Source organism: Pantherophis guttatus, chromosome 2 (genome assembly GCF_059756535.1).
Source record: "Pantherophis guttatus breed Tessera chromosome 2, ASM5975653v1, whole genome shotgun sequence".
NCBI lineage: Eukaryota > Metazoa > Chordata > Lepidosauria > Squamata > Colubridae > Pantherophis > Pantherophis guttatus.
The window spans coordinates 129185290-129395580 of NC_142064.1; the positions used below are offsets into that span (position 1 = coordinate 129185290).

The following is a 210291-nucleotide window of genomic DNA, read 5'->3' on the forward strand; positions in this document are numbered from 1 at the left end:
ATCTAATTAATTAATGTAATTAATTGGCTGTTCTTAAAGGTTCCGATCATTTTAGCACTCCATAAAGCACAAGCTACATGGGACCACAATGCGATCGATTTCTCTCTCTCTCTCTGTGTGTGTGTGTGTGTGTGTGTGTGTGTGTCCCCCTCCCACCCAGCACAGGTCTCTAAAGGAGATCTGCGCCGCTTAGCTATAAAACGTGAAAACCCAACCAAGCGCCACTGGAACTTCATTGCACTTGACCTACGAAGCCACCCCGCTTCATTTGCTTTCAAGCAAGCCGGGGAGGAGGAGAACCTGAACGGGAACGGCCTAATTCCGGAATAGCCGCCGCTCGAGGCCGAGAGGTCCCTGCTGAACCCCAACTTGGATTTTCCCCCCTCCCTCCAGCCTCTCAAATGGCAACCAAAGCAAGAAGAACGCGGGAAAGGAGAAGGTGGGCGGGAGGGGGAAGGAACCGCGAGGCCGCGGCCTCGTCTTTGCGCCAAGAGAAAGCAAGCCGAAGCCGAAGCCGCCGCCGCTGCTCCTCGCTCGTCGCCTACAAGTACCCCGCGCTCGCTCCTCTCGCCATCCCGGCGCGTGGTTGCTATGGCTATGGCCGTCATGCCAGCAACAAGCGGCGCCACGTGACGCGCCCGGCGATGGCTGCTGCTACCGCTGCTTGGCGGGGAGGGAGACCTTGAGCAGAACGGCGGCACCGGCACGCGTTCCCGGACGCGCCATAGGTCGCCTCGTCAGCCCCGTTTGCTCAAGCCTCGGAGCCCTCGTTGCCTCACTCGCCTGCCCCCCCCCTCCAATCCCGTCTTTCACCACCACCACCTCCTTTTTTTTTTTTTTTTTTTTGCCCCAACGTCGTCTTCGCACGCAGCAGCTGCAGCTTCGATGGACGGACCGTTCCTGCCACCCTTGGCTGTTCCGCTATGGTGGGTGCCGTGCTGGGGAGCGCCGGTTGCAAAATAAGGGGTGCCTTATTAACAACAACAAAAAAAAAATAGTCTGGGAGCATGAGGAATAAGTGGGGGGGGGAAATGGGGCGCGAGCAAAAGAGAGTGGTGGGCTTTGCTCCAGCGCGGTTGGTCGGATGGCTCTCCTTTTCATTTTGAGTTTTTTTTTTTTTTTTTTAAAGGGTGATCATCATCATCATCATCATCATCCTAATGTGGCGCATTGATCAGAGGCCATCTGCATATTCAGGCAACCGCCACAGCAGCTGCAGCAGTCAGTCCCTTCTTTGTGTGTTGTCAGCTGGCTTTGCAGCAGGGGTGTTGCCTAAAGGATGGTTTATGTGTTAATGGAGGAGGGGGAGGCATGATAGCTTGTTTTACTGAGGGAGGTCTTTTAGGGGAAATACGTGCACAGACAGCATATATACACACACCGGGGTATTTTAGGTAAGGATTTACCCACAGAGATGTCTATGGATCTACCTGTCAAGCCTCCTAAAACCGTGCAGGCAAGCTGGCAGGTGAGCAAAGGTTGCCCCCCCCCCCCTGCTCTCAGGATGGCAGAAGGATTATTTTTTTGCAGCATTATTGGTCAAGCAAGCATGAATTTAAATGCCCACCTTTTCAATCCTTGTATTAAGGGATGGGAGAAAATGTTCAGCCTCCACTGCTGTGCTTCATATGAGGCTCTTGAAGGTGGTGGAGAAGTCCTAGTAAATGGGGGTTGGGGTTTTGGCAGGTATCTCTGGGATATGTGGGAGATAAGGAAAATATAGATGTGACAGGGATCAGGAGTGTGGCAAAGACATTTGACAGATTTCCCTCCCCAGAGGGCCCTTTTTCCTCAAGCCATTATTTCTCGTCCCAAGCCCCCTCCTTCTCTCTTTGTTCCACATCTCTCCTTGTGACTCCAAGGCTATTGGGCCTAGTCTTTCATTGCTGCTATTGAATAGCTTTGTAAAAACCTGGCAGTTTTGTTTCTTGTTGATGGTCTCTGAGCTTGGCTTTCATTTTGTAGATGTTTCATTGCTATGCCATGTAATCTTTTTAGCACTGAATGCAGTTAAAAAGTTACTGAAATGCCTGTAAAATGACAGCCAAGCTCAGAGACTGCCAATGTTCAACCTTGACATATATACATACATACATGCATGCATACACACACACACATATACCAACACACAACCACATATTCATATTCTCCTCTATTGTAACTAGCAGCTTTTCTCTTCAAATTGAAGGGGAGGGGGAGGAAAAATTTTTTTTGAAAAGAATTAACATCTATCCCAGTCGCAAATAGCCCACCTATCAATGTTTTTTCTACCTCCCTACAACTATTGCATTAATTCCCAACCACACAATAACAAGTTCTGTGCCGTGCAAAAGCTTGCCTTCCTCCTCTTTTCCAGGGATGATATCCAAAAGATATTTTTCATCATGATGATGATGATTATAATACAGGTGAGATTCCTTGAAATGTAAAGAAGGCCTGGTGTTGCCCAAGGTCACATTGTTTTTTTAGTTAAGGGTCCAATAGCGAGCAGAGCTTAATGATGATAAGAATAGAGGTCAGCTCTAGCCAGGGTAAGCAAAGAGATGCATTGCTGAATTTTCCTTTTCTTCCTTGACAAAACAGACTACATTTCCAAGCTGAGGACTTTCTCACTGACTGGGCCGGGTTTGTTAAAGCATGTCTGAAAGGCTGTCTGTAATGTGTTCACAAAGGGTACTGAATTCTGGAGAGTTAGCACCTCGCCCTCCCCTCCCTCCATCTTGATGATTTGAGGAAATAGTGTAGACAGGAATTAGGTTTGCGGTTGGAGTTGAGGTTGCATTTGTTGTGTAGAGATGCATGCCTTTTGTAACTAAGCAGAAGCTATATGTTTTGTCGCTGTCAAATTATCTTGAGGTGGAGTTGAACTGGGAAGGTGGAGGGCTTTAGAAACAGGGTTGTTACAGTGGATTCAGTGCCAAATGCAGGTGACTGTGTAGGCTGCTTTAGTTTTAAAGAATCACTCCCATCCAAATAACTGATTGCTATGTTTTTATTTGTCTGAGTTAGTTCCACAAGTGGACACTGCATTGTTCCAGAGCACAGGCAACTTTATACCTTTCAAATGTTTGACTGCAAATACCACAGACCCAGGATTTGTAGTATAGGACACCTGTACTACAGCACCAAAGAAGAATAGTTTGATCTCTAATGAAAGCTCTGTATTAGAGAAAACTCAGCTGGCAAACCATGTTTTGTCACCCACTCTGTTGTCTGCCCCCGTACCCGCTATCCAGTAGCAATAACAAGGGAAGGGATTTTCCAGGACAAGAAAACAATGCAGTGGCTGTCCTCTCAGTACATGACAAGGTGAGGAATTCTGTCTAGGAGAATTGGGACCTTGTCTAGCTCCAAAATGGAAGACAATCCAGCTGCTTTCGAGTCAAAGATCTGCTATGTAAATGTTTGCATTTCTTGAGCAATTCGTAAAATAGATTAAGCTATGTCTTTTTCTATATACAAAGTTGTTTGCACAGAACTAACTCTGGAAGTACCCGTTCTCTTGCGGCAAATGAAATGGTTTTCCATCAAAAAAGCTTTTGCTAAACTGGAAGAAATATATTTTATATGCTGACATGCAGGGTATGAACAGTGTATGAACAGGCAGCCTGTTAACATGTTTATGGGCCAGATAATTTATTTGCAATTGTAATTTGTTTAAAAATGTGTATATTTTTAAGAGGAAGTAAATCGAACTAAAAGCAAGTTTGATTTTGAGCAAGTATGACCAGATCAGAAAGGACATCCCATTTTATATATACTGGTATATATCTTATAAAAAGTGTTGTTAGTTAGAATCAACCGAAAAGAAACATTTTTTTATTTTTTGAACTGTTGGCTTGTGGCTGGCTGTGTTTTGTTTATCTTATTTTTAGCTACTCTGCCATTTTAGCATCAACTTCTGTGCCACACAAAGAGCTATATATGCTGATATCTCCAAAACTGCCTAAAGCATATTTCATTTGCATATATTTTGATGCCCCATCCAGGCCAGGTTTGAGGAACTTCATTACCACTGCATAAGAGCTGAAAAGCATCTAATATTTTCCTGTGGCTGCATACTGCAATGACAAGACTGGAACAATCAACACCTACCATTCAGATAAATTTTCCCACTTCAGATTTCATTGAGGAACCCAGCAGCCTCTAGAATTATTTAAATGTCACTTATATAAACATTGGATTCTATTCCTTACCCTTTTGGGCTAATCATTAGATAGATAGGGCTGATTTTTAAGTACATTAATTGGTGCAGTCAGAGATATGTACAAATATGATGATTGAGAATTACAGAAACTACATTTTGGATTCTGCTGAGTGTCTTACATTCCAAGGCAAGTTCTTAGAAATCCTCCTGAAGTGTGTGTGTGTGTGTGTGTGTGTGAGAGAGAGAGAGAGAGAGGGAGAGAGAGAGAATGAGAATGAGAATGAGAATGAGAATGAGAATGAATGATGTTTGCCTGATACCCAGCAATATTATGGGTGTACATTTCTATCTTTTTTTTTCCTACTCATTTGATCTGTGTGGCTCCTTTGCAACTATTCTTAAATCTGATTTGTCAGGATATACTGTATGGATTAATAAATACATGCTATCTTTCAAAAGTATAAAAGGTGATTCACCTGTTTGAAATGGAGTCAAGACTGATAGCTGAACTGATAGATGATTAATTGGTATGGTTCTCTTTGTTGAAATTCCTGAAGCTGGGCTCAAATTATGGATGAGGCATTCACAGTGCAAAGTCAAAATAGTCAAAATAGCAGTTACGTTTGCACAGTTGCAGCTTCCACCTGCTTTATAAATGTCATACACAAGACTATGTAAAAAGGGATTGGGGCTTGAATAGTCTGTCACAGTCACCATCTTGACTTTTTTGACATATGCCCGCTATGAATGTAGAATATGTGTATTTTTGTTAAACCATTTTGCAATCAATTCCCATCTGGATGACCACATATACAGTACAGTATCTGCTTATCATTATTCAAATAATGAATTATACATTTGCAATTACTAGGAACATTTTTGCAGCATTTATAAGAATGTAAGCACTGATCTGCCATCCCAAACAAGTTGTATAAGGTGAGAGTACATTCCACCTCAAGGAGAATATTTGGGAAATGCAAAACTTTAGCAGCATTTGGAATAAACCACAACTATGCCAAAATGATAGCTCAGGTGTGGTAACATCACCATGTAAAAGCCACAGTTATGTACTTGTTTCCTGTTATATGTAAGTTCTGGCATTTATTAAATGACATTGTTATCTGCCCCCACAGTTGTCCATATTTGCATATATTGAGAAGGTGCCTCTGCCACCAAAGTATTTTCCAGACTTTGCTTAAGCCATGTTGACATTCATTTTAGGATGAACTTTAGTGAGACTAGATTTATACATTGACTTAAGCTATGGTTTGCTGAACTATAGTCTACTGAATAAATACTATTTGCTTAACTTGCTAAATTATAAATCAGAGTTTACAAAGTATGCTGGCTGTTTAAGCAACACAGTGGGTTTTCTGTTTACCTGGGTTATTGAGTTAACTATTTTCTGGATTTTTTTAAAAAAATTGATTTATATGCCGCCCTTCTCCGGAGACTCAGGGCGGCTTGATTTACATAACACAGGTAGTCCTCGACTTACAACCACAATTGAGCCCAACATTTTTGTTATTAAATGAGACATTTGTTGAGTTTTGCCCCATTTTATGACCTTTCTTGCCACAGTTATTAAGTGAATCACTGCAGTTGATAAATTAGTAACCTAGTTGTTATGTGAATCTGGCTTCCCCGTTGACTTTAGTTGTCAGAAGGTTGCAAAAGGGGATCACATGACCTTGGGATACAGCAAAGGTCATAAATATGAACCAGTTGCCAAGCATCTGAATTTGGATCACATAATCATGGGGATGGCAACAAAGGTCGTAACTGTGAAAAATAATCATAAGTCACATTTTTCAGTGCCGTTGTAACTTTGAATGGTCACCTCAAAGTTACAACGGAAACTGTTGTAAGTTGAGGACTACCTGTATGCTGACGCACAAAAACTTACCAAAGTAAACATTTGCCAGTTTAATATGTTGTACAAAAAAAGAGTGCTAAGTTTTTAATTGACTTGGTTACATAGATTGTCCGTACCCAACTGTTAAGACTGAGACTTTGAATGGCTGTGCACATTACACTAAATTATATTTGGTTTTCATTTAGTGAGATGTGCATAGCCAGTCAGAGACTCAGGCTTTTATTATGAGCCCTTATTTAACTTAGGCTGCCATTCCATTTAGCTGGCAGCAGCTCTATATGGTAGACTATATATCATATACTAATATATCTGATGCCCTCCAGAATTTCCAGAGTTTCTGAATGCCAACACACCTGGAGGGTTAACAGAATAACAGATTTGGAAGGGATCTTGCAGATCTTCTAGTCCAACCCCCTGTTCAGGCACCATTCCAGACAAATGGTTATCCAATCTCTACTTAAAACGTCCGGTGTTGGAGCATCCACAACTTCTGAAGTCAAGTTTCAGATCAAGGAATATAGATACACACTCATGGCGCTCTGTAACTTTCAAGATCATCCCCATGATAGTTCTGTGACAAATACGTTTTCTTAGTCCGAACCAGCAACCAACTGGGCTATTAATGCCCTGTTTCTGTTCATAGAACCTTTCAGCACCTTCCTGCTGCTCTTATGCAGTAAGGCCATCTGCTGGTCAAACATCCATGTGAAATCCATCTGTCACAATATAACGTCCTGAAGCATACAAAGTGAAGGTAATGCTGGAGGTGCTTTGGAATGGTGGAAAGGTGATCTTAGAGAGCCTTCCACTCTGCTCTATCATTAATTTCCCTCATCCTGGATTGGGCTGGAGTGCTGAATACCATCTTTGAAACCTAATTATCTCTGGGTGATAAAACAGTTATTCCCAGCACTTAAATAACACCTATGTGGAGGTGCCACTTCAGGTGAAGGCAACATAAGTGGTACCATTTAAGAGAAGTTCACTCTTAGATAATACACCACCAAAAATACTTTACAAGCTCTTTGTTCTTCATTATATTTATGGTATAAGGTAAACGGAAGAGTTACTTTTTATGGTCTCTCCCCTCCCCCCATTACCTTTTGGCCTAAATTCTTGTCTAGTAATTAAGAGTCCTTTAATTATTTATGATCAGCTTTCCCAAATCGGGTGCTGTCCCAACTATATATTGGCTTGCAACTTTTCACCCTCCTGGCCACTTTGGCATGCTGATGGGGAGCTGACAGGCCTTTATAATAAAACACTTCAGAACAGTGCCAAATTAGAGAAGCTGGATTTAATCATTATACAAATCAGTAAGTTCCTTTAACCTATTTGTCAGGATTTAATATCACATGGGATTTTGACACTCCTGAATGTATACGGAGTACAAGGACCAAAGGCATCCAAAGGGCCTTTATTGCAGAGAGACACAATTTCACCACATAGGTTGCTTTGTTGTTGAGCAATCACTCTTGTTCCATCTTGCCTCCTGCAATCCAAACTTCATTTGACTTGGAGATGCCCAAATCCAGTTTCTAAAATAAATTCTGAGAAGTTGAATAGTAATATTGATAAGGCAGCCATGGAAGGACTTTGAGACTATTGTGGCCAAGAACAAATTCCCTGGAGAGTCATCATAACATGGTGTGGTCTTTTAGACCACCCAGTAAAGGAATGAAGGGAAACCCTGGGAAGGATGTCAGATAAAATTGTTTTTCTGAGTCTACTTTTCCCTGACTGCTTCCCACTATCAAGGTACCCAATGAAGGAGATGCTTTTGCATTAACCCATACAAGCAACTTGTGGAGGATTCTATAGGATCCATAGAAGTCACATCTATGCAGGGCCTTTCCATGATGTGTTTTGCTTTCCGTACTGTTCTGCTCATCAGAGCAGAAAAAGGATTTGTAGAGAGACATTCTGTTTGCATTATAGGTTTCAGTTTGCAAATTAAAATCATAAGAGCAGCTATTGCTCTTGATCAGTTTGGCAGTTTCTTCTCATAAAGACAAATTATGGCTGGCATATTGAGACAACACTGCCTCTGATGCTACCTATAAAGTACATTTACAGTCATTCCAATTGGTAACCACTGATGAAATTAATTCTTCATGGATTTACCCAAAAAGCTAGGTAGGCGACTAAAATTTCCAGAGACTGGAATTTGAGATCATGGTGTGACGCCCAAGACTACTCTTGAATCCCACTAGCCTCCCTGCCTTAGCTTTTAATGGATTCTTTCCATTGGACAGGAAGTGCATTCTGGAAATCAAAGCACCAGCTTACCTTTATTTATAGGAATGCTCTGGGACCATGGGCATTCTTAAAAGTTAAAATGATGGAAATCTGCTGTTGTCCAGTGTTTTTTTGGAAGAGTGCCCATGTGCTAGGGAAGAAAAAGGAGAGAGGGAGGGAAATATACTACATCAGGATCACTAGGGAACATCCCTGGAGGCTGCGGGGATTGCAAGGAGCAAACTGTCAAGTTTGCAGCCTAAAAAAAATGTGTCTTGTGACTGGTTGCACCCACTATTGTAACTATTTCTGGAACAACTCAACCCTTGATGAGAATATGATGCAATGTGAGTGGCCACAAGATGCTCTGTAACATTCAAGGTTTGGATTGGAAACCTTTTCCCTCTAAAGGACTTTGCTTTAACTCTACCCAATTTTGCCCCTTCTGAATAATTAGCTGACTGGCTTTTAATTTCATGTGAAAGGGAGCAAAGTGGTTCCCATCCACAGTTTGCACAATTGCATGTTTGACAAATTTTAGCAATATTCCTCCTTCCCATTTTTTTCCCAGTCCTTAAAAAAGAATGTACAATCCTTTCTCACAGAACTGGCTGATTTTTTCCCCAGACCTACAGTCCCAATTTAGAAATATGGCAACTAAAACTGTATACAGTGTAGTACTATTGTTTTCACCTTTTTATTTTCAGTTGCTTTCCTAATGAAAACAAGGAACTTGCCCTGTTCATAGTGAACACACTCATTTGAACTTTTGTTCCAGTTGTATACCTTGACTCTTAAAAAGATTTTTTGGGCCAGTCAGGACTAGCTTTTACCCCATCAGCATCCAGCTATGTATAATTTAGAAAGTTTATTGTCCCAGGAAGCATTGTTTCACCTTTGCACTGTAAATTTCCTACACTGAATCCCATGTGCCGCTCCCCAATTTAAAGAGATTCTGTGGAGCTCCTTGTTGTTTCTTTGCAATGTACCAATCATACACTATCCAAATAATTTGGCATCATGAACACATTTGGTAGCTTCTACTTAATTTCCAAATTTAAAAAACAACAGATTTTCTGTGGTAAATTCCTTCATTAAAAATGCCTACTTATTGCAAAGAGGAGTCATGGGTACATGGAAGTCAACATATGCTGTGATTAGATCACCCATTTGGTTTTAATTTAGCATAGTGTGGTGATCTATAAATCATGGTTTAATGCAATATGCCTAACTATGGCTTATTCAAGAAATCATCCTGTGATTGGCTAGTATGAATTCCAACACATTCACTTTGAGTCAGCCGTGACCTCCTGGCTTAGTCCTGCTTCATTCAAAAGCCCGGCCTTGGGTTACACAGAATGAAAACAGATGTGGAAGAGATGGCCAAGAGTACTTGGCTCCATTCCGATGTACTCATTGTAATGCTAGTTGTTATTAGCTCCACAGCCTCCTGGAGGATCTTGAAGAGAAATATTGTAGTAGAATAAAACCGAACGGAAAGTGTTTGGGATTTGATTTAAGTCCATATTCCTCCACAGATCCAGCCAGCCCAAGGGGTCAATGAAGCAATCTATGCTATGTAGCTTTTTACCAGGCACAAGCTACCTTGAAAGCGCTTGACCAGGCTTGTACCAGGAACAAGCTCACACTTGAAACCCATTTACTGCGTTACATGGAAACAGGAAAAGGGGGATTTTTCTCCCCTTTAGGGCAATGCCTGGTCTCTTCGCTCACATTCAGGAAAAGTGCCAATCGGAGGCAATATTTGCAACTCAGGATTGAGCTGTGAGGTCCATTGTGTTTTCTAAGCTTGGTGGTTCGCTTGCAGACGTTTCATTTACCCGACGAGGGTACGCGGGAGGGAAAAGCCGAAAAGAGGCATCTTCGGGCGAAGGGTCGCACCCGGGTTCCCACAGCAGAGCTCCTCCGCGCCAACTATAAATATACGCACGCCCTCTCCTCCCTCCTCCCCGCGCCGCCTCCTCGGCACAGCCTCGATTTAACCCGCCTCCTCTCTTCTCCTCTCCCTTTTGCAGTTTCTGATTCGCAGCTCAGCTGAACTCCCACATCCGGCCGATCTTCGATCCCAGCCTCTCTCATGGGCTCCCCAGGTACGGTATTGCGGTGGCGTCGCGCCCTCTCCAAAGGTGACGCGCGGCGGGGTTGGGTGCCTCTTTTGTCGCCCGAGCGGGGAGCGCTTGCCCTCTCGCTGCTGCTCCTGCTCCTCCTCCTTGCGAAGGGTTTACGCTCCAAGAGTAGCGAGCCGCCTTTGCCACATCCCCGGAGCGTTTAAAGCCTCGAGACTGGAAGAAGGAAGCTGGTCCCTTTCTTGCATTGCTGGGGATCGTCGCTCGTCCTTAGAAGGCTCCCGCTTATCCTAGGTAGGAATTTAAGGCGGTGGCGACGAAGCAAGCTTACCGGCTCCCCCCCTCCAGAGGCCTGGTGCATCTGCCTTTGTGGCGTTGCATCTGGTCCTTTTCCCTTCTTTATAAGGGACAGCTGGCGTTTCCACAGACCCTAAACACCCCCCCCCCTCCCCGCATAGCTGGCCTTGACAAGGCGATTGTTTTCCATACCCAGTTGGACAAGGATTGGGATGGGTGGGGTGTTTTAATTCCCAAATGTTGTAACTACCAGAGTATTTTGGGAGCAAAATTAATTTCCGTTTGTGTCTTTAAAAAGGCAGTCCTGGTTGCTTTCTTAATCACCATTTCTAGGAGGAGCTTCTGATAACTCAAAGATGAAAGTTGTTCTAAGTCACTGTTGGAAGGGAAATTGTTCTCAGAAATCCCGAAGTACAGAAAATGCAAGGAAAAGAAGGAGGAGCCTGTGTAACTAGTAATTAACATAGTATTTTGATGCAAATTTAAAATCCCCTTTCTTGCTGTAATGACTTCAGGTAAATTAGTGTCATCATGCAAAAAAAGATGTCTGCTGCAAATTGTAACCTTTGACACTCTCCATGCAATCATTTTAGGGTAGTTCCCCAAGGTTGTAATAAAGCCCTTATGTGTATAGCTGCTGGGCTAGGGTGTAGCTTGGTGTCTTGTTGGGAGCAAAAAAAGAGCCATGTTGAAGCTGATCAGTGATCTGCTTAGGTTAGTGCTGTATTTTATTTCCCCAGCCAGGTATCTCTAGGGAAATATAGGAGCAGGATAGAATGCTTTCCCATCTGCATTTCATAGCAATAGCTTGCAGAAAAACTTAGCAGAACTAATGCCCAGCCGTGAAAACTCAGTGCCATCAATAGGGTGAATTTTCATGAATTTGTTTAGGCAAGAGCTGGCAAGCTCAGAGGGTCAGGGTTGCTTAGCATTTGGATGGGGAAACAACAGGAAATCTCAGAACTGTATGCTGTTTATGTAAAGTGGAGGCAAATTCCAGCATTACCTATGTGCTATAAAAAAGGACATGTTTTCCTATTTGGTACTTCAGCTGTTTAAGTCATTTGTAGATAAGAATCCCTAAAATCGCTTTGGATAGTGAAATGGGCAGCATATAAATTTAATAAATAATAAAATAAAAAAATACCAACACATGTGCTTGAAAAGTAAATGCTTAGTGTAAAGGATCAGCTTTTTAAAAAAAGGACTCCCTTAATAGAAGCTTAGTAACTGTTGTATAAGGCTCACTGAACTCTTTGGAACTTGTCTCCAAAAGGCAAACATTTGGGATTTTACTAAGCCCCCTGATTATGTTGCATCTACTGTATCTCTTTTACTCAGCCCAATTAGGCTTTCATCTATTAATCTCCCCAGGCTCCTCTCTTAGACTATATCTCCCCAGAGGCTTTTAATTCTTTTTTTCTTTCCTTTTACTCATCATGGGCTGCTAGTGGGCTCTGATTACTTGCAGTGTTCTACTAAGATGTCCCAAAGTCTCTTGCAAAATACTGGCTCAGGGGCAGAATTTTGTAATACACAGTCTGGCTGTAGATTTCTTTTGGTCTTAGGTGATCCTCGGAGATACTCCTTATTTCAGATTTTTTTTTTTGTACAGGAATGTTTACCCTTTAATCATTTGAATTTTTTTTTATCTTTGAAAGATAGTTGAAATGAGAGATGGACTGATTTTCTGCCTTGTAAGTTGAGGTTTAAATTGAAAACATTCATAGATTTCTCACTGATTGCTTATAAGTGCAGGAATTTCTGGCAGTCCAGGCAAAATGCAAGAGCTTTATGCTTAGCCCACCATCTTGTAAGAGAATGTAGCTCAGTAGCATCCATGCTTTGCATTCAGAAATAAAATAAAATTCCAGGTTTGGATTTTGGAAATCCGACAAAAAAAAAAAAAAATCTAGAGGTTTTTGTCCAAGATATTGAAAAGCACTTTGTTATTGACCACTGAGCTAAATAAACTAGGATTGACCAGGTATAAATTAGATTTCTGGTCAATTCAGTGGTGGGTTGCTACTAGTTCGCCTGGATTGAGCGAACCGGTAGCGGCAGTGGTGGGAGGCTCCGCCCACCAGCCTGGACGCTTCTGCTCATGCGCAGAAGCGTCGTGTGTGAGCGCCCATGAGTGAATCAGTAACAACGGATTTTAAAACCCGCCCCTGAGTCAAATGTTAATTATCTTCTGTCTTCATATATGCAGAGGAGTGTGTAAGGTGATGAAACAAGAAAGAATCCATATTATGTAAGAGTAGATTGGTCTGTCAATTAAGTCCATTCAGATGTTTACAACTAGCTTCTCAGTCTTGTAGGAAACGCTGTCTAGATGTTGCTGAACTGTGGATTCTAACAAACTGGGTCTATAGAGCCAATAACAAGGGATACTAGGAATGATAAATTTAGCAATATCCAGACTGGCATGTTTGCCAGTCATGCAGTATAAGTCTCTGCTCAAGAATTTTACTGCTTGGGCTAAAGAAGATAAGGTGACATTCACACAATTAGCGATTGTGTTAATAAAGTCTTTTTCTTCCCTCCAATGTGAGAAGCAGGTATGGTAATTCTGATTCTGCTCACATATACACAATCCACTGGTTTATTTTTAAAAAGCCATTCTTGCAGTTGATAATGGGCCATTTGTTAGTCTACTTAGAAATTCAGAGAGAGCTGAAAAAATAGATTATTCTTTTTGGCCCTATTTCACCCAACTTAATAATAAAATGTAATCACAATCAGTTTTGGCCAAATTAGGATCTTCAAATGGGTAGGATTAGAGCTGCACCATTTTAACCAGGAGGAAAAAAAATGAAAGACCTAAACCAACTTAATCCAGAATGTATAGTTTGGGGACCAATACCTTCCTGGTTGGTCAGAGTCATTTTTCCTCAGTCTCTTAGATTTGTGATTTCTTCAAGAGTTTGACAGAGGGGCATATATGAACTCTTGTTTATGTAGGATGGACGTACTGAATGTAAACAGTCTGAATTCGAAATGCTTCAGGATTTGATAATGGGGGTTGCGATGCTCAACAAAAGCAAAAATATTTCCCCCCAAAACAATGAAACCATCCAAGTCCTTGACTCTTCTAGCCAATAGAGATAAAGTAACCCAACATGGGATTCTGTCTGAGTGTATCCATCTGTATTTCTGCCTGGAACCACTTCTGTGACTTTGATTCTCTTTCTCTTTCTCTCTCTCTCTTTTCAGTATCATTTGTTTTATCCAGGATGGCCGCTTGTGGAGGCACCACTAAAAATAGGCTCACGGTAAATAAGCACGTCTGGGACTTCCTGACCAAGGAAAGTCCTGCCAAATTGGTCAAGTTGAAAGAGGAGAATAAAGTTGGTGTTCTGATCGATGGTGAGACATCCGAGATCTATGTGCTGCAGATTACTATGCCTGCCCATGGACCAAGCAATGGCCTTTACCTGGCTCGAAAGGCTCTCAAAGCACTGCTCAAGGAAACAGAGAAGGAATTGAAGAAGGCTCAGCGTCAGAGTGAGCTGATGGGCTGCATGGCCTTGATGGAGAAGAGCCGAGAACACGGAGCTGTAGAGCTCCACCGTCGAGGAGCTGCCTTGATATCCCGAGGGCAGCAGACCTCTGGGCCAAGAGTAGTAAGTGGCAGTGGAGGGATGGCCAGCTGCTCAAGGGGAGGGGAGGAGGAACAGGACAGCCAGTGCCCCATTTGTTTGGGGGAGATCCAGAACATTAAGACTTTGGAGAAATGCAAGCACTCCTTCTGTGAGGACTGCATCACCCGGGCCTTGCAGGTCAAGAAAGCCTGCCCAATGTGTGGCCGTTTCTATGGGCAGCTGGTAGGGAACCAGCCGGAGAATGGACGCATGCTAGTCTCCAAGGACTCAAGTCTTCTGCTTCCTGGTTACGAGAAATATGGCACCATCATAATCCAGTATGTCTTCCCACCTGGCATACAAGGAGTAAGTTGGGTTCCTCTTTTCCTCTTTCTGTTGTTTGGAAATGGTCTTCACAGGGTCATCTTCCCTGTTCTGGAAGCTTCCAGCTGTGCTAAACTACATCTTCCAGAACCCTCAGCTCCCATGTAGGGCTAGCTAGGCCAAAGTCAGAAGCAGGAATCCTTTCTCACTCTTAAGGACTGTGTTCCAGAGGTGAAATCTACTTACCTTCCCTACCGGTTCAGAAGTGCATGTACCATTTTCATGTCCAATTTTGGACCCTCTGCGCAAAGCCTTCTGCGCATGCACAGGGTTAAAAACAGGTTACTTCCTAGTTAAAACCAGGAAGTGACGTCTGGGTGGGTGGGCAGAGCCTCACGCTGCCGCTGCTACCGGTTTGCCCGAACTGTAGCGAACCGGTAGCATTTCACCCCTGCTGTCTTCCCTCTTAGGGAATTTGTTTGAGGGCACATTGAAACTAAAGTGAGCAATAGTTAGAATTACAGCAAAAAAACAGTAGGACTCGCCCACTTTTTCTCTCTCTATGACTCCCTCTTCTCTTCCTTCTAAGCACCTCTAACTTGAGGCCGAGTTATTTTCTTTCCTGAAAGGTTTTCAGATGAGGTCAAAGGCTGCATATGGCATTAGGAGCTGCTGTTCTCTATTCCCCCAGCATTGGACTTACGGGTTGGCACCAAACTGGAGAAAACAAAGGATAGGTAGAGAATTGAGAAAAGAGCAAAATGGCCCTGGTCACAAATGGCTGGAAAGTTCTATCAAAAATTGAGTTGGACATATATAACAACATCCCCTACACCAGAATGACACCAGGTTTTATATGGCAATGCAAGGGTTGTGTGCCACCAGTGGACATGGCCACAATACATTGGGAAGACAGAAATGTTTATTTTTAAGAGAGGATTAAAACTCTCCAAGGCATAGGAGCACCCATTTTAACCACTCAATTCCATTTCATGTAAACAAAAAAAGGCTGAAGTATCCAGTCTCATCTTCTCTGGCCTAATTCTCGGGGCCCCAAAAGAAAGCTGGCAAGCCATCTGTAGTATCAGGTCTGTTTACTTTAAATTCCTGCTCTACATAGAAATTTATTATGACTTTCAAGCTGCAGGAGAGAACATACGGTGTCAGGACAAGTTTCCATCACATTTGGTAACCTCAAATACAGTGGTTTTATTCCTACACCAAAAATAGGAGTAAATGGTGAATATGTGTGTGTGTGTGTGTGTGTGTGCGGTCGGGGGGGGGAGGGGCTTGAAAAGAATTCAGGAATGGCATTGGGTTGAATCTAGAGTGGGATGTTTTGTTAGGCATGTAAATTAACGTTGGCCATCTTCTTTAGTGAACACATCTTCATGACTTCAAAATTGGACCTTATCCAACAAAACGGTATTCAGTGTTGACAAATGTAAGGTTCTGCCCTTAGGTAGGAAAAAATAGATGCCCAGATAAAAGATAAGCAGTTCTTGGCTTGGCAGTGGTGCTCGTGAGAAGACTCTGAGTATCTTGCTGCATCACAAAACCAAGCATGAGCCACCGGTGTGCTGCAGCTACCAAAAGGGTCAGTGCAATCTTGGGCCACAACAACAGGAATAAAATGTTGAGATAACAAGAAGTGTTAGTTCTGCTCTGTATTGCACTGAATCTGGAATACTGTGTCCAGTTTTGGTCACCCTAATACAAGATAATGTAAAGTGCACAGAAAGACACAGATGGTGAGTGGCTTGAAGGCTAAAGAATGGTTAAAGAAACTTGATATGTTTAGCTTACAGAAGAGAAGGATAAAGGGAGACTTGATAACAATCTTCCGAAACATGAAGGGATGTCACAGATCAGAGAGTATGGATTTATTTTCAAGAGCATCTGAAGATAAGATAAGAAACCAGTGGGTGGAAGTTTTATAGCGAGAGATCCAAACTTGAAATAAGGTGGAAGTTCCTGACTGTGACTATTAATTATTATCAAATGTTAAGCCATTGAACAGCCTGGCTCCCAGAGTCATGAGTGCTCCATCTTTGGAGATTTTCAAACAAAGGTTGGAAAACCATTGAACTGGCTTGATCTGAGGATTTTTGCCCCAGGTAGAGAGTTGAACTAGAAGCCTTCAAGGTCCCTTTCAACCATAGGCTTCAATGATTATTTCCCTACCTTCTTGCCATCCTATTGAGAGGAAGCAGATTAAATGGCAACGGCATTTTGTTCTGAGTAGACTTGTAAAGAGGTGGTCAATTGGCCATTCTGGCTGAGGATTTTAAGAATCCTACCGTAATCTCAACACACTGAGAGGCAGAAGATTGGATAAGATCGCATTAAAACACGATAGGGTTCAAAAGTAGGCCTTTAAGCCATCCTTTCATGTCTTCCCGAAAACTCTAAATCTGTAGGCATTAATTGTGGAAAATGATGTAACAGATTAAAGTAAAATAGAGGGGATTCATGACTGGGTGGTGGTGGGGGGGTTTCAGCAACCTACAGTATACGAAAGTGCTTTTTTCTGCTTTTTTTTTCTTTTCTTTTTCAATTTCCTAGTTTAGCCTACAGAGGTGGGATTTTCCATCTCGGAATTAATCAGATCCGAGCTTGTTTAGGGTGTTTTTTTTTTTTTTTTAAAGATTAGCCAAGGAAAGTCACTGTCAGACCACACTGAAGTCACTTAAAATAATCCCTGAAGGATTCTTCATTTACTGGTCCTTTGTGAGGACCAGTAAAATGATAACTGGCAGAAAAACCTTAATTTTATTTTTATTCATTTATTTATATCCTGCCTTTATTATTTTTACAAATAAGGCGGTGAACATATCCAATACACCTTACTCCTATTTTTCCACCAACAGCAGCCCTGTGAAGTGTGAGGGGCTGAGAGAGAGAACGACTGGCCCAAGGTCATCCATCTGGCCTTCATGGCTAAAATGGGACTAGAACTCACCAACTCCCATTAGACTAAACTAGCTGGTCTAGTGTCATAGCTTCCTGGTCTGTGTCATATGCACAATCTGGTTCCTTTAAAAATGGCAATATTTAACATGCCATGGGTTAACCAAACAGATGACAATGATTAATACTGATGTTTAGTTGATATAATCTTAATTTTTTAAAATGTAGAACTTTTTAATCCTGGCTTTGCTGATTTTTTGGACCTCTCTAGAAAAACGGTGCATATGCGAGGGTGAAGGAAGCATGAGTTGTGAGAAAAATTATTTCCTTGTTTGTGAATGGTTTGCCCTTCTTGAAGGAGAGCAGGATCAGCAGACAGTAAATGGAGAAAGCAGTTACTTATCAGGAAATAAAAGGTGCCATTTTGCTAACTGTGATGTTTGCTTGATGCTTTTAGAGTCTTCTGTAAGTAAAAGGAGACAAATTGAAAACCAGAGGCCGGAAATTTATGGTTGGCAGGTGGGGGGAGACTCCTATGTGCAAATAAAAAAAGATGCGTGAAAGCTTTTTATGAAAGCTGGCGGGGCATAGTGATGTCTGTGTCAGATTAGGACTGAAAAAACTCAGGCTGAGCACTCCCTAGGTGATTGTGGGACAGTCATATCCTCTTCACAAAGCAGGTAGTTGTGAGAACAAAATGGCCGGGTGGGAGAAAGTGAAAAGCATAGCAGGCTTGCCACCTTCAGCTCTGGGAAGAAAAGGTGTGACATCCAGGTAAGAAATAAATCTGCCAGGAACTAAAGAGTGGCCTACATTCCATATTGCCAACTGTTCTTCAAAATTCCTGGAATTGCAGAAGGATTTCTTAGGTAGTGAGGCAGCTTGCAATTCAAGCCTTGAAGCTACTTGAGCCTGCAAAATCAGTTGCAAGGATTCCTGAAATCTGCACTTCCTTCTCTACAGTTTAAAAAAGCCATGTGAATGGCCTAGATTCCATTCATCCCCTTGCGGAAGAAATGCCTCCACTTAAACCATAATATTCTTGCTGTCAAACGTCATGGGATTCTGCTGGAGGATAAGGAAATCTTTATAGAGTCAATATTTTCGTTTTAAAAAGGGTTAGTATCTATATTTAGGATATATGCTGCCACAAAAAAAGTAATATTCAAGAATACGCAGGGGCATTAGTTGAAACATGACCAAATTTAGTTATTGCCTTGGATGAAACTGTGAAAATGATAACCCGGGTATAATTCATTCACTGAGCTTTTTTTTTCTTTTCTTGCTGAGTTGATTGGATAAGTTACTCAGAATAAATTCTCTATCTTACTTTTAGGCAAGTGCAGGTCACATGAACATTCTGGAATTAGACTCGATGACACCAGACGAAAGCAGCCAGGGAGAAAACGACAAGTGTCCCACAAGTGGGACCCAGTTTTTGGAAGACTAGATGGGCATGCCCCTGCTTTCTTGATAGCAATTTAGATACAGCTTGCCATCTCCTGGATGTTTTTCAACTTCCCAATCTAGACAGTAGCCCTACAAGTGGCCAATACCCAAGTTGCTATTTTTCAGATTGGCCAAGGTGACCCAGATGTTCCTACTATGAAAAAAATTCTAAATCTTCTTTGATATTCTTGGAATTCAAGTTGAATTCAACTTTGAATTCAGAGTTGTTGTTTGAAGATTATTCAGAGTGCTTAGGCCTATTCTTGAATCAGAATATTTTTCCACTCTTTTGACAAAGTGATCAGGAGGCAGACCAAAGGTGATAATCTATCAGGATGATACCTTTTGAGAAAGAACAGCAGATGGAAATGCCCTGGGGGAAAATTTCAGAGAAACCCTGTTCCTATGGCCTTATTGGTATTTGCATTTTGTAGATTGGTGAAGCTGTAGATTTTTCAGTTTGATAAGAACATAAAATGCAAAGGGGAAGGGAAAATGAGCAGGAGAACCAAGAAGTCCTGCATGGCCATTTCCCCAGGGAATAGAAAGTGAGAAGATAGTTGATATTAGTAACATCAGAGAATAAAATATTCAGTGGCAATTCCAGCCACTCATCTTTGAACAGTTTAAATATGGCACAGTATTGTAGCTGCAGCTTATGGAAGGATGATCATCTATAGTAAAATCTCGGAAATTTTTGATCTAAATAGGGAAGATTTTGAATTACCAATTGGTTAAAAAAGCAACATTAAAACTTGTTTTGATTCTTTCTCCTGCAAGCTAAATTACATGGCTGAAATGAGTAAGGCCTAGGATCACAGATGAAGAAGGACTGGTTCTCAGAACAAGTTCCCCAACTTTCTTTTTTTTCACTAGATTGTGGCTGGTGGACCTTTAAAATTGAATGAAAGCAACTGATTCCACAAATTGCAATCTATCCATGGCTTTTAGCATCTAAATCTACCATTGTTATTAGAATGGAAGATCCATATTTCCATTTCTTTCAGATTAAGATCTGAAGAGTTGTTTCATATATGACGGGGAAACAAAAGAGCTAGATTGATAGTTTAGCTGTCTTTTCCAATCTTTGCATTTTCTAAACCACATATCCTCTTTATCAAGTATTTGGGGACATTGGATTTGTAGACCAAAATTTCTGCCCTGCCAAGTTAGGTAAGACTGATCCATTGAGAAAAACTGTATATTCATTAAAATTAGCCACTTTTGTAAATTACTCATACATAATTGTATTGGATTCCATTTTTTTTCTAAAAAGAGGCAAGACCTTCCTCTATTTCACTCTCTTAACCAAAGCTATTAAAGTGAATAACGGCTTGTGTTGTTTCTGTTCCTGCTACTCCCCTATTTGTAGACTCAGATGCTCCTAACTCAATTACATGACCGCGTTGACTTTGGGAGTACAATTGGAATTGTGGTCCAATATATTTTGAGGGCAGTAGTGTGGAGGAAAATGGCAATACAAACAAGGACTATAGCCAGCTAGGTACAACTATAACAACAAGTTGTTGCAGGCTTCACTCAGGGTAGGACTAGGACAGGGGTATCAAACTTGCGGTCTGCGGGCCAGATGCGTCATGCACTGGCCACCCCCACCCCTGGTTTAGCGAAGGGGGGGAAGTTGAGATACATCACGTGACGACAACGTGAAACCATGAGTTTGATACCCCTGGTCTAGGAGATTTCACCTGCACCATGTCTAACTTCCCAACCTATAGGCCAGCTCCTCCATCTCTTGTTTGTAGTTAAGGTTTTTTTTTTCAGAATTCATCTTTCTCTTGCAGGTGGAACATCCCAATCCTGGCGTCCGCTACCCAGGCACCACCCGTGTGGCTTACTTACCTGACTGCCCCGAAGGCAACAAAGTTCTGGCGCTCTTCCGCAAGGCCTTTGATCAACGGCTCACCTTCACTATTGGGACCTCCATGACCACAGGGCGAGCCAACGTCATCACCTGGAACGACATCCATCACAAAACCAACTGCACTGGGGGACCCCAGCTGTAAGGGTTTGCCAACTGGCTGTTGTTAAGAATTCTAGGAATCGAAATCCACACATCTCAGTGTTGCAAAGGTTGAAAAACACTGGGGTGCCTGTGGTTGTGAAGCGGAGGGAATAAAATAAAGGGGGAGGATTTAGACCAAGGGGCTTCCAAAGGGAGGGATTAGGCTGCTTGGGTCCTGTGAGAACCCAAACAATAGCATTAAAAGGTACCAGGCTACAAAGTCCAGAGTCAATAAACTGCAAGAATGCTATTTGATCTCAGGTTACAAATTGAAAACAACTTAGTGATATCATTGGATATCACCAAGAGCTTCATAGAATAGACGTTGATGCTGACTCTCTAAATAATTGGTTACTTTATTCTCACCAGGAGCTTTTCAGATGTACAGCTCCATTGTCAGGTCTTCTTGAAATGCTACAGTCAGGAATTTTTTTTAACTTGACTTGCATACAGGTAATCCCCGGGTTATGAGCGTTCCCTCAGCAAATGTTTGAAGTTACGGGGTAAGCACCCCTTGCATTTACAAACAAGTCTCGAAATTATAAATATTTCAGCACCATGGCAGTTGTTCACTGTTACGAACAGCCAAAGAGGCTCTGCAACAGTCATCCCGCCCCCGCCAGGTCTTCACAGGCACTTCGCCTGTGGAGACTCACTTTACCTTGCAAAGCTCTCCTCTCTCACGATTTCTTTGCCTGCATTCGCAGAGAACAGAGGCCTAACTCGCCACGAGATCATGCAAGATCAGTAGCACGAGATCTTGTGCTATTGATCTCATGTAATTTCACACTTTAGGCCTCTATTCTCTGCAAATTGAGGCCTGGATGTTTGCAAACACAGGGAAGACTTCAGGCCTTCCCTCCGTTTGCCGTTTCCTTGCCGAAGCCTGCAGGGAGATTGCGTTCCTGTAGGCTTTGGCAGTCCTTTGCAAAAAGCCTTTGTTGGCACCAGCGGAGCTTGGGAGAAGCGGACGCGTCCCTCTGAAGCCCTGTTCCTACCGACAAAGGCTTTTTGCAAAGGGCTGCCGAATCCTACAGGGACGCAATCCTCAAGCACTTTGCCAATGAGAAAGCAGCCCCAGAAGGCCATGCAGAACCTTTCGGATCTCTCTTCTCACCAGAGATCAGCTTGACGAGGCCTCCGCGTTGAGAAAGCAACCCCGGAAGGCCATGTGTGGTCTTACGGGCCTGCTTTCTCACGGCCAGAGGCCTCATCAAGCCCCTTGCTGATGAGAAAGGAGGTATCAGGCAAAGAAACAGGCTAGAGAGGAGACAGATCTTCATAAAGTAAGTCACCCGGCATGGCAGGATGTGGGGGAAGCAATTGTGGGGACCCCAGGGGAGAGAGAATGGGGTATCTATGGGTTGGGGGGAGGCCTTGCAATGTCTGAAGTTGTGGCCTGTTTCCTCACTAGGCTTCCCAATGGCCTTCCCCACCCGAAGATACTTCATGTGCACAATGAGCTGCGCATTTGCCCATGCATTAAATTAGTGAATGCATGGCCGAAAGCAGGAGTGATCTCGTTTAAGGTACGAGATTCACTCCCACAAATTCTTGAGTTACGGATGGAATGGGCAGACTCCATTACATTTGTAACTCGAGGACTACCTGTGTTTATGTACCTTCATTCACTCTCTTGCTTCAAGTTGATCATTGTGGCATATAAATTTGTTGCCTATATATTTATCTTTGCAGCAGCCTTCTGAGATAGATTAGACTAAAAGAAATTATGAACTGACCTTAGTGACTGAAAGGAAATGAGAACCTGTTCTAACCCAGCATTGTTGCATTGTTCTGTTGTTGTTTTTTATTGTTTTGTTTTGCTTTGCATTGGATTCTTTTCAATATATATTGGGTGCTTGGCGCTGAAGAAAGTTTTGATTAGCCAACGTTGCATTACGAACTTTTGCATGAACTGAGCCTGGGTTTGTTTGTTTGCTTGCTTGCTTGCTTGTTTAGACCAGCTACATGATTGATGCACCAACTAAGCTTTTTCTCTTATCAACCTGCAGAAGTATCTGACTGTGGGTATCTTTCTTGGGGAACAATTTTCTACATCAGTTTATTTGGCAAGAAACCTTTATGAAGCAGGATTCAGAGCACGGCTGTTGTTAAGAATTGTAGGAATTGAAATCCACACATCTCAGTGTTGGCAAAAGTTGAGAAACACTGATCTAGAAAATGTTCTAGGATAGCCTTTCCTACTGTAAGATAACATCTCTTACCACAGTAGAGAAGACAGCCAGCATACACAGAAATCATCATTTCAAGGAAAATTTTCATACCGATCTGCTCTTTTGTGCCTCTTGGGTTAATGGGGTCACAGCCTCGAATCCAGAAGCCTTCACACATTTGAGGGAACGGGGGTCAGCAGAAGCTAGTTACTGTATTTTTCCATCTATAAGACACCCCCATGTAGAGGGCGCCTCCCCCACTTTTCTTACCCAAAATTCAGAAATCAATATTTCAAAGAATTGGCAGTTACGCAACCACGATTCTCCTCTTGGGGGGGCCCCGTGTATAAGATGCTCTTCCATTTTTAGGTAAATATTTTAAAGAAAAATATCATCTTATACATGGAAAAATATGGTAAGTATTTTAATAGAAGGAAGTTGTCCACTGAATTTTTCCTGAAGCTTTCAGAGAATCCCAAGTTAATCCACTTTGGGGTAACTTAAACTGCCAGAGTTTAGGTCAAGGAGGGTAAACTCATAAACATTTGTCTTCATTTCCTCCAGGTTTGGCTACCCAGATCCTACATATCTTGCTCGGGTGCAAGAGGAACTACGGGCCAAGGGTATCACCAATGACTGATCTCTATTGCCACGTGCCCAGGAATGGCTTCTTGTTACTGCCGAACTCCACTCTTGTGGAGGGAGCTCCGTCATCCATCGGAGCCAATTATCTCTTATCACATGATCTTAATCTAGAGTACAAAGCTTGAGCTTTGGGGCTGAAATTGACATTTTATGTGTAATTGATTATTTGAGGAACTGGAGAACAAAGACATGAGGCATGAGAGTGAGTGAAGCAAAAGAAAGGCGATGGAATTTAGGACTCATTCAAAATAGTTGTATCAAGAGGGCCGTCATGTTGAATGATTTGCTTTTGGCAAAAAAAAAGAAAAAAGAAAAAAACAAAAATGGCCTGTTCCTACATTGAGTAGCAAACATATAGGTACCTCTACTGAGCCTGTCTTTTCAATGTGCTAGTTTACTTCATGCAGGTTTTTTTTTTTTTAAACTGAGCGATAAATATATACATGCACCACCAAGATTTAAAATCTGAAGTTGCAAAGTACAGAATTCACCACCTCAATACTTTGGCTCTTGAGGATAAAATAGTTTGATCAAATGGTAAGTCCAAGGGTGATTTCATTTTTTTTCTTTTTTTTTCTTTAAAAAAAATACGAAATAGGAGTTTCATATCGATTGGGAGAACCTTCCTTTTTCTCCAGTTTACTTCCCCACATCCTATTTTTTTCAGAGTTTTTCTCTCAACCCAAGTTATTTCTGTCGGAGTTAAGACGTGGATTGTGAGAGCATTTGGAAATCCTCACTTCCAGTACTTCTTTGGTATTAAAATATAGCTATCTCTCACTGAGTGTTCCTATGATATTTGCCCTTAATGGACTAAGTCCAAGTGAATGACAAATTGCCCATGTGCTAAAAAGCAATGCATTTAGAGAAAAGGTGGGTGGGAAATAGAGGAAAGGGCTTCTCCCAATGTATCTCTGCAAAAGGCCAAATCTAGTCCCCAGACTCCAGTTGTGGAACCCTTTTGCTCAACCCTATTGGTCCACTCTCGTCGTATGCTTCAAGTAGGGGGGAGGGAAGGAGGGTTCACATTCTGAGCTTGATTCCCAAATATGGTTGAAACCCAGTGAGCCCTCTTATTTCAGTTTCTCCCTAACCTCAAGCTCCTTTCTCCTTCTTTCCAAAGTGCTAACCACTTTGGGAATGGGGCTGTTAGAAATGGAATATAATTGAGTAAAGAACACATGCAGAATAGCATCCCTGACGGTAGCAGGTGTAATGGGAGGAGGTCAAAAGAGGCAGCTGTAGCAATTGAAGCCCCACTCCCTTCGAGCATGCATGTGACATCACATGTACAAAAGGGGTGGAGCTTCAATTGCACCGTTGCAACGGCCATTCTGCCTTGATTGACCACTTCCCCCCCCAGATGCCACGGATTGTTGCAGCCTAGAGTGTACAGTGTCTAGGGTTAATGTCAAGTGAATGGGGAATGAGACCATAAATGGGGTGTTTTATGTAATTTGGGATGGGATCAGAGTGACTGAAGAGCATGGGTACTGAAGCCAGAGGCAGGGCTTGGACTTTGTACACCGTTCCTTACTTGGTGTTCAGATGTACACCCATCCCCAACTTTTGACTGATGACTTGTGGAGCTCAGGCATTCCTGCCTTGCTCATGCACTCCTGTGCTACTTTTTCTTCAGGATCTGTTATCAAGGCCAACTCAGTTGAACTTTCTTGAAACATTGGGACATATCGGCTAAAATAAAACAAGAAGCTTCTTGATTCTGGACAGACAGGCCACAATTCAAGTGTTCTCCTTGGAGAGGAGGATCAGCCACCTCATGGGACAACCCCTTGTGTATTCATATGCTTCTCAGCTGGCATATCGACTCTCCTGTAATTATTCCAGCCTTTTCACTTGGGACAACTTGTGTTACTGGAATCTTCACCAGGCCTTCTCTTAAATCTCTGGTGGGTCTGTAATGCTCCTGACTCTGGCGCCTACCTATTGTTGAGTGTTTTGGGGAGGGGGAGGGAGGGAAATGTCTCTTGGCTAACTGTAAGCGCGTCTCCTCTGGCAGAGATGACTTCTAATACTCAGTTTGTCTCGTATTGGTGAGAGCTTCCCTCGAACGCACAGTTTGGACAACGGGGCTTTCTTTTGCTGTTTTAAAAAAGAGTAACTGAACATGTGCCACTTGTTCTCATCTTTGTGGAATGCGTGCTTGTGGTTTACATATTTCCACCTATTTATTCAAAGGAGTTTAGAGTTTGAAATGATGGAATGTGAACCGAAGGGCACAATAAACAGGGAGGGAAGGGGTGGGGGTGGGGGTGGGGGGAGAAAAAGGAAATTGTAACCCCAGTTGTTAAAACTACATTAGATAATTGTCAGAATCACCATCAGAAGGGGGTCTTGGGAATGGCATTTTTTCCCTCATGAAACCAGCCAGCAAAGATGTTCCCTCCTTTTCAATGTGGGTATATCAACTGACTTCTAACAAAAGGGTGGAAAAAAGGAAACCAGACAAAATACAGATTTCTCCCAATATGCAAAAAGATCTGGCATAGTAACCTATGGGTAGGTATGTACCAATCCAATTTACCTGTTGTGTTTTATGGCAGGGGTCTCCAACCTTGGCAACTTTAAGCCTGGTGGACTTCAACTCCCAGAATTCCCCAGCTAGCAAAGCTGGGAGTTGAAGTCCGCCAGGCTTAAAGTTGCCAAGGTTGGAGACCCCTGTTTTAGGGGATTGCCAATTTGAAGCAGGAATTCTTGTTTTGGGCCCTGCAATTTTCTGTGTTCCCCAGTTCTCTGAAACTTGAGTTCAGAAGTCTGCTTTTATTAATGTGCAGTTTATTGGTATGATAAGATGTATCTGCTGAAGTGAAGGAAAATCTGAACCATTGAACCAGAGCAGAAATTATTACAGGAAAATATCGCCTCTGTGTTTTGAAAAGTTCTTGTTCAGAATGTCTTGGTTTTAATTTTCTTTCCTTATCCAGCATCTTAAACACTTTTAAATCTTAAAGAAGCAGGCTACATAGTTGTTTGCTATGTAAGCTTATTGAAATCAATGGGTTTTTACTCCTGAGAACAGATGCATAACTGTGGGCCGAGTGTCCTATGAAATTGGTACCAAATTTGAAATATTTTAGACATGGGGCATCTAAAATCAACCAAATCTGGAAGTCTGGTATCATAGAAAAACACAGACAAGTCCATTTTTCTTGTATCTGTCTGGGCATGTAATTTGAACTACCTGCAAGAATTAGATTCTTAAAGCAAAACACTATTTTTATATCCCTTATTATTGAGGTACATTTTGATACGCATTTGGTACCATGACATTGCTGGTTGATTGTTTGATCCACAATTCCATGTTTTGTTAAGAATCTTGTTTGGTTTGCTATTGCTTTACATATTTTACAAAAACACCCAAGGGTGGTTGGTCGAAAGCGGCAAGGTGGTAGATGTGGCATTGTGATCCAAGCTTTACCCCTTTTGTACATATATTAATATTGCACGCACATACAAAGGAGTGGGACTTGGATTGCCTTGCTGTGTCTGCCATCTTGCCTATTTTGACTCCCCAACCCCACTCCATGGATGCTGCTGATAGTCTAGGCCAGGGATCGGCAACCTTAAACACTCAAAGAGCCACAAAGGCCTTAACCGAAAGCCCCCGTTCAATTCAGGAGCCAATCGGAAGTCCGGTTTCCCCATCGTAGTCTCCTAGTGCAGCGTCCTTTTTCCTCTGCTGACCAGAAGTCCGATTCCCCCACCATAGAGTCTCCTCCTAGCACAGCATCCTTTTTCCTCTACCTGTCCTAACCAAAAGCCCTATCAAGTGTGGAGCCGACCAGCAACAGGGAGCTGCAGCAGAGGAATGAAAGAGCCACATGTGACTCCAGAGCCACAGGTTGCTGATCCCTGGTCTAGGCCAGTAGTTCTCAATCTTTTCTTCACCACATGACCACAGACCGTGGCCACGGAACCCCAAGACTGAACTCGGGGGTTTAATCATAACACTCCTTCAGGCCTTTATGATTCACCTGTGATGTCCTCATGGCCACCCAGGGGTCTGCGGACCACAGGTTGAGAACCACCGGTCTAGGCTGCTTGAAAGATGATAGTGTTTATGCTGCCCAATTCCTTGTGACTCTGGGTAGTTTAGAAACTGCTAAAAATATTTGAAAACAACACACCACCATCACCACCCCAATATAGATAGCAGAGATAACAAACGATGGAAAAAAGAAAATGAAGAAAAAGGAGCTTCAATAATACTCACCAAAGGCTCGTGCGACCAGGGCCTTTAGCGCCCTTCCAAACACCAGAAAGATGACCGGGATAGGCATTTGAATCTGGGGGGGCGGGGGGGGGAGCCAGAGGATAAGATGCAATGTAAGAGGTGCCAAGCTGGCACTAGTTGGCACCTGTTCATTTTTGAAAGTCGTGAGCTTTCATTGGACAACCTGGGAGAGCATCACTTTAGCTTGGTTATTCAGACAGCCAATACTCTCCTGTAGGATCTTTGAACTCTGCAATTGCCATACTGATGAATGGATGTGCACTCGGGGACGGTATTTTTGTTCTAAAATTTAGCCGCCACATCCTTACTTCTCTTTCAGTGGTTGCTCCATTCCATTTCCTGTATTGAAATTTATACTTCTCTTTCTTGCTTACCCTCATGCATTGACCAACTCTGCATCTACATATTTGCACAACTTATATTCATTTGAATTTGAATTCGAACCTTTTAAGGTAGGGAATTCAGTAGGAATATGCTTTTGTCTCTTGCACTGAACCTGTCCACGCTTGATCCTGGTTAATTTTGTCTGATTATCTTAAATTTTGTTAGATTAGCAGGTCTGATGACAAGGACAGAGCTGTAGAGGCAGGCCAAGATTGGCATCCAGATTGAAGCATTGTCTGCTTGATCTTGAAAAGCGAAGCAGGGCCGGTAACCAAGTATGGAAATTCATTAGAAATCCCAGACTGTTAGCTGGGCTGAAAACCTATATCAGAAAAAGGCAGTTGCAAATCATTTCTGCTGTGTCAATAAAGCTACACGACTGTGTGTCTGAAACCAACAGAAGTAGAGCTCAACTTGAAGAAGGCCATAACTTTTCACTTGAGCCAGCATAATCCTATATATATTTATTCCATGGTGCTTATTCCAGGAAGTCAGTCACAGGGCTACCAAGTAGGTGGACTAATGTATATAACTTATACAGAGCAGGATAAGAATAGGCGAGCCGTGCAATTTGTTTCATGGATGCTTTATCTTCTTTTATGTCTTAACAAGGGATGGGAAGCAGGTATTGTCCCCTGCATGCTGCTTTTAATAAAAATGTTTAGGTTCTAAAGAAACCTAATTGTAATCAGGGAAACGTGAAATAACACTTTCATAAGGAGTGGTGGATAGTCGTCTAAAACTCATGTCTCTTTATAAACATCAGTTGGGCAAAATGGGGCATTATACCAATTTTGCTCAACTTACCTCAAATGGGCTAACTTACAGAATGCGTCCAAAGTTCATGACATGTGACTCCCTTCAGTGATGCCACACCACACCACTCTCGCAATCAACTGTAGTCATGTGATGGTAAATTTTCAACCCTCCCTGCCAGCTTCCTACATGTCAATGGAGAAGGTATTGGCAGGAGGTATAAATTTATTTGTGATTGCCATGCACCCTTCCAGCTCCCTCAAGCACAGTTGATAATGGAGAAGCTGGCAGAGAAAGTTTCAAGTTGCTTGGGTAAGTTTCCTCACTCACGCAACTTCCCAAGCCTCTCTGCACTTGCACAATGCCAGCTACTTGTGCACCTCCATTCAGTCTTCCCAACCCATTCTGTATTCCCTTGCACCACTGATGCACCCCTGCTCTGCACCCCATGCCCCATTCCCAACCAGTTGGCCATCTCTCGTACACCCCTGTGCATTTCTGCAGAACCCAACCTGTGCTGCACTGCATCCTCCCTGACCCACCTGGCATCTCTTGTGCACTTTTGCATACCCTTACCCACATTACAGTCTTCCAAGGCACCTCTATGCACCCTACCTGACTTGTGCAGTACCTTTTGTACACCGTTACACACCCTTCTTCATCTGCATTGCATCCAGTGCACCTCCTGGATCTGTGCAGCACTTCCTGACCTGCACTACATCTGGCAAGTCCTCCCTCTACTTGCTCATCCTTTCTGACTCTCACCACACCCGTGTGAATCCTCCCTGATGTTCACTGTGCCTATTTTTTAAGTCAATGGAAAAGCCAGCAGAAAGTCTAAACTAGATGTGGCAGGAAGAGGGAGGGAGGAAGATTTTCAATGCTCCCTCTCAGCTTTCCATAAAGAAAAAAATGGGGAAGCCAACAGGAAGTCAGAAGTCCCTTCTATTCCCAGGGATTTTTTGTGGGCCCATGGTCATTCTGTTTCTCAGTTTAGATAAGGTAATACCTCTGAAATAATGACGTAACAAGACACAGGTTGTCTAGTGGTCTTTAAAATGGCAGTAGAAATTCAAGCAAAAATGGTTTTTCCAATCTCTCCTAGTAACATGAATTTCAGCATTTTGCTGTAGGAAGTATTCAATTAAGAGAAGAAAGCATGTACCAAACGCTTTACAAAATTTCTCACTTTTCTCTACAGCTTGTTCAATTGTATAACAATTTATGCTATCCAGAAGTTCTTATTGTATTGCTAAAATCCCATTTACAAAGATCCAAACCCAATAAGGACTAAAGCTGCCAAGGCTATTTACCCCCTCTGGCCAGGATCCAGTGGCCTAGCATCAATTTTCCATCACCATACCTGACAAGTATGATGGGGATCCCTGCTTTGATCAAGGATCACTTTAGGACCGGAGAATTTATAATTGGAATTTTGATAGAGGGAGCTGTAGAAAAGCCTGCACTTGGACAATGATATAAATGTAGTAATCATATACCTGAGGACTTAATTTTGATGATTCCATCAAGCAACTGACTGCCAAACATTATCTCTCAACATAGGGCAAGCACTCTGTGAGAAAATGTTGTTGACTGATTCAACTCGGGATTTGTATGGTGGAATGAAAGACATTTGACAGAATTATGTGTTTATTTAAAAGATTGATATGGCCACCCATCTTAAGCAACTACAATTTAAGTTGAAGATTGAAGAATGGCTATCAGATGAAATACTAGATGAACTCATTGATCAGGGCACTCCAGAGATTTGTGATGTCAATTTTGCTTTTTCCAGGAAATGTAAAACTTATTCAAATATGTTTAGAATTACTGCCCCACAATTTGCTAAATAAATAAGTCCCCCAAATAAAACCTTTACATCAGTGATAGATTATACTATCCTGTGTATTGAAGAAACTATAAACAAAAGAGGGGAAATTAGAAACCCCTCTATGGATGGAAACAGCAGATTAAATGGATCATACAAGCATTGAATTACATTAAAATGTATATTCTGATTCTTAAGTGGATGGATCAGAGAGCTAATTTGCTAATATAGCACCAATTTCTATATAGCTAAATGGATTTTTCTATCAGCCTATGCTTTTCTAGTTATTTGTTGCTTAGCCAAGAAGTCAGTTCATAAACAAGAGCCCTTTTTCCTTAAAAAGAAAATTATATTCTGTTTAACTTTTGTTCTATATACAAAGCTCTCCATTTTGAGGAGCATTTCTTTTGTTTTTTTCCCTCTTGATTCAAACTATGTTTGCTTCTTCAATCTCCTTGGTTGAAATCTCCAAATATAGGTCTATTTCAGTGGTGAAATCCAATTTTTTTTACTACCGGTTCTGTGGGCGTGGCTTGGTGGGCATGGTGTGGCTTGGTGGGCATGGCAGGGGAAGGATACTATTGGAAGAAATATCCTTCTAGGTTCTGCTCCAAGTGGGGAAACAGACACTGGAAACATGGAGACTGCTTGGAAAGATGGTTTAATGGTGGACAGGATCGCATGGCTTGAGTTCCTGAACAGAAAAAGGGGGGAATACAGCGAGTCCACAGGTTTTTATGCTCTTTCTGGCTCTGAACTTCCTGGGGCCCAGAAAGAGTATCCTGATTGGTTGTCAGACTCCCAGGGGATGGGGGTCTTAGCTAGCCTTGCTGGCTGATGGTCACATGTGTTTCCCAGGTCACGTGGTGAGTTTCTGCTGCTATTGTGTAGAGGGCTAATCCTATCTTTGTTGGATCTTTGGCAATTCCTACTATGGCTCTGCCTGAAGGAGGCAGATCTTTGTTATGTAGAATAGATTGGCCCAGGCCTTAATGGCCCATTGACAAAGGGTGGGGGGCAGGAAGGTGGGAACTGCTTTGTCTGTAAAATATGCTTCTCCTTTTCTCATCCAGGGAAATATAATATTCTGCCTTTTTCATATTTCCTAAAATATTTCACTCTTCCAGGAAAGGGGTGGGTGCTAACTTCCTACAATACTGCCAAATCTCCATTCCCACCCCACTCCTGGGGGAAGGATATTGTAAAATCTCCATTTCCATCCCACTCTGGGACCAGCCAGAGGTGGCATTTGCCGGTTCTCCGAACTACTCAAAATTTCCGCTACCGGTTCTCCAGAACCTGTCAGAACCTGCTGGATTTCACCCCTGGTCTACTTATACCATTGGCCTCATCTTACCAATTTGCTGAGATGGAGCACATCTCCCTGAAAGTGAGGCGTTGGAATTTCTTTCTATCTTGGAGTGATCTTATTTTCTACTGCACTTTGTCCGTATCAATCCAACTCTGCATAGGAATTGATGGAGGGTAGAATGGAATGGAGTGGAGAATGGAGTGGAAGAGAGAGGAGGAGAGGAGAGGAGAAGAGAAGAAGAGAGAAGAGAAGAGAAGAGAAGAGAAGAGAAGAGAAGAGAAGAGAAGAGAAGAGAAGAGAAGAGAAGATTCTTTATTGGCCAAGTGTGATTGGACACACAAGGAATTTGTCTCTGGTGCATAAATTCTCAGTATACACACAAACAACAAAGTGATAAGAACTAATCCCTTACATTCCTTCTATCTCATTAGCGATATGGTATGTTGAATTCATAATTGGGAATTAGTGGACCACCAATTTTGCACCCATTTATTCAAGGTCTGGGTTTATATTGTGGAGTACTCTGCCAAGACATCTCTTCTGAAGCATTCACAAAATATCCAGGGTATTTCACAAGCAGGTATACCCTAAATATATCTGGTTTATTGGGGAATGAGTCAGTTTCAATCTTAAGGTGATTTAATGTGATTTCTCAAGATTGGTCAGACGAGACAGCAGGAAGTCAGGAAGGTTTTATGAATTCTACCATTAAAACAATTCTTATAATAAGACGTATGAAAAGACACTGAAAGTTTGGGTTTTCCAAGGAGATAACTAAGCAAGCAGTTCCTACAAACAGGCCTACAGTCTTCCCTTCCTAGTCACCCTTTAAAGGAGATTTTAATGTAGCAAATTATTTGGCCTAATTACTCTGCAGTTCAGAAATTAACTTTCTCTGCCAGCAACAGTGCTCTTCTTTTAAAATGACAATGTGCCTATCCTATAATGTAGCTGGCTGCGGAATCCACAAATCTTAAAGTTGCCAAGGTTGGACACCCTTGCCCTAAAGGGACATTCCTAGCAATTTCCATTCCAATTCCACTTTGGTGGTCTTGAACTTCTCAGGAACTGCATCTCTTCAGCAATTTGGCGCTGCTTAATCCCATCCTTGTCTGCTAGCCATTAAGAGAAATGGCTTTCCTCTCCTTCTCACGGCTTCTTAGTCCATTTTTCCTTTCTCTGTGCGAACCCATTATCTTTCCTTTTCTCAGACTTAGATTATCAGCCACAAGTTCAGTTTATATGTCTGGGGGGAGGGGGAGTCATGTGACAGGATGGCTGACAGTATTTATTGTGTCCATATATGGGAGCACCCAGAAATTAAGTGGACCCCTGACATTATAGGATTTTGGCTGTCTTTTTTAGCAAGTCAAGAATTGTCAGAATATTTCTATGCAAACTTCAGTCACATTAAAATAATTGACAAGGACATGAATGATAAATTGAAGGGAAATTTCCTTTGAGACTGACAGTATGCATTTTTCTCAGTCACCCTTTACCACAGAAGAAATGTGCCATGGCAACCTCTTTTTCCAATGGTGTGCCCCATACCTTTGCTTCATCTTATTCCCTCTAATTAAGGCAGACTTAATATACTTTTAGATGTACCCAGTATGAAGTTGACTTCTGGCAACTGCCTGGGCAACTCCCTGAAGTTTTCTTGTCAAGATTTCAGAAGTGGTTTGCTCTTGTCTTTTTTCTAGGACTGAGAGAGACTGACTGGACCAAGGTCACCCAGCTGGCTTTGTACTTAAGGCAGGACTAGAACTCACAGTCACCCAGTTTCTAACCTCTTTAAAGAAACTACTCCAGTCCCACACCAACACTATCCAAAGGCAGCCACAAGTGTGTAAAAATCTGTTTGATTTTAGCTATTCCTGAAATTCTAAGTCATATCACCTACTCGGAATCACCCAGCCATCCTATAAAAATAATATGAAGTATGTCATCATTGCTGCTGTTTTGTAACAACAATTGTGCTTGTCAGTAGTGGGGAGGGGGGCTCCATCCCTCCTTTTGGCAAACACTGAGGTAACTGCTGCGACTGGGAACAGAAACAATAAGCAGGACAGAGATCTGATATGAGCACAGCCAATTTCATGCAAGTATAGTTTCCTGCAGATTCAAAGTTAATGTTCTTTTTAAACCAGTCTCTTGTGTTTTCTGTAGAAGTATAACAAGTGACTGCTTGCTCACAGACATTTATATATCACAGGCAAATGCTCCTGGAATTTTGACACCCCAGTTTTCTAGAATGCCTCTAGAGATGGGCTGACACTCAGTGAGGTGTCCTTTTTTAGAGTAAATGCATACATTTAAAGCTTTGTGCAACTGTGGATAAATGTAAGAATGCCCTTCTTGAACTCTACATCTGGTAAGCAACTGGACACAACCATATTATTTTCTTGGCAGGAATATCAAAGGAATTTACTTTTCCTTTCTTTTGGAATATTTCTTCAACTTCCAAGTTTAACTCCATAGCCTTGGGATTTCCTAGTAGTCTTCCATTCAAGTATTAATCAGGTCAAATCCTGAGATCAACTTATCTTGATCACATTTTAAAATGAAAATGAAATCTTGAGGAAGTCATCCAGTGTTGCTTGCTGGTAAGTTGGATGGCATATAAATTTAGTAAATAAAAAGATAAATAACGTGAAGCCACATAGATTGTCTTCCTCCCTGAAGTGTTTCTACTCATAATCTACATCCAGAAGAATCTAGCCTTGTTCTATATAGAATAAGATCCTGGTAATTGGAGATCTACGGCTTCTGATTGTGGAGGCTTTAATTTTGTTTCTGTGGATTTTAATTTTAATTACAAAATCCCCCACCTGATATTTTTGGAGCAGTGAACATGTCTGCAATCTGTGCTGTGTGTGCCTATTCACAAAATGGCCATGGTGATCCCAAAACACTGATTTCAAATTTTGGTAGGCCCAAGTCATTTTCCTAAGAAACTAAATCAAAGAAGAAGGATCTAAGGTTTAAAGCAGAACCCCATTTTTGTGACCTCACAAATACTGTGTATTCTCATCTAGAATTATCCTCTCCAAACCATCTCTCTCTTATCTGTTTTTAGATGCCCACATCAGTGGTGGGATTCAAAATTTTTTACTACCGGTTCTGTGGGTGTGGCTTGGTGAGCATGGCTTGGTGGGCATGGCAGGGGAAGGGTATTGTAAAATCTCCATTCCCTCCCCATTCCAGGGGAAGATTACTGCAAAATCCTCATTTCCTCCCAATCAGCTGGGACTCGGGAGGCAGAGAATAAATGGGGGTGGGGCCAGTGGCGGGATTCAGCCAGTTCGCACCACTTCGGGAGAACCGGTTGTTAACTTTCTGAGCAGTTTGGCAAACTGGTTGTTGGAAGAAATCAATAGGGCAGAGAACCGGTTGTTGAATTACTTGAATCCCACCACTGGGTGGGGCCAGTCAGAGGTGGTATTTACTGGTTCTCTGAACTACTCAAAATTTCCTCTACTGGTTCTCCAGAACTGGTCAGAACCTGCTGAATACCACCTCTGGCCCACATGTAACACAGTCTTAATAAACAATTCATATCCCCCTCATATCATTCACATTTCACTGTTTTAGACTCACATTAACCAGAATCTCCATTTTACCTGGTATACAGAAGATCTCACTCTCCCAGCCACTTGATTGCTTTATTTCTTTAAAATATTTCTATGTCTAAATGAGTTCATGCAAAATGCATACATTTCAAACGGTAGCATTATTTGAACACCACAGCTGCTCTCAAGGCATATCAATAACCCAGGCAATCTCCAACAAGCAATAGCTCTAAACAACATTGTATTGCATTAAACTTTTCCATCGATATTTTAGGAGAAATCCAAGGTCCATGAATCTGTGGTCTTCGCATCTAGGGGTAATTAATCTCTCTAAAAAAACCGATGACCTGTGTGAAAACCCTATTTCTTAATTTGTCATGCCTCGGCTTGAACAATTAGGTTTTAGTCTAGCTGGACCTCTACCAAAAATACGCTGGAGAAATGCAGCTACAGGAGCACCTTGCAAGCCACCTGTGTGGCTTTAGCATTAACTTAAATTTAATCTGCCATCTTTTCCACGTTTCCTTAGGCATAGGCCGCCTTGAATGGAATGCCGTTCGTTTTCGAGTGAAGGTGCAGAAGATTGGAACATATGCCCCGCTCAAAGACTTGTGAGCTGCAAAAGTGATGTGACTATTTCTAGTCCTGAATGTAAATATTTTTGTCTTCCCCAAATTTAAAATGGAAAAACAGTGAAAGTTTCAAAGCTGCCATCTGCTGAAGAACCTCAGCCTTCAAGATATTTACAAGGATGGGATTAAAACAAATAAATAAAAAAAGCTGGGTAAGATTCTAGACCAGGGGTGTCAAACTCAAGGCCTGTGGGCCGGATCCAGCCTGCGGGGTGCTTAAATCTGGCCCTTGAGACCAGCTTGGAAATAGCAAAGGACCGGCCCGGGGTGCCTCTGGCATCCAAAATGGGGCACGGAGGGGGGGCGTGGCACCCCTGTGCCCAGTTTTTGGCCTGCACAGCCTCCTGCTGGCCAACCCCCCCCCCCCATGCCCCGTTTTGGCTGACAGGGTGCTCCAGGAGGCATCCGTCCCATCTTCCCCCCCCCGCCCAGCCCACAGAGGAGAGAACTACAAAGCTGATCTGGCCCTCAAAGAAATCCAGTTTGACACTCCTGTGCTAGACTACAAACCAGAAGATCCTGATATCAAATCCTCCCCTAGGCATGAAAGGCATCTGGGAGACTTTGGGCCAGTCACTCTCTCTTAGACCAACCCATCTCACAGGGGGGTTGTTTTGGGGAATATAAGTGGAGGGAGCTTTAAGGTATGTATGCCACCTTAAGTGACCAAAACAAAGGCGGGATAAAAATCAAATACAGGTAGTCCTCGACCTACGACCACAATCAAGCCCAAAATTTCTGTTGCTAAGCGAGACATTTGTTAAGTGAGTGTTGCCCCATTCTATGACCTTTCTTGTCATAGTTGTTAAGTGAATCACTGCAGCTGATAAGTTAGTAACTCAGTTGTTAAGTGAATCTGGCTTCCCCATTGACTTTGCTTGTGAGAAGGCTGCAAAAGGTGATCACATGACCTTGGGACACAGCAACGGTCATAAGTGTGAACCGGTTGCCAAGCATCTGAATTTTGATCACATGACTATGGGGATGCTGCAAAAGTCATAAGTGTGAAAAACGGTCATAAGTCACTTTTTTCAGTGCCATTGTAACTTTGAATAGTCACTAAATGAACTGTTGTAAGTCAAGGACAATCTGTAAATCAATAAAAGGCTGTATATTATTATATTAGAGTTAAGATTGGCATATTAGAGTTAAGAGCAAAGTAACAGTGATAATTGCTGGGGTTTTTTAGTATGGAGAAGGAAATGATGCCTGATATTTCCTCAGATGCTTCCAAAGTCTTCCATATTGGGCTGCTGTTTTCTTTCTCTGGAGTATAAGTGAATAAGGGCTCTTGAGGTATGAGGAATTCTGGCCAAAACCAGCTGCTGTGGCTCTTTGCCAGGCTGTTCCTGAGAATTAAAAAAACAAAAACCCAGAAGGGGTGGGAGTCTAAAAACATATACAACTTCCCTCCATAGTTTTGTAGCAAATCAGAGATCCTGAAATCTGGTTGCTTCACAACACGCCGAGAATCATGTGCAGCAGCAGAGGAAAAGCAGCAGGCTGATTTCCCCCGTTCGATGTAAGTAAAAGAGTGAAAATTTTGTGTCGTGTATAGCAAAAGGTTCTGGCAAGGTTTTGCCGGAAGTAACGCGAATGTAGTAACAAACTATTTTTGTCTGGTATTGATCGACTGCTGTAAACGTGTGCATGTTTGTCTTAAGTTTTCACCGGCAAGATTAGAATCGATTCAAGATATTTGGCTACTCCAGGCAAAGGGCAGAAACTAATTTGTGCCTCAGTCCCCACTTCCCATGAAAATAAGAACCTATTAGACAAGCTGTTAAGCCAAGAGTGGGAAATTAATTTTCCTGAAGGACCACATGAGAAACTGGGATTATTGTAGAGGCCCAAATCAATAAGGCTGTGAAGGTGTGAGGGCTTGAATGCATGCATAAACTGGGAAAAAACAAACCAGTTGCCTTCAAAATAAAAGCAATCCATGTAGGCCAGATAAGGATAGCCTAAGGGCCAGATGTGGCCATATTACTTAGTATTTTGGTGTACACGTGCATAGTATTTTGGTGTAGAACTGTCTTCTCCTCTGTCGCTGAGAACAAGGAGAGGGAAAACATCTCTCAAAGCCATTTCCCCAATCTCTGTTTGTAGGCATGGCGAATGGAAGATAAGGATTTGGCCCAATTTCTTGATTGAAATGGCTTGAGACTAGGGTAGAGTTCACTATCAGTGTAAGGATCATTAGGTTTTCTTTCTTCAATTGGCAGCCTGGCCATAATAGACTCTTCCCTAAGGCCTAGGCCTAGAGATGTCACTTGGTGCTTGTATACACTGCTTGGACACAAGTGGCCAGAACAGATGGGAGTAAGCTAACTATACATCTCAACCGTTGTCCTGATTGGTTTATGAAGAAGTCCAGGAAAGTAGGACTGCACAGACCCACAGAGAGGAATGTGGGTTTAGCCCTGTGTCACAACTTGCTTCCCTGAGGCCCATGCATGACAGTGGGCTTGCGCAGGTAAAGGGGAAGAAAACTGAAACGACTAAAACCATATTTATTTGATTTTTTAATTTAGTTTTATTGCTTTTAAATGTGGTTTTTATATTCTGTAAGCCGCCTTGAGTCACCATGGACGAATAGGCGGCAATATAAATTTATTAATAAATAAATATTAATAAAGGAGAATATTGGTAGCACAGGATTGACATGAGGGGTTCTTGGTGGTCTCTGAGCTTGCCATATTCTTTGTCCTCAATTAACTACTTTAAAAGATGGTAGGTCTAGACTCTAGACCCAGCCAGGACCCACACATTTATTTCCTTAGAAAGGGAAGCACAGAGGGAATCTTCCCATACTACTTAATCCCCCAGGATGCTCTCCCAACACCCCAGCCTTCCATTTGCCTTTTTCTCTAGACAGATGGATATATTTCCAAACAAAGAAGGGGTCTGCTTCACTGCACATCATGTTTATTTTCTAGAAGTGGCTACAGAGGCCCCCAGGGATTCCTAGGTTGTAGGTTTCCATTTCAGATTTTTTTTTTGTATGTAATTAAAATATAAAATCAGCGCGGGGAGCTTGATGGCTACCGAGGAAGTTATTGCAGGCAAACGCATGGGTCCCGTTGGCTGCCCCATGGAAGTTTTGCAGGACGGACTGTACTGGATTAAAGGAACCCGTTATTGCACCTGTTGCCCGGCAGATGGCGCCATTACGTTATACAATTTCCCTACACAGCGCAAACATATAGGGAAAGATCGGGCCCCAGAGAGAAAACAGGGACATTGCCTTCCTACTCACTCTGTCCTCCCTCTCCAAGCACATCTTTTCTCCCCCTCTTAATTAAATGTGGTTGTAATAATGTGGAATGTGTTTGCTGTATACATGTCAGCTTGTTGAAGTCCAAAGAACCAGCAAGCCTGACATGTGGTAAACATTACAGTGAGTCTGTTTGGTTCTCGGAATGAGGATGAGGGTCCAACCGCACTGCCATCCATTTTTTTGTTTTTGTAGCTCTGTGAAACCTGATTCCCCCCAAACCCAGCAGCTGTTGCTGAAGGCAGAGACAACCCCTCCGAAGTCTGCAGCCCTTGACGCCCGAAGCACCCCTTATTCCACCCTCCTCCCCACTCCGATCTCTAGTGTTTTGCCATTGCCTTGCCAATTGCGTGCTTAGCGAGACTATTTTTAACATTTCAGATGCATCTATTTTTATCCACGCTCCCTTTGTGCCAGGGAAGCTCACTGGGCATTGCTGATCCAAAGCTGGACATGGCAATGCTCTGGGATGGTAGACCACACGGACATCCAGTCCACCTGGCTGTGGACACGGGGGTCTTTTAAAGGGGGTGTACAGGGGGGGGAAGCAACACTAATTTCATCCTCATTTTTCTATCTACGTGCTCTTTTTATCCCACTCATTCTCTGCAGCCATCTCAGGCTTGGTTGAATTCCTTTGCTTTGCGGAGAGGATGCAGTTCCTGGGGCTTTCCCCTTATTTGGCAATTTCTCTTCTGGAGCCTTAAGGCGGTTAGATCTCAAGACAGGCGCAGTTCTGCTATGTTTCATTGAATCAGAGTGTGCCAGTCAAGATTCTTTCAGGGATAAATCGAGGGTAATGGGGGTGGGGGGAATAGATCACAATGAACATTGGAGGGGGGGCAGGAAGTGATCTTTAATGCATAAACATTCTTGCATATTATTCAGACAAACGTAAATATAGAGGGCATGCTATTCTACCACTTCAGCCTGCTCTGCTCCTACGTTTCCTAAATCCAAATTGAAGATCCCACTTCTCAAGTGGGAATCTCTTGTTCTTTGTCTTACACCAAGACAAATTCCTTGTGCGTCCAATCACACTTGGCCAATTAAAAAAATCTATTCTATTCTATTCTATTCTATTCTATTCTATTCTATTCTATTCTATTCTATTCTATTCTATTCTATTCTATTCTATTCTATTCTATTCGCTGGATCCAGCTTAACAAAACACATAAAATAATTGTTAACCTGACCCTACCTACAGAACAACTCTCTTCATGGGAACTGAGCCAGGCCAAGTAGAGCAACATGGCAATCTCTGCCGAAGGGAAATGGGTTCTAATCCAGGGTGCCGGAAGACACTTAAAAGGACCGTATTTAAAGTCTCCATGTTCAGAAGCAGTAATAAGCATCTCCCCTGGGGACAAACAGGAAAGTTGCAGCCAAGGTGCCCCGTGCTTCCCAAACGGAAGTTGGAATGCTAACCAGTGTAGAGAGAATGGTATTCTGCAGGAGGGATCGGCCTTGATGGCAAATATTCTTTCCTGAGTCACCTGAAAGTTTATTTTGCTTTGTGTGCAGTTAGGCAGCCAGCCATAGGCAGGTTGTGGAGAAAAGATAATCATATCCATATATCTCCCAAGGTGCTGAGAAAGTCTTCATGCTCAGAGCTCTTTTCAATCAGAATATAGTATTTTTAGGTTGGCTGAAAACTTGACTCTAAGGCAGCTACATAAAGGATAATCATATTTGAGTCCCGTATCACATTTCTTCATTGCCTAAATAGGCATACCATATAGGTGGGGAGCATTTCAAGGCTTTCCTTATTCTTCCAGTGCTTCCTAAGGAAAGCATCTTGTAATAAAAGTTTTCCCTTACAATACACTTGTAATGTTGCTGTTATCCTAGGAATGTATGATTCTTTTCTTCTAGTGGTTATTCCTGTTGCCTAGAATCTAGATCAGAGATGGCTAACCTTTTGCCAACACATGCCAAAAGCGGGGGGAATGCGGGGGGGGTCATACACGTGCATGCCCACACCCATAATTCAATGCACCCTCCCCACTGCGCATGCGCATGCGACCCCCCCGCGTTCCCCCTGCTTTTGACACGCGATGGCACGGTGAGCCAGGTTGGCCAGTGTTTTGCCCTCCCCAGGCTCCAGAGGCTTTCTTGGAACCTGGTAGGACGAAAACGGCCTTCCCCACTCATCCACCCCCGGAGGCCCTTCGGAGGCCAGAAATGGTCTGTTTCCTGACTTCTGGTGGGCCCAGAAGGTTCGAAAATTAACTGGCCGGTGCGCACATGCACACTGGAGCTGAGTTAGGGCAACACTCTCGTGCCCACAGATATGGCTCTGTGTGCCACTGTGGCACACGTGCCATAGGTTCGTCATCACAGATCTAGATAGTTTCCAATGGTGTCTGTTTCCTCAATCCTTCAAAAGCAGTTTGGCGACAATAATGATGATTATCTCCACTGCCACTGACTTTGTATCTCCAAGAACAAGGAACAAAGAATTAGGGCCTTAACCAGAAACAACGTCGTCTTCTTCCTAGCATATTCCCGCAAGTGCAGGGTCCACTTTTTGGATCACCAAACACCACTTTGCATGGTCAGCTGCAGGGCGCTGGCCTGGGGCTTGCATATCTTTGTTGTCATCTCTGTTTTGGATGCCTGTGAGGTCTCCAGCCATTGACTTCTAGTTGGTAGGCAGTCTTGGCGATGGTGGAAGGTGCTGCTCTCAGGACATGTCCATACCAGCGGAGCCGGCCTTCTCTCATCTTCTCTATAATTGGTGCCACACCACAATGTTGTTGAATGGTGTCATTTGTGATGTAGCCAAGAAGGGAGATGCCCGATATTCAACGGAGCATTCACATTTCCGTGGCATGGAGATAGCTTTCGGTCCCTGTTGTTGCTGCCCAGCACTCAGTGCCGTACAGTGCTACAGGGCGGATGGTTGTCTTGTAAATCTTAGATTTAAGACGGGTTGGCATTCGTCTATCACATAACACACCCGTGAGTTCTTGCCAACGCATCCAGGCTGCCTTCACCCTTGCTCGCACCTCGCCATTGATATTGCCATTGCCTTGGAGGTAGGATCCCAAATGCTGAAAAATGTCCACCTTCCGACAGGCTGGTCAGATTCTAAATTCTGTCTCATTTTATGACCTTTCTTGCCATAGTTGTTAAGTGAATCACTGCAGTTGTTAAGTTAGTAAACACAGTTGTTAAGTGAATCTGGCTTCCCCATTGACTTTACTTCTTAGAAGGTTGCAAAAGGTGATCACATGACCCCAGGACACTGCAACCGTCATAAATATGAATCAGTTGAACTGCTTTTGAGGGCAGCCAGTGCAATGAAGGCAGTGAAGCATCTGCCCCCCCACTTCCTTCTCAGATTATGCAATCCACGAGCTGTGCTCTCAAGAGTGTAAAAGAATGGCTGGGGTCTGATATAAACGGGGGCACAAAATGGCTAACCAATGAATTTTTCCTATTTGGGATTTCGCACATCAGGCTGATTGTGTATGCATTATCAGTATTCTGGCCTTGCATCCTCCTGTGGTACAGATGTGTTAATGGACAGTTCATGCCTAAAGTGTAAAGAGACCATAAAAAAAAAAAGAAAAAAAAAAAAAGAGCCTGGTGTGATATTTGTCATATTGGGCCTTCTCGGCAGGGAAAATAAAACATATTTTTAATGATAGCAAAATGGAGGGTCAAAGTAGTAATGCTGGTGGAAAATCCACAATATGTAAATTAGACAAAGCAGATGATTTGTCTAAAGCAGGGGTGTCAACCTGGATTTCTTTGAGGGCCAGATCAGCATTGTAGTTCTCCTCTGTGGGCTGTCGGAGGGGGGCAGGCAGCGGGGGAGGGTGGGAGAGACGGGACAGATGCCTTCTGCAGCACCCTGCCAGCCAAATTGTGTGGCCCCTCTGCCCCATTTTCGGCCCCACTAGGCCTCCACATGGCCCATTTTTGGCCGGCAGAGTGCTACAGGAGGCCAGGGAGGCTGAAAACGGGCCATGCGGGGCCTCCACGTGGCCCATTTTTGACCGGCAGAGTGCTGGAGGCCATGAAGGCCAAAAATGGACCACGAGAGGGCTGCACACATCCCCCACAGCCCATTTTGGTCGGCAGAGGCACTGCGGGCCAGTCCTTTGATATTTCCAAGCCAGCCCTAGGGGCCAGATTTAAGCACCCTGCAGGCCAGATCCAGATCCATCGGATCCCGGTCTGTGGGCCTTGAGTTTGACACCCCTGGTTTAAAGAGACAGTGTAAACTTTGTGACAGGGATTTGAATCCGAGTCTCCCCAGCCAGGTCCAACGTGCAAATCATCACCCAAACGTGAGAAAGAAGAGACTTCTCTCTCCCATGCTTAAGCTTTGCAGTGACAGTTTTAAACTGCACTAGGGATTAGGGTTAAGAATTTCAGGCCCCTCAGCACTGGAGGTGGCAAGGATGGTTAGATCTGTCTGATTCTGCATCAAGCTCTTGGTACCAATGAACTCTTTGCCTCTTAAATGAACTTCATCTCCCATCGACCACAGTCTGCCTCATCCTTTTGAAGCAGCGCTACAGCTAAAGCCTTTGGCGTTTAGTCATGCTGACCACATGACCATGGAGACCTCTTTGGACAGCACTGACTCTTCGGCTTTGAAATGGAGATGAGCACCGACCCCTAGAGTCGGGAATGACTAGCACATATGTGCGAGGGGAATCTTTACCTTTACCTTTAGAGCTACTTCCCTGGGGTTGCTCTGAGTCCCAGCTGCTTGAAAGTGCTCAGTTGCCTACTGAGCTCCATCAAGAGCAGAATCACCAAAGGGAAAGAATGAACAGATCCCGAAGTCCATTGGATTGCCACCATTTACTAGCCCATTTAGTAGGCTACCTAGGGGCAGTCAAATGTGCAGAACCAAAAACAGACAAACCCCCCCCCCCCCCCAAACAACAGGATAGATTATTGTGAGGCTGGAACTGGAAAGCATGTCCTTCACTTTTAAGTCTGAGACATGTAGAGCTAGAGTAACTTCTATTCAGTATTGAGCAGAAATGCAAAATTCTACATTTTTAAGCAGGTTGGAGAGGGATACAACCCGCTACTTTTAAAAAGGGAAAGCACCTTGCCTACCAATCCCGCACTCCACCAATAAAAAAAAAAAATGAATTGAAACATAGCTTGCATTTTCATCAAGGTTTTGTTAAAATAAAAAGTCACTGAATGTTCACTCATCATGAATGAGCCAATCTGGAATGTAAGAGGTCAGCATTTATTCATCGACTTTAATATTATACTCAGGCAGCAGCTTTACAGGATCTTGCACAGAGTGCTCTTCCCAACCATCTGCTCTCCTTTTCCTTCCTTTCAAGGAGGAGAAGGATTGAATTAGATCTGGATTCTTCGGTAAGGAAATCATATGGCCCTTGGTCTCCCCAAGTATGTTAAATAAGAGTCCTTGGCCAAAAAACCCACAAAACCCACCTTGCAAAATAATGGAACTAGCAAAATAATGCTAGTGTTACCATTTATTGTTCAGGAGTAATTAACTTTCCCTAAAGGTAAAGGTAAAGGTTCTCCTCGCACATATGTGCTAGTCGTTCCTGACTCTAGGGGGCGGTGCTCATCTCGGTTTCAAAGCCGAATAGCCAATGCTGTCCGAAGACATCTCCATGGTCATGTGGCCAGCATGAGTAAACACCAAAGGCGCACAGAACGCTGTTACCTTCCCACCAAAGGTGGTCCCTATTTTTCTACTTGCATTTTTTATGTGCTTTTGAACTATGTTGGCAGAAGCTGGGACAAGTATCGGGAGCTCACCCTGTTACACGGCACTAGGGATTCGAACCGCTGAATTGCCGACCTTTCAATTGACAAGCTCAGTGTCTTAGCCACTGAGCCACTGCATCCCTGTAACTTTCCCTAGTCTGGCATTTTTAGAGATGTTGGACTATATTTTCAGTACGCCAGCCAGAGGTGTTTGAGGTGGGAACTGCCAGTTGACTAGAAGTCAACTAGGGCACAACGTTGAGGGAAAGACGAGATAGTGTTCATTGGGATGGAGCAAAGCAGAAAATAGTGAACTGTGCATAAACTGGCATTAGGAGAGTTTCAGTCAGGAGCAAGGAATTGCAGCTTGTATAAACCAGCAAGCATACCAGAGTATAAGTGTAATTGTAAAACAGAACAGATAGATGGCCATCACACACAAATGGATAGAGCTTCTTTGTAGAGATTTTGGGTATTTTTTCCTTGAGAGGCTTACTTTAGGGCATATATAACATTTTTCAACGGGAGAAAATGATGCCATCAGTTACGATACTAGCAGACAAGTCCCAAAGGCTACAAAAGGGGGACTTGGAGATTGCATGCTGGTTATGTACTCCAGCTAGGTTTCATGAACTTAAGAAAATAGAACGACTCTACAAATAGAAACAGGCCTCTTTCACATATGCGTGTGTTCCTGATAATATGTGGGTGTTTGAAGATGAATCCATTATTTACCCTTAGACAAAAATCTGATGCTATGAAAAATAGTCAGAGCCAACAGCTTTATTAAAACAAAATCTCTGCCACCCCCTCTGCACCAGCCTGTTGGAGCTATAGGTAGAGAGGGGTTTGTTATTTCTTAATAATGACAAAATAGGGAAGTATTTTCTCCAGATCTGAGGACATTTGTAAGACCGGGGTGGGGGTGGGGGTGGGGGCAGAATAAATGTTAAGAACACACCACAAGCACAAGGCTTATGTCTGAATGCAGAACAATTAGCATCAGATAACCTTTCTTCATTGCTGAGTTACAATACCCATTGCATGAGCCTGCACAAAGCTTTACTGGCATGAACATTGCTTCTCCCTTTGCTGATCCCTAATCTTTCTCTGTTGCTTCTGTTCTGACTGCTGATGAATACCGATGATACTGTAAATAGCAGCATGCTGTTCCTGAGAGACACCTGCAGGATTCCAGTGTCCATCAAAATAAAAATGTGAGCATTGTGAAATCACAACATAAGCATCACTCCTATCCTTGGGTGACATCACAGCACATATATAAAAGGGGTGGAGCTTGTATCACAATGGAGGTACTAGTAATTTCAGCATTTGCCACAGCTTTTCCTGTCACCTCACGAATCCTCTGGAAACAAGTTGGTTTTAACTCTGCTGGCCTTCTCAGAAGGCCCTTAAGACCCAACGGTTTGCCTGGACGTGGGTGTCAGGAGGTTAGCTGAGCCCATGAAATGTCGATTGGTTTTCTTGGTTGTTATTTTATGCTTTTTAAATTTGTTTATTACTGCTTGGTGTTGATATTTTAAATTCTGTGAGGTGATTGGCCATATAAGAGACTTAAAACAAATAATATGTTCCCTTGTAACTCGCCCTGTGGATGATTTTGGCTATCCACCCTCTTCTATATGTCACCAGCCAGTAAGAAAAATTTCCACCAGCCATGGAGGTGCAGCAGGAACAGAGTAGCCCTACTCGTATTTCCTTATTTTGTCATCACTTGAATATTTGGCGGTTTTTTTAGCAGAGTACAGCATACCTGGACTTATTTAGAATTTCTCTCTCCTTTTTCATTCTTTATCTAGACCACAGATGCTGACTTCTAGGTTCCTCTATGTTGCTTTCAAAGGCAATTGGAATAGGGCTGGTCCAATCTGTTCACTGTTTTAGACGGTCAAGGCCTTTGAGTTAAAGCACCACTGATGGGTCAGGCTAGAGCTATTACGTGATTTTGACAGACCACTGATGCCATGGTTTGTGTCTAACTCTTAAAGGAGAAAACAGCACCAGCAAACAGAGTTAATCTGTCACTGGAGAGAAAAAGCATGCCCACATTACTCAGAAATGCCCAATACACCTCCCTTCGCAGTGATTCACTCCACCTGTTACTTGCCATTTGTGCCTCCAGTAACAAGAATGGTGCAGTGGAACTGATGTTACATACTAGCAATTGTCATGTCCAAATGCACATGTATAGTATAGGTGGTACCTGGCTCAATAGTAGTAATTGTGAGAGGGATCTTGGGAGTCCTAGTGGACAATCATTTAAATATGAGCCAGCAGTGTGCTGCAGCTGCCAAAAAAGCCCACACAATCCTAGGCTACATTAAAGGAGGGATAGACTCAAGATCATATGAAGTATTAATACTACTTTATAATGCCTTGGTAAGGGCACAATTGGAATATTGCATCCAGTTTTGGTCGCCACGATGTAAAAAAGATGTTGAGTATTTAGAAAGACTACAGAGAAAGAGCAACAAAGTTGATTAGGGAACTGGAGGCTAAAATATATAAAGAACGGTTGCTAGTTTAATGAAAAGAAGGACTGGTCACTAGGGGGTGATATGATACCTGTGTTCCAGGGGTGAAATTCAGCAGGTTCTAACAGGTTCTGGAGAACCAGTAGCGAAAATTTTGAGTAGTTTGGAGAACCGGCAAATACCATCTCTGGCTGGCCCGAGAGTGGGGTGGGAATCTAGATTTTGCAATATCCTTCCCCCAGGAGGGGAAGGAATGAAGATTTTGCAGTATCCTTCCCCTAGAGTGGGGTGGGAATGGAGATTTTGCAATATCCTTCTCCTGCCACGCCCACCAAGCTACGCCCACAGAATCGGTAGGGAAAAAAATTTGGATTTCACCCCTGCTGTGTTCCTATAATTTAAGGGGCTGCCACAAAGAAAAGGGGGCCAACCTATTCTCCAAAGCACCTGAAGGCAAGACAAGGAACAATGGATGAAAACTAACCAAGGAGAGAAACAACCTAGAACTAAGGACAAATTTCTTGACAGAACAATTAATCAGTGGAAAGACTTGCCACTAGAAGCTGTGGGTGCTCCAACACTGGAGGTTTTAATAAGAGATTGGACAACCATTTGTCTGAAGTGATATAGGGTTTCCTGCCTGAGCAGGGTTTGGACTAGACTTCAGGTGAATTGATCAAGGGGATATGGCCAGAAAAGACACTGTTGAGCCATGTTTGTCCTCTTGATTAGTTGTAAGTGGACCTCACTTGGCTTGGCAGTGGAGAACTGCTCCTGTTTTAAAAGAGCTATAGTTCAGCCTTAGTGCAATCTGTGTTCGCCTGCAAAAGTGCCCTAATATATCAAGAGGGCTGCAAAATCTACTTGAAGTGCTCCTTGACTAGAGAGAGCTCGGTATGACTTTGTATGAAGCACCATCCAACGCTCTTGTTCCTCCTCCGCTACTCACAGAAACTTGCATTATAAGGAACCAGGTACTTATTCATCTAGCCCCACATTTTCCACTTTTAACTGGCAGAGGTTTTTCAAGCTTTCCAGAAAATCAGCCCCTGACACACACACACACACACACACACACACACACACACACACACACACCCTTCAAAGCTTCCGTTCTTTGCCATAAAGTAACTCACAAGGCCACTTTCCCTGAACGAGGCCTTGATCTGTCTTTGCCATAGTTTCAACTACCCAGCTCTACAGACTCTAAGATTACAGATTCCCCGCCCCCCCGCCCTTCACCCGTCTCCCCGTTCCTTTTAGTTCTCCGCTCGGTCCGCCACCGCGAAAGGCAGTTTTCGTTGCCTCGTCCCACAAGCGCAAACTTTTAAGACCCACTAAGTTTCCTCGGCCCGGTTTGCGGCGTGAATGCGAGACGCCCTGAACTCAGCAAATGCAGCAGCCCGGTCCTGTTTGCAGACGTTTCTTAAGACTCTGGCGGTGGAACTGGCCTGGATAAGTTCCCGGCCGCAGCGATCGTATTTCTCTTTCCAGACTGTCCCTCCTCCATCCCTCCCTCCTTGCAAGAGGGATCGCCGTTATTGCGGCGCCTGGTGCCTTGGATCAAGTTGCCCGCGGATGGGGTAGGGCAACGCGTGATTTGATGATTATACCAAGGGATGGCGATGGCCTCCCCTTTCTCCACAGTTGACAGAATAACGCTGTGGCGGCGGCGGCGGCGAATAAGAAGAAGAGAGAAAATAATAAGTATCTTATTAGGAGTCTCCTCGAAGCCCAATCGCAAGGACAGCTGCAAAGATGCGGCTCGCGCCAAATCCCGGCCTGACCCAAACTCGTGCTGCGATTGGACAAGACGCGGCAATTTTTTTTTTTCCAAGCTCGGGAACATTTTGTAAGAGAAGTGGGGTGAAGCCGAGAGCGGGCGGGCTGGCTGGCTTTAATTTCAGCTAAGAGTCTTTTTCTTCTTCCTTCCTTCTTGGAACGTATTTCGAAACCTAGTCCCAAATCCAACATTTCAAGTGCTGGAATAGAAAGATATATATCTATATATCTGGCTTGGCTCCTGCCCGCCAACCATCTTGAGTACATTTGGAAGCGGGCGAACGAACAAAGCCCATAGATTTTGTCTGTTTGAGCGGCCAGGATTGAATTTAAGCGGAGAGGAGAACATTTTTTTCCCTCTCTCTCTCTCTCTCGTTGGAACGTGTTTTGAACTGCCCTCTTCCCTCCACAACTGAGCTGTGCAGTATGAACATTAAAAAAAAAAATGGGGATGCAGAGTGCACTTTTTGTCACTCCAAATCTCATGGAATTAAACTGGTTCCAACGGGAGAGTGTTTTGCCTCTGTAGGGATATGGACAATGCCAAGGAAAGGAAAATGTTGCACAGCTGAACTCGTTTGTGTAGTGTGTATTGCAGAAGGTTTTAGCACTTCTGTTGAGCTAGCAAGTAAAAATTGTGGCATTACTACATAGTGTTCTCTTCTGTTGCGTTTGGGGCGATTCATGACCGATTTTAGCTTTGTTCGTTCAGCTGAAACTCAGGATAATACAACAGTTTCAGTAAACTGACATTGAACAAATATTTTGAAATTGAGAGACAAGTGCAAAGATGAAGGTGTTTGGATAGCTTAGCTGTCTCAGGAATTCTGGGAGTTGAAATCCACAAGTTGTAAAAGAGCCACATTTGCCCACCCCTGGGATAGGTCATCAGAAGATCTTGGTTTTAGTGCTGCCTGAACCAAAGAAGCTTCCTGGGTGACTTCAGGGCAATCCCTGCCTTATCCCAACCTACTGAATAGATGTTGTGGTGAAAAATGAGCAGGGAGCACTACAAACAACATCCTGAGCTCCTGAACAAATGCAGAATATAAACCTCACAAGTAAATGTAATAATGATAATGACCCTTTTTACAAGTGTGCTAAACTCTTCATTTATGCATTTATATGCTTGCTAAAACTCATACTGATAACTGGCAACATATGAAAGGATTAAAAAATATAAACTATGTTAAACAATAAAATGGCAGTTAAAACCTTTTACAGATTAGCTTGATCCCAAAGACCAAATAAAGGCCTGCAGAACTGGCGATAACTGTATATCTGGGGGAAAGCATTCTAAAACGTGTGGGGGGCACCACAAAGAAGCACCTATTAGGCAGATATTTTCAGAAGCAGGTGGTTCCACATATAACCTGGTCTTATGTCACATAGGGTTTGAACTTGTGAGCATAATAAGAGATAGCTATAATTATCCCTGTGACCTCATTCTGCACCAGCTGAAACTTCTGAGTAGTCTTCAGGATAGTCCTACATAGACCATTTTGCAATAATCCAATCAGAAGATAGCTATGAATCCCCAATCAAATAGGTACAACTAGCACATAAGATAGATCTTTGAGACGTTTCCTTGAACCACAGCTTCAAGCAGGAGCTATGAATTTTGAAGAACTCCCAGAGTGTGCACAGAAACCAAGCAAGGCAGTGCAACCTCACCCAGTTTCAAGGGCAAAATAACTCCCGTTCTGGAAACTTTGTTTTGAAGTCTGTTCTTCCCCATCCAAATCCCCAGAGGTTCCAGACACTAGGATAAAGGTAAAGAATGTGTTTAAGACAGTAATTATAACAACTTTATTCGTTTGTTTATCACATTTTTGAACCATCCATCTTCCTCTGAGAGGAACTCTGGGTAGTGGACAATAAAATGTTAAAATAAAAAAAAAATTATCATAATTAAAATGTTAAAAAATTGGTATTTAAAAGGCAAGTATGATGGATTCCTATTAAAAATTAGGTAAAAATGTGATGAGAAGGCTATTAATAATTTTCAGTTTAGAAGATTTGGGGATTCAGAAATAGATAATCCTGTCATTGCACTTAAGAAAAAAAGTAACATTAGGGTTAATTAATTAATTAAATATATAATGCCTGTTATGCAGTGCAATGTACAGAATTAAAAATACAATTAATATGAAAACTTTAAAATCTAACAACAAAGCATAAGGACTAGTGTTGCACAATCATGGATTCTTATCTGCCAGGGTGGATAACAACTTTTTTTTCCAGGAAACATCTAAATTTAGCTAAGTGTTGGTAACATCTTTTCTTTCCCTTCCTTGTAAGCTCAAAACTATGTCCCCTCCCTAACTTGCAGAAGATTCCAGATTTAGTTTCCAGCATTTGTGCTGAACTCCTGATCCTAAGAGATTCCTAAACCTTCTGATAATTGTGGCTTTAACTTGCTGGCCAAAGCATTCAGTGTAAAAATCTAATTTAGTGTTGCATCCATCTGGGGGTATATACACACAGGCTTTGAGTGTTTTTTTAAATGTATTGAAGATTTGATGTGATCTGTAGCTGTATATTGCTCCAGGATGTATTGGGTTAACAATGGCTGAGTTCTGTGTTTTGTTTTGTTTTTATTTGAAACTACTTCTGAAGCCTCAAGCAGCCAAAAATAAAAAAAATCAAAGTCCCCACAGAGTTGTATATTTTGTGTGGGTTTAGTGGAGCAAAAGGATAATCCTCAAGCCAGAACAGACTCTTCAGTTTAGTTGAGTGTATGGCTGGATGGATTCACAATATTGTAGAGGGTCGGTGGAGCCCTTCCGTTTTTGTGAATGGGTGTTGATTGAAGTCTGGAGCTGTTGGTTTTCTTCAAAGAGGTGAGTTCCATAATATAGGTTGTTGCTTTATCCTGGCAAACTCTTGATGTTGAAGTTCCGGTAGAGATCACATTGATGCTTAACTTTTGCTTGTTGTAAAAGATGCTGAATATATGGTTTCTAAGTTTCTTGGAGAGAAACTGTTTTGGGGAGCAGGAAAGCACCTTTAGAATATTCTACGTATCCCAGCCCAGTCAGCAAATTTCTCTGATGAGTATCCCATATTTGCCTGGCTCTTGCAAAGAGACAGAAATCTTGTCTCACCAATCCCTACCTGAAATCTGATACCGGATAGAGAGGCACTCTGTTCCTTCTGCAAGGCAACCTCCTCACTGTTTTTTAATGTACCTACAGCTGGAACACTGCCATTACTTGAGTTTCTGTCAGTGTCTCAGCTCTGGAAAATTTCAAACGATTCCTTCCTTAGGAAGCAGGATCTTTGTAGATGTTCACACAGGCTGCCGTTGTAAAAGGTGCTCTGGCATACTGAGCAAAACTATTAATGCAGATTAATGCAGGCCCATGCAAAATTTGGAGAGCCAGGGATTTTTGCATTGGCACTTAAGGGCTATTTTGTTTTCTTTCAATGGTTCCATTAAACTTGGAGGTGGTCCTACTTAACAGAGTGAATGAAAGGCAAAAGTGTCTATGCAATTTTGAAGTTGTTTTAAAGTAGGCAAAGCAATATACATCTAAACAGAGGGATCATTTACTGCAGAATATGCAACTATCACTGTACTTCTATCCCAGAGGACGGTAATTGATTTCCAAAAATGAGAGGTTATGGGGTTGGAGGTGGCTTTGTTTACTCCATGATGAAAGAGGAAGTTGTGCCATAAGTTCAGAAGTATTTTCGCCTTCATACTTTCATATCAGGTTAGTCTTGAAACTGGAAGCAGTTTTAGATCCACCACACAGTGCTAGGCTGAAGTTAAGCCAGAAATAGTAACCAAAAAAGAAGTCAGTTCTGGGTTTCAGTCTCATGCTGGGCCCCAAAGTGGCCCCTTGTGCTAAATGCACAGTCTCTCTTCCCTTTCTTTTGGCATGTAAAACTCCATCTTTCTGTCCCATCTTTTTTGATTTTCAGTTCCCAGTGCTTCTTTCAAGTAGAGGCCAAGTCCTCATCCAGACACTGAAAAATCACCCCATCAGGATCTAGACCAGTTCTGCCAATCTACAACTTTATACCACAATGCCCACAACCCTTGCCAGGGAGAGTGGGGCTCAAGGCCCTTGGAGGATGGCCATTTGGAGCAGGCTCTTCAAGTCTGTAGATCTTCCAGCTGTTTCTTTCCGCCACATCCTCCATAAAATACTGAGGCTCTGACTCAAGTGTTCCAGTGTCTCCACTCTAATTAAGCTTGTCTTACCTCACTCCCTTGCCTTGTACTGGATATGTCCAAAATATGGTTCTGGTTCACTGAGTTCAGTGACCCTGCTAGTGTTATTACACTATGTGCTGGATATTTATATATATATATATAATATAATATATATAAATGTATGATTCAGAATTATGCAAACCCTGGCATTTAGGTTGATTCATTACCTCATGTGTGATGACCAAAGGGCCTTTCCTCACTACTGTTCTCCCTTGATGCTTGGGGGTGAAATCCCGCAGGTTCTGACAGGTTCTGGAGAACTGGTAGCGGAAATTTTGAGTAATTCAGAGAACCGGCAAATACCACCTTTGGCTGGCCTCAGAGTGGGGTGGGAATGGAGATTTTGCAATATCCTCCCCCAGGAGTGGGGAGGGAATGGGGATTTTGCAGTATCCTTCCCCCAGGAGTGGGGTAGGAATGGAGATTTTGCAGTATCTTTCCCCTGCCACGCCCACCAAGCCATGCCTACAGAACCAGTAGTAAAAAAATTTGGATTTCACCACTGGCTTTCCCTAAGGTAATGGGAAAATAGAGGTTAAGGAATTTCATACGTTTTAAAGTTGCCCTTGAATGACAGGAAATAGTACTTCACTTACGGCCTAGGTCAAGGCCATCCAGTGGAAGGTGAGGATGGCCAAAATGCCATGTGAGTGAAACTTCACTTCTTGGAACAAGTGACATGCTGCACTTAAAAGAGGTGGAGAGGGGGATTGGATTGCTGTGGTCACCATCTTCCTTTTTTGTTGGAAACAAGATGAAGGCAATGTCATGGGGCATGTCAGAGAAAACTTGTCTTTGTGGCTCAGTTCCCTACACCTATAACCTTATTTTATGTCTTTTCCCTGAGTTTGATTTAGTGGTTGAAAGAAAGCTCCACCAAAATCAGTGGAATTAAGGCTGCTTATACCTTGTGCCTTGCTTTTTGGATAACTAATTAGAAACCAAACAGCTTTTCTCTTGACTAATCGGAACATCATAGAGGTATATCGCCATGCAAAAGTGGGGATCCAGAATTTAGCATAGAGAGCAAATCCAGGCCAGGAGGTTAGCAGTCTCAAATCAATGTGAATCAATCCTGCAGAAGGATTAATCCAGGAGGTTAATGTTTATCAGCATAATTATTTTTAAAATAATTATAATTATTTTTCAGGGTCCAGCAGCAAATATTTGGAGGGCTAGAGATGGGGCTGCAATAGTCATGCTAGAAGACAGAGGAGGAGACTTTGTGCATTTAGCACAAGTGTTAACTTTGGGGGCCAGAAGCTCTCAATGGGGGGAGAAACTGTGCAGAAGCCTTGCTTGACGTGAAGGCTGAGGAAGGAGGCTGTGGTTGCATGATGGAGAGGCCAGAGCTCTGATCTCTCCACCCCTTTTTCCTTTCCTCATGGCTTGAGCTCAAGGCTTTTGGCTCCAAAAATGTTTTTTTTGTGTGTGTGTGTCTCTCTGGAAAGTGGGAATGAAAAACTGCAGGAAATGAACATGAGGGTGGGGGTGACCGTATTCCCGTATTTACAAGACTATATATAGAGGGCAGAAGAGGAATCTAGCTGGAGAGATTATTGTACCGTAATTGCAAGAGGCTCATAGGAGAAACAAGAAGTTTGTTGGGGTTACATATTCTTTTAAATCAATTGCTTCCAATTAAATGCCTTCTAGATATGTTAGATGAACTTCTGTAATTCCTAGAATTTCCTCCTGGAAATATGACCAAATATGAGATTTCTTTTGGTGTTGTGTTGTGGACAGCAAGACTTGATAATTTGTATAAATGAGATTTCCCATTGAGATGGAAACACACATGCATTCAACAAGCATTCAAGTAAATTGAAACAGACCACAAGAGGTAGCCACTACCACGAGGAAAGGGCCACTGCTGATAGTAGTATGTGATGTCTCATGACAACTGAGATAGTGTCTTGATAATTGTTATAACTATTGATTTTTATAGTTGAAATGTGGGCATACTTTCTTAGAAATAAACCTTGATGGTATCAGAAAATTTATTTACAAGAAGGCATGCAAACAATCAGTTGGAAGATTGCAAACCAGGAGATTTCAAAATGAAAGATTCAAAGAAGTGAGTTGATTCAGTTCACCTAATCTTAGCTTTTTTTATTCAGAAGTGTGAAGGATGGTACTGATCTTCGCCATTCCTCCGAGTTTGTTCCACATAGATGGTCTTTCTGTGCCCTGAATTTGGGAGGTCACTCCAAACGTTTCCCATTGGCCTGTTCTAGAAGCATTTGCTGGTTACTAGGCAGCTATCAAGTAGATCCCATCAACTAGTTGTGTTTGTGAAAAATAGAGGTCAGCAGAGTGCTGCCTCTGGCTACCAATTTGCCTGGCAACACATCTTTTGGCTCCTGCCAGTCTTCCTACCTTGCCTAGTATTTTTTTTTGAAACATAAAAAAGTAAAAACTAAGGGGCAGTATTCCTATTATTAAGCAAAACACTAGTATCATTTTTATTCATAAGAAAATCTCAGGGTTCCATGTAAACCCTACTATGTACTCTTAGAAAATAAAAATGCTATATGGCTACAAGTTATCTTGGAAGTGTCTCTATACTTTCAAGTTAGGGTGAGTGTGTAGGAGGGGAAGACAAAATTAAGTTGGAGTGGTAAAGAGCATAGCTGGGGAATGAGTGCACCTCACTTTCTGGCAAACGGACATTATGATTGGCAGTGTCTACCGTGGGCAGCCATTTTGTGAACTGGCAATCCCCACCGCAAAAGCCATTTTGTCAGTTAAAATTCCAAATCAACCCAAGCAGGATGTCTCCCCTTGGCAAAGAGCAGCCAGTTTTGATTAGGAAATGGCTAGGTTTTCTTAGGTTTGGAAAGAATTAAAAGACCATCTGAGTTCTTTACTTGACTTGTGAATGGGAAGTCATGGAAGAGCTCAAGGAGCATTTTTTAAAGTCAACTGAGGCAGACTATTTATTTATTTTATTTATTTATTTGTCAACAAGTACAAGGAAACAAGTAACAGTATAGACATAGACATGGACACATGAAAAAAAATTGGCACAAATAAAAGGATATAAATAAGCAAAACATAGCCATAAACACACAAAATGAGTAGGTATAAATGGGAACAGTAGGACAGGGACAGTAGGCACGCTGGTGTGCTTATGCACGCCCCCTTAGGGTCCCTTAGGGCACTATATGGTGCCCTCTAGTGGCTGACTATCTTGAATGCATTATCCCTTCTGCTCAACGGCAGGACTGTTTAGCTGCACAACTAACTATACTGCTCACAGAATGAATACTGTAGATGTTTATCTCTGTGTCATATTATCATAATAATATGCTTGATTTTCCACTAGTCCTTTTGTTTACTCCTGCATGGTCATAGTCTGTTTAAACTAGTTTCAGATTTAACGCTTCTGAACCCTGCTATTTGTCAGGGCTAGCCAATTTGTCTCTGCTGATGTCCCCTTTAAATCATGCTATCTGCCATTTTCCTTTTATATAGAATTCAACTTCCAGGCATGGCGACATGCTCAACTTTGTCTGCAGTGTCCCCTTTGTCCCTAATCCATGACTATCTCTGAATGCCTGTAAATGGAGATGATGTTTAAGAGATAAAGGGTTTAGGATCTAGACACACGGGTGCGGCTAAAGAGGCAGCAGCTTGTAGCAGGGAAGTTATGGTAGCTGGAGCTGGCTGACTTGGAAATGGTTTTTACTTGACTGTTCCAGCACCCAACACAGACACAGACACGGACATAGACACACACACACATCCACAGAGGCAGGATGCCCAGTCTCCTCCCAGTCCTCCAGATGCCTCCAGCTTTGAAGCGGAGTGTGGTGGGAGAAGGTGAGCAGGATCCGTGGCATCATGAAGGCTCCACAGCAGACAGGGGGACGAACTGACCAGATGCTAGGAGCCATGGGGGATATCCTAACATCGCTGGCCCTACCCAGCCAACCCTGGGTAAGATTTGAGGGAACTAGGCAAGTGGGAGGAGGAACACTTGGAAGAAAAGAGGCAGTCTCTTGCATGTAACATTTAAGCACAGTGGGGATAACTGGGGGCAACTGAAGGTTTATGAGGTCAGTTACGTTGCAGGTTACTGCCTGCTTGGAGAGAATGCATTGCCCAAGGAAGTGGGAGGTTTATTTTCCCTGGGGGTGGGGGGAAAGAATATATCTGAGGTATTGATTGTAGTACTAAGATGGAGGATTGATAATTCCCCAGTAAAGAAGATAAGTATGTTCTGAACTCTTGCTATCTACAGTGGTCCCAGTGAGGTCAAGACGAACTCAGTATCTCTCTCTGTAAGAGTCTAGACTTCTGATGGACTTTGAACTGCCAATCAGTACATTTCCATGTTATTGTCTGTGACCACGACCCCTATGGGTATTTGACAGAGTCCTAGCCATAATAGACAAGAGTTTTAGTTTTGTTAAATTAATGTGGGAGGTCTCTACCGACATCAGAAGAAGTAAATCATGCCAGATTAGGGTCATCCTTATCCTTCAGAGTCAGACATTTCCAGCCCTGAAGGTGAGAAGGTAAGATGAATAAGAATCTCTTCTCTCTAATTGTGCAGTTTTCTTCATTAAAGCTAAACTGGAGTTTTTAAACTTTCGGGGTGGGGTTCCCATCACCCCCAAACTCAGCTTCAAAGTTATTTTTATTGTTCCGAAAACGGATGTGGCGATAGACCCAGGAGGAATTTCTCTTCCAATGTTTTCATTGGGGTGAGTCTGTTGCTTCTCCCCACTCACAAGGCTGATATCCCTAGTCCAGGACAGAAAAAAGAGCTAGTGGGAGGGTTGCTGAGCAATGCTAAAGGGCGGGGCAGGCACAGCTCTAATGGAAAAATAAAGATTGGGTTTTTATCATCTTTGGAATGCTCCTGTCTTAGCAGAACTACAGTAAATGTGCTGCCTTGGACAAGGCTGGTAAGACAGCATTATGTGGTGTCTCGGGGTTTATTTAGTGGAATGGTTCTTTTAAGGTTTTTTTTTTTTTTTTAAATTATGGAGTTGTTTGAAGTGTTGCCGAAGCTATGCAGCCACAGTTGTTCAAAAACTGCATGAGGTTATTGAGGCATTTCTGTTTCTTAGGGGATAGGGTTTTGTTTTTTTTTTACAAACTTTTTTTTCATAATTTGGTAAACAAAAACAAGCATCTTGATTTCTCAATGCTTGTAATTTAAGCAAAATGTCTGCTCAGTTTAAAAAGAGCTGCCCCTTTCTGAAAGGCATTAGTAACATTAACAAAGAGCAGAAAAGACAGGCAGCTCTCTACAGGTTTGGTCGGTTGAAAGCCAAGGATAACCAGGCCAACTGATATTTCAGTTCCATGGTGTTTTAGTGCTGCCCTCTCCCAAACTCAGGGCTAACTAAAGAAGATTTCCCCCTCTCATTCATAACCTTTGCCCAGCCCATAAAATTAGGGAGTGGGAGGAGGAGGGGCAGGAGGTCCATTTATCATCAATGAGTGACCTACACTAGTGTCACTATTTGTAGGTCACTAGTTGTAGTGACCTACAAATCAGATGTTTGTGAAACCTTTCAATTGTATTCTCAGCATGTAAAAAAAAAACACAATTCAAAGATCTTAAGCTAACTTTGCCCTTTAAAAGTTTATAAACATTACAATCTCACAGAAATCCCTACTAATCTGTTTTCCCTGGTGTAGTATCAGGAAAAGTAGATTTGTGATCTCAGGAAAGCTCAAGTTTTGCTGTTGTTTAAACTCTACCCTCCTCCCCTTAGCAAGAAACAAAATAACATGACTTCCTCTCTGAATGGATTTTCATGAAATAAATTTACTCTAATAAACCTGTAGCACTTTGCTGTCCAAAAAAGGAAAAAAGAGCTAGTTTTTCATTACATGGTCACCTGGTGGGATTTTTTTTTTTTTACTTTTATGCAAGTAACTGTGTCTATAGCTGTTTGCAAGCCTTATTATTATTATTATTATTATTATTATTATTATTATTATTATTATTATTTTAATTTGATTTATATGCCACCCTTCTCCAGAGACTCAGGGCGGCTTACAATGCGTTAAGCAATAGCCTTCATACTTTTGTATATTTATACAAAGTCAGCTTATTGCCCCCACAAACTGGGTCCTCAATTTACCCACCTTAGAAAGGATGGAAGGCTGAGTCGACCTTGAGCCTGGTGAGAATTGAACTCGCAGTAATTGCAGGCAGCTGGATGTTAAATGCTGCTTTAGGAGACATTAACCTCTTACACCACTCAGGCTCCTTATGTAGGCAGGTTGGTGTTTGCTTCCTTGTTTGTGTACTGTAGTCTACCACCCAGACTGATCCATTTTGGTTGTATGACCTACTTGTCATATTGAGCAGTGTGTATGGTTCTCTAATGGCTTGACAGTTCATGCACCAACTTGTTTGTGAGGGGTCCTTGATGCTTTCTGAGCTTATTCATTTTATTTATTTATTTATTTATTTATTTATTTATTTATTTATTTAATGGGACTTGTATGCCGCCTTATCTCCACAGGACTCAGGGCGGCTCACAACAATTAAAACAGAACAAATAAATCATTAAAACAGAAGTCCAAGTTAAAATTAAGAAATTCAATAAAACCCAGATTAAAACCCCCATCAGTCCAAGGCGGCCAGGTGAAATAGCCAAGTTTTCAGGCAACGGCGGAAAGAGCGAAGGTCGGGGGCCACCTGGAGCTCCAGAGGGAGTTGATTCCAAAGGGCGGGTGCGCCCACAGAGAAAGCTCTCTCCCTGTGGGTTGCCAGCCGACACTGTCTGGCCGACGGCACCCTGAGTAGGCCCTCCCTGTGGGAGCACACCGGGCGATGCAAAGCTGTTGCTGGCTGCAGATGGTCTGCCAAATATCCTGGACCTAGGCCATGTAGGGCTTTATAGATAATCATCAGCACCTTGAATCTCACCCGAGGGCAACCGGCAGCCAATGCAAGTCGCACAGGAGAGATGTAACATGGGAGTGTCAGGACACTCCCATCACTACCCGCGCGGCCGCATTCTGCACCAGCTGAAGCCTCCGAGTGGTCTTGCAGACATTTCGTTACCCAAACTAGGTAACATCATCAGTGCTGGTGTGGAGTGGGGTGAAAAATAACCAAGCTCAGAGATCACCAAGAATCCTTCATTTCAACCCTGAGCTACAAACATTTTCCTCTATCAAGACTTGTTTATGCATGGCAACCCAAGAGAGACTAGATGCTGAATAGCTAGTTCTATAGCGGGGCATCATTCTTACAGTGCCCAACTTCTGTCCTTAATCATTTTAGATCTGGGCTTGGATCCCATGTTATAAGAAGAAGGATGACTATACGAAGAAGGCTGGAGTTTTGCTAATTTTAGGAGGTGTGGAGGGAACCAAGCAGATGCAGCTTGATGTATTGCTGCTGCAATATCTACTTCTAACAGTGTTGAACAAGAGTAACACAGTGGAAAAACTCATAAAATTGGAACATAATTTGTCAGGTCAGGCTAGCTGACATTTAGTATTACTTTTATATCAGATGATGCAGCCATTATCTCAACTTCATTTGTGGACTTACCAAATTGCAGTATCACGGAGGCTCTGTACTTACTAGCATCTGGTCATCCCAATTTCAAGGAAGAAAGAATGTTGGATCTTGAGAAATAACCTGTGGTTATTTTATGAAGTATTAGCAGTAGATTCCGATAAAGTGTTTATTCTTTCTATGCAACTCCTGAATCCAATGCCATATGACATGGTGGCCACTGGCTTCAACATTTGAAGTTATTGATGATAGTAGTTAAATAGGACTTATTTATATGGAGCAGCATGTCAGCCACTGCTTATTTCTTTTTGTGTCTGTAGAGCAAAACAGAAACATTTATGCTCTACTTTCAGGCTTCCTGGTGATCTCTGGCAGACCAATAAAGAAAACAGGATTTTAAGTTAAGGTAGTAAGATGAGAAGAATACACCCAGGAACCAGAATTTTCTCTTTTCCTATTTGTTCGATTTTCTGCCAGAATTAGCATGCACATTGGCTTGTCTTTGTTTCTGCTCTTTTTAAACCTACTTGTAAAAATTACTGTTTTTCTTTCTATGTCCCCAATATCCTCACACTTCCTGCCTACTCAGTTCTTTGCTCTGTCCCCACTCCACCTCCTCCAGGAAGACCATTATGTAGCAAAAAAAGATCGGATCACGATTTACAAATTAGTTTACCATGTCAAGTCCATTTAATTCTTCATTTTGTTTCCTACAGAATTTCCCAGTGATCAAACAAATACCTGCAGAAAGTGCAAAAGCTTGGGCTTGAAGAGGTCATCTTTCCATAGGGATTTCATTTCAATATTTTTTTCCGAAGAGATACACTTCTTCAGAACAAAGAGATTCCATTTTGTTGTGGAGTTAAGAGCTTCTTTGAAGTATCCAACTCAGTGGGAAAGAATATCCTGTTCCCCTTTATGTGAAAATTCTATCGGGCCCTTACTATATTAGCCATAGAAATTGGGTCACCCAAGTTTGTGGCCAGCCACTGTGTAATTCAGAACAACTCTCAGCACCACTTTTGTAGATTTTGTGACCTACTTGGATGATCAATCTCTGTATATAGGAGACGGTTTAAATGAGGGGAGAGAGGAAGTAGGTGCATTCTCTTTTATTTCCCTCCCTTCCTGCCCTCCCCCATCCCAAAAAGCCCTGTAAAGAAGCAGCCAATAACATTGGAAATACAATAACTTGGTTTCCTTCATTGGGGAGCAAAGGGAGAAAACATTCATGGCTTCGCCTTCTCTTGCATAAGAATAATAGTGGAGATCTGAAGTTTGGAAGCAGATACTGGGAAATAGGGAAGTATCCTTGTTCTTGTCCCTTAGCAATCCTCTTCTGAACCATGAGAGGACAAACACTTCCAACTTTCACATGTGTGAAATAATTGGATTTCCACAGTGGTAAACTAATGATACATAAACTGATGGGGTGGGGTGAGAGGAAAGAGAGGTGATGGTGAGGCGTGAAGTTCTGACTTGGAAACTAACGGGTCCCTTGGGGTCAGAAATGTTGTCTGTCTCTGATCCAGACATTAGAATGGAAATTCTCCTATACTTGGCGACTTGGAAATTCTGTACTTGGAAAACTTGGAAATTCTCCTGAAGACTTGGAAATTCTTGTTTCTTTATTTCTCATTCTTTTAAAAGTAAGTTTCTGTTTTCTAGGTAGGCATTCAAGATGAATTGGCACAGTTTTGAAGTTTGCCACAACAGGTAGAAAAGAAGTGAGGTTTCATTCTGCCTTTTAGCTGTTACGTTGAAGTATATCTTGCCTTCTGTGACTGCATGTGAACACTTCATGTTAGAATATACATATACAGAGATACAGTACATAGATTCTCAGATTCTTTTTTTATTTGAGGGAAACAATTACTTCAATAAGAAAAATGGTATGAAAACTGCAATATGTCTGTGAGATGTAGTTCAGGCCTCCTTGATGCTCACTAAAATGACCCTCAAACTACACTAATTGCATGTGTCAAAAATATATCTATTAACTGTTATGTGCCAGATTGTGATCTATTTCTGATACTGAGGCTCCTCATACCAAACAGGCTGTTTGAATCCTAACCTAAAACCTGAACATATTTTCCTGCTTCATTACAGCTGTCAGACCTGTACTCACAAGAACAGGGAGCTGAGATGCAACCTCAGGCTAGCAACAAAAACAACAGGGGGCAGCCTGATATGGGATCCCAGCAAGAAGCAGTAGCATCCTCAGAGATCCCAGTAGTCCAGATCACGGAAGAAGGTAAGCTGCCTGATTTATTTTATTGTTAGGTTGCCACTCCAGATCTAGTGCAATAAGGAAAGTAGCTTTACCATTATTTTTAATCTTGTTATGCTCCAACATACTTGAATAATTGATTGATTGATTGATTGACTATACTTTCTCTACTGCCATATTTCCCAGGCATGTAAGTTCCCTAAGTATATTATTCATATACTGTGTAACTCAGAAGCCCTATTGTATAAGTAGTATACAATGTTGGAAACTAAAGACTTCTCACTGATCTGGAGTACTTGGACAATGATTGTAATGCCTTAATAAATCTTGTCTTTTCTGACAGGCAGTGTTTCTACGAAATCTTTCTATACCACTAGCTTTTAATCTTTTGTGTGTATTCAATTTTTTACTTATACACCATTCAAATGGGTTACTTATGAGAGGCGTCATCATGCTGATGTTACCCGCATGAAGTCTTCCTTTTATTTGCTTCACTGGTATTGCACAATCTTAATTTGGGTTTGCAGCTCACAAAGAGATAATCTATTTTAAGTGTATTTTTGAATAAGCCATAATTGGTTGGATTAATGCATCATGCTAAGTCAAAACCCAGAGTGCACTGCAATGGCTAAACCAGCATGGAAAATAATGATGAAGTTTGTTGTGTGAATCCTCTTGATTGTGATTTTTTTTTAGTTTACAATAAACCATGGTGGAGCAGACATGGCTCAATGTGATATTTGAATCCAGTCTAACACAAAGCTTAAACCAATCAGTGACTGAATAAAGTATGTGCCCAGCCTTAACCATTCTGTACATCTTTTTCCTGGTTGTGGTCTAGTCCTTTGTATTTAAAAAGATCTACTCGTTGTGCTACAGGAAACAGTATGATAAAACCAAATTAAATAACTAGCATGGTCACTGAGTAATAAATCCTGCGTAATATTTGCTAAATATGTTAACTGCAACTCCCATAATCCTTAACAAATGCTTGGGAGTTAAGGGATTGTGAACTAACAACTGGTGAGATCAGATGGAAGGCAGTGCTCAATTTGGTTTAACTCATCAAGAGGATGCCAGAGTCACACTTGGCATAATTCCTCCCAAATAGGTAAAAATCAAGACTAAGAACAAGGGTGAATCAGGCAAGAGGCTCTTTTATTTGATTAAATATAAATGAATATTTAATTTAAATGAATGGAATACAGTTAACATTACTAAGAGTTGTATATTGAATAATGTTTCCCCTTCATTACTCTAAGATTAAAACTGAATGGCAAAAGGTATGAGGAATTTCCCCAAGCTTTTGGGCCCACATGCAGTCTAATGTCCCCAGGCTGTGTACCTCTGATCTTAAAATATAAGTTTTCTCAAACCTTGATCTGGAGAGACATCTGTCTCTGTTTATCTATTATCCATCCATCTATACATCTATTCCTGAAAGTGTATAGCAGAGGTGGTTTTCAGCAGGTTCTGACCAGTTCTTGAGAAACGGTAGTGGAAATTTTAAGTAGTTCGGAGAACCAGTAAATACCACGTCTGATTGGCCCCGCCCACATCTATTCTCTGCTTCCCGAGTCCCAGCTGATCGGGAGGAAATGGGGATTTTGCAGTAACCTTCCCCTGGAGTGGGGAGGGAATGGAGATTTTACAGTATCTTTCCCCTGGAGTGGGGTGGGAATGGAGATTTTACAGTATCCTTTCCCTGCCATGCCCACCAAGCCATGCCCACAGAACCAGTAGTAAAAAAAATTTGAATCCCACCACTGGTGTATAGGCACAGAGAACAAAGTTGAAAAAGAGACACATCAGGCCCTTGCTTCTATGTTTATATTTGATCAAAAAAGAAGGATCAAGGGAAGACATGGAAAGGAGATGATAAGCAAATGACAGATGCTTCTAGATTAGGCTTTCATTATACAATTGCCCCGCCTTATTTAAGGAATTTATTCTTTTTTTTTTCCTTAGGGTTTTTTTTCCCCTTACACCCAAAAGATCCATTAAGGAAGAAAAGATGGAATAGGTAGATAATGTCATTTGGCTATTAGCACTAGGGGCTACATTATAATGCTATCTGGAAGCAATAACAATATAGACATTATTTTTGTTTTTCTTGTCTATCATGTAATTGTAAAGAAAATAAGCCAAATATTAGGAAATAAGACCTTTCATGAGCAGCTAACAGTCAAGGATGCAGCCTCAGAATATAGGAGCTAGTATTGGGTTCTCTGGGTTTAAAGTGGGGGTGGAAGGACACACGAAAGTAAGAGCATTAGAATGACTGACAGCTGGCAGCAGACATTGTTTTTAATGAATGCAGGGAAAAGAAGGAGGCAAAATAGAGGTCAGAAAAGAGTACGCTGTTCATGGTAATAAGCAAAATAAATGAGGAATTCAAAAGAGAGGTAAGAAGATTGAAGGGACGGGGAGAAAGGATGAGCCTCTGCTGATTAGTTCCCAAAATAATTAATAGATTACAGCAAAGCTTCCATGAGTCGCAGGCAGGGTAGTTAGGCATGTTTCTTTCAAAACCTGATGACATCTCTGCGTTGATGGGTTCTTGACTGGAGGTAAGACTCCTTGCCAGTTCCATCTGCTTGCCAATGTCCCTGCTTTTCTTGGTTGTCCAACAGGCTCTTCAAATGAGTAGTGAGACTTTTCTTGTAGTCTAGTACTGCCAAAGCCAGCTATATTCTTACCGAACTGGATCTGGAATTGGTGCTATTGATCTGACACTCTGTTTAGCCAGGTCTCAAGGGAAATGCTTGCTTCTGCTCCATTGAGGACTTGACTAGAAGCCGAGTAGCTGGCTAGTTACTCCAAGTGGCTAGCCAATTAACTGTAAGCTTGCAGTGATCTAGGTGGAGAGGTTTCTCCAACTGTGAGCTTTCTAATGAACTCATTATCTGCAACCTCTCAGGAGAGCAATTGTGAAGTGGAAGAGCTACCAATTTAAAGTTGCAACAGCCACCTTTATTCCCTTGAGTGATTACTGTATGAGTATAGAAGTAGTAGGTAAAATGTGCATGACAGTTAAATAATAGATAACATAAGAAATATATATTCAGATAATTGATTTGTAGTTCCTCATCTGCCTTCTGTCTTTGCTCTTGCCAGCACAAACAATGTTCTGCAGACTTACTGAGACGAATTTTATTTATTTATTTATTGAATTTATATAGCCACCTATTCGCCCATGGCGACTCAAGGTGGCTTACAGAATATAAAACCACATTTAAAACAATAAAAACTAACAAAAAGAATCAAATAAATTAATATAGTACAATATAACAAAATCACCCCCTACCTCCCACCCTCCACCCCGGGGACAGCAGGTCACACGAGCCATTTAATGGGCTCCATCCCACTCTGGGTTCCCCAAGCCCACTGGCAGAACCAGGTCTTCAGCGCCTTCTGGAAGAGTATTAAAGTGGGGGCCATTCTAATCTCTGGGTGAATGATGTTCCAGAGAGAGGGAGCCACCACGGAGAAGGCCCTTCTTCTGGATCCCGCAACATTCCCTGCCTCCCCACTCTGATGGGTCGGGTAGATGTGACTGTCAAGAGACTACCTCAGATAACCTAGTCCCAAGCCATCAAGGGCTTTAAAGGTGAAAACCAGCACCTTGAATTGCACCCAGAAGCAAATCGGCAACCAATGCAGCTCCTGCAGGAGAGGTAATACATGTGCACACTGGGGTCTGCACAAAACCATGCAGGCCGTTGCATTTTGCACCAACTGGAGCTTCCGGATGCTCTTCAAGGGCAGCCCCATGTAGAGCATGCTGCAATAGTCAAGACGGGAAGTGACTAGGGCATGAGTGACTGTGGGTAGGGACTGTTGGTCCAGGAACGGGTGTAACTGGCACACAACCTGCAGTTGCGCAAAGGCCCTCCTAGTCACGACTGCCATCTGCTCTTCAAGCAGGAGTCATGAGTCCAGGAAAACCCCTAGATTACTCACAGGGTCTGTTTGGGATAGTGCTACCCCATCCAAGACCAAAGGTGGCAATTCTCTCTGAGCCAATGAACCCCAAACCTAGAGCTACTCGGTCTTGCCAGGGTTTAGTTTCAACCCGTTGCTCCCCATCCAGCCCCTAACAGCCTCTAGGCACTGCGAGAGGGAGGACAAGGCATCACTTAACTCCATATAAAAAACTCCTATCAGTGAATATTGAGGGGAAAAATACTGCATACTGCTATTTTTTGTCCCAAATCAATTTATAGTCTACAGTTATCCTGCTATAGCTTCTACTTCTCTTGTGCTTTTTTTTACTCTTTCTTTGCCTTCCTTTGTTTCCTTTGCCTGTCCTACAGTTTCACTATACAAATGTCATCCTCTTCCAACAGCATCCTGGTTATAGGATACCAGGCCTTGCCCTCTCCTCCATCTGCCCTGATATTTGAGTAATATCCACACAACTATTTTATTAAACATTCTTCTGAAATTGTAGTTTGTGAGAGAAAGGCAGCAGAATTAAGTTATCTCCATGTAGCAACTTCCAAATAACTTGGCACTAAAGCTCCCATGGTCAATAGGTATTTTGGTACAGGGTTGTACAGATGATAATTTAATGTATTTGAGAAGTACTGGGATGAACAAGCTTGACCTAGATTCTGTAACAAAACTCTTCTCAGCACCTCATCAGAAGCAATGGCTAATTTAAATGGCACAGTAATCCAATGGTCTTAGAGTGAAAACATAATGCTATTAAGATGATTGCATCTTTAATATTAAAAAAAAGTTGATATGATTTAAGCCAGGCTCGAGAAGAATAGAACTCTTAATGTCCTCTTCAATCTTTCTTATCTTTGAAAAGAATCTGGGAAATAATGACAGTTTGTGCACTTTCACCATTATCATTGCTCCATATGTTATACACTTCATCTTGCACTTTGAAAATAAGTGCCATAATAATATCTCTTATTCTCTGATTCAAATCTGATTTGAGATAAAAAATATATATCATATTCCTCAATTGAACAGGTTGCAAAGTCTAATCTACAATTTTCAGCAGAATGGAATGGTAGAGTGACAGAGGAGATTGTACCACCTCTGAAGAGCACGTAAATGCATGATGTTATTTTTAAAAGCTACCCAATATAACAACCGAATATATCCTACAAGTAGGAAAACATGATACCAAAGAGAAAATGTTTTTTTTTTCTCAACTTCCTTTTTTATTTCTTTGCTTTTACCTCTAGTGCTTCCCAAACTTGGGTAAATTTCCCAAAATTGGATAGACGTTTTTCTTCTGTTAGCGATGTACAAACCCACTACCTATCACAACACTTAAATTGACTTAAAGATTGCCCTGTATATATTCAAAAATCTCCCAAAATATTCCTCCTATTAAGACAAACATCGTCAAAATTACCAATGGCAATTGGCTGAAATGGCTGAAAATCGTTCAGTGGTTTTTTTTAATAACAGGGGTAGACCTCGAATTCTGACCATTTCTTCAGTGTCCATTCGAAGTTACAATGGTGCTGAAGGAAGAGACCAATTATCAAACTGAGGACTGGTCATAAGTGGTTTGGGGTAATGAAAGAAAAAAAAATAGGAAGCACTTCTCTAGAGAATTGATCTTATGACTAGTTTTTAATGCTGATCATTAAACCAACCCGATGAGCTGATCATACCAAAATATTATCATTATTCTGTGGCATACTGGACAGTCTCAAGGAACTTTGTGGTCGTTAATGACAATTTTGAATTTCTTTCTAGTTCTACAAGATAAGCATATTAGTTACTGTACTGTTTAAATTCTGGTTGGTGATGATGGGGGATTGTAGTCACAACATGCCTGGGAAGCATTAGATGGTGGAAGTCTTCCAATAGTAATAAATTGTGTTTGTTTATTTTATTTATTTATTTATTTATTTGTCCAACATGTATAAGATAACAGATATAAGTATAAACATGATTATGAATACAGGATAAGGATACGAATAAATGGGGACAGTAGGACAGGGACGGTAGGCCCGCTGGTGCGCTTATGCACACTCCTTACAGACCTCTTAGGAATGGGGTGAGGTTGACGGTAGACAGTCTAAGGTTAAAGTTATAGGGGTTTGGGGAAGTAACCACAGCGTCAGGTAGTGCATTCTAGGCATTGACCACTCTGTTGCTGAAGTCGTGTTTCCTGCAATCAAGTTTGGAGCGGTTTGTCTTAAGTTTGTATCTATTGTGTGCTCATGTATTATTGCGGTTGTTCCTGATAGAGGGTTGGCTGTTTTTGTGGGACAGTAGGAATGTGAAAGCATGACATTGTGGTAATGAGGAAAGGGAGAAGAACATTGAAGGATGGTAATAAATGTAACCTCTGGGTTACATTGATGTGCAAATGTTACATTGGTGCAAATATGATCAATATTTCCTTTATTCAAAACACGTTTCTGTGTTGTTTTTGCATATTCTACTTACACCTAATTTTTCTTCCAAGTAATTTCGAACAGTCTGTATAGTTCTCATCTACACACCTCCATTTTATCCTGATAACAATTCTGTAAGGAAGAATAAGTATTGCAATTGGCTCAGAAGTATTACATGGCTAATAGAGGATTTGAACCTGGGCCTTCTCAGATAAGTCCAGCATCTTTGATGATTAGACTTCATTTGGCCATTCATCCCCCAAGCAAACTTCATTGTGAGGAAAACATGAAGCACAGCAAGTTCGTTCTTACTACACATAGCAAAAGAGTGGTGTCCTTCCTGTGATTATCATCTGCCTGTCTTTTCAAATATATTGATAATAGCTTTTCTGGGAACTCAAAGTATGCATGGGCATGCCTGTGTCATCATCTCAACAATAAACCCTGAAATAGTTGAACTGAGCGATCGTTATGGGCTTATTATGGAGTTCAACCTAGTCTCCTCAGTCCCAGTCTGACAATTTAACCACTGCATCGTATCAGTTCTTAACGTGTTACAGGTTTTGGGTATAAATTTTTGCTAGGTGAAAATGTATTTCTAGTTCATTTGTTAAGATTTACAGTACACCCTACTTTTTCTCCAAGAACTTAAGGAGCCTAGCACTCCTTTCTCCAATTTAATTCCTAACAGTATGAGAGGCAGTTTGTGCTGAGGGAGACTGACTGGCCCAAACTAAGTACTGTATTGCCTTTTGCGTAGGAATTTTCAGCTGTCTTTTGTTTTGAAGATGTGGGTTGACTCCTGAGGCTTTTACCTTTGAAATAGGAAGTTGGTGGGAAAATGACTATACAAATCCTCTGTCCACTCCCTGTTTCTGGAGTACTGCTGTCCTGTGTGGTGGGGAACGGAGGGGGGGGGGGCGGGACAGGGGCTATAACACTAATGCACTATGTAAGGCTCAGCCTTCACAGCCATCAGCACAAGAGAAGCTGCCAACTCATTCCTCTCTTGATACACTTTGGACACGCTATATAATCATTCTTTTTATTTGTATGTCCACACACACACACACACACACACACACACACTCACACAGACACATGCGTGCCTTCTAAGGTACTCCTCCTTGTTTCCTTGACTTTCCAATCCCAGACGGCTGCATCCACCGAGAGGTTTGTTTTCTTTCTCTTTTCTTCTCCTTCCTCGCGGTAGCCTTCCGCAGTGGTGGGAGCACCAAGAGATCTCACTTGTGCCTGCTGCAAGCTCAGCTGCTGCAGAGGCTGGCTGCAATGGCTCAGCAAGAGTGAGGAAGGAGGGAGGGAGGGGGAGTCTGGCTCCGGGAAGCTCTGGAGATGGATGAAGAGAGAGAGAGAGAGAGACAGAAAGAGGAAGAGAGGAAGGGAGGGAGGAGAGAAGAAAGGGGGCAGCTGCAGAAGCTCCACCTCCCCACGGGCAGCACCAGCCCAGCCCTGTTGTTCTGTCACTGAGCAAACGGCTGCAGTGGCAAGAACTCTTCCCCCTCCCCAAACCCCCTTTCACTGCCTGGGAAGTACTGTCCCCTCGCTCGATGGCTGGCATAGTGAGTGACGGAGCCCAGCACAGCCGGGCGGCACCATGAGAGGTGGGAGCCAGCAAGGCTGTGCTTGCCACCACTTGTTCCGCAAAGTCCTGGCCAAGTGCAGCTGCTGCCCCTCTAGGGCACGAGGTGAGTGGGATTCCCAATGTAGGCACTGTTTTTCTCCTCTCCCCAGGTCCCTCCCCCCCTCCCCCCCTCGGCTTAAGCACCACAGCCTTTATGTTGCCCTTTTTCTTAGACGCTGCTCGTTCACCCATCATCACTGCTTGAATGCCACCTGGCCAGTACCAGCATCATTATCCAAAGTAAGCATCACCAACCAGTAGGATGGCATGGGCGTTGTCGTCCCTGCTGAATAATACCACCTGGCCTGGGATACCTTTCCTGGCCATCACTGCTGCTTCCTTCTTGTCAGAAATTAATATTATTTTGTTTGAGCACACCATTTGCTGTTGAATCACCCCTGTGCCTGACATAGAGAGGTGTTGTTTTTCCATGTCTGTCTCCTTTTGCGTTTCACAGGTGCCATGGTTTCCCTAGATGGGTATGAGTTTGCTTTCCAGGTGTTGGCATATGGGATGGCATCTGCTTTCTTTAACATGGTTCCTCACATTATTCTGGTACTTTCTGCTTACCAAACAATTAGACAGGGTTTGTGTCAAGTTACCTCAGATGCCAGTTTCTTGTGGCCAAGCAAGAGGGGGCACTAACGGGGCAGAGTGACACAGCATGGGGAAGGGTGGTTTAGAAAAGTTTGTGGCAAGTATCAGAGGTGCAACTAGAGTGGTCTAATATCTTGGCTTTCAGACAAGTGAAGAGGTCAATTTTTAGTGGCTGTTTAAAGAGATGATTTTTTTTCTAAAACATATGAGCATGCTCTCTCTCCAGAAGAGTGCACACTTGTTTGTTGTTTGTAATATTTTAGTATGATTTTGCATGCATATTTGTATTTAGAATGGCAGGTTATGAGTTGGACCGCTATATGAATCACTGTAAGATCCCTATCTACGTCTCATTGCACAATTCTGGTTCGGCACTCAGGTTGTACATGTGAGCAGAAGGGACAACTTGTGGGAGGCTATATGTACAAGAAGTCTGGCTGTGGGAGAGAGGAACAGAAAGAAAAAAAGCCTCCCCCCTAGATGTGGGGGAGGCTGTGCATGCATGTTGGAATATGTGGCTGTGTATCACGGCACGCATGATTGCATTTCTCCTGCAGCCTGTGAATATGTGAGGTTGCTTGTGTCAGTGGATTGTGTTCTGCACACAGACTTGAGAATATAAAGCACTCTCTGCATGAGCAGAGTTTTAAAATGCTAAAGAAAAAGAGAGAGAGAGATGAGAAGTACCAGGGAAGGATGTTTGAGAACTGTCTTCCTGTGAGTTTTCTGCTACTTGGTACTGCCTCTCTCCTCCACCCCATTTCCAGCCAGTCTTCGTTGCCCAAATGTCTAAGATTGAGGCTGATTGCAATATAGTAATGTTGAAAATTTAAAGAATCAGAGAACTGGGGTTGAAGGTAGTGTTATGGGACAGGAGACCTAGGCTCCAAGTGTCAATCCCGATTTAGTGAGTAGGGGCAGAAGGCACGGTCCATCTCTTTGCATATATATTTTGCATCCCCTTATGCTTGGAACTTGCTACAAGAGGCTAGTACTCTTGATTCCTCTTACCCAAATCTTATCCAATCCTTCCTTTTCATGTACTGTTTTTGGCTTAAAAGCTAGATGCCTGTACCCAACCATTAGAAAAGAACCCTAGGTTACATGTAACTACCATTCATTTTTCCTTGTTATCTCTACATCTCTCCTAGCTTTTCCATCTGTTGACATTTAGAGTGTAAGTTCCTCAGTGCAGAGATCTGCTTTTTTTAAAAAAACAACATGTAGCTCAAGACAAACCCATGTGTTTGGATATTTCTTATAAAAATAATAACGACGTGTGGGTAGCAACTGGCTGTGTTTTTGGCTTTTTATACTTCTCGTCTTCAGGGAATTTTTGTGTGTTAACTCTTTTCTACCAAGGATCCTGCAGAGCTATATGTTTGAAATGTCATCAGGCCAGGGAGAACTTTGAAGTTCCAGTAGACCCACGTTTTAGTATACTCCAAAACAAACCCAGTACTCCCTTGCAGACACAGGCTAGGGCACGGGTCTCCAACCTTGGCAACTTTAAGCCTGGTGGACTTCAACTCCCAGAATTCCCCAGCCAGCTTTGCTTTGCTGGCTGGGGAATTCTGGGAGTTGAAGTCCACCAGGCTTAAAGTTGCCAAGGTTGGAGACCCCTGGGCTAAGGAATATAATACTAGGGAAGCCCTCTTCTTCAGTATTGCTATTTGTCTAGTTGAGAATTCCATGATAAAATGGTTAAGAAACCCCAGCAGGATCTATTTTTGTAGCAATTTTGAAATCACTGAAATCCATTGGGCTTACATAAGGTAGTAGATCAAAGCATTTACCCACATATGCATGTAAAAAAAAATGCACACATGATTTTCATTTTGATTCTATAGTATATGGACTCTCAATTAGGTCACCTCGCACCTGACTCCTTGTCTTTTCTTTGGCGTTTTACATGTCCACCCAAATAATTCTGCCCAGTAATAGGTTCTTTATTGTTGTTTCCTCTCTGTATAACCTCTTCTTCCCTTCTACTTAGGAAAGCTGAAGCCTGCCAATTCTCAGCCATGTAGCTAAATTAATAATAGGTTAGAAGGGACAAGCTGAGGGTTGGAATCTTGTTGCCAAATGGGTACCTGTGCTGCTCCAAATCCTGTACTCAGATAGTGTTCATTTTACTGGCTGCTCTGTTTTCTGGTTCTACTCATTTGGGTGAGAGACAGATAATTTCAGATTCTGACAACATAACCTATCTCAAGCCACTCTTAAACTTTTAAAAATGACTAGTTTGGGGATCTGTTATACAATAGGTGCTTATATATAGGTTTTCCCAGTAACAGTCATTAGCTTCAAAATGGTGGATGCAAAAGAGCTATTGAAACCCTGTTCTGTTTATATGCAGGTAATGTGTGTGACACATGTTCAAGGTGGGGGCCCATGTTTTTATGATTTAGAAATAAAGTCCCAGTGATATACTACCTATATAAGACTGAGGAGTTTTTGGTATTGTCTGAGCTTGGTTGTTTTCTTGAAGACATTTCATTACCCAAACTAGGTAACATCATCAGTACTACATATGTAAACCTGCATATCATTTAAGGCAGTGATGGTTAATCTTTTTGGCACCGAGTGCCAAAACTGGGGTGTGCATGCGCGCCGGAGCACCGGAAGTCAGAAGATGCGCATGGTCGCCGGACCAGCTGTCCAGTGTGCATGTGCACGACAGAACCCGGAAGGGCAGCTGGCGATGGCACACATGCCCACAAAGAGGGCTCTGCATGCCACCTCTGTCACGCATGCCATAGGTTCACCATCACGGATTTAAGAAAACTAACTGCAAAAACTGTGGGGAAGATGTAGTGTTTTGTTTCTAGTGTTTCTCCAGTTTTTGTTTAATGGAATACCTTTCCAAAGTTCTCCATATATATTGGATGTAGCTCCCATTACCATAAAATTACGATCCCATGTCCATGGATTAGGGATTGTAACAATTGGAACAGATCTGAAATTTGTTTTCAGATCTTTTTTTTTTAATGGTTTTTTTCTACAATAGTTTTTTTATTTTTTTTTTTATTTTCCTGTACTGCGTTTAAATTGTTCATATCCCTGTAATAAAATTGGAATTGTATTTTCTATTCATGAGCAGACATACTGCTAGTTTTCTCCTACTGATCAGTTTTCAGGCCTCACACTTATGAACAAGATTCATCCAAAACATAAAATCATAGTGCAATTTGTCTAATTGTGCTATAGCATGTTTTCTGAACCCAATCACTGTGATTTATATGCTATGGTTTGTAGCTTTTATGTTATGAGTACAGATAGTGGTCATATCTATGATGTTTAAGCAAAACATGACTTGGTTTGACACATGAATATAATCATTAACGTATCCACTAATCTCTGGTCTATTTTGGTTGGACCTCCAAGGCTTGCTGGTTTATTCCTCTGGTTTGATGGGCCTTTAACTAGGCCTCTTGGGGCCTAGAAGCAGCTGTCGGAATGACAGTGGTTCAGTGAAATTGGAACAGAGGTTGTGGGAGCAAGCATGACTTTTGTCCTCATATCTGGGAGCACAGCTGAGACTTGAATGGTGAAGCAGGAACTAGGGGAAGAGAAGCCGGTATTAATTCACTTTCTTTTGTTCTCGGATCAAAGGTGGATTGTTAATGCCGCTTTCCCACAGTCAAATGGAAGTGTTAAAATATACATTTGCTTGCATATCTCCAAGCGCCCTTATTAACTATACAGGCAGCAAATAAGGCTTCAGTGTGGAGGGAAAATCTGCATCGGGCCTTTTCTTTATGCAAGTCTTCCTTCCTGCAAAAAAGAGTGCTTTGAGTCATGTCAAGAGTGCCTCTCCTCCTGACACAAGTAATTGCAGCTGGTTCCGGTGTACTGAGGGATTAGGAAGCAAAGATTTCCAGAGCAAAGCTAGTGACCAAGCAACTTTTTAAGCAACCAAGAAAGATTAGGATGCCCTCTCTTGACTACTTCTCTGCACAGGATGTTTCTTGAGAATCTGATCCTGAAATAAATGCTGGCTGTACCTCAAAACCTGCAGCTGGCTGTTCCAGTTATCAACAGTGACTCCAATCGAGATATGATTGGCACTGCTGTCAGATTGATGGTAACCATTTACTCTGCACTGCCCTATTCAGGCCTACATTTCTTCTCCCTCTTCCTGGTCTTCACAGGCAGGCATGGACACATTTTGCAGGGCAAATGCTACAAATGGGATGAAAACAGTGGTGAAATCTACTGTTAGGCTCAATCCAAGTTAGATGTCACTCAGGCTCTGACTGGAAGTCTTTTATCCTTGTCGGTGAGGAAGGAATAACAAGAAGACAGTCGCTTCAAGTTGGTGCAGAGTGCTTTTTCTTCCTCCATGTGGTAAGAACGGAGTGCTACACTGGGAGAGCAGGAAGTCTTAGGTCAGGCACTGGGTGGCTTTTCAGCAGACTTGAGGTTTGAGAATTTCTTATTTTAGAAATCCCATTCTGGAGAAGGGCGCCTGTATGCACTTAGGCATCCTGTCTCAGTTCCTAACAGAAAAATAGAGAAATAAGCCAGGGAGTCTAGAATAGGTAATTTATCATCAGTCCAAACCAGTAGTGGGTTCCACTTACCTTTGCTACTGGTTCGGAATTGGGAGCGCTCGCGTATGGCGCTTCTGTGCATGTGCAGAACCTTCTGCACATGAGCAGAGCATCCGTGATGATGTCCAGGCGGGTGGGCGGAGCCTCCTGCCGCCACCACTACCGGTTTGCCCGAACCGGGGCGAACCAGTAGAAACCCACCACTGATCCAAACTTTTCCCTTGGTGGAATTTGACATCCAGAAAGGCAGGTCAAACTTGGGACTAGTTCATTCCATAGAATTCAAGTTGTGGTCATAATTAGTGAAGTGTTTGAATCCTCACATTGGTGAGCAGGACTTGTACTCTTGGAGCATGGGGGAAACAAGAGCAATGATTTCAGACTTTAAAAATGCATGGGAGCCATTTGAAATTATCAGTTGTGACAATGCATCAATATTGTGTAAATCCAAAAGTTGTTTTAATGATTGTAAGCAGCCCAGGTTTGCTTTGGACAGTGAGATGGGTGGAATAAAATTGTGTTTATTGGGCCATTGTTGTCAGTGGATAATAAACCATGGAGAGAAAAAATAAATTGTTGAGGGATTCAAATGTTATTTTCTATTATTGCAGTTATAAAAGTGAATAATAATGCTTCTCTTACCTGTAAGTGTGCTGTGAAAAGCTGTGAGCTTTTCAACGTGTTCAGCTATCTTTAATTGCATTGATGGTACACACATGCAAAAGGAAATACTTTTTTACAAATACTTTAAGGGTTCTTGAGTATATGACACTGCTTAATGTCATTAGGTGATTGAAAAAAACCATGAGTACAGTAATTATTTATTTTGATTTATGTATTGAATTTGTTTGCTGCCCATCTCACCATAAGGTTAAATTGTTTGATTGCTGTCCTTCTCCTTTAGTTTGTTAGTTCACAATTGGCCAAGCTAATTGCTTCTCATCTTAATTGTAGACTAAATTTGTCTCCTTTTTTGCTTCAGCGGGCAGCCTTCTTCATATTGATCTGTCACAGCAGGGTTTCCCAAGCTGAGATATACATCCCTTGGGGAGGTGCAGACAGAGTCCAAGGGGAGATTTGAAAAAATCCTTTAGCTGCATTGTTACAATAAATTCACCTTTCCCAAAATTTCTTTGCATTGTTTTGGTGTTTGGATTTTATATTAAAGTTATCCTAAAGGGAGATGTGATGGAAAAATGTTTAGGAACTCCTGTGTTAAAGGATCAAATCACTGAAATCTATATATTATCTCACATGAGAGCAGACTTAGATATTATTAGTAATTGGGATGAATATGGAATTAGCTCTATAGTACTGGTAGTCTTCAACTTGCAATCATTCCTTTAGTGACCAAAGTTACAACGGCACTGAAAAAAGTGAATTATGACCATTTTTCACACTTATGGCTGTTGTAGCATACCCGTAGTCACATGATCAAAATTTGGATGGTTGGCAACTGGCATGTGCTTATAATGGTTGTAGTGTCCTGGGATTATATGATCACCTTTTGCAACTTTCTGACAGGTAGAGTCAATGCAGAAGTCCAGATTCACTTAACAACTGTGTTACTAATTTAACAATACAATAATTCACCTTAACAATTGTGGCAAGAACGGTTGTAAAATGGGGCAAATCTCACTGCTGTGGTTGTTAAGGGCTACCTGTACCTCATCTTTTCATCTTCTTAAATTATCATAGAAATTAATTGTATTTATTCTATAGTTTGAGTACAGTCCTGCATTCTAAGGATTAGTGCTCAAGACCCTATTGTTTTGCAGCAGTCACTGTTCTTCTAAGGGTTTGGCCCATCTTATTGTGGAAATGTATTTGTCTGTTTAATTCATAGCAAGCATGCATCACTATTTGTCTTGGCCTGGTTGGCCCTAAACTGTTGTGTGTTGTGGAAACAACCAGTTGCAAGTAGAACTGTTCCTCAAATCAACCTTAGAAGACAGAAGAAGGTGCTAGATGAGTTTTGAATGTGGTAAATTATTTTGTCAAATGTCTGTGCAAACTTTTAGGTTACACAGAGTTCTTTGTCATGCACCTAAATCAGGCGTGGGGAACGATGGCCCTTTTATGATTTGTGGACTTCAACTCCCAAAATTCTTGAGAAAGCCTGACTGGCTCAGGAATTCTGGGAGTTGAAGTCCACAAGTCATAAAAGGGCCATCATTCCCCACCTAAATGACTATTGAAAAATCATTTCTCTCATTATTTTGGGATTGTTTCTAATAATGGAAACCAGAAATAGAAAATGTTCTAAATAAGTAAATTTTCCTTACTTTCCTTCCAAAGTCATGTCAAGAGATTGTGCAAAGATGAATAAGATTTACCAGTGTAAATAATATTAGTATGAATCTGAGATGTGTTTCTACCCATCTCCTCTTCTGGTGGTATATGACACATAGGAATTGCCTCGTTGGACAGGGCCAGTAGCCAGCTCATCAAACGTTTGCCCACCAGATGTATCAGGCATATGCATAAGTGGTAAAGCTGTGAATTTTCCAGCTACTGTGAGTTGCTTCCCAAAATACATGTAACATTTGGCTCTAGACACCATTGGAAAGGGGGGGAAGGGGGGGAGAACAAAGCAAAATTCCTTACCAAAGCAAATTCTTATAGACATTTTAAGCAGGGAGTGTCTGAAGCTACTCCATTTCAAGATTAATTATCTGAAGAGAAAATGCCCAAGCAAAAGGTAGAGAAAGCAGAAAAATACTCTAAACTACATGATCTGTTCTGCCTACAGTATGTGGGTTTGGGAGAGTCAATTCTGTTCCTTAACTATTGATGCAGAAGGATTATTTTTGAACTTGGTCTATAAAGTCTGAAAGCAAATCTCTTCCCTCCTATTGCTCCTGTAGTAACGAAATATGAATTTAGGTTGTTTTGGTTGATTTTTGCTGTCCTATTAACACCATCCCAAGTCATGAAAAATAAGCAGATAAGCTTCTCCTGGCAGGAAAACAGCATAGGCATAGTCTAAGAGTCAGCTAAAAAAATATGCTAAAATCCTGCTTGCATGTGATATGATATGTCCAGTGTTATTTTCCCATAAGTAATAGCCATGATGAGCACTAATGGAAGCTTGTCGAGGAAGACTTTTTGTAAATCCTTTCTTCCTTGCAAAAAGCCTAATTAAATCCCTCCTGGTCAAAGCTGTAGTTAGCCCTCAGATGGACCTTTTCCACTGATACCAGCGATTGAGCTATAGATCTGTAAGTCCTTAGGTTGAATTTGTCTTCTGCTAATTGATGGCCTTAGAGCAACCCTGTTAGCTGCTTTACTCATCTACTGTTATCATTTTTATACCATTCACTAATACTTATAAATACAGCATTTCTAAACACTAGGCAAACCGTATACTGAAAGGTAAGATTGTTTAAGCACACAGGTTCACGGTCCGATAGACATGATACAAAAGGAAAACTAAGTGGAGAGTGAAGGGGAGAGAGCAGAGTAAATAAAGGACTATTGTAGCTACACCTTCCTTCAACCAATGATTAATGTCCTCCATGCAAGGACATTGTGTCTAGAAGCAAATGTAGCCTCCTGGTAGTGCTTGGTCTCCAGACCAATGGATGGTGCCAGATTCTGCTGCAGGTCTGATAGACATAGCACTACATCATTGGGTAAAATACTATGTAATGCTGCTGGTGGGTACGTATGCCTTCGTCTGCTATGTTTTTGTAGAGGTGACACAAACTTCGCAACAAGTTGCTAAGCGAGCTCCTTCCCTTGGCTGCTTCCCTACAGTTCAGTCTGGTTTCTCCACCTGCTTTCACAGTGATCTCATCCTTCTTCTCCCATTCACTATTGTTTCCTCCATCCATGCTGCCAATTCCACTGATGGCACTTTCAGCACTGTTATTGGGATGCACAATTTCAACAGCAATAGAAGCCTGTACTATTTTCCACAAAGAGAAAATTAAGTATACTGTAATTTTGAATCAATCACGTGCTGCCTTTGGGAGTGTTGAAGTAGCACAGGAGTGGGTTTATTGCGTCTTCTCCATGCATCACAAGGAGTTTCTAATTTGGTTCAGGGACCGGTTATCATTATTGGAGAAGTAATTTCTTTTGAATTATATCCTGTTACTACAAGTATGCCTATATGGAAACCTGTATGCAATTACGCCTGCTCATTTCCAAAAAAACAGGAATGACTCTATACTACTAAGCATTCTTGAGGCTTCCTTCAAGGTATTATGAATTGGCCAATAAGCATGGATATTTAATTTTACTGTAAGTTAAACAATACTATAAAAACAATACATATACACCGTCTGTTGTCTGAAACACTCATGGAGAATGATAAAAGTATGATTTTGGAAGGTGGGGCAAAAGATTTGTCTAAAAAACAGGGAACTTGGAATCTAAAAATGCAACAACGTCTGAAGATACATTTCAGAATAAATCTGGATTTGCGCTTCCTTGAAACTTGTTAGATTTCATTTACATTTTTGGTTGCCTGAATATCTAATAAAATTTTACAAGTATGTTCTGTGCTGAAAGTTTTGTTAAACTGAAGTCTGTCCATCTCTTTATTGGCTAAGCTCATTCATTTTACAAGAGCACTTTTCTGCTTTCTCTTCTGCATGGACATAATAATAGTTTAAAGAGATAGAGAAGTGATACGGGCATCTTGACCAGCCTGACTAAGAAGTTGAGCAAATTATCTTCCTTGAATAATAAAGGTAAGATAAAGTCTTCTGAGTGAGCTCAGCTCCAGTTGACTTCATGAGTATGGCCTTGCAATTTTCCTGGCAATAGTGTAGAAGAGGATGTTTTCATGTCTACTTTTTGGACGTTTTCAATTTTCCAATCTGGTTATTGCCCTTAATTCTTTAATAGCCTTCCATATAATTATTTAACCAGAGCCAACCCTGCATAGTTTCCAAACCCAGACATGATCAACTAAGAAAGTGCTGCCACATATTGAGACAAATAGCAAAAGAGGGGGGAAGAAATTGAATAGGAGCTTGTAGTCCTTTCATAGCACCTAAGATGTGGTTAATGCAGAAACAAAGAAGAAAATTCGTTTATGCCATGGAAAGGATCAGCCCTATAGAAAAGAGGGGTGGTCTTTTCCCTGAATGGCTGCATCTTTCCAGCATGTGTCCCCCTTGTATGCAAGTCTTAGAGATTTATGCACATTCCACTGATACTTGTGGTATTCTCATGGGCATGTTGTTCTATTTCCTACTCAATAGGCTCCTTCTGCAGGAAATGCCTCATGCAAGCAGCTACCCTAGAAGGGGCTGGATGGGATGATTGACACAATTGTTCTCCTTGTGAACATTCTTTCATTTTTCTGCCTGAATCCAGTTATGCACAGAACAAATGAGATTTCTGGCCATGATCTGAAGCTACAATTAGTAGACCTTGCTCAGCTTCTCAAAACCGATTAAATAGTGGGTGGGTGGGGGAAATGTTCTATTCTTGGTGAACAGCTCGGGTATCACCTTTGACCATAATATACTGTATTCTGAAAAACTTCAGAAAGAAAGCAGGCTGCACAGTGAACCACTGTGTGAGTCGCCTCAGCCTATTGACCAGTCTTCAATTTAATGACTTCCAGATGCGTTGAACAATATCACCCGTGATGCCTAGCTATCATGCCTAATTAATGGCTGTCTGGGGACAATGGAGGAGGAGATGCAACATATAAAAGACTCTGTTAAAGCAAGATGAACACATCTTGTGTGAGATTCTACATCATCTGAACACATGAGTGAGATTTGTCAAGGTGATCAGAGAATTACCATTCTATAATGATTGCTTCAAAAAGCTTCAGAGTTTAGCAGATGTACAGAAAAGTGCACGTTTGTCCTTTGGAAGTTAAATCCATGTACTTAGCTTTTTTAAAAATTATGTTTAACTGGAGCAACTTTCCCCAAACTAGTGCCCTTCAGAAGTGTTTGGGTTACTGTGACCAGAATTCCCAGCCAGCATCTGGAAGACAACAGAGTTGAGAAAGATGCTTAGATTACTGGTTCCTTTATTCATTGCTTTGATTAAAACAAAGCTTTCAGCTAGCTTAAATTCATGGCTTGTTGTGTTATTAGTGTTTGATGGCTAATTATATTATGTTTTTAATATGCAGAAATAATTTCGTCTTCATCTATTTTGCCTTTTCAACATACTTTGTGAGGTGAATCACAGTTTTTCCCACATGGGAAGATTTGAGAGAATATATTTGCTAACAACTTGTTAAACAGTGCAAGGATTTGAGCCCAGGCCTTCTATTCTATATCCAGTGCTCTGTGTGCTCTCTCTCAACTTAATTGCAACAATCATCACCTCTGGCAGATGTGGGATCTTTCATTTGACTCTCAATATAGCGTGACTATTTTCTTTTTTATTTACTTTTAATGCCACATTTCTTCCTTTAGATTTGCCTTTTGTTGGTAATTCTTTTTCTTCTTGTTTTTCTTTCTACCTCTTTGATTCTCTGTTAGCCCGTGGCTGTGACATCAGTAATACAATTCGTATAACTGTTTAGATAAAAACCCATGTTCTATGGGATGCCTATATTAGGCTGAACTGTCATCCCCTAGGAAGAGAAAAAAACCAGGTCTACTCATTAATCATCACCGTCAGGTTAAGGAGCCATGGTGATGCAGTGGTTAGAATGCAGTATTGCAGGCTAATTCTGCCAACTGTAAAAGTTTGACTCCTTCCATCTCAAGGTTGACTTAGCCTTCCATCTTTCCGAGGTTGGTAAAAGAGGACCCAGATTATTGGGGGCAATATGTAAACTGCTCAGGGAGGCCGGTAAAGCACTATAGAGCAATATATATATCTCAGTGCTATTGCTATTTAAATGTATGTAGATTTAAAGCAATATTTAATATAAAAAAATATTTAATATAAAAAAAGGGACGTGGTGGCTCAGTGGCTAAGACGTTGAGCTTGTCAATCGAAAAGTCAGCGGTTCGAATCCCTAGTGCCGCATAATGGGGTGAGCTCCCATTTCTTGTCCCAGCTTCTGCCAACCTAGCAGTTTGAAAGCACATAAAAAATGCAAGTAGAAAAATAGGGACCACCTTTGGTGGGAAGATAACAGCGTTCAGTGTGCTTTTGGTGCTTAGTCATGCTGGCCACATGACCACGGAGACGTCTTCGGACAACACTGGCTCTTCGGCTTTGAAACAGACATGAGCACCGCCCCCTAGAGTCGGGAATGACTAGCACATATGTGCGAGGGAAACCTTTACCTTTACCTTTTAGATTTAAAGCAACATTCTGTTTTTTTAAAGAAATACTAAAAGGAAATGTCAGGCATTTTGTGCTTACCTAAATACATGAGAATAGGAATTTCTTAGGCAAATTGACTTTGTAGCATGTCCCATGTTTTTGCCATCACCTATATTTGTTATGCCTTTTTCCTTCTCCACCTCTCATAGTACACAAAGAAGAAAGAACCTCTTTAGTGCTGTCATTATGCAAATAAAGCAGAAACAATGTCAAGGGATAAGGACTCCAAGATTTAACAGGGAGCCTTTTTATGAGACATGTCAGGTGCTCACTGAAGCCACTCTGATGTTGGCTGTAAGTACTGATTCATGTAGGAACCCAGTTAAGTTTCAATCAAAATAAGAGTTGTCTATTTCAACGTAAAATGTTACGAGTCCTTTAGAAAGTTTTTCTTTCTCTCTTTTCTGCCACAAGTTCTTTTTTTTTTTTTTTGAAAAGAATTTTTTATTTTTAAGACATAAAACATAAAATACATCTTTTTAGAGCAAGAGTTTGATCCGGTATAAAGCAAATACAATTACACACATTCCCTCAACCAATTTTGTTCCAAATTTTATCCATTTACCTCTTTAAAAAAAAAGAAAAAAGAAAAAAAAATCTTATTCAAAACATTTAAATTTTAAACATTCTACTATGTCACCCTAAATTCTAAACAATTATTTCCAAATAATTCCAAATTTCTTTTTATTCTTAGCAAATTGCACATCAACTTTATTAGGATCTTCACAGGGTGAACTAATTATGTAGATCTTATGAATCAAAGGACCAACTTAAGTTTGTGTTGCTATTGTTTTTTTAAGTGGGGATTAGGATGTTGGTAGGGGTAATACTGATTAAAAAATTAGAAAAAGACACTTCTTTAATAAAAATTCCCTCTTCTCTGGGAAACTCAGTGCGTGAGTAGGATTAGACATTTCTAACTGTGAAGTCTCATTAGTATCATGAAACTGCAATTTCCAGAATTCTCTTGGGGAAAACTGTGATATTTAAGATTATACAACCAATATATTGCAGACTAGAATGGAATTAAATGAGGCAAGAGTGCTGAGTCTAAATGAATTCTTAAGAAATATATTTTTTCTTTTTTACAGTTGGATCATAAACATTTCTAACCTTTCCTTTTCTATATTATCCTTTTGGGAATGGATCCATAACTCTGAAATAATGTGTGCATTGAAGAATATATAGAAGGTCTCAAGTTCAGGAATTTCAGACAGCACAGCTGAAAAAATTCTTCCTTTCTTTTGAGGTCTTAGGCTGCCAATGCTATTTAGGCAGTATTGAGTCAGAGACCAGATGGATCAATATTCTAACTCTCTACAGGACCTTCCGTTATGGATCTCTCTAAAGCTGGGCCAGCCCTGCCTTTGGGCATACCAGAACAAACTTCCAAAATAGCATATTTTGGGAGTGGGTAATATTAGGTTGCCTTTGCTTTGAGCTCTTAAGGCAGCTTGGTGTTTTCAGATGCAGAGAAGTAAACTGTTTGTTGCCAATGTTCTAGAGGTGTTTTAAAAGGTAAAGGTTCCCCTCGCACATATATGCTAGTCGTTCCCGACTCTAGGGGGCGGTGCTCATCTCCGTTTCAAAGTCGAAGAGCCAGCGCTTTCCAAAGACATCTCCATGGTCATGTGGCCGGCATGACTATCTGCCAAAGGCGCACGGAACGCTGTTACCTTCCCACCAAACGTGCTCCCTATTTTTCTACTTGCATTTTTTACATGCTTTCGAACTGCTAGGTTGGTAGAAGCTGGGACAAATAACGGGAGGTCACCCCGTTACGCGGCACTAGGGATTTGAACTGCTGAACTGCCCACCTTTTGATCGACAAGCTCAGGGTCCTACCCACTAAGCCACCGCTTAATGTTTTAGAGGTTGATATAAGCCCAGAATTGAATAACCCACAAAGACCCAACAGTGCAGGTGACAAAAGATAAGTTAATAGTTACTACATTTTAGAAGTTATGGCTGTATATACAAGGATATAATATTAGAATGGCTAAAATTTGCATATTAGCAAAACTAATATGATAAAATATTTCCTTGTCATAGCTACTGCTTGGAATCAGGAATAGAATCAAATTGATTCTTTGAACAGAGGTGAGAGATTGGCAAAAAACTGTACCAATAGATCAGTAGGGGGTACTACTCCCAATTTCAGATGTTTCTTCACCCGTATGTAGCGTGTTGGAAATAAATGGAAAACCTGAAGTACTACGGTAATACAGGAGGACAAGTATGATATCACAGGCATCATTGAAACTCAGTGGGATCATTGCTTATGTTCTGGTAGATCACAAGTTGAACATGAGCTGAAAGCATGATGTTGCCACTAAAAAGGCAAATCTGTTTTGGGATGTTGTATTAATAGAAATGTAGAATTCAGATTATGAAAAGTAACTATCCCATTCTAATCTGCCCAGGTCAGACCCCAATTGGAGTAGTGTGAGCAGTTCCAGATATAAACAATCAAAAAAAGTAATGGTCAAACTGAAGTGAATTTAAAGGAGGGCCATCAGAATGGTCAGGGAATTGGAAATCAAGTCCTGTGGCGAACAGTTAAAGGAAATAGATATATTTTACCTTGGAAAAGAAGATAGAGGAGATTCAATAGTAGTTTACAGATACCTAAAGTACGTTCATATATAGGATGGAGTGTTCTCTCTGGAAGGCAGAACCAGAGCTATTGTATTGAAACTACAGGGAAGTATGTTCAGGCTAGGAGAAATTTCATGTGGTCAAGCAGTGGAAGAAGCTACCTTATGTAATGGTGGCTTCCTTTTCAATGAAGGTCTTTAAACAGAAGCTGTTGTGGCCCCGCCCTCTGAGCCTGTCCCATCGGAGGAAGAAAGCTCCGAGCATGAGGAAGAGGAGTCAGCCAGGCCTCCCTCTCCAGGCCCCTCCCCTCTGGCATTGTTTCAAGTGCCGGCCGAGGGAGAAGAAACAGCTGCTTCAGATCAGAGTGATAATGACACGTCATTCCTGGACGCACGCCTCCGAAGACGTGATAAACGTTTGCAGCAGCTGGGGAGGCGTGCTAGGGATTAGAACTGAGTCACTGGACCACACCCCAGAGACCACACCCCAGAGACTATATAATAGAGGGTTGTGGTCAAGAATCTTTTGTGACGAACAAAAGTAAACCTTGAATAGTCACTGAAGCCTCATCCGGAACTGCTGGGAGGAATATTATTTCCTGTTTGGACTTTCTTGAACGTTCGTATCTTATCTGTCTGTTTGTGAAAATAAAGTCCCTTGGCAGACGGTGTGTCTATCGCTGCCAAGAGGAAGATAAGAACTGAGTGCGTTCCAAAGTGTTTCCTTAACCCTCGGCTGGCTGTGTGGTGTGTGTGTGGGGACGGGGACAGATCATCTTGTTCGTCACCCCCATACTCCATCGTTAACCCACGATGGACCAACAGCTGCAGCAGCAGATACAGCAGATGCTGGAGGCCAATCAGCTTCTGCAACAGCAAGTAGCACAGCTAACTGCCCAACTTGCTTTGGGAAATGCTCCTGCAGCTCCACCTCCTCCCCCTCCCCGTCCGAGATGCCCAGTGAACGTGCCAGATAGGTTTTCTGGGCAGCAGGAGATGTTTCCGGCCTTCTTGGGACAATGCCAACTGTTTATGGCGATGAGGCCGGAGGATTTTCCGGATGACCGGGCTCGGGTGGCATTTGTTATCAGCTCCCTCTCTGGCACTGCCGCCCGATGGGCCACGCCTCTGTTGTTGCAAGATAGCCCCTTGCTCCTGGACTTTCAGGGCTTTTTACAACACCTGCGCACCATGTTTGAGGACCCCCTCCGGGTGCAGACGGCAGCGAGGCGCATCAAGGACCTCCGCCAAGGCAAGCGCCCCCTGCAGGACTATATTGCAGAGTTCCGACTGCTAGGCCAGGATTCGGCTTGGAATGAGGTGGCGCTGATGGACGCCTTCCAGGACGGCCTTTCCGACGAGTTGCAGGACGAGCTGGTTCGTGTGGAGGCGCCACCGACCCTCGACGCGCTGGTGACCCAATGCCTGCGCATCGACGCCCGCCTGCAACGGCGACGGCCCCGTCGGGCTCTTCCGGAACCATCGACAGAGTCGGCACCCCCGCGTTTCGCACCGACAGCGCTCCGGACCGCACAGCGTTTTGTGGCGACGGCTGAGGAGCCCATGGAGCTTGGAGCAGCCAGACCTCAACTGACGGCCCAGGAGCGGATGCGGAGACGTCAAGGGGGGTTGTGCCTCTATTGCGGCGAGGCGGGACATTTTGCCGCTTCGTGTCCCCGGAAGCGGAGTGGACCGCTCAAGCCTGTTCCGGAGTCTCGGCGTGACCAGCCGGGAAACGGGCCAGGCCTGGCCTAGGGGAAACTCTGGGTCAGGCACGTGACCATGCCCCGCCGGAGTCGGCGGCTGTGGACTGTGAGCCCCCTCGGCACCTGATTTTGAACACCCGGGTGTTGTTGGCTAACCGGTCGGAAGGGCTCCAGGCGCACGCGCTGGTGGACTCGGGGGCCACCACGAACTTTATGGACCAGGCCTTTGTGGCCCATTACAAAGTCCCCTTGGTTCCAGTGGACCCTCCGTTGAGGGTCGAAACTATAGATGGGCGGGAACTCGTGGCGGGGCCCATCAAAACCGCTACCCAGCCCTTGCGCCTCGCCATCGGGAACCACGAGGAGGCGATCCAGTTTTACGTAACGGCGGATCTGCACTTTCCCTTGGTCCTGGGGATGGCCTGGCTTCGGGCGCACGACCCTCAGGTGGCGTGGTCAAGAAACGCCATCTCGTTCCCGAGCCTGCAGTGTGTCGACCACCTTCGCCACACCTGCGCCGGCCAGGACGTCTCTGCCCCAAACGTCTCCTTGCCTCCGGAGCTGACGCCCTTCGCTGACGTGTTCAGCGAGAAGGAGGCGGACCGCTTGCCCCCGCACCGACCCTACGACTGTGCGGTGGACCTAATGCCCAACGCGCCCCTGCCCTCGGGACGCCTGTACTCCATGTCGGAGCCCGAGCTGGCCGCCTTACGGGACTTTCTGGAAAAGAACCTGGCCCGTGGGTTCATCCGGCCTTCGACCTCCCCGCTCTCGGCCCCGGTCCTCTTCGTTAAAAAGAAGACGGGGGACTTGCGCCTGTGTTGCGACTACCGGCGCTTGAATGCCATCACAGTGCGAAATCGCTACCCCCTGCCGCTGATCCCGGAGCTGATGGAGAGGTTGCGGGAGGCCTCGATCTTCACTAAGCTTGATCTCCGAGGGGCCTACAACCTGGTGCGCGTGAGAGAGGGGGACGAGTGGAAGATGGCGTTCGGCACTCGGTATGGACACTTCGAGTATACCGTCATGCCGTTCGGGTTGACCAACGCCCCCGCGGTCTTCCAGCATTTGATGAACGATGTGTTCCGGGACATGCTGGATCGGTTCGTGGTGATCTACTTGGATGACATTTTGATCTATTCCCGGACCCCGGAAAGTCACCTCCAGCATGTCCGCCAGGTCCTGCAGCGCCTGCGGGAGCACCAGCTCTATGCGAAGTTGGAGAAATGCTACTTCTTCCAGACTTCCATAGAGTTCCTCGGGCACATCATCACCCCCGAGGGCATCGCAATGGACCCGCGCAAGGTGGAGGCCTTGCGCAGTTGGGAACCCCCGCGTCGGGTGAAGGACGTCCAGTGTCTGTTGGGATTTGCCAACTACTATCGGACCTTCATCCCGGGCTTCGCCACCCTGACCTTGCCGTTGACCCAGCTCCTTCGGAAGAAGGTCCCGTTCCAGTGGGGGCCCCCGCAGCAGCAGGCCTTCGAGGTCCTCAAGCAGGCCTTCCTCACAGAGCCAGTCCTGAGGCACCCCAATCCACACCGTCCATTCGTGGTGGAGACGGACGCGTCCAACGTGGCAATTGGGGCGGTGCTGCTACAGGCTCCGGTGGATGGCGGCACTCTTTTTCCCTGCGCATACTACTCCCGGAAACTCAACCCTTCCGAGCGCAACTACACCATCTGGGAAAAGGAGTTGCTGGCCATCAAGGCCGCGTTCGAGGCTTGGCGACATCACCTCGAGGGGGCCCGACACCAGGTGGAGGTGCGGACGGACCATCGGAACCTGGAGCACCTCACCACGGCACGGAAGTTGAACCAGCGGCAGATCCGGTGGTCGTTGTTTTTCGCCCGGTTCAACTTCCACGTCACATACATTCCGAGCAACCTCAACCAGAGGGCGGATGCGCTATCCCGTAAGCCGGAATACTTTTGCCCCAAGGATTCCCTTCCCCCCCGGACGGTGCTGCCAGCGGACTCCTTGGCCGCGGTCCAGGAACCGGTGGACCTGCGGGCTCAGGTGCTGGAAGCGCAGCGACGGGACGACTGGTCGCAGCAGCGGAGAGCGGACGTCGGCCCCGCGTCCCCATGGACCGTGGAGGAGGGCTTGCTCAGACACCGGGGTCGGTTGTACGTGCCCACGAGTCCGCTCCGAGCCCTCGTCATGAACCAGTGCCATGACAACCCCGCGGCGGGGCACTTCGGCTTCTTTAAGACTTTGAACTTGGTGACGCGGACTTTTTGGTGGCCTCGGGTACGGCACGACGTGCACGCCTTCGTGACGTCCTGTGTGACGTGCCGACAGGCCAAAGCCGTGTCCGGCCCCCCTCCCGGACTCCTCCAGCCGCTGCCGACACCGGAGAGACCGTGGGGAGCCATCTCCATGGACTTCCTGACAGACCTGCCCCTGTCCGCTACGTACACGACCGTCCTCGTGGTGGTGGATGCGCTCACGAAGATGGCACATTTCATCCCATGCCGCGGCCTGCCCTCGGCCCGCACCACGGCTCGCCTGTTCCTGCAACAGATCTTCCGCCTCCACGGCCTGCCGGACCGGGTGGTTTCGGACCGCGGGGCCCAGTTCACGGCCCGCTTCTGGAAAAGCCTGATGGCCGCGCTGGAGGTGCAGGTGTGCCTGTCGTCGTCGCACCATCCGGAGACTGACGGGGGCACGGAGAAGGTCATCGGCATACTGGAGCAGTACCTCCGCTGTTTTGTCAACCAGCAGCAGGACAACTGGGCCGAGTACCTTCCCCTAGCGGAGTTCGCTTTTAATAACTCCCAACACACCTCCACCCAGATGACCCCGTTCCATGCCAACGTCGGATACCATCCACGGCTTTTCCCGTTGACCATCATGGACTCCCCTGTTCCCGAGACCCGGGACTTCCTCTCGGAGCTGCAGGCGGTGCAGCAACTGGTGCGGCGGCAGCTGATCCGGGCGAAAGAGGATTATAAACGATTCGCCGATCGCGCCCGCCGGGCGACGCCACCGCTGGAAGTAGGAGATCGGGTGTGGTTGTCCACAAAACACCTCCCCACAGACCGGCCGGTGAGGAAACTGGCCCAACGCTTTATCGGTCCCTTCCCTATCGAGGCTGTCATCAATCCGGTGGCCTACCGGTTGACTCTACCCCGCTCCATGCGGCTCCACCCTGTTTTTCATCGGTCCCTCCTGGTCCCTGAGGCCCCCGCGAGCCATCTCCGCCGCCCGCCGACGCCTGCCCCCCCAGCCGCAGCCGACGAGGACGATGCCTCGACGTACGAGGTGGACAGTATCCGGGACTCCCTTTGGCTGAAGGGGCGCTTCCAATACCTCATTGCCTGGAAGGGGTACGGGCCCGAGGATTTCACCTGGGTGGATGCGTCTGCCGTTCAGGCCCCTGACCTGGTGCGGGCTTTCCACGAACAGTTCCCGTCCCGACCCCATCCCGACCGTCAGACCCGGGGGAAGGGCCCTGCGGTGGGGGATAGTGTTGTGGCCCCGCCCTCTGAGCCTGTCCCATCGGAGGAAGAAAGCTCCGAGCATGAGGAAGAGGAGTCAGCCAGGCCTCCCTCTCCAGGCCCCTCCCCTCTGGCATTGTTTCAAGTGCCGGCCGAGGGAGAAGAAACAGCTGCTTCAGATCAGAGTGATAATGACACGTCATTCCTGGACGCACGCCTCCGAAGACGTGATAAACGTTTGCAGCAGCTGGGGAGGCGTGCTAGGGATTAGAACTGAGTCACTGGACCACACCCCAGAGACCACACCCCAGAGACTATATAATAGAGGGTTGTGGTCAAGAATCTTTTGTGACGAACAAAAGTAAACCTTGAATAGTCACTGAAGCCTCATCCGGAACTGCTGGGAGGAATATTATTTCCTGTTTGGACTTTCTTGAACGTTCGTATCTTATCTGTCTGTTTGTGAAAATAAAGTCCCTTGGCAGACGGTGTGTCTATCGCTGCCAAGAGGAAGATAAGAACTGAGTGCGTTCCAAAGTGTTTCCTTAACCCTCGGCTGGCTGTGTGGTGTGTGTGTGGGGACGGGGACAGATCAGAAGCTGGATAGCATATTTATTTTAAGCAATAGATTGGACTAGATGAAATCTGAGGATATTTCCAACTTTATGATTCTGTTCAACTGCCTGCCTACCTCACGTTTTGTATATGAAACAAAGAAGGAAGTAACATGATCTAGAGCCTCGGGTGGCGCAGTAGTTAGAGTGCAGTACTGCAGGCTACTTCTGCTGCCTGCTGGCTGCCTGCAATTTGGTAGTTCAAATCTCACCAGGTTCAAGGTTGACTCAGTCTTCCGAGGTTGGTAAAATGAGGACCCAAATTGTTGGAGGCAATATGCTGACTCTGTAAAACCGCTTAGAGAGGGCTGTAAATCACTGTAAAGCGGTATATAAGTCTAAGTGCTATTGCTATTGTTATGATCTTAATCTTTACCCCCAGGGAGCAACCTTTCTTGTGCTCACCCTATTGCTGAAAATGCAAATGTTGGCATTATCTTGCATGCTGTTTAAGAGAACCTTCTTTGATCTTTTCTTTATTCCTTTTCCTGGAATGAAGTTTAAGCTTTGTTATTGTTGTTGTTGTTGTTGTTGCCCTTGTAGTGTCATGACTCTAAAGTAATATTTTTATTTATTTATTTTTACTTTGTTTTTCACTTTTTTGAATTGCCCATCTCCTTTAGGTAGGAACTCTGGATATCTTGTCATCCATCAAATCTTGTCACCTATTAGTGCTGGCATGGAGGAAAAACATATTGTTAGTGTTACTTATATTCATTCATTCTCCCTCAGATTTGATGTAAGAGCCTATAGATGATAAAAGTCTTGTCATCTCAAAAACCTCTTGCTATGCCAGAGTTGTTTATAGAGCATTCAAATGCTATGGCCCCTCTGTTCATTTTCTGTGTACAAAAAATTGCCCCCATCTTTTAAAGCCTCAGTCAACAGATCTACGAGATTTTCATGGGATCAGTTGATTAGGAACAGGAATTTCTGAAACAGATAACATGCACCAGAAACAGAGGACATATACCTGTGATGGCGAACCTATGGCAAGCGTGCCACAGGTGGCACATGGAGCCATAACTGTGGGCACATGAGCATTGCTCTAGCTCAGCTCCAGCGTGCCAGCTAATTTTCGGGCCTTCTGGGCCTACTGGAAGTCAGGAAACGGGTTGTTTCCGGCCTCCAGAGGGCCTCCAAGGGGGTGGGGAAGGCCGTTTTCGCCCTTCCCAAGCTCCTAGAAAGCCTCTGGAGTCTGGGGAGGGTGAAAAATGGGCCTACCGGGCCCACCGTGCCATCACGTGCCAAAAGCAGGAGGATCGCAGGGGGGCATGTGTGGGGTGCATTGAATTATGGGTGTGGGCACATGCACGCGTGACACCCCCCTGCTTCCTCCGCTTTTGGCATGCAACGGCAAAAAGGTTAGCCATCACTGACATATACCAATGAACTACCTGTGTAATGGAATCATTTTGGCTGGTGCATGGGGATCACAGGCAATGAATGTGAGGTAGAAAAGCCAAAGTTAACTATCCTTTTATCTCAAGCATAGTAGGGAAGTGAATATTGAATAATCTGCTTTGTCTGTATTGATAACATCAAATGTTCTGCCAGAGGCAGGCTACTTTGTTGTATTGAGTGAAAAGATAATGCTCTCAGTGTTAACACTTTTAACATTTGTTTTTGTGCTTTTCTACATAATTTGTTTTGTAATGCAGTAATCTACATCATGTTTGTTCAGAAGTAAACCTCTGGATTTCAATGGGGGGGGGGGCATACTCTTCAGTTCTCAGAAACCTTAGCCAGCACAGCCAATGAGAACTGAGGTCTATCGTATTTAGGTTGTGGGTTGTTAATATGTAGGGTTGTAGCATTAGGGAGTGAGCATGTCACTCTGGATCCATTAAATAAAACTTTTACATAGCAAAGGAAGAACTAGGAAGCCAGCAAGGTTTTCTCACCACTCCCACCCCCAGTCCCTCACGTCCATTTTTGGATTGGGGGCACATGTCTCTTTATGCTCAACTAAAGAAAGAAACAAAGGTAGGAGGATCTCTCAGCTGGAAAATTTCTTTTTAACTTATCTACACTCACCTCTGTCCATGAAGTCATACTGAATGTATCCAAAATTATTTCAGCATTTAGAATTAAATACATTTTCTTTCAAGATCTAAGAGGAAGCATAAAAAAGTATCTTGGGTATGCACCCCCGGAGAACATGTAGGAAGGAGAGAGATAAAAAAATTAAGTTGGAGGGGACTCAAATTAGTGGATAAAATAGATAGAATCTAGCTGTTCTTATTTTAGAAGAGGAAGGGCACAGTCCATCTCCAAGTTTTGTGGGTTTTTTTAATAAACATTTCACAGTTACTGTTTATTTCCATGAGGCTTGCTTAGGAGAATTTCTTAGGTAAAAATTGGAGTCCTAAGTTTAATTACTAGCTTTCATGCTTAAAATGGGGGGAGATATGTCATTTTGAAATATGATTCTGTATGCTACTAATTCTAGAGTTACTTAAAAACAAATGCCACAAAAAAAGAAGTTGATGATTTTGTCTTTGAAGTCTGGAGATTTTAGATAACAATATTTTATTTACAAGACCTTACTCATCATGTTTGCAATTGTCTGCAATTAGTGTTCCCGGAGTTGGCTGGACACCTATGTTCATGCTGCCAAATGCCATTATATCAGATAATCATCTCTATTTCTGCATTGGAATCTTCTACCTTAAAAATATCGAAAGCAATGATGATATCTTCTGCTGTTTTATGAGGGAAGATAATGGTTTTTAGGAATTTGGCACAGAATGCCCTCTCCATTGCCATTTTTTTCTTTATGGACAGAAGGTCCTATATCCACAGACATATCCCTGCAGCAGTTTGAACTATTCCTACGTACTATGGTAAGGCAATTTTAAGAAAGATTTCATCTCTAAATTTTGCAATTTGTGAAAAAGTAATAATATAGTACATGTCTCCATAAAACATAGAAACATTAGAAGCCACAAAAAGAGAAAATCTTTTTGTGAATGGTTTTTGTGGCTTCCATTATACCCCGCAAAGCTCCATAATGACTACTACCTCTTAATAAACGCTGTACCGAGCCGAGGTGGCGCAGTGGTTAGAGTGCAGTACTGCAGGCTACTTCAGCTGACTGCTAGCTGCAGTTCAGCAGATCAAATCTCACCGGCTCAAGGTTGACTCAGTCTTCTATTCTTCCGAGGTGGGTAAAATGAGGACCCAAATTGTTGGGGACAATATGCTAGCTCTGTAAACCGCTTAGAGGGGGCTGTAAAGCACTATGAAGCAGTATATAAGTCTAAGTGCTATTGCTATTGCTACCTCACAGCTGGGTAGGCTAATGTGCAATATCATGGTTTGAATCAGCCACCATAGATAGACTGATGGTGTTCTCATTCAAACAACCATGAGCCCAGCTTTTATTTCTACACTTTTGTAGGCTTTAATGAAAATGGTTCCCAAACTTTCTTTCCATCATTACCCAAAACTGCTTATCAGAAAGTCCTTTTTACTGTTGTTTATAAGAAAGGGTTAGGGGGATCAGGTGTTTTTTTTTTTTTTTTTTTGGTAATATATGTTGAGAATTGCCATTAAAAAATCATGAAAAATACATTGCTGAAGAATAAAAGGAAATGTGTAAAGAAATCCTCTCCCCTTGTGTTTTGAGTCTTTCTTTCCCGCACATGGCTCCACCCACCAGTACACTGAACTCCTGAAGAACAGATGGTGGAAGGCGCAGCCTGTTACACCAGGCCTTGCCAAGGAACGTGCTGTGCACATTCCTCCTCCACTGATATTAATGGTTGCCCCATCACCCATAGAAGTAACAGGAGGAATCTGAAGGAGATCAGTATTTAGCAACATATAGCTTAGGTAAGGGGTGTCAAACTCAAGGTCCGGGGGACAGATCCGGCCCACGGGGTGCTTAGATCTGGCCTGCGGGGCTGCCCTAGAAACAGCAAAGGACCAGCCCGCAGTGCCTCTGCCAGCAAAAACGGAGCTTGGGAGGGCCACATGCAGCCCTCCCAGGCTCCATTTTTGGCTGCGATGGCCTCCCCTCCAAGCTCCATTTCCACTGGCAGAGGGCAGCAGGAGGCCGTCACAACTGAAAATGGAGCTCTGGAGCCTGTTTTCGCTGGCAGAGAGCTTGGGCCACCATAGACGCCCCCAAGACGAGTGACGTCAAGCTGGCCATGCCAACCCTGGCCATGCCCACCCTGGCCCCCGAGGTCAAACACAATCCTGATGCGGCCCTCAATGAAATCGAGTTTGATACCCCTGGTTTAGGTGAATATGGCTCTTACACTCTTTACTCTTGTTTTACTTCTGGAGAGCAGCCAGCGGGAATGGACTGGCATAACGTGTTGTTAAGGCAGACTTGAACAGCTATTTCTGACACACTTTTTTGAAGGTGGCCCCACCAATCACTAGCTGGGACGCAATAGATTCTTGACAGATCCCTGTTTTTCTTTGTTCTTCCGTGCCAGCAAAAAACTAAGAGGTTTGTCTGTTGCCAGGGATGACGCTAGTCTTAAAGAGAGTGAAGCTGAGATAACATGTGGAAGGGTGCCATTAAAAACAGTGTTTTAAAAAAATATTCATATTCCTCATACAATGCAAAGCGGGTTTGTGCCCCTGTTTTCTATTAAAATGCTCAAAAAGCTACACCACACAGAAAATGTTGACCACTTCTTTCATCAATGATAACCCTGTAGTCGCCCTCATACCTCCCTCATCCATCAGAGCGTTGGCCCAATTGTTTAAATTAGAAATGTCCCCACCTCAATAAAACGTGTGTTAGGGATGAAAGGTAATTGGCTTGTGGAGTTAAAATAGTGCATGCATTCGTTGAGGATGTGGCATATTTAGCCTAATTTACAATTATCTAGACTAGAGGTAAATACAATCTACATAAACTGCCCTTAAAAGTGGTTCACACATGCATATATAGATACTACTTGGACCAAATAGCCAATTTGAACTTTTCTTTAAAGTCATTTGATTTGGAGAGTCTATAAATAAAACAAAAACAAAAACTGGAGTCCAGTAAAGCTGTTTCTGATTTATATTACTTTAGAGTGCAAATGAGAAGTCCTTTCCATTCTCCTTTCCATTAGCGGTCCTTACATAAGCTTTTAACCTTGTCCTTGACTTGCTAGTTTTCTGTAGAAGTAATATTTTCTGTGAAAGAACATTTAGTCAACACGAATTTCAGCACTTCAGGTACAGGCTTCAGACCATGGGGTAATAAAGCAGCAGCGGTAAGAATGACATTGCATGCTATATTTTGTGGGTGCAAATTGTTTTTTTTTTTTCCCTAAGCCTTCATCCCAAGTAGACCATGGACATGTACAGAGCTGATTGGTTGCCATAGCAACACCCCTCACACTGTCGTGTTAGTTTCCTAGGTGGGTTTAGATGCCTGTGGCATTGGCTTGACACATCTCTACTTCCTGACGCAGGCAGTGTTATTTCAGGAGCAGGTGCCATGCCACTGTATTGAATTATGGCCCCTGGCTAAATGGGTTATTACTGCAATACAGTGGGGTTTTTTCTTCCTGAAAACAAGACTCCTTTATCTTGCTAGTTGCATTGGGACAATACTGCTGGCTTATAAACATTTATTGGAGTGTCTCCAACATGCATTTTCAGATATAATTCCCCGCATTCAGGCTCACTTCATGAGAGTAAGCAGAAAATGGGCCAAAGTAGCTAAACCAAACATTTCTGTTGAAGCTAAGCATGATTTGTTTTGAAACAGATGTGGGGAAACTGCTTTTTCCACATATTTCTGGACTCCAACTTGCAAGATCCCTAACCAGCATAGTCAATGGTGACTGGAGTGGCAGTTCAACAACATCTGGAAAATAGAAACCCCTTGCAATTTAAAGTACATTTGGATCAGTTTTCATCAAATTCAGACTATACGGTGGTATACTGTAAAAACTGCTCAAGCGGAGCCGTATTTGAATCACTCACATGCCACAAAGTAATTAATTTACACAATCATACTGATTCATAGTTGATTACCAAATCTCAGTCATGGATTTTTATGGAAACGAAGCAGATACAGACTTCACACAACATCCCTGAACTTTTATGAATCAGTTTACATGTATATTCTAGTCTAGTATTTATAATGTGAAATAGGGTCAAGGAGACCTCAATTTATATCCTCATATGGTTATCAAACTTTCTTACAGCCTTCTCTGTCATCTTAGATGACAGCTATGCTTCCTGGGCTATGCTGGCTCAGGAATTCTGGGAGTTGAAGTTCATAAGTCATAAAAGGGCCATTGTTCCCCACCCCGATCTAAAATGAGAGAGAAGGTTATAAGGAAGTTTATTGTTCCCCACCCCTGCCTTAGATGATAATTATGGAGGATGAGCTAGAAGGGACAGGGCTGTGTATATTGCACAGAGTTCCATGAAGGTGGTGAGATAAGTACACAACAAAAATTAATTCACCTGTGAGCCATCAGTTCTTGGTTCACGCATCTATGAATTTTACTTGATTTCCCTCCCCATGATTATATTAATTGATGGTTGTGGTCTGATGCACAGTAAAATAAAACTGTGTACGTGCTCTTTTATTCATAGATTCAACCAGTCATCAGACAATAAATAAATCCTAGACTTCAAGTACATATCAGTTTGTACAAATCTGGCATAAATATGTATGCAATCACTTAACTATGTAGTCAGCTTGCGTGCAACCGGTGTTTATTGTCTAATCCAGAATAAGATGTTATTAAGCTAGTAACCTTAGGGTTTATTTGAAAAATCACACTTATTGTGTAACTGATCTCATAACTGCTTCTGTACACAGCTCAATCAGTCTACTTCCTGACACAGAACTTGGATTGTGTAAATTTAGCCTTTATTCTCACCCAGATGATTGCATTTTCATACATACTCAATAAATATTAATGCATACAAATGAACACCTGCGCCCATCAACCAGGGTTTAATTTAAACCTTATTTCATTATGTCAACTCACTACTAGAATATAGGAGAGGAATATTAATGTCCTGTCTTTGCTTCAGCTTTCGGTTTCTCTAGGCCCATCCGTTGCACTTAAATGAAGACTGTGTCTCCTAGGAAAGTGGTTGTACTCTTGCTCTTACTGAATCTTATGTCTTGATTAGAGGCATAAGCTGTGCTTCAAAACAACAACAACATCCTGTTCATGATATTGGTTGGGAAGGGAGAGAGAGAAACTTTTTCAGTGCAAAAACATTCAGTTCACTTCAATATATGTCCTTAATTTCAGGGGTGGTATTTGCTTTTAGTGAAATTGATGGACCTGTTACTTGCAGTGGCTTTTCTCCAGACTGGATGCCAAATTTGGGGGGAATGAACTTTGTGTGTCATATATGAAATGGATATGCAGGTTTTCCGTCATTTAAGAAAATATCCAAACTATGCTGAAGTTTTTGCTAATTACATAGGGCTATTGTTAATGCAACTTCTGTTCATCTTCAAATTGCATTGAAGTTGTCCCAACAAGGTTTGCAATGAATGCATATAAAGCAGATGTGCTATAAGGCTGTTTGTTTGTTTGTTTGTTTGTTTGTTTGTTGATTGATTTGGATACTGCCCAGTTCCAGATCAACTCTGGGTGCCACACAGTATTAAAAGACAAAATAGCAAATGCACTGAATACAAATAAACTGTAGAACATTAAAGAAGATGGTGAATCTGGCCAAAGATGTTATGTTATTCCTAAAATAAGACCCACCCCGAAAAGAAGCCCTATCATGTTTTTTACACATGCGCTCAAATTAAGCCTTACCTCCAAAATTAGCCCTAATTAAGACCTCACCGACCCTGGGGTGCAGGGGGTGGGGCAAGGTAAAAATTAAGCTATGGTGGGGATGGGATGTGTGGAACTGCCCTACTTACCAGGCCTCGCACACTCCGGCACATGCTTCTCTTTCTTCTGCGGCTGCTTCTTCTGTGGCCCACTTCTTCTGCAGCCCACAGAGCTGTTATCGGCTGCAGAGGGCTTTAAGGAAGGCATCTGAAGGCGAAATAGAAGCCAGGGGGCACCGGGCTCATCAATCTGGAGCCCGTTTCTCAGCTGCAAAGAGCTTTCTGGAAGGCTCTGACAGCAAAATGGAGGCTCGGGGTGACACGTGCGAGCGGAAACAAATGGCCGCAGAAGAAGTGGGCTGGCAGTGGGCTCCTGCTGGGCAGGACTGTTGGTGCCACCGCCACGAGGTGAGTCAATAATTAGACCCATCCAAAAAGAAACCCTAGCCGTTTTTTCGGGGATCAAAAGAAAATAAGCCCTGGTCTTATTTTCGGGGAAACACAGTAGAAAAACACATATCACCCACCCAGTAAGGGCTACCAACCACCCTAGCCCAGAATCTAGGAAGTCTTTTAGGTTTCCAGAATACCATCTGGTTGGGAGCTACCAAATTTCAGGGGGAACCTCATTCCAGAGGGCAGGTACTGCAGTAGAGAAATCACACTTCTGAGGTCTTGATAAATGACACTGCTTAACTTGAAAGAACTTGGAGCATGCCAACCCTGTCAGATCAAATCAGACACCCAGAGAGATAGGGTGTCCCACAAATAAACAGACCCCATGCCATATTGAATCCCATCCAGAAGCAGGCTTGGCAACAAGTGCAACTTACGAAGCAGGGCTGTCACGTGGCATAACACAATATGCTCCTCAGTGCCAAAATTGCTGCTTTTTGAATCAGTTGAAGCTTCTGAGTGGGCTTCAAGAGCAGCCCCATGTAGAGCATATTGCAGTTCATACAAGGAGGCTGTGTTATGCATAAGGACCTGCGCTGATTTTTGAAGCAAAACGTAACATGAAATTTAGTATTCATTTCAAATAAGCTTGGCGAATGCAAAGGGATGCAATTAAGAGTGGCTTCAGCTCTTTGACATTAAGACCATTAACACCTGGTTTTTCAATGATGTGCAGATATCCCATTACATTTTGTGACTGTTTATATTCAAATAATGTTTTCTTGGTGACTTAAGATTTTTTAGTGATTGATTTGTATGATTTTAACCCTGGTTATGAAGAATGCACGTTCGCTGTTTAGACTTGAATACAAGTGGAGCATTCTATAATCCTGAAAAATAAATAAATGTCCCTCAAATTAATTGTTGAACAAGTATCATGGGCAGTAGTGGGTTCCATTTACCTTTGCTACTGGTTTGGAACTGTGAACATGTACGAGCGCTCTTGCTTTGCTCACTGTGCTTCTGCGCATGCACAGAGCATCCGTGATGATGTCCAGGCAGGTGGGCAGAGCCTCCTGCAGCCACCCCTACCAGTTCACCCGAACCGGGCCTCACCGGTAGAAACCCATCACTGATCAAGGGGTCTATTTCAAAATGACTGGGTCCCAATTCCTACCAGCTCTTTTAACTACTCTAAATCTTCAATGTGGTCACCAGTTCAAATCTGATTCATAGACAAAAGAAAAACCCTATCATCCTTACTACAAAGCATAAAAAGATATTTCGAGGCCTTCAAGATGTAATTCATAATTATTTCATTTGTTGGTCTTCAAATTCTGCCAGAACATTGGCCCACTTTCTGCTATCCATTCTCTTGATAATCATGAGAGCGAATGGTGCAGCAGCTTTTTTTTTGAAGCTGGACAGGATTGGGCTTGATCAGTGTGTAGGTTAAGGCTAGCCAAAAACCCCATGCATGCAGCAATGAATCCTATTATTGAAGGAAAATAGGATAATAAACAAACCAACAATATAGAAGATTTCTTTGGGAAGGAAAAATAAAATTTAATAATACAACAAAGGGTATTTCCCATTTTACTACCTCAGGCTACTTCAACTGGACTTTCTACGTGCAACGCGTATACTGCAACCTTGAGTGAGGATCTTGTCCTTGGTGAGAATGTATAGAATACCATAGAGTACGCTTTCATAACTAGTGGAAGGACTTACAGGTTATGGAGTATAACTTACTTGGGCAGTCTTGAATCCATTTACTTGAATGTTTTGCCTTTGTGCTTTACATTTGTGATAATGCACTCATTGTCTCTGTCTTCTTCTTGCAGATCCGTACTCTGTTGCAGGTAGCGATGGCAGCATCTCTGCATCAGTGGCTTCAATCCAGCCACAGGCATCTAGCAGCTCAGCTCCCAGTTCCCCTGCTTCCCGCCACTCAGTTAGCACCCTCAAGAAATGGCTTACCAACCCAGTGCGCAAGCTAAGTGGTGGTGGGCTACCTCGGGGAGAACGCCCACTCAGGAAAACAGAAGGCCGGACAAGGCGCCATGGGCGCCAGGAGGATCGCAAGAGTATTGACCTAGGCCTCCTCAGCCAACCAGAGGAACCGTTCGCTGTTCCACAGGAGTCAATCAGCACAGTAAGAGCAAAGAAATGCATGCCTGTGCAAACAAAAGCTATTTTTGTTCAGTCCCTCACTGCAAGGCAGGATTAGGCAACCGCCAGCCCTGATAGAATAGTCCATTGACTTTAGGCTAGCTTCCTGCAATCCAGATGTCCATGGCTGAGAATTCCCTAAGTTAAGATCCACAGATGTGGAAGGAACCCAAGTTGGGGATGTTGATCTAGATTACGAGACATAGAACAAATAGTTCATTTGAGCAAACAAGACAAGACATATGCTGTTGAAGAACACCAGCATCATTATGCACATGATACTATGAATCAGAAACATCTGATCACCTATCGCCTGTCGGAGTGGAGTAGAAAGAGTCAACCTTCAAAATAGCACTGTCCTTTTTCATTTGTCAGTACGATAGCATGAGTTATTCTGATTTGTCTTGTAACCTTTTTTTTTTTAAAATATGGAGCCAGTTTCCTAGATGCACCTTGATGCCTTTTTTTTTTAAACTTCACACTTGATTTACAGAAAAGCTTTGATTAAGTGTGTTCATTTTGCTGGTAGAACAAACTGGCAGCTGTGTAGAGCATGGGCAGAGATTTGGGGTGCTAAAAGTGTGTAATGATGTGAGCAATAGTGCTGTTACCTAAATGAAATTTAAAAGAGGAGGATTAAAAGAGAAGTTGTTTGATACCCTTCCCTTATAATTTCAGGATGGCAATACTCATCTCCCAGACCTTTCCTTGCTCTCCAACCTTCTAGAAGGAGATGGCTCAAAAACACCCAACCAGGTAGGTTGTGAAGGTGGGGAGAGGCAGGAAGAAAATATGTCTTGTATTAGATGTTGTTCAATGCACATCGTGATGGATGCTTGTTATATTTAAGCAGACTTTAAAGAAGAATCAACCACTTTTGTGAAGCGGTGAACACATTTGGAAATTTAAGATCGAGACACTATAAAATATCTTCTTATTCCTGGAAGCAAATTTGGGAGGGTTTGTTTCACCAACACTCAGGATACTTTGTTTGTTTAAATGTATATGCTGACTTTATATAAATATAAATTTATGTACTTTTTATCTTTTCTCTGGGAAGATAGATACAGTTCCCACAACATTAGGATATAGGCTAGAAAGCTCCAAAATTGCACTCATGTCTACTATGTTGCCTACCTTGGTTCAGAAAAATACTTTGACATTGAAGTTAAATATTTGCAGCTTATGCGGTTAGTGTTGCATGAAATGAGATTAGCTGCAGCCAAAGGCAGGCAAAGAATAGGAATGACTGGACAATCTTGTGATGACTTCTTTAACTGGTCTCAGTTCTGATTTACATCCTATTTTCTCTCCTTTTCTTTTTCTTTCCCTTCTTGAGCCAATTTCCCCTTTTAAAGAATTATGCCATCTTCATAGAAACCAATATGTACTTTACTTACAGTTCAGGCAATACCAATATTCTCAGGGAGCTAGGAGAAAAGAAATTATTCTGTGTAATCTTACCAAGAAAGCAATTAAAAAAGAAAGTAAAATAAAAGTGGCAGAAACAGAGCGAGGTTAAGGAAACCTTCCAAAATCACAAAACCATCTAACTTATTAAGGTGGTAACTGCTACTAATAACCCTTCCTTGTGCATGTAGGGTTACTTATCTGAAAAAATTGGACTAGAAGACCTCCAAGGTCCCTTCCAACTCTGTTATTCTATTCTATTCTATTCTATTCTATTCTATTCTATTCTATTCTATTCTATTCTATTCTATTCTATTCTGAATAGTTAGATGGGATAGCTTTATATGTAAGGTCCTCAATTTAATCCTTTGTCTTTCTTAAATACACGATTGAAGAGAAAAACTGATGGAGCTGTGGAGAACTACACCCATTGTGTTTAAGTAGTATATGACGATTAGAACAGGTGTATCCAATCTTTTGGCTTGCCTGGGTTGCATTGAGTGAAGAGGAATTGTCTTGGGCCACATATAAAATATATAATATAGTTAATATATATACAATACATAACAAACTTCCTTCATTTTAAAATATTTTTATTATGATCTTGTGGGGCCCCATTTCTACCTGTCCAGGGTTCTATGCGGCCCGTAGGCCATGGGTTGGATATAACTGGTTTAGATCATTGGATTGATTCCACATAAGATAGGTTCTTATATTCAGATGAAGCCCACTGTTACTCAGAAGCTTATATACACAAATTTCTGACTACAAACAGGCTATTAATGCTTTGTTGGCCAAAATGTTATTAGCAAATTTCAAGACATATTTATAATAGGCGTTCATTGATTTATAATAATGCCATACAGATTCAAACTTTAAAGGCCATAATAATTAGGTAAGGTGGAAACAGTTTGATGTTTCCATATAAATGTTTCTCTAAACAAAAATGTTATAGAATGAAAAAGGTTGCACTCAAGAACCACAGAATTCAACAATACTTTCATTGTGGAATTTGGCAGGCATCAGAGAAGGGTGCATGTCTAGTTTTTACAAATAACATCAGTTTTGGAACTCGATGTAAATCTTATTGAGAAGCAGTGCTTGATTTGCTCACAGATTATATACCTCTTTAACTTTATTAAAACAGATGATCTGATAACCAAATCCAAGTAAATCAGTTTTCTTTTCTGCATATAATGTATATGAAAAACAAGTCATTTAAATTGGAAGGGCTTCTTTGTTTTGTTTTGTTTTTTAAAAAAGAAATGGGTTCTATAACTTTCTTTTCTTTGGCAAAGGATCAGCTACCTGCAAAGTCTCCAGTAACTTGGAGCATTAGCGTATTTTCTTTCCCTTTGGGATTTTTGTTACCGCAAAACTTGGAGCAGCTCATGGTGGGTCAGCAATTTGCTTTATTTACCTCATAACTTCTAAAATTTCAGAAGTGAAGGGGTTTCAAATTGCTTTTCAGAAGCTGGGAAATCAAAAGGAATGTATGGCCAATGTCAGTAGTGTCCAGCATAAAAAACAAGTATCTGTTCCAAAACAGAAAAGTAAACCCGGATTCGTGATTAATATTCCTTCCTGAGCACCATCAAACTTCTCATATTCTGAATGAGGTTAGAGGAAATGAGACACTACAGTATCTCTTCTTGCTTGAGTAAGACGTTTTGAGTTGCCTTGAGTCCTCAACCTGCCTTTTAACCTATTATTGTCTATTGCAAATTTTAACATGAAATGGAATCTTTTCTCTTCTTTTTTCGACAGGGTTCTGAGCCCTCTCTGCTCCCCATGGATCCCAGAACCCCAGGGTCTCCCTTGGAACCTCTTGTGCAGCCCCCACTCTCTGAGGAGCAGGAAGAGGAGGAGAGGCGTAGTGCCTTAGAAAAGAGTATGTAAGTGATTTTCATTGGTGCAGTAGCTTAAAATCATGATGGGAGAAAGGGACAAACACAGGACTAGGTGGAAGGCAAATGTAGCAGACATTTGAAAAGCACAGAGGCACAGATTTAATGGAGGTGAAATAAGAGTTATTTCATAGCTTTTGTACTCAGGATATATCCCACCAAGTCCTAAGTGTTGATTCCAAATGTGCTAGGATGACACGCTATATAGAATCAGTTGTTAATTATGCATCAACATTCCTGTAATACTTCAGGAAAAACTGACTGCTCAGATATTTGCAGCATACTTGCTCTGTCACATCTTAAACAGCTTGCAAACAAGGTCCTTTTCTCTGTGTCATACAAGAGTCTCCTCAGCATAGAGAAGGCTTTACTGTATGTCTGTAAGCGGCACATGTGTGCAGAATAAGAAGATGGGAGGGATGCCGTACATAAGAAAAGAGGGAACAGGGCTCACACAATGCATTTCCTTCCCCTTAGACACTGCTGCTTCGTCTTGTCTGCAGGTTTGTTCTCAGGGAGTTGATTGAAACGGAGAAGATGTACGTGGAAGACCTGGGCCAGATTGTGGAGGTGCACACATATACTCTACATCTTAGACACTAATTCCCTATCCATCAGCGGGTCATCTCCAGATCTTTTGGGATCTTGAGCAAAATATTTTCCCTCCTCCAAAGAGAGTAGTTTGTTTGAGACTGCCTGTCTTCTTGCTTGAGGAGAGCAGAAGAAAAAGAAAATTAATGCTTGATTCTAATCTTCAGTCTGAAGAGCCATTCAAGTAACTATGGACTGACTCAGGGCAACCCTGTGTGATTGTTGCATTGCCATCCTGGGTACACAATGCCTCCTTTGAGGTTTGAAAACCTCAGTTTCTTATGAAGAGAAGACTTTCCCCTTCAATTTTTTTCTCTCCTCTAGTCTGTGTCTCATTTTTTTGAGATGGGCTAACCATCTTCATACCAGTACGGTAGTATATTAAATTTTGACAAAGTTTTGACAAAAGTAAAATCCCAAAGTTTCAAATGAGAACCGGTTGCCCGATTTTGGGTACAAAATATATATTGGCTACTGGAGGAAACATAAAACAGGGTGGAATGTAATATCCTGTAGAGAGCACATTACTTTACAATGCGCTATTCTGTTGAATGTCTTAATTGTAAATTTTAACATTGAATCAGCTTGTACTTTGTGTTTACTTCATTTTGAGCCCTATTTATTTATTTCCACCTTCTGTTGCTTGTCTTTCAAAACTAGCAACCAGTCTATCCTCTTATGTCTTGACTAGTTGTGTACAAATTGTTTGGCATTCAAACTCAAGCCCTGATTTTTTAATTCAAAACAACCTGTTTCAATCCTAACTATATGGGGGTCAAATGTGAAACAACCCGCTTCATTTAGAATTGGAATTAGAATTCAGAAATAGAAATGTTTGCATATCTCTACATTTGACTGCTGCAATTGTAGGGCGAGCAACATTTTTATAGTCAAGAATTTCATATATTAAAAATCACATTTTTCTGCCAGGCTGGAACTGTTGGCTTCTTTTATATCTCTTTTGAAAATTTGATAAGGTTTTACTTAAAAGCTAAAATATGTGGGCTCGTCCTACTGGAGGCTTGTTTTGGAAGAAATGTATTAGAGAAACAGTGCTAATATTAGCCTTTTAGTACTGAATGTCAATGATTTTCCATCAGTTTTCAGCAGCAGAATTGTGGAATCATCTAGGCCAGGGGTGTCAAATTCAAGGCACGGCTGTCCTGGAAATTGTAAGGGGCCAGCCCACGTAGCTTCGACCCAGCCCATGCTATCCCGGTGGGCATGTGTGTGTGTGAAGGAGGCAGCTGGCCACGCGTGCACAGGCCTGGCCCACGCCATCCCAGGAGGCATGCATGTGCACAGGAGGCAGCCGGGATGGCGGGGCTGGGGCCTGCCTGCGCCTGCCGACTCCTCCTCCCCCTGGCCCATGGAGGACTACTAGAACGCTGATCCAGCCTGCCAAGAAATCGAGTTTGACACCCCTGATCTAGGCTGTCAAAAAAAGGAAGTTGATGGTTGTATGTGAGCTTCTTGCTCACCTCATTATAGCTTTCTGAACAGCTGAGAATATAGCACTCACTGGATCACTTACTGTATCTGCAACTTTATTATTGATGCCTCTATGGTGCAGTATTTTAAATGGCTGGCAGAGCAGAACCTCCCTTCACAAAAATTCTTCCTTAATGAGTCTTGTGCTTAGGCACATTTTTACAATATCAGTTATCTTGAGTTTTTCATCAATGCATCTCAGACAGGCCTGTAATTTCCTGGATGTTGTTTTCTTTTTTCCTCTCCATCAACCCCAGTCCCTTTCTTTTAAAAATATTGCTAATATATTGGCTACCTTCCAAGTTCTCTGTTAAGAAGTCTGATTTAAGAGATGTTACACATTTGGTCTCATGCTTCAGCAGTTCCTCAACTGTTCTTTAAGATCTGTTGGGTGAATGCCACAGGCTGCAAAGCCCTGATCCTTATGGGGTGGGGGTGTGGGGAGCATTTATTTTCAATCAATTCTGATTCAGGACTGGGTATACTTCCAGCAACTTTTAAAGTAAAGACCAATGTACAAAAGTTATTTGATTCATTTGGCAATTTCCCTGACTCCTATAATGACTCCTACTATATTGTTGACATATAATGGTTTCATTGCACTTCTAACTAATTTCCTGCTTCTTATATTTTTAACTTGTATTAAAATAATACAAGTTATTATGTGTTTAATATATTTAACAATTGGTCTTTCATTTTCTGCATTTTAAAAATATTTTGTCAGACACAATTATTTTGCAAAATGTGCGTTCATTTACGTCTTTTCTTGAGTTGGGCAGAACCTCCCTTTGTAATAAAATAATGCTTCCTTTTATACTTTACTGACTTTAATTTTCTGTCTGCTTATTGCTGAACTGTCTTCTTCCATTCCTCCTCCCCTTCAACTTGTTACCCATTTTATTTGAGCTTCTATTACTACATATCTAAAATGAATTTGTATTTTATTTTAAAGTGTCCTCAGTTCATTACTGCCAATGAGTTATTTCTAGCTGAACTCTCCCATTTTTGCAATAATTCAAATTTTTCAGGTTTATAGTCAAAACGCCTAAGTCATAGAGACCTGGTTTAACGGAAAGGAGAGGATAGTACAGAAATAATCCTTGAACTTTGGTGAATACCAGAAAATGGAAGAAAAGGTAGCAGTAATATGTGTCCCTTGCTTGTCAGTCATAATATTTTCCGAAGTCCTTGAAAAAGAGCACCTGTTTGCTGCTTCTTCTGCAGTTCAACTTCTTTTCTCCAACAAATAAAAGCACTAGAGAAGGAATATAAATCTATCTCAACATAATATATTTTGGTTTTAAACTCCAATAAGCTCTTTACTTTGAGATATTGTTAACTGGACTAATGGGAGTTAAAATCCAAGCAAAATATAGAGGCAGGATGCCCATCCTACTATAAAGTATATTACATTCTAAGTAAGAATTTTTGAGTTTGTAATGCAACTTAGTACAAACTGGTATTTGTACCATGTTCAAGGAAAACAACTTTATCTTTGGTTTAGTAGGTCAACATATTGTTAATCATGTCTCCATGTAGACTAAAGGCATCTTATCACCCCAAAAATCTTCTTCTGTGACATATTTCTTTGAAATATATTTAAAAATGAGCAGACTTTTTTTAAAAAAAGGGAATTGCTCTCATTGAGGAATCTGTGATATGTTTCTAAATATTAGGGGTTCCTCAGGGGTTCCTCAGAACCATAGTTGCTATAAATAAGGTATATGCACATGTACTCCTTTTCTCCCAGTTACCAAGTCAGAGCCCATTATCCCTACTTTCTGTCAGGGCAGGAATTCTGTCTTGATTCCTCCTTCATTCACTCCTTCCATGTTTCAAAGAAGAAACAAAGTAGTTCCTCGTCTAGCCTATTCTTCTGATTTTGCAGGGCTATATGGTGACCATGAATACCCGTGGCATCCCTGAGGGTATGAAGGGCAAGGATAAGATAATCTTTGGGAACATCCACCAGATCTATGACTGGCATAAAGAGTGAGTGAACAAACAAACAGTCATTTCTGGATAGAGCATGGTATGTGGTAACAATGGAACTTCCTATTGAACCTGTGGGCTTACGTAGACCTTTCCAATAATCAGGCCAAATGGCTATAATAGGAACTGTAGTCCAGTGGCCATATCTGGGGGAAGTCTAGTGTAACTTTGGATTATTACTTGGCAACTGTTTCAAGGGCTAATATTGACTCAGTGATTACCTATCTAGGTGAATGTGACCAATATGAAATTAGCAAAATAAGGGATGAGAATTTTGATGGGCCACTATTTTATGGTTGAACGGATTACTGATCCTCTTTCCTTTCTTTCCCAAAAGAATCCAGTCCTAAGAAGGACTCATATTTCTTAGCCTCCTTTGAAAAGCACTTTGGTTTGAATCTGTAATATAAAAGCCGGGGGGGGGGGGGGAGAGGAAATGGGGGGATGGGATAAGGGTACCAATCTCATGGATACCATATCTGCTCCCTCTCCTCCCCCAACTGCAGTTATTTACTCAAGCAGCTGGAGAAATGTCTGGAGGACCCTGATCTTCTGGCTGAGCTGTTCATAAAGCACGTGAGTCCCTACATTTGGAGCGTAGAAGAGCTGTCAAAATAGAAGCTGAATGGTTAAATGACATTTCTGAATCGAGGAGCATAGATTTCTAGTTTCTAAACACCAAGACAAAACAATTATCCTTTTTATTTGCATTAAAACATTTTCAGAACAGCCATGGTCAGATGCAGAATGCTGACCTAGATGGAGCTTTAGTTTGATTGAATCATCTAATTCCTCCGGAAAACATGTCCAGTAGCCTCATTAATTCAGGGATTATGCAAGTTTAAGCATAAAAGAGGAAATCCCTTACTCATTTTAAGAAAGCTAGATGCTCTGATGATGATATTGATCCCGTTTTCTTATCAAGCATTTGTTAGCCTGACCTATGGCATATTTAATACAAGAGATTTTTCATTGTCTAGGAGTATTGGTAATTATTGTCCCACAACTGGTGATAAGTAGTGTGATAACAGTGCAAATGGAATGAGGTATAGAGTTGCAAAGTGAAATGTTATTTACATGTGGCACAGACTTCACAGACTTTTAAATCTCATAATCCTCAAGCACCATGACCTTTGGCCATTCAGTTGGTGATTATGGGAGTCATCAATTATATGCAGGTTGGAGAAAGAAACATTCTTCTGATAGAAGGTGGAATTGACTATACCATGTCAAAGGAATAGTCAGTACATCTGCCCTAGTCAATTTCATCCTGCAGAAGAACATTTAATAAAACAATTTCAGTTTACAGTAATGAAGAAGTCTGAATGCTATTTATAAATTCAAAAATCATCTTTGAAAACTAGGAGAATTGCTGCCTGAGAACAGATAGCTTTGTACTTTTTTTTAAAGGCTACATTCTAAATAATATCAAACCCCAAAGAGAGGAGAGTTGCCATGAATCATTCACACCCTGGTTGAATCTTATTTTTCACAAATTTATTTTGTTGTTGCCCCAATGAATTACCATGATTAACCCATAAATCTCCTTTGTAAAAGGAAACTTTGCTAAAATAAGATGTTTTTCCTAGTCTACTATTTAACTGTAGTAATTCAACAAAATAAGCTGCTATAATTCAACAAAATTGGCTGTAATAAGCTGCTATAATTCAACAAAACAAGGTTGATCCCAAATAAATGTGGGGCAGGTGTGTGGGTGTGTGTATAACAATAAAAAAAATACATTTATTTCTTAGTAAGTATGCATATTCAATGGTTACGACTACAAGCTGTGAACTACAAGCTATGAAATGCTGGCTTAAGCATAGATAAGGATGAAACAATAAAAAATGTTTCAAAGGCAAAAGACAGCATGTGCCATAAAATAAGATTTTCAGCAGAACTAGTAACTTGTATAAATTGCTCAGGAGGTTTGGACCTGGCTCTTTAACATACATGTTAAATTGTATCCAAAGTGTTCCACTGAACTGTTTCCCTGTTGTATTCTAGGAGCGCCGTTTGCACATGTATGTTGTTTACTGTCAGAACAAACCCAAATCTGAGCATATTGTTTCTGAGTTTATTGACACTTACTTTGAGGTAAGGGGCTTATGTGCCTTGACTGCTGCTTTGTTCTTTCTTCCTGCCCTCAGCCTCTACCACATAACTTGCTTGTGTCTGACTCATCTCCTGCTGGCATAAGGGACTCTTGATTTTGTGCTGTTGTGTGCCCCTTTCTCAGCCAACGCAGATGAACTCCAGGGTACCTGGCAACCTCTTTTGGTCCTGTCATCTAGCAGCTCCCATCTTGAGGAGAAGCATTTGTATGGAGCCATTGCCACCCAACACATCTGCCTCTTCTTGCACACTACCACACATTCATCTTAATGTGGGTAGGCAATGATTTGCGAAACCCATGGGAATAACTCCTGGCATCTGTTAGCCGTAATAGAGGTGAGAACTCCCAGTTGAGGGAGACTTTAAAAGCCATATACCATCAGAGGTTGCCTGTATTAACTCTTTAAATTGGCATAAGGAGTAGATGAGCAGCTGTTGACTGGCCCCAGGCTTCAGAATTTTCTTTTCTCTCAGAAATACCTGTCCTTGAGCTAAGGGGTGGGAAAGAAAGGTCTTTTGAAAGAATGATGAATTTCCTATCCCTGGGGTCCTTCTGCTCCGAGATAAAGAATAACAGGCTGCAAATGTTCTTCTATGCTAAGCTCCATTCTAAATATGTAAGCGTGTGAAGCTGCTTTTAAATCTTAGATTTTTTTTTGGTCCCATCTTGCTTTCCCAAGTCTCTAATACTCTTCTTTCACTTGCAGGTGTCCTTTTAAAGCATGTCACATTTTGTGTGGTATCTATATAGCATGCACAGTCAATCTCCCACACGTTTTTTTACAGACTTGGCTGTACATCGTTTTCTCTTTTCCAGGAACTGAAGCAGGAATTGGGGCATCGCCTGCAACTCAATGATTTACTTATCAAGCCCGTACAGCGGATCATGAAATACCAACTGCTGCTCAAGGTGCTGAAGCAGAAAGTGGATTGTTGATCTCCAAAGCTAAGGGCAAAAAGTCTTATCTCCAAAGATCTCCAAAGCCAAAGGCAAATCCAGCCAGGAAGGATCTATACACGTATTTCCTGCTGATCTTTAAAGAGCAAGTTTCCCAGCCTGTTATTCTCCAGATGGCTGAAACTCCAATTGCCTTAACTCCCCATTAATAACATGAATGCCCATCTGGAGAGTACCAGGTTGGAGGTGGCCTCTGTAGAATCCAGAGGGCAGAAATTGGTGAAAAGGAGCTCCTAACAACATCTGAGTTTTCTCTAGGGCAGTAGGCCAGTGAAATGTCACAAAAGGAGTGGCCTCTCCATCTGGTGATGTTTTTTCACCCCCTACTGGACGTTATTTCTATTTAATCCCCCAGAGTGAAAATAATGATTCAGACTGAGGGGCAATTCCACCCTGCAGCCTAAAGCCATTTGTTTCTTAATGTCAGTTTCAGAAGTTCTACTCTAGACAAGGGCCACTCGAAGTTTATTTATTTATTTGATTTATTTGATTTAGTTGGCAAGCATATATAAAATAACAGATGTAAGTATAAACATGATTATGAATACATGAAATGGATACAAATAAATGGGGACAGTGAGACAGGGACGGTAGGCACGTTGGTGCGCTTATGTATGCCCCTTACAGACCACTTAGGAATGGGGTGAGGTCAACAGTAGACAGTCTAAGGTTAAAGTTTTGGGGGTTTGGAGAAGAAACCACAGAGTCAGGTAGTGCATTCCACTATGATGATGATGATGATGATGTTGTTGTTGTTATTATTATCATAAATTCCAATTAGCCTTATAAAATATTTTTTTAATCCCACCTTTATTATTCTTTTAATAAGTCACTCGTCAGCCTATTCCTCCTCCTATTTTCCTCACAACCACCTTATAGGTCGGTTGGGCTGAGAGAGCGATTGGCCCAAAGTCACTCAACCAGCTTTCATGCCTTAAGGTTGGACTCCTCCTGTGAGGAAGATGGGTGGTTTAAAAATGTAATAAATAAATAAACTCACAATCTCCTGTTTTGTTGATTGGCTCCTGTGGATACTACTGTGCTGGTGCCTGCCTTTTTCTTTTAGAGATTGATTCCTAATCATTGGTCCTTATGCCTTGCCTTTGCTTCCCCAAATGCTTGCATGCGTGGGTGCCTTCACTTTTCCCTTCCCACATTATTTCCTTTGACACTAATGCAGATCCTTTTTGGGGTGTGTGTCCCCCCCCTTTATGATACTTTGTAGTGCCAATGATACAATTGTATCGGGTGGGTTTTATTTACCTTTACTACCGGTTTGCGCCGGGGCTGCGCACGCACATTGCTCTTCTGCGCAAGCACAGAAGTGATTTGATGACGTTGGGGTCGGTGGGTGGAGCCTCCCACCGGTTTTACTACCGGTTCTATAGAACCGGTATGAACCGGGGGCAACCCACCACTGAATTGTATCAAAGCAATAGAGAACAGGTTGTTCCTGCTTATATTTCTCCTTAGGACCATGGAAAGGGGAGCAAGGAAAAACTGTTTATTTAGCTTCACAAAAATAAAATAGCAATGTTCCTACATTGCAGTGTAAAGATCGTCAAATTAAATGAAAGGCAGGGAAGGGAAAGCCCAGATGCAGGTATACTCAGGAAATGAGTCGGAAAGAAAGGAGAGTCTGGACAGAAAGAGCAAATCATTAACCCTACCTCCACTGAGAGATGTAAAGATGGAATGGAGCACCTGCTTATAGGGATGAGGATGCTTCAATGATTGTTAGATCAGATGCAGGATTATTTTAAAAAGTAACAACCTGCAACTGCTGACCAATAAACAACACTATAGCCCAGCAGTAAAGGAAGGACGACCCATTGGAGGAGAGGCAGTGTGCCCGGCACTGGAGCCAATCAGAACTGAGGCTGCTCTTAGAACAAGATGAAACGCTGGAAACCATCTTCTCTGAAGGACCTAAGGTGGCTTGAGTTTAAAAACAGCAGATTTGAATTGAAGATGGAAAACCTGAGAGTGGGCTGCATTTGGAATGGAATGAGAGTGGAGGGAGGACATTCATCCATTCCTGCATTCAGAAAGCAATGAGTGGCCTGCACTAGTGAGAGGCCAAACAGAAAGTATGCATCTGCCCAGTTCAGACATTAATGGCAACAAATTTGAATTTGTCATCTTGTCTACATTTTGGACATCAACTGTTTCTTGATCTTTTCCACCATTTTTAATCCTCCTCCTCCTCTTCCTCGGTAGTTCTGGTTCTTGCAGTTCTGGCGGCCTCACCCATTGTTGATGCTGTTGTAGTGTGTCTTTGATGTTGCTTCTCCATCTTCTTCTGGGTCTACCTCGTATTCTTTGGCCTTCTCCTCTTTTTTGTATATGCTATATTTCCAATTCCCCGAATACTAAGGCCTTTAAAGGATAGCACTGCTGGTTTTAGTTTCCTTTGGATAAAGAGAGCCCTGGAGTTTTGTTGTTGTTTTGTGTTATTTACAAAAATACAGGCAACCCAACTGAGAAGGCAGATAAGCAGATATCCATCTGAGCCAGATTCCCATAGAATAATTATTACAACATTATTGCCCTCCCTCTTGCTCTGTTGTTCCAACTAAAAACTGCTTTGGGGCCATTTTTCTGTTAGGTACTGCTGTCAACCCTGTACCTACCCCACTGAGTTATCCTAGGAGCATTAACATTCTTTTTTTCTATTTAGGAGAAAAGTCACTCACAGATTTCCCCAAGGGCTCAGTTAAACTGGAAGCCAGCACATAATTTTGTTGAAGCAAGATTGCTTCTGTTGCCTCTGGTACTGTAATAAAAAAAACCTAGAAAGAGTAGGGATACAATTCCTCTAAAGTTATGCAAATTAGAATGTAGATGTGATTGGATATAACAGTACACAAGTATTTGTTTGGGTGTAGCAATTGTCAATTGTGGGCTAGATTCTATGAGGTAATGAGAGCAGTACTATAAAGACAATGATGTAAAGGCAGTATTTCATGCATATAAGTTTTCTTCTAATGGTTTTACTTCCCTGAGCCTTTTTCATCTTTTAGTATCTTCTAACTCTATTGATACCACTCAAGTTTTTGTGCATTTTACGGCAAAACTAACAGGTTTTAGTATTTCTCAGGTCCCTGGGAACATAATTTAGGGAGGAAAGAATTATATTTTCTCTTACATCAGTCCAATAGTGAGTTTAATTATACAAAAGCTTGCAATTAAAAAAAAATCTTCAGAATTTTAATTTCAAATTTTCTCAAAATTAATATGGTTTAATGTGTTTCGTCAAGATATTCACAATGTGATGAGTATAATTATGATTTGAAAAACTGGCACTCAGGTGTAAAAAAAAAAATATGCTCAATAGTATTGCTCCAAATGGCGTTACTTCTGCACAGTTCTTGAACGTACAGAAATGTTCATGTAGCTGATTTAAAAGTTAGGAAATTGATCCAGTAATAGATTCCTGCCTAATGGGAATGTTGGCCTTTATGCAAACAAAATACACAGCGGTGAGGTTTTGTAATGGCTCTGAATGCTGCCAGCTGCCTTTGGATGGGATACAATTTAGTTTTAAGTCATGACTTGCCTCTTCTACAAGGAGGTTGGAGTTTATGTCACTCTTGCCACGTTTGGTGGCCTTCAGATGTGTTGGACCGTAAGCTTTCGCCAGTGGTCATGCTGTGAGAGGATTATGGGTTCAGTAGATCCTGAGTGCAAAACAGAGTTATATTCCCAACCTATTTGAAGGGGACACCAAATAGGTATAAGCTGATGTAGGTAAGTCATAGAACAATGGTAACTTGGTAATGGTAACAATGGTAACTATAGAACAAGGGTCTCCAACTTTGGCAACTTTAAGACTTGTGGACTTCAACTCCCAGAGTTCCTCAGCCAGCTGGCTGAGGAATTCTGGGAGTTGAAGTCCACAAGTCTTAAAGTTGCCAAGGTTGGAGACCCCTGGAATAGAACAGTGGTAACGGTGGATGGCACTGAATTTAGTCTCTCATCATAAACTAGCTCATGTTGCTCTTTTTCTCTCCCTTATAAAAACACTTATTCTTTCCCTTTCTTCTTTCTCTTGCTGTCTCCAGGATTTCCTGAAGTATTATAGCAAAGCTGGGAAGGACACGCAACAGCTGGAGGTAGGAGTTGAAACCAATGGGAGTTATTACAGAGCCACTGTTCCTATGTAATGATCTTGATATTACACTATTGCTTTTGAATGAAGAATTACAGTCACATGGGTCGATTGGAATATCACGTGGGTCGGTTGGAATACCACCCAGCATTTACAAGAATGACAGTTGTGGGAAGATTGGCAGATGGGGAATCCAAATCCTATATCAGTTATTGTACATTTGATACACTGTTATCTTCATATCTCAGGCCAGTAAAGTCTTCTATATGACTAGCGGATCTTATTTTGGGATCCCCCCCCCCCCCCTCAGTTTAACCTTGCCTTTGTAGTTTAAGATGTGGAATAAAAGGCTAACAGCTTCATTACAGCTCACTGATAATCCCTGAAATTGATATATCCAGAGGCATCAGGCTTGGCAAATCCAGTGCATCTTTTCTAGCTTCATTCTCTACATTTGAATTTCAGAAAGCTGTAGATGTTATGTGCTTTGTTCCCAAACGTTGCAATGACATGATGAATGTGGGACGTCTTCAAGGCTTTGAGGTAAATTCTGAGGATCAGTCCAATTCTGGTTGGACATTCTTAGCTCTGATATTTCTGATTAGCTGGCTCAGTATGGTAGACAGCATTGAAACAATTCTCTTTTTCCATCCTCCCTGACCCTCTATCATCACTTCAGTCTTTCAATGGCAGGAAGGTTGTACTCTCCTTCAAGGAAGGATCTTAATTGCTTATTTCTGAAGGATCTCAACTTCAATACAGATTTACTTGGGAATCTGAGCTTAAAATATAGGATATTATGGGGAAGTGGTGGGGAGGGCAAGATTTAGAGTCTTTTGGCCAGAAGGATGATTTAAGATAGACGTTTTGAAATGCCTGATGGTGCAGTTGTTGAAACTACCACTTTAACTATAGTGGCATATGTGAATGCTGTCCCAAGCTACATTTTAGAAAATTGTTGACAAGGAAAGCTACCATTTTGGTGGGAAAGAACCTTTGACATAGAGCAGCATGATAAGGATGTGCTAGACCATACTAACATTAAGCTCTCATAGTAGTGTAATTTGATGCTAGACAGTTGGATAAATCAAAGCTTTTTTTTTCTGTAGGGGAAGCTGACTTCACAAGGGAAGCTGCTGCAGCAGAACACTTTTTGGGTGATAGAGCAGGCAGGCGGGATCCTGGCCCGGGCTCGTGAGCGTCGCATCTTTCTCTTTGAGCAAATTCTCATCCTAAGTGAAACCCTGGAGCGAAGGCGTGGTCCGTATGCTGCCCCAACATATGCCTTTAAGAGCAGCATCAAGGTATTCCAGAGTTAATATACATATGTATATTAAAATACATTCTTTCGTTATCTAATCACCCATTTTTTTTAGTTCTAGCATTTCACTGCTAATCATATTTTTATGCATCTTTAATATTTCAAATTCTAGTTTCGTTTATTGTTTTGTACTTATTCATACTTCTCATATTTCCCTTATTCTACTCTTCATACCTATTTGTATTGAAAAGTTATTCTAGTGTCCATTACACTACTTGGTAAAATAGTTAGCCAGCCTATGTAATTCTAATATTAATACATATTTATTAAGATATATTTATGAAGGATTCCTTTCCTTTCCCCTCCCCGTCTCTTTTCCATCATCTCTTGCCCGCATCTGGGTGATAGTAAAAGATATGTGTATATTAAACAATGAAAATGAAATGTAATAACTAGGAGTAATAACAGGTTTATTGTACTGAAATGTATGATACCCAGATATCACACTATTCATGCATTGATATGTATAAACAATATAAAATTTTTAAAAAATTGAATTAAAAAAAAAAAGATATTCCAGAGTTAACAGTGGGGAATTGAGATACATTTAAGCATCTGGTACTAACTCATAAGCGTCTTTAGAATGGAAATTTTCCATTTCCAAAGTTGGGTGCCCCATCTTTTTGCAGGGGCCTTGTGCATTTGTATAACATAATACCACATAGTAAATTTGATATTCTCTTGGATATATGCAGATATCTGGAATTATAGCTGCAATTTGAGAATACATGGGCAACAAAAAACAGAACCTATAGAGTAAACAGTGTAGCAAATCTAATGGGGAAAAAAGTTGTTTGATTTCCATGCCTTATACCAATCAATGAATGTAACTTCTGTTTGCATCAGGATACACTCTTATAACCAGAAAGCCATACAATTTCTGTATGGGCAAACAAAAAATAAAAAGGTGATGCTGAGACTGGACAGTACCTTAAACCCTTTATATATCATTGTATGGCACGTGTTTTGTTTTATGAATTGGAATAAGCTAAGTCTAAATCTACTCTCAGAAAATCAGGAAAGGCTTGTGTTTGCTTGATTGTTGAGTATCTTACTCTCTCTATTTTATTCATATAATTTTCTTGCTTTTTAACATTGTTGCTGGGGAAAAGATACCATATTCATGTGGTCTGGATTATGCTTGGGCCAATTTCACTTTATTATCTTTATTTAATCAAGTGTATAATCTGTCTCAGTTGCAGTCACAACACTAGGTTGACCCACCATCAATTTGTCTTCCAGGTAAGCTGTTTGGGCCTGGAGCCTTGTGTGGACAATGATCCCTGCAAATTTGCACTGATCTCTCGTGGCGCAGAACGGGGCACCATCCGTTATGTACTGCAGGCAGCAACACCAGAAATTGCCCAGGCCTGGGTGACTGACATCAACCTCATCTTGGAGACACAACGTGACTTCCTTAATGGTAGGAGTAAAAACATAGCTACCTATGGTACCAACTATGGCTATTCAAATCATCCTATCAGAAATTGCCTTTTAAACTTTGCCTAACCTTCCTCCAGGGCTTCAGTATTTCTTACATCGCATTCTCAGCTCATCGTGTGGACTGGATAGGACGATTACTATGAAATTTCCATACTGCATTTTAGAAGTATGACAAACAATAATTCATAGTTAAGAAGAAAATTTTCAAATTGTAATTTGAATTAGAGGTTTGGAAATAATAAGTTTTGGCTTTTACAGAATTTGATGTAGTTTGGATTAAAGGCCCAGAGACTAAAACATATGAAGAATGGTTGCAGGATTTCGGTTTGTCTAGTCTAGAGAAAAGAAGGATTGGGAGGGACATGATAGCAATATTCTAGTATTTGAGAAACTGCCACAAAGAAGAGGAGGTCAACTTATTTTCCAAAGCACCAGAGGACAGGACAAGATACAATGGATGGAAACTAATCAAGGAGAGAAGCAACCTGGAATTAAGGAGAAACTTCCTAGCAGTGAGGACAATTAACCAGTGGAACAGCTTGCCTTCAGAAGTTGTGGTTGCTTCATCACTGGAGGTTTTTAAGAAGAGACTGGACAGTCACTTGTCGGAAATGGTATAACGTCTTCTGCTTGAGCAGGGGGTTGGACTAGAAGACCTCCAAGGTCCCTTCCAATTCTATTCGGATTGATTAGTCTTGTATTTTACCTAGTCTCATATTTTTGATCCAGGTACTTCTTTCATCAGTAAAGGAACTGTTTAATTCTCCCCTTGTTAATTACCATATTTTGCTTTTTCTTCCTCCCTCCCTCCCTCCCTCCCTCCCTCCCTCCCTCCCTCCCTCTCTCTTTCTCTCTCTCTCACACACACACACACACACAATACATATCAGTATCTTATCTCAATTTTGCAGCTTTTCCTTTACTTTGCCACAATTGGGCTTATTTCTCAGGGAGTCCTTCTAATAGGTAAGGAACCAGGGCAACAGTTCCATCTCAGCTTGCTGCCTCCATGCTGATTTTTTACTCCTAGGAAGGTTTGTGTTATTCAAAGATGTGATTCCCACTTGTCAATTCGTCTATAATTTCCATTCTAATAAGATCAGGTCTTAATGAAAGTGAACAAAGAAGCAACAAACATGTCTCAGAAGGGGGTGCTTTGATTTGTGCAGATCAAACACAACACAAAACACATTTGAAGGAAGGGAGCTCCAGAATCCCAAGTGGAGGCTGTTCTACTCATTACACAGAACCTGAAGGCAAAACCTGCAAGTTTGCTTATATTGCTTTTTCAATACTTCCAAATTTTTTCACTTGAAATATTTACTTTAATTTTAAAATTTAGAAGTTACCTGAGTCCACAAGACACTAGGCATCTAATAACTTTTAACAGCAAGAACAATGATAAGCAAAAATCATAGACATACAAACAAACAATTCATAACCTACAAATCCTACAAAGGACTATGCCACTTTCAAGGCCTATGGAAACAGCCTGCTATTCTTCCCAAAAACAATGTATATTTTTATAAATTGTTTATAAATCTTTCTGGTCATGTGATATAAACATTTCAGTTGTTTATAAAAAATTGGCCGCTTGAATAAATGAGAGGCAGAATATAATTAGGGTTTTTAATAATCTTTTAAGGGGAACTGGGAGGGCGACCAAAGGGGATGGGGGGGTAATCCACCTAGGTCAGGGCCCAGCCCAGCACAGGGTAACGGTTTGGAGGGCGCAGGACGAGGGATTGGGAATATCATCAGCACGGTGGATGGGAGGGGCAGATATGGCGGGAGCAGAGGACCTCATCTTGTGCCGGGGGTGCGCACTCGCTACTTGAGAGCGATTGCGCGCCCCGGTCCTCAAAGCTCCCCTCGGATACAAGGTGGCTCAGATACTCAGGACCTGGGCCTCTGGCTGATGCTGTGCAACGCCAGGTCCGTGGTAAATAAGGCCCCCCTCATTTGCGATCTTATCCAAGAGGGGGGAGCGGACCTGGCGGGTATTACGGAGACCTGGTTGGGCCCGGAGGGAGGGGTCCCTCTGGTTGAGATGTGCCTACCAGGCTTCAGAGCATTCCATCAGCCGAGGGCCCAGGGGAGGGGAGGGGGGGTGGCGGTTATTATTAACGAAGGTCTTGGTCCGAGGGAGACCACTGTGCCACAGATTGCCGGATGTGAGTCCCTCTTTGTGAGATTGGGTCATGGGGTTCAGATGGGCTTGCTGCTTACGTACCTGGCTCCCTGCCACGTGGCAACGGCTCTGCCCGAGCTACTCGACGTGATAGCCACGGTGGCAGTTGATACACCCAGGCTTATGGTCATGGGTGATTTCAACCTGCCGTCCGTTGGTGAAACGTCGGAGGTGGCTCGGGAGTTCATGGCTTCCATGACGGCCATGGACCTGACCCAGTTAGTTCATGGCCCTACTCACAGGGGGGGACACACGCTGGACCTGATTTTTGTCTCTGGCCAGTGGTTGAGTGGTCTTATTATAGGGGATATAGACATGAAACCCTTGTCATGGTCAGATCACTCACTCCTTCATCTGGACCTTCGAACTGCTACACCCCGCCGCAGGGAGGCGGACCCAATTAGATGGATCCGCCCCAGGCGCCTGATGGATCCTGATAGGTTCCAGACGGAGCTTGGGCCAATTCCTGAAGATCTGGCACACGACTCGGCCGAGGACCTGGTAGCTGCCTGGGATCGGGCGGCTGGTGGGGCCTTGGATCGAGTCATGCCTTTGCGGCCTCTGACCCGGTGTCGATCCCTCGCGGCTCCTTGGTTCACCGAGGAGCTGAGGGAGATGAAACGCCGGAAAAGACGCCTAGAGAGCGGTTGGAGGGCCAGTCTCGCTGAATCTGACCGAACACTGATAAGGTCGCATATTAAGACCTGCCTAGTGGCGATAAAGACGGCAAAGTTTAATTACTTTTCCGCCTCTATTGCGTCATCAGGGAATCGTCCGGCCGCCCTGTTCAGGGTAACCCGCTCCCTGCTCCATCCGGGAGCGCGGGAGGATCCCTTGGAAGGCAGGGCGGAGGATTTCGGACAATACCTGTATGACAAAATCGCTCAGATCCGGGGGGATTTGGACTCTGACTGGGTAGATCAGGGCAGGTTGACGAGGAATAGTCTTGAGAATGTTACCTGGGAGGAGTTTGATGCTGTGACTCCCGATGATGTGGACAGGATTTTGGGGAGACTTAGTGCGGCCACATGTTTATTGGACCCGTGTCCCTCCTGGTTGGTACTGGCCTCCCGGGAGGTTACACGAGGCTGGCTCCAGGGTGTTATCAACGCTTCGTTGAGTGAGGGTCACTTCCCTACTGCCTTGAAAGAGGCGGTGGTGAGGCCTCTCCTCAAGAAGCCGTCCATGGATCCGGCAATATTGGCCAACTATCGTCCTGTCTCCAACCTTCGCTTCCTGGCGAAGGTTGTTGAGAGTGTGGTCGCGCGACAGTTTCCGCAATTCCTGGAGGAAACATCCTATCTAGATCCGTTCCAGTCGGGTTTCAGGCCTGGGCACAGCACGGAAACGGCATTGGTCGTGTTGGTTGATGATCTCTGGAGGGCTCGGGACAGAGGTTGCTCCTCTGTTCTGGTCCTGTTAGACCTCTCAGCGGCTTTTGATACCATCGACCATGGTATCATGCTGCACCGGTTGGAAGAGTTGGGGATGGGGGGCACCGTATTACGGTGGTTCTCCTCCTTTCTCTCCGACCGGTCGCAGTTCGTGTTGGCAGGGGGGCAGAGGTCGACCTCAAGGTCTCTTATATGTGGAGTGCCTCAGGGGTCGGTCCTCTCGCCCCTCCTGTTCAACATTTATGTGAAGCCGCTGGGCGAGATCATCCGTGGCTTTGGGGTGAGATACCACCAGTACGCTGATGACACCCAGCTGTACATCTCCACCCCAGGCCACCCCAACGATGCCCTTGAAGTGATGTCCCAGTGCCTGGAGGCTGTGCGGATCTGGATGGGGAAGAACAAGCTCAGGCTCAACCCTTCCAAGACTGAGTGGCTGTGGCTCCCGGCATCCCGATATAGTCAGTTGACTCCATCACTGACTATTGGGGGCGAGTCGTTGGCCCCCACTGAGAGGGCTCGCAATCTGGGAGTCCTCCTGGATACGCAGCTGTCCTTGGAGGAACATCTGACGGCTGTAACCAGGGGGACCTTTTGTCAGGTTCGCCTGATTCGCCAGTTGCGGCCCTTTCTTGATCGGGATTCCCTGTGCACAGTCACTCATGCCCTCGTCACCTCTCGCCTTGACTACTGCAACGCTCTCTACATGGGGCTCCCCTTGAAGAGCACCCGGAGGCTCCAGCTGGTCCAGAACGCAGCAGCGCGGGTTGTGATGGGAGCAGCATGGCGCTCCCATGTAACACCGCTCCTGCGCGAGCTGCACTGGCTCCCAGTGGTCTTCCGGGTGCGCTTCAAGGTGTTGGTTATCACCTTTAAAGTGCTCCATGGCATAGGGCCTAGCTATATTCGAGACCGCCTGCTGCCACCGACGACCTCCCATCGACCCGTGCGCTCCCACAGAGAGGGTCTCCTCGGGGTGCCATCAGCCAAACAGTGTAGGCTGGTGACCCCCAGGGGGAGGGCCTTCTCTGTGGGGGCACCTACCCTCTGGAACCAACTGCCTCCAGAGATAAGGAGAATCCAAGATCTCAGTGCCTTCCGCCGTGCCCTTAAAACCTTCCTTTTCCAGCAAGCCGGGCTGGCCTAAATTTTTTTTTTTTAAGTGTTTTGTTTATTGTTTTTAATTAACAGGGCCAAATTTATATATGTATATTTTTAACTGTATTTTAATATTTGTACTTGATGTTTTTACTTGGCTGTTCACCGCCCTGAGTCCTCAGGGAGAAGGGCGGTATACAAATTCAAAATAAAATAAAAAAAATTAAAAAAAATAACAGCACATCCCTAAATATCACACTGCCATGAAAATAGTTGATGAGATCATTTAAGTATAATAAATCCCCTATTATTTTGGATTAGTGACAGCAAGTGTTTAAGCTACATTTTTTATTTCCAAATTAAATTTGCCACTTCTAATCAAATAAACTTGGTCCCAGCGTATGAAGTGACAGCGGTATAATATAGATTCCCAAAGGAGTTTTTTTATTTATTCAACTTGTATACTGCCAAATCAATTTATCTGACTAAAAAGCTTTAAGAAAAAGTGAGGTGGGAATCAAGAAAATCTGAGAAAAAAATGGTTTTAAAGGATAGCACAGAAAATTAGAAACAGCAGAGGAAATGGGTGCATAGAGAAAAGAAGAAAATTGATAGCAATAGCACTTAGACTTTTATACCATTTCACAGTGCTTTACAGCCCTCTCTAAGCACTTTACAGAGTCAGCCTATTGCCCCCAACAATCTGGGCCCTCATTTTACCGACCTCGGAAGAATGGAAGGCTAAATCAACCTTGAGAATCGAACTTTGGCTGTGGACAGAGTTAGCCTTCAATACTACATTCTAACTACTGCACCACCATGGCTTTTTGCTTTAACAAAAATTAATTCCAGATCCTGGGCAATAAACAAAGCTAGCTTAATTTTTTTTAAAATACAAGGACAAATGGATCTTACGTTATAAAACCACTATGAGAGATATGAGACTATTACTGACCAAAAAAAAAGAGTAGTTAAAGAAATGAAATATTTATAAATATTTTCAGGGAACAGAACAGGTTGAGGAAAGAAAAGAGAATACAAGAAAAAAAATTCAAATGCTTTTGAGATATAGAGGCTCACCATTATGAAAAAGAAATATTGCAGGTTAAACTTCAACTGAAAGATAACATTAGGTTGTATCATGTATCCATACATCTTTCTCTTGGTTTTTAATGGAACTTAAGAAACAAAAACTTCATGATATTCATACTAAGTTTGAATTGAGGAGAGCTGGCAGAGATTCAGAACGACTTTTCTGAAGAATAAGCTGCTTTGAATGTCTTTAAACCAACTATATACAAGACGCTTACATTTTTTTCAACAACTACTTTGAATACACAATAGTTGCAGAAGTGTTACATAGAGGACAGGTTATAACTGTGGTTAGAAAAAAGGATCATCTGAAAACTATTATTTTAGGTAACCCATACTGGCCAAAAAAGGGGGAAAAATAGTAAAATTTAAGAAGTATGCCAATATGGGCTTTTAATTATTAAATGTTATGAGATTGACAAATAAGAGAATCCCAATTTGAGGAAATGATAAACCATAGCTGCCTCCTTGTCTGTGTTATGTACCAAATCAGTGGATACTGTGTGTTCCCGAAAATAAAACCCTGTCTTATATTTGTTTGAACTCCGAAATAAGTGCTTGGCCCTATTTTCAGGAGTTCTTATTATTTTGGGGCGCATGGAGCAAGATGGGGCTCCTCTTGCCATCTTACCCGATTTCCAGCTCTGCGTTTAAATATTTTCGGGGAGGGCTTATTTTCAGGGGGAGGCTTATTTTAGCACATGCCCGATTGAGCTTATTATCAGGGGATGTCTTTTTTTCGGGGAAACAGGGTAGAAAAAAAATATCTGTATTGACAGACAAATTAAGAAGCTGAACCCCTTTCGTATCACCAGTAACAAGTCTCTCAGTGAATGGAAATGAAAAGGAGGGTTGCTTGAAAGAACTGTAATACTGTACAGCATCAATTTGTACCATTTATTATAGGAAGGGATATCATGGGTCCCAATACAAATCCTTACCAGGAGACAATAGGGTTAGGTTGACTAACTATGTCCTTGACCATTGTATCCCTGATTCAGAACATGGGCAGAAGCTGAGGAAAAAGTAGGTTGTCTAGAGGAATCAATTATTTTTTAAAAAAACAAAAAACTGAGGAAAAACTGAGTAGCTGTCAACTGGATACTTGGGGAAAAAGAAATACTTGTGGTTTTGGTTGCTGCAGAACATGCAGACCTAATTCAATAGCAGAGATATTAATAAAAGCTTTAGTTGAAGAAAAACATTATGCTCAACAATTTCTGCTGTTAAGAAAATAGAACGCCATGCTGAAAAAGCAAACCAGCCAGCTATAGTTGTAATTGAAAAAAAATCAAAGCCATTTCTACAGAAAGGGGTAAAATGGTGTGAAAAAGGAAGAATTTGGACAATCCATGAGTTGAGAAAAAAAAAAAAAGCATTGCGTTTACTCCAAAGGAAATTGTTTCTCTGGGTGATGTCAACCAATGATATGAAATAAAAACTGAAATTGCTGCTAAGGTAGAAAAGAAAAGAAAGGATGACAGGATTCGAAAGAGACATAGGAGAACGCAATGGTGCTAACTTGGCTTTGAGAATAACTCTAGTTTGTAGATTGTCTGTTGTAGATCATTCAACAAGGTATTGAAAGTGGTAGAACTCAGCAGCTCTATTTGGGCAAACTGCTGACTGAGCTAGAGACACCTTCCATCTTGTTATCAGCGTTCCAGAACAACCCAACTCCAATCAAAAACTCTTGAGACAGGCATTATCTCAAAACTTCCATTTATTAGAGTAGGCACACTGGCACATCTGGGAAAACCCAAATCTGAGAGTTCTGGGTTTTCCCTCAGTAAATCAAAACCACAAATCCAGCCCCTGAACCCATCAGTCCATCACATGGCCCAATCACCATCCGTCCCAACTTGAGCCACCACTGCAACCACTCCTCCTCCAGATGCAGGAGCACCATGACCTTGACCGAAGAGAAGAATGCTATTATGTTTAACTACAATCACTCCACTAAATCCCCCCTCCTACTTTCCCAAGCGCAAGAAGGTGGCAGCGTGGAAGCTTCCTGTGTTAATATGGCTTCCAAAGCTGACACTTGTCAGAGAAGAGGGGAAACTGGAGAAGAAGAAAGGGGATGAGGAAACCAACATGAATCTGGATAGATTTTTTAGAATTCTGTTATTTTGGGTTGGGGGCAATGACATTTTAAACTATACCGTATTTATCCCCAAAATTCACTCATAAACCCAATCTCACCTAATGTGCCAGGAACAAGAAATCTATTTTTAAAGCCTTTTAGAAATCTATCTTTCTTAAAGATTTTATTTCATTTTATTTATCAAATTTCTACATCATCCATCTCACCTAAGTGACACTGAGCAGTTTGCAAAGTGATCCTTCAAAAGTGATGTTACGATCAGGGTCTCCACCCTCTCCGGTAGCCACCTCAGTATATTAGTCATAGGAGGAATCAGTAGATGATGTTAGGCCACAGGTAAGCGTAATCTGTGATGGCTAATTCAGACAGGCAAATCTTTATTTATTTATTTATTTATTTATTTATTTATTTATTTATTTAATTAATTAATTAATTAATTTATATGCCGCCCCTCTCAGGAGACCCAGAGCGGCTCACAATACATTAAAAAAAAAAAAACCATTCTAAAAACATTTAAAAGATTAAAAAACATTAAAAACCTTAGAACCTTAGAATCACGTAGTCCTTTTACTCAGTGAAGTTACCTCATGGTTCAGAAAGGATTTCTTGTTATTCTCGGTGAATACCATACAACTTCTTTTTTGGCATGTACTGTATATTATTTTATGTTACCAGGTTAACCCCATTGTTCAAAGTCTGTTCCTATTGTTTTTTTCCCCCTCCCAGCACTGCAGTCACCCATAGAGTACCAGCGTCGGGAGAGCAAAACCCACAGTCTAGGACGAACGGGGGCTCTGCACCACTCACTGACAGGTGGCTCTACCCGGCCCTCCTCCTCAACCTCCATGGACCAGAACAAGGGATCCAGCCTCCAGGCCCACAATGCCTCTCTGCCTTCCCTTTATCTTCCTGGTCCTGCCCCACCTGAGCCCCTCCCCTCTATCGAGGTAAGGCAAGAAGGTCATCAGTCAGGCTCGCACCTCAGATAGTATAGCAATTTGGTGTGTGTGGATGACACAGATTTTCTACTTCGGAGAAGAAAGCTTAACATCCAATGCAGTCATTTGATTTAATTAAACAGTAGCTCTGAGCCTACTTAGAATTTGAATGCCTAAAATAACCATTATATAAAAACAGCAATTCATAATTAAGATAATTCTATCCTGTCTGTTGCTTGAAATATGTTGTGAACCGGTTGCCATAAAGACAAAAAACAGTTTCTTGCTCCATTCCTAATCAGTGCCGTTTTGTAAAATTTCCATTATTGATGTGGAAAAAAAGAGGTAGGGGAGGAGGTTATTGGCCAACTTTTAATAGAGTAGCTCAACAAATAATGAGGAACGGGGGCCAATTACTTAATATGTTGCTCTTTCCTAAGTAAACTGTCCTAGAAATAATTATACTGAAAGATACTATGTAAATATTGAAAATAAATGCTAATGTATTTGGCTACCATATATCATTTTATTTAGAACAACTCATTAGTACGGTCAAAGGACTCTGAGCCCATGCCAAGTGTATGTACAGCATATATGTTATTCTGTCTATGGATCATAACTGCTCTATCCAAATGCTGAAGGTTGGAGAGTCACAGTCAAATGAAAAGGAAATCGGATTGAGGAAGACCAAGAGTAGGACTTCTTAACTCTGTTCCAGTTCATCTAGGAGGAGATGACTTCTTTCTTTTGTTAAGGAGAGGCTATTCAGATGAATGGAATGGGTTTCCATGATCTCCCAAAATGGGCAGTTAAGAAATAGGAAAAATTGTTGAATGAATGAATGAGTGAGTGAGTGAGAGAGTGAGTTAAATCCATGCCCCAAGCAACCCAATTTTTTTGCTTTACCCATCCTTGAGGCAGCGATACCAGAAGAACTAGAACAGGGCAGGTGGGAAGGGAATATATTGTCTGCTATTGCTACTCAACAATTATTATTTAGTATCACTCACTGAACATACAAGGGAAAAATCTTTGCACACACACACACACGTGTATGTGTGCGCGCGGGCAAAAATATATATAGCAAAGTTTTGATTTACCCACCAGATTGTTAGGCAAGAGGGGCTGAGAAAAGGTAATTTTAAAGGAGATTAATTAATGTAGAAAAACCAGATGCATTTATTATGAGGCCATTAAGACAATGATTATTATGTGTTTACTGATCATTGATCATTTGATCGATTGAACTGGAATTTTTTACTGAAAATAATTGAAAAGATGCAGTTTGGAGAGTATTTTACACAATCTATTAAGGCAATATATCAGCAACAAACAGCACAAGTAATAATCAATGGTAGTTTAACGGAAACTTTTAACATAGAAAAAGGAACAAGACAAGGACGTCCCTTATCTCCACTACTGTTTATTTTGACTTTGGAACTTTTGTTGAATAAAATACGTGGCTCAGATAAAATAAGGGGAATTAAAATTAGGCATGATGATTACAGATTACGAGCATTCGCAGTTGACCTGGTAGTGACTTTGACCCAACCAGTACAATCGGTTATAGGTCTAATGGATATAATTAATCAATATGGACAAGTATCTGGATTTAAAATAAATGCAGGGAAAACAAAGATAATAATTAAAAATATGGTTACAAGTCAAAAAGAAGAAATAAAAAGAATAACAGGATTGGAAACAGTAAAGAAGGTTAAATATTTAGGGGTTTATATTACGACATCAAATGTGAAATTATATAAGTATAATTATGAATTGTTGTGGCAAAAAATACAGAAAGAGATGGAAAACTGGAAAAAATTGCAACTATCGTTGTTGGGAAGGATAGCTGCAGTGAAAATGAATATCTTGCCAAAGTTTTTATTCTTTTTCCAAATGATACCAATATTGAAAAAAGATGGAAATTTGAATGAATGGCAGAAGGGCATTAGTAATTTTGTGTGGGCAGGAAAGAGACTGAGAATAAAACAAAAAATAATGCAAGATATACGTGAAAGAGGAGGTCTCAAAATGCCTAATTTAAGATTGTATTATGAGACAGCTGCCCTTTCAGCAATTAGTGATTGGATTAACTCAACAGAAGAGAGAATATTGAATATTGAGGGATATGATTTGTTATATGGGTGGCATGCATATTTACTATATGATAAAAAGGTGGACAAGAATTTTAAAAGTCATATATTAAGGAATGCATTACTGCGTGTATGGAAAAAGTATCAATATAAATTAAATAATAAATTACCTATATGGGCAATACCTAGACATACGATAGAGAATGTAAGTGTAGAACAGAAACAAGATGTGATTACTTACAAAGAGCTTCTTATTATGGAAAGAGGTGCATTGCAGTTAAAGTCTTTAGAGGTATTAAAAGAAGAAAGTATAATCCAAACTTGGTTTCAGTATGGACAGTTATACACTAGATGGAAAGAGGATCAGAAAATTGGTATCTTGCAAAATGAGGAAAATTTGATAAAACAAATTAGGGATCAAAGTCCAATGCATATTAAAAGGTTGTATAATGCATTGATAGAAATAGATTCAGAAACTGAGCTAGTGAAGGACTGTATGATAAAATGGACACAAAATATCGAGGAACCAATAATGATGGAAACATGGGAAAAATATGGGTCAGAAATGTAAATTTTACTCAAGCCCAAAACTTGAGAGAAAATTTTTACAAAATGTTTTATAGATGGCATTTAGATCCCAAAAAGTTAGCTTGCATGTATCCAAGCTTACAATCTACGTGTTGGAGATGTAAATGTGATGATGCAACGTATTATCATATATGATGGACATGTAAAAAAATTTAGGGATTTTGGATTATGATATGGTGGATTATACAAATATTCTTAAAAAGAAGATAAAATTTGCTCCACAGTTGTTTTTATTGGGTATAATTACAGACTGTACGGAATCCACTCTTCATTTTGAGAGAGATCAAAATATGTGCTAAATTAATGATGGCTTCAGTGAAGGTATGAAGGCTATGACATGCCTTCAGTGTAGAAAACCATCATGTCCTTTTAAGGATGATTTCTTACATTCAGTGCTAAATGGTGCCTTCATCCCCAAAATGCTCAGCTTCTGGTTTGCTTTTCTGGTACTATGTTTCTCTCCAAATTTTCTCTCTTCATCCCACCTTTCACTTACAGCCATCTCACAGCCAAAGCTCTCCAGGGCCTGAATCTTCTCACATACCTTCTGAGCAACCTGATATGCAGCTCTCCAGTGCCCCTCAGCAAGAAACCCAGCAATTGGTGAGTTCTTGGTGAGTTCAGAATAATCACAACAATCAGATTATTCTGGTTCTGTTAACTTTCCCTCTAAAATTAATTATTTCCTTTCCCTTTTTCTGGAGCTTACATTTCTACTTGCATGCATGCATGCATGCACACACACACACAGAGTACAAACTCACTGGTCCTTGGCCTTTGGCATGTAACCAGGGTTTTGTCTTGGGAGAGGGTAATTGTAAAGAACCTTCCCCTTCCCCTTCCCCTTTTGGGATCTTGGTAAGCACAATCACTGCAGACAGCAAGGATAAACAATTGAATCAAAGCTTAAATGCAGTTGTCCCTTCAATATATTTCTCAGTTTCAGCGTGTTGTTGATCAGTACTGTTTTCTCAACTAATATAAGCAGAGGGGTTATATAAATAAGTAATCAGATAACTACCAAAACTGTTTAAGTCTGGGAAGAGTTCCCAATGTGGAAAAGTTAAAGGGAGAAGTAGCAGGCAAACAGGAACAAATAAAATAATTAGGTATAGAAGAGAAAAGCGTTTCCATGTTATGTGCACTCACACATGCACATACACATACACATACATACCCTTTGCTTACTTTGCCGAGTTTACACACACAGATCCCCTTTGTCTTCTATTATACAACCTAAAATATTGATCTTGGGACAGTTGGTTTTTATCAATCTTGTAATGGAACACAGGTAATCCTCGACTAACCAACATTCATTCAGTGACTGTTCGGAGTTAGAACGCTACTGAAAAAAAGTGACTTGTGCTCCTTTTCACACTTACAACCATTGTCGTGTCCCCATGATCACATGATCAAAATTCAGACGCTTGGCAACTGGCTCATATTTTTGACGGTTGCAGTGTCCTGGGGTCATGTGATTAGCTTCTGCTACTTTCTGACAAGCAAAGTCAATGGGGGATCCAGATTCACTTAACAACTATGTGACTAGCTTAATAACTGCAGGGATTCACTCAACCATGCTGGCAAAGAAAGGTAAAAAGGGGCAAAAACTCACTTAACTATTGTCTCCCTTAGAAATGTTGAGCTTATTTGTAGTCATATTCTTCCATTTACAAAACAAAAGATTTCTCTAGCTGTTCTTGAGCAGTTCTTGATCATGGAAGCTCATGTCCTCACTCAGTGCTTTTATCCATCAATTATACTTTGACCTTCTTCTGATCTTTATATAGCCCATGATGTTGCACTTTCACGCATTCAAATAGACTGTACATATTAAATTAGACTGACTAGCCATAAGTTCAGTAAGCTCATTATGAGTAACAGGAAAGGCTCTCTGTTGTCCACAAAAAGTTGCATTCTGATGAAACATGAATGCTCGCTGCTCGTATGCCACCAGAATGCAGATAAACCCAGAATCTTGCACTTCCTGCAGAACTGAAAAAGCATTCACCATTTCTGATTATCTGATTGAGGAAATGACTATTCTTATGGAATCGTTTTTCTATGAATAATGATTAACTTAGAGGGATTAAAAGATTAGATGATATGCAAAAACAATAGACAGTACCTGGGCCATTTCTTTTCTCTGCTATTCCCCCCCCCCCCCCAAACAACAATAATGTTTCAAGACAATATATAGGAATTGCTTCTGTGTAAACCATGGGGAGACTGGTCTGCTAACCCTGTTTTTAAAATATCAAAGCAACCATAATTTTCCTTGTCAAAATGACACTAGAGACTACCTCAGAAGGCAAGACGTTCAGGTATTAAGTGGTATATAAATCTAAGTGCTATTCCTGTTAATCTATCTCATCTGCTAGGAATGTTATTTCTTAGGAATATGTCTACTCATGAGCCCCAACCAGGTAACGTTCAGCTGCACGCTTCTATCAGGACAATTTGGTTCATTTGCCTGATTCCATTTCTCTTTTCTATGAAGTCAGATTATGATAAATAACATTTTTCATTACTGTAACAGGCCAAGGACTTGACTAAAGACTTTGACACTCTGTCCCCCTTTCTTTCATCTTTTTCTTCTCTACTGCCCAGGCATGGGAAGTACAAACAAATGAAATATTTGTACACAGGTGCACTTTGTACAACACACATATGAATTGGCAGGTAAAGAAGCTACTTCTATAAAACATATCCTCAACTTCTGGCCATTAAAACCACACTAGGTTCTCACGCAGTTTCATTCCTCTCATTTACCTGTAATTTTCTTCAGTTGGGGTGTCTGTGTATAAACATGGGAGGGAATTATATGTCATAGTTTTTCTACGAGTTATTGTGTATATAAAAATTTCCTAGTCACAACTGTCTCATTTCATACACAGTCATCCCTTCTGGTCAAAAGAACCAGAATCTGGTAACACCTATTTTGACTAACAAATGTATTTAAAAAAGTGTAAGCTTTTGTGAGCTGTAGCTCATTTCATCAGATCGTAGAATGACCAGACTGATGTAGGATTAAATTGCAGTGAGTTGGGGGGAAGAGATGAGGGAGAAAAGGGAGTAGAAGATGGGTTGGTTATGCAGATGCAGGTAACATAAGAAGCAGCTTGCAAGTAGTTTATCGCTTAGGTTTCTGATACCCATCATTTCTCTCTATTATATATATGTAAAGTGAAATGGATACAGATGTGAGTTTCAGCAGGTTCTGACCAGTTCTGGAGAACTGGTAGCAGAAATTTTGAGTAGTTCGGAGAACCGGTAGTAAAAATTCTGACTGGCCCCGCCCCCATCTGTTCTCTCCCTCCCAAGTTCCAGCTGATCGGGAGGAAATGGGGATTTTGCAGTAACCTTCCCCTGGAGTGGGGTGGGAATGGAGATTTTACAGTATCCTTCCCCTGCCATGCCTACCAAGCCACTCCCACCAAGCCATGCCATGCCCATCAAGCCACACCCACAGAACCGGTAGTAAAAAATTTTGAAATCCACCACTGAATGGATACCCTACATATTATTATTTAAATATATTTTGCACATTTTTTTTGTCAGGGAAGTGATACCCAGTTGTTTCTTGATTTCACTTTTACAATTCCTTTTTGTTGAGGAACTGGAGGTTGCATACATTGCTGCTGTTTAGTTATTATTATTCATACAACAATCCTATGAGTGGTGTTAAAGTAAAGTACTTTTACTAAGGAACTACATGGCTAAGAGTGGAGTGCTCTTCTCTCAGTTTGATATTCTTGACCACTATATCATCTTTCAAGTTTGCAGAGGATTTATTAGGTGTTCAAGAGATTCAAGAGACTTAGGTTGCATTTGCAGTGATGCCTACAATCAGTGTAGTAAATATTGAAGACGCTGCTGCAGATACATTTCTTGCTCTGGGAAAGTGGCTGATAGAAAAGAGTAGGTCATTGCAAGTAGGATCACTATTGTCCATGTTATAATTAGCTGAAGGAAGGTAAATCATGAAAGTGAAATATGCTTAGATAACATGTTTGCCTATAGCTGTAAAAATAATTTAATTCTCATTTTAAAATAATAGTATCAAATCCCATTTTGTGAGAATGGAAACAAATGGCGATATTTCATGTTCTAGAAATATGTTTTGGAGAGACAAAATATTGGATGGTCCTGAACCTGGGCCAGATATAATTTGCCAGATATAATTTATAATATACTGCTTTATAGTGCTTTTCAGCCCTCTCTGGACCGATTACAATAGCAAACTATTAACCCCAACAATCTGGGTCCTTATTTTACCAACAGGTTGGAAGAAGGGTTGGAAGGCTGAGTCAGCCTTGAGCCAGTCAGGATTGAACTGCTGGCAGTGGGCAGTCAGCTTGCAATACTATATTCTAATCACTGCACCACCACGGTTCTTGATATAAAAATATAGTTCACATGCTCTAATGTAATGAAATCGTACATAATGTGTGCAGATTAGAGTGCAGCTTTCTTAAGGATAAAATTGGATTGCTTTGCTTTACAAATTATATTTTTTCTAAACATATTGAACTACTACAAATGAGCCTGGCAGATAGCAGTTATATCAGTCTTGGACATATTTCTGTAGTTGACCATCTCTTTGTCCCCCCCATTAGGTCCTGATTGAAGATGATGCCAGGCCGCTGCTCCCAGATCCTGAGGTCCCAGAAATTAATGTCCCTCAAGGCAGTGCCCAACTTGCCAAACTTGACGAGGATGAGCTGTGACTCTTGGACTGCAGGATGGTGGCCTCTGTCAGGCACTTCAGCTGAGGATATCTAACGCGTCTCCCACATCCCTCCTCCCTCTCTGTGGCTGCTCTGGAGGAAAGAGAAACATGGCAACAGCGGGATGGAAGATTTTGCTGTCCTCTGATCCTGCTCAAAATGCCCAGACTTCACCCCCTTCCTTGTATGGGTGCAGGACCCCATATTGGGACCAGAGCATACTGCTGAAGGCCCTTCCCTAGACCCCAGTATATGCATGCTGTGGGGCTCTAGGGGCTTTACGTGGGGGGCTCTTGGATGAGGGGGTTTAGATTATGTGAAATGAGAATATTTTGTTCGTTGTAATAAAGATTTTAAGTAAAACTAACAAGGAAGTAAATTGCATCACACAAAATCTGCACAGGCATCGCGAAAAGTTGATTTCCATAACATTTCTGAGGAGCTTGTGAGGTTACATGTCAAATTCTCTGTTTTCTCCAATTCTTCATAACTGAACACTCAAGTGTTAGGCAGGAAACTTCAAGGCAGTCTTGAATTCTCATTGTACTAAGAGAATATTTTCTTCCCTTCCCACTTTTAAATTATACTTTAAACTATTCACACATCTATTTAACTCAATACAAAGTCCCTAGTCATTTAGATTACAGAATCCATCATCCTGGTCATTAGAGAAAACTATGACTGCATAGGAAATAGGAAGGTGTAAATATACTGTAGCTATTACATTCTAAAAAATTTGAGATCTTGGTTTGATTCTCAAGTTTATCAGCTATTAATCCATTTTTGCTGTCACTGGCACATCATTGCATCCCAGCTCAAGGGCTATCTACTGTATTAGTGTGCGAGATTTGTCAATTAACATCAGTATGGAGGGATCAAGGAAAACTTCCTATCTATAAATCCTAAATTAATAGGATTTAACTTAATTATTGAGAGCAAAGGGTGGGGAAAGGGGATTTCTCCTGTCAATCCCCTTTTAACAAGAGTCTCAGAGATATAAATGAAAGAAGCTTGGTTCTTTTACACTTCAAAGGCCACACAGCCTATTTTGACAGAGCCAGCTCTGCTTACAAGTTGATCCTGATAATGGTCAGAAGCATTCTTTATTAAACAAAGAAAAAGGTTATTTTCAATTAAGCAGTTTTTGCATTTGTTTCCTCTAAAATTTGCAAGTGAAAGGAATATCGGCCATCCCATTCATCAGGTATTAAGTTCAAAAAGTGCCTCCTGTTAAAAGCACACAAACATTTCTATCTAGCAAGATGAAAACTAGAAATTTTTATTTCTCTAGGTCCTTCCAAAATTACCTAAAAGAGAGTATGAAAAACAACTCGAAGCACTCATAGAAATATATATATATAGGTCCACCAACATTTAAAGACAATACTGACATTAATACAATTTTTTTTTAAAAAAGCAGAAAAGCAAAATACTAGGCAAATACTAGGCATACTATAAGAGAATTGTACCCCCGAATACTTGTTATCTGAGCAATGCCCAGATGATACCTTCCATTGTTGTCCAAGAAAGAAATGATGTGGGTCTACCAGCCTTGCTTCAGGAGAAGGTTTCACCTCTGAGGCAATGCCCTTTTGCTGGCATACAGCTTGGGTGGTACTGAAAACAGGTCATCATTTATGGGCTTCAATCCAATCCCTGGAGGTGGGAACTTGACACTTGCTTAGCCCAACATGCCACATCTGAGTTAGTTATTTCTGCTGTATCCTTATTTGGGAAGGGGGGGATGCTACAGGCAAAAGAATACCAATGTATATTCATAATTTACCCACAAGGTATTTCAAAGACTAGAGCAACTCATAAATGTATGCAGTCGTGCATCCATCTTGGTTAAAACACCAGCTGACTCTTTTCTCAAAGATTCCACTGTGGGGCTAATTGTGTTAAAGACCCCATTGTGATGTAGCAGCGACGGCCCCATGGACACAAAGGTGATGGCTGGTTTCCGTGGCAATTAAGAGGAGGAACAGAGCCCTCTGGAGTGTTCGGTCACAAAGGAACTGACAGCAGTAGTGTGTGTGTGCAAGATTATCTCAAGTAGAACTGGAGGCCGCGTGAAAGGATCTTTCTTTCCATTGGAGAACAAAATTGCATCTTCTCAGCCTCATTCCCTAGTATAGGGGTCTCCAACCTTGGCAAATTTAAGCCTGGCGGACTTCAACTCCCAGAATTCCCCATCCTGGCTTAAAGCTGCCAAGATTGGAGACCCTTGCCCTAGTAGACTCTTCTTCTCACGAAAAGAAGAGGCGAGTGTCTCAAGACATTTGTGAAAGGAAGAATCACCTACCAGTTCATTTTGCTTCCATATGGTTCTGAGCTGGGTGTGCATTTTTTAAGCTGGAATTCAGGTGTGCACCAATAAAGAATATTTAACTTGGGGTTGAAATGAGCAGTCCTTGGTGCTCTCTGAGCTTGGTTGTGCACTGATGATGTTACCTAGTTTGAGTAATGAAACATTGCAAGAAAACAAACTCCGACAGCACCAAGGACCCCTCATTAAAGTGTGTGTAGTCCAAGGTTACATATAGATTAGCATTTTTTTTCTTCCTCTTTTTAAGCACAATTTTGCTGTACAGGTTTCCATGAAGACAAGGTACCAAGCCGCATCAGCTTTCCCACCAAAGATGGACATTTTTGAGTGGTAGTGGATGCATGTATAGAGCCTCGGTGGAGCAGTGGACTAAGTGCTGTTAAGTGCTCGCACTTAGCTGCCAGCTGCCTGCAATTAGTGCAAGTTCAAATCTCACCAGGCTCAAGGTTGACTCAGCCTTCCATCCTTTCGAGGTAGCTAAATTGAGGACCCGGATTGTGAGGGCAATAAGCCAACTTTGTATATAACACCACCACTTGGGGGGGCCGAAAGCCCTAATAAGCAGGTATATTCAAAAAAGTATGCAGGCTATTGCTATAATGCATTGTAAGCTGCCCGGAGTCTACGGAGAAGGGCGGCATATAAATTGGACAAATAAATAAATCCCAACACAAAAGAGGTATAAATTCCACAGTATGAAATATGACAAAAGGGGATACACCATGAAGGTGTTTCATCTTTATTCCTGTATTTTTATTGAAAGATAGATTTACCCTTTCATCACTTAATATCACAGAAGCAGCAAATGAGTTGGTGAAAATGTTCCTGGGCATTTTTGTTACTAATTGCAGACACTGGAATCAAAGGTTTTGAGTGCTTCTACCTGAGGGCAGGGGAGGAGGGGTGGGAGACATTGCAGAGATGAAACTAGCATATCAACGAGAAGGCCATGTCTGAATTTTCAGTCATTATCATGAGGATGTGTATATTCATGTTCACAACCATGAGCTCACTTACAGCTTCACACTAGCTTATGGAGTCCTTTTCATTGCATACTGGTTTGCTTGCTTAAATCAGCAAAATGGGAAAGGCTGGGTTAATATCAATTTATCAGGTGATATTAACCTTATCTGTACATTCTTATTTTTTATGAAATGACCCAAGAAAAAAGCAAAAGAGTCTGTATATCCAGGGAGGGCTGCACCCTCTAATTTGTTAATGCTCTTACAACTTTTAGTGCAAAACATGTTTAAAAGAATTCAAACTATGTTGTTTGATGAACTGCAAAAATAATTCAAAACCTGTGATGCCAACATCAAAGATATAGGACACAACAGTATTTCTCAACATGGGCATCTTTTAAGACCAGTGGACTTACAAGTCCCAGAATTCTCTAAATGTGAGGAATTCTGGGAATTGACGTCTGCACAAATTGTCAAGATTGAGAAGCAGTAGGATAGAGAATTGGGAAAAAACTGGTTTAGATGCTAGGTTTTCTTTCAGTGCTATGGAGATCAGGGGCCAAGGTAGTAGTAATAACAATATATTATTTGTGACTTGCAATTGCTCAAGTACTGTATACTTATGCTTCCCCATACCAGTTTTGACTGTGGATATACTCTTATGGAGTCTTTGGACTTGCCCGTATTCTCATATCTTTCTGTAAATGAATGGAAACTACATCTTAGCAGACTTTATCTAGGTTCAGAAGTGGGATTGTCTTCTGTGAATATTTGGATGGGAGATCACTTGGAACCTCATGACTGTAAATGAAACGGCAAAGTCAAAAAAAACACTCCAGAAAGCAGTTAGGTGACCTGCTTGCAAATTAATGTATTGATGTGTTTGTCAAGTCCCCAGAAATCACACTTGACTCAAAGGGGGCTTTATTTTATCTGAGAATTTATTTAAAAGTGTACTAGACAACCCATGCTGCATTGGCTCATTGTTTCAGAGATACTTCCTTCTCTAACGGAGAAACCAAATGATTATTGGCAGGCAAAAAAAAAAAAAAAAACCAGTGGGAGCAAGAGCAATTTCCGACTTCCTGACAGCTTCCCCACTGACTTTTCTTGTAGAAAGTTGGAAGGAGCATTGGAAATGGTTTTTACACGACCATGGCTGGCTGCAGCTAACTTTGGCAGTGCAGCAAAATTGAAGTAGCTACAACTTCACCACATTTCAATCAGAAGGAGTCACGGATCCCAGATTTGGGCTGCATTCTCTCATTTGAGATACATTGATTGAAAAACAGTTGCCCTGTGATGCACTGTTTCATCCAGTTAAAGGTTACAAACAATCAGATACAAGTGTTTTAATAGTACCGGTATATAGATTCATCTAAGTGGGTCAACTCTGTTTTGTACTTGCTTCCAATTCTCAAGGTAACCCAAGGCATTAATTTCCTATTAGCTTCCATTCAATGCATGCATTTGATTGTTTCTGTGGACACTTCCCTGATCACCATGAGGCTCCTTATCCAACATGTCAGTAATATTTTGAAGATGTTTTAAAATAAAATTTAAAAAGCTAGTTGGAAATGGACATGCCGCAAAGCAAAGCGCTAGTCTTTTTATTTCCCAAGATTGCCTTCAGGCCTAATAACCACATTTAGAAAATAAAAATACTTTGCATTGCAACCCAGTTTTCTGTAAGAAATGTACTCTTGAGCCTAGATAAAAGAACATCATCACTCTTCCCAAAAGCAATCTAGAGCTGTAAGGAACATAGGGTGAGGGAGGGGAGGATTGAAGGAGTGGTGGGGAGCAACTCACCAATTTGCCTTCCAGAAACAGTAGTTTTGTGACCTGGGAGCCATTTAGTCCCATACAGGCCAGGACGTACTATCTGGCTTCTTGACACAAAAAGAATTATCTTCCTGCTCCTGTTTTTATACCAATAGAATTGAGGGGGCTCAGGCATCACTATTGACTTTAATGGACCTAGTAATCATTCATTCTTGCTAGGCAACATTGGCAGGATTTTCTGACTGAGACTTCATAGCATCCCACTGATCTATAGTTGCCAGGCTCTTGGGAAAATATGATAGGGCAAAATTAGTGTTGGGTGTAAAATGAATTCAGTTGCACCTTAAACAAGGGCTCCAAATCAGTAAGACGGTAGCAAAAGTATGTAAAACAACCCATTTCTTTGCCGCTATCTGGTAGCTGTCCAGATTTTTGCAGCCCAGATACTGTAACCCTGCTGTAGCCTTGCTTCCATGACCTCATCTCTGCTCTTTTAGGCCTCTTTGTTTAACATCACTCTCGCTTGATGCCCACTGCGGCTGCTGTCACAACAGCCACATTCCGCAGCCGCTTTCCCTGGTGGGTCTTGACATGCTTTGCTAGGTGGTCACTCCGCATAAATCTCTTGGGGCACAGCTGGCAGCCAAAACGCTTCTCCCCCGTGTGTGTCCGAAGGTGCCTTTGCAGCTCATCAGAGCGAGTGAAGCTCTTCCCACAGTACAGCCAGGTGCAAATGAAGGGGCGCTCGCCTGCATGCCAGCGGAGGTGGGCCTTCAAGTGAGAGGTTTTGCCATAGACCTTGCCGCACCCTGGCAGATGGCAGACATGTTGCTTCTTCCTCCCTGGCTCCTCGTGGGATCTGCTAGCTCCCTGGCAATTGGGGCATTTGCAGCGACGACAGCGGCGAGCTGTACTCAACAGCCCTTTGGGAGGGCTTTGCAGGAAGGGCGCAAGGGGAGGTTGGGGACTGAGAACTAGTGGATGTCCCAGAGGGAAATTGCTTGGCTGCTGCAGGGTCCACCAAGGGGCCTCATCGGTGGAGGAAGGGCCGGGAGGGACAGCTGGACCCAAAGGCCATGGGCCTTGAAGAAAACTGGAGGAGTCCTGGGCTTCTGGGAAAGTATACGAGGGGTGCACTGTGGGTGCCAACATCTTGACAGGTGACCACTCCAAGGAGTAGATGGCCTCAGCTGGCGGTGTCAGCGGCAACTCATGGGCTGAGGCACCACAACTGCTGGCCACCATCTGCTCATGATATGGCATCTTGGGTCGTCCAAATGCCATGGTTGTGTGACAGCGTGATGGCACCTCATTGTTCCAGAGTTGAAACATCCCGATGGATTCATAAGACCCTTGTGAGCTGGCTGAAGAACAGGGAAGTGGAGGTGCTGCTCGGAAAGCCAAGGTGGGGTAGTTGACAGCAATGTCCTCTGGAGATGAGCTGGGAGAGCGGTCCTGAAGCAGAGCAAAAAGAGTGAGCGAGAGTGTAGATGTTAATCATCCCAAATCCTTAACCAACCCCTACTCAAACTCTGTCCAAGCAAATCACCTTCTGTATCACATTGCTAAATCTTGCACTTTGCATACATCCTCTGACTAACTTTACCTGCCATGCTAAGGTTACCAAATGTGTGGCCATTTTATCCTCCTCCCCTGTCATGCATAGATCTTTAATTTGGCTCCATGAGTGATGTTTCATCTAAGTCTTAAATTGCCATTATCTGCAATGGGAATTGGACCAAACGTCTGTCATAGTCTGTAAGCACAGAAGCAGTTTTCTCAAAATGCCTGGACAATGCATGTTGGTCAGCAGATCACTTCATCTCACTCTTTAGAGGAAGAACAAAAGCCACTTGAGTTGGAAGACCAGGTCTGGTTTACACTAAGCCCTAATTTGGTATCTGATACTTTCTACACACAATTTCTGCTTTCTGATCCGATGGACTCAAATCTTCTGGATGTTGCCAAATTCTGTTAGGCTCCTACTGAGATAAGATTCAAACCAACTGATCCCCATCCCTCAATATAATAAACTGTGTGGCTAACTATTGTGGGGGGGGGGGGGGTGAAGATTTTTTTTTTGAACAACACTAAGTTAAGTGTAGATATTTATTTATTTATTTATTTATTTATTTATTTATTTATTTATTTATTTAATTAATTAATTAATTTTTATACCGCCCTTCTCCCGAAGGACTCAGGGCGGTGCACAGCCAAAAATAAAAACGAACACATATAAAAATTTAAAACAGTTTAAAAGGTAATTAAATAATTTGGTGCATTTCAATTAAGACAAAGACAACCCATATAACTTAAAATTGATCTTGGTATTCAGGCCAACCCAGCTTGTCATCCCATCCCATTCATCTTAGAATTTTAGCTCTACATGTTGACCACTTTTTTTGTTGGTTATGGGTTTCTTTAACTATTAATATATGCTACCCAGACATTTTAGAATTTTGACAAATATTGATATTTAAAGATGTTTCAATAAATACTTGCTGTTGTTATCACCTAAGCAACAGCATTATACAAATGTTCTTGGACAGGAATATTATCTATCGATTTTCAAACCTTTGTATCTTTTTTTAAAAAAAGACAAATACAATAAGGAGGGCTGGGTGAAGCAGGGCCAATTTATGAAGCTGCTTTGGTTCCAATCACTGGAAATCCACTTCAGAGCAATACTTTTATGCCTTCAAGTTAAAAGCCTGTCAAAAGATCTACAAGCCATTTTTCATTGCCTGAGGTTTTGCTTGGGGGAAAGATCCGAATGTAAAGCAGCTGATTTGATGTGGTGAGAAGGCTTTAAGATGCTGCTGCTCCTCAGAAGTGTAGCAGGCACATTTTATCGTACTGCGAGGACCTGTCAAGGCTTCAGGCCTAGTATTGTAGGTACAGATAGTTTCTCTTTGGCATGGTTTTTGCTGTTTTTTGTTTCTGTGTCCCAATTTTATTTTAAATTCTTCCCATTATGCTGCTTTGATCTTTTAGTGTTTAAATATATTTAAGAAGAAGAAAAAAAAAAGCAGAGGAGACAGAATCCCAGAACCATTTCAATTAAGCAGGAAGTCTCTACTCATAAATCCTGACTGAATCTATACAGATAGTCCTCAACTTACGACTATAATGGAGCTTGCCCATTACAGTTGTAAATTGCAACAGTCATAAAACGGCAATGGATTTGTCTCTTGCAGCGATTGTTAAGTGAACACTGCAGTCATAAAATGAACCCATTGTTCACTATAGTACAGTTTTAATAGAAACTAGAAGTGCTGATTTTTGGCAACTACTGTAAAATGTGGTTGGGACACTACAAATGGCTGTAAATGTGGCTATGTTGCTGAGCACCCAAAATAAGGTCACCACAGCAAGAAGTGATTCTCAACATTTTGGATCTGTGTAATAAGTTCCCTTTCGCAGGTAGGTTGCAATTTCAAATGGCCATTAAGCAACCAGATGTAAGTCAAGGACTATTTGCATTGGAAAAAGATGGAAATCCAGACGGGAATGTTTAGAATAAAAAAGAGAACACCTGTTTGTCATTTCATGAGATGATGCAAAATATGTAGCTGCATCACTCTGGGTTTAAAAACAAAGTCGATCCTAGGATCATTTTGTATTACCTTCAAGAATATTTGGAAAAAAAGTGGTGAAACTTTAGAGTTAATCACCATCAAGTAGGAACAACAGGATGAGGGATTCTAGCTCCCACCAGTATCGGACAGCGTGACCTGTGATGGTGGCAGTTATACAATCTCATCAAGCATCTACTGGCTCCTGATCCCATTCTTGTTATATTGGTCTTCCTGGAGTAGCTTTAATTGCATTATATTTGGAATTATGAAGAGAGTGAAACATTTTAAAGCGATCGGAACTTTCGAGCAATTGCAAAGATAATTGTGTGTGCGCAGGACTGGTTACTACGTTTTTCATTTTGTCATCCCCCAAAATCAAGATGCTACTTTACTATGAACTTCATTGGTCACTTGATTTCATGTCATAACAATTTTCTCTGTATTTATTGAAAAATATTTTTAAAAGTCATTTATCTTTCCCACAAAACTCTTGTTTTGTTTAAATGTTTCCCTTAATTGCCAGTTCAAACCCCATGCAAAACCCTGTAGTGGCCAGAAAGAAAAGATTGCTAATTCTCTTTAATAAAACCAAAGTCACTGGATTATTTCCTACCGAAAACGTCTAGTAAAGCCATAAATTGCCAGTGAGAACCAAAAAAAGAGAAGAATCAGTGATAGGAATTTAAAAGTTGAATACGCTTCAATTATGTACCACCTTTTAATGGAGGAGTATGTGTGTGAAAAGTGGGAAATAGTTCCCAAATTCTTTTTCAAAATTTTTCAAACCTGAATTAAAACATCATTGCTATACATTCCTCCGAGCAAGGTCATTTTGAATTCAGTGGAACCTGTTCCACAGGCCACTCTTGAAAAGTTGCAAACAGGCAGGAAATGCTCCAACTAATAAAGGTTTTATCCATCTGATCAACAGGAGATTTTTGAGAATGGAACTTAAGCCGTGTCCATCACCTGAATTGCCACAGCTCTTGAAGCAATGAATATCCTATATAGCAGAAAGAGTTAGGAGATTGACCAGCACTTTTTAAAGAATATGTTTTAAGCTGGTCTTTTTCAGTTTCCGGGAGAATTTCCTGCTGTGAAGGAGCCATGCCATTCCTTACTTAAAAAGCCCTTATTAGCTGTGATCCCAGAAAAATAGCATAGCAACATTCTTACAGCTGGACCGCTTTTCACAACAGATCAAATGAGGATGTATAAAAATATATCTCTCTCTCTTTATACACGTGGAAAGATGAGGAGAAAAAGTGAATATCTAAAGGCAGTCTGAGGCAGAAATTATGTGCCTGCTACTTCTATCAGCATGGAAAATATTCTCAGGCAGTTTGGGGGGTGGGTTGGTTTTGTAAACGGAAGAGTATAAAACTGACTAGAAACTGAAGGATTAAGATGGTTCTTTGTTCAAGTTCCCTTCCTTGCAATAAATAGATTGCAGCAGATAAGAGCTTGTTTACACCTAAGAGCTGGAAGGTTGGTGAAGCAAGAGTCGAGCCAACAGAAGAACGGGAGCATTCCATAGCCCCGGCTTTGTTCTGGTTTTAAATAAATCAGTGAGAAGCCAGAAGAAATGCTGCCTTACCCATCCACCCCAAAATAAGCCAATATTATGGATAAAGGCAAATTCAGAGTCAATCAGGGAATTGTGCAAATGGATACATGGGGAGAGTCTGCAACTAAGCATTGGTGACAGTAATGATCTACCGTACTAGGCCCGTGGTTAGGATACAGGAAATTAGTATTTTTTTTCCCTAATGAACGGCTTAAAGGGTTGTTGTGACTTTTTAAATTTGCCTCAATAGGCATTAAAATGTCACATTTCCCTACTCAGAGTGTCGCCTTCTAGCTAGAATTAGATGCCCAGCTAATATCATCTAAGCTCAATTACAATGGCTTATCAGTCTTAGGCAAATTATTTCCAATAATTCAGTATCTAGTTTTTCATTGGAAGATATGTGGGGAACTGAATTTGCAACCATTTCCAAATAAAGCTATACTACTGAGCTGTAGTCTATTTCTAAATAGTCTTCCTGGCACTGAACAAAGCACAATAGGATCTATTTTCCACCTTCTACCACGTATATAATATACTCATTTTGCAAAATAAAATTTAAAAATGCCAATACTTTCATTAAACATTTAAAATATGTATAGTGCCCATAAACAAAAAAATAGCGCACTATAAATGTACATTCCAGGAATCATACAACTATATAGTTGAAAAGTAATGTTTTCATTCAAAACAAACACAATTCTGCCCATTTTTAATCCCTTAAAATGTCTGTAACCAAAATTAATACCACAGATGTCAACTTTTGTTTCTTTAGAGAGACAAACGACCTTCCCCACTTTTCAAAATGTTCTTGCTATCTAAATCTCAGCTGAGCTCACCTGCTTTAAAAAAAAATCACCTGCAGTTAGGATTGGTTATCCTTTCGTTTCCTTCAGCATCTCAGCAGACTCACTAGAGTCCAAAGTTAGCATCTTTGTAGTACATTTCCTATTCTTTTGCACCCATTTGTTCCTTACACTTCAGGAGCAATTTAACCTAGCTTGAACACAGCAGGTGAAATCCACTTCTCTCCCTCAAAGTCCTTGCTTAGCTATTCCTTAAAATGAGAGTGCAGGTTTCAGTACTGAAACCTTAGTGGGAGATAGGGAAGAAGGAAAGCAGATGTGGTTAAACGCAGGGAAAATCCAGAGGCTAACAGTCCTTTTAGTAAATCTAAAAGATAATTTGCCTTATAATCAAGAACGCTGCATATCCTCAGAATTTACACAACTGTAAAACTCCACAATCTCTTACAGAATGTCAAATTAGACGGGATGGTACACATCAAAGTGCTATAATCAGTTGGTTGTTAGTAGCTAATTATGACTTTATAGGGTTTTTTTTTTTTAATGTTTCCTTTCACGTTAATAAAGAATAATGATATGTCTGCACTCTCATCCCTTCAAGGCAAGGCTGCTTACTCCAGAGTTCCTCTGGGGATTATCATATTTATGCAAATCCAAGAGGAAGCCTCCTTGGGAGTTAATGGGATTTACATTTCAACAGAAACATTACAGGATTTCCAGGAAAATGTTGGCGCGCGTCCCCCCCCCCCCCCCACGTTCCTTCTCATAGCAAAACCGGCGCGCAGGTCGGGTATTTTAGCAGCCAAACGACAGGCTGAAAAATCAACAGGTGAGGTTTTCCCCCCAACTGCTGAATCTCCTCACTTACTGAATTGCACATCAATCCACCCACCTACCCGGGTTAAAGACCCCCCCGAAGGAAGCTCGCCCTCGTGGCGAACCCCAGATGGGGGCCACCCACCCACGCCACTTCTAACCCGGGGAGCTTCTTCCTACCTGCAGAAAGGAGGCGAAGTGGTTCGCGGAGTTGGGCACCGCCAAAGTTGCCATTGGGATCGGGGTCATCCAAGCTCTATTCCCGGACAGAGGACTCATAAAACTCAGCAGAGACCCCCGAAGTGGCGACCTGCTTCGCTTCTCTTCCCCTCTCTATGCGAAAAGTCCCCCTGCCTCCCCAACCTGCATTTTTCTCCTCCTGCGCTCACTCTTCCCTTCCCCCCCTCCCCTTTCCTAACACTTTGATTTTTTGGCTCCCCGTCAGCCTATCAGGAGTGGCGATTGGAGGCGCCTTTGATGTCGCCCGAGCGAACCAATCATTAAAATAGATTGAGTGATTTCAAAGAGGGGCCTGGCTAGATCGCCTTTAAGGGCCGGGCTCCCCTGCTGGGCCGCTTGTTAGGGATGCAAAAGGCCTTGATTGGGCTTGCGGGCGATCAAGAGACCCGGGCTGCTCCTTTTATCTCTTTAAGAAAGGACTGTGCGGAGGCCGAGCGCCGGGAACAGACAGGTCCCATGCCTCGGTGCAATCGCTCCGATTCCTCCTAAGAGTCCTTGCATAGCTTCCAACACGTGGCCAGCCTCTCCAAGTGATTTTGTGTAGAGATTCTCAGACATCCAGGTCATGGTTGTCCCAAAAGGGTGCTTATTCTGGAGGCAACTGGACTTCTTGTTTGGCTTCTCATCCAAGAAGCTTCTTCAGCTAGGACACTGAAGCTTCTTCCCCACTACCCTGTCAGAATTGAAGAAGCTTCTTGGATGAGAAACCAGACTTCAAAGGAAAACAACAAGAAGTCCAGTTGCCTCCAGAATAAGCACCTTTGGGATCTCCAAGTGATGGTCTTTTGAGTAAGAGATGGGAAGGTAGAGAGATCATGAATGAATGTTCCCGATCTTCATTTATTGCAGAGTCCACGGATAAGCCATCATGAGCTTAGTGTATTAAGCTAACTATTTGATTTGTAAACCACTGACTTTAATGTGTGGGTCAGTTGTCACTTCACCCATGCATTTTATCAGCCTCTGGCTTAGAGTCGTAAGTAAACCTGATTTATAAATGCTTAAGTTCTGTATGACGATGATGATGATTGTTCATGGCACAGTCAGCCAGATGTTTGGACTGGATTTGGCATTTTTATCCACCCATTGAGTCCTTCCCAAGGACTTGGAATAGGCAGATGTTGTTCGATGGTGTTAAAGGTATTGTCACGGGATGTAAGCTGTTCCAAATAAAGCTGCCTTTTGCAATTGACTGGTGGTGATTTTGCCAAGGCTGGTGGGGTTCAATTGGTGCCCCAGATGGGGATTGTACCCAAGGTGCCTATTACAATTGGTACTAGCTGTGCTTTCTTTTGCCCCTGTCATTCCATATCTATCTGCAGGTCTTTGTGTTTTGTGATTTTTCTCCAGTTTTTTCTCTTCTATTTTGCTATGTCCAGGTACTGCCGCATTAATTATCCAGACCTTTTTTTGGTCTTTTTATCAAGAAGAGATAACAGTCAGACTTTTAGATAGGATTTGGTATTTTGTATTGTAGGAAGTTAGCACCCAACCCTTTCCTAGAAGAATGAAATATTTTAGGAAATATTAAAAAGGCGGAATATTATGTTTCCCTAGATGAGAAATGGAGAAGCATGTTTTAAAAGACGAAGCAGCCCCCACCTTCTTGGCCCCCCACCTTTGTTAATGGGCCAGAGGCAGAAACTCAATTCCCTCCCATCTTTGTCAATGGATCATCATCTGCAACACAATAGGACCCATCTAGCAACAGAAACTCACCACATGGCACCTGGGAAGATTACATCAGCCAGCAAGGCTAGCTAAGAACCCCACCCCTGATTGGTTGTCAGATTGGAGTCTGACAACCAGTCAAGGGGACTTACAGCATCTCTGCCCTTTTTCTGCTCAGGAACTCAAACCATGTGATCCTGTCCACCATGAAACCATCTTTTCAAGCAGTCTCCATGTTTCCAGTGTCTTTTTCCCCACTTGGAGCTGAACCCAGAAGGACATTTCTTCTAACAGTATTATTAAATTTTTATTTTGCTTTTTAAAATATTTTAGTCAACTTAAGCTAGTGAACATACCTAATATTCCTGCTTCCTATTTTCCCCATAACAACAACCCTGTGAGATGAGCTGGGCTGAGCAACTAGCAAAGAGAGTGACTAGCCCAGTATCAGCTAGCTGGCTTTCATATCTAAGGGAGGTTTAAAATTTACCCTCTCCTGGCTTCTAGGCCAGCATCTGAACCACTAGACGAAACTGGCTCTGTATACACAGTTCTATCTATAAGGAAAATATTGGGATAGACAGAGACTGAATGAATGGCACCTGCCTAAGCATAGGATTGCCTTGTCCAGCCTTCAAACGTACAGATCACTGCTAGATATAGGAGAGGAGAGGATATAGGAGGGAGTTTGCTATATCACTTTGCCACACCTAGTGATCGTCTAGACTCTAGAGTTGTACAACCCACGTATGGTAGCCCTAGTTGGCAGCTACAATCCCAGTTCATTTCTCAATGTCTGTTGATTTTCACACTGTTGAGAACACAAGCATCCTATCTAACAGGGATGAATGAAAATTAATGCCACCTATGTCATAAATTGTCAATAGGTGGCAGTATTGATGCACTAGGTGCTCTGGTGTGTTCTTTAGCTTCTGTTCTTCCACTTCAGTTAGTGGGAAGTTGCTCTGAAAAAGATCATGTTGCTATTGTGCCATGGAAGCTTTTAATGAATATTAATGCACTCTAAGCAATGCCTTGTAATTGAATTTTTGACTGTCAAAGAACACTCTCCAATTGAAAGTCATTGCCAAATGCAGATTGTTTATGGTGATGACTATATTTGATGTGAGGACAATAGTCCTCACTTAACAATCTTAAATGAGGCCCACAACTCTGCTAAGCAAAGTGATGGTTGCAAAGTAGGAAATCATGGTACTTTGTACTTTCTAGCTGGAAAGAGATAAGACTGCTCAATTTCACAGATTCAGCTTTAGTTTTGCCACCAACCACTCTGTTTCCCTTTGTGTTTACTGCCTTTTATGCACCAAAAACAATGTGATCATGCCAGTAGCCCAGGGCTGGGAACCCTGCGCATGTTACACAAACAGCTTAGGCTACTCTCTTGAAATTTCTATTTTTCCACCCTCTCTGCTCTAGGAGGGAGGAAGGGAGGAAAAAATGATTTCTATAGGTACTCTCTCTTTTGCCTCACCCTTTCCTGCTGCCAGCATAATTGAACTGTTTTCAATGTATAAAAGAGCAACAGTTTACCTCTTACAAACCCTTACTCTCCAATATTTCTGATCCACAAAGGGGAAAAAGAAAAATGCAGCTCAAGCACAGGACAATGCATACTGCCTGTAATGGTGATCATGTGACTGTGGGATGCTGTGAAGTTTGAAAATTGGCAATAGAGTTGGTTTTTTTAGCACCAGTATAACTTTGAATGGTTGCTGAATAAATGAACAATAAGCAAGGACTACCTGTAGCATGCATTGCTGGGAACACACACACACACACACACACACACACACACGTGTAAAGATGGTGAACTGGGAAGAGCTGATTTATATGATCAAGAAAGGCTGAATTGTTATGGAGAATCAGAGAATCACTCGAAGGGAAATTTCTGTCAAGCTTGACATTCACATAACATTTGGATTACATTATAGCAGGGATGAAATCTAGCAGGTTCTGGAGAACCGGTAGTGGAAATTTTGAGCAGTTCGGAGAACTGGTAAATGCCACCTTTGGCTGGCCCCAGAGTGAGGTGGGAATGGAGATTTTGCAATATCCTTCCCCAAAGAGTAGGGAGGGAATGGGGATTTTGCAGTATCCGTCCTCCAGGAGTGGGGAGGGAATGGGGATTTTACAGTATCCTTCCCCCAGGAGTGGGGAGGGAATGGAGATTTTGCAGTATCCTTTCCCCAGGAGTGGGGAGGGAATGGAGATTTTGCAGTATCCTTCCCCTGCCATGCCCACCAAGCCACACCCACAGAACCGGTAGTAAAAAAAAATTGGATTTCACCACTGCATTATAGACATTCTTCAGTATCAGAATGTTTACTCAATTCACATGCTGATGGCAGAGACGAAAGCCTCAAGATCTGAAATTTGTCAGAATGATTTTCATGCACAAGCTAACACATTTCATCACAGCATAGTGATAGCCAACAAAATATGGGTTTATTGTTATGACCCAGAAAAGAACTGTTAATCTATGAAATGTGTTCATGAAGTTTTACTGGAAACAAAAAGTCAACATCCAGGGTTCAATTTTGGGGGGACACTAATTATATTATTCATTTTGATTTTCCTGAAACCGGCACCAATATCAACTCAAAGTGTTACACTGCAAAAATTATTGAACAATTAAACTGAGTTTAGAAACACAAAAAGAAAATTTTGCTAGAACACTAGGCTTTACATCTCAAGATAAACCAAGAGGAGTTGCAAATTTGGATCTCACCACCTTACCCCATTTAGTCTAGATTTGCTACCATGCAACTTCTACCTTTTCCCAAAATTGAAGGAATAACTTCATGGGAATCTGTTAGATTCAGATGAAGAGCTGGGGAGGGCTGTTCGGATGTGGCTAAAAAGACAAAATGTTAATTTATTTTTAGATGAGTTTAAGAAGCTGGTCCATTGTTGGCAAAAGTTATGAAGTGAATAATAATAATAATAATAATAATAATAATAATAATAATAATAATAATAATAATAATAATTTTATTTCTATACCGCCCTTCTCCCAAAGGACTCAGGGCGGTGTACAGCCAATTTAAAAACACAAGACACAACAATAATTAAAAATTAAAATAATTAAATAGATTTGGCTGATTTAAAACTCTAAAAATTAAAATACCCCAATTTAAAATTATTATATTGACAGCCCTGCCTGGCGGAACAACAAGGTCTTCAATGCGCAGCGGAACACCCGGAGGTCGGAGATCTTGCGTATTTCCGGGGGCAGTTCATTCCACAGGGCTGGGGCTCCCACAGAGAAGGCCCTCCCCCTGGGTGTCGCCAGCCGACATAACTTGGCCGATGGCACCCTGAGGAGACCCTCTCTGTGGGAACGGACTTGTCGGTGGGAGGCTATTGGTGGCAGAAGACGGTCTCGAAGGTACCCGGGTCCTATGCCATGGAGCGCTTTAAAGGTGGTGACCAACACCTTGAATCGCACCCGGAAGACCACTGGGAGCCAGTGCAGCTCGCGCAGGAGGGGTGTCATGCGGGCACAGCGGGTTGCGCCCATAACCACCCGCGCGGCCGCATTCTGGACCAGTTGCAGCCTCCAAGTGCTCTTCAAGGGGAGCCCCATGTAGAGAGCATTACAATAGTCCAGCCGGGAGGTGACAAGGGCATGAGTGACCGTGCGCAAGGCGTCCCGGTCCAGAAAGGGCTGCAACTGGCGGATCAGGCGAACCTGATAAAAGGCTCCCCTGGCCACGGCCGTCATGTGCTCTTCCTAGACTTTATGTGGAAGAAAAATATAGCTAATGAGCTCATGAGCCTGTAGTACAGTGGACTAAAGCACACTGTTATTAACATCTGCTGCTTGCAATTACTGCAAGTTCAAATCTCACCAGGCTCAAGGTTGACTCAGCCTTCCATCCTTTCAAAGGTCGGTGAAATGAGGACCCAGATTGTGGGGGCAATAAGCTGACTTTGTATAAATATACAAAAGTATGAAGGCTATTGCTTAACGCATTGTAAGCCTCCCTGAGTCTCCAGAGAAGGGCGGCATATAAATTAAAGCAAAAAAATTAAAAATTAAAAAAATTCAACAATTATTTTCCTGTTATATTTATTAAACTTTTCCTATTTGAACTAAAGTTATGGAGTTGGAGGCAATATTTTGCATTTTTTCCTTGTATAGCATATAACCGTGATGGCAAACCTATGGCACGCATGTCACAGGTGGCACGCGGAGCGATATCTTTGGGCACACGAGCGTTGCCCTAGCTCAGCTCCAGCATGCATATGCGCACCGGCCACCTGATTTTTGGCCCTTCCGGGCCCACTGGAAGTTGGAAAACGGGCCATTTCCAGCCTCCAGAGGGCCTCTGGCAGGGTGGGGAAGGATATTTTTGCCCTCCCCAGGCTCCAAGAAAGCCTCTAGAGCCTGGGGAGGGTGAAAAACGGGCCTACCAGGCCCACTGTGCCATCATGTGCCAAAAGCAGGGGGGAGCGCGGGGAGTCATGCGGGGGGTCATGCACATGCACAAACCTCCCGCACTCCCCCCAATTTTTTTTTTTAATTGATTTATATGCCGCCCTTCTCCGAGACTCAGGGTGGCTTACAGTGCGTTAAGCAATAGCCTTCATACTTTTGTCTATTTATACAAAGTCAGCTTATTGCCCCCACAAACTGGGTCCTCAATTTACCTACCTTAGAAAGGATGGAAGGCTGAGTCAACCTTGAGCCTGGTGAGATTCGAACTTACTTTAATTGCAGACAGCTGGTGTTAAATTACAGTGCTCAGTCTGCAGAGCTATCCAGGCCAAAAGCATGCGACGGCAAAAAGGTTATCCATCACTAGCATATAACATCCAGGTTGAGTGAATTTAAGGGAGAGAAGATTTCAAAGTGGCAGAAAGAATGTCTCTTATATAATCAACTTTGCCCTTTTGAAACACAGAGCTCTTATTTCGGAAAAAGGATCTTAGCTGTTATATTTAATAACAGTTTGATATGTGCCAACTAGAGTTTGGCCAACTCTCTAAGGTCTCTTTTTAAAAAAAAAAAATCAATCTGTTTAGGAGTAGTTCAAAACAAACAGTTGAATGTTGTTCCGCCATCCAAAAAACCTCAAAAAATCCCACTGGGAAATTTAACATTAAATAGTGTCAACTTGTCAGTAACTATGCAGCCAAAATTTACAATATACTTGAAAACCCAAGGAAGGACTCAGCTTCTTTGGGCAACAAGATATGAAGAAAAAGGTGCTTTGGAGAGTTCATCCAGAACAGCAGTAACATTAATGTATGCATATTATTTGTGGCGGCTATTATAATGGGATTACAAAACTTTGAGTTCAAAATTTTATAATCCCATTACCCTGAGATTAAACCAATGTCCATACATTGATAAGAAAGCAAAATTACCAGGGACATTGTCATATTCTGTTCTTGAAAAGGTGCAAACATGGCAGAAGCCAAATTTGGGAACGTATGCGCTGTTCTCATGTACCTTGGTAGAAGAAAAGCATCTAGGTGTTAATGACTCCTGTAGTAGCTACAACCAATGCAAGAGATTAAGTTACTTGAGATAAAGGCACCACCAATCTCATTTATATATATATATTCTATAATATATACTGTCTTACTCGATTAGCTTTTTTCCAAAGTGAAATTTACATTATTTTTGGATGGACATGAGAGACAAACACTAGAAATAAATGGGGATGTTGATCTCAACTTCCAGCTGCCATGTAGATAGAATATCTCCAAATTTTCTGTCCCTAAACCTGGATCTTCAGGTCCTCCAATATCGCTGCTGTAATCGATCCATCCACCAAGCTGCTGGGTGTCTTCTTCTTCAATTGCTTTCCACCTTTCCCAGAAGTTCTATTATGGATTTCTGAAGGAAGCTGGACTTTTGTATGATTTTTGCAGAATATGATCATTTGAATTTGGTCATTTTTGCCTTAAATGACAACTATGGATTAATTTGTTCTATGATCTGTTAGGGGGATGGGGAAATTAGGTTTAAGTTAAGCGGGGTTCAATTAAGTTCAAAATATTCTCAAGAGGTTTCCTCCCACCTCCCAAAATTCAAAAGTTTCAATTTTTTTTCTGTCTTGCCTTTTTAAAGTCCAATTTTTTTCTTCCAGAGAGTATTACAGGGAAAACCATTGCCTGCTTAGTTCTGATCTTTGTAAGTATAGATAAGTCATGGTACCGTAATATTTTTCTGAGAGTTTCATTGCCACTCTACCAAGTGTGCATTTTTTTTTTACTCTGGTTTCTTTGCTGTTGATTATCTTTTTTTTAAATGGCAGAAACTTGCCTCCACTTCAGATTTTGAATTTTAAATCCAGTTGTTGCACTTGTTGTCATTATATTTAATCTTAATCTTAGTCCCTATCTCTCCCTTTTTTGTTGTTGTTCTGCTCCATGACTAACGCTTGCAAGTATTTTGCATTTTGAGCTATCCAGAACCTCCAAATAATGAAGGTTATTGGTTGATCCAGTTTTAAACCACAGTTTTTCTTCCAATCTAGCCTCTCTTAAAATATATTTAATATACTTTGCATAAATAAGGAGATAATATATATATCCATATCTATTTCACCATGTTCCATTTGGGCTCTGGCTTTCTATCTTCTCTGTAGGTTTTCTATGAGGACAATGAGAGGTTCTGAGATTTCACTTTCCTGAGGATATTCCCTAGCTTGACACAATCAACAGAATCAAAATGCTTTTTATAATCAATAAAGCACATATTGTTTTATTTTTGGTACTCTTTGGCTTTCTCAGTTTACCAGCACGTTTCCTGATCCTCGGTTTTGTCTGAAACCAGTGGAAGTATAACCTAAAACAGATGTATTCAAACTTGGCAGCTTTAAGAGTTGTGGATCAGCATAGTTGGTTGGAGAATCCTGGGAGTTGAAGTCCACAAGTCTTAAAGCTGCCAAGTTTGAAGACCTCTGCCCTAAAAGGACAGTGCCAGAAATCTCACAGCACCAGAAACCTCCGAAAACAGTGTCAAGAGACTCAAGCCAGCCCTTCCCCCTTTAGGAAAACCCCAGGCAAAAACATCAAGGGAAAGGAACACTTAAGTAGAGCCATTAAGATAAGGGGAATCAACTCTCCAAGGTAAACTGAAGCTCCCTTTTTCCTGCTTTCCTGACAGGATTAACTCCTAGGACAGAAAAAACAAAAGACCTGGGGCCAAGATTAACCCAGAAAGCAGGTAAGCAAAACCCAGGGCAATCAGAAACACATTAAAACCCATCAAAACTCTTCAAAGGGGAATTAAGAATAAAAGGCTCAGAGTCATACTTCCAAGTTTGCTTGCAAGTCAGGAACTGCTGTGTCACTACTTTTCTTACCTTCCTGAATTAAAGGATCGCTTCTCTGGCAGCTGCTTCCATGTCTATTTCTTCTCAGCATTGGTGACTGCTTCCCAGCTGGGAATGAACCAGGGAAATTTCTTCCAACACTAGCTTGGACATCTGGGATTTCCTTTTTCCTTTTCCTGGGGACTTGGTTTTCTGGTTGGATCTTGTAGGGTAGGGCTAACAATTTCATTCCACAATTTGTCTTGGTTCACTATCAGTGAGATTCAGGACTTCAAAGCAATTCTTGATATTCTTGAAAATGGTGCTTGTATGCTCAAGATCACGCAATCAAGATCACATCATGGAACCTTGTTGAATTTGTTCTTCTACTTTAGCTTGACTTGGAATTTGCATGTGAACAATTTGTGATCTCTTACACAGCAAGTTCCTAACCATGTCTTTACTGTTATAATCTAGTTCTTCCATCTTTTGGTATCAATAGTTTTATCAGTTTGATGTCTGTGTGCTCCATCTGGTGATGCCCATGTAGGTAGGCATTATGTTGAAAGACTATGCTAGCATTTAAAAAAATAATTGGATTGGCAGAAACTGATACTATTCTGCTTCAATATTACTTTGTTTTGTACAGTTTACCTACCTTTTCCTCATTGCAGTTTCCAATTTCAGAATTCCAGTATATAGTCTTGATATACACTCCCTAATTCTTTTTTCTTCCCCTGCTATAATGAGGTAACATAGCAGCACTTAGATATGTCTCTGTGTGAGTATAGTTAAGATAGTTTAATAACGTAATAAATCTCCAAGTCAATATTGATACACAAATATTTATCCACTTTTTCTGGCAACAGCACAAAAAGGTTTCCTCTCCATTTCTGCTAGGTTATTTTTTGACTTCACAAAGTTGCTTATAACCTTTGGCAGTTTCCCAATCAAGTTTAGTCCCAAAATTCAAGCAGACTGATACCTGCTGAGATATTTGTTGAACAGCATATTTTTCCTTACTATTATAGTTAATTGGGCGGGGGGGCGGGGGGGGGGCGGGAGGTTCTTCAAAAAGTATCCCATGCCACTGTATTATGTGATCTTTCTCCTTGGACACTTTGGAAAAGTGCTTCCTGGTTTTGGCCCTTTGCTTTTGAGTTAAACATCTTATAAGGGACCTTAATTTGAGAATTTGAAGGGACACTCATCCGCCGGGAGACACCTATGTGTGACTCAGGTGGCCATATAAAATGGTTTAATAAATAAAAATGTTGATATTATTATTTATTGATTGATTGATAAATAATAGTTGTTGCATAGGTTGTGGATGGATTGGTGTTTTTGTGTTGTGGATTTTTAATGTTGTAACTCATCCAGACTCACCTGTGCGTGAATTGGATGACCAAATAAATTTGTTTAATAAATAAATAAGCAAATCTCTTCATCTATTACCCTCCAGAATATTGTCAATCTGTCTCTCCCAAAGTGAAAATCATAAAATGTGCTAAGTTTTAGTCCTTTTGCAGATGGAGATATAGGGTGAATCCTTCTAGGAGGATACCAGGTTTAGAAGCAAGAAATTTGCCTATCAGAAGGTCAGGCTGTCTCAGCTCAGCATGATGCCAGATTGTAATTGCTGGGCTGAGACAGAAATGAATTGATATCCAGGTGGTACATTGTGGAGGGAGAGTAGAGAGGTCAGGCAAGGTGAGTGGAAGGACTTTGTAAGTAACTGTTCCAGCCTTACCTAGAGAAGCAAGGAGAAAAACATGACCTTTCATATTCTTTCTTACTGAAATCTCATCTTACTTGTTTCTTTAACAAGGAATTGCTATGGATCCATTTTGATTTGTTAAAAAAAAGTTTTAATTAATGATCCTGGTAATTTAATTAAGAAGCAATGAATATACCTTATCCTGATATGATTTATTAATATGGAATAAAAGTTGACCTATTGTTTTAACCGTGAAGGATGACTTTTGCTTTTCAATTGTAAAATATTTCACACTTCAGTGCCTCCATGGAATATCTATTTTGTAGTTTTTGGTCAGTACCTGCCATTTTAAAAGAGCACTTCATTAATAACTGGAATATTCTTTCATAAAACTATAGACCCAGTTTGGCTGATATGTGTATTGGATATATATCTATATCTATATCTATCTATCTATCTATCTATCTATCTATCTATCTATCTATCTATCTATCTATCTATCTATATCCTAGGGTTCAGATTCAGTTTAAAAAGACCTTTGAAACATGCAGGAGTGTGAATGTAGTTGTATCTTTTTTCAAGGTTGCAAAAGATGTATGACTAGGGAAGAAATTCAGCTGCGTCAAAAGGATGCTATGTTCACAGAAGCACCTTTTCTGAATTATTTCTAAAGCTTTGTACAACCTTGACATACACACGCTCGGAAGCTGTAAATCAATCTGAGCAAACTGCAAGCCTAATACTGCTTTCCAGTCCCGATTTTTTTGCACTCAGATCTCGGGATATTTCATCTTTTACCTTGGATGGGATTGCATTTTCTCTTTCAAGGTTACTGTGCAATCTGGTGGATTTCCTAGATTCACGGTTCCTGCTCGAAGGGCAGGTGGCAACTGTGGCCAGGAAGGCCTTTGCACAACTTTGTCTGCTGTGCCAGTTGCACTATGCCAGTTGCTTATGATATAGTCCAGGGGTGGGTTCTATTTACCTTTACTACCAGTTTGCAACAGGAGCACACGTGCGCACACTTCTGCACATGCGCAGCTCACCCGTGATGACGTTGTGGCGGGTGGGTGGAGCCTCCCATTGGTTTTACTACCGGTTCTATAGATCTGGACCGAACCGGGAGCAACCCACCACTGATATAGTCATCTTGCAGCATGCAATGCCAATGTGCTGTATACAGGGCTACCCTTGAAGATTACCGAAAAGCTTAAGCTGGTCTAGAATACAATGGCATGGGCAGTGATGGGCATGGCTCAGTATGGCCATGTAACACTTGTACTTCGTGAGCTGCACTCGTCACCAGTTTGCTTCCAGGTGCAATTCAAGATGCTAGTTGTTACATAGAAAGGCCTGGTTACTTGTGGGACCATCTGTCTTTTATTACTTCTGCCCTGCCAATTTGATCTTGCAGACTTGGTGCACTCTGGGCTCCTTAAATTAAGCAATGCCATCAATTGAGATCCAGGAATGAGTTCCCCCCAGAACTCTGGAAGAACTGGCTTTTCTTTGAGGTCTTTGGCAAGGGAGAGTGAGACCCTCTTGCTTCCTTCCATCCATTTTACATTGACTTTTCGGACTCTTGCAGTGTGTGTGTTTGTGTGTGTGTGTGTGTGTGTGTGTGTGTGAATGAGAGAGAGAGTGCTAATTCTGTCTTTTGTATGACATAAAGAGGTGACTTAAAATTAGATGCAGTCATTATGTTCTAGGTTTTGAAAAGTCTGTTGGTTTACTTTATTTTATTTTATTACTCATATTTCTATCCCACCCACTCTCCGAGGACTCTGGGCGGCTTACACCAAAGACAATATACTAAATAGCATATTGCCCCCAACAATCTGGGTCCTCCTTTTACCCACCTCTGAAGGATGGAAGGCTGAGTCAACCGTGAGATCTGATCCGCTGATCTGCTGAACTAGCAGTCAGCTGAAGTAGCTGCAGTACTGCACCCTAACCACTGCGCCACCTCGGCTCCTCGGTTGTTTGACTTTTCTAATCACATGGCCTTCTATTTGTCAATCCTGGATTTTATTATAGATTTTAGTTGTTATTTATTATTTTATACTAGAATTCTTAAGTGTATATATACTGAGTGCTTTTATTTGTTCTGGTCTAAGACTGTAATAATAAATTGTATTGTATTGTATTGTATTGTATTGTATTGTATTGTATTGTATTGTATTGTATTGTATTGTATTGTGTAAAACCAGGAGGCCCCAAAACATAAGCCTGTCTATGCAAATAGGTTAGGCTGAAAGTGAGATAAGATATGGATACAATGAGATAAGAACCCTTATCTTTGAGATAAAAAATGAATGCAAACCTTGGATAGTTATGAACAATGCCTGCTCCAGGCCTCACATTTTTAAGCCTGTCCCGAGGTCCATTTCCTACACAGTACCTAACTGAGAAGGACCCAGATCCTTTTTTACTCCCCAAAGTTCTTTGCCAAAGTGAAATTTCACCAAGTCTCAGACCAGCTGCCCACAGCTGTCTTTAAACTCCAGCAATTTGCACATAGCTCTCCTCTGAAGGAAAAACAACAAGCAGCCTTGGCTCAGGAGGATAATCTGTTTCCCTCAACTAGCTTCTGTTTCATCTCCTCTCCTACCACCTTAGATGATGGAAATTAAAGGAAGCAGCTAAGTGGTTTTGGTGCAGTTGTACAAAGGCCCGGGAGCCCTGTGTGGATAACTGGTGACTTGTCCAATTTGCTTGTGCCACGTCGGCCTAGCTTTGAAGATAGCTGCTTAGCATAAGATGGTACTCAGCATCTGAGCAGCATCTGCTGCCAGTCCCATACCATTCAATTAAAAAGAAAAGAAACAAGGCTGGGAGGCGGGCAACCACCTCTCTCTGTATTAAGTTTCCCAGCTCTGGGCAGGAGAACCAGAGAAAAAGTGATACTTCTGGAGCGGGATGGATCCACCTGTTGAAACTCTGGCCTCTCTAGGATTATTTCACACTCGCTGGCATGTGGAGAAATGAACTGCATTCTCCGATTGCCTCCATTTTTGACGGGCAAAAATGTGTACCTTTTCTCCCCATTTTCTCTTACTGTAGCCTTTTTTTTAAAAAAAAAACCTTTAATTGGTATATTTTAATGATGGCTTGAAGGTAAAATCTCATTTATAGAAGGTTGACATTTTAATTAATGTTCATTCCCCCCTCCCCCATTTTCAGAAAAATAAAATCCATAAAAGGTTTCCAGTCTTTTATAAATGTACTGATTGTTTTATTCCTGATCTAACATATCAAATATTTTGCCATTTCTGCAAATACTGTCATCTTCACAAGCCACTCCTCAATTGCGTGTGTTTCAATATTTTCCCATCTTTGTGCATAGTGACCATATAAAAAAACATTCTTCTGCAAGTCTTTTCTAATCGACTATCCATAAACCCAAAGTCTGCACATCTTGAAGCTGCCACCACTACCCCAAGCTATGATATTCTGAAAATATATGCCCCACATCATGAATCAGTCAGTGTGTATTAGTTAGAAACAAATAATTGCAATAGACAAGCAAATGATTTTTGCGGTATTACCTTGTACCCTGTTTCCCTGACATAAGACATCCCCTGATAATAAGCCCAATTGGACTTTTGCGCGCATGCGCTAAAAATAAGCCCCCCCAAAAATAAGCCCTCCCTGAAAATATTTAAACACAGAGCTGGAAATCAGGTAAGATGGCAAGAGGAGCCCCATCTTGCTCCACGCACCCCAAAATAATAAGACCACCCCGAAAATAAGGCCAAGCACTTATTTTGGGGTTCAAAAAAATATAAGCCAGGGTATTTTCGGGAAAACACGGTACTTACAATAGAACAATGTGTTAAGAAAGTGCAAGCTATGTGATCCCACTTATGTTAGCGTACTCTACCTTCTCCTTTCCTATTTCAGTCCATATGCCCTTATGATTTTCTCCTCATCCTGACTCCCCGTAGCTTCCCACAGCGTGTTTCTTGGTAAGGTGAGCATTGATAGTTCTGGCTCCTTTTCAGTTCAGAAAGTGATGAAAAATCAAACATGGAAATGAAGACGCCTGAGTTTGCAGATCAAAGAGCCTGAATTTACCTTTTGCTTCACTTGATCTTCAAACTCAGCCTGAATCAAAGCTGCCCAAGGGGAGCCAACACACAGAGTTCACGCTGGGAAATGGGGGGGGGGGTGTTTGAGGGGGTGGTGGAAGTTGAGAGGAGAAGTTGAGGGTAAAGGCAAAAAAAAATTCCAATGTACATTTGCTTTATAAATACAGTAGGGAAATTTCAGAAGTTGGGCTAACTGTTTTCTCTTCGTCTACTGTCCCTTAACAGTTGGTGATGCTTGCTGTGAATCACCATGTGCATTTGTGTGTGTAATGCTGAAAGAAAGAGAGAATAAGTGCATCAGACCAAGGCTCCAGATCTGCAATAGAAATCATAGTGAAAAAAAGTGTACAATCCCAAAAGTGGGCCTTTAGCGCAGTGACTTTGGGCATCCGTGTGTCATTAAAGAGCAATTTCCAGAATATACAAATTGCAATTTTTTTGTTTATGCCTAAAAGGAGGTCAGTGGAGATTCAACTGGTATTTTCTAATCTTTGCTTTTATTTACCAGCGAGCAGATTGAGCATAGCTAGAGGCATGTTTAGCATTTCAATGCACACTCAAAGTCCATTGCTCCCTCATCAAATATTCCAGACAGACAGTCAGGCCAGGAAAATAGTGCTTATTTTCAAATGTCTGCCCAGCCCATCCTTACCAGGTGTTATGTGTTCTATATCCATAATTCCCAGGGTAAATGAGGAGTTTCAATTAGGGAATGCTGGTTTGCATAAACCGGGAATGCTGGTTTAAAAGTCAACTCTCTGCCTTTCTCAGTCTGCCTCAGCTAAAGGAGATAGTAGTTTGAAATTTTACCACATTTTCTCATAGACCGAGGGAGCCGATTGAGAGATGTGCTAAGGGCTGTCGTGCTGCAGACCATTCTGTAGCATTTCCACTGTTCCTTCCTCTCTTGTTGGAGGAAAGGAAAAGACAGAAGTTGTAATGGAAAAACATGGCATTTAAAAGCAGGAGACTGTCCCGTCCCTCCCAAACAGTTCAGTGAAGTCAGGATAATCACCTAAAAAAGTGTCCTCTGGAAACTACCAGAATGCCAGAGATGAAGCAGTCAGAAAGCAGAAGGTGATGTCAGCAAAAATTCAGAAACCCAACATTTTACTAGATGCAAGACAAATTTATATGTTAAAAAGCAATTTACTTTAAAAGCAATAAACTCTAAATTTTACTGCACTGCTTACTGTTTACTTTAGAGTAAAGTTTTAATATAACTCCAGAGCTGCTGCTGCTGAATAATAAAAATAGTGTGGAACTTGAAGGAGCCTTGGTGGCGCAGCAGACTAAAACTATTGTTAAAGTAGCACTTAGCTGCCAGCTGCCTGCAATTATTCCAAGTTCAAATCTCACCAAGCTCAAGGTTGACTCATCTTTCCATCTTTTCAACGTAGGTAAAATGAGGACCCGGTTTGTGGGGGCAATAAGCTGACTTATTGATAGAAAAATAGAACACCGCTTGGGGGGCCCCAAAAAGCCCTACTAAGCAGGTATATACAAAAGTATGAAGACTATTGCTTAATGCATTGTAAGCTGCCCTGAGTCTCTGGAGAAGGGCGGCATATAAATCGAATAAATAAATAAATAAATAAATAAATAAATAAATAAATAAATAAAGTTTAGTTTAGAAGTTTCAGAACTTCCACTGAAAAACCTTTCTTCCACTAAGCACAACATACCTCAAATACAAAGGGGGGAAGCTTTGGACTTCCAAGGGCTGTAACCAGAGGTGGACTTCACAATCTGTAGCAACCAGTTCCCCCAGCACCGGAAAGGTGAGCTCGCACAGGTGCCATCCACACATACGTGCGGCGTCACAAAACATGGCAATTTGCCTATGTGCGCCATCCGCACAGGCGTGCAACATCAAATAACATGGCAATTCGCTCACGTGCCCCATCCGCACATGTGCACAGTGTCAAAAACACAGCGATATAGGATGGGACTGCCCCTGGGTGGGTGGGCCAGTCCACCCACAGGTCTCTACTATTAGTTCGCCCGAACCGATCCGAACCGGCTGAATACCCCCTCTGGCTGTAGCCATTGCAGAGGACCAAGCAGAGCAGTGAAGACTGTAATCCTCTGCAAGATGATCTGAATTGTGTAGAGGGCAATGGTGGAGCAGGAGAAAGAACCCAGGCCCTGATGTACTCCTCTGTAGAACAAGGAGTTTTAGCAAATGCCTCCATATTCTGAGAATTGATACTCCAGCTTTCAGCTGTGAATGACATTCAAGGCAGATCAAGATTAGAACAAATCCATGGCTAAAAAGCACAGTTAAAGTTATAGTGGATCCAAGCTGAATCAGAAAAGCAACCCTGAATATTATTGAACTATTTTATCTTACTTGCATAATAAGCAAAGCTCAGGTATTTCAGAAGACCCTTTCCGGAAGCAAATACAAATTTGCTTTCTCTGTATCAGAAAACTACTTTTTCTTAGTGAAAAAATTACTTGTATCCTGAAAAGCTAGTTCGCATTTATGCTAATAGTTGAATTATGAGGAAAGGTATTATTGTACTTCCTAGGACAATCAAATCACACCCAAATCACAACCATAAGTATAGTAATTTTTGTCAATAATATGTTTTCTCCTCAAGAGGGAGATATAGTCAAGTTCTCTGCAGGCTCTGTTCTTTGACATCTAGAAAGAAGGCAGTTGAGTCCACATTTTGGATGGGATAAGGTGCCAACAACCCAAAGGAGATGCCTAATTTTGCCTAGTGCCATGAACCACAAAGGAAACAGGACCAAATTAAAATTTGTTCATTTGTAAGAACAGTACATTCTGTAAAGACATTAGTACTATGGTCAACTGATAGTGTTAATCCATACTGTACTTTTTTAAAACAATGGTTTATTGAAATAGTTTTCATGGCTTGGCTTGCACATGAGTCATAATAGGTGGGTTCATGCAAATCAGGCTGTTATTCTTCAGTGACTGTAAAATGTAAGTATGTGTGGAGACTGCAACATTGTTCCTCTGCTTAGAGCAATGTTTTCAAACTTGGCAGTTGAAAATGTGTGGATTTCAACTCCCAGAATCCCAGAATCCCCTAGCCAGGATCCTGGTTGGGGAATTCTGGAAGTTGGTCTTGTTGAGGGATGGATCTAGCCCAATAACTCACAAGACAAGTATATGTGATTTTCTTGTATCTTTTATTCCAGGCCTGGATTAATCCCAGGTCCAGTCAGGTTAACTGTTACTGACCTCTGATCTTTCCCATACAAGTACACTTCTGGAACTACTGGATTTCCACGTGGTGGAAGCTCTTATACCCAGGGGGAGGAGTCAGAAGGTAAGATGTGGTGATGGGGTGATGGGATATGTGATCTGTTAACCCCTGCATGGCTGTGGGGTTGTGGTTGTGAGACTGTTAGACATTTACTCTGACAGGTCTGCACATCTTAAAATTGCCCGGTTTGAAAAACACTGGATTAGAGTTACCCAAATAGAGGACATTAACCTAAAATTTGAACTGGAGACTTTACCATAACTCTCTGACTACATTTCTGCCCTAATTGGAACACCATTATGCCTGACAATCCTATTCTTTCCCCTTGGTTGCATGGTGATGTCTGAATCTTGTCCTTCGGTCGAATTTCTCTTTTTAAGCTGACATATACATACAGAGGAATTATTGAGTCTGTCATCCGCACCTCTAAAACTGTCTGGTTTGGCTCTGCAACCCAACAAGACAGACACAGACTTCAGAAGCTAATTAGAACCGCAGAAAAAACAATTACTACCAACCTGCCTTTCATTGAGGACTGCATGAGTCCTCAACTGCATGAGTCAAAAAGAGAGCTGTGAAAATATTTACAGACCCCTTGCATCCTGGACATAAACTGTTTCAACTCCTATCCTCAAAACAATGCTATAGAGCACTGCACACCAGAACAACTAGACACAAGAACATTTTTTTCCCCAATGCCACTCTGCTAAACAAAATTCCCTAAACACCATCAAACTATTTACTAAATCTGCACAACTATTAATCTTCTCATCGTTCCCACCACCCATCTCCTTCCACTTATGACTGTATGAGTGTAATTTTGTTGCTTATATCCTTATGATTTATATTTATATTGTTTCCTGATTGCTTATTTGTACCCTATGACTATCATTAATTGTTGTACCTTATGATTTTTGATGAACGTATCTTTTCTTTTATGTACACTGAAAGCATATGCACCAAGACAAATTCCTTGTGTGTCCAATCACACTTGGCCAATAAAAATTCTATTCTATTCTATTCTACATATTCTCACCATAATTTCAGTTCTCAATATGGAAGCAAGTTAAGATGACCTGCGGTGGTCTCCATGGTTTCACGAAGAGGTCACATACTTCCAGGATTCCATAGCCATGACTCTCTAGAAGAGGGGTCTCCAACCTTGACAACTTTAAGCCTGGAGGACTTCAACTCCCAGAATTCCCCTGCCAGCAAAGCTTAAAGTTGCCAAGGTCGGAGACCTCTGCTCTAGAACATTGGAATATTTATACAATCTGAAGAGAAAGAAGAGAATTTGCTTGATAAAATGATCACATCTCTGACTATTTTATTCAGGGAATGGAGTGGGCATATTTACATTACTGAGCAGTAAGTGAGGATCTTTACATTTAGATCTATCTGCCCAGCTGTTGCTCACTGCAATGCCTTGGAAACAGAGCGGCTTATTTTCCAGTCTCTCTTCATTGGTCAGTGTCAATCACTGTTCCCTCCATCCAGTTTCTCAACAGCCAGTCAGTTGTTCAGTTCTGCTTTATAGGACAAATCTAATCGCACAGCTCATTAAAAAAGCCTTCTTTTCCCCCCCCTCTTTGGAGCTGTTTCTGCTTTAGTGTCTTTAATATTTTTTTTCTTTCGCATTATTTTAGTTTTGGAAATGGGTATTTGTGCTCAGCTGAAGATGTTTTTCCTGCTGGCTGGTGAATGGGAGCAATAAAAAAAACCAGAGTGGGAAACTGAACACCTTGCCTGTAACAAATGGAATATTCGAAAACCAGGACTTGGAAAAACTACAACAGAGGCAGGAAAGGGTTTGGCAATGAGGACAACATGTTTTGTGCCATCAGAGTTTTGTGACAATTAAAAGTGGGGTGAGTGTACCTTGATTTAACATCGGCGAAAGATTCTATGATACAATACTAGCTGTTTTCCTTCCCTTGGAGACTCTTATAAAGATCTTATACCAGGGGTGAAATCCAGGAGGTTCTAACAGGTTCTGGAGAACCGGTAGTGGAAATTTTGAGTAGTTCGGAGAACTGGCAAATACCACCTTTGGCTGGCCCCAGAGAGGGGTGGGAATGAAGATTTTGCAATATCCTTCTCCCAAGAGTGGGGAGGGAATGGAGATTTTGCAGTATATCCTTCCCCTGCCACACCCACCAAGCTACACCCACAGAACCGTTAGGGAAAATTTTTGTCTTATACTTACACAAGAATCTTGAGTGATAGGTTTTACTGTACTCACCATCAAAATATGAACAATGATTGTTTAGCAGCAGCAGCACTCATTTATAACAACTTATGAGGTTTTTCAGTTGAGACAGTTACTTACACAATAATACTTTTTTTTTTTAAAGGCAGTCTTTAAATTTTAAAGGCAGCCTTTAATCTTTCAGCCTTTTGGCTCTTTTTTTCAGGATTGAAATAATTTGAAATATTTATTTGAAAACTGTTCAGCCTCTATAGCAGGGGTGTCAAACTCAAGCCCCCCGGGCTGGATCCGGCCCATGGGGAGCTTAGATCACCCTGGAAACAGCGAAGGACCGGCCCTCAGTGCCTCTACAAGCAAAAACGCACGGCCTTCCTGAGTTCTGTTTTCGCTGGGAGAGGGTTGCAAGAGGCTGACCCAGCAGAAAATGGAGCTTGCGAGGGCCATGTGTGGCCTCCCAAGCTCCCTTTTCGCTGCGAGAGGGTTGCAGGAGGCCTTTGCACCGAAAACAGGAGCTCTGGATCCCGTTTTCACTGGCAGAGTGCTTGGGCCGCCATCGGCGCCCCCGACACATGACATTAAGCTGATCACACCCACTCTTACCACATACCGCTGGCCCCCCAAAATCAAATACAACCCTGATGCAGCCCTCAATGAGCCTTGATAGTACAGTGGTATACACACCCTGTTATTAACACAGCTGCCTGCAATTTCTGCTGGTTCAAATCTCTCCAAGGCTCAAGGTTGACTCAGCCTTCCATCTTTTCTAAGGTAGGTGAAATGAGGACCCAGTTTGTGGGGGCAATAAGCTGACTTTGTATAAAATATACAAAAGGATGAAGGCTATTGCTTAACGCATTGTAAGCCGCCCTGAGTCTCCGGAGAAGGGCGGCATATAAATCAAATTTAAAAAAAAAAAATGAAATCGAGTTTGACACCCCTGCTCTGTAGAATCCTCATTTTTTTCCTCAACATGTTGTGATATTGAAGAAGTAGATACAATATTTTAAAAACTGAATATACAGTACAAGATGACAAGAAAGAAGGAAAAAAGAAAAATTGCTAATTTTGCACGCTAGGTTATCAGGCGTACATAACGTAAACCCTGCTAGTTCCGAATCAGTTGCTACCTGAATATAATTATCTAATGTTTCACTCTGCTCCCTGTGTGGGATTCCTTTAATATTTCTGGCATTTTAAAAGGAGGGGTTATTTTAAACATGAATCATCTATAATACAAAAAGGAATTAGATGTTTATTTCTCTTCCCACCATTGTTTGGTCTTGGACATTATCACAGAGCAAAGAGAGAGAAAAGTAGTATTCCTCTTGGCAGTTTCCTATTTCTCAAAAAATAGGTGTAGGAAGGAAGATGGTGGCTAACTTCTGATATTGAGCCAAATAATTTTTTTGCAAAAAAAACAAAAAAAAAACAACCTTAACTGCAGCTCTCCCATTATTCGGATAAAAGTTAAGGAACTATTGACAGGCATTTAGCTGGTAACCTGTTTGGAAATGCACATGTAATAAATAAAAGCAAATCATGTGTGCTCTAAAAATGAATCCGAAAGAGGCGAAAATAAAGAATAATAGAAAGAGAAAAGAACAAAATCAAAAAGAGATAAGATTGGTTGCATCTAATCAACGTGGGTCCTGCAATAAATTACCGCTAAGGAAATGTGGCTCTTGCAGAAGGAGGTCGCCCACGTTTTTGGTCTTTGTTCTTTCATAACACTGAAGGAAGAATCTGAAATATTGGCCTTAACCAGGGAAGTTCCCCAGATGACTCTGGACAGTCATTCTGTCTCAACCCATCGTGTCTGAGAGGGTTATTGCAGTGAGCAAAAGGGGAGAGGGGAGCACTGTGTTGAACTCATGGACAAAAGACAGGATATGAATCAAACAAGTTAAACAAAAACGAGTCCTGGTTCTTTGCTCTTACTTCATACCTTTAGATTTCAGAATATGACCTGGATTCTAAAAAGGTATAAAATGAGGCTTGTTATTCTAATACATTTTAGCTGAGCCACATCGATCAGATTATGGACATAATGCCACAATATTACTAAAGAGGGGTCAGGTTACAGCTTTCGACATTTGATCATGTCAATGAAAACAAAAAATGGGGTGGAGCTAAGGTGAATCACTGAGATGATATTCATGACCAAAGTTGCTAGAATCAAATGGTTTGGTTTTTCAATTGTTTTTTTTTTTATTGTTTTATAAGAGCCGTGGTGGCGCAGTGGTCAGAATGTAGTATTGCAGACTAACCCTGCCAACTGTCAGCAGTTCGACCCTGACTGGCTCTCAGTTGAGTCAGCCTTCCATTCTTCTGAGGTCGGTAAAATGAGGACCCAGATTGTTGGGGAGCAATATGCTGCCTCTTAGAGCACTTTAAAGCACTGCAAAGCAGTATATAAGTCTAAGTCCTATTGCTATTGCTTTTATAATTTTAGAATTGTAAGCTGCCCACAGTAACTGTGGGATGGCTATAGAAATTGAATGAATGAATGAATGAAAGTTCTCAGCTGAGAGTTATTTTCACTGATTGCCCCTTGACTGTCTCTCGCACTGGAAAATGTTGCTATTGGATTTCTGAGGAAACGGACTGTTGTCCTGGGTAAACTGTTGAAAGGATGGCTGAAATTAGAGACACCGGAAGGCAATCCAAAGGGAAGAAATGATGAAAGGAACATCATATACATCTGATGCAAGGTGTAACATATTTATATTTATTTATTTACCATATTAAGAAGCCCATCTCCCTCACAGAATGACTCTGTAATGGTATGTGAGAATGACTTTGGGAAACAGCTAGAAGAGCTGCAAACTAAGCAGTGGTCAGGTAAGATCCAGCTGAGTCCATCGAAGGAAGGGGACATGGCAAGCATCTCAGAAGTAATTTTCCCTAGTTTCTTCAACTATGGGGGGGGGGGGGGCAGGAGAAATGCGCTTTCAGATTTTCAGTTTTGTTAATGTTGTTGTTGATAGTTGTGAAGTCGTGCCTGACCCATTGGAACTCCATGGACAACGTTCCTCCAGGCCTTCCGGTCCTCTACCATCCTCTGGAGTCCATTTAAGCTCATGCCTACTGCTTCAGTGACTCCATCCAGCCACCTCATTCATCCCATTCTTTTGCCCTCAATCTTTCCCAGCATTAGGCTCTTCTCCAGTGAGTTCTTCCTTCTCATTAGGTGGCCAAATTATTTGAGTTTCATCTTCAGGATCAGGCCTTCTAAAGAGCAGTCAGGGTTGATCTCCTCTAGGACTGATAGATTTGCAGTCCAAGACACTCGCAGGAGTCTTCTCCAGCACCATAGTTCAAAGGCCTCAATTCTTTGGCGCTCAGCCTTTCTTATGGTCCAACTTTCACAGCCATACACTGCAACTGAGAAAACCATAGCTTTGACTATATGCACTTTTGTTGGCAGGGTGATGTCTCTGCTTTTTAGAATGCTGCCTAGATTTGCCATAGCTTTCCTCCCCAGAAGCAAGTGTCTTTTAATTTCTTGACTGCAGTCCCCATCTGGAGTGATCTTGGAGCCCAGGAAAATAAAATCTGTCATTACCTCCATTTCTTCCCCATCAATTTGCCAGAATTGAGGAGGCCGGATGCCATGATCTTAGTTTTTTTAATGTTGAGTTTCAAGCCAACTTTTGCACTCTCCATCTTCACCCGCATCAAGAGGCTCTTTAGTTCCTCTTTGCTTTCTGCCATTAGAGTTACATTTGTTAATGTAGCCTTCAATAAAATTACAGCTACCACTTGTGAGAGAGCTTGTTGTTTGAATCAACTGCCTCTTTTGTGTATCAGTCATGGTGTCCCAGGTGGCTATGAAAGGAACACAGGGTGCATTGGGTACAATGCTACTTTCAAAATAATGGAAGTGCTGAATTCTGGGAATATCCCTGACTAAAGTTGTCCAGATTGCTCCTGACTGAGAGATGCACAAAACTGGGTATAAAATGCACAAAAATACACAAAAGTCCCAACGTTTATTGCTATTTATATAAGCCTTCCCTTTAGATGCTCCCACCTCCCTTTCTGGCTCTCTATCAAAAAGAGTTTTTTTTTTTTTAAAAAAAAATAAGGACTGTTTGCTGATCAGGTATTGGTTTTATGAATAAGACACACACAAGGGCAGTTGTGCCTCTATTATCTCTTTAAGCCACTACTAGATGCCCTTCTAGTGTTGCACCCCCCTCAACCGCGAGCTGCACTGGCTCCCTATCGGTCTCCGGGCGCAGTTCAAGATGTTGGTTATTACGTTTAAAGCCCTACATGGCTCAGAGCCAGGCTATCTTCGAGACCGCCTTCTACCGCATAGCTCCCAGCGACCGGTAAGATCCCACAGAGTTGGTCTCTTCCGGGTCCCGTCAGCTAATCAATGTCAGCTGGCGGGCCCGTGGGGGAGGGCCTTCTCTGTGGCTGCTCCAGCTCTCTGGAACCAATTATCCCCTGAAGTCCGGACTGCCCCCACCCTACTGACCTTCCGGAAAGCGGTGAAGACCTGGCTCTTCCGGCAGGCCTGGGGCCGTTGATCTCGCTACGATGATCTTGCGAGACCTGGCCACGAATTGGAGTGTATGGGTTTTAATGTTTTCTTTTAAACTTTTGTATGGGATATTGTTCGCATTGTTTTATTCTCTGTTGTAAGCCGCCCAGAGTCTCTCAGGAGTTGGGCGGCATAAAAATGCGACTAATAATAAATAATAAATGCGACTAATAAACTCATGGGTAAAATTACACCCACAATAAGCACAGGGGAAGGCTTTACTGCAAGGTTTCTTGTCCCATAGCTTTTGGACTCAGCCTGATTTATTAGGGCCTTCACTTTGGGAAAGTCTCTTTATGTCTTTGGCACAAAATGTAATATCTTTTTGGAAGAAAGGGGAACCTTTAATGAGATACTTTACTCTCGGTGGCTCCAGAGGTGGGCTTCAAAAATTTTAGCAAGGGGTTCTCTGCCCGGTTGCTGGGTGGGCGTGGCCATGGTGTGGGTGGCCTAGTCAGCCTCCTGCACCACAGCGGGGGGGGTGGGTTGCCCACCTCGGGCTATGGAGGCTTTCCCCGAGCCTCCGGGAGGGCGAAAACGGCCTCCCCAGGCTCCGGAGGCCCTCTGGAGGCCTTCCTGAACTTCCAGTAGGACTGTTTTTCACCTTCCCTGAGCCTCCGTGTGCACCCTGCACTTACCTGCATCCAAAACGGGCCATGTGGGGACTCCTGGGAGGGGAAGGGTGGGGTGGGAGGGGTCAGCCAGGAGTGGGATTTGGGGGTTCTCCGAACTGCACAGAATTTTAACTAGAGGTTCTGCTGAGCCCCTGCGAACCCCCAGCAGGCCACCCCAGGTTGCTCCCACCCCCCTGCTCCCATTAGACAGCAAGCAAGACTGAGTCCCTCAGTTGGAAGTTCCAATTTTTTTCTTACTAAAGTCTTCTAGGTCTGTGTAATTCAATCCCACCTCTTGCCCTGGGATAGAGGCTTGATAACTCCCACTGCCACTATTTACCTTCCAAGGAGGTGCCTCATCTGATATCTTACTCCTAACCAAAACTAGAACTACTGTATCCTTTTCTGGTTTTTTTTTTAAAAAAGCTGATAAAATAATTATTATATCACTACTTCTAAAACATGCAGTTGTAGTGTATGATTCTCTTGCATGGGAAATAGTATAATCTTATAAGAGATAAAGAAAAAAACCCAATCCTTATTTGAAAATAAAAGATAACTTTTAAACTTTAAAATCTTGCACTTGTTAACATGCTGTTTTGCACAATTTACAACGGCAGCAACTGGTAAATTCATTAATCCAAAATCCACACAGTGGCACTGACCTATTACTATTCACCTATAGAAAACCACACAGATAACCTTAGAGAAACTGTGCAATAGCCTTTGGAAAAACATGTTTTAACTCTAGGACAGGGAGAAAACATTAGGACATAAGGCTCTGCCTTAACTCTCTTGATTATAAGAGGGAGGGAGGGAAAATGCTGTTAGGCTTTCAAGATTCTGTTGCTAGAGCCTATGGGAATAAAGTCCAGTTTTAGTCATTCTTGTAGAATCTGATATCTGACCTGTGAAACGAAAAGGCCTCACATTACCCAAACTCTGAGTTTCATAGGGAAAAATTATGATCTCAAGAGAGTTGAACGAAAGGAAGCAGGCATCCTCATGTAACCTGAGAGATGCATAAAAAGGCTGAACTATATATAGTTGCTAAGCTTACTCTGAGGTATTAAAAATACTGGACCATAAGCACACGCAGGCAAAATACATTAAAATTTAATGCAGCTTCTGCCTAAAATATTTATTTCTTTCCTAGCTATAACCTGAATCCCAAAGCAAGGCCTCCTCCTTTATTTGCCCTGGACATCCCTAACCCCTTGGGGGTAATTCCAGCAGTTTATCAGAGCTATTGAGGATATGGTACCCACCCCACCCCCCACCCCTGCTCAGGTGTAAGTACTTTTTTCCTCTTTTTCCCTGAACGTCTGCCCTGAGTTTAGAAGCTTTTTCCTATCCAGGAGAGGAAGGGGCTAGAGCACCTGCCTTTGTTTTACCTGATGCCTCCCCTAATGTTGATTCTGCTCAAGATGAAGGCAGGAGTATTCCCAATCAGGGAAACAAGCTGTCATTGTTGTGAATGCAGCTTGGCATCACAGCTCCGCTGTTGTGGATTTAATAAGACAAACACAACTTTTGGGTTAATCAGAGACAAATTTATATATTGCGCAATAGGTTCAAAGCTCTGTACATGAAGCGTTGAACAAAGACAGAAATTAGGTACAATGGTTTTATACCCTTCTAGACAAAGGATTCTGTTAACTCAGCAATTCATATGGTCATATACATTTGTCATTTTTAATTGACATTTCCTAATTACTGAGTTTCTTTGCAAAACAGTTATAATTCTTTTTGTAGATTACTGAAGCATAGACTCAAATCATCTTCTGACGATAGACAACTTTTAACTCATGTGGATCCCCTTGACCTAACCAGTCCTTAAGCTGTATGTCATTAGAATGTGTTGCGATATTTTCTGGATCAGACTCAATAAATTATTAAAGAATTAAGAGTTCAAATATAACTCCTTTTATTTACACAAAGGCATTCTATATTCGCTGAATATTCATAGATAGAAGCAGGGAGCTTGTGGAAAGGAGCTCCTTATATACATAGGGGGTGGAGTCATGAAGATGGGTTATGAGTCATGAATACATTAGGGACCATAGAATAAATTAACTCTTGATGTTCTTATATACACTATTTACACATTAGAGAATAAGGCATTTACATCTAACAAATCCCCCTCTAAATGCCGATTATTTATACAATATCAATTACATTCAGATTCAGGACAATACAATACATGCAATTTAGAAGTTAAATATTTATGTTGTTTGGATGGTAAAGGCTTTGTTAAAATATCAGCTATCTGTTCAGAAGTATCACAATGCACAGCTTTTATAAAACCGTCTTGGGATAATTGCCTTACATGTTTAAACTTAATATCTATATGTCTGGACCTTTGTCCAATAGCATCAGATCTGGAGATTTCAATAGCTGCTTTGTTATCCTCATTTATGATAAAAGGTAAAATAGGTTTCTTCCAAACTTCTGAAATTAAGTCATTAAACCACACAAGGTTATTAGCAGATTTGGATAAACAGACATATTCTGCTTCTGTAGTTGAAGTAGATACCAGTTCTTGTTTGCCGGTATACCAATAAATTGGACAATCATTTAAAAAGAAAATATAACCTGATGTACTTTTTCTGCAAGATGTGTCTCCTGCCCAATCCGCATCTGCATAACATATGAGTTTTGGTTCCTTGTTATCATTTGGTTCTAACATAAGACAAAAATCTAAGGTGCCTTTCAGGTATCTCAAAATCCTTTTGACAGCTTCCCAATGATACATTGTTGGTTTACTGACATATCTGGACAGTAAATTAAGTGGTAAAGCTATATCTGGCCTAGTCCAATTAGATATGTAAAGAAGTGAACCTATGATTGATCTATAAAATGTGTTGTCCTTAAATTCAGGAGATGATTCATCAGTATTTCTGAGGAAGTCAGTCTGCATGGGAGTATCACATGTCTTAGCATTATTTAAATTACATTTGTTTAGAAGTTCTACAATTTTATCTTTTTGAGTAAGTTGGAAACCCTTTTTTGTTTTGCTGATCTGTACACCAAGATATTTATTTACCTTACCCAAAGACTTTAGGGAAAAGTGTTCATTCAACTTGTTCACAAAGATTTCTCTACTTTCTTTGTGTTTTCCAATATATAAAATATCGTCTACATAAATTAATACAAATTCTATACAGTCATTATCCCTTTTGACAAAAAAACAATTATCAGCAGATGTGGCGCTAAAACCCATAGTCTTGAGCACCTTTACCAAACAATCATACCATCTTTTACCGGATTGTTTCAATCCATATAAGCTTTTGTTTAACAACCAAGTTTCATTTTTATTTGTGTATTGGCTGTGAGGGGCCCTTACATAGATTTCTTTATCTAACTCTGCATGTAGGTATGCAGTTTGTATATCATATTGAAATACATCAAGGTTAAGTGCTGATGCTACCACCAAAGCTGTTTTGACACTCTCTGTCCTCACAGTAGGAGAATATGTGTCTGTATAGTCCTCTGGGTATTTTTGTGCGTAGCCTTGGGCAACTAATCTAGCTTTGTACAGATTATTGCCTCCTTCCAAATTTTTAATTTTATATATCCACCTAGTACCAATAACAGTTTTGTCTTTAGGTGCGATTGTGGGAGTGAATACATTTAATCCTTTTAAACTTTCCATTTCCTTTTTCATGGCTAGTTCCCATTTCTCTTTTTCTTCACGAGGAAGTTTTAGTACTTCTTCGTATGTATTGGGTGTTATTGGTTCATTATTTACATTCATTACGTAATCTTTATATTTGTCTGGCATTTTGTTCCTGTTGTTCCTAATTGTTCTTTCTGGTTTACTATTGTTGTCATGCATGTATCTTGCTTCCTTTTTTGTTAGTGTATCAGTTTTTATTTTGTATTGGCTATTTGTCCAGGTTTTGGTCTTATTTTCATGTTTATTTGTACTTTGTTTATCTACAGTTCCTTCCTTGTGATATTTTGTTTCTATGTGTTGATTAGGAAATATTTCATTTAAATGTAATTTAGACCAGTTGGCCTGTTCATGGAACACGGCTGTTCTGGAAATTATAAATTTATTATTGCCATCAATGAATCTATATCCTTTTGTACCAGTTTCGTAACCCATGAATCTAAGTCTCCTGGATACATTTTCTCCCTTTCTTCTCAATTGTTTGGGTATGTGTACGTCTGCAGTGACCCCAAAAATATGCATATGAGCTAATTTTGGTTTTCTATTATACATTACTTCGTATGGTGTTTTATTTATAATACTGGACCAGGTTCTATTTTGTGTATAATTTGAATAGTGTAATGCCTCTGACCAAAATTGTTTACTTAAGCCAGCATCCTCTAATGTACATCTAATCATAGTTTGTAGTGTGGAATTTTTCCTCTCTGCAATTCCGTTCTGGAATGCAGAAAATGGACTGGAAGTGTAATGTAGCATTCCTCTATCCTTTAGCCATTGAGAGAATTCTCTAGACATAAATTCACATCCTCTATCTGTCATAATTTGCTTTATTCTAATATTATGCTGTGTTTCTATGCGCTTATAAAATTCCTTAAATTTTTGAAAAGTCTCATCTTTATGTTTCAATGTGTAAACAAAACCATAACGACTATAATCATCCACTATTGTTAGAAAATAACGTTTCCTATATGTGATTGATGGAGTAAGTGGTCCTACTAGGTCCATGTGTACTAAATCAAAAATTTTGTTAGTTGATCTGGCAGATTTTTTTGGTCTAGGGCTAGTTTTTAGTTTTGTAGACTTGCATACTGAGCATTCCAAATAATTTTCACAATTTTTTATTTTGACACCTTCTGCGTGTTCAGTCATTTTTTGTACTACAGGAAAACTGGCATGGCCTAACTTCCTATGTAAGATGTGAGCACACTCATCATGGATTGGTTTACCTATCTTTGGTTTCTTTATGTTGGGTACGTCATTTTGATCATGTGGTATCATACAATCATCATTGTCACTATTGCTAACATTTTCATCATCTATTTCCATACATTCTTTAACATTTGAATCAATATTATGTAACCATTCTTCTTTTGTTATGAGGTAGGGCAAGCCCCCTTTAATTATCACAGTGCCTATTTTATTTTTATTTTTCTCTAGGAATGCTTCTCCCTTTGAGAAAGTTATATTGATATCAGAGTCTTTACTTAGTTTTATGGCACTCAATATGTTATGAGGTATTTCGGGTATTAACAATACCCCCTCTATTTTTCCTAAACCAGATAAAATCACATTTCCTCTGCCTAGTACTTGAACCTTTTCTTGATTGGCTACTTTTATTACAAATTTATCTTCTGTAAAAGAAGACAGTATATCTTTATTGTTAGTGGTATGATTTGTAGCCCCAGAATCGATGAGCCAATTATTATTTTCATTTTGTTGGGATTTTGTATTGTCATGTTTATTTAATCCATTTAGTGAACCAGATTTTTTATCTCTTAAGTTTTCTCTGCCCCCTCTATTTTCTCTATAATTTGGTGGGCTTCTATATCTATGCCTTTCTATAGAAGACTGTCTATGATTGTGTTTGTTCATGTATTCTGGTCTGTGCCTTTCTTTTGAGAATCTGGGACAATCTCTTCTGTTATGTTCTTTGGACCCACAATTATGGCATCTATATGTTTCATTATATTTTTCTTGGAAAGCTACTTTCCTAACAGGTCTAAGTTCTGAGTGATTGTTAGATCGATTTTTTCTCGAATTGTCTTCAGCTATCAATTTGTTGGATAAACTTTCTATTGACAAATATCCTAAGTTAATGGTATCAAGATGTGACATGAAATTATCCCATGATGGGTCAAGAGAGTTAATAATAACACTTTTCATTGTTTGGTCTGAAATAACTTCTCCCCTTAAATGTAGTTCAGCCCTTATTTTGTTTAAACATATTAAATGCTCACTTATAGAAACCCCTGGTTTTACTCTAGATGAAAAGAATTCCTTGGACATCCTTGTTGTAGTGGCTACACTGTCACTGTGGAATAAATTAAACATATATTGAACAATTTCTGAAACAGTCAGATTAGATTTGATGCTATAATACATTGCAGGAGATATGCTGGCTATTATTAGAAAAAAGGCTCTATGGTGTAATCTATCTATTTTTAAAGTCCAAGGTCTTCTTGGAGGATTAGTGATAAAAAATAATAAGTTCTCTTTCATGAAAATAACTTGAAGCTGCTGGTACCATTCTTGTAGATTAATACCATCAATTCTTAACTTTGGGAAGTCACTAGGCAAGTTTCCTGTGTTATTTTGACCATTACTTACAATCTGAGGCAGTTCGTGGTCTTGCAAGTGTAGAAATTCGCAGAATGGTGTAGGGATGTCAGCAACGAGCCTGTGTGGTTCCTTTACGAATTCAAATCTTCCCGGATTGTTTTCCTGACTTCGCGCATGCGCACTGCTCATTCTGCTCTTGACTCCGTCGTGGAAGGTTCTCTCCATTGCCGCTTGCTCGTTCGGCTCCTCTCCCGATGAGTCGGTCTCTGGCTCGGTTTTTGGTGTCCTGGTAACTGCGATCGTCCTTTTCTTTCTCTTTCTGGATATGTCGCTTGCTTCTGTTTTTGGAGTAGGAAGGAATCGGCAAGGTTCCCTGGGCTCTGGCGTCGTCGCTCTTGAAGTTGGGGTGGAGGCGTGCAGGTCTCGAGGCATCGATTTGTTCGCTTGCTTCTTCGGCGATTCCCTGGTGATTTTTAATTTTGGCCCAAATGCAGCGAAAAGCGTTTTCATTGCTGATTTTACTTGTACATCTAATGGGTCTTCTTCATTCTCTGTTTCTGATTCTTCTGAAGTATGAGTTTTTTCTTTTTCATTTTCTATATCGAGTAGGGCTTTTCGCGCCAAATATTTCGAATCTAGCTTTCTGATTGGTTCAGTTTCGTTCATCTTGGGGGTCAGTTGGAACCAAGATGGCTGCCATTCAAAATTTCGCGCGGGATCGCTGCTCTCCCTCTTCGTTGTATTCTTTTCTGTAAGCATATCACTTGCTATTTTTAAGTCTTTTGATTTTTTAGTAGTGATGTGCTCCTCTCTCGCTGCTCCGTTGTTTCTTAGAACATTTTGGAGTTCCGCGACAAGATTCTCATCACTCTTTTGGCTCTTTAAGATTTTTAGTATTTCTGACCTGAGTTCGTTGTTTTCTATTTCGTCTTCTTCTTGTTCATCGTCTTCATTTGTTATTTCCTCATCTTCTGATGTATATTCTTCAGGTTCTCTCGAAATTGCGTTTGTGGATTCATTTATTATTTCTTGATCTTCTTCCATTTCTTTGCTGTATGCCCTGGTATTGGGTCTATTTCTTTTAGACATGTTTATGTTCTTATTGAGTCAATCCAACCATCCTCTGCTACCAGATTGTTGCGATATTTTCTGGATCAGACTCAATAAATTATTAAAGAATTAAGAGTTCAAATATAACTCCTTTTATTTACACAAAGGCATTCTATATTCGCTGAATATTCATAGATAGAAGCAGGGAGCTTGTGGAAAGGAGCTCCTTATATACATAGGGGGTGGAGTCATGAAGATGGGTTATGAGTCATGAATACATTAGGGACCATAGAATAAATTAACTCTTGATGTTCTTATATACACTATTTACACATTAGAGAATAAGGCATTTACATCTAACAGAATGTTCCTTTCTTCTGACAACTTAGAGACCTCCTAGAGGAACCAAAAGGATTTTGGCTGAGTTTATACTTTTTCCAACCGGATGCATTGCTTTTTAGAATAGAGTAAATAGAAAGTTATCCAGTGGTCATCTATCAGAGCCCGCTTCATTTATATTACCGCTTTAATGGTGATGGCGCTGCTAATTTAGAAACAGAAGTGCCCTAGCCCATTGAGCAAGGTTTTCAAACATTAGATGTGCTGCTGCTCCTGAATGCTTTTCTTCTACTGGAGTACATACTGTATGTATTTACTGCGGGAACATAGTTTCCCAATATCATGTCACCAAAATTTGATGGCAAACAGATAGCCTTATAACTGTTTTCCTTCATTTTTTTTTTAATACATTAAAATAGGAACGTTATGCCATCCAACTTTCACAAATCTAGTTTGCTTCAATGAAGAAAAGCAAAAAAACCCCCCTCAAAACCCAAGTCCTTAGCCTTCCTTGATAATGTCACCACATCACTGTCATGTTTCAAAGGTTGAAAAGAAATATTTGCACTTGTAGAAAAGTAAATTTCCTGGCCATAAGAACATTGCTCGCTCCTGAACTATTCTGTAAGGGGATAGCCAACATTGCAGCTCTCCAGATGTGCATCTTATACATCAATGCAAAGCTTCAACTTTGAACCAATTGTGCCATTTCAGGATTGGTTTTAAGGTTAGGCCGGATCTACACATTTTGTTTGCCCCATTGCCAGTATGGGTCAACCACCATTTTTTGAGTGCAGGATTGGATGACAGAGTATTCCAATCATTCCTTGTCTCTTGGTAGTACAACCCTCTCTTCCTTTGTTCTGAATCTTCGTTGTTTTACATCCTAAGCCATCTTAAACCCTACCAAGCAATTAACCTACCATTCAATACTGTACATTCCATTCTAGCAACATCCCGATACAACTGACTACATGTAGTCCTCAACTTACAACCACCATTGAGCCCAAAGTTTATGCTGCTAAGTAAGAAATCTGTTAAGTGAGTTTTGCCCCATTTTACAACTTTTCTTGCCACATTTGTTAAGTGAATCACTGCAGTTGATGAATGTTAACTTGGTTGTTAAGTGAATCTGGTTTCCCCATTGACTTTGCTTGTCAGAAGGTCACAAAAGGGGATCACATGGCACTGGAACCGTCATAAATATGAGTCAGTTGTCAAGCATCCAGATGTAAATCACGTGACCAGGGGGATGCTGCAACACTCATAAAAGGGCAAAAAATGGTCATAAGTCACTTTTTTCAGTGCTGTTGTAACTTCAAACAGTTACTAAATGAACTGTTGTAAGTTGAGAACTACCTGTACAGAGCCTGGCACATCCCCTTCCCTCCTCTTCCCTCCTGTAATTGGTTGCTGCCTCATGGTTCATTTCATCCTAGATAAAGGTAAAGGTAAAAATTCCCCTCGCACATATGTTGTAGTCATTCCCAACTCTAGGGGCCGGTGGTCATCTCCGTTACAAAGCCGAAGAGCCAGCGCTGTCTGAAGACGTCTCCGTGGTCATGTGGCCGGCATGGCTAAACGCCAAAGGTGCACGGAACGCTGTTACCTTCCCACCAAAGGTCGTCTCTATTTTTCTACTTGCATTTTTTATGTGCTTTTGAACTGCTAGGTTGGCAGAAGCTGGGACAAGTAACGGGAGCTCACCCCGTTACGCGGCACTAGGGATTCGAACCACTGAACTGCCCACCTTTCGATTGACAAGCTCAGCATCTTAGCCATTGAGCCATAGCATCCCTTTCATCCTAGATACTGGTTGACAATATTTTCAGCTGGTGAGCAGTTTCCTTTTTTCCTTCCAATTGGTGTAACAATGGTCCATAAAGTGCAAAATCTATGCCACCACATTTTCATCGCTTCTTCTGGCAGCACATCTCCATTCCAGACTTAGGTCTTCCAGTGGACAGCATATCCTCCTTTTTTTCTCTACCCAATGATCTCCTTTCTCTTGTTTTTTAGTCTTTAAATTGCAATGTAAGCATGTTGGGACCAAACGATAAGGTTTCAACACAGTGCTGCTCCTTTGCTTGTATGAATCTGACTTATTGATTCTTCATTGCTACAGTGCTTCAACAGATTTGCATTGAAATGAAGGATCAACATGTTCACTTTGCTTCAATTATTGCAGCATCGCTTGCAATCGTGGCTTGATCCATGTTCGTTGCTTTAATGGGTTTGCAAAATGTTTTAATTCATTATATTGTATTTTATTGCTCAGAGTCGCTTTGGATGAGGTGGGCAGGTATATAAATTCGACAAACGAACGAACAAATACAAACACAGTAAAGGTCTATAATAAAAAAAAAAGATTTGTGTTAGTGTCGAAGGACAGATGGATAAAACATTTGGAAGTTGAGGTCAAGATATCCATCTATGCAAATATCTGGGAAAACAAAAGAGAAAAGAATGAGGTAGTGGCGGCAGTGGGAGGCTCCGCCCACCCGGCCGGACATCTCTGTGCATGCGCAGAAGCTTCTGCACATGTGCAGAAGTGTTGTGCGCATGCGTGAGCATGCCCACGAGAGAACCGGTAGCGGCCGAAATTGAAACCCACTACTGGAATGAGGAGTGGTGAAAAGAAAACAACTGCCATCAGTTCTGTGAGCGTGGCTTGGTGAGCATGGTGTGGCTGGGTGGGTGTGGCAGGAGAAGGATACTGCAAAATCTCCATTCCCACTCTATTCCAGGGGAAGGATACTGCAAAATCCCCATTCCCTCCCCACTCCTGGGGGAAGGATATTGCAAAATCTCCATTCCCACCCCACTGTGGGGCCAGCCAGAGGTGATATTTGCCAGTTCTCCGAACTACTCAAAATTTCTGCTACTGGTTCTCCAGAACCTGTCAGAACCTGCTGAATAGCACCCCTGAACCCAGGCCCATTATCCAACCACTGGAATAATATGGACAGGAACTTTTAAGATGGCTTCAAGAGCACCCAGAAGCAGCACAGGAGGCAAGCAGTTTAGGCTGCTGTATGGAATTGCCCTGTTAGTGGACATTATCAAAACATACAAATAACACATTTGACTGATGCAATGGTCTCTGCAGGGGGCTACCCTTGAAGAGTATTTGGAAGTTGCAAATAGTTCGGAGTGCAGTGGATCTGCTGAAGACACCCAGATAATGCCTCTGCTTCAGGAACTACCAGCTGGGTATTGGCTGAAATTCTACCATATTTCCCCCAAAATAAGACCCACTCTGAAATGAAACCCCAGCCAAGGGAAGCCAAGAGGTGCTGGGATGGAGTGGGCGGCATGTTGGAATCGCCTGCCTCTTTCCCCCCCTCCCCATTCCTTTGCCTCCACCTGGCTCCGCCACCCATTTTTCGCCCAGAGGGAGACGAAGGTTCCTTTGCTTTCAAATGGGTTGCTCTGAACAAGGCTAACCACTCCATTTCAAAGTGTCCCATTTGCAAGCAGACGAAACTTTGAGTTTCCGTCATTTCTCCATCCGGGCAAAAAGTGTGTCTGCCTTGGGAAGTCCTGTAAGCCATTGTGGGCATGGGCAAGCAGATGGTGATAGGGAACGACAGGTGGCCGCAAAATAAGACTTCCTCTGAGAATAAGACCTAATGGGTCCTTTGGTCCAAAATATAGATATAAGACCCAGTCTTATTTTTGGGAAAACACAGTAGGTGTTGATTGCCATCTTTTTTTTTTTAATAAAAAAGTTTTTATTTTCTGATCAAACAAGTATACAATATAAACAATCATTCAAACTATCATCAAGAAAAAGAAAAAAAAATCAATCCTTGGTAAACTCAATCTTCAACCCCTCCTCACCACCCACCACCCCCGACTTCCCAGAACAGAAAACAGGGCATAGGTTTCACCAAACATTCGCTAAAATAAACTAACTAACTGCAAGATTTAATAACTCCCAAGACCCCTTAACTCCCCTTTTACAATTTCATCAACCTCCCTTTATATAGACTCAAAGTAGTGTATACTCCAATAACTCTAAGAGTTTTAAAGCCATTAACAAATATTAAACATTCAAACCTTAAAGATTCTCTTAATATATCAGTGAAGTATTCAATTCATTTGCAAAAACATTTTTCCCCTCCTACTTTTCTTAAAGTTCAGATATTTTGAAATCTCATAACAAAAAATAAACCTTAGATATTCAGTAGTTAAATTTCTACATTTTTTAAGTTTCTAAATTTTCCCCCTTCATTATTCCTCCCTCCAACTTTTAGAATTTTAAAAGATAATCATCAACATAATTAACCATTAATACATAAACTAGAAAACCAAAAAGGATTAATCTTACATTCAACCATTAATGCATCATATTTAAAAATCAATATTTAACTTTATGCTTTTCCCCCCTCAGTAGTTATAACACCTAAAACATAATCATTTTTAACCATGGATAGAACAACTGCAAAGCCAAAAAAAAGGTTAATCTTCCATTCTTGCTTTCTATGCATCATATTTAAAAATCAATATTTAACTTTATGCTTTTTCCCCCTCAGTAGTTATAACACCTAAAACATAATCATTTTTAACCATGGATAGAACAACTGCAAAACCAAAAAGAAAGGTTAATCTTCCATTCTTGCTTTCTTTTTATATTTTTTCCAGTCTTTCTGCATCCCTCCTACTTCTATTTTGAGGAGGTTTTTCATTTTAATTTGAGGTTGATGTAACTGCAAAGATTGTCCCCTTTTTAAGAAAATTTCCTCTGATTTAGAGCCCCCAAATCGCCTCTTCTTGCTTATATAAATCAGTTCATTCCTTCGTCTGTAGGACCAAAGTTTATCAAGAGTTTGTGAAAAAAAGTTCAGTTGTTTCTTTTCTATTAAATGTATAAATGCCACTGGCAAATCTCCTTCATCTTCTGAAACTTCGAAAGTCTGGTCATTTACTGCTTTTTTCCAAACCAAGTCGTAATTTTGAAAGATTCTATCAATTTTTTCAAAAAGAGCAGAGAATAAGCTCGAAAATTCTTGAGAAGATTCTTCCACCTTCTCTGCTGCAATCAGAATATCTCCTGAATTGTCATCATGCTCCGTACTTGTTTTTGTCTCCTCAGTCATTTCTGTTGTTATCCCTTTAAGAATTGCTATTTGATTACTTATAGCTGCAGTATGATTATTCATGGCTTCTTTTATAAATTCTGTAAATTCTGCATCAAAATCCTTATAGCTCTGTAAATCAGACAACTGTTTCATTTCTGACACCTCCAAATAGCTTCCAGCAGTTTCAGAATCTTCTTTCTTAGAAGCCATTTTATTTTAAAAAGATTTTCTTTCTTCCCACAACCATAAAATCATAAAATCAGAGCCATCCTTTTGAGCAGCTTTCAGCAATTTCTTTATAAATCACCAAACGAAATAATCTTTTCCCAAACAGCTCTTCAAAATCTATTCCAGCAACTTAAAGCCAGTCTCTGAGCACGAGTCTATTAGCAAAGACTTTCCTTTCTAACTTTCACTTTTAAAATCGCAACAAAGAAACGCCATCTTTACTTCCAGCTCAGAAAATCCAATTAGAAACATTGTATCCCCGGAGTTAAGTATTATACTTGCAAAAAGCTTGTCCTCCTGCTTCTGTTCCGCCTGCTTTTTTGAAATCATTTAATCTTCTGTTTGACAGCAGAAATTGGACGCAACGCCTAGCTCTGTAAAAAAAACAGAGTCCTCCCGGATCCGGAGCTTCAGTGGGCTGAACGGGGAGCTCTCACCCTCCTAACCCCTGGAATTAATCCAGGGGTTTTCGGGGAGCTCTACCCTCACCCACCTGCTCTCCTCCCCTTCTTTTCCCGAAGGGGAGATTTTCAAGCCGTTTGACAGCTGATTAGCGCTGTCAGAATGGCTCAACGGGATCGCGGGGGCGGCGGTCTAAAAAGACCGTCAATGGCGCTGCGGAGCCAACCCGGAAGTCCGATTGCCATCTTTGAAGACCTTCATGATTTGGGGCCAAGATATCTGTGAGGCCAAGTCCTTGCTGTAATATCTGATAAAATCCAAGGAGATGTGCTTATTGCATATCTCCTTGTATAGAGCCTGTCATCTATAGGATTGATATTTTTAAAAAACCCTGCCTTTTCTGTCTCCCTTGATGTGTAAGGGGCCTCTTCTCTTCTATTTTATAGAACTTGGGCAATAGCTTCCATCAAGCCAAGGAGGCTAGTCTATTGTCATGGCCCCTTAGTTGTGAAATTGAGTTTTTTTTAAAAAAAATATTTGTAATGTTTTTACTCATGAATGCCATTTCCTTAGGAATTCCTAAGGAACTATTTCTAACGCTTGTTTTTTTTTCACTTGAACTGAATTGAATTGGTTCTTACTCCCAGTTATATACACAATTCCCAGAATCAGCAGACGGTAGCAGCCTAGAAGCCCAACAAATAAATAAATATAGACACACACACATATATATAAGCTACGAGTGGCGCAAAGAGCCATGCTCGGCATTGCAAGACAAGATAGAAAGACCTGCATATGGGTTAGAGAACAAATGAAAGTATACAATATCATCAAGAGAGTAAAAGAATTGAAATGGAAATGAGCTGGTCACACAGCAAGAGAGAACTGATGGCAGGTGGGCTATAGAAAGTGAGGGTGTCCTGCCGGCCGCCTTGAAAGAGGCGGTAGTGAGGCCTCTCCTCAAGAAGCCATCCCTGGATCCGGCTGTTTTGGCTAACTATCGTCCAGTCTCCAACCTTCGCTTTATTGCGAAGGTTGTTGAGAGTGTGGTGGCGCGACAGCTTCCACAGTACCTGGATGAAGCTGTCTATTTGGATCCGCTCCAGTCCGGCTTCAGACCTGGGTACAGCACGGAAACGGCATTGGTCGCGTTGGTGGATGATCTCTGGAGGGCTCGGGATAGGGGTTACTCCTCTATCCTGGTCCTGTTAGACCTCTCAGTGGCTTTTGATACCATCGACCATGGTATCATGTTGCGCCGGCTGGAGGGACTGGGAGTGGGGGGCACCGTTTTGCGGTGGTTCTCCTCCTATCTCTCCGACCGGTCGCAATCCGTGATGACAGGGGGGCAGCGGTTGACCCCGAGGCGCCTTGTTTGTGGGGTGCCACAAGGGTCGGTCCTCTCGCCCCTCCTGTTCAACATTTATGTGAAGCCGCTGGGTGAGATCATCCGTGGTTTTGGGGTGGAGTTCCATCAATACGCTGATGATACTCAGCTGTACATCTCCACCCCAGACCATCCCAACGATGCCTTGGAAGTGATGTCCCAGTGCCTGGAGGCCGTGCGGGTCTGGATGGGGAGAAACAGGCTTCGACTCAACCCTTCCAAGACCGAGTGGCTGTGGCTGCCGGCATCCCGGTATAGCCAGCTGACGCCATTGCTGGTTATTGGGGGCGAATCATTGGCCCCCACGGACAGGGCCCGCAACTTGGGCGTCCTCCTGGACACATGGCTGTCTTTAGAAGGGCATATGACGGCCGTGGCCAGGGGGGCTTTTTATCAGGTTCGCCTGATACGCCAGTTGCGCCCCTTTCTGGATCGGGACTCCCTACGCACAGTCACTCAAGCACTCGTCACCTCTCGTCTGGACTATTGTAATGCTTTCTACATGGGGCTCCCCTTGGGGTGCACCCGGAGGCTCCAACTGGTGCAGAATGCGGCCGCGCGGGGGATTATGGGAGCGACTGGGCGCTCCCATGTGACTCCTCTCCTGCGCGAGCTGCATTGGCTTCCGGTGGACTTCTGGGTGCGCTTCAAGGTGTTGGTGATCACCTTTAAAGCGCTCCATGGCTTAGGGCCAGGGTACTTACGGGACCGCCTTCTGCTACCAATAGCCTCCCATCGGCCAGTTCGCTCCCACAGAGAGGGCCTCCTCAGGGTGCCATCGGCTAGACAATACCGGCTGGCGACCCCCAGGAGGAGAGCCTTCTCTGTGGTGGCACCTACCCTTTGGAACAATCTACCCCCAGAGATACGAGTGATCTCCGACCTCCGGACCTTTCGTCGGGCCCTAAAAACTCATCTCTTTCAGTTAGCCAGTCTCTCTTGATTTTATGATTTTATGGTTGGTTTTAAATTTTGATATGGATTTTAAATTGACAATTTTAAACTATGGGCCAAATTTAATTATTTTAAATCTATTTTTAATCGTATTTATGTATAAATGTTTTTTATATTGGCTGTTCACCGCCCTGAGTCCGAAAGGAGAAGGGCGGTATAGAAATTTGAATAATAAATAAATAAATAAAATAATAGAAAGCAGTGGTGGATTGCTACCGGTTCTCCCCGGTAGTGGAAATTTTGAGTAGTTTGGAGAACCAGTAAATACCACCTCTTCCTGGCCCCGCCCCCAATCTATTCACTGCCTCTCGAGTCCCAGCTGATTGGCTAGAAGGAAAAAACCAGGGCTCGCTTGACAAAGAAGAGAAAAAAAAAAACCAAGACACCTTAGCTTTAAATTGAGAAGTCAAGAAGCCTCCCAACTGATCAGCTAGAACCGATCTGCTCCTTGTAAACTGCTCGGTGGTGGTAGATTGGCAAATGAGGCCAAGCTGCCTGAAAGCAGTTTCTGATGCTCTGGGTGGTGGCAGAGCGGCAAAAAACTGTTTAAACTCTTGCCGCGACACTTCAAAGGCAGTGTGGTGGTAGACCAGTGTGCTCCAAAAACAAATAGGTAGACCGGAACGTTCCAAAAACAAATGGGTAGACCGGTACGGCTCTGCAAACAGTTAAAAGCCTGGTAGACCAGTACCGCTGCTAAATCCTAAAGAATTATTTGTCACACGACCATCAAACCACGCCCACAAAATAAGCCACGCCCACAGAACCAATAGTAAAAAAATTTAGAACCCACCCCTGATAGACACGATCCCACTTGATAAAAACTGTTCACGAAAAGGACCTAAAACAAGCTGGATCGGCAACTTCAGCAAGTATTGTGGGCCCAATTGGCAAAAGAAAGCTCAGGACTGTATGGGTTGGAAACATGTAGAAGAAGCCTTCATCCTGCAGGAGATAGATAATGGCTAAAATGATGATGATGGTGATATATATCAACACATACATACACATAAGAGCCGTGGTGGCACAGTGGTTAGAATGCAATACTGCAGGCTACTTCTGCTGATCACCAGCTGTCAGCAGTTTGGCAGTTCGGGTCTCACTGGCTCAAGGTTGACTCAGCCTTCCATCTTTCCCAAGGTTGGTAAAATGGGGACCCAGATTGTTGGGGGGCAATAGGCTGACTCTGTAAACTGTTTAGAGAGGGCTGTAAAGCACTGTGAAGCGGTATATAAATCTATGTGCTATTGCAACACACATACCCACACCTATATGTCAGGGATGAAATCCAGCGGTTTACCTCCAGGTTCTGGAGAACTGGTAGCAGAAATTTTGAATAGTTCAGAGAACCGGCAAATACCATCTCTGGCTGGCCCCAGAGTGGAGAGGGAATGGGGATTTTGCAGTATCCTTCCCCTGCCATGTCCACCAAGCCACACCCACAGAATCAGTAGGGAAAAATTTTGGATTTCACCCCTGGTATATGTACATGAGAGAGAGTCAGTGTGTCTGTGTGAAGGGAAGAGGGCATCAAATTGTGCTTTGGGATACAATTAAGATTCCACTGCCGTGCATTTGGAGCATTTGTGCTGAATGTTTTTAGAATATATATTCTTATAGCATTATATCCTGGTGCAGGGCAAACCTACCCCCGCCTCTCTCCCGCTCCCTCTCTTTCATTCTGTTTTATTTTAAGCAAGCTAATTTGTACCTTTGCCATCCAGACCCAGGCTGATGTTATCGTTCATAACAATAGCTCCTCAGCATGTAAAGCTGAAGAGCTTGCCAGAAATCTCTCCTGAGGCCACATCACAATTGGTTTCCCCCCTGCCCAACATCCCCAGATGGGAACTTTGCAGTACATTGAAACACCCAAAGGGAGGATGCCGGAAATTCTCTTTCAAGCAAGTGCTTTTATTGAAGTGAGACCAGATGGCCAAGTAGAATAAGCTTCTATACCAGAATCCAGCAGCTCCACCCTGGTCAGTGATAATCACATTTCAGCTTTCGGGTACCCTGACAAACCATGGTTTGCAAAGCCTAATTACCTTTTTAATTACAATCTTTTAATTTCTCTGATCTTGTGGCCAACCCAATGGAACAATAAAGATCTCATTTATTGTTTATTCATTTATTCACCTGAAACCTCCCTTACAGAGTGAATGCCAAACCCATGGTCAAAGTAGAGAAAAAAAGCTCTTTCTATTATTTAAAAGATCGGGACTCCCTACGCACAGTCACTCAAGCACTCGTCACTTCCCGTCTGGACTACTGCAATGCTCTCTACATGGGGCTCCCCTTGGGGTGCACCCAGAGGCTCCAGTTGGTCCAGAATGCGGCCATGCGGGGGATTATGGGAGCAACGGGGCGCTCCCATGTGACACCTCTCCTGCGCGAGCTGCACTGGCTTCCTGTGGTCTTCAGGGTGCGCTTCAAGGTGTTGGTGACCACCTTTAAAGCGCTCCATGGCTTAGGGCTGGGGTATTTACGAGACCGCCTTCTGCCGCCAATAGCCTCCCACCGGCCAGTACGCTCCCACAGAGAGGGCCTCCTCAGGGTGCCGTCGGCTAGACAATGTCTGCTGGCGACCCCCAGGGGGAGAGCCTTCTCTCTGGAACGACCTACCCCCAGAGATACGCACGATACCAGACCTCCGGAATTTTCGTCGGGCCCTGAAAACACATCTTTTTCACCTAGCCGGGCTGGCTTGATCCCATCCCTTTGGTTTTAATTTGTAATTGGTTTTAATCCGGGTTGTTTTAAATGGATAGCCAAAATTATTTAATGTTTTTAAACTGCTTTTAAATTTTATATGTTATGTTTTACCATGGCTGTTCACCGCCCTGAGTCCTGTTGGAGAAGGGTGGTATACAAATTAAATAAATAAAAAAAATAAATAAATAAAAACAAGGCCAACTGGTGTGATACTAAAAATGAACTTGACAGCTTTCTAATTTTATTTTGTCAATACCAAGAAATCCAACAATCAAGACAGAGTCTGAACCTTTTTTTAAATAAAAAATGAGATGGGGAAACATAGTTTTAGTTTCCACCAACTGTGGTTTGTTACCACTTTATATCTGAATTCACTTAGTAAGAACTGAAGAAGCTTCTTGGATGAGAAGTGACGCGTCCTCAAGGGCGGGGAAAAAAACCCAAAGTCCAGTTGCCTTTTCAAAAAAAGCATTTTTGGGACAACCATGATCTGGATGACTGAGAATCTCTATAGACAATGCACTATAGAGTTCTTGGTGCTCTATTAGCTTGGTTTTTGTTTGCTTGCAAACACTGATGGTCTTATCTAGTTGGGTAATGAAATGTTTGCAAGTAAGACACCAAGGTCAAAGAGTACGAAGAACTTCCCAGTTCAGTCCTGAGCTACAAATATTCTCTTCTGCAGGAAGTTCAACACGGAGTTCTTCTTCAGTTCACAAAGTCTGTAGGTAGGTGGATACAGGTGGCTAATGTCTCCAAAGCAAAGCCATTGACAGATTGGTGAGGGTGATCTGACCTATCAATCAGCCCCCATGGATCAAAGCTACTGAAGAAACTTAGTGACCCATTGAAGATATCTACTGGCAGAGGGAGGCTACCAGCACTAGTGTCAGTCTTCCAAGTTAAACCAGATAGGAACCACAATCTGTTGAGCTAATTGTACTGTAAAGCTACATTGACAGAATCTGTGTTAAGTCTGAAAGTACATTTCTCTCTCTCCCCCTCCTCCATTATGCACACCAAGAAACTAGAGAGGGTGTTTTCTCAGCCTCTTGCTCCGCTCATTATCTAGTTGCAAACTGTGCTATCTGTTATCTGAACGTTCCTTTGACAGCATCTCTTTGCCCAGTCTTCCAAGGTCTTTCCCACATGCCATGACAGTAGTCTAGGCTAAACCTGACTAGGCCATTCCCCACCATCCTGTCAGAGCTGAAGAAGCTTCTTGGATGAGAAGCGAAACGTCTTCAAAGAAAAACTAGAAAGTCCAGTTGCCTCTTGAAAAAGCATCTTTGAGACAACCATGACCTGGATGACTGAAAATCTCCATAGACTAGGGTAGTTTCCTGAAATAAGGTGGTTTGAGGCAGTAGGTCATGCTGGGAGGATCTTCATCTTAGAACTTGCACCAGGTCCTGCAGGTCCAGTGAGCCTCCACAACCCTTAATCAACCCGATGACTAAATACTAGTGGTCTATGCAGGCACATCCCCTCCCCAATTCACCAGAACAGGAGAAATAGGCAGTATAAGCCTAGCCCTAGACCAGGGGTTCCCCAAACCTGGCAGCTTTAAGACTTGTGGACTTCAACAGCATAGCTGTCTGGAGAATTCTGGAAGTTGAAGTCCACAGGTCTTAAAGCTTGCAAGTTTGAAGACCTCTGCCCTAGACCCTTAGAAGATAGCTTTGGATTGCACTACCAACCTGTAATCAATCTGCCAATGAACTGCTTAGTTCCCAAGAACTTTTACTCCACCTGCTTGCACTTAACATCATCCTAAGTCAAACTTATGACAGTCAAAGCACTGTCAAATCCTATCCTGGCCAGATGCTCTGCTCTTTGCTCCTTTCTCTCTGAAAGGGAAGAAAATACAGGACATTCACGTCTTATGGTATCGCTGAACTTTGGTCTCTCTCTCTCTCTCTCTCTCTCCCTTTTAAACTCTCATGTTTAGCATTCCTTCCAATTTCCAAATCTTGTCATAAGATATAAAAGAATCCCTCCTAAAGTATAATACATCTTGACTCTCCTGCTGGCAAAAAATATGTTTAAATATTTATGGAGGCAGGGAACAGACATCCAGCACTGCAGCTGGAAAGCTTTTGATGTAGTTGGGAGAACAGATCAGAATTGCCATGGTTCACACTGGGACTGAGGATGGGTTTCTTAGTGCAAGAGTGAGCAGAAGGTTAGCTTAGATCACAACTAGATTTCTGTATGTAGGGTTCTTAATTTTTTAAAACTATCATAGCAATAAAATGGTCTTTGTCTTTCCAAATTGTAGTTTTGAAATGAAGAAAGACTGGCGTAGCAAGGACTGATTTTCTTTTTTTTTTTCTTTCTTTCTTTCTTTCTTTCTTTCTTTCTTTCTTTCTTTCTTTCTCTTCTTTCTTTCTTTCTTTCTTCTTCTCTCTCTCTTTCTTCCCTCCCTCCCTCCCTCTCTCCCTCTGTGTGTATGTATGTGTGTGATCCAGAATGGTTAGTGGCTCGCTAGTTTGGCCTGGAATAGGACAATGACAAAGTTGAAGTAAGTAAGTAAATAAGTAAGTAAATAAATAAAGGTATGAGGCATAGCAGGTTTTGCAACTCTAAAACTGCCCCAGCTCTGCAGTAGAAGAGCCACTGCATGTACAGAAAATAATTATTATCCCCAGATAATAATCACAGTGCCAGTTGTGATCGGACAGAGTGGGGATAATTAAGAAATTTCTTTGTTTTGCTATCTATACCTTGTCCAATCCTTTTCACTCCCATCTTCGGTTCGGTGACGTCATATCGTCACCGCTACCGGCTCGGGAGAATCGGGCCGAACCGGGAGGAACCTACCATTGGGATGGATGGATGGATGGATGGATGGATGGATGGATGAATGGATTTAGAGATTGGGAAACCCAAACTTCATGCACTATTCCAAATGGGTTGGCCACATGAAGGTATGACATTGTTCGTGTTATTTTCAACCTTTCCTCAAGAATTCTTGCATGGAATTTATCTTTTCCCACATCCTCAGCGCATTGAATAATGCCAATAGAAGTCTATTGGCCATTGCTTTCTATAATGCACAAGAGTAAATCAAGGCCTTGCAATTTCTAATTTCCTCCTTTAGTGATTGCCTCACACAGCTGCCGTTTGCAGTTATGACCATGATGAAAAAGTAGCCTTCCAACCAATCCCCACTTTTACGACTTTTGCAGGTCTGGAAAGCAAAGGAAAGTTGAAGTAAGATTATAAGCACAGTTGCGGTTTTGCTTAGTAATGCTTTGCTTAACGACCAACATGCTGGTCCCAACTGGGGTTGCAAAATGAGGACTATCTGTATTTTCATGACAAGGGATACTACATGTGTCTCCTTTTCTCCCTATGCTTCTTTTCCTCTCTTCTCTGTCCCTCACTGCTCTCTAACTGAAGAGTTCTGGTGACGCATGAACCAATGCCAACAAGACTTTCAAGCATCACTAAGAGTTTAGTGCACTTTAAGACAGAAACTCCCTTAGGGAACAGTCAGACAGCATTGGGGATGACTTTACCTGCCTCTCACTCATAACTATGCAGCAGTCTTAAAAGAACATGTTTTTTTTCATTCACCTTTGATTATACCTATTTATAAAAAAAAAAAATCAGAGGGACCGATACTCCAGGTTTTCAGCTTTTCTGGCACTAGCACGTAGCAGTCATTTCTCAGCATATAATTTTGAGGCAGCACACATACTCTCTCTCTCTCTCTCTCTCTCTCTCTCTCTCTCTCTCTCTCTCCTTGCAACCTTCATTCAACTGAGCAGGACAGAACAATCATACAAGCAGCATCCGTGAAAGCAAACTTGGCTGAGGTCCTTTAGATGGAAATGCAAGATTGCCATTATCGAAAGGAGGGCAAGTTTTCAAATACCTGAAGTAGTTTGTCCGAATGGCTTTCTCTGTGCATGTAAGGCCAATTGTGACACCAACGACTGCTGACATAGCTGCTTGTACAATGATGTTACTGAGAGTGTATGCACCAAGACAAATTCCTTGTGTGTCCAATCACACTTGGCCAATAAAAGATTCTGTTTATTCTATTATATTCTCATGTTACATTGCTAATTTCTTTTTAACAGGGTTGCTCTTCTCCTCCCATTTTGGGGACCTTCAGCCACCAAAGAGCACATGATAATGGAGCTCCCAGTGAAGACAAGGGTAGAATTTTCTACCCTTTTTGCTCATTTAAGAGTTTTCTGTTGTAAGTAAAACAGGAGCATTAAGACCAAGAGATAATGCCTCTTTTAGCTGCTTACTTTCACATACAGAAGAGGGCAAAGTTACAGCAATTCAGTCAGTTTTAACAATGCAATCTTTGGGGTATCAGGAGCTACAAGCAAGACTAACTCTACTTTCCAACCTAGCATTGCAGCTTCATGGTTGTAAAATAAAGTATTACAGATGGAAATGGTTTCTGCCTAAATTTACAGTAGTGAAGCATCCTAAAATATCACACTATATGAAGAAGGAGGCTACAAGACCAAGTTAGGGACAGATTGTCCTGGAGAAAGTCCATCTACAGGGCTGCTAAGAGTTGACAGCGACTTCATGGCACATAATCAAGCAAATGTGAGGAAGTGAAGAAAGGGCTCATAATGAAGGTTGTATTTTACTTTGTTATATCTCTGTACAAGTTATACCTGAGGACATATTGTGCTATTGTGCTAAGGATTGGATTGTTTCTTTTCTTTTCTTTTTTTTTTCCCTTTAAGGAGCTTGTATGTCATGTACTTACATAAAGATATTCCATGGTAGCAAAGGGGAAGTTGTTACAAGGAAATAATTAAATGGAAATAACTGTACGCAGGCTTTGTTCCCTCAGGAGGGGTGACAAAAGGCTCATCCTGATTCGCATCTCTCCTTCGCTCGCTTTGACATGCCAGGAAACGGGAGGGACCGTGGCAGGGCTCTTGAAGTCAGTACTTGCCTTTCTAATTCTTGAAGTAGCTCTCCGAGTACAACAAGGAAGCATTTCTGCATGGGGATAATGGGTCTCCTATTAGAGTGCTTCCCAGATCCATGGGAATATTGATGGTAGTTAGTTTGTGCCAACTGGGAGGTGAATGGTCAAAGGACCGACGCAGGTCTCTCTTGCAGGTGATTGCCTTAATCCTTCACTCAGTGGTGAAATTCAAATTTTTTTTACTACCAGTTCTGTGGGCATGGCTTGGTGGGCGTGGTGTGGCTTGGTAGGCATGGCAGGGGAAGGATACTGCAAAATCCCCATTCCCACCCCACTCCAGGGGAAGGATACTGCAAAATCCCCATTCCCACCCCACTCCAGGGGAAGGATACTGCAAAATCCCCATTTCCACCCCACTCCAGGGGAAGGATATTGCAAAATCTCCATTCTCACCCCACTCCAGGGAAAGGATATTGCAAAATCCCCATTCCCTCCCCACTCCTGGGGGAAGGATATTGGAAAATCTCCATTCTCACCCTACTCTGGGGCCAGCCAGAGGTGGTATTTGCCGGTTGTCTGAACTACTCAAAATTTCCGCTACCGGTTCTCCAGAACCTGTCAGAACCTGCTGAATTTCACCCCTGCCTTCACTCCAGGGCCCAAAATGTCACTGCATGGGGGCCTATGTTTTGTATGGAGATGAGAAGGATAAATGCAACACAGCCAGAACAAAAATCAAAGGCTGAGAGGCGGGCCAAGAGTCTTCCTGCACTAATCAGCTACAAAGATAAGAGGTTAATGCTGGCCAACTATTTGGAAATTAGATGCTTTTTAAAAATTAAACTTGAAAAAGTGAGGAAAGGGCCTAGAATAACTCACGTTGAAGAGTATACATTCTCGTTACGCTTTCATTTGGGATCCTGCTTCAGTCTGGGGGCTGTCGCCGAGAGGAGGGGGACAATCAATTTTCCAAAGCACCCGAAGGCCAGACAAGGAACAATGGATGGAAATTGATCAAGGAGAGATTCAACCTAGAAATAAGGAGAAATTGTCTGACAGTGAGAACAATCAACCAGTGGAATAGTTTGCCTTCAGAGGTTGTGGGTGCTCGATAACTGGAGGCTTTCAAAAAGAGAGTGGACAGCCACTTGTCAGAAATGGTATAGGGTCTCCTGCCTGAGCAGGGGGTTGGACTCCATGATCTCCAAGGTCCCTTCCAACTCTGTTATTCCGTTACTCTTCCTTTTGTAACTGGCACATACTCACTTTTGCCACATGGCTATGAATGGAGGGTGGCCATTCCTTGCAAATCTCCCCCACTCCACCCATGGAAAGAATAACACAATTGAACACTGACTCTCTATTCTGCCAACTGGAGGATAAGTACTTGTAATTGTTGCTTTGTGTAGTGAGGGTGGAAGAACCTCCCAGAGGTTCTCCTAGCAGAAGTAATTTATGCATAGGACTAGTGTATAATACTGCCCTGGCTGAGGCAAAAATGAGTGAACTAATTGGTGACTGCTTTCTATAGAGTAGAGTAGAGTAGAGTAGAGTAGAGTAGAGTAGAGTAGAGTAGAGTAGAGTAGAATAGAATAGAATAGAATAGAATAGAATAGAATAGAATAGAATAGAATAGAATAGAATAGAATAGAATAGAATAAAAATTCTTTATTGGCCAAGTGTGATTGGACAAACAAGAAATTTGTCTTAGATGTATATAACACTGGTGATACCTGGTATAATGGGGTAGATATTTACACAAATACACAAGCACAATGGCATATGATGGCCTGGGATATTTAGCCTCTACAAAAAAAAAAAAAAAAGGTTCTAGTCTTTTCCATCCACAAACTTTTTACTGTATTCTCTCTTGCTCTTGGGCAAAGCCTGTTTGGTATGATATTGCAGACACTTGAAAATATCGTGGACAGTAAAAAAGAAAAAAGAAAAAAACACCCCAAGCCAATGGATATCAAACAAATCAGTCCAGATTTCTCACTGTAGGCAGAAGTAACCAGGTTCAAATTATCCAACTTCAGACACATTATGCAAAGAGCTTGCTCTCTGAAGAAGATCTGATACTGGGGGAAGATGGAAAGACAGAAAAGAGGACGACTAAAATACAGTAGATGGTCTCAGTTACAATATGATGAAGACACCACTAGATTAAGGGATTTATCATTAGGGAGGAAATCTACCGTATTTAGGTAGTCACTAAGAGTAAATATTAGTGGCACATAATCAATCAATCAATAATCAATCGATCAATCAATGCTGCTTCTATCTACTCTACTCCAGAGGAGGTCTCTCTCTCTCTACACTAGTTTAATTTACAAGAAAGGGAGTGGGGAAAGTCCTTTGATTTTTCTCAGTGGCTTAATCTGGTTGAGAGTGCCCTAAAGTCCTTCCAGAATGAATATGCTGATTCCATAAAGACATCCAAGCCTCCTTATTATGTATATCAAGGTTAGGGGATTAATGGGAGTGAAAGACAAAGGAAGAAAGAAAACAAAAAGAAGAACTAATTCAAAGTGATTTCTCTCAGTGAACTCCCCCTCTAGCCACAAAGGCAGAAGAAACTAGGGCACAGGGTAGTAAAATCAAAGGCAACATAGATTAGCAAAAACACCATTCGAATCATTTAAAAATCCAAAATGCTAATTTCGCATCTAGCTTCCACTAGTCCCTAGATGACTGTATTTTTCCTAAATCTCCAACCCAGGTTTCTCGAATTGCTTCTTTTTTTTCTTCCCCTTTTTACCTGACAAACACTCTGTCCTGAGAGGGAAGATCTCTTTTCCTATTCCAGTGAGAGAAAAGCACAGAAGGAACACAACATGGAGCTCTCCATCATCTATTTAAAGGACCACTGGGGAAGAGAATTTTCTGGAATTGTTTCAGTGCCTCAGTTTCATATTCCCATGTTTGATGCACAGTTTTAACTGTTTCAGTATCTGGGATGGGATTTCTCTTGCATCCACTACACCTGGTGACACTTGAGAGTATTAGGAAAGGCTTTGAAATTTTCTCCTACAAGGTGTTGTTTGTTCCTCAGCGTCAGATGTCTTACAACTGCTCCAATTAGCTTGATGCCAGTCCTTCTCTCTCTCTCTCTCTCTCCCCCCTCTCTCCCTCCCTCCCTCCCTCTATCTCCTATCTACCACCTTTATTATTTTTATAACTAACTCAAGATTGTGAACCTAACTACTACATCTTCCTCCTCCTACCAAATTTCCCCGAAAATAAGACCGTCTTATATTTTTTTGTACCCCGAAATAAGCACTTGGCCTTATTTTTGAGGAGGTCTTATTATTTTGGGGCACGTGGAGCAAGACGGGGCTCCTCTTACCATCTTACCTGATTTCCAGCTCTGTCTCCCTAACCCTAACCAGAGGAAATGGCAGGGACCGGCTGCCCATGCGGTTAAATATTTTCGGGAAGGGCTTATTTTCAGGGGGAGGGCATATTATCCAGGGATAATCCAGGGGGTCTTGTTTTTGGGGAAACACAGTATTTTCACCATAACAACCATCTTGTAAGGTGGAATGTGCTAAGAGGGGTGACTGGTCCAAACTCACCCTGCCAGCTTTCATACCTAAGATAGAACTAGAATTCATGATCTCCCACTAGCCTGGTGTCTCAACCACTAGACCAAACTGGTTCTCTTCAGAATGAGTATCCAACAGTATCTCATCAGTATGGGTCACTGGATATAACTCAAGGACCAGAACACTCAACATTCTGTAGCCTCCCTCAGTCCATCAGGAAGCAACTTCCACTAGTCCAGGGGTTGAAATGCTCCCGGTTCGGACCGGATCGCCCGATCCAGTAGCGATGGAGGCGGGTGGTTCGGAGAACCGGTAGCAAAAATCCCTGCCCTCACTCCCATGCCCAGCTGAGCCGCGTAATCATCAAATGCTTTTTTAAAAAAAAAATTAAAAGCATTTTTTCTACAAGCTCTTTGGCCAAAAAAATGCTTTTAAAAGTAAAAAAAAAAAAAAGAGCTTCTGATGATCGCGCGGCTCAGCTGGGATTGTAAAAGGCTTTTAAAAGCCTCTGATGATCCAAGCTAAGTTGCCTGATCGGCAGAGGCTTTTTTTCTTTTAAATGCCTCTGACGATCAGGCAACTCTGTTATCTGCAACTCTCTTAGCGTGCTTGTGCGAGGAAAGCCTGGCTTTCCTCACACAAGCACGAAGCCTAAGATACCAGCTTGAAGATGACGAGTGTGACCTCGTCGAAACGTCACCAAGATACTATCAATCTTACACGGGAAAGGACCCAAATACACCAAAACTTGCATACCTCTACCCGTGAAAATCTACAAAAACATATATACATATACATATACATGTTCTTTTGAGAACGGGAATCAGAATTTCATTTTTAATGTGTGTCAGTGTGTATGCAGATAAAGTGACAATAAAGGTTTGTAGATATCAGCTTTTGCCCCTTTCTTTTGAGCACTTTTCCCCTTCACCATCACTAAATATGGCCAACTTTGTTTGGATGTCAAGGTGGCCTACCAATTTGAGAAAACAATTGAAATCAATCATCTGCTTGGTATTCTGGTACTGGTACGTGCAGAAGCAGCTGAGCAATGGCGTGCCATCTTTTGCAGGAACCCATTTGGATTAGAGATAGTTCATATATATATATATATATATATATATATGAAATACCCTTAATAAGAAAGCCTGCTCTTATTATTTGTATGTCAGGCTTCCTGTTTTGCTAATAATTTTCTCTTAATAGTTTTCTTCTGATCTTGCCAAAGGCTGCTGAGAAGAATCCTAATCTTCAGAATTTAGGTTCCCCCCCTTCCTTTTCCCACTGAATCCTGTTGTTTTGCCCCCTTGCTATAGGCTATTGCCAGAGACCTGGCTCTGCCCCAGTTCCATTACTATTTATATCTGGTGGGTGTCCCCCTGGACATGTTGATAAATTACCTTCTCTTATAACCCTCAGCCTATTGTAAGCAAAGTTATTCAGACTGCTTGCTTGTAGCAAAGTGGTGGTGGTGGAAAGGGGGGCGTGTGACAATGAGGGTTAGGAGGTCAGGGAGGGGCTCCAGAAAAGAGAAAGGGCTACGTGCTGAAACTGGGCCCGAGTGCAGAGTATGAAAGTCCCCGGAGTACTGTCCACAGAAAGAGTTCAGGATGAAGATCTGCCACTTCCTTCCCACCTTACTGCTCTCCATTCCCGTAACTGGCAAATTTTCCTTGGCCAAAGGCTCCAATTGATGGCAGCAGAGAGACTCCTTTGAACTGAAAAACGAGATCATCAAGTGTCTTCATTGAAGTCACGTTTCTTCAAATGGAAGTTGAACTTCTTCCTTAAAATGTGCCAAGTGGAAAATGATAGGAAGACATAAAGAAGAAAGAAGAGAAGGAGGATTGAGGAAAAGAGGATGAGAAAGGGAAATAGAGATGAACCCGAGGGATCCTTGGTGCTCTCTGAGCTTGGTTGTTTTCTTGCAGATGTTTCAATACCCAAGCTACTGTAGGTAACATTGTCAGTGCTAGTGATGATGCTAACACTGGACTAGCACTGATAATGTTACCTAGTCTGGATAATGAAAGATCTGCAAGAAAACCAAGCTCAGAGAGGGACCCCTTATTTCAACCCTGAGCCAGAAATATTCTCCTTTAGTGATGGATCTCACTGCTTCTGACTCTGATGAAGTTTGTAAGTGGGGGAAGATGTGTTTTCCCAATCACTGAATTAATGCCCATCTATTTTAACTTTTGATGTGATTGATCCAAAATTTGTATCAATCTCCACAACAAAATTATGACTGATATTTTAAGTCAGTAGATGTGCTCTGGTGTGTTTGAATTTTGTTTTTATAGTTCTGAAAGTAAACTTCTTAAGATCCCACATGTCCATTGAAGAAAGCTTCTTGCTGAAGAATGCTGGAAGCTGGTTGGCTGGTTTTTAAAGATGAGGATGGTGATTTTCTGAAAAATCAAGAGGAAAAAATTACAGCATCTAAACTTCAACTATTACTAATGTTATTACCGAGGCATAGTGGAGCCTTTTCAGTTCATTTTCAGGCAAGATAATATTGATCGTTCCTGCAGATGACTTGCAGCTTGACAGAGATAGGGGAGTTGAATCTATAGGTCTAGTGGATCTCTTGGTAGCTTCTGACATCATCAATCATGGCATCTTTCTGCATTGTCTGTAAGCATTGAGAGAGAGGGACAGTATTTTACTGGGAATTCTTTCCTTCCTGTCTGGGTGACTCCAGTCAATGGAGGTGAGGGGAAGAGGTCAGCTCTAGGAGCCTCTATTATGTGGTCCCAGAACGCTTGATTCTTCCACACACACACCCTTTTAAAATAAATATAAAAGGTGTTGATGAAGTCACAGACATCCAGGTCATGGTTGTCCCAAAAGTGCTTTTTCAAGTGGCAACTGGATTTTCTTATTTTTTTAAAAAAAGATGTTTTGCTTCTCGTCCAAGCTTCTTGGATGAGAAGCAAAACGTCTTCAAAGAAAAAACAAGAAAGCCCAGTTGCCTCTTGAAAAGCACTTTTGGGACAACCATGACCTGGATGTCTGTGACTTCATCAACACCTTTTATATTTATTTTAAAAGGGTGTGTGTGTGGAAGAATCAAGTGAAATAGGCTCAGGTTTAGTTCCATAAAGATGGAACGGGTCCAGTTCTAGAAACCAACTGATCCCTGTAATTTCCATCTAAATTCTATCTAGAGTTGCATTTTCCTGTATAGACCTAACTCATGATCTGGGATTTCCATAGATCCTCTTTCAAAAGGTCTTTGTGGGATAGTTTTGAGTGTTTGTTTTCCCTTTTAGAAGAGTTGTACATTGCCTGCATTGATTGTGTAGATGTCAATTATTTATTACTGTAACTCTTTTTAACCTGTTTCTTACTGAATAAACTACTGAGAGTTGCTTTCGACTAGAGCAGTATGTAAGACTCAGCAAAATAACTAAAAATACATCAATAATTAGATTTCCATCATTTAAAGACTTTGGGCATAAAAACTGGCACTTTTAGGAATCCTGAAAAGGCATATCACCACATTTTTATATGGTTTCATTCTTGTTCGTTTATTCTCTATATAACCTTGAGTTGGCATCATAAATTATGGCATCAAGTAGCAGCTACATATTAACCAATTAGACTTGGCCATTTGATGACATTATGAAGCCACATTAAAATAAGGACGGCAGTTTCTGCCATCACTCTTAATGGATAAACTCTTTTTCCCAATTTTGCGGACATCCCCCCAGAAAATTGCAGGGACAAGTGGATGCATTTCACAGAAAGTATATTAGTCCATAATAATAGTAGTAAAATTTAAGTCTCAAACATCTGTCTTGGAGATGTGAGTAAACTGAAGACAGGGATACAATATTTTAATAAGTAAAAGGGCTAGTTATTTTTTTGAATGAGAAGGGAGCTTTGAATTAAAATGGATATCTGAAACAGATTAGAGATAACTGCTTGGTTTTTATTTAAAAAAAAACAAATCACCAGCCGTTCTAGCTGTATCTTAGTACAGTTCTGTGTAAACTAAGATTTTTGCCAATAGTGCAAGCATTTGCCTTATTAATTTTTACAAACACCATGCTGGTGAATCTTTTAAATCATTTTTCTCCCTGATTTTTTTATATAGAAAGCTAAAATCACCTCCATCCTTTCCCCAAAATGCAGATTTCAAGGAAAACCAAAACAGGACTCCCCCCCCCCCCCCAAGATACCTCCACAACTATGGAACCCATTACCATAGAGCGTTGCAATACTAGTTGCTAGTATCTCATACTGAAATGGTTCTTGGAGGAAAGCTTTGAGGAAATATGCAATCTTTAATTTCACCACCATGGCTATGGAGTTTTGCTACTCATCAACATTCTATAGGCATTTAGCTAGTCACCATTGGATACAGAATGCTGAGTTTCATTGATCTGGCCCAGCAAAGTAACTGTACTTACATCAATATTTATCACCTGCATCAATATGTTTGGTGTTGAACAGCAGCAGTAAGCAAAGGAGATCAAGTTCTGCTGGAAAGCTGTAAAACTTTATATGATTCCCTATTGCTTAACACCAGGAACAACTAAGAAGTCCCCCTTTTCTCACCCTACGGTTGGTTATGTGTTATGTTGTTTTTGATTCCTAGGTAGATTTTCTCCATGATGATCTATATTAGCCTGTTCTTTCGGGTCTCTCAAAATTGCACCCACCACCCACTGTAACTGAGTCTGTCCACCTTGCTCTTGGTCATCCTCTTCACTTCCTTCCTTCCACCCTTTCCAGCATTACAGTCTTTTGCAGAGAGCTGTTTGTTTATTTATTTTCTACATTTATATAGCTGCCCATCTCACATATGTGATTGGGTGGTATATCATAATACAATCAAGTAAACAAGCACGGAACAACACTTTCTAATTTTTTAAACAATTTTTGAAAGTTTAAAACACAGACATAAATAAAACTGCAATAGAATGGACTACACCTAGAGGGGTTACTTTGCTGGCTCCCAACATCAATAGGATCCTCAAGCTTGTTGAGAGCCAGGTTTTGAGAGATTTTCTAAATGAAAAATGAAAAAAAAAAAAAACCTGGGGGAAAAAAAAGAGTTTTTGTGAGGAAGAATGGTAAGAACCTGTCTGGAACAGACAAAAAAAATCCCTTCACTGTGCTCATTGATAATCTGTTTTTTAATTGTCTTCTAACCCAGTGTTTCTCAACCTCAGCAACTTTTAAGAAGTGTGAACTCCAACTTCCAGAATTCTGAAGAACGTAACCAAGTTGAAGAAATGTGAATTCCAACATGGTGAATAAATACTTCAGATAAACAAGATGAGCACATGTGTGGTTCTTTATAGATTTCACTTATTTTCCAAAGCCTCAGAAGGCAAAGCAAACAAAAAACAAACAAAAAAAAAAAAACCAATGGATGGATGGAAACTAATGAAGGAGAAGTAACCTGGAATTAAGGAGAAACCTCCTAACAGTGAGGACAATCAACCAGTGGAACAGCTTTGCCTTCAGAAAAGTTGTAGAGGCTTCATCACTGGAGGTTTTAAAGAAAAGACTGGACTGTCACCTGTCTGAAATGGTGTAGTAGGGTCTCCTGCTTGAGCGGGGGGTGGGGGTGGGGTTGGACTACCCTTCCAGCTCTATTCTGATTGATTGAGTCATATCAGGTTGCATTTCCACCTAACTGCTGTTGACCACTCCTTGGTTCAGCGATAGGGATCAGAGATAATAATAATATGGAAGACCAAAACCTAATGAAATAATATAGAATAATGAAATTAGATATAAAAGTGATATAATACTGGGGTCAGTCTAGAGGATCTCTGAAGGGCCCCCTTTCTTTAGTACTAGGTTCAAAAAGTGAAACCGCAGAATTAACAAAACCCTCCTCAGCTGGAAAGTTCAGGAAACACCATCATGAGCAAGATATCACATCTAGCCAAGCAGAGGTAACCACAGATATAACGGCAGGAAACTTAGATAGGTTTCAAGAACACCTGTGACCCACTTAAGAGGGGACACACGTTAGTAAGCTTGTAGGGTATAGCAGCAAAGGGGGGGGGGAATTGTCGCTATGGGCTGTCAGAAATGTAACCAATCATAAGATGTCAAAAGTATGTATAAGAGTAACTGCATTAGAATCCTTTGTTGTTCAGCCTTTGCTTCTTGTATTGCACTGAACCTTGCGCAATAAACCTCTCTGATCACCCACGGAAATCTTGTGAGTCTTAATTTCCATAACAATATCATATAATATAAATATATGATAATATAAAATATCAGAGATATTTTACGAGAAGAGTCCTCTATTCCTCTAACTGCAATAAAATACCTTATGCCACCAGACTCCAAATTTTGGTCTTAGACAACTTAGAACTACGCCGACTTCAGTCTGACCTAAGCATAGTACATAAAATTATCTACCACAATGTCCTTCCTGTCAATGATTACTTCAGCTTCAACCACAACAATACACGAGCAAATAATAGATACAAACTCAAGGTAAACTGTTCCAAACTCGATTGCAGAAAATATGACTTCAGTAACAGTGGTCAATGCCTGGAATGCACTACCTGACACTGTAGTTTCTTCCCCAAACCCCCAAAACTTCAACCTTAAACTCTCTACTGTTACCTCACCCCATTCCTAAGAGGCGTGCATAAGTGCACTGGTGTGCCTACCATCCCTTCCTAATATTCCTTTTTACTTACTCTTTTCATGTATTCAAATTATGTTTACACTTTTACCTGTTATCTTATATATGTTTGACAAATAAACTTATGATTATGAGTGTTACAAAATAAACAGTAGAGAGGAGCGAGATAAACACTATATAATAGACACTAGAGGGCAGAGATCCGATTTCTGATTGGGATTCCCCCCTCCCCCCACCCCAAATTTAGGAGCAGCCCACCGCATCTGCAAACCCTCCACAGTGGGTAATTCTGCACCGGAGGGTTTGGCGGACAGGATTCTGGACTGCTGGCCAGGAGGTGTAGGATCCCTCCATACTTTCAGCGCGCGTTTTCAACCAGATGGGAAACATCTGCCGGGACAAGTGATAAGTCTTCGCACGTGTCAGGCCAGCAGTCCTCCTTGCCTCCCCCGCCTGCCCGCGTGTCTCAATTCCCCCCCCCCCCCAGCGCCACCTCTCGCCCCTGCTTCCCGAGGCGCCCGGGATGGCTGCGGCTCGAACCCACGAGGCTCAGGCGGAGCGCGACCTGCCTCCGCCGGGGCCACCGCCGTCTATTTTGGCCCCGTCGCGTGTTGGGCCAGCTTCCTGCCATCAAGACAATAGCGCCGGGAGGGAAGGGAGGACGAAGAGGACACCCTCCAGTGCGGTCCCGACCACCCCATCACCCTGGCAGCCTGCAAGCTGCCAGCTGGCCAGCGGCCAGGGCTAATCCTCGGAGGCCTCTCCAAAACACAGGAACCCATCCGGGAGCGATCCTCGGCGCGAACAATGCGAGTCCGAGGGGGAAGCTCCCTGCGGTGGAATTAAGGCCGCTGACAGGACGTGCCGAGCCAGCAGGCCGGGCGGCCAGCCGCCGCGATAAGACGCCACTGGGAACAATAGAAGGAATTGCAGCGCTGCCCTTCCAAACGCGGCACCCGCCCAGGCCTTGGAGAAGAATGGCTTTTTTCGGGCCTTGGGACGCGCCGCGGCAGCCGCACTTCAAGCCGGCGTTTCCTCGAGGCCGAGGCGGGCGGGGAAGCAGCGCCCGCCGGCGGCACTGCTGGGGCTGAGGCGGCGGAGCGGCTCTTTAGGGGCCACCCGGACTTCCTTGACCCCAATAAGGCTCTCTCATTCTCGCAACCCGTCTGGCTCCTTCGTATCGTCTAATGCCGTCTAATGGTTAGACTCTCTAACCATTGCCATTTATGGTACTACTAGGGACTCTTGGGTAGATTGTCAATAAAGGAAAAAGTAACATTCCTTCGGGTTGCACTTTTCCTCCATGGACACATCCGTGCACGGCTTTATATATTTATTCGCAACAAGACCAAAACAACCGTTGCGTCCTTTTGGTGTCTTTTATTTCATCTGCAGCCCTGCTATTCCTCTCTTAGCCAAGTATTAACCGGATCTGGTTCCGCTTAGTTTCTGAATTATAGGCAAGATGGACCAAGAGGCAGAGTGAAAAATTGTGCTATATTATAATGTATGTAAGTTGCACATACAGTCGATTGTACAGCTTCAAGTTACTGACCTTAAATTACAGGATAAGGTTATTGGGGTGATGGGAACGAAGGCAAATATACGTGTCCCAGGATAATGGTGGAGGATCCAATCTGGGTCAGTCACCGGGACCAGAGGTTTTGTCTTCCAAGCTTTTGGACTTTTGCTGGAGCCCATCTCCAGGGAACATCAACAACAGCTTTTAATACAAGGATTGTGATTTTATAGAGATTCTGTACATTTCTCTATGTAAAGTCTCTTCCTTTTTTAAAAATTTAGTCTATGAGAAAAAAAAATAATCCACGGTATTTATTACTGCGATATATATATACCGTGTTTCCTGAGCAAAATGGTGCATCAAAGGGCAATAATTTTTGAACCAAGGTACCTCAAATGGGCTAATTTAACAGAATATATCCAAAATCTGAGTTCCCTGTAGAATTGAATGTGGCAAAGTTGCTACTCCTTCAGTGCTACCAAAGTCATCTGCAGTAAGCCATGGCCACTTGATCATCATTTCCATTGCTCTTTTCCTGCTTCCTACAAGGGAAGTCAGTGGGGAAGCAAGCAGGAAGTTGGAAGTTGATCCTGCTCCCACAGCTTTTTTTGCCTGCCAGTGGTCATTCAGTTTCTCTGTTTCGATAAGGAAATAATCTCTGAAATGAAGACCCAATGGGGCACTGGTTTGTCTAGCTAAAATTGTTAAAATATGTACAATAATATATTTCACTTGTGCCACATAAATCTTCTTAAAGATGACTATTCTTGTACTGCAGGGTTTTCCAACTGGGTGCATTCTTGATGTGCTGAGACTACAGTTCTCTCAAACTGGCGAAGTGTATTTAAGTGCATGCACAAAAGCCATAAATATGTGTTACATATGGTTGTCCTATTTTTAATTAATGGATAAAAAGGCTTCATTCATTCATCTCATGAATTATTACGTCCATCTTTTCACCAGAAGCTGAAAGCAGCATAAGTAGTTGTCCAGCTTCCAATTTTCCTCATAACAACAAGCCCACGTGTAATTTGAGCTGAGTGTGAGAGAATAATTAGCTATAAGGATCTTAAAATTACATTTCCATTTCCCTAATTTATTTTTGTCATGATTGCCATCCCATTCAAATTGCTTAAATATTTGCTTGTAAGCATGGAAAAGATACAGCAAACGATGCAATAAATGGATGCTTCTTCAGTGCCTCCCAAAGCTGGAACTTCTGTCTCCAATTAACTCTCCGCCCCTTCCTTTATTCCTCTGAAAGTCTTTGTGGGAAGACGAAGTTGGAATTGTGATGGAGTGTGTGAACCCTGCCTGGTCCTCTTTTCAAACAGTGACTTTCTTTCCATGTTCAAATGTAATGGAACTGGGAGAGAAAG

At 41.9% G+C, this 210291-nt stretch overlaps 3 protein-coding genes and 1 long non-coding RNA gene across 13 annotated transcripts; 2 read left to right on the forward strand and 2 right to left on the reverse strand.

The window, feature by feature from the left end:
- Positions 1 to 243: 243 nt before the first annotated feature.
- DTX3 (deltex E3 ubiquitin ligase 3) lies at positions 244 to 25885 on the forward strand. 4 transcript variants are annotated; one of them, XM_034419208.3, is made up of 6 exons: positions 442 to 926; positions 1130 to 1221; positions 10298 to 10372; positions 13862 to 14595; positions 20715 to 20932; positions 23674 to 25885. In XM_034419208.3, the coding sequence occupies exons 3-6, from the start codon at positions 10360 to 10362 to the stop codon at positions 23747 to 23749; spliced, it is 1041 nt and encodes a 346-aa protein (XP_034275099.1). In that variant the 5' UTR covers positions 442 to 926; positions 1130 to 1221; positions 10298 to 10359; the 3' UTR covers positions 23750 to 25885. The 4 variants fall into 4 exon arrangements, 3 of the variants coding, with proteins under 3 accessions (XP_034275098.1, XP_034275099.1, XP_034275101.1); XM_034419207.3 differs by lacking the exon at positions 1130 to 1221 and having other exon boundaries at positions 244 to 926; XR_015732395.1 differs by lacking the exons at positions 442 to 926; positions 1130 to 1221 and having other exon boundaries at positions 10298 to 10642; positions 23674 to 24291; positions 25394 to 25885.
- Positions 25886 to 37914: 12029 nt separating this feature from the next.
- ARHGEF25 (Rho guanine nucleotide exchange factor 25) lies at positions 37915 to 136804 on the forward strand. 7 transcript variants are annotated; one of them, XM_087886713.1, is made up of 17 exons: positions 37915 to 38015; positions 63607 to 63751; positions 102540 to 102850; positions 103546 to 103623; positions 106045 to 106172; positions 106688 to 106754; positions 110155 to 110258; positions 110765 to 110834; positions 112266 to 112355; positions 113191 to 113283; positions 117396 to 117446; positions 117908 to 117985; positions 118552 to 118746; positions 120006 to 120186; positions 128815 to 129035; positions 132206 to 132321; positions 136327 to 136804. In XM_087886713.1, the coding sequence occupies exons 2-17, from the start codon at positions 63643 to 63645 to the stop codon at positions 136331 to 136333; spliced, it is 1899 nt and encodes a 632-aa protein (XP_087742839.1). In that variant the 5' UTR covers positions 37915 to 38015; positions 63607 to 63642; the 3' UTR covers positions 136334 to 136804. The 7 variants fall into 7 exon arrangements, with proteins under 7 accessions (XP_087742839.1, XP_034275093.2, XP_087742838.1 ...); XM_034419202.3 differs by having other exon boundaries at positions 132206 to 132310; XM_087886712.1 differs by lacking the exon at positions 37915 to 38015 and adding an exon at positions 52428 to 52614 and having other exon boundaries at positions 132206 to 132310.
- Positions 136805 to 140651: 3847 nt separating this feature from the next.
- LOC117666624 (transcription factor Sp5-like) lies at positions 140652 to 148728 on the reverse strand. Its single transcript, XM_034419393.3, has 2 exons — positions 148461 to 148728; positions 140652 to 142968 (listed from the first exon to the last, which is right to left on the reverse strand). The coding sequence occupies exons 1-2, from the start codon at positions 148557 to 148559 to the stop codon at positions 142027 to 142029; spliced, it is 1041 nt and encodes a 346-aa protein (XP_034275284.2). The 5' UTR covers positions 148560 to 148728; the 3' UTR covers positions 140652 to 142026.
- A 48232-nt stretch (positions 148729 to 196960) lies between these two features.
- Positions 196961 to 205062, reverse strand: LOC117666507 (uncharacterized). The gene is made up of 4 exons (XR_004591821.3): positions 204977 to 205062; positions 203238 to 203400; positions 198097 to 198248; positions 196961 to 197288 (listed from the first exon to the last, which is right to left on the reverse strand). It is a non-coding gene; the product is annotated as an uncharacterized LOC117666507 (long non-coding RNA).
- Between the last annotated feature and the right edge of the window lie 5229 nt (positions 205063 to 210291).

Coding starts and splice junctions, on each gene's coding strand:
- DTX3 (XM_034419207.3), top strand. Junction 14,596..20,714: donor TCCCACCTGGCATACAAGGA/GTAAGTTGGGTT, acceptor TTTCTCTTGCAG/GTGGAACATCCCAATCCTGG. Junction 20,933..23,673: donor TGCACTGGGGGACCCCAGCT/GTAAGGGTTTGC, acceptor CATTTCCTCCAG/GTTTGGCTACCCAGATCCTA.
- LOC117666624 (XM_034419393.3), bottom strand. CDS start 148,559: ATGAGTCCTCTGTCCGGGAATAGAGCTTGGATGACCCCGATCCCAATG. Junction 142,969..148,460: donor ACTTCGCCTCCTTTCTGCAG/GTAGGAAGAAGC, acceptor GCTCTGCTTCAG/GACCGCTCTCCCAGCTCATC.
- ARHGEF25 (XM_034419198.3), top strand. CDS start 57,843: ATGAAGGCTCCACAGCAGACAGGGGGACGAACTGACCAGATGCTAGGA. Junction 57,939..63,606: donor CCCTACCCAGCCAACCCTGG/GTAAGATTTGAG, acceptor GCTTCATTACAG/CTGTCAGACCTGTACTCACA. Junction 110,835..112,265: donor CTGAGCTGTTCATAAAGCAC/GTGAGTCCCTAC, acceptor GTTGTATTCTAG/GAGCGCCGTTTGCACATGTA.